The 231721-nt window shown below is 41.1% G+C and overlaps 6 protein-coding genes and 3 long non-coding RNA genes across 16 annotated transcripts; 6 read left to right on the top strand and 3 right to left on the bottom strand.

The window, feature by feature from the left end:
• Positions 1-855: 855 nt before the first annotated feature.
• Positions 856-128209, top strand: fam189a1 (family with sequence similarity 189 member A1). 3 transcript variants are annotated; one of them, XM_061759159.1, is made up of 13 exons: positions 856-1684; positions 2028-2271; positions 53097-53153; positions 94047-94157; positions 95364-95495; positions 105936-106043; positions 109448-109608; positions 118309-118444; positions 119361-119433; positions 119509-120282; positions 120426-120497; positions 124209-124531; positions 127073-128208. In XM_061759159.1, the coding sequence occupies exons 2-13, from the start codon at positions 2032-2034 to the stop codon at positions 127262-127264; spliced, it is 2379 nt and encodes a 792-aa protein (XP_061615143.1). In that variant the 5' UTR covers positions 856-1684; positions 2028-2031; the 3' UTR covers positions 127265-128208. The 3 variants fall into 3 exon arrangements, with proteins under 3 accessions (XP_061615143.1, XP_061615146.1, XP_061615142.1); XM_061759162.1 differs by having other exon boundaries at positions 856-2271; positions 119509-120279; positions 127073-128209; XM_061759158.1 differs by having other exon boundaries at positions 856-2271.
• Positions 128210-136113: 7904 nt separating this feature from the next.
• On the top strand, positions 136114-154771 carry golm2 (golgi membrane protein 2). Of its 3 annotated transcripts, XM_061759073.1 has the most exons (10): positions 136116-137153; positions 143655-143709; positions 143834-143936; positions 144787-144877; positions 145057-145168; positions 149757-149840; positions 150054-150332; positions 150535-150666; positions 152966-153133; positions 154194-154771. In XM_061759073.1, the coding sequence occupies exons 1-10, from the start codon at positions 136827-136829 to the stop codon at positions 154268-154270; spliced, it is 1428 nt and encodes a 475-aa protein (XP_061615057.1). In that variant the 5' UTR covers positions 136116-136826; the 3' UTR covers positions 154271-154771. The 3 variants fall into 3 exon arrangements, with proteins under 3 accessions (XP_061615067.1, XP_061615057.1, XP_061615077.1); XM_061759083.1 differs by lacking the exon at positions 149757-149840 and having other exon boundaries at positions 136114-137153; XM_061759093.1 differs by lacking the exon at positions 152966-153133 and having other exon boundaries at positions 136119-137153.
• Positions 154772-154894: 123 nt separating this feature from the next.
• On the top strand, positions 154895-176150 carry ctdspl2b (CTD (carboxy-terminal domain, RNA polymerase II, polypeptide A) small phosphatase like 2b). Of its 3 annotated transcripts, XM_061759119.1 has the most exons (14): positions 154895-155979; positions 157845-157883; positions 158292-158482; positions 163279-163402; positions 163505-163654; positions 163798-164040; positions 164154-164250; positions 170003-170114; positions 170209-170295; positions 170520-170582; positions 170668-170747; positions 170845-170971; positions 173415-173510; positions 173610-176150. In XM_061759119.1, exons 3-14 carry the CDS (start codon positions 158315-158317, stop codon positions 173673-173675), a joined length of 1413 nt encoding a protein of 470 aa, XP_061615103.1. In that variant the 5' UTR covers positions 154895-155979; positions 157845-157883; positions 158292-158314; the 3' UTR covers positions 173676-176150. The 3 variants fall into 3 exon arrangements, with proteins under 3 accessions (XP_061615103.1, XP_061615112.1, XP_061615093.1); XM_061759128.1 differs by lacking the exon at positions 157845-157883 and having other exon boundaries at positions 163285-163402; XM_061759109.1 differs by lacking the exon at positions 157845-157883.
• Positions 172249-173010, bottom strand: LOC133470588 (uncharacterized). Its single transcript, XR_009786023.1, has 3 exons — positions 172871-173010; positions 172641-172761; positions 172249-172500 (listed from the first exon to the last, which is right to left on the bottom strand). It is a non-coding gene; the product is annotated as an uncharacterized LOC133470588 (long non-coding RNA).
• Positions 176151-176263: 113 nt separating the features above from the next.
• strc1 (stereocilin 1) lies at positions 176264-203117 on the top strand. Its single transcript, XM_061759059.1, has 29 exons — positions 176264-177262; positions 177768-178403; positions 178495-178519; positions 179099-180449; positions 180538-181338; positions 182215-182280; positions 182379-182489; positions 182638-182792; positions 183408-183594; positions 186143-186258; positions 187042-187171; positions 187367-187549; positions 188889-188927; positions 189011-189181; positions 189706-189846; positions 190164-190222; positions 190376-190511; positions 190612-190700; positions 191393-191528; positions 191630-191826; positions 192035-192128; positions 192426-192597; positions 192750-192925; positions 193043-193198; positions 195119-195261; positions 195374-195522; positions 196653-196750; positions 196865-197015; positions 201578-203117. Exons 1-29 carry the CDS (start codon positions 177229-177231, stop codon positions 201679-201681), a joined length of 6006 nt encoding a protein of 2001 aa, XP_061615043.1. The 5' UTR covers positions 176264-177228; the 3' UTR covers positions 201682-203117.
• On the bottom strand, positions 194108-200431 carry LOC133470584 (uncharacterized). Its single transcript, XR_009786019.1, has 2 exons — positions 199906-200431; positions 194108-194543 (listed from the first exon to the last, which is right to left on the bottom strand). It is a non-coding gene; the product is annotated as an uncharacterized LOC133470584 (long non-coding RNA).
• Positions 203118-205760: 2643 nt separating the features above from the next.
• Positions 205761-212879, top strand: eif3jb (eukaryotic translation initiation factor 3, subunit Jb). 2 transcript variants are annotated; one of them, XM_061759032.1, is made up of 8 exons: positions 205761-206503; positions 206663-206748; positions 209589-209637; positions 209719-209819; positions 209918-210074; positions 210406-210570; positions 210649-210722; positions 211721-212879. In XM_061759032.1, the coding sequence occupies exons 1-8, from the start codon at positions 206491-206493 to the stop codon at positions 211847-211849; spliced, it is 774 nt and encodes a 257-aa protein (XP_061615016.1). In that variant the 5' UTR covers positions 205761-206490; the 3' UTR covers positions 211850-212879. The 2 variants fall into 2 exon arrangements, with proteins under 2 accessions (XP_061615016.1, XP_061615025.1); XM_061759041.1 differs by having other exon boundaries at positions 205771-206503; positions 209918-210011.
• Positions 212880-212912: 33 nt separating this feature from the next.
• cilp (cartilage intermediate layer protein, nucleotide pyrophosphohydrolase) lies at positions 212913-221917 on the bottom strand. The gene is made up of 10 exons (XM_061759020.1): positions 221777-221917; positions 219952-220131; positions 219001-219172; positions 218101-218148; positions 217741-218010; positions 217362-217538; positions 216064-216369; positions 215874-215982; positions 215596-215744; positions 212913-215494 (listed from the first exon to the last, which is right to left on the bottom strand). The coding sequence occupies exons 3-10, from the start codon at positions 219062-219064 to the stop codon at positions 213135-213137; spliced, it is 3483 nt and encodes a 1160-aa protein (XP_061615004.1). The 5' UTR covers positions 219065-219172; positions 219952-220131; positions 221777-221917; the 3' UTR covers positions 212913-213134.
• On the top strand, positions 213558-226247 carry LOC133470561 (uncharacterized). The gene is made up of 3 exons (XR_009786017.1): positions 213558-213749; positions 214563-214728; positions 220019-226247. It is a non-coding gene; the product is annotated as an uncharacterized LOC133470561 (long non-coding RNA).
• Positions 226248-231721: the final 5474 nt, after the last annotated feature.

Genomic DNA, 231721 nt, shown 5'->3' with positions numbered 1-231721 from the left:
TGCAGATTTTACTGAGTTTAACGTCAATGCCACCAGATGACTTCAAGACTCAGCCTACCGAAGGTCAATATACGGGGTCATCAAATGTTACAAAAAAATTAATTAAATCTGACTCCTTTGGTGTAATTTTGACTTAAATGTGCACAAGTAGGCCTATATTGCATGGATGCTAATGAAGCAGCCCTTGCCATACACAACACTTGTCCCCCTTGCTTTCCTTTTTTTTTTTAAAACCGTTTTGTCATTTCCAACTTCAGCTCTTTAAATATATTGCTGATATACTGTTTACATCAGATTGCGCCTTTTGCCTCATCCTTTGACCAACTGAGAAACATGAAAATGGTCTTTTTAATTCCTTATTGGATTGGATCATACAATTTGGGTAAAATGAGTTTCATTCTTGAGACGGACATTTGCAAATGTTTATTTTCTACCAAATTGCCTCATTTAAAAATTTAGGCACAAGGGATTTTTTCTTTCTTCTGAGTTTCTGAAAGCAGCATTTAATGGCTGCAATATGGAGCAAAATGTATGACACAATTTGGATTTCAAGAAGTGCAGATACACTGCTGACCATGGAGCTCCCATATGTTGGCTATTTAGACTTGGACATAGAGTGACTCTCTAACATTGACTTAGTGTAAAAGTGTCCATTTCATTTAAAAAAAAAAAAATGGTTTTGTCATGAGTGTCCAGAAAAGGCCCCTCTGACAGCTACTTCTGTTTGACCCTATTTTGTTTCCCCTGTCCATATTTGGCCAACACCGCCCCCTTTCTTCTGATTGGTTACCTCTGTGTAGAAGAGCCAACCCTCACCACTTCTGAGCGCAGTGTTTGTTATGTTGTCGTTATTGGCTTGGGAGCGGAGAGGTAGCCGGAGATCTTTGCTAGTGATGCAGATAAGCTCAAGAAATTCAAATGACTTGGTTTCAGGGCTCTCGGCAGGAAAACGTCTGGAACTCAGGAATGCGTGGACGATTTTAATTCATAATTCACATGTTTACTGAGGTACCGTCGAGCCAATATTACATCCCATTGGTAAAATATGGCAGCTTTAAAGAAGTGGAAGCTCCCTCTGCTGGCCGTAGATAGACTGCATCATTAGCATTACACGGTAAAAAAAAATAAAAGGCTGTGCAGTAGCCTACTGAGAAAATAAAACATTTTTCAGGTTGTTGTGCAAACAAACTGGAGTTTGAAGGGTTAAAAATGGATGGATATTCAAAATAATAGAAGAAGCAAATCAATCTTGGATAGGATTCAGCCGACCAGATCCTTGTCTTTGTTTCACAAGTGTGCACCAACTTCACCCGCTGGGAATAAAACCTCCCATGCTGCACTTCTTCACAAATCAAGCGCAGCCACACACCCACAGAACGCCCCCTCCTCCATCATCACCATAGTAGTGTCAGCCTGGCCGCCGCTGCTGCATGCGCACAGACGCACTGTGGCACATTTCCAACAACTGCGCACGAGAAGCCCGCCGCTGGTCCACAATTGCGGATATCCCCCGACACGCTGCACCTTTGACGCCGTGTCTTGCATGTGGCAGTGAGTTGCGGCCAGCCGGGCTTCGGCATGGCAGCAGCAGCATGATAATGGTGCAAGGGTGCTTCTCCGGTCCGCCTTTGGATGACTTTTCTTCAGAGGAATGGGTTGTTCGTCGGCCCTAAGAACGAATTTGGTGCGCGTGGACTCTAATACCCTTCGTTTATTTTTCGAGTGTACCGCTAAGCATTTGGTACTGCTTTCTCTCTTTTCCCTTCTTCTTCTTCTTCTTCTTCTTCTGCTGCTTCTTCTTCTTCTGCTTCTTCTTCTTCTTCTTCTGCTTCTTCTTCTTCTTCTTCCCTCCCACTCGTGGCGCAGAGACGCTAATTGGAGAGCATCTTAATTGATGAAGAACAACCACATCGGGCTTTGACCTCCACGCTTACGCTCTTTCTATTCTGGCATTTCTTCTCCCGTGGCGCACCTTCAGCACGTCACCTTCTTGCTCGTCCGACCTTTACATTGCACCTTTATTTAAGGACAATGCCGGTGAACGCGTTGCCCCGGGCGGGCATCAGCGGCCAGGGCTCCCTCAGCCCGGCGTCGCTGTCCCGGAGCCTCTTTCGGCTGAGGGAATACCGGACTCGGACCCGGATCATGCTGGCTCTCGGAGTCTCTCAGATGGTCCTGGGGAGCCTCATCCTGGCCGTCAGCTTCGCAGCTCTGGCGCTCACCACGTCTCCCAGGGTGCGCCACTCTTGCCCTTTCTGGGCTGGTTTCTCCGTGAGTACATTTTTCTTTCCCCCTTTCTTTGTTTTGACACACTCGAACTGTTGTACTGTATTTGCGGGGCAATGGAAAAGCACGACGCACTGGCGAAATTGAAGTGTACAGCTGTGTTCTCCCACCCTTATTGAGCCAACGGCGCCAAGGCACACACTGTTACAGAAGACATATGAAGGTACACCACCGTGTCCCAAAAAGTGGATTTGCCATCAGAAGAGCATTTAATTGCTCTACCTGTCACTACACGTCGCTGGCGTAGATAGATGAACATCTTCGTACTAGGCTAAATAAATCACCAAAGCGACCAATTAAGCCAAATTGGACATTTTCTCAGGGCACACCTGATGATCTCTTCGAAACACCAGCGTTGGGATTGGGAATCACTAAAGTGCTGCAGTGTGGGAGTGGTTAGCAGATCTGTCTCACAGCTCTGAGGTTCTGGGTTCCGACCTTTCTGTGTTATCCCTGTGCCTGCGTGGGTTAAAATCCGGCCTCACCTGTGTGCAGTTTGCATGTTCTCCTTGTGCCTGCGTGGGTTTCCTCCGGGTACTCCGGTTTCCTCCCACATTCCAAAAACATGCATGGTAGGTTAATTGAAGACTCTAAATTGTCCGTAAGCATTGAGAGTGTGAACGGTTGTTTGTCCATGTGCCCTCTCACCCAAAGTCAGATGGGATAGGCTCCAGCTCACCCATGACCCTAGTGAGGTCAAGTGCTGTAGAAGCGGAATGGAAAGATGGTTACAGACATGATTTGTGTGATTTAAGGATGTTTTCATTTCATCTCATGTTCCAGAACACAAATTAGTGGCTTTACTGCACTTCTTGTTACTGTAAAAAACATTATGTATTCATCCCCATAATTTGCAAATGCTGTGAAATAAGGAATGACTTTAGGACTATACAGCCATTAAATACATCTCAGGCTGTTATAGCAATACATACAAATCTCTCCTCAGAAATTATGAAAAATATACGGATGACATCAGAGGAATCTTGTTGGACGATTAGTAAGTGTGATTGAATGACATCATCATTGCTTTGCTGTCCATGAACTTGCCTTCAACCCTTTTGCCAAAAAGTTCAATATTTTGGAAATGGGCTGAGGAAAACGTTCCAGATGAAACTTGCATTTTCTATATACCCAAGTCCCAGTGACACTTATTCCAAAAGAAGGAAGGATCTGACTCAACACTGGCTGTTAAGCAAAGACAAATGTGTCAAGTGCAAAATAATATACAGTGGAAATAAAGTTTGCATACCCCTGTTCAACTGCAACATTTTTGTAATATAAAAAAAAGAAAGAATTTCACAACTTCTTCCACCATAAATGTGATGTGTACAATTCCATTGAACTTTTTTTCAAAAAAATCTTACAAAGGGCATGCAAAAATAAACAATTGAGATGATTTGGTTGAACAAATATGCACCCCCTCTGATAACTGGGGATGTGGCTGTTTTCATAATTAACTAATCACATTCAAACTCCTGTTAAATGGGATTCAGAACACAATGGCCACCATTTAAATTGCCTCTGATTCACCCCAAATCAAATTATTTTTCCTAATTGAGTTGTACAGGTTATAGGTCACATTAATGGTGAAAAGAAGTTTTGAAATTATTCACGTTGAATGATGTGATCTTTTTTTGTGTCACAAAGACCTGGCATTTAAACATGCCTGTGTAGACTTTTTATACCCACTGTACATGTAATGGGTACTCACATTAAAGCAGACAAAATGTGTCCAAATACTTTTGTCTAGCACTACCATCTATTGTAGTTGCATACCAGCGTGACAGAGGACGTAGTGGCTATCCCGGGAGTTTGTTTTGCTGTTGTTATGGGCAGGGGCAGTGCCGGGACATTGTTGAGAAGAGAAAAAAAAAATCACTAATTAAAAAATATTATTTTCTAGGCCTCCTGTCAGTGATGGGCCCTTGGAATTGTCAGCATTTACAAATCAGCATTAAAAACTTAGCAGCTCCCTAAAGAACAAAAAAAAAAAGTCTACTGATGATAGTGGAGAAATGAGGACCATAATAATAGTTCATGTGTCATATGAGCAACAGAGAGGATGACATCATAGCAAACCTCCAATGCCACGCAAATATGATTGGAGACAGAACTGGAATGACATCAGACTGCATCATCATCTTGCAACACTTAGTTAGTGGAGGATCCTCAGGTGATGACAACATGTGTGTAGACTTCTAATACCCACTGTACATGTAATGGGTACTCACATTAAAGCAGACAAAATGTGTCTGCTTGAGTTTGTTTTGCTGTTGTTATGGGCAGGGGCATTGTTGAGAAGAGAAAAAAAAAATCACTAATTAAAAAATATTATTTTCTAGGCCTCCTGTCAGTGAGGTGATGACAACACATTTCTTATGTTCTGTACAGAGCAGTGGAACCTCAAAGGTTGAACGATCTGATGCTGGTCACCCCAAGATTTTTTTCCCCATAGGAAATAATGGGAATTAAAAAAGAATTCAGAATCAGGATCAGCCATATTGGCCAAGTACAGTATGTTACAGGACGCACAAAGAATTTCTCTCCGATAGTTGGAGTCACTCTAGTATGACAACAAACTGCCACTATGACCAAATTTAGGACATTACAAAAACATGTGTATGGAGAGTCATTGAGGAATGAAATGTACCACTAGTGGGGTGATGCAGATATAATGGCATTGTGCAAAAGATGTAGAGTACTCAAGCAATTTAGAGCAACTAATAGTGCAAAGATCTGGTACAGTGACGATTGTGCAAATGGTGCAGAGAGTTCTCAAACACATAAGTGGATGGTAGTCATCAACAACAGTTAGTGTACGAATAATGTAGAAGTGTCCCAACAGAGATGTGCAAAATTGGCAGCATGTTACAAGGTTGATGGCGAGAGGGAAGAAGCTGTTGGAATGCCTGCTGGTTTTAGTTTGCGTTGTTCGATAGCACCAACCTGAGGGAAGGAGCTGAAAGCTGCGTGAGCTGGTGACCAGTATGTGGGAGGGTCCAAGAGAATTTTGCGTTCCCTTGTTTTAGTCCTTGCAGCCTGCAAATCCTAAAGAGTAGTAAGAGTAGGCTAACTTTTTCGGCAGCCTTGACTGTCCGTTGCAGTCTGATCTTGTCCTTGTTTGTGGCAGCACCAAACCAGACTGTGATGGATGAACACAGAACCGATTCAATGAGTGCTGTGTAGAACTACCTCAAGAGCTCCTGTGGCAGGCCGTGCTTCCTCAGAAGCTGCAGGAAGTACCTCCTCTGCTGAGCCTTTTTGAGGATGGAGTTTCCCATTTCAGGTCCTGAGGGACAGTAATTCCCAGGAACTTGAAGGTCTCGACTGTTGACACAGGGCAGATGGACAACATGAGGGGCAGCTGTGGCAAAGAATGTTTTCTGAAGTCCATGTTCATCTCTACGGTCTTGAGCGTGGTGTTGGGCGCACCAAAGCCGCTCTACTTCCAGTCAATACACAGACTTGTCAGCGTCTTTGATGAGGCCAGTCACTGTGGTGTCGTCTGCAAACTTCAGGAGTTTGACAGTCGTTCGGGTAGAGAGATCAGAGCAGAGGGGAGAGGGCCCCGGTGCTGATGGGGAATATGGATGTGATGTCTCCCAGCATCACCGGCTGTGTCCTGCCCATCAGGAAGCTGTAAATCCACTGACAGATGGAAGGCGAGACGCTGAGCTGGAGAAACTTGGAGGAGAGGAGTTCGGGGATGATGGTGTTGAATACAGAGCTGAAGTCCACGAACAGGATCCTCGCGTAGGTCCCTGTGCCGTTGAAGTGTTCTAGGATGAAGTGCAGTCCCATGTTGACTGCATCATTCACAGACCTGTTGGCCCGATAGGCAAACTGCAGGAGATCCAGCGGGGGTCTCGTGACGCTCTTGAGGTGGTCCAGCACGAACAAACACCATAGACACAACATTACATCCCAAATACTAGAAAAACTAGTAGCAAAATACGGGACTTTAAATTTTTTTTTTAATGCTTTTGAACACCACAAAAATGTTGCAAGCATAAAATGGTAGGTGGTATATAAAATGGTATATGCATGTCCCTGCAGAGGTAGGGTGTTGGTGGTGTCTGGGTGTGAGCTGTGGCCGACAGCAGCTCCTGCTTGAGTGTGCTCCTGTGTTGTGTTTTACTGTTCTTGCCGGGTTCAATAAATGGCTCTGAGGTTCACTGGCAACTGTGGCTCTCCTTTACCACATGTGAAGGCATTAGAATATTTAAGTATACCGTAAAAACCCATAAAAATTGAGAGCTTAAAAACATGATCTAGCAGAGGCACACGTGTGTGTGTGTGTGTGTGTGTATATATACACAAACACAATGTGTATGCTATACAGCTCATTATTCTCTGTTTACAGTCGTCTCTTTTTAGAATCAGTTTTTACCATGTTACATTTTCTTGGTGGTTTTTGTATTTATGAGCACACATTTCCTTGATTTGCAGCCAGAGACCCTGTGCAGGGGCACTTCATTAATTATAGAGGTACTGGGGCAGAGTGCATGAGGAGGCGGAGCGAGTAGGGGTCTCCTCGGTGCCATCAGGGCCATCTGTGTTTGTGTTCGAGGACGTGCTCAAAGCTGCGTGTGTGCGGCAGGGTACAGTTACAAGGGAATAGTAAGTAGCCACAGGGGTCAGGGTGCAAAGGACAACACGCATTCAGAATTGGGTGCCTTGAGTTTATTGGACAAACTTGACGACCTGAGACAAGTTTATGTCCGGACAGCTGCATGTTGGGATACACGTTTGTCAGTCTGCTTTAAGATTCTTCACATATTTGTAAAGTGTGCCTGTGTTTTTCTCATGAGGACAATGTTGGTTTGCTTGTACTAAAAATAAATAAACAAAATCTGTATATATTTTAAATGCATATCAGTTAGATAGGATGCTAGCCCCTCATCCAGCCATCCATTTTCTATACTGCTTGTACTCACTAGGATTGAAGAATGACACTGTTTGACTCATAAATGTGTAAATCTGACTACAATGTCAGTGCCTCATCAGCCATGAACCTAACCACATTTCATTTTTCCTATCCCTAACCACATGTAGCCTAGACAAACAACTCAGACATTCACACCTTGGGACAATTTAGTCTTCAAGGAATCTAGCATGCGTGATTTTGAAACATGGGAGGAAGCCGGAGTACCTGGTATAAACCCGTCTTGCACTGTAACTTTTTGGTGTTTATTTGTTCTCTAAATTGTGTCGCTAGTCTTCTGAAAACTGAGCTTAACAACCAAATTGCTCAACACCTAATTGGATGATTAATTCATTAATAGGTGTGTCACGGTACCACTACAGTGTATCATCCAGATAGTGAGAGAAAGCCAGCAATACATTATGTTGGTGGGCTTTACTTCTGTTAGAGAAATCTAGACCGAGGCGGTGCAGAGGTTTGGATCACTTCTCGGTTAATTTATGGAGCTGCGGATGGTAATTTGTTCTGCATGTCAAACTGCTGACAGATGCACAAGTCCTTTGGCTCGCCGTGTCGTTCTTGGGCCAAAGCCAGCGGGGCAGAGTGAATTCACAGCCAAGAGCTCTCAGGTAAACCTGCTGGCCAGACACGGCACAGAAATGCGTCTGTAAGATGACCCCGATGACCTGTGCATCACCCTTTATCCCCACAATGACATTGACAGGAAGTGACGGCTGTGGGTTGATGGCAAGCCTCGGGCTGGGAGGGAAAAGGAGCTAGACTGAAAAGACACTGTTCGGTAGGCTGCCACATCAACAACAAGAATTTAGAATATTTCCTTCAAAAAGAGATGTTTGTCCAGCAATGTAAGCTAGGCTGCCAGTTCAAACTCACATGGCAGACACAATGCAGTGAAGTCAGGGGCGATTGTTGGATCATATCGTCATATCATCATCATCATCATATCACTGCAAGGCAGCGTATTGCTCTGTGCAGGTGGAGCGCTCAAAGCCCAGTCTGGGAGAAGTGTGAGGGATTCTGTGGAGCAAACCATTTTTGAGGCAATGTAGGGGTGCTGTATTCATTCATTCATTTTCCGTACCGCTTATCCTCACAAGGGTCGTGGGCGTGCTGGCGCCTATCCCGGTTCTCTTCGGGCGAGAGGCAGGGTACAGCCTGAACTGGTCGCCAGCCAGGGTGCTGTATTTTTGTTGATAAAATATTACATTTCAACCAAGTAATGTATAGTTCACTTTTCTCGATTGTTTAAAAAGGACATAGTTACATTTTTTTTTTTTAATCTTTAAAATTTTAGAGGCGCTGGAAATTCATTGTTAGGGGTGCTTCAGCACTGTCCAAAATAGGTTCAACACACCTATGAATGAAATGTTATATGTTCCATAAAATGAGCATTTAGCACATACATTTAAAGCGATTAGGGTGTTTGAGCATAGAATTGTCATATTTATTAAAAAATAAAAATAAATAAATAAATAATACCAAACTCCTTAAGGAGAGACAGCCTAAACACTGTGCTTCCTTAAAGAGTTGTCTTGTTGTGGAAGGTTCACTCCGTCAAATAAACTTAGTATTATCTCTCGTCTGGGTGCGGCCATCTTGCTTCAGAGTATGAGTCATCATTAATGATCTGCTTTATTACCTTCCATCTCTCCAGCATGTACAATATGTAACACGCATGCACTCACGCCACACTATGGTGCAGAGCCATTGTTGAGGTATGTTAATGAAAGGTGCTCTGTTGGTTGAAAATGTAGCTCATGAATGCAGATGTCTGATGGTTGGACAAGCTGAGGAACAGTTTTTTATTAATCCCGTGTGCTTGGTGTCACTTCAAATTGATGCCTCTAGAGAAGAAAATCATTACTCGCCTCTCATAATCGAGTCTCATTCGTTTTCACACTTTAAGTGAACATTTTTATTCGTAATCACATTGAAATGATTGTATGTAATATAATACAAAGTTAATATGAATGCTTGTGCTGTCAAAACGCAATGAATACTAACACACTGTTTGTTGGGTTATGGATTAGCTCAATACTAAACTGAGAGACACGTATACTTCTTTTCACGATGACGTCATACGTACTTCTGGGTACCAATTGCTCTGATGGCACATCTAGTAAACCCTTCTATGACATTTGGCCAAGGCAGAGTGATTGAAACACCCTAAAGTACCCTGCAGCCTATTGTTCGCACACATCATGAAAGGTTCATTTCATTTAAATTGTGTGATTCCTGTCCATGGGACATTTATCAGATTGCAAAAGGAGCATTTAATCTCTCATGGCCAAAGTATGCAGTAGGTCCAGGCCCGCGATCTATTGAGTTCCAGTAGATCTTGTATGGATAATTGCATTTATAATAATGATCAGTTGTGACTGACACTGTCAAGAGAGAAGCATTTCCCCCACTCTATATTGTGTTGTGGTAATGCAGCCATTAATCCCCATCTGTCAGCAGAGAACGAGGCCCCTCAGCTACAATGCATCTCACTCACATCAGAATATTGATCAGCTGAATTACTTACAACCCCATCAGTCACCAGGCTTTGCATCAGCTTTCATTCTTTTCTTGACCTTGTTGCGCATTTCTTACCCCCAAAAAAAAGCAGCGTGTGATGATGTAATAGAGAATGAGTGCTTGCGGCGTCTCTCAGCAGCAGTAATTCACTTTTCTGCAGCATCTTTCCATAATAAGTAGGGATGCTGCCTGCTACCACTTATTACTCAGAGGACCCTCCAGTGCATCCTGCCGTACTCCATTGTAATGTTTTTTTCCATGTTAACACACACACACGCACGCACTTAAAACATTACATTATCAGCTTTCCTTAATTACTTCCCATTCATGTGCTTTTGTGGAGCTTCTTAGAGTCTCAACCAGACATTGTGCCCGATCGTGGCAGTCCAAATTGTACGCTGATGGCTTTTTGTTTTGGGATGTTCAGGGTGATCTGGGGTTCTGTAAATGTGTCATGTCCAAAAAAAGACGACATTTCCCTTTTCATATTGCTCTCTCCTTTCTTTCGGATTGTTTTGTTCCCTCCTCGCTCCATACCATATTTCTCTAATGAAGCAACAAGCTGGCATTTTAGGATGCCATGCTGATGGAGCAGCCATCTGTGAAATACTTGACTTGCATTTCACAACCAACCTTATAATGGTGTTTTGCCTTAATTAACCAACCTTTTAATTACCATCATGGAAACCATCAGCAATAGACCAGACATAGAGCTATAGCCAGGGCAACATTTCTTTTTAAGATGTGACATTTACGCATTTAAAAAAAAAAAATAAATCTTTATAGGGTGCCGGACTGTTTGCACGCCTCTTCACTCTGACATTTTTCCTTGCATATCTGAATGTGTGGTGGTTTTGTTGTGCACAACAAAAGTATACAGAAGCGTATGAATTAAATTTACCATAATAAGATAATTTATATATAAAAAAAAAAAAAAAAAAAAGAACTGTATAACAGATTAATGTATTTTTGGACATAGAAAATTATATTTAGTTACCTTTGATTTTGCCTGAAATTTCATCAATCCCTAAATATTTGGGGGGGGCGGGGTGGAGCCAAACCCTGTCAAGTGTTATAGAGCATATTGTCGTTGTTGGGCTGAAGCCTCGCACCCCCAAAATGACAACTTTTCAGGGGGGAGAAAAAAAAAAAACCTTGCTTGAGTTCCCAAACATCTCCTGTGTGGAGTTTGCATGTTCTCCCCGTGCCTGCGTGGGTTTTCTCCGGGCCATCCGGTTTCCTCACACATCCCAAAAACATGCATTAATTGGAGACTCTAAATTGCCCATAGGTGTGACTGTGAGTGCGAATGGTTGTTTGTTTGTATGTGCCCTGCGATTGGCTGGCAACGAGTTCAGGGTGTACCCTGCCTCCGAAAGAGATCATATATACCAAGCATATCATTGCAATCAGAGGTCACTTTAAGGCACCAAAAAATACATTAGCACCCACTCATCTGTACATGAATGAACACTTCCATATAGACACCCTCCAATACATCCTCATAAAACCCCAAGGTACTCTGTGTGTTTGGGGGGGGACACTGTTTTGTGTTACAAATTTGTGCAGCAAATAATTGTACACTCATCCATCACAACTCTCCTCCAATAAACCCTCCTCTTTCTTTCCTAAGCATGCTTTTGTTTGTTGTGTGCCCATGTCTGACCCAGCTGCAGTTCAGGATGTGTCGGCCAGAATGCTTGATGCTGCACTTCTTTACAAACAGCCTCAGCCCGGTGGCCCTGCAGGTCTGAACGCAGATTGTTGGCCACCGGGGTCAAGCTAAGCCTCCTGCGTGCACAACCAAGCCAGTGCCAGTGTACAGAGACCACAGTTTCATGAGTCTGTGAGACAGAAGGAAAACAGTCAAATTCATGAGACTTTTTTTTTTTTTTTTTAGTTTGTTTGCCAATGTCTTTTTATTGCTGTATACACACACTGAGGATGTTAACATCTAATCTGCTCCCGAAAGAGACAGAAACAAGCACTTGCTTCTCCTTCAAACCTGAGCAAGGATTTATCAAAACAGCTTTACAGTGGCATGCCGCAACAGGCCATCATTTGCCCAGCTCTGAAATAAGCATTCGCAGACACTTTTGTTGAGGTGTTTGACTTCCTTCTGTTATTGCAAAAGCTTTAACTTCGTCCTGGTGGAACAAAGCTGAGGTTCCAAAAACTGCTTGTTCCATGATTAGCAACAGTGTTGTTTGGTGGCACTTTTATGTATGCTTATATATGGAGCAAACATCTTTGCGAGTAAATGTATGCAACTGATTGCTATGCAACTGTTCAAATATGGATGACTTCAGAATCAGAATCATCTTTATTTGCTAAGTATGTCCAAAAAACACACAAGCAATTTGTCTCCGGTAGTTGGAGCCGCTCTAGTACGACAACAGACAGTCAATTGACAGAGAACACTTTTGAGACATAAAGACATTGAGAAAAACAGTCACTGAGCAAAAAAGGGTTGCTAGTTATCTGGTAATGCCGGTACAACATTTTATTTTTATTTACATATTTTGTATTTATTATTTTATTTTTTTTACAATTGTGCAAAAAGATGCAGAGTCCTATAGCACTTAGAGCAGTTCGAATTACTAATCTCTCAATAGTCCGGTGCAATGACCATTGTGTAAAGGGCGCCGAAACTTCAAGGAGTGTATACAGTTTAAAGTGACGAATAGTGCAATAATCTGGGACAATGTTGATTGTGCAAATGTTGCAGATACTCCTCAGTCAGTGTGCAAATGGGGCAGATGCTACTCTGGCATGAGTGGCCAGTATTGGTCAACAACAGGTATGCAAATAGTGCAGCGTGGCGAGACTACTACAGTGAGTGCACAAGTAATATATCATTAGCCCGACAGAAATGTGACAAACTCAGACAACAAAATTGGGAGCATGTTGCAATGGAATTGTAGGTTAGCCGTTTAAGAAATTGATTGCAAGAGGGAAGAAGCTGTTGAAATGTCTGCTAGTTCTAGTTTGCATTGATCGGTAGCGCCTACCTGAGGGAAGGAGCCAGAAGAGCCGGTGACCGGGGTGTGGAGGGTCAGAGAGGATTTAGCACGCTCTTGTCTAAGTTCTGGCAGCGTGCAAGTCCTCAAGGGTGGGTAGGGGGGTACCAACAATCCTTTCAGCAGTTTTGATTGTCCGTTGCAGTTGGAGTTTGTCCTTTTTTAAGCAGCACCAAACCAGACTGTGATGGAATAACACAGGACTGATTCGATGACCACTGTGTAGAACTGCCTCAGCAGCTCCCGTACTTTCTCAAAAGCCGCAGGAAGTACATCCTCTGCTGGGCCTTTTTGAGGACGGAGTTGATCGCCCACTTCAGGTCCTTAGAGACTGTAATTCCCAGGATGGGTCTCGACGGTTGACGCAAGGCAGCTCGACAGCGTGAGGGGCAACTGTGGCGAAGGATGCCTCCTGAAGTCCAGGATCATCTCTACAGTCTTGAGTGTGTTCAGCTCCAGGTTGTGTCGGCCGAACCACAGCTCCAGCCGCTCCACTTCCTGTCGATATGCAGACTCGTCACCGTCCTTGATGAGGCAGATGACAGTGGTGTCATCTGCAAACTTCAGGAGTTTGACAGCCGGGTGGGTTGAGGTGCAGTCGTTCGTGTAGAGAGAAAAGAGCAGCGGAGAGAGGACACAACCTTGGGGCGCCCCAGTGCTGATGCTGCATGTGGAAGAGGTGGTCTCCCCCAGCCTCACCTGCTGTGTCCTGCCCGTCAGGAAGCTGTAAATCCACTGGCAGATGGCAGGTGAGACGCTGAGCTGGAGAAGCTTAGAGGAAAGGAGTTCGGGGATGATTGTGTTGAACGCAGAGCTGAAGTCCACGAACAGGATCCTTGCGTAGGTCCCTGCACTGTCGAGGTGTTCTAGGATGAAGTGCAGTCCCATGTTGATTGCATCATCCTCAGACCTGTTCGCTCGGTAGGCAAACTGCAGGGGGTCCAGCAGGGGACCTGTGACGCTCTTGAGGTGGTCCAGCACGAGACGTTCAAAGGACTTCATGACCACAGATGTCAAGGCGACAGGCCTGTAGTCATTTAGACCAGAGATTGTAAGTTTCTTGGGGACTGGAATGATGGTGGAGCGTTTGAAACAGGATGGTACTTCGCACAGTTCCAGAGATCTATTGAAAATCTGTGTGAAGACTGGAGCGAGCTGGTCCGCTCAGACTTTGAGGCAGGATGGGGACACATAGTCTGGGCCTGCCGCTTTGTTAATCTTTTGTTGTTTGAAGATGCGTCTCACATCCTGACGTGCTAGTGCTTTTCTCCACCATTCTACTCTTATCAAGACAGTCACAGGTGCGAAATTCACATACAGGAAGTAGGACATTATACTTATTCAACCATCCATTTTCTATAGAGCTTGTCATTTTTAGGGTCACGGGTGAAACGGAGCCTATACCAGCTGACTTTAGGTGAGAGGTGGGGTACACTGTGATTGGGCGCCAGCCAATCGCAGGTCACATACTGTATACAGTAGATAAACAACCATTGACACTCACGTGCAACCCTATCAACAATTTAGAGAGATATGTGGGGAATGTGGGTGTAGAAAACTCCACACAGGGAAACTTGGGGAAGGCCGTAGCCGGAATTTAAACAAAACCTCAGAACTATGAGGCAGATGGGCTAACTACAATACAGTTACATTTTCAAATCTGGCTTCATTCAGTTGAGTTTTCACGTCTGCCTTCATTTCAAGGACCTACAGTGGGTACGGAAAGTATTCAGACCCCCTTAAATTTTTCACTGTTATATTGCAGCTGTTTTCTAAAATTATTTGTTTTTGTTTTTCTCATTAATGTACACACAGCACCCCATGTTGACAGAAAAAAACTCAATTGTTGAAATTTTCGCTGATTTATTAAAAAAGAAAAACTGAAATATCACATAGCCATAAGTATTCAGACCCTTTGCTGTGACATTCATATTTAACTGTGGTGCTGTCCATTTCTTCTGATCATCCTTGAGATGGTTCTACACCTTCAATGGAGTCCACCTGAGTTTGATTATACTGATTGTACAAGATTAGGAAAGCCACACACCTGTCTATTTAAGAGCTCACAGTGCATGTCAGAGCAAATGAGAATTATGAGGTCAAAGGAACTGCCTGAAGAGCTCAGAGACCGAACTGTGGCAAGGCACAGATCTGGCCAAGGTTACAAAAAAAAACATCTGCTGCACTTAAGGTTCCTGAGAGCACAGTGGCCTCCATAATCCTTAAATGGAAGACATTTGGGACGACCAGAACCCTTCCGAGAGCTGGCCGTCCGGCCAAACTGTGCAATTGGGGGAGAAGAGCCTTGGTGAGAGAGGTAAAGAAGAACACAAAGATCACTGTGGCTGAGCTCCAGAGATGCAGTCGGGAGATGGGAGTATGATGAGACCAAGATAGAACTTTTTGGCCTTTATTCTAAGCGGTATGTGTTTAGACATGCTCATCACCCGTCCAATACAGTTCCAACAGTGAAGCATGGTGGTGGCAGCATCATGCTGTGGGGGTGTTTTTCAGCTGCAGGGACAGGACGACTGGTTGCAATCGAAGGAAAGATGAATGCAGCCAAGTACAGGGATATCCTGTACGAAAACAGAGGATCCCCAAATCCAGGTGTGAAAAACTTGTTGCATCATTCCCCAAAAGACTCATGGCTGTATTAGCACAAAAAGGTGCTACTACTAAATACTAAGCAAAGGGTCTGAATACTTATGGCTGTGTGATTTTTCATTTTTTCTTTTTTCATAAATCTGCAAAAATTTCATGCGTGTACATTAATGAGGAATAAAATGAACTTAAATGATTTTAGAAAATGGCTGCAATATAAAAAAAAATTTAAGGGGGTCCAAATACTTTCTGTACCCACTGTATAACATCCAGATGTCCTATATATCACTAACAAGTTCTCTCTGAATTTTTGGTCAAGAAAACTGGCAGTCATTTCCAACAATATCCATCCGTTTTGGAGCAATCTGTAAATAACTAATTGCCCTGGGAGCTGCCCCTTTTTCGTCGCCAAAATGAATACACAGAACTGACCAAATTCACTGCATCGGCAGTGTGGCCAGAAGGATGTACTATACTATAAAGTGGCAGTATTTACTCATATTTTAAATATCGTCACTGTCAGGCGGAATCCCCCCCACCTCCAAAATGACAATGTTACAAGGGGGGTGGGGGGGAATCATCTTGCTTGAGTGTCCAAACACTGCTTTGTTGATATGGGTATTCCACCTTGTATTGCCATTATGTACTGTCGCACACTCGCATCAACACAACAGCCAGCACCCAAAAATTATGTTCAATTGCTCATTTATTACACTGTCATTGATTAAAATGGTACAACCCCAATTCCAATGAAGTTGGGACGTTGTGTTAAACATAAATAAAAACAGAATACAATGATTTGCAAATCATGTTCAACCTATATTTAATCGAATGCAGTACAAAGACAAGCTATTTAATGTTCAAACTGATAAACTTTGTTTTTAGCAAATAATCATTAACTTAGAAGTTTATGGCTGCAACACGTTCCAAAAAAGCTGGGACAGAGTCATGTAGATTCTGTGAACCTTTTGATGATATTATGGAGCATAGATGATGAAATCCCTAAATTCCTTGCAATTGTACATTGAGGAACGTTGTCCTTAAACTGTTGGACTATTTCCTCACGCACTTGTTCACAAAGAGGTGAACCTCGCCCCATCTTTGCTTGTGAATGACTGAGCAATTCAGGGACGCTCCTTTTATACCCAATCATGGCACCCACCTGTTCCCAATTAGCCTGTTCACCTGTGGGATGTTCCAAACAGGTGTTTGATGAGCATTCCTCAACTTTCTCAGTCTTTTTTGCCACCTGTCCCAGCTTTTTTGGAACGTGTTGCAGCCATAAAATTCTAAATTGATTATTTGCTAAAAACAATAAAGTTTATCAGTTTGAACATTACATATCTTGTCTTTGTAGTGTATTTAATTAAATATAGGTTGAACATGATTTCCAAATCATTGTAGTCTGTTTTTATTTATGTTTAACACAATGTCCCAACTTCATTGGAATTGGGGTTGTACAAACACAGCGCCGGGCGCCAGCTGTACCCATCAAAGTCCGTGGTCACACCCCACCGACCCTACGAAATGCCTTTTAACTTCTCAAAAGCAAACGCTTGTGTTACTTCATCTTCCCGAACTCTTTTTTCAAAGGACTAAGAGCCATAAGCGATGCAATCAGTACAAAAATTAGCTGACTACCATGAGTTGGTGTTTCATCACCTGGATTCTCCGTACCCAGCTTTAGGTTCGTAGGTCATTATTATTATTTTCTACCTGTGTGTGTGTGGGAGGGATTTTAATCCATGTAAAGCACTTTGAGTTGCATTTTATGTATAAAAAGCGCAGTACAGATATTTTGATAGATTGATTGTTTGATAGGCGGCATTGTGGCTGACTGGTTAGAGCGTCTGCCTCACAGTTCTGAGGACCTGAGTTCACTCCCCGGCCCCGCCTGTGTGGAGTTTGCATGTTCTCCCCGTGCCTGCGTGTGTTTTTCTCCGGGCACTCCGGTTTCCTCCCACATCCCAAAAACATGCATGGTAGGTCTGCGCTGACCTCAGCAGGTTCATCCAGGTTTCAACCTAAATGTGGATGGGCCAAAATCTGATTGAAAATCAAATATGTTATCAGAAAACAAGCCTAAAATTACTACAAAGTCTATTTTGTGGTGCATTTTTTTCTGCAGACATGGTTTTCAAGTCCAGAACTATGGAATAAGTGACAGTGTTTGCAGTGTAAGACATCCTTTAAGGGCATCAAAGTGGACACTGCAGGACTGATGCTAGGCTTTTCTTTTCTGAGTCCAAAATTGCCCAACTGCCTATTGTTGATACTGTCATTATTCACATGCAATTCGGGTGTCTGTTTCATAGGTTCAGTGAATGTAAACAATGATATTGGATATGTCAGTTGAAATGTACATTAAAAAACGGAAACTCTGTAGGCATTAAAATGGGCTCGTAGACATGCACTGTAAATTCAATTGTTGTCCAAACGTATAAATGAGTAGACATGTCTGTTCGAAATGTTCTAAAACATTATCTATAAAGCACTTTTTATATAAACATGCAACTTAAATCGCCTCACCGAGTTAAAATTAACTCCCTACTGCCACTCATCCACACAGGTATAGACGCACACATGCACACACACACACACACACACACACAGGTTAAAAATAGTGATATAATGACTATATTCGAACGTTCTAAATCTTCAAAGGTTGTCGCCAAGATCCTTTGTCAGAGATTTTACTAAGGTGGTTTCGTGAGCAGTAATTTCAATAATTATTGGTAAAAAATGTATTTGTATTCATTTATTGATTTATTTTTTGCTGTCTGGCTCTCCTTACTGTTGTGAATTATAATACATTTAAGCCACAGTGGCAGAATACAAATTGACAGATAAACTTGGATTTGTGGACAAACAGACTAGTCAATAAAGGTGAATGGTTAACACTTTAAAAAATTTTTTATAGCAGCATATCTTAAAATAATTTGTCTGATTGTTTTCCAAATCACATCCAACATGAGCGGTGTCCTGACTTGTCCACCAATATGTTAAACTACTAAAGCAGGCAATTTCTGATTACCAGTGTTTTTATTACTCTGTCTAGTGTCAATTTGATTTACATTAATTTCCCAGCTCAAGCGTTATTTGTGTCAGTATTTAATTCCAGTGGGCATGTGTGATCTGATATAATAAATTGGCGTTACGGGTAAATGATCCGGGTCAAAAGGTCTTTCTTGTACCAGCTGGTAATTGTGTCTAAAAGGTCACCAGATCAGTGGGGTTGCTGGACATACTACACACACACACATACTACACGCACACACAAGCCATCAAAGTCTGGCAGTGATCTGATTTTTCACCTTTAACATAGTCAGTCTGTGGTGTTGCAGCATCATTTTGAAATTGTTTTTTCATTGATACCAGCTTGAGTGACACACAGAGCCCAAGACAACCTAGCTCCTAACATTATTTGGACACACAACCCCCACCATGAAGCCTTATACAGAACATAAGGAAACACAGGAATGGTTATTAACCCCTGTACAGAAGCATGTTGCATTTTATATGATTTAGTCTACACTGATCTCATTCAAGTGTTTTCTAAACACAGTGAAATGCATCTTTATTCTGATTTTATGATACCAAAGATCATCTCTGCAGTGGTGTGTTGGAAACTTTGGAAAGAAAGTAAAATTTTCCTTGTTGTTGGCATAAGAGAACACTGTACAGTAATCTCGTTACATTGCGTTTACTTATTGCAGATTCGGTGCCTCGTGGATCTTATTTTATTGATGAGAGTAGTATGTAGTCACATGCACATCTCTGGTACCGATAGCATTATTGACAAGTTGACTATAATGTGGAGGCAATGACTCTCATAAGGACAATTGGGCTCTTTTACTTTGCAGAAAAAGAAACCTTACTGAGCAATTTCAACTCACATACAATCATGTTTTATGATACTGTGAACATGACGGAGTTCCACTGCTCACCCACAAGCCACAGTCAGAGTTTCATGAAATTAACTCCACCCTAGCCTGAAGTATAGCTAATTCCCATTATGGTTTGCGCTGCATACACCGCCAGGACAATCAGTGTGATGCACATTGCCTATTGGTTTAGCCAGGAAACCACCCGTCTTTCGCAAGTCTGCATGTGTTGACGTTCATATCGCTCAAGCAGAGCACACCTACCTTTTAAAGGCCCCAAAATTAAAATCTGTGTTTTCTTTCTAAATAGTGTGTTTGAAGATAAATCCTGAAAAACTGCAAAGACTGAGAAAAATATAGTACTGAATTGTTGAGATATGGCTTAAAACTCTTTTTCACCTAAATCTTCCTGATTTTGTGGGCTGGACTAAAAATTGTCCTCTTGACGTCACGACGATCAGACAACGATGCGTCCTTATTTCATGCAGTGGCCATTCGGCAGAATTGCAACCTACTTGTTCATAAACCCACTTCTACCAGTATTGTGTGCAATTGGCCAAAAAAAAATAAATACTTCATTCCCTGAAATATAATGTGTTTTGTGTTGTTTGGGCCACACCGTCTGCCATCTGGCACCATGCACGTTGTGTTGCGAGGCACCGGCAAACTGAGCCCATTGCAAGTCAGACAGCAGTCAGAGAAGCCGCCGGCGCAACATTACAGGCGTCAGGCACGGCCCCCCCCAATTGCCACTTCTGTGTTCAGAAATAACTTCACCCTGTTCTACCAGTATAGCATGCAATTGGCCATGAAACTATGCCCACAACTAAAAAAAATACATACATCTTCCCTGAAGTGTAATGCATTTTGTGTTATTTGGACGATGTGTCCTGTGTTTTGTTTTGTGAGGCAGCAGGACGTCACTGCAAGTCTTTGATTGCGTCTGGAAGCTGAAAGAATGTCTAAATTCCTGACCATTTTGAAGCTTGGTTTCACATACTTTGAGAATTATTTTTTTTTTTTTTAATTCATTGTCTGGCTTGTTAACAAAATACAAAACTCTTTGCTGTGATGTGTCAAATTTACAAGACATTTGTAAAACATTGTCTGTTTTGGAGGTCTTTAAAAGCATGTGCTCGTGTGGATCGTGACCTCAAATGGACAAATACAATACTCTCACCTCTTTAAAGTATCGCTGAATGGCATAGAATTACATACAGTATATATGAAACTTTCAAATTTATATAAATGATACAATAAATAACTGTTCACTACTTTGCAGATTTCATTTATTGCAGGGGTTTTCTGGAATGTACAATAAACGGTTACTGTCGTGCTAAAAGCTCATACTGTCCTGGTGCCAGATTGGGGAACAGGATTTTTTTGTATTCATTTATTTATTTGCTGTTTGGACTTTAAAATGTTGCTTCATGAGAAAGATGAGGATGGATTTATACTTTAGGAGGGGGGATGAGTAAGTAAGAGGGATGTCACTACTGATTTTTATCCTGCGCTGCGAGGGGATGATGGGAAATCTGTGGGTGTTTACTTTGTGTGAAGAGAGGAAACTGCTATTACTTAGGTCATCAGTTCTTTAAGTTGGTATTTTATCACTCCCCCTTCCCCCAAAACATTTCTTTTGGTTAAAATCTTGTTCCCGGGTCTCAGCCCCGATCCACTTATCCACACTTTTATTGACATACTGTCTCTCACTAGCATCTTTTATATAGCGGGTTAAAACTGGCCATTTTTTCTTCAGTATAAATAACAATGACAGTGAATGGTGTGATGGAGTTGCCATTTTTTTGCTTTGGAGTATCAGAGGTGGCGCGGTGGTTGACTAGTTTGCACATGTGTTGGTGGTGTGGCACTGAGGGTAAGAGTTTGCCCTCCAAATGGAGGGCTACTGGTTCGTATCCCTGCCCAAGCACATGTTGTCGTTTTGTCCCTGGGCAAGACGCTTAACCCACATTGCCTACTAATAAATGTGTTTGGATGTTTGGTGGTAGTTGTCGGAGAGAGCCGTAGGCACAGAATGGCAGCCAGGCTTCTGTCAGACTGCCCCAGGGCAGCTATGGCTACACTAGTAGCTTACCACCAGAGTGTGACTGAGAATGAATAATGCATGAAATTGTACAGCATCTTGTTGTGTCTAGAAAAATGCTATTTAAGTGTAATGCATTATTATTACTATAATAATAATAATTAGTATTATTGTTATGATTATCGGCCTCACTGTTCTGAGGACCCGGATTCAAATCCGGCCTCACCTGTGTGGGGTTTGCATGTTCTGCCCATGCCTGTGTGGGTTTTCTCCGGGTACTCCGGTTCCCTCCCACATTCCAAAAACATAGGTTGCTTGAAGACTCTAAATTGCCCATAGGTTTGAATTTAAATGTGAATGGTTGTTTGTCTGTGTGCCTTGCGATCGGCTGGCAACCAGTTCAGCGGAGATAGTCGCCAGCACACCCGCTACCCTAGTGAGGATAAGCGGGTCGGAAAATGTATGGTAGTATCTGAGCTACAATAGAGGCCGGATGGCGTTTGTATGAAATGCCCATACGGAGTGTTAAGATTTACACTTAACATTCACTTCTTCCACCCTGTTGTGTTGAAAGCAATGTTCCTGTCCAGCAAGTATTTTAAAAGTGACACCAGAAGCTAGCGCTGATGTCACAAACAAACATATTTCCACTTTACTAAGTCTACAGTTTAATATTCAGCACAGGTTTCTATCACAATCACATTGCTGCATTGCAGAACCACCAAATATGCTGTCTTTACACTTCTTTGTAACAATCAATATTCCACCAACAGTGCTTATTATCACACCCAGGAACTTTCCACATCAAAGTGTTTGTATATGCACTTATGCAAAATTCAAACAGTGCAGCAATTATTGCAGTGTTATGTGATTTCATTAGAAGCACGCTGAGAAGTCCGCCGCTGCTACAGCCTCAGATGCTGGCTCCTCTCGTTCAAGGGAAAAGTTGGTTTCCTTGAATTTTACTGGATACTGTATCTTCTTCTCTTTGCAACCTTGTTTAGGAAAACCTTTTTATGCTTTATTGCCACATGTTGGATCACAATCATTCCAAATTACTCACCCTCACAATATGAAATAATGCCCTAACAGTAGAGTAGGTTTTAAGCCATTGGGCCAGTTTTCTTCATGCCGGTCGAGGGAAGTGCACATGGTCACACAGGCTATACAGTATTCCTAGCATTTGGCTGCCTGTACACTAACAGATCTGAGTTGTGCCATCTTGGGTCAGACATCTATTAAAATGTCTACGTGACTTAACACGTGCTGTTTCACTTACTGTTTGTTTCTGATCAGGCTAGCCATTATGTTTGTATTTTTTTTTTTTTTTAAATTATGCACACAACCCAACCAAACATTTTATACATAGCTGTGAGAAAATTCCTTCCACAAACCCGTGGATGGATGTTCAGTTCGCCACTAGCAATTCATGCGATCTTCTCTGTACAACTATTTATGATGATTTAACCTCCTCACCCAGAGGTTTCAATGAATTAACTTTGACTTTTTTTTTTTTTCCTTATTTTTATTTTTAAAAATGTTTATTTTTTTTTTTTTTGAAGAAGAACAAACGAAACCTTTTTGTGGTGTATCTGGCAGCGCATCATACACAAAAAGTTTTTGTGGTGATTTCTGTTTAGGTCAGTAATAGTTACTCGCGTTCTGCCATCTGAAACTGTCTTGACGCCTATCGTTTACAAATGTTTTGAAAGGTTCTATATGATAATTTCTTATTATCCCAAAAAGTTTGAAGAGGATCGATAGTTTAGATAGTAGTAGAACTAAGACAAGAGCATGCAAAATCCTCTTGGACCCTCAACATCCTTGTCACCACCTCTTCCAGCTCCTTCCCTCAGTTAGGCGGTATGGAACAATGCAAACTAAAACCAGCAGAGATTCCAACAGCTTTTCCCCTCTTGCCATTAAATTGCTAGAGGCTAAGTGACTCTCCGTAGTGTGTGTTTTTTTCTTTTTATGTCTCAAAGTATTTACTGTCAAAAAGACTGTCTATTGTCATACTAGAGCGGCTTCAACTACCGGAGACAAATTCCTTGTGTGTTTTTGACATACCGGTACTTGTTTTTTTTTTGGTTTTTTTTACATACTTGACACAATTGTATTCATTAGTAAATTATGGGCTTCAATGTTTATTTTAACGTATTTATTGCATCAACCTTGTAATCATGGATGAGTTTTAGCCAAATGTCTTCTCTTCCATGCGAATTTTGTATTTCCTGTACTCACTATTGCTGCTGAAACAACGCAAATTCCCCCATTGTGGGACTAATAAAGTCTTCTTATAATATTAACTAAGGTTTGGACTCAGGGCGTATTACCTCAGTGGTTTTTCGTGACGATGTATATGACCGATTGTCGAATCAATTTGGTCACTTACTCCTTGGCCTGTTGAAAAATAATAGTCCAGCAAATAAAAATTCCAATTTGGTTCTTTGAAAAGTATCTATAGCCCCCTGTTTAAATCCTGTTCACAGTTTTTGGAGGTTGCAGATTTAGTCACAACGTAAAGAAAGCAGGCAGTGGGCGAATTTCCCTCCAGAAAAAAAAAACTGTTGCCAAAAGGCTTCCTGTTTCTTTAAAATGGGTTAACTTTAATCATCATTATGCCTCGCCATGGCTAAGGTCTGTTTAAGCATGTCTCAGTGCCGAAAAATGCGTACTCTACGCTGGCTGGCAAGATTTTCTACTACAAGCTAGTTATTTTAGCTGCTACTTAGTGGTAGCTCTCATCAATCGTCTGCCACGATGTGTTGAATGAATCTTGCATAACTTTATCCAATTCATCTGCCGCAGTTGCAGTCTGCCATGAATATTCGTGCAGCTTCTCCTCATGGGGACGCTTCATACCGTTTCTTGTCTCAGCGGAGACTGCTCCATTATACATTGGGTACGGAAAGCATTCAGACCCCCTTAAATGTTTGACTCTTTTGTTATATTGCAGCCATTTGCTAATTTTTTTCCTCATTAATGTACACACAGCACCCCATATTGACAGAAAACAACGGAATTGTTGAATTTTTTTCAGATTTATTGAAAAAGAAAAACTGAAATGTCACACAGCCATAAGTATTCAGACCCTTTGCTCTGCTCAGTATTTAGTTAGAAGCACCCTTTCGAGCTAATACAGCCATGAGTCTTTTTGGGAATGATGCAAGAGGTTTTTCACACCTGGATTTGGGGATCCTATGCCATTCCTTCTTGCAGATCCTCTCCAGTTTTGTCAGGTTGGCTCGTGAACTCCAGATGCTCAATTGGGTTTAAATTAGGGCTCTGGCTGGGCCATTCAAGAACAGTCGTGGAGTTGTTCTGAAGCCACTCCTTCGTTATTTTAGCTGTGTGCTTTGTGTCATTGTCTTGTTGCGAAGTGAACCTTCGGCCCAGTCTGAGGTCCTGAGCCCTCTGGAGAAGGTTTTCGTCAAGGATATCCCTGTCCTTGGCCGCATTTATCTTTCCTTCGATTGCGGTCCCTACAGCTGAAAAACACCCCCACAGCATGATACTGCCACCACCATGCTTCACTGTTGGGACTGTATTGGACAGGTGATGTGCATGGCTGTCTCCACACATACCGCTTAGAATTAAGACCAATAAAGTTCTATCTTGGTCTCATCAGACCAGAGAATCTTATTTCTCCCCATCTGGGACTCCTTCAGGTGTTGTTTAGCAAACTCCATGCGGGCTTTCATGTGTCTTGTACTGAGGAGAGGCTTCCGTCGGGCCACTCTGCCATAAAGCCCCGACTGGTGGAGGGCTACAGTGATGGTTGACTTTCTAGAACTTTCTCCCATCTCCCGACTGCATCTCTGGAGCTCAGCCACAGTGATCGTTGGGTTCTTCTTTACCTCTTCTCCCTCGATTGCTCAATTTGGCCGGACGGACAGCTCTAGGAAGGGTTCTGGTCCTCCCAAATGTCTTCCATTTAAGGATTATGGAGAAAAAAAAATGTACCGGCATTACCAGATAACTATTAACCTCTTATTACTCAGTGACTGTTTTTTGTCAATGTCTTTATGTCTCAAAAGTGTTCTCTGTCAATTGACTGTCTGTTGTTGTACCAGAGCGGCTCCAACTACCGGAGACAAATTCTTTGTGTGTTTTTTGGACATACTTGGCAAATAAAGATGATTCTGGATGCCACTGTGCTTTTAGGAACCTTAATTGCAGCAGACCTTTTTTGTAGCCTTGGCCAGATCTGTGGCTTGCCACAATTCTGTTTTTCACCTCTTCAGGCAGTTCCTTTGACCTCATTATTCTCATTTGCGCTGACATGCACTGTGAGCTGTAAGGTCTTATATCGACAGGTGTGTGGCTTTCCTAATCAAGTCCCATCAGTATAATAGAACACAGCTGGACTCCAATGAATGTGTAGAACCACCTCAAGGATGATCAGAAGAAATGGACAACACCCGAGTTAAATATGAGTGTCACAGCAAAGGGTCTGAATACTTATGGCTGTGTGATATTTCAGTTTTTCCTTTTTTAATAAATCTGCAAAAATTCAATTCAATAAAAAAATTTTCAGTCAATATGGGGTGATGTGTGTACATTAATGAATACAAATAATGAACTTAAATAATTTTAGTAAATGGCTGCACTATAACAAAGAGTGAAACATTTAAGGGAGTCTGAATACTTTCCATACCCACTGTACTTGGCAAGAAAGAGGATTCTGATTCTAAAAGGGGCCCATGTCTGGCATAGCCCACTCATTTGCTGTAGTCTTTGTAAACCCAAACGGTAATGTTGATGCAATGAAAGGCTTAACAGAAGCAGTATTGACATTCAACGTTGACTTTGATTGGGCTGTTATCACATCTTGTTACTATGGTAACCACAGACAGAGTCTCTGTGGCCTGTCTGCATTAATTGAGGGAGGTTAGTATGGCACGATACGTCGCTCCTGATCAAAGAAGAAACAGTTGTAAAGAAAAGGAATAACTCACGGGACAGAAAGATTACTGCGATAAGAAATGTCGCAGGGCTGAAATGACAGTCTCAACATTTGTGAGAGCGAAGTTTTATTTTATTTTAATTTTTTTAGAGTGGCTACTATATGCAGACTGCAATGTGTTCGTTTAAGCCACTTAGAGCACTCACTCATTAGTTGCTACTGGAGGACAAAAACAGTGTTTTGACAACTCACTTCAGTAGTCACACAAAACAGTCCCTTTCCTGTTCTTTTGTTTGGACCTAAAGGTAATTCAACTGGGCGGATTCATGACAGTGAACCCGACTTCCTTCTTACCTATAATTGGAGCGTCTTTTATTTACAGTATATGGCTGACTCGGTTTCTTACTGCTCATATAATTTGATGCTTTGTCACCATGCAGTATTGCTGGGGAGGGACTGTAGTTGGTTGCCCTCGGCAACACAATGCTGCAGAATTTTAGTCTTGTTTCGTTATGTTGGAGAGTACGGCAATGCTTCCACATCTGAGGAACACGTTTAATGTAATAACTGCAGTAATCAATACAATTGACTAACTAACACTGGAACTTTGACACCTGTGGCTAGCATGCCAATTATTCTACTGTGGACAAATCCAGTACTTAATATATTATTGGCTATGGATGCTTGTACAAATAAATCTACCTTTCTGAGGTGGAAACCGGTTGTACGACCAATCAAATTCTAAACATGAGAGGAAGTTTGAATGGTCATTTGCAGATAGAAATGGACCAAAACACATCAAAATGCAACATTCTAAAAACACTTGATGGTAATCGCAGGCTGGTTTGGCTCAGAGCATATGGAAGGAGACCTGAGAGCAGGTTTGAGTCTGTTCAGAAGACTGACTTTGAACTGGCATCACACCAGAGTACCAAGACAACAAAGAATGTGCGGGTTTCAAACATGGAAGGGCATCTCAATCTGATCAAAATGTCACCCTGTCCTAAAGAAGAAAGTAGCCCATGATAAAGCAGGTTGCTGGGTCACCACTATCAGTACTGAGGTTTTATAAGTCCTCAGTAACACCATTATGTGCACTAAGAGACCAAGATGTAAAAAAAATTGGTCTATTTCTATGTTCCCCATGGTGATCCTCGAAGGAGTGCCCAGCTAAGAGTGCATCTCTAAGCTCGCCGCCTGATTTGCTGCATTCACAAGTTTCTGTGACAATACCCCTTACACTTGCTTTGTGCGTCTCACCAGCTTCCCATAGTGGCTTGTCTAGAATATGAACAAAGAAAGGAAGAATGACAAGTGACATTGATGGACAGGCTGCTTGACCCGGGAGATGTGACAAGCCTTATTCTGCCTTTATATGTCACTGCTGCTCTTCATTTGGCTGCATTGAGCAGACAGTCTGTATTTTCTTTTGCATTTTAGCAATCATACTTTGGCACATTCTCATTTTGGCTGTATCAAGTCAAATGAGTTATCTATTGTATATTTGACTATTGCCAAGGATGAATAATAATTGGTCTTTTTTTTTTTACCATTCTACACATAGTCTTTGTGTTGCATTGTTTAATTTGTAAACATTCTATCATATCCTAATTGTTTCAATGCTCCTTTGCTTTGTGTCAACATTGTAAGTCCTTTGAATAGCTGTCCTCATTTTTTGTATTTTCTGATCTTCTCTCTCATTGTAGGAACTTAAAATGTATCCATTTTGCCTTTGACATTGTTTTGTTTGTTTGTTTTCTTTCTTAAGATGCTCAAGTGTGGGCCTCACACTTTGGGGGGGAAAAAAGCTTTTCTAGACTCATTGTTCAGTTTATGCAATCTCATTTGACCTATCAGCAGGGGTGGCGCTGGAGGGCAGCTCAGAGGTACTATAGCACCCACTGGAATACCAAAAGCATCCCCAATAAATGTAGCGATTTACTGATTATTATTATTGTTATGAATGGTACAATTTGCGAATGTAATTGTTGACATAATGCCATTTTGCGGGGAGAGAGGTTGCTGTAATGTAAATTGGTTTTCTCCCGACCTCATGAAAAATAAATTATTGGTGTTCGTATGGGGAATTTGTCCCCTTCTTGTGAAGACATAAGGGGTTTTCAAGGATTTTTCCAATATAAATGTTGAATTGAGAGTTTACGTATAGTGACTAGGCCTACGTTAAGCCGCAACAGGTAGAGACTGTCACTCTATAAGTTCGTTGAAGACTATACAAATGGGTCTCACACAGGGCAGCATTCAGGCAAGGACTGGCGCAGCCTCCATTATCAAATTTGTGCAAAGCACTTTCTAAAATGTATAAAATGTTTGGTTGGTTCTTTGTGTAATTTAGCAAAAGATAATGGCTAGCCTGCTAGCTAACGTCAGCTCTAGAGCAAGTGGCCTATATACCTAGCTACAGTATTTCTCTTTCAAACGAGTATTTATTGCTTGAATTAATTAGCCAATCCCTCAATAATCATGTTGACGACCAGTATGTCTGAATCATCACGTCTATTTTTTAATCAACTTAACCTACCTAGTAAAATGTAAATTACGGCAGGGGTTCCATCTCCCATCCAAAAATTCATTTATTTTATCTTTTCTACTGACGCGTCATACATTCAAACTACAGCAATACAGCATAAGGCAGAAATCATCATTCAAGCCATTTACCCAGTTATCTCAATTGCTCTGCCTTGGTCAAATGGCATTATTTTTTATTTTTTTAATTAGTGGTGCCATCGAAGAAGTGTGTGTGACGACTATACTTTACGCCAATCTGATCGCTATCGGTCGATAATTAGCATTTTATGCTAATCGTCTGATCGGCTATCATGTCATAATTCGCCAATCCGATCAATGACATCATCAATCAGCTCCGCACAAGACAGTTAACTCCGCGTCGCTGTTGCGTATGAATCAAAAAGCTAGTTTATTTTTAGCCTTGTCACGTCTTGTGGGGCAGTACTGTAAGAATCTGACGACCAATAAAGTTCTTTCAATCTTGTCGGTTAAAAAACACGTCATTGGTGTGGGACTATTTTGCGGTGTCTCAGGAAAACATCACGCAAGTTATTTGCAGTCTGTGTACAACTGAAGTACGTTGTGGTGAACGTCATCTAAATGCTTCAACACAAATTTGATCGGGCATCTAAAGAATATACACGAGGAGGAGCATGCCGCATTCAAGCAACGCAGCGTGAAAAAAAGGAAAAGCCAAACGAACGCAAACTCTGGACAACACCCGTCCATATAGCCGGGACAGTGAGAAAGTTAAAGAATGTCATTAACAGTATTAAAGTAATTACATTTCAATAAAGTCATTTAATTACATTAAGTTAGCACCCATTATTTCTGTCATGTTTTTTTAAACTTGGTGATCAGCCCCGAGCTGATCCAGCTGACTTTGGGCGATATGCGGGCTACACCCAAGACTGGTGCCCAGTCAATTGCAGGGCACAAAAAAAAAACAAAAAAAACCTTCACACTCAGATTCACACCAATGGACAATTTACAGTCTTCTGTTTTTGGAATGTGGGAGGAAGTTGGAGTATGTGGAGAAAACCGACATAAACACAGAAGGCCCAGGTTGAGCTTCAAACCCCGAACCTTGTAACTGTGAGGCAAACGTGCTGTGTAATTAAGTGAAACCATCTCCTCCTGATGCTGACTGCTGATGTGTGCCAATTCTGTGTGATGGCGTATTTATTCTTTAAAGAGAGTCAAATGATTCTAATGCAGCAAGATGTGTGTGATAGAAATACACGGACAGGGTGACAAGTGTTGAAAGGATGTGTCATTCTTGCGCTTCCTTTATAACGTGCTCACGCCTCCTGCTGTGACACCCATCAAGGTCAGCCAATGGTGCCGCTCACACTCGAACATGTCCTCACACAGCCCAGCAGCGTGTTATTCTTCCCTTCTCATGAGTAACACACAGCCTTTTCTTCTTACTCAGCATCAGTGTTGTGCCGGTTCATCACGACAGAAGGGTCTTAAAAATGGCATGCATGGATTGTTTGGATATGGCATTTACTTTACTTGGATTTCATCATAGTGTTTAGAGATACTCTCACATGACTGTGTTGCTTGAGTTCAGACATAAATGCTGTAAATCAATGTGAACTTTGCAATTGAAAGGCTATCTCAAATGATATCCAAACTGTTCTAATCTTTCCACAAGCCGAGTTGCACTCACATATGACAAGGTCAAGCTCCCGTTAACTGCACGGATTACAAAAATAATCCCTTTATTTAAGAGTCATAGAGTGGAGTAACAGAGAGTCTGTTGATCTTGTCAGGTTGTCAGAGTAACAGATTGTACATGTGATTATATACACATACGTGCCACAAGTTCTACATCTCTGCAACCATCAACAATGATGCAGCTCTTAAATTTGATCTTTTGATTGTGCTGGTGTACGCAATGATGTGAAATGGAGAGTTAGCATAATGACTATGCCAGTTCACCCTTTTCTCTCCATTGAGTTATTTAAACTTGGACATATTGATGCTATCATTGCTTATGACTTAATCAATAACCAAAATGACCGCAGCGTCCCAAAAGACCAATAGTGTTGAGCGGTAATGGAAATACTCCGCCATACAAGCAGTGCTTTCTCCCAAAGTACTTCACATTGATTTGTGCAACTACTTTGGCAAATCGAGGTGTTTGAGTTGCTCCCTAGTGCGAAGTAGTTGAACTGCTGTCAATAGAATGTTGTGGCAAGCCTACAGTACAAAAAAATACTGAAACAAAGCTAAATTTACTACTAACATATTCTGTATTCATTTGACCGTAGAAAGCGAAGAGGAGCCTCACCAGGGGCCTTGAATTTCATATGGTAATAATTAGAGTGGGAGAAGCTCATCATAAATATTCATGAGTGTGGTTGCTCATGAATGCATTCATTTGTTATAGAGAATAACATTCAGAACATGCAGTTGATCTTTCAAAACGGTTGCAGGAGTTGGTTATTTTTAATTGAAATCTTCAAATTATAGTTGAACATCCATGCATCCATTTTTATAGCGCTTGTGCTAATTAGGGTCACGAGTGAGTTGGATCTTATGACTTTGGGGCGAGAGGTTGGGTGCACCCTGGACTGGTCACCAGCAAATCACATGGCACATATAGACAAACAAGCATTCACACTCAGATTCATATGTCTGGGCAATTTAAAGTCTTCAGTTAACCTAACGTGTGTTTATGTAATGTATGAGGAAGCCTGCGCACCCAGAGTAAAGTCAGGCTTTACACGCGCCTCATGCCTTTTAGTTGTACACTCAGCCCATGTTTTATAATTGCTTCCTGTTTTTGTCATGCATTCGTAGAAATATGTTCAATATAAAATACTCGTATACATCGAGGAGTTGTTCAGATAAAACTGAGGTGGTGTATATTGGGATTTAATTTGGTCGGAATTACCCTTGAAAATGTTTCATGCAGCCAGTCATGAAAGGTTGTGCAGGCTAACTGCACAAACAAACGTGGACAACCAAGTGATGAAGGCTTTAGTGGCGGAAGGTGGGAAAACCACTGCATTTCTATCTTGGAGAACTAGTCCTTATTATTAATCTCTCCATTGCAGAGAGATTTGATTATTTCCGCTGAATGGTGGTAGTTGTTATTCTTCATTTGTGTCACATTCAAAACTCTCCTTCAATAAATACCCTTTAAAATAATGAGTAGTTTTAAATTTGTAACTCTAACCTTGGGTGTAATTTAGCTTCAAGACACACGTACAAAACAATATAAATAATATAGACCACTAAATTGATCCAGGATAAATAAATGACAAAGATGATATTCCCTTTCCTACGCTTGTGTCGAATTGCTATGGTTTGACATAAAAGCCAAAATGTCATTTTGTGTCATGTAATATTTAAGCCAAATGCAATTTGTTCTAGAACACTGTTCACCACTCTATTTATGTCCATTTTAATGAAGGACATTGAAATAGACTGTTCCAGGGTCAAAAAAAAGAAATGAAGTCCACTTACTTCCTCTGTATATTTGACTTATTCAGTCTTCTCCTCTCACATTCTTCTTCTCTGAACACTTTTGAATGTGTTCAAAAAAGACACAGAAACCCAAAGAAAAAAGTACTTTGCATTACTCGTATGACATGATCCATGATGGTGATCCAGTCCAATCTCTAAACTGCAAGTTACTGTATGTTGACATCTTGCATGACAGCAATTTGAATTAAGGATTTCTCTGCATCTTTTTGGGGGTACACTGTACTCCCCCAGCCCCACATCCACACATTTGACTTAAAAGCTTCCAGTTCATATCCTGCTCCCAAAATGACTCAACATTAGCCAATTAGCCAAGTGAACTGCATATAAATGGCTCATTGTTGAAGCTGTCCACCTACTACTGTATTCTAGATTCATGTTGCTTTCATGACTCAATCATTCATGTTGTCAAACTGTCTAATAGATTCATTTGTGACAATATTGTCTCAACTGGCAATGTTTGATGTATGATATTAGAAAGAACAAGCCTAAGTCCCTCCTTGAATGTGACAGATTTTTCAGCTGAATGTTTCTGGAATTTCTCAAGCAGCTCTTGTAAGAGTGTAAGGGAAAATTAAGTCCATGCAATCTTGTTTGTTCAAACATTACTTAGTCACAGTGTGTATGCAGGAAAGTGAAACTTTATAAAAGTGCAGTGTTGTTGTTGTTGTTGTTTTTTCCCCATCAATCCTGTTTGAAATCTTGTTTGTCCATCAAGATCAATTTGTGAACACAACGTGCATCTAATAGTCTTAATAGTGTTTCACTCATGTTTATCATCTATGTGATTTTGTAGTAAATCAGCCTCAGCAAATTACTGTATAATAATGTGAGGAGCTTCAACATTTACCGAAGAATGAAAGGTTGCTTAAAGGCTGAGGGTGGCACCTGACGACTGCATTGACTTGCTCTGTAAAAGGCAATTTTGTGATACTGAAATGTAAAACAGGCCCATCTGTGCCCATAAAAGCGTGGTTAACTGATGAAAGCAGCGTCACAGTGGCAGCAACGCTTGCCACTTTAATCAGGGTCGTACAAACTAGTGACCTGCCCTCTGTACAGTCATCACTATTCGCTGCGTTTGCTTTGTAGTGGGACGACGCTATCCAAAAATAATAGTTGCTGAAACCCACCAGTCTCCTTAAGTGTCAACTCTTTTCCCACCTTCATCAAAAAAATATGGTCCAACAAAGCTGGAGACACAACATGGGGAACACTTCCTTCTTGTGATTTATCATGCCATGTGTGTGGTTGATGAATTAGAGGGTTTAAAGGGAAGCTCGAGGCAGACACCTTTTTCTGGAGGCCTTAGAATAAAATTAGTTCATGACCTACTGTAAATTGTGAAACATGCTCTGGTCTTTTTGTTCTTACGGAATGCAGAGATTGTGGTTGAGGCGTGAGGGAGCTGCTGACAAGTTAAGAACATTGAAGAGATATTCTCATAACAGGACAAATATTTCACAGCAGATGTCTTTCTGATCTTTTCGAGCTCTCTTATTTTGTTTAAGTGTGCTTGTGTTTAGATAGAAAACTAGTTCAATCTAAATTACTGACATAGTACAAGCCAATCAATCACTGAGCTCCAATTGCATTGCCAGCAGTTTTATTCCTTATTCTCATTTGAATGAAACTTTTGAGCTGATTTGTAATATTTTGGTTATATTGATTCAAACTGTGTATATCCTCTAGCCTACTTATGGAATGCCACACCTTTCTGTTGTTCCCTTTTTGTAGAATATTTTGGTTCATGAACCGCACAAATTTGTAAATGTAAGTGCTGCTTTCCCCATTGTTCGATTGTTATTTGTGTCGTTCTCATTACTTATTTTATCAACGCATTACGTCACATCCATTGATGCATCCATTTTCAAGACTGCTTATCCAGTCACGGGAAGCTGCACCTATCCTTGCTGACTAGATGGCAAGTGGACTACGTCCTGTTAATCACAGGGAACTTAACGTATATAGAAAGACAACCACACCACACCCACATTCACATCGTCGTTAAGTAGGAACTTAACCCTAACCTGCATGCAAGTGTAGCACTACACATTACATCACACTTTTTGTTTCCCTTCTTCTTAGTCAACAGTTTATGAGTTTTTACGTACAGTATGAAACCAACTTGTTTCACATGTCTCCATCTGCGCCATGAGCCCTCTGGCCGTACCCCCTCCGCCCCCCCCCCCCCCCCCCCCGTATTATCAACGACCATCCATTTTACTGTGTCACAGTGGAGTTTTTAAGCTGCCACTGTGGTTTCTTAGTATTATAATTGTTTATTGAGAATCAGAGTCGATCAGTTGAACAGAACAAAGTTTCTAGCGGTGAGAGAGAAACAAAGACAAAGCACAAATTGCATCTTTGGGAAACAACATTTTTATAAAATAATTATATTACATTTTTAACTTTAAAAGTTTTTCTGCAAACAGGTAAATAAAACAGTCATTTTTCACTACATATCCATACTATTGTTTTATTAAATGAGAACTGTCCAAACATTTAAAGGTTACTATAAACAAACTGACCACTATTAACGAATATGAATGATATTTCAGTATTATTGTTATTATGATATGATTAACAATCAAGAGCCAAATAATAATACAGTTCTTAAAATAACAAATAATACAGTATAATAATTTCTGGCCAAGCATGATGATGATGAGCGAATAGATCACAAACAACAAATTTGCAAAGACATCCATACAGAGCATGTCAAATTACAATTTTTACAAATTCAATAAGATTAAATGGCTTTTGGGGAAAATGAACATTTTTGGAATCTGAACTCCTCTGTTGCTTATTCATTAATCTCCAGCCTGTAATGATAGTGTTCACATTTATGAAACTACTAAATGTATGTAAAGCTTACAGTTGCTAACTGTGGGAACTGAAGACAAAAGGTTTGACTGTCCACCCGTAACGTTAAAATGCACAACAGCTTCTGACTGGGTATTGTGGTCAGATTTCGAGCCAGGTAATTTCAGATGAGAGGAGATCATTTACACCCCCCAGCAAAGCAATAACTCATCTCCTCACCCTCACACACGAACACTGTGTCCACTTGCAGTGCGTTGCAGTCAGACCAGAGTGGCTGCAGGGCAGGATTGTCCTGTCAGCAGCGGGCTGAATGCCTGATTCAGCGGTTGGTGCCACTGCAGTCGCATCCAGGATGGATGTGAAGGCCGTACTGCTGCAGCACACCGCTGAAGTGTGTGACCCTTTGCTCTCCAATTCCAATCGCTTCAGCCCAAAAGTGTCCATCATGGGTTTCATTTTTAACAGAGCGTTACATCTTCTTAATGGTCCTTATATTTAAAAAAAATATATAAATAAAAATGAAAACACAAAGAGAAGGAATTGATGAATGAATGAATGCGGAAGTTTCAGTGCATTACAATTGAATGCACTGACTTAATATTTAACCAAACTTTAAATTGCAGCATATAGGAAAATATTTTGAATAACACCTGATTTTCATTTACCATAGGTGCAATCTGGCGTTTTTTTTTTTTTTAAACTGTTCAACTGCAGGACCTTGCAGAATGGTGGAGCTGTCAAAGCCTTTTGTGCTGGAACCATTTTTCATGTGCAACAGGGGAGTTTGAAATACTCCCTCTGCTCATTTTTAAATTTAATAATTCTTCTGATGTTTATTGAAAATACAGCCGGACAGAAAAGAGTTTTAGGGTTCGACAGAGTGGACAAGGGGAATAGGGGTGCGAACCACAGCAGAACTGTAGTTAGACAATCAAATCGTGTTCTTATTTGTGGATGGGGGAGCACCCGGTGAGGCCATGCAATAACTAATGAAGAGAACAAGATCAGAGAGGACAGGAAAGGATGTGGGAAATGAGCATGTGAATGCATGCATGTTCATGACAATAAAAGGTGAGTCTTCTTTTAATATAATTACAGTATATTGAATGTGAAATTTTACCGGATTTTTTGGGCCACCTCCTAGAGGCCACAGCGCCTTTAGCATTTGCCATCCCTTCTTGCTAATGGTCTTCATTTTCTGCTGTAGTTTTTGTTCATGAAGTCTTCAATTTGGATACGTTTACTCCTGCATCCTGCATTCTTGCTGATGGAACTAACAGTTCTTTTAGGACCTTTTTCTTTTTAATTCGTTTTTTTTAATATTTTTATTATTTTTATTTTTTTTGTTACAGCTTTCACAATGTTTTCTTTTAAAGGGCATTCCAAAAACGTTTGGTTGTCTATGGCCAATGGTTTTGTAATGGCTCTGATTGATTTCCCATCTTTTATCAGCTTGTTTTTTCACCAGTAGACAACGTTCTGTTTTTCGCGTTGGTTATACCTCTGACTGTAAATGTATACTCTGCAAAGGAAAAACACGTGTATGGAATTGAACATAGTCATTCAGCCCTTTTTATAGTTTGAATAATAAGTGTAATAAGACACACCTGGGCAACAAAACGCACATCAATACCATTCCATACCTTTCCTTACTTCAAACAAAAGGTTCTGTCTTCGAAATTGTGTCCTGTGTCTAATACAAATCGAAATAACTGGAAATACAGCGAAAGCTTGAACTGTTGATCTCTTGTCAACTTTTGATGTTGAACATCACGTACCAATACTATTGGAGAGGAGTGCAAATTGACCGTCATCGCAATGCCAAAAACAAACGGGATGTGATTTTGATACGATTGGCACCGTGCATCACAACTAGACTGGTGAACCTAGGGAGCACTCAAAGTCCACTAGTGGTCCCACTGAGCCCCAGTACCCGTTCATAGGTATATTTATATGTTTACTCTTCTTATCTGTTTTTACTACAAGTTGTGTCATCACCGGACTTTCTTCCTTGAGCTATAATGAAGGTTTGTGTTCTCTTATCTTACAAGAAAAACAGAAGAAATGCTCCCGGCTTTGCGATCTTCATGCTCAGATTCAATTCAGCTGTAACGCGTCTTCCTCGTGATACAGTTATTACAACTCCACCGAGGAAGGTTATCTTGAGCTGTGTCAGAAAAACACAGCACCTCATAGAAGGTGCTCTTGTGACATGAGAAGTGGTAGTCGCTGCATATCAGTGGGTATAGATGTATGTATGTATGTTTTCGTGTGTGTGTGTGTGTGAGAGAGAGTATGTGTGCAAATGCGTGCACAACAGACTAAGACCCACAATCTGATGTGATGGTGCAGTCGGGAAGAGAAAGCACCAGGAGTGTTACCAAACAGCTTCTCCTCTGTTACCTCTCCCTCATCTCAAGCAAAGGCAGTCTGATCGTTTTTCTTCTTAACATGTTTGTGCCAGAGTTGTTTACTGTTGCCAGCTGCTCTGTTCTCACCTCCAACATGAACACTTTGGCAAAGATTAAATGCGGCACATTCGGGCAGAGTCATCTTAACTATGTTCCTGTAGAGATAAAGATTTATCCATCCATCCATTTTCTTGTCCTCATTAGAGTGAGCTGGAGCCTATCCCAGCTGACTTTGGGCGAGAGGCGAGGGACACCCTGGACTGATCGCAAGCAAATCACAGGAGAGGAAGTGCAGTATAAATTTAAACACTGTAACACTTGAGAATGCTACAAGATCTTGAGAAGTTAGTGGAGAAGGTGACCGTGGCACCAAATATTTCCTATCCACTACTGCTATATCCCACTAAACACAATCCAGTTACTTTTAACCAGGCATGTACACACACAGTTCCCAAGTGGTACTCAAAAAGTGCCCTTTTTGAAACAAACTTTTTTTCTTCATTCATCAATATTAAAAAATTAATAAATAAATACCGGCGCACAGTGGACGACTGGTTAGCACAAAAATTATTTAATACTTGACCTCACCTATTAATGTCATTATCATATGCATCCTTTTTGCATTTCTCCTGCAACACATTTCAAAAACATGTTTGACACACGACCATGACAATCATCGTGTTTTCAAAATGTCTGTTCGTGCTTGTTCGTACAAAACCCAACGACATTCTCAGGAGAACAAGATCCCTAGAGCAATGTTTGACAACTTTTATTTAACCAAGGCACATATTTTATATCAGAAAAATCACAGGCCACACCAACAAACAAAAATGCCACAAAAAGTATATTATGTAGAATGAAACAACGGTGATCTTGTCTCGATTTTCTCACAAATTTACTTACCCATTGTGTGTATGCCATGACTTATTTAGTTGTATGAATGGAAACGGGTAGATGCACAAGTTCAGTGTACCTTCTCCCATTTAGGGGAATATATTTTAATTGTTCTGCCTTTCAATATACATCACTGGTATAAATGGATGGCCAAAGATACATTATTTGTAGTAAATAAACACCACAACAATTAAGTGAAATGCATAATTTTCCACTGGTTGAGAATCACTGTTCCTGAGTGTTGTCTGGTTCCTCCTCCAGTAAAGAAAATCCCACCAAGAAGGTGCTAATATTTACAAATGTTTTATGACAGCATTGTATCAGAGCAGTGTTATTAAAGTCCAGCTTATAGCATGAGGTAGTCAGTGCTTTGGCTGCTAATATGGCAAAGCATTCTGTTCTTATTCACGCGTGACAACACTGGAGGTTTTTGGACACGAAGGTACCGGAGATCATCATGAGTGTAAAGAGAGGACCAATGGGCAGCTGACATGCCACGCCTCCACAGAACAGCAGCTCACATGCTGTTGTCCCATTGTTTCCATGGCAACGTTGCTGAGGTGCGGCTGAGCTCCAAAGCGGAGTGATAACACGGAGTGGGGGAGGGTTTTGGAAGGAGAAGCAGGTGGTGGGTAGAGCGAAATGGGAGTACAGTTGGGGGGGGGGGGGCCCTTGTGTGTAAATAGCGGGAACATAAGGAAAGCAAACTCTCTCGTCTTTTCGCTCTGTCAGTGTGAGCTCAAAAAATATGCAATGTTGAATCACGCCATGCTTCATCCACTGCATACATGCTTAATGCCTTAGACATAAATACTGTACCACATTTCAACACACACGCATAGATTTTGCTCTCCACATTCACAGCCAGAAAGAGTTTCTTCAAGGTTACAGCTAAAATTGCTTCACCAGCTTTAAAAACCACTGCTCACCTTCGTTTGTCTTTCATCATGCGACATTTAGACACTCATGCGTGCATGCACGCACACACATGCATTTTGAGTTGTAATCCTTTGCATTTTGAGTTGCTATTGTGCAAGGATGTGTTCTTTGTAGTGGTGGGACATGAGAACAAATCGACTCTTCATAATCTGTTCATTTCATTTTAAACGATTACAAATATTTGACACAATAACCAATGTTTTTCGGTATATGTAAGTATATTTATTATATTTTATTCGCACAAAATGGCATACAAGTGAACTTAAGCAACAAAATGTTATTCAAAATGAATTTATCAATAAGACTATAGAGGACTTTTTGTCACGATATGGTGTTAACGGGACCCAGAATCAAGCGGAGGCTGAAAGGATTGTGGTGACAGGTTTATTGAAGTGGATATTTAGGATGGATCCTTGGGGTGTATTGGGAGGTCGACGAGGCGGGGAACGTGTGGCAGGTGGATGGCTTGGCAACGTGGCCGTGGAGGTCAACACAGCGGGGAACACTGAGGAGAAAGAAGAACACGGAGGTCAGAAGCGAATCAGGAACTGGCGTATCTTAGGTGCAAGTGGAGAGCCGTTGTACCGCAGGAGAAACGCAAATACTCTGGCGAGAGTTTCCGGGATCTGGCAGGCTTTAATGCAGGTGATAATGAGGGCTGATTGATGACAGGTGTGCGGCCGAGGTGGAGCTGATTAGAGAGGGAGAGAGAGAGAGGGCGAGGGGAGCGCAAAGCGCCACCCAAGCTCCAACAACAGTCTGCAAGGCACAGCTCATGACACTTTTCTTACATTAAAATCTATCCCAAAGTACTTTACACAATTAAAATCAAGCAAAACATAGCCCAATAACACACACACAGGGACCTTGTCTCCCACATAACATACAGTATGTGTGCAGTGAGAGAGGCAACGAAAGCATCTACTGTCATCATACACAATCAGATAAGTGCAAATGCTGCATTTTGAGCTAACAATATTCACAAGGCTATAACTCGTAATTTGGAGTTGGTTATATTCAAGAAGACTTGTTGTCAATTAGGGCACTTTATTTTGACCACAAATCCATCCATCCATCCATTTTCTGAGCCGCTTCTCCTCACTAGGGTCGCGGGCGGGCTGGAGCCTATCCCACCTATAATCGGGCAGGAGGCGCGGTACACCCTGAACTGGTTGCAAGGCACATACAAACAAACAACCATTCGCACTCACATTCACACCTACGGGCAATTTAGAGTCTCAGTAATCTACCGTGCACATTTTTGGGATGTGGGAGGAAACCGGAGTGCCCAGAGAAAACCCACGCAGACACGGGGAGAACATGCAAACTCCACACAGTCGGGGCCGGGGATTGAACCCCGGTCCTCAGAACTGTGAGGCTGACGCTCTAACCAGTCGTCCACCGTGCCGCGACCACAAATCACTTTTGAAATACAGCCTGTAGCGGTGTGATCAAATCTTATAACATAACCACAGACCCACTGTAGACCACCAAGTGTTTTTTTCTCCTCTTTCAGCCAATTGCTGAGTCGTCTTGCTCATAAGAGAACTGTTGATGCCGTTTGCTCTGGTGTTCGTGCTCAGTGCAACATGTTTTGCATTTAGGTGGTACAGTAGGGTTGAAGTGCTTCGGTGATAAGTAAAGCACGCAAGTATGCTCTTCTCAGCACTTCCATCAGCCATTTTTTAAAAGCTAACTTTCCATCCAAGGGTCCAAGCAATGTGACCTCACTTTTTTCATGATGCCATTAGCCTAAACATTCTGGTGCGTCAGTATTATCATGGGGCCAAGAATTGGGCCTCTCATAATAGCTCCATGTCGCCTGGGATGCAGAATTAGAAACGTGCGATTGAATACGTTACGTTTTCTGTAATTAATCATAAACCACATCGTAAACCCCCCAGCCCCAGGATACGCTAACAAAGTGGGGCAGAATACCATTACTACAAGGAATATTTACCAAATCAGGAAAAAGCAGTTTATAGGCTTCACTAACATCCGTTATCATCAGAGAGGACACTGTCGGAGGTGGCATCCCATCCCATCATAATATGTATCATATAGCAGAAGCTGGCAATGAGGCAGAACCAGCAGAAGGCGAGAGCTGAGACGTTCTGCATAGTGGTATTCTGCCAATATACTTCCGCTTGCGCTTCCATAAATACACACACGTACGGACACAAAGTGGAACTACACACGTCAAAACATAAAAGCTGTGTGCATGTATTTCACAAACTGCTGCACCTAAGAGAGGTTCCATGAAAGAAAGCAAAAAAAAATGTCAGGCGGGATATTAGCCTGTTTTAGCTTCATTTAAATCTGTTTTTATTACATTGCTACATTATATTGTGTGTGTGTGTGGGGGGGGGGGGGGGGGGTGCTGGTGAGAGATGGTACCTGCTGGCCTCTGTCAATGCAGGAGGAGCTGATGGGGAAATCATTACAGATCCTGGCAATTGGCCAGTATGTGGTAACCAAGGCAACCACTGCTCCATCTATCTTGGCTGTGGCGATGTTTAAGAAGGGGCCTACTTTCTAAAGCCTCACTCTCTCAATGATGGCTTCTTCGATTGGCACCATGTATGTGACTAAGCAAAGATCAAGGCCGCTCAGGCTTTTCTGGGGTTGATATGATTGGTTTAGAAGAAAGTCCATTAAATAAATTGACTAATTCATGTAACTTAGTCATTCCTTTCTGCTACTGTAAAGTTCTCATTCAAAATGATTTAAAAAATGCTCTTTTCACTTTGGTTATCATTTCATTTTTCCTTAAGTACTGTACTGACTTCTCATAACAAAATTCAATCAATCCAGGAAGTTGGTTATCTATGAAGGTGTTCAATTTGGTGGCGTTCCAAATTAGGATTGTTTGGCCTTGGCACACTATTTCCGCTCCACTGAGTGCCGTCGTTGTGAGATGATGCCAAGTCGCTTGTGAGTCATGATGTAGTCCTGCTGTTCTCTGTGGTCTAAACGATCACCGTAAAGTCACTTTTTGAGCATGTTAACTGTTATTGGGTTTAAGTGTTATGACATTACACCAAATAGGTGGCCGAGATAAGGTATTGATTACAGTGGTGTATCATAGTAAGCGAAATTATCATGGATCATGTGCCTACTGGATGACTGCAGTATGAATGGCATTCAACATTCAGTGCACCGATGCATTTACGTCCTGTTTATCCTACTGCTTTAGTCATTTTCCAAAGTTCTATGATTTTGATGTTGAATGCCTTGTGTATCATCCATGTTATTTTATGATATAAATAGAGTGTATTCTTCCATGTTATGGTCATTTCTTCCCCATATTCACCTGTGCCCTCCCTAATGGTATTCTTACGCTCTCCAGACACAGCATCAGGTACATGTAGTCTAATAGTATCAAATTAAAGAACTTTATTAAACCTGCTGCCTTCGCAAAGATACTAATGCTCAAGTCTGATGTCACAAGTACAGTATACATTTAACAATGTTGATTATTGTGAACTTCACTGTATCATTGATGTCTTTCTCCTATTTTTGCAAGTTGCCAAAATATAAACGTGCGTTACATTAAGATTAAGTAGTGTATGTGCTGAAATATATAGATTTCCTACTTGGTTTAACCTTAATCCGGTGTTTGAATCCTTACATTTCAAAAATGTTATTTTTCGACAAATTAATGATTTAATCCCTTAAAATGGACTCCATGTGTGTGACAGTCCTGTACTGTATCTCTGTTACTGTATACGGACAGCCTTTTTCCGGTTTTGTTCGTGCAGCAACGGGGAGATCATTGAAACACCACTCAGGGAGGCTGGAGCCCAGATTTGAACCCACAACCGCTGAACTGTGAGGCAGATGCACCCTTAAAAGATATCCATGTCTTAAATTATAAAATATGGAAAGGCTTAAAACTGTTCACTTTAATTTTGTTCGCACAGGACAAAAAAACAAATGAATTAAAGTACATATAGAAGATGAGAACATTTCTTCATTGAACTACTCAGTTTTCTGCAGTGTCATTTTTACCTACATTGAAAGTCTGGCTGTTTGTTGGGGTGGTGGTGGGGTAATAACGGGTGAATATAGTGATAGTGAAACACTTTAATAGGCTTGTTTAAAAAACAAAACAAAACCAAAAAAAACAGAAGACAGCCACGTCATCCCACGAGGTAAGTGCTTGCAGATTCATTTCCACATATATAAGCAGGTTTCGTCAGCTCAATTTTGTATTGATTGCATCACAAATGCCTCTAAGATGTTTGAAAAGAATTCCGATGGATGACACGGGGATTAATACAGTGTGCATGGTGGCATTGGGTGACACAGGCAGACTTTGGTGCACTGCTGGCTCATGTTCAGACCCTTTTATTAGGCTTGAATACGTGATATAATAATTTTTGAGGATGACGTTAAACAGGTGTTTGATTTTGTGACATATTAAAGGCTAATTGTACGATCATCAGGCTCAGATGACAGCAGACTTTGGGCATGGGTGACTGTCATAACAGCGGACACCTGACGAGGATCTCTCGGCCAAAATATTAACGTCGCTTAATGTCCCAAAGCTGCGATCAATCATCACCAAAATGTATGTGGACATATCTATTTATGCCCACTTACACCTCTGAAACTATCAGAACAATCAGCCCGATATTTTGGATTTTATGGACGATAGGTGTTTTCCTCTCCATTGACGCCCACTGTAGGCAAACAGTTTAACGTGGCTTAATGTCCCAAAACTGTCACCAATCATCACCAAACTCTACGTGGCCATCTCTATTCATGGCTGTTTCAACCTCTGAAAATATAACGATCAGCCCAATATTTTTGATTTTATGGACAAATTGTTTTCCTCTCCATAGACTCTCACTAGAGAAAAAGCTTTACGTCGTTTAATGGGGAACACGCTTAACATCCATCAAATCCATATTTGAGCTATCGTTCTGATATTTTCAGAGGTAGAAAAAGGCCTAAGTAGAAATGTCCACATACATTTTTGGCGATGATAGTTTTCTGATATAATGAGCGACGATTAGCTTTTTATGAATAGTGAGAGGTAAAAGTCGTAGTGAAAGGCTGTAATTCTGAGGATTTGGACAGTTTTTAGTTAAACAAGGTCTCAAAATGATTAATCGATTGTCAAAAATCATTATTGATTAATTTGATCATCCTAATCCATCGGCTAATCTACATTAATTAGCCAATGGACTTGGTTGTTGCTATATTTACCTGCCCCACCTCACAAAATTAATTTTGAAGATCCTTTTAATTCATCATCACGTTGACAGTACTCCTCGGAAACAAAGCTTTTCTGTGGTCAAGGCCCAAAACAATTAAAAGATCTTACTGATTATCAAGGTCAGTGCAACTTTGCATAACTGTTATTTTTACCTATAGTCACATTGTGTTGCCGTGCTACCCTTCTCACTGCTTACAATTAGACATAAATGACGCACACTTTTAAATCTGCTTCAGTAGTCTATGCAGACCAGCTTTTGGTGACTAATGCTGTTAAGTATTGCATGCGAGAGTAGAACCAGCACATTAATGCTGGTCATATGATTTCTTCTAACAAAAATATACTATACTATACTACAGAATATACACCTACACGCATGCTTGTATTGCTGTCTAGATGAGAGCTCTTGATATTACATATGCACTGGCCCTTAACTGTTACTCTACAGTAGATAAACTGAATGTCATGAACGGAACACAGGACAGAACCCAAAATGCACGACTCCCAATACAATGGACCGTTTCAAAAAAAGACTAGTTCAATAAACGGGCAGGCCTCGGTACACAGGCAGGCAATCCGCAAAGGCAACAGTATCCAAAAGCGTGACGCGAAAGGCAAGGTCAATAATCAAAACAGGGTCGAGGCTTACTATGAGTCAGTGACGTGGAAATAAGGAACGCTGGAACGTGACATCAAGGTACAACGAGCTGGCGACCAGAAAGAATGAGACACGAGGTTAAATGCATGGGAATTAGGGTAAACAAGGCACAGGTGAGGAAGATGCTCTCAGGAGCAGGTGTGTACGAGGCAGGGGGCAAGACAACCACCACAACACACACCCATGACACTGAATGTAAAACTGCTTTTTAAAAGTGGTTCTGGTGGTGAAAAAATTCATTTAAGCCATTGTGGTTGGAGGGAGGTTTGGCTTGGTTTATCATACTGACCATATAAATCTTTCCGCCATCAATGTCACAGCATTAGAAAATGACTCTATTGATATGAGGGTGCAAAAATAATTGGCGCCAGACTGCATTTTAATTTATCCTCACAGTTTGTGCTCTCCGAAGACCTATGGTAATTTGGGCATTTGCAGTGATTAATATATTTACATCTATTTTACATACAGAATAGTCTGATGACAGTTTTAGTGAGTGAGCTAAAATGAAACATTTACGTGCCATTTACTGTCACTGTGCACGTCGGTGTGATTGAAGACATGGATGAAAGATGAAAACACTTGATTTTTTCTTTCCATTGCAGCAATATACTGTCGCTGATATTGTGCAGGTGAGGAGCAAGAGACAAAGAAATTGAGTTGGATGTGGGCAAAAGCGGGCGAAGCAAATGGCTATATGGAAAAAATATGCTAGTGCAGCGTGGCAGTTCTTAAACGTGGGTAGGTGGGCACTGACAATTTTTTTCACCAGTTTTGATTGTCCGTTGCAGTCGGAGTTTGTCCGTTTTTGTGGCAGCACCAAACCAGACTGTGATGGATGAACACAGGACTGATTATGTCATGAACGGAACAGAGGATAGGACCCACAAATGCACGACTGGACAGTATCAAAAAGAGAAGTTTAATATACGGGCAGAGGTCGGTACACAGGCAGGCAATCCAAAAAAGGCAACCGTATCCAAAAACGTGAGGCAAAAAGGCAAGGTCGATAATCGGAACAGGGTCTAGTCTTACTGTGAGTCGGTGACGTGGAAACAAGGAATGCTGGAACGCGACGAGGTACAACAAACTGGTGACGAGAAAGAATGAGACACGAGGTTAAATGCAAGGTGTAATTAGGGTGAACGAGGCACAGGTGGTGAAGATGCTCTCAGGAGCAGGTGTGTATGAAACAGGGGGAAGACAAAAACCGGAACACACACCCATGACAGATTCAATGACTGCTGTGTAGAACTGCCATGCTTTCTCAGAAGACGCAGGAAGTACATCGTCTGCTTTTTGAGTATGGCATTGATGTTGATCTCCCACTTCAGGTCTTGAGAGACTGTAATTCCCAGGAACCTGAAGGTCTCAACGGTTGACACAGGCCAGTTGGACAGCGTGAGGGGCAGCTGTGGTGAACGACCACGATCCTCTCTACAGTCATTTCAAAAGTAACTAAGTTAGATAACAAGTAACTTGTAACAGTAATGTCACTTACATCCACAATACGAAAAGAGCAGACTGGACGTACCGTAAGTACTTAAACATGTATATATAGCGCGCCATTCTCAAGTACACTTCTCTACAGACTGACAGAAATACAGGGTTGGGAGGGTTGCTTTAAAAATGTATTCCGATAGAGTTAGTTACCTGTTAATAAAACGTTGTTTGTGTTGTCTGGTGTGAAGGGGGGAGCGTGAGTGGCAAAAGGCAATTACCGCACAAGTTAATGTTGTTTTAAAAGTGTGATTATAGCCAACAGTACAGGACTCAATTGGTTTTCATTCAAGAGTTTGTTCGTGGCTCATTGCTTTACCTGATTCCTTCCACCGTCTCGCTCACACAGACACACACACAAACACACACCCACAACTCCTCACACCATTGGATTTTGATACTATAACGACAACCGCAAACAAACTTTGTTGTTCCCAGGTTAGGAGCTATTTGAACTCCTACAGTGTGTGTGTGTGTGTGTGTGTGTGCGTGCGCGAGTGAGTGATGGACATGAGGAGCAGGACTTGCGGCGCGGCGTGAATTGAACCAGCTCGCAAGCTTTGTCATAGCAGTCCCAACAATGTTGAAAGCTCACAGCGTTCCTTATAAATATGAAGTCCTTCGGTGAGTACGGTCTGAACAGCCGCAGTCAGTCCATCCCTCCTCCATGTTGCTTTTCAAATGACCCGCTTTTGAATGAATAATTAACCCACCGGGCATTGCGCACTTAACATGACAGCATAACTATGTTCTTACATGTGCAAATAAACAAATAACAACAATCGATCACACTTTTTAGTAAGGGAAATAACAAAAATAGTGTAGAAACGCTGAAGCCGTGCAGCTATTTGCACTTTAAATTTTTTGTACTTTCACTGTGGACTGTATGATAAACAATGACCTCACACTCATTTTCCTCTAAATCTAAGGTATGAAGAGGTCTGTCAATCTAACAAGTTGCTTTTTGTTATGAATGCTGTGTCTTCAAGTCATCAGCAACCTATAATTCCTGAGTATGAGTCACATACTTTATAGTAACTCACATTGATTTGACAAAGTAACTGTAATCTGACTGCTTTTCTGAAGGCAGTCACGTGTCACATCACTCGTTACTCTAACTCAAAAAGTGTGTGTGAATGTGACTGCGAATGGTTGTTTGTCTTTATGTGCTCTGCGATTGGCTGGCGACCAGTTCAGGGTGTACCCCACCTCTTGCCCAGAGTCAGCTGGGATAGGCTGCAGCACGCCCGCAACCCTAGTTGAGGATAAGTGGTACGGAAGATGAATGAATGAACGTTACCGGCATCACTGCCCATCCATGTTAAACTTAAAGGTGAAGTATGCAATGTTCAAAATGCTAGCAAGATTTGAATGTAGCGTCACTTCACTACTCCCTCCCGATGCCCGCGAGTCTCTGGCCGAAGCCACACGCCTCATTGGCGTGCACGCGCAAGTCTCCTGGCTTGTCGATGACGTTCTGTGGTCAGCAACAACGCTGGCAATTTCGTCACATCTTGTTCACCAGTAAGTAAAGAAACAGAAGTTATCATCACGGCATTATAGTTAGAAAGTAATTGGCATGTCCGTTACATTTGATTGATTGTTAGCCGCTTATTTAGCAACAACTAGCTTTGATAAAAGCTATAAATGTCAATAGTGGCCTATTCCACTGTCCGGTGAATTTTTTTTTTGTTCAGAGTTCCCAAGAGGAGAGCACTGCTATTGGTGACTCCAGCCTAATAAATTTCTGTGTTGCAGACGAGGAGGTAGGCTATGCACTGTGTAGTGACACAATTTGTACACATGCACACACTAAGACATTTTTGGTAACTGTAAATCACAGGTGACAGAAAATTGTCTCAACTTCCATGATTCTTGCAAAGATTTGTCCCAAAACCTCCATATTGTTGTATGTAAAAAGAATGTTGATCTGTCACAAAAGCAATTATTTTGTTACCAAACCCGTTTTTACAGTAACTTGAAAAATAGCTCAACAAACTATTGTCACTGACTTCTGCTTTCAAAACGAGTTATTAATCAATTTGTTGTGTCAGTATAGGGAATATGATGGGTCAAGCCAACTACAATGTGACCCCATGACAAATATTAGCTTGACACCCGGCATGTAAAAGTATGTCGACAAGAATGAAAACAGAAAAGATTGTACTGTGTTGTATTCATTAGATTTTTGTTGATGATGAGGGAATTTTTAAAACACTTGTAAAAACAGCTTTTATACGTGGACATCAGAAAGAATAGCTGCTATATTTGCAACAATGGCTAGCCAGTTTCACAAACACAAAATCTATTCACCATAATGTCTTGCTTTACAGAAGAGTTGACAAGACTGAGTTTAAAGGAATCACACAGTGCGATAAAGACATTTCTGCGACGTGACCCCAGCTCCCATGTTTTGACATCCGCCACGAGACATCTGTGGAAGCTCCTCCGACCCTTCAGCCCCTGATCAACGGATTTGTGTCTGCCATGCCATAACTGCAGACACATGACAAACCTCAAGGACAAGATTGTCCACGAGGCAGTTTTACGCCAGATGAATGTGGAATGACATCTAGACAGTTGATGACCTTTGTGAACCTGGAGAGAACAACAGACAATTCCGCCAAGGCCGCCGTGTATCGCCAGTAATTAATGTGGAAAATTCCCAAGGCCATTCCATAGGATTCAGATAAAGCAGATGAATTATGCTCCAAGGAATCACATTTCATACTGTATTTTCAAAGCATTGCTCCAGTGCAAGTGTGCATGGTATGTTACTTTATGTTTTTAGATCCATTTCCACTTTATTTTTGATTTACTTCCAGGAATGTCTGTACATATACCTCTACCATTTTGAAATTGTTCAATTGTTAAAAATAAAGAACTGAAAATGAATGGTTCCTTCTTCACAACTGCCACTCAGAAATCTGTTACATTTCCTATCTCCTTCCAAACATTAGTGCCTTATATAATGCTTGTTAATGGATTGTATATTTAAAACAAAAGAATGTAACATTTCAAAAGTATTTAAACATTTGATCTATAGGTTATAAACATAGTTTAATTATAGTAATTTTGAGAGGTTTGTCCAGTTTTCCAACGTTGCCTTGTATCAGCCAAACCCCTTGGCAGTGAGTGTCCTTCAGAAACTAATAAATGCATTTCACACACAGCTCAAAGTACTAATCATACTTTTTGAGAATAAATTTGACCAAAACTGTACAAGAAATCTAAAGTACTATAAATAGATGTGATGTCATTATTTGAGAAATTTAATAATTGCCTTTACTCGGTATGTCAGGAATCATGTACAGGTATGTTTACAACTACATTCTGCATATTTGTACATTATTATTTCATGAGACAGCCGTAAGATTTATGTAGAACACAACTTGGCCTCTGCCGAGTTTGCAACAGTTCCTGAGTAGATGACACCATTTCCCCTGACAATAAGCTAAGTCGCTAAGGATCATTAGGCCTCAATGTTGCGGAATGCGGCAGCCTACCGGTGGCAGACGACCTGTAATTGCATTTTATTAGTGATGCACCAAAATTTCTGAGGCCGAAATAAGCCCCAAATGCATTTTCGGTTTCAAACCGAAATACTTTAGTCGCCAAAATAACATGTTGTTAATGCTGCTAACTTATAGCTTTGCTGCTGACGCACACAAGCTTGTACACTACATATTTAAAAATGTCTGCTATTAACAAGCAATGCCCATTGGGCCTTGCTGATGATGTAGTTGAATTGACTGGGATGTCACTATTCTACACACAACCTACAGTCACGGTTTGTTAATCACCACCATCACCATTAATCAACCATAAATGTGACAGTTAAATAAGGCGCACATTCAACTAGTGGTAACATAAACACACATTAGCAACATTAATGAATAAATAAATAAATCTTTGTTCCGGCAATGAATGAATTGTGGCGGCACTGTGAAGGACTGGTTAGCACATCTGCCTCACAATTCTGAGGACCGGGGTTCAAATCCTGGCCTTGCCTCTGTGGCGTTTGCATGTTCTCCGGGTCCTCCAGTTTCCTCCCACATCCCAAAAAACACGCATGGTAGGTTGATTGAAGACTCTAAATTTCCCGTAGGTGTGAATGGTTGTTTGTTTATGTGTGCCCTGAGATTGTCCCTATTGTCGCCCAACTTGCCGCTACTAAGGTGGAATGCTTGTTGCATGCTATGAATTTGCGCTGCCCCAGCTATCTATGAGCTACAGCTAACGTGGCTAAATACGATGCCAAGCCGCGGAGGCAAACGTGCGCATCGCGTCCATTGTCAACACAGTAAGTCACTAGTCATCGCCTCCAAGACAGCGAATGAACTACATTTCGACAATTATCATTATCACAAAGGACGGAGGGAATATAAGACAGGAGACAGAGGGCGGGAAGCCAGTTGCTAAGCTATCGTAACCTGAAGTTGAAAAACACCAAAATAAGTGATCGGGTGGTACAGTACACTTGTCGCATAGGTCTAGTTAGAACTGCGTTATAGCGGAGATTAGCCAACTTGAAAGAGCAAAACATCAGGCAAATTAGTTCGTGTTGAAATATACGATAAAGCCAGACAGTTACATAAATAAAGGGACTGGAAACCGGGAATAAATTAATACGTTACCACTGCTACGTCACTTGAGAAAGTGGGCCTACAAATGTAAAAGTACATTTAATCTAACAAATATTTACACTGTATAAAATAACCTTTCTTCGTTCCACAATGGGGAATTTGCTTCATTCATTTCAGCAACAATAGTGGATACAGGAAATCCAATAGGAGCATTCAAGAGAAGATATTTCGCTGCAAATGTGTCCACCATTACAAGACTGATGTGATAAATACAGTAAAATAACAAATATTATAGCCATAATTTGAGAATTACATTTATAGAGTAACGATAATGTTGTGAAACTGAACAGTATGCAGAATTATTTTCATCCTGCTACATAACATATTGCAATAACTGTCCCATCATAATAATGTTCTTGAGATAATTTAAAAAATATGGAAATTCAAACAAATTGTTCTGGAAGTGAATTTCTATAGCACAACGGATCATTATGTTATCCCGTGACAAGACCGCGACGATATCGAGGCACTTTTCATTTTGTGATATCGGGATATTGTGAATATTGTAACATCCCTAGTGTGTACACATGACAATTATCAGATTTTTTTCCCCTTCTCTTTCATCCTCATAAGCATATATTTTAGAGCAAAGGATTATTGTTTGCACATAGTTACACAAATGTATTCTTTATATCTCAGTCTGATAGTAAAAGTCTGATGTTTGAAAAAGCTTTTTTGGGTGATAGATGGGACAAGGGTGTATGCAACACTACTTGGACAAGTCAGTCCACATACAGAAGAAATTTATATTAATACTCGCCGGTCAGAGAGACACTTTCCTGTAACAATTGTTGAAATGGAGAACAGTTGTCAACCCCCCATTAGCTCGTCCTCGACAACGCTGTATGTTGTTATTTTTTTATTTAATCTATTTTTTGCTGCTGCTAGCACTGGTCGCTAGTCAAATTCAACTTGTTGTTGTCGCGCTAAATGAGCCCGCCGGGCTATCGGCCTGTGATAATGCTAGCTACTGTATTGCTAGCTTATTGTTAAGTTATATTGTTGGGGAATGAACAAGCAATTAAAAATAAAAGTAGGTGATATATACTATATTTCTGTAAAGCAGAAATGAAGTCACATCGCTCTTGAGTCCATGATCAAGTCCCTGATGCCAAGTTGACGCCACCTTGAAATATGTAGGTCCAACGTGTATCCGAGTTTTGTTTCTTTGTCGATCAGATTCTCTCCTTTTAGCCTTTCTGGTTTCTTTGCTCTGCTAGTGTTTCCGTGCAGTCGAAGACCCAGAGTTTGGCAAACAAGCGATAGGCATTTTTATCCCCCAAGGCTTCCACATATGTCCGCCATTGTTTCCACAGGGCTTCTGGCATTCATGCCCATGCATGTGAAAATGATTGACACTTTCCAGGGTAACGCCTACAGTCTTTACACTCTGTAATTGGCTGCTTTTGTCTCACCGTGCCAAGTTTTAAAATAATAATGAAAATTAAATCAAAGGCGTTAGATGGGCTGAAAAGATGTTTTCATTTAGATAATATTTATACTTTTAGGTCATACAGACAGTTTTAACATATATGATAAAAGTGTTCTTTTTTTTTAAACTGCAAATTTTCCCTTTAAGTGTTATTACCGGTAATTATGGTTTGTATGTTTCCATGTCTGTACTGTGCAATGAGAATGAGGCCAAAGTGAAGTGTACCTTGAATGTAGACATGACTTCTTCTGGATCTTCTCTTCTGTATTTTCCGTTTTTTGCCCGTATCAATTTGCTCTTTCAACATCCTTTGTGTACTCTCTCCTCCAGGTTCTTCTCTCTGGCCTTATTGGTGTGGTGTCATGGAAGAGGCCACTCTCACTGGTGGTGAGTATTATCTGAATGCCTCCACGCTGCACTGCTAATCTGGCAGACGGATTCACAAGAGGAAGCCTTTTATTGTGCTTTATTATGCTTTATTTGTGGTCAGATAGGGTCACCAAAGGTTCCGAATAAAGCTGAGTATGAAAGTGGGAATTATGTATCAGAAATTGCTGCAACTGCAATTGTATAACAGAAAAAAAAACAGCAGACAATGTAAAGGTAATATTACAAGATATATTTAAAAATTCTTGATAACCATGCACGATAAAATATTACCGAAATATTACATTACATACATCAAAGCATAAACTAAACGTAATAGTAACACGTAAAGGCAACAAAACACGAAATTTTATTTGTATTTTTTTTACATTCACCGATGCGGTACGGTGAGCGACTGGTTAGCACATCTGCGTCACAGTTCTGAGGTCGCGGGTTCAAATCCGGCCTTGCCTGTGTGGAGTTTGCATGTTCTCTCCGTGCCTGTGTGGGTTTTCTCCGGGTACTCCGGTTTCCTCCCACATTCCAAAAACATGCACGGTAGGTTAACTGTATCCACAGATAGTACAAACTGGTTACCAACTAACACATCGTCACAGCAGTGCAGAAAAGCGAATCACTTAACTCCTAAAATGCAATATTAAAATATACTCCTTTACAAAGGAGTCCTTAATATTTTCTGTAAACTCAAAACATTTGCGTTTGACATCAAACGATAAATCTGAGGCAATCTCTCATAATCAGCTCAGTTTTTATTTCCAGGAATTGAAATATGGAACTCGTGCACAATTTAAAAGATATCACCTTTTGTTTGGAGGCATCGATTTTTCATGTGAGCAAAACTATTGTAATGTGACTGAGTTTCGGATTTGGGTTTTTCCTGTGAAGACTACAAGTTACACTCAACAGAGGTGTCACCAACATGAAAACCAGAGAGAATTATACGGGTGGAAAAACAAGCAATTGTGAAACTGAGAGTAGATGGAAAATCAATCAGACCCATGACATGAACACGTAGTCATACAACCTTTTGGAATATTATGAAGAAGAAAGAAACCACCGGTGTAGAAAATAACAGGTCGAACGGGTTTATCAAGAAAAACAGGACGTAATCAAAGAAACATTGTGACAGCTACAAAGACAGACCCTAAACAAACTGATAGTGGCCTAGAGATTATTACTGTCAGTTGATATACTTTGATTACAAAAAAAATGTGTGTGCTTAAATTACACCACATTCCACCATCTAGCCTGTGCGATACATTGCTTTAAGTCGATGTATATTTGACTATGTCAATGCACTGTAAATGATTTTCATTTTCATTGTCCTGTTATGTAAAATGGAAATTAAAAAGTGCAGTAAAGCTTCAAGCCTCTCATCCAACTCTATTTCATGCTCTCTTAATGCCATAAATAATCTCATCTCATTTTTGCAGATTTAGCACATTGTCTTGAACTCCCTCATCTCTGTATCTCTCTCTCTCTCTCTTTCTCACTTTCTCTGCAGATTGCCTGTCTCGCTCCCTTTATCACCCAGCTACGCAGATCCTCTCCGCTCACATTTCTGTCTCCCTTCCCCCACCCTTCCTCCGGCTTTGTGTAATGTTCCACTGGGGAAGAGATTTGATTCATAACAACTCTCTCGGGTCAAAGAAACTATCCCATCATTTTGGTAGTAGAGTAGAAAATTGCCATACACATACTTCATGGCAACACAGCTAAATTCTCTTTCTTTGAAAAAAAGAAAAAAAAGACCAATTTCATGGAATAATCACTGTGTGATTGTGTGGTGTTGATTCTATCCTTCCCTGGGTGGAAAAGGTAATATATAGGGTGCATTTTCGCTGGTAATGTTCAATTCTGACAGGCAGGGTTGGACTGACGTGGGACTTTTTAAGGCCTTGCGCCAAGTCACCTCATGATTTTGGGCTGGCTGACTGTAAAACTGCAATTGTTCCCTATCATTTTTGTCAAAATAAGAAGTGTCTAAATGTTCCTGTTACAAATTGACATTAATTTTTTTTCTTTGTGGTCAGATGTGATTATAATTCAAATTCTTACCCAAGTTTATGTATCAGAGACTTTATTTGTTAAGAGTCCATCTAAATAATCAATTGTTTTTCCACAATTGCTAAAGCACATTTCCTGAAACTTCTACCCATTTTCTCAAAACCTTAAACACAAATCCAAAAATTTAAACTACATTCATAAAACCCCAGACTTTTATATCACAATCAACCTATCACATCAAAATCCTGTGTTGAAAACCAAACAATGTGTACAGATCATACACACAGCAAGTCAAAATATATTCAGCACACAGCATTCATTAGACACTATCCATCCATCCATTTTCTGAACCGCTTCTCCTCACTAGGGTCGCGGGCGTGCTGGAGCCTATCCCAGCTGTCATCGGGCAGGAGGCGGGGTACACTCCGAACTGGTTGCCAGCCAATCGCAGGGCACATACAAACCAACAACCATTCGCACTCACATTCACACCTACGGGCAATTTAGAGTCTTCAATTAACCTACCATGCATGTTTTTGGGATGTGGGAGGAAACCGGAGTGCCCGGAGAAAACCCACGCAGGCACGGGGAGAACATGCAAACTCCACACAGGCGGGGCCGGGGATTGAACCCGGGTCCTCAGAACTGTGAGGGTGACGCTCTAACCAGTCGTTCACCGTGCCGCCCTCATTAGACACTACATAAAATAATAACATCCAGGGCATGCAGTTAACAGAAAATGAATATTTTAAATGCATTTAGCAAAAAATTATCACAGTCAAAGGGATGTCTACGTAACAAAATAAAAGAAAAAGTACATTACTGCATTGCGGTGGCGTCGTTAGGCCCCCCTCAATTATTTATATATATACACATACACACACAAAAGAACCAACAAATTCAATATGAAGAGGTCAGGAAATTATTTTAAATAAATAATCACCTACCCTATCATTATTCACTTAAATATGATCATAAATCTATGGGTTTCCCTTAACTTCATAGTGTAAAATAGAAAGCCCTTCTTGTGTGTCGTTATCCAATCCGTTCCACTTGTTCCAATAGAGAACATCCTTATTACTGAAAACCCAGTCCATGTTTTGCCTGTGACCTCTGCTGTTATCGTGCCTGAGTAGCACACACCACTGACTAAAAGCTGCTCGAGGAAAAGAATTGTGAAGGATGGACATAAAGATAAAATTATAAGCCAAATTAAACTGGCCCATATATTTTCAATACTACGTTAATATTGCTGTGTTTAATTTATAAAGTAATTGAATAATATTTGTCTTCTACCATTTAAGTCACATATGCACCCATAATGTAATCTGTGAAACTTCAAAAGTATTTTGAAGCAAACAGTTATTGCGTTGTGAGCCAAAGTTATGTCATTAGCCTCTACATCAGAGGTATGCAAACTTTTTGGCTCAGGGGCCACATTGACTTTTAAAATTTGATAGGCAGGCCAAGCCAGAACCGAATGCTTACCCATAAAAAAAAAAAGGCATTGTAGTGTCAATACTTAGATGTACTTTTAATGGGAAGAGTGTTGTTTTGTTGATCACCTTTGCCAGTGCATCCAAAGTCCGGTGTTATTTTTGTTGTGGCAATTCTCAGAACACATCTGAGGTGTTCATCACTCAGCTGGGATCTGTAGGATGTTTTGTTGGTGGTCATCACACCAAAAGTCTGTTCACACACATATGTAGAGCCAAACACCACCAGCATCCTCTGTGCCATCTTCCGGATTTTGGGAAATTTGTCTTGCGCTTAATGAAGCATAAAACTCATCCAGTTTGAGAGTTGAACTTCTCTTTTAAGACAGTATGACGTTGGAGATCAATCAGTTCCCTCTGCAGCTCTCGTGGCGCTGTTTCGGGCTCTTGTGTGACTGAATCTTGGATGGCAGTTTGTCAGATAAAGGTGTTTGGCTGAGCCTGCAAGCATTCATTGTGTGTGTGCTGAGTGGGGCGTCAGCGCATTTAGACATGACGCCGAGCCTCACGTCAATGCAGAGGGCTTCCGATGCTCAGCGTCGCGTCATCAAGAAGAAAAATATATTCTGGAGAGTTGACGCGGTGACGTCAAAAAGCTTCCCCAATGGGAGCAAGTGCAATGTGAAAAGGCCTTGAATGTGCCACACATTTTCAATAGGAGAACGGTCTGGACTGCTGGCAGGCCATTCTAGTACTTAAATTCTCTTACTAAGAAACCACTCTGTTGTAACACGTTCAGAATGTGGCTTGGATGGCAGCATATGTTGCTCCAAAACATGTACCTTTCAGCATGAATGGTGCCTTCACAGATGCGCAAGTTACCCATGACATGGGAACTAACACACCCCCATACCATCACAGATGCTGGCTTTTGAACTTTGCGCTGAAAACACCCAGAGGATACGGCATCCTTGAGTTCCCAAAACAATTTGAAATGTGGACTCGCCAAACCACAGCACACTATTCCACTTTGCGTCAGTCCATTTCAGATGAGCTTGGGCCCAGAGAAGCCGGCGCCGTTTCTGGATGTTGTTAATGTATTGCTTTCGCGTTGCATGGTGGAGTTTTAAGTTTCATTTGTAGCTGTAGCGACTAACTGTGTTAACTGACAATGTTTTTCTGAAGTGTTCCTGAGCCCACTTGGCAAAATCCGTTACGCAATGATGACAATGAAATTTTTTTAATTCAATGTCGCACGGTGTTTGTTTTCGGCCTTGCCCGCTTGCGTGCAGAGATTTCTCCAAATTCTCTGTGTTGTTGCCCCTGTCCTAGCTTTTTTGGAACATGTTACAGGCATCAAATTCAAAATGATAGAATATTTGTAAAAACAAACCAAATAACGTTCATCAGTCTGAACATGAAATATCTTGCCTTTATAGTGTATTCAATTAAATATAGGTTGGATTTGGAAATCATTGTATTCTGTTTTTATTTACATTTTACACAACATCCCAACTTCATTGGTAATGGGGTTTGTATTATTTCATAATACATATATGTGCTATTTAAAACATTTGAAATGGAAAAAGTGTTAAATCAGAACAGAATGTTGAGAAAGATTTTTGCGAGACATATTGCCCTTCCAGTGTTAGCAGCCCAAAGGCTGTTACTTTGCACTTTGACTTGTACACACCTTCCAAAATGAGGAAGTGGGTCACATCCAAGTCTTTTTAACGGTCCTCGTACACGTGTCCCCTCTAAATGTGTTAACTCCAATGAATCATTTTATATTGATGGTATTATGAAGAGCTCAAGTGCTGATTTTATGTGTAGCACATTGCTGATAGCGTATCTGGAGCCATTTTGATGACATTAAAAATACTATGTCTCTCCTGTTGTTGTGGAGTAACAGATTACAATGACTTACCATTTTTGGTAAGAGGTTGTTTGCTGTTGCTCAAGACAGAGACAAGAGTAGGATCTACACTGAGGTTATCATTCTCCTTTGTGGTCAAAAAGATATGACACCACCAGATTGATAGAAACCCTTTCCTTAAAAGTCCTTTCAGTTGAGAGATAGCAGGAAGCAGAAACATTTGGAAAATTATGTTATTGTGACCACCCCAATATCATCCAAAATAACCAGAACAAATGTGTGTAAAAGGTTCATATTTCTGATACGTTTTATACAGGTGAAACAAGCTGGCGTCAAACTGAACCCAGAGAACACAGATGTGTACAGGACATTGAAAACATATCATACTCATTTTATGTTTTCTGAGTCTTCCCCATTAAATTAGAAAAAGTCATGAAACATTAAGCAAAACAAATATGTCAGTTATATTTAGAGACGTTAAACACTGAATCAAACTGACCCCTAAGATAGGAGGGTTAGGATTTTCTTATTTTAGTGATTTAAATTTTGTTTTTGTAATTATTTTTATTTCAAACTACCTTTATCTTTCTTATCATTTTACTGTATAGCAAAGTGACTGAACATTAGCAATATCAATGACAATAGCAAAGGTTTTGTTGAACACTTTATATTTGCTGCAAAAAGTTGAGATTTTGTAGTTAATGTTGACTTAATTGTAGGCTTTCAGTTTTTGCATAATGCAAGTATTGTTTTTACATTTGTGAATAAAACATCCATTATGATCATTAGTAACATTAACAGCACTTGTCCCGGTTTGGGTCACGGGTGAGCTTCAGCCTAGCCCAGTAGACCTAAGACAAGAAGTGGGTTTCACCCTGGACTGGCCACCAGCCCATCACAGCATCGATATGTTCCTGGTCATTGGGCGCTGAAGCCTATCCCAGCTAACTTGGGGTGAAAGGCAGACTACACCCTGGAATGGTCACCAGTTAATCACAAGTCCGCCAAGTGGTTCTTTGTCCCATTAAGAGTGAGGGAAATGACTTGAAGTCATGCCTGCGCTTGCCTCCTCTAGAATGCATTAATCAATTGCGTTACGAAAATGCATCTCGAAAGCTATGAGTGTTCAACATTCTAAATGCTTGTGACTACTGGAGGTGTATCTCTGGAGGAACAAAAATCACATAGTCCATACTGTGTTCGGTGTATGTCCTTGACGTGTGGCTGTTCAATGCTTCAACGCATGGATCTTCAAAGCGGCAGACTAAGCCTGTTGCAGGACAAATTAAGAAACAAAGACTGTCTTCCCTAATAGATTCTCACCCTACTTGTTCTTGTCCCTGTTTCTGTACACTTTTAAAAATTAACTCTAGAACGAAAAGTAGCTTTTAGCAACTTGTAAACAAGTGATGCTAACAACATTATGATTTTCATTGCATCTAAACCCGTGGTTCATAACCTGGGTTCGATCGAGCCCCAACGATTTGATCTGTGATGAATTCTTCAGCCAATTTCAACCAAAACATTTTTGCATTCTCTGGCTTCATGTTCAATAAGCCACTTTTGTTGGTTGTTTTTTGGGTTACTTGAAAAGAAATATGAAAAAATATAGATGGGAGGGGAAGGCACGGAAATGATTCGCGTCATACATGAAAGGAAGAGGTCAGAATTGGTGAGACATTAAACAAACAGATTTTCAGACATCTAGAGGAGAGAACTAAATAAAATACGAAAAAGGAAACAATGTAACACAGGTGGTCAGCAATGTTATAAAAGTTAAAGTAAAAAAGAATATGAATTCATGGATAGTCACTGATAATGTATTGGTTCAATCTCCTAACTTTTGTGTGGGCAGAGTGGATTCAGTTCCCACTCAGTGACAGTGTGAATGGTTGTCTGTCTCTTCGATGTGCCCTATCATTGACTTGCTTTTGCCCAAAGTCAGCCGAGATGGGCTGCAGCTTCGGCAGGATAAGCAGTATAGAAAATACAGTAGAAGGATGCATAGTTCACAGATCACACATTTTATTTAGCACCTTGATAGATACCTCCTTCATAGATACCTAGAGGACAATGAAGTAAATGACTATATCACGAATGACTATTTCGAATTTAAATGTGAACTCTTTTAAAGGGTATAGATAGGTTTTTTAAAAAGCTCTTTGTATTTCTTTATTTTTTTAGGAACAAATGTATTCATGCTCATTTATTGTTGTACTTTAGATAAGAAGGTAAGCTAAAAAGTTAAAAAAGATAAGTTTCATTCATGTTAGCAAAGCAAAGCAAATTTATTTATATAGGCACATTTCATACACAGGGTAACTCAATGTGTTTTACATAATTAAAAGCATTTAAAAACAAAGAAAAAAAACAGCTTATAAACATTTAAAACAGAAAAACAGAAAAGTACAACCCCAATTCCAATGAAGTTGGGACGTTGTGTTCAAGATAAATAAAAACAGAATACAATGATTTGTAAATCATGTTCAACCTATATTTAATTGAATACACTACAAAGACAAGCTATTTAATGTTCAAACTGATAAACTTGATCGTTTTTAGCAAATAATCATTAACTTAGAATGTTTTGGCTGCAACACATTCCAAACAAGCTGGGACGGGTGGCAAAAAAGACTGAGAAAGTTGAGGAATGCTCATAAAACACCTGTTGAACATCCCACAGGTGAACAGGCCAATTGGGAACAGGTGGGTGCCATGATTGGCAATTACTCAGTCATTCACAAGCAAAGATGGGGCGAGGTTCACCTCTTTGTTAAGAAGTGCGTGAGAAAATAGTCGAACAGTTTAAAGACAACGTTCCTCAATGTACAATTGCAAGGAATTTAGGGATTTCATCATCTCCCGTCCATAATATCATCAAAAAGTTCAGAAAATCTAGAGAAATCACAGCATGTAAGCGGCAAGGCCGAAAACCAACATTGAATGCCCGTGACCTTCGATCCCTCCGGCAGCACTTCATCAAAAACCGACATCAATGTGTAAAGGATATCACCACATGGGCTCAGGAACACTTCAGAAAACCAATGTCAGTAAATACACTTCGGCGCTACATCCGTCAGTGCAACTTGAAACTGTGAAACATCTGTGAAGGCACCATTAATCCTGAAAGGTACATACAGGTTTGGAGAAACATATGCTGCCATCCAAGCAACGTCTTTTTCATGGACGCCCCGGCTTATTTCAACAAGACAATGCCAAACCACATTCTGCACGTGTTACAACAGCGTGGCTTCGTAGTAAAAGAGTGCGGGTACTAGACTGGCCTCCCTGCAGTCCAGACCTGTCTCCCATTGAAAATGTGTGGCGCATTATGAAGCGTAAAATACTGAGACCCCGGACTGTTGAACAGCTGAAGCTGTACATCAACCAAGAATGGGAAAGAATTCCACCTACAAAGCTTCAACACTTAGTGTCCTCAGTTCCCAAACGTTTATTGAATGTTGTTAAAAGAAAAGGTGATGTAACCCAGTGGTAAACATGACCCTGTCCCAGCTTTTTTGGAACGTGTTGCAGCCATAAAATTTGAGGTTAATGATTATTTGCTAAAAACAATCATGTTTATCAGTTTGAAGATTAAATATCTTGTCTTTGTAGTGTATCCAATTAAATATAGGTTGAAATGCATTTGCAAATCATTGTATTCAGTTTTATTTACGTTTTACACGATGTCCCAACTGCATTGGAATTGGGGTTTGTAGTTAGATGGTAGACTACTTTCTGATTTATGGACACATACAACACAAATGGAATGGACCATTTGCATTCTTGGGCAAACGTAACGTTCTTCTTATATAACACAGGTTATACTAACATATCAACTCACAGGTTCTGACAGGTCTTTAGACACTAAAAAGAGAATCCCACCGCACCACTTGTCAGTAGCACTGCCTTGCTCATTTCCCACATCCTGTCCTGACCTTTCCTTTTCTGTCCTCTCTCATCTTTTCCTATTGGTTAGTTGTTGCATGCCCTCGCCGGGTGTCCCCCATCCACAAATAAGAACACAATTTGACTGTTGTAATGTTACTTGTGCTCAAATATTTAGACTGTCTAACTATTGTTCTGCTGTGGTTCGCACCCCTGTTCCCCTTGTCCACTCTGTCCCTCTGTCTGTGCCCTAAAACCCTTTTCTGTCTGGCTGCATTTTCAATGAACTTCAGAGTAATTAAAAAAAATAAAAATAAGCAGAGGGAGTATTTCAAACTTCCCTGTTGCACAAAAAACTGTTCCAGCACAAAAGGCATACAGATCTACCATTCTGCATGGCCATGCAGCTGAACAGAACAGGTTAATAACAAAGTTAAAAAAAAACAAAAAAAAAAAAAAAACACTACTTGCATTCTTGGGCAAACGTGATATTCCTATTATATCTCAAATGAGAAACTTTCCTCATCACTTGTGCTCAGTTTCATGGAAACTGGTTGTAATTCTGAAGACGAAGTAACGAACTAATTCCAATGGGATAGCATAAGGGAAAAAGAGAAGGACATGATTCTTAGGCCCCCTAAGGGGTTACCAGGGACTCAAAGCAATAATTCAGTCCACTTTTAGCGAAGGCTGGCCTAGCTTCAGTCCGGGACTGCTAACACAGAACACGAAAGAAAAAAGAAAGAATGAGAGAGAGAGAGAGTTCTAATAGCTGTCAAACGCCTTAATTGCTGTAATGTTTTGACTGATAAAATCATTTGAACACTTTCAAAGATGCCCCTGTCATCTTCATAGTTGTGTTGCTCGTGTTTAATATTAAGGTTTCATTTCAGTGCAGGAGATGTCTGTTTCCTCAGTGTTAATGGTTACTGGAACATGCAGTATCCCTCTCACATACTGTACATCCTCTTTCATCCTGTACCGTAATGTTAATGGTTTGTCAGAGTCATGGCATGACACACAGACAGAATCCCATGAACTCTCACACTACCGTTATACCATGCCTCCTCCACAAATATGGCCTTTATGGAAAAATCATATATACAGTACACTGTGTGCAGAATAATGTCTCATTTTTGAGGATTATTTTTTTTATTAATCACCAACCATAATCCAAAATGTTAATATACCTCATACAAGACTGTTTAAGAAAGTAAAAGTGAGGATTAGGCTTTCTTAGGAGAATATCAATACGTGGACAACTGTGGAAAGGATGATGATTGGCTGAGTTAGAGTCAAATTTCATTCTCAGCCAATCAGATTTACTATTGGTGTGCAGAATTATTACGCAACTAAATAAATTCCCAAACCTTTATTGAACGTTGTTAAAAGAAAAGGTGCTGCAACAGAGTGGTAAACATGACCCTGTCCCAGCTTTTTTGGAAGGTGTTGCAGACGTAAAATTCTAAGTTAATGATTATGTGCTAAAAACAATAAAGTTTATCAGTTTGAACATTAAGTATCTTGTCTTTGTAGTGTATTCAATTAAATATAGGTCGAAAATGATTTGCAAATCATTGTATTCTGTTTTTATTTATGTTTAACACAACGTCCCAACTTCATTGGAATTTGGGTTGTGTATATATATATATATATATGGCTAAAAGTCACTCACCTGCCTTGAGTCAGATATGAATTTAAGTGACTTCCCATTCTTAATGGGGTTAAATATGACATTCGTCCCCCCTCTGCAGTTATAACAGCTTCTGGGAAGGTTGTCCACAAGCTTTAGGAGTGCGTTTATGGGAATTTATGAACATTTTTCCAGAAGCGCATTTGTGAGGTTACACACTGTCAGACAGTCAAACAATTTGGGCATTACCCCTTCCTGTTCCAACATGTCCATAAAGCAAGGTCCATAAAGATATGGATGAGAGAATTTGGTATGGATGAACTTGACTGCCCTGCAGAAAGTCCTGCCCTCAACCCGAGAGAACACCTTTGGGTTGATTTGGAGTGGACGGTGAGCCAGACCTTCTCATCCAATATCAGCCTGTGACCTCACAAATATGCTCCGAGACAAATTACTCCTAAACCTTGTTGAAAGCCTGACCACAAGAGCTGAAGCTGTTACAGCTGCAAAGGGTAGACCAACAACATATCAAACCATATGGATTTAGAATGGGATATCACTTAACATCATATGTGAGTCAAGGCAGAGAGAGAGATTTCTCATTTACCTTCAAAACTTAAGACTATTTTGTTCAGATCCATCAAATAAAAGTTTAGATAAAGTAATAATTTAAATTAGAGGTTGTAATGTAACCAAATGGGTAAAAAGCCAAGAAGGGTGAATACTTTTGCAAAGTACTGTAGGTGCCACACCTCTAATATTTACTATGCAAATGATCACATCTAGCCTGGACTGTTAAAAACAAGAGTAAAAGTTACACAAATGAATAAATCCCACCCTCAATAACAATATCCATCCATCCATTTTCTTGTACTGCTTCTCCTCACGAGGGTCACGGGCATTTTGGAGCCTATCCCAGCTATCTTCTGGCGAGAGGCGGGCTACACCCTGAACTAGTCGCCAGCCAATCGCAGGGCACATAGGAACAGACAACCATTCAGAATCAGAATCAGAATCAGAATCGTCTTTATTTGCCAAGTATGTCCAAAAAGCACACAAGGAATTTGTCTCTGATAATTGGAGCCGCTCTAGTACGGCAACAGACAGTCAATTGACAGAGAACACTTTTGGGACATAAAGACATTGAGAAAAACAGTCACTGAGCAATAAAGGGTTGCTAGTTATCTGGTAATGCCGGTACATTATTTTTTTTGGACAATTGTGCAAAAGATGCCTCACAGTTCTGAGGAGTGGGGTTCAAACCCTGGCCCCGTCTGTGTGGAGTTTGCATGTTCTCCCCGTGCCTGCGTGGGTTTTCTCCGGGCACTCCGGTTTCCTCACACATCCCAAAAACATGCATGGTAGGTTAATTGAAGACTCTAAATTGCCCGTAGGTGTGAATGTGAGTGTGAATGGTTGTTTGTTTCTATGTGCCCTGCGATTGGCTGGCAATCAGTTCAGGGTGTACCCCTCCTCCTGCCCGATGATAGCTGGGATAGGCTCCAGCACGCCCGCGACCCTAGTAAGGAGAAGCGGCTCAGAAAATGGATGGATGGATGGATCCTCAAGCACTAATATTACAATAGTCCGCTGCAATGGCCATTGTGCAGAGGGCGCCGAGACTTCAAGCGAGTAGTACGATAGTCTGGGACAATGTTGATTGTGCAAATGTTGCAGATAATCCTCAATCAGTGTGCAAATGGAGCAGATGCTACTCTGGCATGAGTGGCCAGTATTGGTCAACAACAGATATGCAAATAGTGCAGCGTGGTGAGACTACTACAGTGAGTGCACAAGCAATATATAATTGGCCAAACTCAAGACAAGAAATTGCCAGCATGTTGCAATGGAATTGCACTCACATTCACACCTATGGGCAATTTCGAGTCTTCAGTCAACCTACCACGCATGTTTTTGGGATGTGGGAGGTAAACGGAGAAAACCCACTCAGGCACGGGGAGAACATGCAAACTCCACACAGGCCGATTTGAACCCGGGTCCTCAGAACTGTGAGGCAGATATGCTAACCAGTCGGCCACGGTGCCGCTCACAATTACTAAAATCAAATATAACACAGAGGCTTTCACTAGAGGTGTTCAATAATATGGACACGCTCATAATGGCTCTTTTATTGGCTTTTGTTAAGCAGCACAAATGAGCTCCGCTCACTTTTCTTTTGATTCTATTTTTCTCCTTGACTAACTCTGCAAGCAGCTTGGTGTTGAAGGGAGACATTTTTGGGGGAACTAGAGGCATTCAAAGCTGTTTCAGCAGTTTGTATTCTTTTTTTTAATTGACTGAGCACTCTGCAGTCACTTATCATAAACCAGGGAATTGTGGTTTGCACAGAGATACAGTATATCAGCCGTATTTTACAGTATAATGAATTGACTGTATCACAGCCAACAAGGCTAGCTTCTTGCTGCTCTCCCAGTGGATGTGTGTGTCATCAGTACTGTGTCCTATACAGCAAAATATTAAGGCCATCTATCCAGCCAGCCACCCATCAACAATTATGCATACTGCTTATTCCGTGCAGGTTTGCAGGTAGCTGTGGTGCTGTCCCAGCTGACACTTGTACTGCTGGCTTTTTAAAACATGCCTTGAGTGAATTAACAAAAAATGTACTTTTTTGAAAAGAAAAGAAATGCAACAATGCAAACAGTCGACCATCCATCCATCCGCTAGCGACAACCCTTTTCCTCATTAGGTCATGGGTAACTCTTCAGATCGCTATTGATTTCTTTTAGAGCCACACTGCTTATTTGGCACAATTTGTCAAAATAACACCATATTTTACTGTCATGTACTTTATTAACTTACAATAACTGAGTTCCAGCTTGGCCAGTCAAGCAAACCAGTCTGTTTACTCATTGCTGTCAACACTAATTTTATAATAATATTCAATGCTTAAAGTTTGTGGTAATTGATTGTCTATTCAGGGTGAGCAGGAGGACATGATTTGGGGGTTATGTGTGTACCAGAGCAATTGAGCATCTCCAAGATACTCACATTGCAGTATGTTTGTGTGTAAGTGCTTCCAACGATCTACAGGAAGTTCAAATTAACCACTCACTCGACTAATTAGCAATCCTCTCGCGAGCCGAGTAGAGCAATGTCAAGCTGTTCATTCCCATTTGTATACAAGAGTCTGATATGGGCTGCAGGATATGACAGGTTATTTTACATGCAAAACTATGCATGCATGGGTTCTCATCAGTCAAAAACATACATTCAGTGAATACTGTAGTCCCTTCCACAAGACAGTATTTAGGTGCCTTTTCATAGGTTGCTGTTTGAACACTGAATGAGGGGGGATGTCGTCCTAGCAATATTCTGCCCAGCAGAGATAGGACAACTCCTGTGTAAATGGAGAATGGCGGGATGGGGTCTAAAGTTTCACACTCGACTCTCACTTGCCCGACCTTACTTTATTGACTGTAACGTCGCTGTTCACACGTCATGCATCGAATTATCTGATTGTGGGTTCCCTGTACAATTACACACTGTCCACTTTTTATAGAGTCTATGTCCAAAGCAAAGGCAGTTTATATTTGTTTTAACTTTAAGTTAAATAAAGAATATAATTAAATGAAATGAAACATGGATATCTGCTTAGAGCCTCTTTAAAGTTGCTACCGATGCCTTGTCACTGCCCCCTTTGCGATTTACCCAAGCGGGAAGGAAGTGCTTTTATTTGTTTTGCCAAATCTGGAAATAGATTGCGCATATACTGAGCTTGATCAGAGATCAGATGACACCAATTGTTTTGGGAGAATTCGAGAATGCTCCCTTTGAGCTACAATCAGATCAATCCTGCCTCCGAACCACACGTGACAATTAGTGTTTTTATAATAATTTAAGGGTTGACTCATAATCCTCTGATTATCGTCTTCTTATTTCCAGTGTCCAATAAGATGCATGATTATGGGTAAATATAGAAACATCCTCTTTTTCTTGGAAATGTTCTCTTCTGGGGACCTGAAAACTGTTTCCAGCAGGGATTATAACTTGTTTGTGATGTCATTACCTCATTCGCCCTCATTCTTCCAATGTGGCTTGTGATTTTCTTTAGGTCTTCCACAGTGTCATACAATATTTTATTTGAATATTTTTATTAGATATTTGGTACTGAATGCATGCTTTTCATTATGATGTTCCAGATCTATTTAACTTTTAGTAGTGGTTCCCTGCTCCCTAGTCTCCTAATCTTTGATATTTGCGCATTTAATGTAAACTTTTTTATACTGTATATACCATAGTTTTATTTAGCTTCTTTATACTGATGTTTATCTCCCTTAGAGATAGAGTGAGAAGCTCGGTCATCTGGGAGGATCTAAGAGTAGAGCCGCTGCTCCTCCGCATTGAGAGGAGCCAGATGAGGTGGCTGGGGCATCTGATTCGGATGTCTCCCGGACACCTCCCTGGTGAGGTGTTCCGGGCACGTCCCACTGGGAGGAGACCCCGGGGACGACCCAGGACACGCTGGAGAGACTACGTCTCGCGGCTGGCCTGGGAACGCCTCGGGATCCCCCTGGAAGAGCTGGATGAAGTGGCTGGGTTGAGGGAAGTCTGGGCGTCCCTGCTAAAGCTACTGCCTCCGCGACCCGACCTCGGATAAGCGGTAGAAAATGGAAATGGAACATACTGATGTTTATTATTTATACCATCTTTTGTCACACCGTGGGCCCTTGAGTACCACAATTTCAATCCTCTATGTGCAATGCATATTGTAGAATTCGGATAAGCGGTAGAAAATGGATGGATGGATGGACAAGGAAAGTTCCTTGTTCCCTGCTCCATACTGTAATTGGCCAGTGTACACGTCATTCATCTCTTCTAAGACTTAAGGCAGTGGGTGTCCATCATGATAAATTTGCAGCTATCTGCACTGACATTTTTTATTTTTCATTATTGTTGTGCTTTGGGTGTTGTTAACATTGTTTTTGTGTCAGAGTTATGTTTGTAGCTGTTTGGTTTTACATCCTATGTCTAATAATGGAGCTCATTTACTCCATTGCCTAAAGTGTTAAAGTTGCTGAAATCAATAAATGTGTTGTCACTTGAAAAAAATTGATTGTGCCGAACGATTGCCTCTCAGTGAACATGTACTTGTCCTGATTAGCAGGCAAGTTAAAAAACAATTTCTACTGTCAGTTTCAGTGCAGTTCAAGTGACAGAGGTTTTCTGACAGCATCATTTATGTCTGTAATCAGTGTGTCACATTGGCTGGATGCTCAAATACCTTTTAATCAGTTCATTGCTGGGTCTTTTGTTAGACATACTGTATATGCTTTTCTACAGACACAAAATGGATGAGGATGTAGTCACAAGAAAGCCACTTTCACTTTTTGTTAACAGTTAATATAACTTGGTGGAGTTCTGTGCTGTATTTACTGGCGTTCCAATTAAATATGATCATTACAACATTGCTAAAATGACAACTCTAATAGTGGCCTTAGATTTCTGCACAGTAATGTATGCTGTCTTCATTCAAATTTGATTTAAGTTGTGATGTTTGATAATGAGCGGCACGGTGGCCGACTGGTTAGAGCGTCAGCCTCACAGTTCTGAGGTGCGGGGTTCAATCCCCGGCCCCGCCTGTGTGGAGTTTGCATGTTCTCCCCGTGCCTGCGTGGGTTTTCTCCGGGCACTCCGGTTTCCTCCCACATCCCAAAAACATGCATTAATTGGAGACTAAATTGCCCGCAGGTGTGACTGTGAGTGCGAATGGTTGTTTGTTTGTATGTGCCCTGTGATTGGCTGGCAACCAGTTCAGGGTGTACCCCGCCTCCTACCCGATGACAGCTGGGATAGGCTCCAGCACGCCCGCGACCCTAGTGAGGAGAAGCGGCTCAGAAAATGAATGGATGGATGGATGTTTGATAATGAATCACAATGGATTTTGTGTTTTCTTTGTGAAATCTAAAAAGACACAGTAAGATAAAGTCATTTTTTTTAGATTTTTGGCATTAAAAGGCTTCTAGGCTTCACACTTTTTCTGTCCCCTAGCTGCCAGACTGAAGAAAGACCATGCTATAAGTGAGAGTATTTGGTTGCGGGGTGTGTTCTTTTTCACAGTTTGCCTGGTACCTCTGGTTAGTTTGTATCAGCACTGACTCTTCTCACTTCTCCATTTCCTCTTCATACAGTGTCTCTGCCAATAGACTATCAAATCAAAATAAGACTGTTATGGAAAGAAAAAGTATGATGAGGTTCTTTGTGGTGGTACATTCCACCAAGGGGAACAATGTTCAGTACACGTAAACCTCTGGATTATAAGCAAAGTTTCTCTGAATTCCGAGCCTCTGGTGATTTTGGGTCTCTATTGTATTGTAAACTTTAGGAATGTAGTGTATTTGATGTCTATATCCACTCCCTAAGAAGAAAGTCGCTTCTCTCTGCGGGAGTAGGTGAGCTTGTACCTAGTCCATGGCATTCATTAAGATGAGACAAGTTGCTTCATCGGTTTTGGAGCTTTAGAGATGTCTTCTTTGGCATACCATCTTTTGTTTGGTTTTAAGCATGCTCATCAAGTCCAGGTCCATAATCAGCCTTTGTGGGCAGTAGAGATGAAATGGTATGAAATTTCATCACGACCAAAGTGATCATAATGATCAGTATTGTCACACTACTGTATGACTTGAAACAGCAAATGATAAACAAACAAAAAGTAATAATCACAGAAAGAGACCGAGACCAGTCCCGTGTTACAACCCTATTACTTATGCCACAATAGTACTATTACAAAATTTAAAAAAACATTTCTTTTTGTATCTTTTAAAGAGGCTCAACCCAACTGAAGTTACTTTTATTGTGGTATTTATAGCTTGCTACATGTTCTAAGTAGCTTGCTCAACACTGGGCTAACGTACGTACGTACTGTAGCACAGTAAAACTAACCAGCATCTGTAACATGCACACACACACACACACACATCTAAAAGCAATTTCTTCGTCTTTGTTAGCTGTTTGTGAAATTTTGTGCTCGATCCCCCGTCAATAAAACTTAGTGAGATCCCCGCACTGAACCCGCGCTTCCTGCACAAAAGTCAGGCGATTGTACCACTACACCATCATTGACCAGACTGGTGAACTTTTAGTGCAATCATAGGAATGTGATTTCAGGCTTCATTTTGAGCTGACCATATTCACAAGGTTGCAACTCATGAACTTAAATGAGCTATTTTCATGATTTGAAGGACATTTGTTAACTCAAGCACTTTCAGTCTCCAGTATCACACCTCCTCCATCAACCTTGTAATGAATGAGCTATGTCCACCTTGAATTATGAATTATTACCCATCTAATTGATAGTTGCAAAAATAGTAACGCTGAATTCCGAATCAGAATCCTCTTTATTTCCCAAGTATGTCAAAAACACACAATGAATTTGTCTCCAGTAGTTGGAGCTGCTCTAGTACGACAATAGACAGCCATTTTGACCAAAAAAAATATACTACGGAGAGTCACTTAGCAATAAAAGGTTAACTTTAATGTGGTAATGCTGATACAATTACAGTTGTGCAAATGATGCAGAGTCCTCTAGCAATTTAATGGCAAGAGGGAAGGATTTTTCATGCTCTTGTCTTAGTTCTGGTAGTGTGCAAGTCCCCAAGGGTGGGTATTCGTTATTACACTTGTATGGACACTATCCACTGAAAAAGTAAATGCATTGCTTTAATGTTGCAACATATTTGGAAGCATTCCATTTTACCTTGCTATACTTCGTTAACAACAATGGAACATAAACCATGTATAAATACTGGTTTGTCAGGGAACATTCGGTCTATTAATACACTGCTTTCCTAATTGCAGTCTGAGTTGGATTTAATGATACGCTTTACACTTCCACTTTGTGCTTGAATTCAAAGATTGAGGCAAAGCTTTAGCACATTTTGTAGAGACGGGACTTTTTCTAATGTAATATTAATAATGGATAACTAAGTTCAAGCAAAAAATACATTTATAATGAGCCAATTTCATTGTTTTAATCACAATGATAGAGTATAGTTTAATACCATCTCATCATGGCTAGCCATATACAGAAAATCACAAACTATTTTTTCCAAGTGTACTCTTGTCAAATAATAACAGTGAAAGGATGCTAATGTAAATGATGTAAGAACTCTTCCCCATGTATGATAAGTAAACGCCATATTGAAGGGTGTCATTGTCTCCCCCTTTGATTCTCACACATGAATGATCAGCAGTGATTCCTTATTGCTATCCTCCACCTATCTGTATTAAATTCCAAATGACAGGTACAGAATTGGACAAAGGCAAGAGAGGTGTTTCTGTGAAAGCCAGGGCAGAGTGACAGAGCAAGGCTGAGTGAATGCGAACCTTTTGGCTCAAGATAATGCCTCATGAAGGATGTCTTCCCCTGAGGCAGAAGAAGCAGGAAATGTGGCCCCATATTAATTAGAATAGGAATTAGCTAGACCTCCTTATCTGATAGCTCCAAAAAGCAAGAGCTCGGCAGCACCAGATGTCAAAGATGTCATAGCAAATAACTGTTACATTATATTTCCTTAAACCTTGGAAAAAGCCAGAGAATAAAAAATAGTTTGAAACCCTTCTTATGCTTGTTCATTAGTTTTGAATTTAATTTTTTTTTTATTATTATTTTTGTTTTTTTTTGTCCTGTTCGGCTGTTAGGTCAAGCAGAATGGAAAATCTGTATCCCTTTTATGCCGGAACAGTTTTACTGTGTCACAGTGGAGTTTTTAAGCTTACGTTGTGGTATTATAATTGAGGGTTATTGAGAATCAGACTTGATCAGTCGAACAGAACAAAGTTTCTAGAAGAGAGAAAGAAACAAAGACAAAAGACAAAGCATTAATTGTAAACAGGATGAGAGAATTAAATCATTACATTATCAACAACAATGAAATGTTTAATATGAGTGTTGCATGGGGCTGTAGTGCTACACCCTGTGAGGGAAGGACAGGACAAGATAGAACAGGACAAGGACAGGAGAAGAAGCATGCAGGACCAGGGTCGTGGACCCGGCTGTACAACTGAAGTGTGGTGGCATTAATTATATAAATTATAAAAGTGTACAGGACGAGAGTATAAGTGAGGGGATACACAAGCGATTTGCATATTCATGAGTTATTTGTTGCAGTAAGGGGTGTGTGCCTGCGGATACATGCAAGTGCCACCCCCCAGCCAACTACCCCACCCCACCCACCGCCCCACACGCCCCGCCACCCCATCCCCTCCTCCACCCCCAGGAGAGTCAGACGCGCCCCCCCCCCCCCCCCCCCCCCCCAACCCGCAGGGCCCGCGATGCAGCCAGTCCTTGCCCAGCCCGAGGGCGGGAGATTGTCCCTTGTTTGTTGGAAAGGAGGGAGGATAGTGGCACCTGACAAGGGAACGATAAGGGTGTGGGGGTTGGGGGAGGAACCCAAGGAGCAGCCCCGGGCCATGAGAGGTCAGCCCCAAAACCAAGCAGTCATCCAGCCCGGGGGGCCCGGCCTCGGGAGCACCCCCATGCAAGTAGGTGAGACCCACCTCCCCCCCTGTTACTATGACTGCCAGGTCCCCGACTAGCGGTCATTGGTGTGCTGCATTAAAATCTGGAGAGGTCAGTGAGCCGAGGGGGTGGGGGAAGGGCTGCCAGGCACTACTGCAAACCACCCCCCCAGAGATAGGTGTATGTGGTGCATTTAAAATCCAGGGGGGCAGGCAGGGCGGAGGGGCAGACTGAAACCCAATCCGACACCCACACCCTCCCGAGCCCATACTAGTCTCCTAGGAACCCTTAGATATGTGTATGTGCCCAGATGTGATTAGTGAGAAATATATACAGTGAATGGTGTGAGTGTGTGCTAAGTGAGTGATTAAGAGGCAAGGCTCCCGCAGGTCGGGCCCATTAGGCCGGACAACCACCGACGAAGAGGGCCATCCCACCCAGACCCGCACCACCAACCCCGGCCCACCCAACCCCTCCCCCCCACACCCTCGCCAGCACCCACTACCCGCCCTTGAGCATGGGAGGTGGACCCCCCTGCCCAAACCAGGCAGGGAAAAGAACCCCAGAGCAGGCCCCACAGCCCGCAGGGGACCGCCCGGCTCCCCCACAGGAAGAGGAAGAGGCTATCGCAGCGGGACGCAAGGAACGGAGAGAAGAGGAGAAAGCAGCCCCGAGGAGCGACAGTGGGGCATTAGTTTTGAATTTGAATGTTGATTTTAAATGCATTATATACAATTGTACCGACATAATGAAAAACTGTAGAAAAGAGGCTTGGGCCCACTCTGCAGCAAGAGGTTTCACTCTTTTTGTGTCTGTGGGACTCTTTGTCTGGTTGAAGATTAGAACAAAAGCATTCAGAGTGGCCATGAACTGGTATACAGTGAGTACGGAAAGTATTCAGACCCCCTGAAACTTTTCACTCTTTTTTTATATTGCAGCCATTTGCTAAAATCATTTAATTTCATTTTTTCCACATTAATGTACACACAGCACCCCGTATTGACAGAAAAAAAAAACTGAATTGTTGAAATTTTTGCAGATTTATTCAAAAAAGAAAAACTGAAATATCACACAGCCGTAAGTATTCAGACCCTTTGCTCAGTATTTAGTAGAAGCACACTTTTGAGCTAAACAGCCATAAGTCTTTTGGGGTCCTGGTTTTCTCCACACATGCCACTTAGAATTAAGGCCAACAATTTGTATATTGGTCTCATCAGACCAGAGAATCTTATTTCTCACCATCTTGGAGTCCTTCAGGTGTTTTTTAGCAAACTCCTTGCAGGCTTTCATGTGTCTTGCACTGAGGGGAGGCTTCGGTCGGGCCACTCTGCCATAAAGCCCCGACTGGTGGAGGGCTCCAGTGATGGTTTCTAGAACTTTCGCCATCTCCCGACTGCGTCTCTGGAGCTCAGCCACAGTGATCTTTGGGTTCTTCTTTACCTCTCTCACCAAGGCTCTTCTCCCCCAATTGCTCAGTTTGGCCGTGTCATGGGTGTGTGTTCCGGTTTCACACACACCTGCTCCTGAGAGCATCATCACCACCTGTGCCTCGTTCACCCTAATTACCCCTTGCATTTAACCTCGTGTCTCATTCTTTCTCGTCGCAAGTTCGTTGTACCTTGTTGTCACGTTCCAGCATTCTTTGTTTCCACGTCAAAGACTCACAGTAAGACTAGACCCTGTTCCGATTATCGACTTCGCCTTTTTGCCTCATGTTTTTGGATACTGTTGCCTTTTTTGGATTGCCTCCCTGTGTACCGACCTCTGCCCGTATATTAAACCTCTCTTTTTTTAAACTGTCCATTTGTTTTGGAGTCATGCATTTTTGGGTCCTATCCTTTGTTCCGTTCATGACAGGCCGGACGGCCAGCTCTAGGAAGGGTTCTGATCGTCCCAAACGTCTTCCATTTAAGGATTATGGAGGCCACTGTGCTCTTAGCAACCTTAAGTGCAGCAGAATTTTTTTTGTAACCTTGGCCAGATCATTGCCTTGCCACAATACTGTCTCTGACCTCTTCAGGCAGTTCCTTTGACCTCATGATTCTCATTTGCTCTGACATGAACTGTGAGCTGTAAGGTCTTATATAGACAGGTGTGTGGCTTTCCTAATCAAGTCCTATCAGTATAATCAAACACAGCTGGACTCCAATGAAGGTTTAGAACCATTTTAAAAATGATCAGAAGAAATGGACAGCACCGTGTTAAATGTATGAGTGTCACAGCAAAGGATCTGAATACTTATGGATGTGTGATATTTCAGTTTTTCTTTTTTAATAAATCAGCAAAAATGTCAATAATTAAATTTTTGTTCTGTCAGTATTGGGTGCTGTGTGTACATTAATGAGGGGGGGGGGGAATGAACTTAAATGATTTTAACAAATGGCTGAAATATAACAAAGAGTGAAAAATTTAACGGGGGCTTTCCGTACCCACTGTATGTGGACTGGACAGAGTAACACTGGCTGGAAATTACAAGGACCACGAGGTTTAAGTATTCTTTCATAGTAGAATATTATGAATACTATAAATCAGGTGTTACCAAGCTTTTTGCAATTGAAAACTACTTGGGTACAGAGTAATGCAAAGAGCTACCAGTTTTATACACACTTCTGAAATATTTGCTCAAATTACATGTAATTATAGGTTATTATTAATAATAATTGATATTCAGCTATGTTGAAATACTGATCATAATGATTCCCCACAATAATTATCAGCAATGGTTTAAGAATGAAATGGATAAACATCAAGGAGGGTAAAACAGAGCAGTTGGTAGTCAAGAGTGAAAATATTCTGAGAAGCTCACCTTGCAGTGGTGTCAAATTGGAGGAACAGGTCTGTGAGAGGTCAGTCATTTCCAGGGGGGACAAAGTGAACTTTTGGTCTTGTTAGTATCGATTGGCCTAATCAGTGGTGAGACCTCGAGAGCTACCGTTGTTGTTTCTCTTGTCTCACTCAGAAGGGAGAAGGAGTGGAAGCTGAGTGCCACTGGCACAGAAATGATCGAGGGGAAAGCATGCAAAGACAATTTGGTGTGAAAAGGTACAAGCAATGGCTCTATCACTGAACAGCACTTAAACTTGACTTAGAGGGGTCAGATAAATAAGACTCATCAAATGCTGGGATTCCAGTCAGATGAGAAGGACGGAATAATTTAGTGGCCACGTTTTGTCTATGCACACGTTTTGAATTCAGTCACCTGAGGCTTGTGGAGTCTTATATCCAACAGCTCTAATTCATTTGGTTTTCTGAATGTAATTCAAGTACCAATTAAACATCATTTGCCAAGAAAATGATGTGAAATGCAACCATATTTACATTAATATCATCGTGAAATCACAGATGCAGATTTTTTTTCATGTTCATGTTCAAGTTCATTTCTTTTTCAAAGCTCTGCCACTTTGCTGTGGTGTGAAAGTCAGCGAGGACTAGGGTCATTTGAACAGCCTGTATCGTTACAGCATTCTCCCACCTACAATCTCCTTGTTTGAGCTCTTTAGAGGTCAGCGGCCGATTAAAATGTTGAGAAGTCGAGGTTAATCAACTGCTGACCCTCAGGGTGATACTTTCTTTCACGGTCTGTTCTGATCGATACACATGAGGCACAGAGGTGAACACAACAAGCTCCCTTACGCACGAGTACTTCATTTCTGGTAGGGTTCTATTTTGCTTTTATTTTAAGATTTCATCGAATTAAAAATATTGGTACTCATTTAAGCAGGCCACATTGATCATTTCCCAAAATAAAGGGTGGACTGTGTCTTGAACCACAGGAACTAATCCACCATACTGTGTGGAGATGCACTTCTGACAAGCTGTCAACATAACTACACATCAAAGCCTATACTCTCAATCCAAAATGTTTCCTATTTCCCTCTCTCTTTCTGTCCTTCAACAGCAAAAACAACAACAAAGCAAACCAAATTTGGTGTTTCTATCTCAATTGAACAATTAAATATAGCTATAGCTAAATCAGAAACCTCATCAGCACTGATCCAATTCTGTTATCTTGTTGATAGCATCACATTGTATGTATCTGAAGCAAGCATCCTCATTCCTACATTTTTATTTTTCACATGATCCAAATGTATTATAAATTGATTTTACTCAATATGGTGTCACGGTAGGCGACTGGTTAGAGCGTCTGCCTCACAGTTCTGAGGAGCGGGGTTCAATCCCCGGCCCCGCCTGTGTGGAGTTTGCATGTTCTCCCCGTGCCTGCGTGGGTTTTCTCCGGGCACTCCGGTTTCCTCCCGCATCCCAAAAACATGCATGGTAGGTTAATTGACGACTCTAAATTGCCTGTCGGTGTGAATGTGAGTGCGACTGGTTGATTGTTTGTATGTGCCCTGCGATTGGCTGGCGACCAGTTCAGGGCGTACCCCGCAAAAATAGCTGAAGAAAAATCTCAATTGTCCTGAGCTCCTGAGGATTAGAGAGTCTGTGGAGGTTGTTATGTCTTGGTCGGGGAGCGGTCCCTTGGGTTAGCCCATTGGGAGTATGAATCAACATCGACTCTTGTTTATTTGAGCCTTCGGGTCACTTGACTCCGATCACCAGTATTCCTGGTGATGATGTCTGAACACACACAGTCACGCTCCCAGATGCATAAATATACACCAGGCAGGGGGAGCGAATAAGGCAGAAGGTTACCAGTGATCAGGAGAAGGATGATAACCACCTGTTGCAGCCCTGGATTTGTGTTTGTAAAGGCAGACATTGAGCCACCAGCAGCAACACATTGTTTTCTTTACTGATTGTTTCTTAACCTTCAGGTTGTCTATTTGTCCAGTGTTCACATTTATTTTTGTTATTTTTAAGCTTTTTAGAGTATGTACTTAATTTGTGTTCAAATATCATGAGCTGTCCTTTGAGTATCTAGGTAACAGATGTTTTGTAGCTGAGGGAAAAAAACATACACACATAGAGCGAGAGAGAGAGTGTGTATATATATATATATGTATATATAAAAAGAACATTAATGTGATGTGTGCTGTCGCAGTGCTGCTGCAGACTAAATGCTGATTGATTTGTTGAAACGTATGAGGACACTGACGTGCTCTTGCTCTTGTTTGAAAATGTAAAATCAGAATTTGGCACACCTTACCTGAGTTAAACCTCTATTTAATTTGAAAAATATAACATATGAGAGTCTAGAAATGTAAGTCTCGCATGTTCCAGTCTGTATGCATCTTTTGTAAACACTCATTAGATGCTTTGTTAGGGTGTCTCATGTAGCTAAATTAATCAAAATATAAAAAACACCTGTGCGATGCATTGCAGTTCTTTACCACTGAAAACTACCACATTAATAAACTCATTGATAAATCTCTCACAGTGTCAATAACAATGGGCATTATTATTTCTTAAAGTGTGGAAAATGTATTGCATGGTCAAGAAATGTTCACGGGAAATGTACGCGCTTCACATTCATTTAGTTTCATAGATATTCGTTGGAGGTGAATGGAAGCCTTTTACTTTTTTATTTCAGATTACGCATTGAGATTCACATTTTATCGCTGGCTTTTTCTTTTTCTAAACAAACAGCAGTGATGCATGAGCTTGCGTCGCAGACAAATGGGCTTTCAGCAAGGAAAACAAAGACGTGTTATTGCAGTAATACAATTGTCTATTTTTGTTGCAGACCTGAGAGAGTCTATTTGTTGACTTGAGCCATAGATGTTTGTTTAGCATTAGTCTGGCTTTCTGAAATGACGTTGTTTGTTTAAATTCCCCTCCGCTACACATAATAACTCATACAAGTTTGTGCACCATAATTGCGTATTTAAATACATCTAGATCCAAAACATCTTTTTCATCTTGTAAACTAGATAGATCTACTGCCAGATAAAGGATTGGAACAGGCAAAGCTAAATTAGCTTATCCTGTGACAGTTATGGAGAATCATAATGACACACCTGAACCTTGGGTCATCCGCTGTAATGTATGAGTGGGTGACATGTAGATTAATGGTGATTGTATTGTGGTGTGTTGTCCTCTGCCGTGAGTGTTAAATGGTGTGAAGATGACATGCAGTGTAAATCTAGCATGCGCTCCTCTTGAAGGTTTTCCTATTTGGCATTCAGTGCGCAGCTCAGCAGAAATTAATGACAAGTGGCTAAATGGTGTGATGTGATCTTACATTGTAATGAGAAGGCATTGGTGTGCAGCCACGCTTGACAATCAGCTCAGCACAGAAAGTCCAGAGGATATGTAGACAGCCCTCAGGTCATGCTGGCCAGGAGAAGACCGGTCATTTGCATAGCTTAATCTTTTTTTTTTTGTGGATTGTTTTTACCCATTGTTGTATACAATGGTTGTAATGATAACTTATTAATTAACTGTCCAAACATGCAGTATTGTAACAAGCTCAGCCAATGTGGCAAAGATTCCAGGTTTTTAAGATTTTTTTTTTTTATTTGATTTTTTTTTAACTCAGGACACTGCTCTGCTTAACTTGGCCTCATAGATGGTAACAAGCTCTGTACTTACTGAAAGGAAACTTATAGGTGGATAAGTCAAGACTTAAGATAAGACTTTATTTCAGTGCAGGAAAAGTAGGCAATGGAATTTATATGTGATCAAAAACTGAAAATCATACAATAAACATGATAGAATATTCTGTTAGAGGGTTTTACAACCTTATGTCTCGAGGGAGCCGTGACTCAAAATCATGTTTGAGAAACCTGCATGGTTTTGTGATGGAAATGATAAATAGTCCTTGTAAGATGTGACAAATCTTTTTTTGCCTCAAGTTAAGTATTTAATTTTGGTTTGGAAGGTGCAAGGCTGAGTCAGCATGTCATGTAGTGTTGAATATCTGAAAAGGTGAATAGGTGATCCAGCTTACAAATGAACTTAAAACTACTAAACTGACATTGGTGTAAATGCATCCATTCATGTTCTATATTAGGGGTGTCAAACTCATTTTTGTCGCGGGCCACATAGTAGTTACGGTTTCCCTCAGAGGGCCGTTATGACTGTGAAATGTTATTTACGAAATATGACAATTTGAAATCTTGGCACAGATTTTAACAAAAATCATGGAAGTTGGCACACATGATTTGCCTTCGCGGGCCACATAAAATCATGTGGCGGGCCGGATCTGGCCCCCGGGCCTTGAGTTTGACACCTGTGTTCTATGTAGTCCGTCCCCATTAGGGACAACTGTAACTGAAGTCTAGCCGAGCTGACTTTGGGAAGCGGTTGGAGTACACCCTGCACTAGTCAGGTGAAAATGAATGTTAAATATAATTAATGACATATCAAGTTCTAAACGTGGAATTTTAAGTGAGTTTCACTCAATGATGTAATAAATGACAAAAAACACAAGTATTTACAAGATTTTTTTCCACTGGCGCAACTGCTCCTGCAGGCTTTTTGACCCCATGCTTCTTATATCAGCCATCTGGGGAGAATCAAGATGTTTTGTGACTTTTATTCCTCATAGTATCCATCTCTTGATACAGTTTATGTACAAAGTATGTGTGTGTAGACATACTTCTATGTTATGTCCCCACAAATGTCTGAATTGAAATATGCAACAATATAAAAAATAGGTGGGTGTGGGTGGAGCTTTTCCCCTGGATGCCCACAGTGCCCTTTTGTCATTTTTTTTTTTGTTAGTTTTTTTACATGTGTGTGAGTGTGTAAGCCTCTCTGGGGCCTTTCATCAATAACATTTAATGTGCTGGGGAAAAAAACGGTTGTGGCAAGGGTTTCTCCCCGTGCCAGCATGAGCTCTTCAACGAGTGATATTCACTTTTATCAGACATAAAAGTTATAAAAGTTTGATCAGAATCAGAGGCCCCGAACCAGGGCAGGGGAACCCCACCCCTCAGTCAGACACACAAACACAATTAAAAGCCATTAAAACTATTCAATTCCTTTTTAACATGGCAATTACACAATTTTTTTCGAGATACTGTTGAATGCATCATAAGTCATGGCACACACACAATCAATCAGACTGACAGCGAAACTGATCAAATGTTGAACAAACAAGCCATGTAAGTTGAGTCACAATTTTACATGTTAATTTAAACAATCCATGTCAAATGAATAGGTCAAGTTAAAGTTAAGGGATAGCGTGGAGTGAGTCGGTGATTGTGAAAAGTTGACCGACAAAGAGAAGTCTATGACGCAGCGGTCCAGCCCTTCCAAATCAAGTGAGCGTTTTGATACACTTTTTGTCGTAAAGTCATTTCAGAGCCCTTTTACCTACAGAATATTAGCTTGCTTGCTAGCTATTTTAATGCAGTAAACAAAGCCATTTACGGCTTTGCACATATTTATGGTACATTTTCGTGAATATTTTTTATCCTAGCCTTACATGTTGATCGTAGTTTTGATTTAAGGTTTTGGTCGGCTTCAGGATTTCAAATTGGGCTCCGGACTGGCACTCTTTGGAAATTATTGGGTTAGTGTTTGATTCAAAACGTCAGAAAATTGGCAAACATTTTGAACAGTTTTTCTTGTTTGCCTTCACGGAGGACTAAGGAAATCAGAAAGTAGTCCTATTTTACTGAAAATCTGAGGATTTGGACTTTTAGATAAGATTTTAAAATGGTTTAATTCCTTTTCATCTTGTGTCAACATTGGACATTTAATTATCTGGCCAGTTGTGATTTAACGTCATTGTATTCTAACTCAGTGGATGTGCAATTTTCATTCATGCATTTTCCTTTTATGGTAATAGTTTGGTAAATTACTGTAAGGTGAGATCAGGTATTGTATGTATTATGTACTGTCCTGCAGAAGGTGCTGACGGTACTTTACCCTATAAAAGAAACAAGGGAAAAAAAAGCTTCTTATAATTACAAAGTAATTGAGGGCAGAGAAGCAATGCTATGCCGTGGATGGAGAATGTGAGATGGACCACCTTCTAACATAAATTTCTTAATTGTATGTTTCATTGAAAACAAAAAATCCACCAAAATCTACAGAGCGCCAGACAGGAATTTTTTTGTGGCCACAATAAAGTTGTGGCATGCAAACAAAATGCTAATTTGTGACCACAAAATAGGTGTAATTTGCACACAAAGTACAAATTTGTAGGGTTATTATTATTCCCATTAACAACTAAGCAAATGGGTGCCTGGTGTCCTTAAGGGAAGAGTATTTTCTTTTTCTGTTTTTATCAATAAAAATACCAAGTTTTTTAGTATGTCTTTGTTTTTTTTAGTATCGATTTAGTTTTCTCCCCAGCCTAAAAGGAAATTCAATCTTACTACTGTTTTTGTGTCTGATCTCTTTCTTCTAGGGAAGGCGCTCTCAATTTGCTTACCCAAAGGTGCCACAACTATTTTGTGGCTACAAAGTTGTTTTGTGCTCACGTGTTACCTAGTCCAATGTCACAAATTAGTATTTTGTGACTACAAATGAGCATTTTGTGCACATTATATCAAAATTACGGCCACAAATCATCAAAACAAATACAAATTTAAAAAATTACAGATTTATGAACCCATCCATCCATCCATTTTCTGAGCCGCTTCTCCTCACTCGCGTCGCGGGCGTGCTGGAGCCTATCCCAGCTATCATCGGGCAGGAGGCGGGGTACACCCTGAACTGGTTGCCAGCCAATCGCAGGGCACAAACAAACAAACAACCATTCGCACTTACAGTCACACCTACGGGCAATTTAGAGTCTCCAATTAATGCATGTTTTTGGGATGTGGGAGGAAACCGGAGTGCCCGGGGAAAACCCACGCAGGCACGGGGAGAACATGCAAACTCCACACAGGCGGGGCCAGGGATTGAACCCGGGTCCTTAGAACTGTGAGGCTGACGCTCTAACCAGTTGTCCACCGTGCCGCCTAAGTGAACCCAAACATGGGAAAAATAATAATGACCAAATAAGCACACAAATGATATCAAGAACGCTGTCAAGATAACATTTGCACTGTTCACATACTGCTTCCTGTGTTATGCTCTTATTTCGAAAGACAAAGTGTACTACTTCCGGTAATGCAAGCAACACGTATCAAGCTACTTCCGAACGGACCCTGCGATGTGTCCATTGCGCACACATACAACGCGATGACGATGTTCAAGCAATATATCATGCAGCCCTACCTGTCATTGCAAGATCTTTGATCAACTGGTCAGGGAGACTCCAAACCTCTTCTTTCATCTATAACTGCTTCATACGACAAAGAGCATTTATGTTTTTGTCTTTGTTTTATAGGTCTTTTTATGTTTCTTTTTTGTTTGTTTTTTTTGTAACAGTGGCCTCTTGTAAAAGTAATTTCACCCTGATGTATATTTCACATATATTGAAGACTGAATAAATGCAACCATACCAGGTTTTTCAATTACGGCACGCCTGGCATGCAGTTGCGTGCCTCATATGCGCAAGCCTCTCGTACAATAGGGATGTCCTACTCCCAACATTTTCACTTCCGATCCGATAGCGATATTGCAGCCTTGAGTTTTGGCCGATACCAGCAATAATCCTATATACTTTACATATTGTGTAGTATGTAATGTTAGAAAAGGCTTAATCAAGTGCTATTACTCAGAGAACAATAATCAGCAACTGTAGGTATGAGAAAAACTGACCCATTTATTATTCAACAACGGCTTACATGAGGTAACTTTAAAAATATTGTACTACAATTGAATAAAATAAATGAAAATTACAATCCCCTCCAAAAGTATTGGAATGGCAAAATCAGTTTCTTTGTTTTTGTTGTATACTGAAGACATTTGGGTTTCGGAACAAAAGAGGCATATTAGACAAAGGTTCTGAATTCCAGCTTTTATTTTATGGTATTTACATCTAGATGTGTTAAACAACTTAGGACAGAGAACCTTTTGTTTGAGCCCACCCACTTTTCAAGTGAGCAAAAATATTGGAACATGTGACTGATGGGTGTTTCTAGTTGCTCAGGTGTTGCCTTTTAGATTGATTGCTTCGGATTTCACCTGTGAAAACTGCATTTACTGTTAAGCAAACTTGAAGAACAGAGAGCTGAGAAAAGCAAACCATTTTGAAGTTGAGAGAAGAGGGTAAATCGATCAGAGCTATTGCACAAACTTTACAATACAACAAACAGGTCGGCCAAGGGTATCGAAGGCAGTTGATCACAGAAACACTGTGAGAGCTGTGAAGAAACACCCAAAGACAACAGCCAGTGAAATCACTGCCAACATCCACAGGGCAGGGGTGAAAGTGTCACAATCCAATGTTCGAAGAAGACTTTGAGAGAAGAAATATACACACCATACCACAAGATGCAAACCACTCTTCAGCAAAAATAATCGGAAGGACAGATTGGATTTTGCAAAGAAGTACAGAGATGAGCCACAAAAGTTTTGGAACAAAGTTTTATGGACTGATGAGACCAAGACTAACCTCTACCAAAGTGATGGAAAGACCAAAGTCTGGAGAACGAAAGGATCCGCTTATGATCCAAAACACACAAGCGCATCTGTGAAGCATGGTGGTGGTAATGTCATGGCTTGGGCTTACAAGGGTGCTTCTGGAACCCACTAGTCTTTATTGATGATGTAACTCATGATGATTAGCAGCAGAATGAATTCTGAAGTCTACAAAACCATTTTGTCTGGCAATTTACAGAAGAATGCATCCAAACTAAAGGCTTCTTTATACTCGGGCAGGCGGTGACGTCACTGTGGCTATCCCGTGCGCAGTTTGTCTTTATACTCGAACGTAAACCACGCACGCTGTTTTGAAAATGTGCTGCAGTTCTCCTCCAAGTCGGGGGTGTCGCTACGGCTGGTATTGGCTAGGACACCACAGGGTTTCCTCTGCATTTCATGGCCAATTCCGGTAGTCGTTTTTATTTGCCGTAACAAGGAACAAAGCACCAACAATGGCGACTGTGGAAAAGTGCCTGCTAGAACAAATGAACCTAGATGACCAGATGATGCATTTAATCCATCCATACATACATTTTCTACTGCTTATCCCAGGTCGGGTCGCGCGGGAAGTAGCTTTAGCAGGGACGCCAGGACTTCCCTCTCCCCAGCCACTTCATCCACCACGGTAAGGTGACGACTTCCAGGAGGGGCATGCATTTAATGATATTGCAAAATCGATAAAGAAGACGGCGGCGTAGGTGATATGTGCGGCTGAGTAGCTGAGTATGTCATCACAACATGTCACTAAAACGGACCAATCACAAGAGATGATCTCCAGGGCATTCTGTGTGCAGCGACAATTTGTGCCATGTGCGCATAGGGTTCATGTGGCTCAATGCGTCGGTCATGTGATGCGATGCGGGCACGGGAGTATAAAGACGGCTTTAATCGAGAGAAGCTTCATCATGCAACAAGTAGACTTTACACCGATCTGACCGGCTTGATCGGTATCGGCCGATAATTAGCATTTTATGCTGATCGGCTTTAATGTCATATTTCGCGCCGCAAAAGACATTTACTCCGCGTCGGCATCGTGTACAGTATATTTGAATCGAAAAGCTCGTTTATTTTTTTTACTTTTCACGTGTCTTTTGCCGTAGTACTGTAAATATCTGACTGCCAATAAAGTTATTTAGAAAAAAAATAATAATGTCGGCGGTGTGGGACAGACAACATGTCTGAGACGTTGGTTGGTTTGACCTGACTGATTAAAAGTATTCTCTATTCAGGTCATGCATGACCTGAATAGAGAATACTTTTGAAGGTACGCAGTATACAGTACACAAGTGCATAGAGTAAATGAACAAATCATTTAAATAGACACATTGCTCCATCTTGTGATTGGTTATCGTTTTTTTTAAACTTGCTAATTGGTGATCGGCCCCAAAAATCCTGTATATAGTGTAAAGCCTAGCAACAAGACAACGACCCAAAACACTGCCAACAAAACAAAGGACTTCATCAGGGGGGAAAAGTGGAAGGTCTTAGACTGGCCATGTCAATCACCGGACCTGAACCAAATAGAGCATGCATTTTACCCCAAAAGAGGAGAGTGAAGGGAGAATCACCCGGAAACAAACAAGAACTGAGAAAAGCAACAGTAAAGGCCTGGAAACCCATTTCAAACAAAGAATGCAACAGCCTGGTGAAGTCAATGGGTCGGTGGCTTGATGCAGTCGGTGGCTTGATGCAGTTTTTGCATGTAAGAGTTATGCCACCAACTATTAAATGTAAATTATGCATACATCCATTTTCTGAGCCGCTTCTCCTCACTAGGGTCGCGGGGGTGCTGGAGCCTATCCCAGCTATCATCGGGCAGGAGGCGGGGTACACACTGAACTGGTCGCCAACCAATCGCAGGGCTGTAATTCTGTAATTAAAAGCTGTAATTCTGAACTTTTGTCTCATATTCATTTTATGATCTGAAACCCAAATGTCTTGGGAAAAGAAATGTTGCCATTTCAATACTTTTGGACGGGACTTTATATTAGAAAATCCTGAATGGCCGACTGGTTAGCACGTCTGCCTCACAGTTGTGAGGACCCGTGTTCAAATCCTGCCTTACCTGTGTGGCGTTTGCATGTTCTACCCGTGCCCGCGTGGTTTCCTCCCACATCCCAAATACATGCATGATGGGTTAATTGAGTTAATTTTAAGACTCTAAATTTTCTGTAGGTGTGAATGTGAGTGCGAATGCTTGTTTGTATATACAGTATGTCCCCTGCGATTGACTGGCGACCAGTTCAGGGTGTACCCCGCCTCTCTCCCAGACTCAGCTGAGATAGGCACCAGCACACCCGCAAACCCTAGTGAGGATAAGCGGCATGGAAAAGGGATGGATGTATAGAATTCTGATGAATAACTTCAATAAAACCAATAATAAAAAATATAGTGGGTACAGAAAGTTTTCAGACCCCCTTAAAATTTTCACTCTGTTATATTGCAGCCATTTGTTAAAATCATTTAAGTTAATTTTTTCCCTCATTAATGACTTATTAAAAAAAAAAAACTTAAATATCACACAGCCATAAGTATTCAGACCCTTTGCTGTGACACTCATATTTAACTCGGGTGCTGTCCATTTCTTCTGATCATCCTTGAGAAGGTTCCACACCTTCATTGGAGTCCAGCTGTGTTTGATTATACTGATTGGACTTGATTAGGAAAGCCACACACCTGTCTGTCACGAGTGTGTGTTCCGGTTGTTTTTTTCCCCCTGTCTCGTACACACCTGCTCCTGAGAGCATCTTCACCACCTGGGCCTCGTTCACCCTAATTACACCTTGCATTTAACCTCGTGTGTCATTCTTTCTAGTCGGCAGTTCGTTGTACCTTGTCGTTGCGTTCCGGCATTCCTTGTTTCCACGTCACCGACTCACAGTAAGACTAGACCCTGTTCGGTTTACCGACCTTGCCTTTTTGCCTCACGTTTTGGATACTGTTGCCTTTTTTGGATTGCCTGCCTGTATACCGACCTCTGCCCGTATATTAAACCTCTCTTTTTGAAACTGTCCATTTGTTTTGGAGTCGTGCATTTTTGGGTCCTATCCTCTGTTCCGTTCATGACACCTGTCTATATAAGACCTTACAGCTCACAGTGCATGTCAGAGCAAATGGGAATCATGAGGTCAAAGGAACTGCCTGAAGAGCTCAGAGAGAGAATTGTGGCAAGGCACAGATTTGGCCAAGTTTACAAAAAAAATTCTGCTGCACTTAAGGTTGCTACGAGCACAGTGGCCTCCATAATCCTTAAATGGAAGACGTTTGGGACGATCAGAACCCTTCCTAGAGCTGGCCATCCGGCCTGTCATGAACGGAACAAAGGATAGGACCCAAAAATGCATGACTCCAAAACAAATAGACAGTTTAAAAAAAGAGAGGTTTAATATACGGGCAGAGGTCGGTACACAGCACACAGCTAAAATACAGAAGGAGTGGCTTCAGAACAACTCCGTGACTGTTTTTGAATGGCCCAGCCAGAGCACTGACTTAAACCCAATTGAGCATCTCTGGAAAGACCTGAAAATGGCTGCCCATCAACGTTCACCATCCACCCTGACAGAACTGGAGAGGATCTGCAAGGAGGATTGGCAGATGATCCCCAAATCCAGGTGTGGAAAAACCTGTTGCATCATTCCCATAAAGACTCATGGTTGTATTAGCTCAAAAGGGTGCTTCTACTAAATACTGAGCAAAGGGTCTGAATACTTATGGCTGTGTGATATTTCAGTTTTTCTTTTTAATAAATCTGCAGAAATTTCAACCATTCTTTTTTTTTCTGTCAATATGGGGTGTGTACATTAGTGTGGAAAAAAATGAACTAAAATGATTTTAGCAAGTGGCTGCAATATAAAGAAGAGTGAAAATTTGAAGGGGGTCTGAATACATCCTGTACCCACTGTATATATTTAAACATAACCACTCCTTAACTTAAATATAAGCATATAAGCTTGTGAATAGAACAAATAAATAAAAAAATGTTTGAAAACCATGAAAAATAACCTCAATAAATCCATTCTCAACACCGCTTATCCTTGTTAGGGTTGCGGGGTACTGGAACCTATCCCAGCTGACTTCGGGCGAAAGGCGGACTACACTCGGAACTGGTTGCCAGCCAACCGCAGAGCACACATAGAGACAGACACCCATTCAAACTCACATTCACACAGTCACTGAGCAGCAACTGGATCCACGCTGCCCACACTGAAGTCAGGCAAATGTACCACTACACCAGGCTTGGCCAACTTGGCTCGGGAGCCGCATGCGGCTCTTTGACTAGTTTCTTGCGGCTCTTACCTTCGCGGTTCGGGAGCCGCATGCGGCTCTTTGACTAGCTTCTTGCGGCACTTGCGTTCACGCTGCCCAAAAATGCGGAACGGAAACACTCGGAACGGACGCCGCTACAACCCCCCGATCACACCCTGCGTGTGCGCCAATGTGTATGATCTGGCTCTTTGCAAGAACACAGTAAAAATTGTGGCTCATAGCATCTGACTGGTTGGCCACCCCTACACCATCAGTGACCACCTCAATAAATAATAGATAGAATTTATACTTTAAAAGTGCAAAATAACAAAGTTCATGTCAGTTGTTTTTTATAGTCAGTTAATAGTTGGAACAGCATTTGCTTTCTCCAATACATTTTTGAACTTCTTGATGCAACTGGGGTTTAGTTTTACTGACAATGTCGTGGTGGATAGGAATCTTGTGGTTAGGCTCTGAGGTGCTAAGCTGTCTTTCTGTGTGCCTTGTTGGGATTGCTGTTCCTGCTGTGCAAATCTTGACCTCTGAGGGGATGTGTGGTGCACGCAATGAGATACACACTCGTAGTAACAAAGAAAGTAGAAGAAGTCACAATCGAATATTATTAATATAAGTTGTTCTTCACAGAGTTTATAGAATATATGCCAGAGAGTATGGTTATATTGCTTGTTTGTATGTGTTTATACATAATTTGTGTACCAATATTAATTATTTTGAGAGCTATGTGGCACCAGTTCAATGCTAATTTCCTTAGTTCGTCAATGGGGCTCTTCATTCATTGTGTTAGCTTTGAGCTAGCAATTATTGCGAACAAAAACAAAGACAGAATGTCTGTGATGTATTTGAACATTGAATCAGTGTAACTCTTGTTTTGTGAGTTTAGTTTAATAGTGAACTTCATCTGGCGTTTCAATAAATTACTTTAAGCAAGCAACATTCACTCTTACTCCTTGCTAGTGTGTTAGCACCTTTACAACCTGTTGTTGTGATCGCTTGGGCGTCCGGGCACTGCTGGATAGAAGTGCTGGAGCGGCGCATGGAATGGACGGCTTGTAGAAGAGTGATAAAATCTGAGATTTTAGATCGAGTCCGATCCAATGCTCAGTTTTTTTGCTGACATTGAACCGATTTCAAAGATCGGATCGGGACACCCTTAATATACAGGACACCATGAATGGGTTGGTGATCTGCGCAGTGAGCCGTGTGAATAGAAGTGTACCTTATGGCCATACTGCAATGTGAGCACCTGCTTTCATCTAATCTTAACAGTACGGGTGGCACAAATCGGCGGCTGGCAGGCCAGATGTGGCCCAAGGCCCGCCTATGGAGTACCCCTGCTAACTTTTAGTTGTCTCCACTTCAGCATGTTTTTGCCATTTCAAGTATTGGAGAGGTTCCTTTCTCCCATCCATCCCTTTTCTGTACCACTTATCCTCACAGATGAGATGGCTACACATCGACAAACAACCATCTACACTCACATTCACACCTATGGGCAATTTAGAGTCGTCAATTAACCAAAGAAACATTTGTACCCAACGTGGGAAGCAGTGACGTGCGGTCAGTGTAGACAAGTGAGGCAGAGCCTCACTGCTCCCTGGTGGTCTTTCCTTTCCACTGCATGTGAATCGTAAATAAAACCTAATAATTACATTAAATTGTTCCATTTTAGTTCTATGGTCCGTGCTTTATATCGATTTTCTTTTACAATCCAATCATTTAAATTATTTCATCATTAAAATAGCAGAACTTTCATATTTCCTGTTCAAATGCATCGGAAGCCCAGCTATGAGTCACGTTGAGTCACCGCTCACATGAATCAGAATCATCTTTATTTTACCAAGTATGTCCAAAAAACACACAAGGAATTTGTCTCCGGTAGTCGGAGCCTCTCTAGTACGACAGCAGACAGTCAATTGACAGAGAACACTTTTGAGACATAAAGACATTGAGAAAAACCATCTGCTTGTTGCTGCTTCAATGCGTCAAGAGACCACGCACACATCCATTCAGGCAGGCTGTGATTGGTCCCTGGCTTCACACAAGAGACATTGGTGTTTCCTCATTACATCGCCAATAATATACATTTTATCACACATGTACTGGACTTACTGACGTTTAACAGACTGTCTAATATATTGAATGAAAGTGTGTGGCATTTAGTCTTTCTTATCGACCAGAAAAGCCACTAAAAGTGCACAGTGGAGTCTGGTATGTACGGTGCCACAACCAGCATGTGGCAGTGTTGAGTTGAGCTTCACAGAGCTCCAGACGTCATGTGACTTCACCAATCATGAACCTCACCGCACGTCACTGGTGGGAAGAAGCTGGAGTACCCTGAGAAAGCCCACTCAAGCACGAGGAGAATATGCAAACTCCACACAGTCCAGAGTCTGGATTCGAACCCCCAACCTCAGAACTGTGAGATTGATGTGCTAACCACTTGTCTACTACCTGTCTGTTTCTTCATCTTCATCTTCACCTTCACAAATCTCCCTTTTTCCCTTAAACAAATGAGTGTTCGTCACATTCACTAAACATCCTGTCTTTCAATTATGTCATTGTGAAAAAAGACTTCTCTTGTATCCCTCATTTGTCCACTTCACGCTTAATCCACTTCTTTTCCTCCTCTGCCTGCGTGCTCTCGCTCCTCTTCTCCTTCTGTGCTTGTATGACTCAGTAACCTTTATAACCACTGACTCTCCCTTCTAGTTTTGAGTTTGTCACATTCTGATTCCGCCTGTTTCTTTGACTATGGAAACTTAACTTCACTTAAATTGATCAGCTATGTGAGCAGGTAAAACAGGCTGCTGCAGTCTTAACGGTTCTTTCACAGTAGCAGAAAGCAAGTCATCTTCCTATACACTCCTACCCAGAGGTGGGTAGTAATGCGCTACATTTACTCCATTACATTTACTCAAGTAACATTTTACATAAACTGTCCTTGTCAGAGTACTTTTAATGCACCGTACTTTTTACTATTACTTGAGTATTTATGTGAAGAAGGATCGATACTTTTACCCCATTACAATGATCGACATGCCGTTCAATACTTTTATTTATTCATTCTTGCGTGTGCGCGTCTATTTTTAGACTCTGTCTTCGACTTCCGCATAGGGTGCCCGTTGCGCCAATCAAACGGGGTCACTAATGTCATTTGACTCCAATTCACCAATAAGACGACACAAGACATTCACATGACCGCATACGTAGCCTACGCGAGCCAATCAAAATGAGTCATGAGTCACAGCCGTCCGACTGTGTTTATTTTACAGAGTCCAAAAAACAACAGCTTTGTCATGCAGCTCTTAAATTGTGACTCCCCAAACTTGGATATTTCAGCCCACTTTCTAACTTGAGAAAATACCTTGCGGTAAGTTGCAGATGTTTCTATTGTTTTGACAGTGGATATGGCAACATGAGCACGATCCCTACGGTGTCGCACACACAATCACTAAGTCTTTTCAGCAAACAGCTTCTTCGTGAAGTCATTTCAGCGAATAAAGCAAATAATGTTTCTGTAGGGCCCAATGTATGTGTTGTTGTTTTTTTTTTTGATATTTTCTTATTTTATTTGATGTTCATGCTCTGATTTTCAAAAAAAAAAAAAATAATATCCATCCATCCATCCATTTTCTGAGCTGCTTCTCCTCAGTAGGGTCGCGGGCGTGCTGGAGCCTATCCCAGCTATCATCGGGGAGGAGGCGGGGTACACCCTGAACTGGTTGCCAACCAATCGCAGGGCACATACAAACAAACAACCATTCGCACTCACAGTCACACCTGCGGGCAATTTAGTCTCCAATTAATGCATGTTTTTGGGATGTGGGAGGAAACAGGAGTGCCCGGAGAAAACCCACGCAGGCACGGGGAGAACATGCAAACTCCACACAGTCGGGGCCGGGGATTCAACCCTGGTCCTCAGAACTGTGAGGCTGACACTCTAACCAGTCGATCACCGTGCCACCATAATAATAATAATAAATTTTAAAAAATCTGAAGTTACAAATTACTCTTTACTTGAGTAGTTTTTTCATGGAGTACTTTCTTACTCTTACTCTAGAAAATATTTGGATGACTGCTTTTTCCTTGAGTCATTCTTCTAATGCAACAGTACTCTTGAGTACAATATTTAGCTACTCTACCCACCTCTGCTCCTTCCCGAGTTGACCTTTAATTTGAATTACCTGAATTACAGCTGTATTTCTATCAATAGAATTTGTATCCACAGGGCTATCACCATGGAAATAATAATTAAAAAAAAGCCTTTTGCCCTTTGGGAAGAGAGGCCAACGGAGCGATCGTAATGAAAGTCAACAAGACTGCACCAGACAGCTCGACAGTCAGCTCGATCAGTGTGTGTTAAGAAATTGTATCTGTGTGCACGTGTGTGTGTGTGTGTGTGTGTGCATGCACGCTTGATACAGGCTGATGCTTCTCTTCAATGACAAATTAACAAATTCAGTTTGGGTCACAATCTACATTTGTCAAAACACTGTTTACTAAGCAATTGGTGGGGGAAAAATGGAGAAATTATTTATCTGAGTCAAAGAGTGCTTAATGGAGAACTGTAACCGAATGAACAACAATATATTAATAATAATCTCTCAGGGGCTTTGAACAGGGTTGGTTCGGGACTATACTGCAAATGTTCAGGCTGCAAAATTGTACATTATCTTCTTTAATCAAGTTTGAATCTGTTGAGCAATGGCGCTTCTATTGGATTCACATGAGTACAATTCCAAATATTATTGATTTCATTAAACATCAGTGCAAATTTCCTCTGTGGTGATCAGTTTAAAGTGTGCAAGGATTTAATGCCAGGTGCAGGAGATAGTCTCAGTGTCTCCCTGACCAATAGCAGATGACATGATCTTTCCTTTCTCTGTTTTTCCCTCTTTCCTCCTCCTGTCTGTTGCAGATCACATTCTTCATGTTGTTGTCAGCAGTTTGTGTGATGCTCAACCTGGCAGGCTCTATCCTCTCCTGCCAGAATGCTCAGCTAGTCAACTCACTGGAAGAATGTCAGCTGGTAAGACCATATGAGCAACCTTGCAATAAGGCATATCATTTAATGTGACAATTATTGGCCCCTCCTGTATAGTGTCACAGTAGCAAAGGTTACAGCAGTGCTATCGAGAGAGCTACTTTTCTTGTTGTAGTATTTTAACAGGATGAATGGTTTCCATTAGTAAGTTGTGAAATTCATGTGGGAAGCCATTTTGGTCCTACCTGTTGTCAGTCTTCTGTACCAGACACATAATGTGTATACTTTTACCTTTGCTTCTTGACAAGATAGACTGGATAATAATTTCACTCAAAACAAGGTACATTTTAAAATACAAATGTAATAGAGTGTTGTTCATAATTGAAGATGCCAGTTAGTGAGTCAACCAGCACCCAAACCACCAAATCCACATTTCCAACAAACAGTATGTCTCAGTTCACCACACAAATGATACAGGTAGGAAAAAATGAACGTTGATCTAACTTTTCCATTGTGCAGTGTGTAGGAAAGATGGTGTTATATGTCTCACATAAAGTATGTTAATAGTGTGACATTGCTGATGTGACATATTGTCGAAACAGTAAATAAAGGAGAGCAACTAGCATTTTTTATTTGTTTTTGCCATGTAGCTGTTTCTGTTATCAGAAAACTAACTTCTGTTTTCTTTCCATTCACACTGTTAAAATTTCATAATAATTCTGCGACCTATCAACCTTGTCGTCGATGCACCTTACAGCATGGTATCAAAAAGTGGTACTGTACCCTTCAGTACTTTTGTGAATGGAAATTGAAGATTTGCATATCGCACCAAACCACAATGCTTAACTTCCACAGTAGAGGCTGCTTTTCTTCCTAATTATGTGGACTTCTGTTTACTTCTTTATGTGGATCCCCCGAGATCCTCCCCACATCCCGACTGAAATATAAATGGATCCCATCTCCTTTCCCCAAATTAAATAACCCATACTTGTTAGGTTCACGTTCTGTTTTCACGTTGCAGAGCTGTGCTAAACTGCAATCCCTCCTCCCTGGGTAGCTCCTCATATTTCTCAGTGTCTCATTTGTTACACACTTGTATTCTTTTGTAATTGCCCTTCCCATGTACAACAGTAGCATTTTCTTTTTTACTACATTTGCTTGTAAGATTTAACACCCCCAATATGGGTAGCCCGCCAACACTTCTGATGCGTGTATATCAGTGAATTTCCATTTTCTCCTCCTCTGCCCCAGCTCAAGTTTGACAGCGATGGAGTGTGTGTTTGCTGTGAGTTACAACAAGAGAGTTCAAGTTGCAACAACCTTGGAGAGACGCTGAAACTTAACCCACTGAGAGACTGCAATACCATACGCTTACGTCTCAAGGTGTGTTCGGAGGTCCAGTGATGCATTGTTAACCTTCATGTAGAGCTGTTTACCAAAAGAAAATGATGAATCATCATGCTTTCAAAATTCTAATGTATTTTTCCACTGCAAACCTCCTGAAAGTTTATTGGTACAGCCATGTTTATCCTGCAGTAATTGCTCACTGGCAGAACATGGATTCTTTTTGGGTTGTTGGGACACGGTTGTCACAATAGTACATTTGGTAGATGCTCATTCCTTTAAATACTGTTATGGCCTCTAATCTTGCAAAATCATTTTCTTTGAAAAGGTATCAAATCAGTTAATGTCTGAACTGTTGTTGTGCAACACATTTCACGTGGTAACGTGTAATTTTTCTAGTTTCACCAGTCACACATTAATTAGGGAATAAGTGAAGAATGGCAACAACATTTTTCTTTCCCCAAGTGACAAACCTCTTAGTATGTAGGACATAACTCGTCTGGCTTGGCTGCAAGTGCATGATCTTGGAAGATTATCTTGACTGTAGAGTCTGCAAGAATGATATACAACATGGGCCACTGTGCCTTTATTGGATAACGGTATTCATATCCCTTCATTTCATGTCCCTGATTGATTATAAAACATTGATAACCAAATAAAAGACTTCTCAGGATGAAGCAAGCTTATGGAAAGAGGAAAGATCAAACACATTTGTCAGAGTGATCATTCCTCATTAAAGAGATATTGGAATTAGGGCAATAAACCTTTATTAAGAGCGAAAGTAGTCAGAGGTATTGACTTATGTCGAATCTGAAGCTGTCATGTCCTGGTCCCCTGAGTCTTCGGCCATTACTCCTGACTGCTATTCTGCTCCTGCTACTAATGATCTCTTGGTAACTGACATATTCTTCCGCTGGTGCTTATCCCCTCATGTAGAGTTTGGTCAAATTGGTGTAGAGAACACTGACCACTGACGACTTTATTGAATAATTTCAGCTGGGAGTGGGGATGTAATTCATCAGTGGGATTTGTGTGTTCCCGTTCAAGGGCAGATTTGAAACCTTACTGTGAAAATCTCGACCTGGATTGGCTTGGGACAGGGCTTCGTCGGGTGGTTAAGTACAGCATCTGCTTAACACTTTCTGGATTTCTTGTCCAAGCAAAATATACAGCGGCTGAAATAAGTATTTAACACGTCACCATTTTTCTCACTAAATATATTTCCAAAGGTGCTATTGACATGAAAATTTCACCAGATGTTGGGAACAACCTAAGAAATCCATACATACAAAGAAAGTATGACAAATAAGATTATAAATTAAGTTGTGTGTAATAATGTGAAATGACACAGGGAAAAAGTATTGAACACGCCAACTGGTATTTACCTAATACTTTGTACAAAAGCCTTTGTTTGCAATGGCATGTTCAAGACGCCTCCTGTATGGAGAAAGTAGTCGCACGCATTGCTCTGGTGTGACTTTGGCCCATTCCTCCACACAAATCTTGAAGGTTCCGTGGGCTTCTTTTATGGACCTTGAGTTGCAGTTCTTTCCATAGATTTTTGATTGGATTCAAATCAGGTGATTGGCTGGGCCATTCTAGCAGTTTTTTTTTCTTTCTTTGAAACCAATTGAGAGTTTGCTTAGCAGTATGTTTTGGATCATTATCCTGCTGAAATGTCCACCCTTGTTTCATTTTCGTCATCCTCGTAGATGGCAGCAGATTTTTGTCAAGAATGTCTCGTTACATTTGCCCATTCATCCTTCCTTCAATAATTTGAGTTTGAAGTTAAATATTTTTTCCCTGTGTCATTTCACATTATTACACACAGCTTAATTTCTGATCTTATTTATTCTACTTTCTTTGTATGTATGAATTACTTGGGTTGTTCCCAACATCTGGTGAAAATTTCATGTCAATAATACCTTTGGAAATGTCTTTAGTGAGAAAAATGGTGACGTGTTAAATAATTATTTCAGCCGCTGTATGTCATTATTTTACTTTCCCATATCTATACTGTAAATGACATACTGTATATTAGAGCAGATGTAGCTGTCACATAACTGCTGTCGTACTGAATGTGTGCACTTTGTGTTACCAATCAACATTTTGCTTGCCCACTTACTTAAAATATATTAAAATATTTCAATAACAAAGTCTATTTAAATAAAGAAATCCATAAATGAAAAAGCAAAAAAATATATATAAAATTTTAAATCAATCACAGGGCTCTACACTAACTTTTCCGTTGGTAGCACTGGAGCATGCATGATGTAGTATTGACATACTGTAGCTTTCTATGAAATAAACATTGAGAGCGACACAAGTTATATCTGCAAAATATTTTACTGTGTCTATGAAGTTTGTCTGCAACAAGCAATGGCTGACTAAACAAGTCATTTCTTTTATATAATTTTAAAAGACAATGAAACTGTTGGATTTATCTTACCCAACATTATAAAAAATAGACACAAAAGGAATGAAGACGCTGGTTTCTTTTTCTCATGAGGAGGGCGTATGGGAGATTGTTCAGATTACAGCCTCTCAACACGCTCGAAACAATCTCTCCCGTCGCGCCTGTATTTATTTGAAATAGGGAGGTTTCTAAGTTTACAAGACATAATGTACTAAGCTACAAGACACAACACACTAAGGGTAGGGTTTCAAGGTGAAAACATGGGACCAACACCTGCCACGTCCCGGCCACGTCCTTCTCTCTGATGATTCCTGCTGAGTCATCTTCTTGAAGGCGAGACATGTTCCTTTCTCAAAATGGTCCATAATACTAATGCAAGCTAAGCAAATAAATGATAACTTCTACAATATATTTCACATTTCCCTCCTGTTTATCATGTATTTGCACAAATTCTCATATCATTTTACAGTCACTTCATTTCGATTTTGTTTTGTTTTAACTGTAGAATCATTTTTATGAAACAAATACATTTACACTCAGAGTTAACTTGTCATACATGAATGTTGTAGTTTAAACATCGTAATCATCTGGATCAGGAAACAAATCAGGTAAAACAACATCATCATCATCGTCATCATTATCAACCTCCAATAAAGGATAAATCTGCTCCATACGGTTCCATGTGGGGGTATTATATTGGTGAAATTAGGGTTTTGTATTTACCAAAAACGTCCATCCAGCTGTCCCACAAGGAGTGTTGATTGAGGGTCCGTAGACCATCGATGGCTCTGGTCAAGCTGCCATCTGAAGCAGTATTGTTTGTTCTCCAAACATACCGCAAACACCTCCCTCTCTTGCGAGGAGCATGTCGACAGCTATGCGGTTTTGGAACGTCCTTGAGCTGCCCGTGCACAGCTTCCAACCCACTCTGAGTCCAATTTCCTAATCTCTGTACATTGAAGTGGATATCGTTTATCCCATCAACATTTTTATTAATCGTACACCAACAGCATATGAAGTATTCAAATCCTCCTGCAACTTGGTCAGCTAATTTGTATTGATTAGGAACCCCACGAGGAACACCTATGGCGCCGGTTTGCTGCGTTTGGAGGCCATGCCCACAGTCCTGATCATCAGCTGTACTCCTTTTGATAAGAGTTAATGTTTCAAAATGTTCCATTATTGGGTTCGTCATATTGGTCCAGTTGGTAGGTGATTTTCTATCTAAAAAATTAGTTGTATCATTTAGGGTGGGACGTCCCATGTAACACATAAACAAAACCAACACCATAGTAGCCAAAGTTGCTACGTAACAACCTATCGAATCTCATAACCAACGTGGTTATGAGTTCTCACTAAAAGGGTTGGTGTCTTTTTTCTTCACTGACCAGCAAGCGTTTTCAGAATCTACACATCTGCTCCCGCTTCGTTATCAGACTTTTGCTCACCTTCCCTATTTGAGTACTCAGCTGAAATGACTCTTACAGTGTGTTAAATGAACCCACGTGTTTCTTTCTGCTATTTTTTAGGGCTGTAAAGTGTCAATCTATCTGTGCCACCATCCCTCCGGTTGAGACATGTGACACAGCATGGCTCAATATAGCAGCCCATTTGAATAGTTATTTTTTTTTTTTTTTTCTGTGCTAATGTAAATTTCATTTTGTAGTTTTGCACTTTGTTTTTCCCAATAATTGCGTTCTTGTTGTGGAATACTCATATTGGCTATCAGTATAGATTGTACCATCTTTATTTATCATTAGTTTGCATGCCTCGGTTAATGCTACTAATTCAGCAGCTTGTTCAGCCAATTCTTGACAATCATGCTGCGTGCCTTCATCAGGTAATGGTATTAGTGTGGCTGGATTTAAGGTTGTGCATCGCTCAACAGTCAAATGTGGTTGTGACAGCAAGATGGCCATGCAAGATAAATGTCTTGCAGGTGATAAAAACGCCATATTCGTTTGCAATAGGAGAGCAGACACTGTATGTGGGACCTTAAGAGTTAATGGATGAAATAACACAATTGCGGAACTGCTCTCTACTGCCGTCAAGGCTGCCACAACTGCTCTGACACAATGTGGTAATGCACACGTCACACTGTCCATCCATCCACTTTCTGAGCCGCTTCTCCTCACTAGGGTCGCGGGCGTGGTGGAGCCTATCCCAGCTGTCGTCGGGCAGGAGGCGGGGTACACCCTGAACTGGTTGCCAGCCAATCGCAGGGCACATACAAACAGACAACCATTCGCACTCACATACACACCTACGGGCAATTTAGAGTCTCCAATTTATGCATGTTTTTGGGATGTGGGAGGAAACCGCAGTGCCCGGAGAAAACTCACGCTGTCCAATTTAGTCAAAAAATAAGCCCATGGTCTTAGCTTATCACCGTATTGTTGTGTAAGTACGGAGGTCATGTAATAGCTTTTACAATCTACCATTTGAATGAATGTTTTATCATTAAAATTTGGAAGGCCTAGCGCAGCACTGGACACCAAATGTTGTTTAATGTCACAGAAGGCCTTTTCTGCCTCTGTATTCCATTAAACAGGTGATGTCATTTTAAGGTTGTCTTCATACATTAATTTTGACAATGGTGCAACAATTTCTGCATAGTTTGGAATCCATGCTCTACAATAATTTGTCAGACCTAAAAATGATTATTATATGTTCCTTTGTCTGTGGTTTAGGATTTTTTAAGACTATAGCTTTCCTGTCTTCTAATATAGTCCTTCCTCCTATACTTAAATTATGGCCTAGATATTTGACTTGTCTTTTACACCATTGCAATTTATTTTTGTTAACTTTATGTCCCTCTTCTGCTTGATGATGCAGTAAGGCCAATGAATCTTTGCATGTCGCTCCCTCCTGGGGGAGTGAATTTAGACATGCGTGTTGTCATTGTGAATAAATTGTTGGACTTTCACAGTAACCTTGCGGTAATCTAGTAAATGTATATATATATATATATATATATATATATATATTTGTTTTTTGTTTTTTTTGCATGTAAAGCATTTTTTAACTGTTGTTGATAAGGGCCTTGAGGATTGGCATCCTCATTCAAGCCGCTGTTTGCTTTAAAACAAGCGGTCATTCTAACCCTATATTCTTCAAAAAGTTCGTCATCTTTTTGTTTCACCCTACTAATTTCCGTGTTTAAATGTTTTATTTTGGAAGGGTTTTGGAGGGGTTGAACATATTTCCAATCTTTACACGTTAGGCGTATTTTTGGATCCGTTTTACTGTTATTTTTTCCCATTTTGTGAATTTGGAAGTCAGTTTATTTGCACCTAGAGTGACCTAAATACTGACTATATTCAAAATGACCGGGTGACAATGAATGTCTGAGTTTTGGTAACCCTCAAGCTTCTACCCCACACGGAGCGGAGGATTCTTGCCTCTGCTTCCAAACCCAGTTGTCACTTACAATCCAGTCTTATACATTCATACTTTTACACATTCACACGATATTAGTAACGTTTTTACAAACACACGGAAACACAGAAACACGGAATTTAAGTACGTACAGGACTCCGCCGTCCCCACGGAATTTGTCGGACTCCGCCGTCCCTCTATTACTTTCCAGTGACTAGTATTACACAAGGTTTATTCTGCCGCAGACTTCTTCGTCGCACAATTCACTCACTCTTTAATCCTTTTTCCTAAAAAAATGTTAAAATTTAACTCACCAGTCGTCTTCAATCCTGTGGATTGTCGTCAACCTTCAGATCCCAGTTGAGGAGAACGAAGACCAGTCCCGTAAAGGGTCTTACTTGCCGTGGCCACGGTCTCTTAACTGGAAGTCGGCTCCACAACTGGAATCCTCGGGTGTGTTGACATCCGGCTCGAAGGACCAATTTAATGTTGGATTTATCTTACCCAACATTATAAAAAATAGACACAAAAGGAATGAAGACGCTGGTTTCTTTTTCTCATGAGGAGGGCGTATGGGAGATTGTTCAGATTACAGCCTCTCAACACGCTCGAAACAATCTCTCCCGTCGCGCCTGTATTTATTTGAAATAGGGAGGTTTCTAAGTTTACAAGACATAACGTACTAAGCTACAAGACACAACACACTAAGGGTAGGGTTTCAAGGTGAAAACATGGGACCAACACCTGCCACGTCCCGGCCACGTCCTTCTCTCTGATGATTCCTGCTGAGTCATCTTCTTGAAGGCGAGACATGTTCCTTTCTCAAAATGGTCCATAATACTAATGCAAGCTAAGCAAATAAATGATAACTTCTACAATATATTTAACAGAAACGTTTTAACAAAAGCGAAGCATAACAGGCATGCACGTGTTGTCATGTATTGTTTTTTTCTTCTTTTCATAAATGTACTTAAATGAATGTCATAGTAGCATAACTAACTTCAGCATACATGGAGGGGTTGGGTTGAAGAAAAAAAAACGTGTGATTTGAATATAAAATGGAAAAATTGGTTAACAAACGAGCAGAAGTTGATTTTAGTAACAATGTAGCTGCTTTCAAAACATGCAATACATAAAATTACAATTAATACTTTAGTTGGACCATTACACAACTTTAAAACTGTATAATTGTGGACAAAGGAGATAATGGAGTTAAGTTCCAGCCATTCATCCATCCATCCATTTTATCCGAGGTAGCTTCAGCAGGGAAGCCCAGACTTACCTCTCCCCAGCCACTGCATCCAGCTATTCCGGGGGGGACTCCGAGGCGTTCTCAGGCCAGCCGGGAGACGTAGTCTCTCCAGCGTGCCCTGGGTCATCCTCGGGGTCTCCTCCCGGTGGAACATGCCCAGAACACCTCACCAGGGAGGCGTCCAGACGGCATCCTAATCAGATGCCCGAGCCACATCATCTGACTTCTCTCAATGCGGAGGAGCAGTGGCTCTACTCTGAGCCTGGACACCCAGCGGAGCAAACTCATTTTGGCTGCTTGTATCCGGGATCTTGTTCTTTCGGTCACGACCCACAGCTCGTGACCATGGTTTGGAATTGGTTTTCACCCACCCCTAGCGTTCCGGCCTAACGACTGTAATAAGGCTTTGCCCAACACAGAGTGGCGTTTCCAAGCGAAAATATACACATATTCAACAAAAAGAATGCCGAGGAGTGGTGTGACGAGACGCCATTACGCCGGCTGGAGTGGCGTCACCAGCATGGGGAAGGATCATCAGTGTTTGAAATGTCGATGCCTCTGATACCAGCTCAATCCTCTAAATTAAATGTTGATACTTTTGATACTCAATTAATTTTAGGGACTGTATTTGCAGTATCATATCAGAAAGGAAATCAGTAGTATCGATCACGAGCAGACGTGGAGAAGGATCACATAGCGGCAGAATCTCAGGGCAGCAAAATCCATACAACGCAAATTACAAGCAAAGCACCTCTCACTGGCCAGGAGGTGAATCCATTCAGAGGATTTGCTGAATTGATATTGAATTGCGAGGGAAATAATTGAAATGCATTGATGAATCAATATTTTTACGCACTCCGAGCTCACACCCATACAAGCTTCCACCGTCCCACTCGGTAGGGAAAAGACAGGGAGAACTGAAAGGAACACTGTCAGGCTTGTGTGTATGTGTATTTAATATGTGTCATGGATTATAGATCGGTATAGTACATTTATTCCAATCATACGCAGTAGTATTTTTTTTTCACTCAATTTGAGGTGCTGGTCAACTTCCGCTGTAATCAGACCTCTCAAAGACAAATTTTGTTCCTAGAGCCAATTTCCATGCAGGTGGTGTTTCTGTGCTGCCCACCAGGAAATTAATTCATATAATATAGTTATTAAAGGTTTATAAAGAGGTTAGCTTAGAAGAAGTGGGACACTGAGAGGACTGAGGAGAGCAGAAAGGAATATATCGAGATGCGACATAGGGCGAAGGTAGAGGTGGGAAAGGCCAAACATGAGGCATATGATGACGTGTATGCCAGGTTGGACACTAAAGAAGGAAAAAAGGATCGATACAGGTTGGCCAGACAGAGGGATAGCGATGGGAAGGATGTGCAGCAGGTTAGGTTGATTAAGGATAGAGATGGAAATGTGTTGACTGGTGCCAGTAATGTGCTGGACAGATGGAAAGACTACTTTGAGGAGTTGATGAATGAGGAAAATGAGAGAGAAGGAAGAGAAGAAGAGGCAAGTGTGGTGGACCAGAAAGTGGCAATGATTAGTAAGGGGGAAGTAAGAAAGGCACAAAAGAGGATGAAAAATGGAAAGGCAGTTGGTCGTGATGACATACCTGTGGAGGTATGGAAGCATCTAGGAGAGGTGGCTGTGGAGCTTTTGACCAGCTTTATCAGCAGAATTCTAGTGGGTGAGAAAATGCCTGAGGAATGGAGGAAATGTGTGCTGGTGCCCATTTTTAAGAAGAAGGATGATGTGCAGAGCTGTGGGAACTATTATTTTGATGAGCCACACGGTGAAGTTATGGGAAAGAGTAGTGGAGGGTAGAGTCAGGACAGAAGTGAGTATTTGCGAGCAACACTATGGTTTCATGCCTAGAAAGAGTACCACAGATCCATTCTTTGCCTTGAGGGTGTTGATGGAGAAGTACAGAGAATGTCAGAAGGAGCTACATTGTCCCTTTGTAGATCTAGCGGAAGCCTATGACAGATTACCCAGAGAGGAACTGTGGTACTGCATGCAGAAGTCTGGAGTGGCAGAGAAGTATGTTAGAATAGTACAGGACATGTACGAGGGCAGCAGAACAGTGGTGATGTGTGACAGAGGAATTTAAGATGGAGGTAGGACTACATCAGGGATCATCCCTGAGCCCCTTCCTGTTTGCAGTGGTGATGGATAGGCTGACAGAGGAGGTTAGACTGGAATCCCTGTGGACCATGATGTTTGCAGATGACATTGTGATCTGCAGTGAAAGCAGGGAGCTGGTAGAGGAACAGTTAGAAAGGCGGAGACATGCACTGGAAAGGAGTTGAATCAATATATTTGCATAAATGAGAAGGGTGGAGGGGGAAGGGTGAGGCTACAGGGAGAAGAGATGGCGAGGGTGGAGGACTTTAAATACAGTCAACAGTCCAGAGCAATGGTGAGTGTGGTAAGGAAGTGAAGAAACAGGTCCAACCAGGTTGGAACGGGTGGAGGAAAGTGTCAGGTATGTTATGTGACAGAAGAGTCTCTACTAGGATGAAGGGCAAAGTTTATAAAACAGTGGTGAGGCCAGCCATGATGTTTGGATTAGAGACAGTGGCACTGAAGAGACAACAGGAAGCAGAGCTGGAGGTGGCGGAAATGAAGATGTTGAGGTTCTCTCTCGGAGTGAGCAGGTTGGATAGGATTAGAAATGAGCTCATCAAAGGAACGGCCAAGGTTAGATGTTTTGGAGACAAAGTTAGAGAGCGTGGACTTCAATGGTTTGGACACGTCCAGAGGAGAGAGAGTGAATATATTGGTAGAAGGATGATGAGGCTGGAGCTGCCAGTCAAGAGAGCTAGAGGAAGACCAAATAGAAGGTTGATGGATGTAGTTAGGGAAGACATGAGGGCAGTTGGTCTTGGAGAGGAGGATGCAGGTTATAGGCTTACATGGAAAAGGATGACACGCTGTGGCGACCCCTAACGGAACAAGCCGAAAGGAGAAGAAGAAGAAGAGAGTATTCCTGAGTCTCCTCGCAGTTGGGCGCATTGTCTGACTCACAGTTTGATGGTGTCTGTTCATGAGTTGAATTCTCCCATATAATAGACCTATTACATTTGACCCTGCACTGTTATTGTAGTCAGGGTTTGAGTTAAAGTTTATGGAGGTCTTTTTAAAAGCTCTATAACACAAAGTTTCAGGTGATCTTCAGCCAATAAATAGTTCTCTATGTTAAAAGGAAGAACTGACTCTCCAGGAAATCTGGCATAGCTTTACATTGCTAACTCTCAACCACTTTGCAATAACTGTACACTATTATGTATTGTGTTGCATTGACATGAGTGTCCTTATTGATCTTTAGCCACCTTCGCAGATACAGTATCCTGTTCCATTTCCTTACTTTTAGTTATACCTTCTTCCTTTTTGATTCTCTCATCATCTCCTCCTCTGCCCCCTCTTATAGGAGCTGCTGTTCAGCGTATGTGCCCTTAACGTCATCTCCACCATTGTTTGTGCCCTAGCGACAGCCATGTGCTGCATGCAGATTGTTTCTACTGATGTCCTGCAGATGGTGAGTGTGGACAATTATATTGGGAGGCCTCTTTTGCTTTCAGTGGGAATACAATCACTATCGCCTTTGAATTGAATTATACTGTGTGATTCCCATTCTCTGTCCCAAGCCTGTAAAGAAATCACTGAGTTTTTGCAAAGGTCAGCCAAGGACAGTTGCTGCAGGACCTGTTCTGTCCTCGTGCAGCAGAATGAAAATGTGTATAGAGCGCTTATCTCTCTTAATTTGTTCCAGAGAGGTGCAGTGTTCTCAGAATTAAACTTTCCCCTCTTTTTATGTGGCACAATAAAACTAGTAACAAATGCTTAATACCTCTTGCCGTGAGGGAAATTTACATGACCAAGCTCAATTTGTTTTTCACACCAAAAATAGTTATTTGACTGCACATTTATAATACGCACCCCCAAAGTTACCCTCAAAATTATGGAAAACCATTCTACCCATAAATAAAAACAGAATACAATGATTTGCAAATCATGTTCAACCTATATTTAATTGAATACACTACAAAGACAAGATATTTAATGTTCAAACTGATAAACTTGATTATTTTTAGCAAATAATCATTAACTTAGAATTTTATGGCTGCAACATGTTCCAAAAAAGCTGGGACAGGGTCTTGTTTACCACTGTTACATCACCTTTTCTTTTAACAACATTCAGTTAACGTTTGGGAACTGAGGACACAAATTGTTGAAGCTTTGTAGGTGGAATTCCTTCCCATTCTTGATTGATGTACAGCTTCAGCTGTTCAACAGTCCAGGGTCTCCGTTGTCGTATTTTACGCTTCATAATGCACCATACATTTTCAATGGGAGAAAGGTCTAGACTGCAGGCAGGCCAGTCTAGTACCCGCACTCTTTTACTACGAAGCCACGCTGTTGTAAGACGTGCAGAATGTGGTTTGGCATTGTCTTGCTGAAATAAGCAGGGGCGTCCATTAAAAAGACGTTGCTTGGATGGCAGCATATGTTTCTCCAAAACCTGTATGTACCTTTCAGCATTAATGGGGCCTTCACAGATGTGTAAGTTACCCATGCCATTGGCACTAACACAGCGCCATACCATCACAGATGCTGGCTTTTGAACTTTGCGTCCATAACAGTCCAGATGATTATTTTCCTCTTTGGCCCCTCTACAATTTCCAAAAACAATTTGGCGGCACGTTGGCCGACTGGTTAGAGCGTCAGCCTCACAGTTCTGAGGGGCGGGGTTCAATCCCCGGCCCTGCCTGTGTGGAGTTTGCATGTTCTCCCCGTGCCTGCGAGGGTTTTCTCTGGGCACTCCGGTTTCCTCCCACATCCCAAAAACATGCATGGTAGGTTAATTGAATACTCTAAATTGCACGTAGGTGTGAATGGTTGTTTGTTTGTTTGTGCCCTGCGATTGGCTGGCAAGCAGTTCAGGGTGTACCCCGCCTCCTGCCCGATGATAGCTGGGATAGGCTCCAGCACCCCCGCGACCCTAGTGAGGAGAAGTGGCTCAGAAAAATGAAAATTTGAAATGTGGACTCGTCGGACCACAGAACACTTTTCCACTTTGCATCAGTCCATCTCTTTCTGAAGTGTTCCTGAGCCCATGTGGTAATATCCTTTCTACATTGATGTCGGTTTTTGATGCAGTGCCGCCTGAGGGATCGAAGGTCACAGGGATTCAATCTTGGTTTTCGGCCTTGCCGCTTACATGCATTGATTTCCAGATTCTCTGAAGCTTTTGATGATATTATGGACCGTAGATGATGAAATCCCTAAATTCCTTGCAATTGTACGTTGAGGAACATTCTCCTTAAACTGTTCGACTATTTTCTCACGCACTTGTTCACAAAGAGGTGAACGTCGCCCCATCTTTGCTTGTGAATGACTGAGCAATTCAGGGACGCTCCTTTTATACTCCATCATGGCACCCACCTGTTCCCAATTAGCCTGTTCACCTGTGGGATGTTCCAAGCAGGTGTTTGATGAGCATTCCTCAACTTTCTCAGTCGTTTTTGCCACCTGTCCCAGCTTTTTTGGAACGTGTTGCAGCCATAAAATTCTAAGTTAATGATTTAAGTTTATCAGTTTGAACATTAAATATCTTGTCTTTGTAGTTTATTCAATTAAATATAGGTTGAACATGATTTGCAAATGAATCAGTATTCTGTTTTCATTTGTTTAACACAACATCCCAACTTCATTGGAATTGGGGTTGTATAATGCATTTTTACAATGCATGATTTTGCTTCTACCCATATGATCAAAATGTAGTATTATCTGTATTTTGTTAGTTTTTTTAAAGAATAATTCTGAAGTTAAGCACTATATTATATACGTTATATTTTTTTTAATTTACATGCTCTTATTTAGAAATTCACAGCCCTACTTTTATTTAGTAAATTAGAAAACACACAGTTGTTCTCATATGTTTGATTACCCAGGCAGAATAAGATGGGTACAATTATTTCAAGAAAACATGAAAGACCAAGCCAACCACATTTCATTTACATTAATGGAATTCAAATTAAACGGTCAAGCATTTCAAAAAAGCATTATCATTAAACAAAACATAACCATTAAAAAAATATTGATGGTTGTTGTTCAGTCATCAGTCATAGTTTTTTTTTAAATAAATAAATAAATATTTCACAAATTCTGCCACGTTATGTAAATTTATGAGCACAACTGTACATATATGCAGTCATATGTACCCTTGTCATATTGGAATGAAAGTGTAGGCTACACCTTTTTTATAACCACGAGGTGGCGGTGGCATATTAGAATGAAAGTGTACACCTTTCTCATAACCACTAGGTGGCGATGGCATTTTGGAATGAACATCTACCGCTTTTTCATAACCACTAGATGGCGGCATACATTTATAAAATGTAAAAGTTTTTTTCCATTTGCCCCTCTACCTATGTATAATGCGCACGATTGACATTTGACAATTTTTTTTGGAGGGGGGGGAAATTACGCATTATTCACGAGAAATTACGGTATATTAATATTGCAGGCATGCTTACATAACGGACATTAAAATATTGTACATACATACATTCCAATCCCTTCATGTGAGAGTTAACATTATGAATGTAATTTTTTTTTTTTTTCAGTACAAAAATGTTTTCTGTTTAAAAAAAATAATAATAAATAAAAATTGTTACTGCATATTACTGAATAAATGGGGCTAATAAAGGCAGGCATGTGAAAAGCGACTAGTTGTGGAAAAATTTCCCTCTTGGAAAAGTCAAGTGTGTGAATGAGAATTTGCAATTCTGTATCCACCGGTAAAATACTGTAGTAGCACCTCAAAGGAGCAGCGGAATAAACTTTAATAACTGAGGGAGATGCTGTGGGGACTGTATGGTTTGAAATAACAAACAGGGACTTGTAAAACGACAGTGTGTCTGTTATGATATGTTTCAGTTTATGCCGCACCGAACAAGAGAGCTAAATGCTGATTGTATGACTCCCCATGGAACTATCCTCCACCAAACACTGGACTTTGATGAGTTTATTCCTCCCATTCCCCCACCGCCGTACTATCCTCCTGAGTATACCTGCACACCATCAATGGATGGCCAAAGGTAAAAAGCAAAAGACCTCTTATCAGTATCACATTCGTTTCACATTGCTTGTAATGTGCTTCCCAAAATGTAGCCTACAAGTGGCTTCTATTTTAAATTCTCTACATTTAACAAAGGGGCAGATTTCCATTTGAAAACAATGATAAAGCTATGGTCAACATTTTCGTTGAAAATGTAAGTCAGCCAGTTAACTGCAGTTAAATACATAGCACTGTCCAAATCGAGCTGCAAACTTTAACCACAACCATCTATCATCAAAAAACATCTTGCATCACCTAATTGACTGAGTGAATTCCAACCTTGGAATAGAGGCGCAGTATTTTAAGAAACAGAAGCACAATCTAGAAGAACCTTAATTGCAGGAAGTGAAGTAAAGGTAGGCAGCACGTTGAGCTCGTGGATAACACATTTATTTACCACACAGTCGAGAGATTCTGGGTTCGAATATAGGCTCGGGGCTTCCAGTGTGGAGTTTGTATGTTGTCCGTGTGCTTGTCATGGGTTACTCCAGTACTCTGTCTTCCTCCCACATTCCAAAACAATTACAGATTACAACTATTTGGTTAACTGGCGAGCAATCTAGAGCAGTGATTCTCAATGTGTGGTACAAGTATCACTAGTGATACGTGGGTTCCCTCTAGTGCAGTGATTCTTAACCTTGTTGGAGGGACAGAACCCCCCAAGTTTCATACGGAGTGCACGGAACCCTTCCTAATTTGAAAAATAAAACGTGGTTTATTTCAAATTCAAAACGGGTATATATTTTATTGTCTGTGTAGATTCTCAGTCATTCAGGTCATGCACAAAATGAACCACGCATGAGTTGCACACAAAATCACAGTGTTAAAAGAACAAAACCAACAAAACATGAATTTCACACACTAAAACAAACAAAAAATGCAATTCAATAAAAATTTACTGTAAGTGAATCTGAATTTTGCTGTTGCCATTCTCCTTGGTAAGTGCCACTCTCCTATCAGAGGAACGGACTTCGTTGTTAAAATTCACAACAAAGTCTGTTCCATTTCTTTATGTTATTTCTACAATCCTCGAAAATGGTTCATTGGTAAGAGTACGTTTTTTGGGGCTTTTTTTTAATGATTGGATGCGCTGTCTGACGGCACAGCAATGCTACTCAAGTCAACTGTATCGTTGAAATGTTGTTAAATAAATAAATAAATAATAAATAATATAGTTTAAAAAAAGAACAAAGCATTTCAACTCAAGGTGCAGCGCCGCAATGTTAAATGCCAATTTTGACCCTCCCTTGCGTTTCGAACGGCATGAACAACGCATTCAAAATGCAGTGTAAAAAGGCTGTTACGGATCACGCACACGCAGTGTGTCGAGTCCTCCGTCGAACCCCAGCGATTGCCTCACCGAACCCCTGCGATTCGATCGAACCCAGGTTAAGAACCACTGCTCGAGTGCTATGCAAAGAATGAGTGCCTAAGTACACTTCAGTTGTATTTAACTTTTAAGTTAAAAACATTTGCATTCAATATTCAAGAATTCCTTTTCTAGACATTTATGTTAATGTTTTATTTAAACCTCTTGTGTATTACATTTTAATTTAATCATAATAAAAGTATATATTTTTTAATTGTACTATATTTAAGTGCAGTGCTAATGTTCAAATTGCTTAACCTTATAGTGGCTTACTATCATATTAACTGTACTTTTTAGGGATTAGCCCTGACCACTTAGACTTACTTCGCTACTGTAATTTAATGTTGGTCATGATGGTGGTACTTGGGGAGCAATTTCTGGGGTGGTACTTGGTGTAGAAGGTTTGAGAATGAAAGCTACAGTGTACCTTGCACAAAGTTAGCTGCAATAAAATTAAACTCACACACGACTCTGAAAAGAAAGTGGTCAAAACAGATGGATGGATGGATGGATGGATGGATGGATAGATGGATAGATAGATAGATAGATAGATAGATAGATAGATAGATAGATAGATAGATAGATAGATAGATAGATAGATAGATAGATAGATAGATAGATAGATAGATAGATAGATAGATAGATAGATAGATGGATGGATTTAGGCTCACAGACCAAGTAACACTAAACTGCAGAATGTTTTGTTTTAGTTATTTGTTTTGGATGCAATTCTTGTCTGTGAAGTGAGTTGGCAAAATTACTTATATTCACATTTTTAGGTTTAATTATAATGTATTCTTGCCGGCATGGTGGAAGACTGGTTAGCACATCTGCCTCACAGTTCTGGGGACCGGGGTTCAAATCCCAGCCCCGCCTGTGTGGAGTTTGCATGTTCTGGGTGGGTTTACTCCGGGCACATCCCAAAAACATGCATTAATTGGAGACTCTAAATTGCCCGTAGGTGTGAATGTGAGTGTGAATTGTTGTTTGTTTCTGTGTGCCCTGCGATTGGCTGGCAACCGGTTCAGGGTATACCCCGCCTCCCCCCCGAAGATAGCTGGGATAGGCTCCAGCACGCCCGCGATCCTAGTCAGGAGAAGCGATAAAGGAATGTAATGTATTCTTTTATTGTTCCATATCTCTAGTGTAACTTTTCTGAGATCTCTATCCTTGCTAAAAGCAGCAAGCCATTGTTTGTCTTATCCAAGGACTTTCCCAAGCGGGCTACCACAGCTGGCTGCGTAGCTGGTGAGAATGTCCTGATTATGGAAATTTACTGAATCTGACTGAAGGACCTGCCTTGTAATCTGTCCTTTTTCAGCGAGAGAGTGTTCGGCGCAAGAGGACGGCCGACCATCTCCCCCTCGCTCTCCTCTGCTTCTTCTTTCTCTCTCTGTCTCTTTTTGTTTATATCATGTAAATAGCTCTTTGTCTGGGAAAAAAAAACATAAAGACAAGATTGCTTCCTTAATTATTCTACAAAAGAGGAATTTCCAACACATAAGACAGTGGAGTAAATCATTTCGTTTTAAGGAATAGACGAGTAAACCAAGAGAGGGTACTGCTGATATAGTCAGTTTCCAAGAAAGCATGCACGTGTTGGCCAATTATCCCATGAATATAAAGCACAGGGGAGGCACTAATAGGGTCGCTGTGCAGAAAAAAACAGGGATGTATCATGACATCATCACGCTGTAGCTAGTGGAAACATCAGGTTGTATTTCATTTTCATATATATTACTTAAATTTAAGAGCTATAGCGATGTGGATAGTATGCACAAGGAATATTCTCACATGTATACAGTGGTGTGAAAAAGTGTTGGCCCCCTTCCTGATTGGATTTTATTTTGTTTTAGTTTTTTTTTTGGTTTTTGTTGCATATTTGTCACAATATTTCATATTTCATCATCAAACATATTTCAATATTAGTCAAAGACAACACAAATCAACCCAAAATGCAGTTTTTACATTTATTTTTTTGGTTATTATTAATTATTAAGGGAGAAAAGAAATCCAAACCTACATGGCCGGGTGTGAAAAAGCGATTGCCCCCTCAATCTGATAACTGGTTGGGCCACCCTTCGCAGCAACAACTGCAATCAAGCAGTTTGAATAACTTTTAATGAGTCTCTTACAGCACTGTGGATGAATTTTGGCCCACTCATCTTTGCAGAATTGTTGTAATTCAGCCACATTGGAGAGTTTTCGAGCACGAACCGCCTTTTTAAGGTCATGCCACAGCATCGCAATAGGATTCAGGACAGGACTTTGACGAGGCCACTCCAAAGTCTTTATTTTGTTTTTCTTCAGCCATTCAGTGTCATGAACCGATGGCCAGACATTCTCCTTCAGGATTTTTTGGTAGACGGCAGAATTTGTGATTCCATTTTTTTCTAGTCATCCAGGTCCTGAAGAAGCAAAACAGCCCTAGACCATCACACTACCACCACCATATTTTAGTGTTGGCATGATGTTCTTTTCCTGAAATGCGGTGTTACTTTTACGGCAGATGTAATGGGACACACACCTTCCAAAAAGTTAAACTTTTGTCCCGTCAGACCCCAGAGTATTTTCCCAAAGTCTTCGGGATCGTCAAGATGTCTATCCAGCAATCCATTTTCTTCCGCTTATCCGAGGTCGGGTCGTGGGGGCAGCAGCCTCAGCAGGGAACCCCAGACTTCCCTCTCCCAAGCCACTTCATCCAGCCGATCCGATCCGAGAGGATCCCGAGGCATACCCAGGTCAGCCGGGAGATGTAGTCTCTCCAGCGTGTCCTGGGTCATCCCCGAGGTCTCCTCCCGGTGGGACAAGCCCGGAACGCCTCACCAGGGAGTCATCCAGGAGGCATCCTAATCAGATGCCCACGCCACCTCAGTGTGGAGAAGCAGCACCTCTACTCTGAGCCCCTCCCGGATGACCGGGACTATCACAGGGCCTTGTAGGTTTGAATTTCTTTTCTTCCTTAATAATAAAAACCTTCATTTAAAAACTGCATTTTTTGTTTATGTGTGTTGTCTTCGACTAATATTTAAATTTGTTCGATGATGCAAAACATTTAAGTGTGACAAACATGCAAAAAAAAACAAGAAATCAGGAATTGGGACAAACACATTTTCACACCACTGTACATGTGCACTGCTTTAAAAAATCATTAGAGAGCCTGTCATAAAAACACGAAAAATAAATATTTTAGAAACATTTCAGAAATGTTTTTGAACTCTCAACGTTTTAACATTTGATAACCAAACAGGACTGAGAAATTTCAAACTGAATTCACCTCTTTATACCAACATTTGAGCCATCACAATGGCATTCTCTGAGAACTTTTAAATCAAGCATGAGATCGATTCAACCGCTAAAACAATTTTATCTCTTAAGGAATAAAAGTGAATAACTTTAATTAGATATTTTTTTATCGTAATGAAGGAGTAATAATGTGCTTGTAATTGTAAAAATATTTTTAAATTCATGGATAACAATAATATACTACTATACTGTATATATTATGTAGTGCATAAATCTTTTTGCCTTTTTCACAGGAAGGCAAAGCAAGGCAATTGTATTTATATAGCACATTTCATACACAAGGTAACTTATGCTTTGCATGATTAAAAGCATTTAAAAACAAAGAGCAGAAGACTTTTAAAAACAAAGTACAGAAAATTACTAAAATAACCTACAGTGCAAGAAATATATCCAGTCCTTTCCAAACGTATTGGATGGACAAGGTCATTTCCTTGTCTTCTTTTTTTGTTGAAGACATTTGGGTTTCAGATCAAAAGATGAATATCAGACAAAAGTTCATAATTCCAGCTTTTATTTCATCGTATTTACATCTCGATGTGTAATACAACTCAGGACAGAGCACCTTTTGTTTGAAGCCACCCACTTTTCAAATGAGCAAAGGTATTGGAACACCCATGATTGCCTTAACTTAAAGTGATTAATATTTGATGGCATAACCCTTACTTGCAATAACTGCATCAAGACAGCCAAGCTAAGCCACTTCACCAGACTATTACATTCTTCATTTGAAATGCTTTTCCAGGCCTTTACTGCAGCTTTTTTCATGTTTTGTTGGTTTCTGGGGGTTTCTCCCTTCAGTCTCCTCTTCAGGTAAAATGCATGCTCTATTTGGTTAAGGTCCGGTAATTGACTTGGCCAGTCTACGACCTTCCACTTCCCCCCCCCCCCGATGAAGACCTTTGTTGTGTTGGCAGTGTGTTTTGGGTCATTGTCTTGTTGCATGATGAAGCTTCTCCCGATTAGTTTGGATGCATTCTTCTGTAAATTGCCAGACAAAATGGTTTTGTAGACTTCAAAATTCATTCTGCTGCTACCATCATGAGTTACATCATCAATATAGACTAGTGAGCCCGTTCCAGAAGCAGCCATGCAAGCCCAACCCGTGACATTACTTCCACCACGCTTCACAGATGAGCTTTGTGTGTTTTGGATCAGAAGCAAATCCTTTCTTTCTTCATACTTTGGCCTTTCCATCACTTTGGTAGAGGTTAATCTTGGTCTCATCAGTCCATGAAACTTTGTTCCAAAACTTTTGTGGCTCGACTCTGTACCTCTTTGCAAAATTCAATTTGGCCTTCCGATTGTTTTTGCTGTTGAGTTGTTTGCACCTTGTGGGGTGGCCTGTATATTTCTTCTCTCGAAGTCTTCTTCGAACAGTGGATTGTGATACCTTCACTCCTGCCCTGTGGAGGTTGGCAGTGATGTCACTGACTGTTGTCTTTGTGTGTTTCTTCACAGCTCTCACAATGTTGCTGTCATCCACTGCTCTTGATACCCTTGGCCGACCTGTTCGATGTGTGTTGCACAGTACACCAGTTTCTTTCTTTTTCAGGACATACCAAATTGTTGTATTGGCTTTGCCCAATGTATTGTGCAATAGCTCTGATCGATTTTCCCTCTTCTCTCAGCTTCAAAATGGTTTGCTTTTCTCCCATAGACAGCTCTCTGGTATTCATATTTGCTTAACAGCAAATGTTTAGCACTAATGTTTAAGCAGTCAATCTAAAAGCCAACACCTGACCAACTAGAAACACCCAACAGGCACATGTTCCAGTAGTTTTGCTCACTTGAAAAGTAGGTGGGTTTAAACAAAAGGTGCTCTGTTCTGAGTTGTTTAATACATCTAGATGTAAATTTCATGAAATAAAAGCTGGAATTCTGAATTTTTGACTCATATTCAACTTTTGATCAGAAACCCAAGCGTCTTCAGTGTACAACAAAAACAAAGGAATTGACCTTGCCGTTCCAAAACCTTTGGAGAAGACTGTGATGTATGTATATGTGTGTGTGTGTGTGTGTATATTCATTCATCATTCATTCATCTTCCATACCACTTATCCTCACTAGGGTCGCGGGCGTGCTGGAGCCTATCCCAGCTATCTTCGGGCGAGAGGCGGGGTACACCGTGAACTGGTCGCTAGCCAATCACAGTGTGTGTATATATATACAAACATATACACACACACACAGCGGCTGAAATATTTAACATGTCACCATTTTTTCTCACGAAATACATTTCCAAAGGTGCTATTGACATGAAATTTTCACCAGATGTTGGGAGCAACCCAAGTAACATACATACATACATACAAAGAAAGTCGAACAAATAAGATCAGAAATTAAGTTGTGTGTAATAATGTGAAATGACACAGGGAAAAAGTATTGAACACATGAAGAAAAGGAGGTGCAGAAAAGGCATGGAAAGCCAAGACAACACCTAAAATCTATCAATAATCAAACAGCAATCCAGCCTCTTGTCAGTGCAAATGAGTATCAACTGGTTCAGTCCTAATTGATGGCCTACAAAAAGGTCTCATCGGCAAGGTGTGAGTCAAGACACATCTCATGATGGGTAAGAGCAGAGAGCTGTTTGAAGACCATCGCAAAGTAATTGTTGCAAAACATAACGATGGCATTAGTTACAGGCGCATATCCAAGCTTCTGAACATTCCAGTGAGCGCGGTTGGGGCCATAATACGTAAGTGGAAAGCCAATCATACCACCATTTGGTTGCCTCGATCAGGTGCTCCTCGCAGGATTTCTGACAGAGGAGTGCAAAGAATAATCAGAAGACTTGTGCAAGAGCCAAGGACCACCTGTGGATTTCTTCAAAAAGACCTGGAATTAGCAGGTACTGTTGTCATAAGGAAAACAGTGAGTAATGCACTCCGCCACCATGGTCTGTATGCACGCTCACCACGCAAGACCCCATTGCTGGAAAAAAGCATGTCAAAGCTCGTTTAAAGTTTGCTAAACAACATTTGGACAAGCCAGTTAAATACTGGGAGAATATACTGCGGTCTGATGAGAGCAAAATTGAACTCTTTGGATGCCCTAATGTACGCTACGTTTGGAGGAGAAATGGCAGTGCACATCACCCTAAAAACAACATATCAACAGTGAAGTTTGTAGGTGGGAACATGATGGGGTGGGGCTGCTTTTCAGAAAATGGTACTGCTAAACTTCGCATTATTGAAGGAAGGATGAATGCGCAAATGTACTGAGACATTCTTGACAAAAATCTGCTGCCATCTACGAGGATGATGAAAATGAAACGAGGGTGGACATTTCAGCAGGCTAATGATCCAAAACATACTGCCAAGGAAACTCTCAATTGGTTTCAAAGGGGGAAAAAAAGAAAGCGGCTAGAATGGCCCAGCCAATCACCTGACCTGAATCCAATCAAAAATCTATGAAAAGAACTGAAACTCAAGGTCCATAAAAGAAGCCCACGGAACCTTCAAGATTTGAAGACTGCTTGTGTGGCGGAATGGGCAATGAGCAATGCATGCGACTAGTTTCTCCATACAGGAGGCGTCCTGAAGCTGTCATTGCAAACAAAGGCTTTTGTACAAAGTGTTAAATAAATAGCAGCTGGCGTGTTCAATACTTTTTCCCTGTGTCATTTCACATTATTACACATAACTTGATTTCTGAGTTTATTTGTTCTACTTTCTTTGTGTGTGTGGATTACTTGGGCTGTTCTGGTGACATTTTCATGTCCATAGCACCTTTGGAAATATATTTCGTGAGAATGGTGACATGTTAAATATGTGTGTGTGTGTGTGTGTCACACACACACAGTTACAGTAAACGTAGGATTGTAGTTTAGTGCTGAAGAAAACATGGGTGAATATGGTCTTTCTTACCATTTCTCTCAGTTAAATACCAGCTGTATGGCCTTTAATCACTGGCACTTTGCCACTGGCCCATTACGTTCTGTCATTTCCTCTTTATGATGATTTATTAATTGCCTTGTCAGAAATATTATTATGTCCTTTCCAGAGGCCTGCACCTAGAATTCCCTCATTCACCCTTCAGTGCCATTTATGGAGTGCCCATCAACAGCCCTGGCACTCTGTACCCGACTGACCTGCCCCCACCGTATGAATCTGTGGTGGGGCAGACCCCTGCAAGCCAGGTGAGGACAGTCACTACCTCCCAATTGGTGCTCTGCATGGTCAGTTGAGTGTTGTGGCAATCGGGTATTTGGTTCCTGCCCATTTTCAAGTAATGCAGTTAAATTGCATCTTCAATAATCATTTGTGTTGTACTACCAAAATGTATTCTTTTTGACTGGATTAAGAGTTGTAGGCTAAGGCAGTTAGTTTCTAAATCTGAAAATGTATGTAAATTTGGTCAATCTCAGACATGAAGTCGGCTTTCTCTGCTATACCACAATCTTGACTCTTTCTTTAGTCAAGGGCAAATGCAATTCAATCCCATCTTTATGTACTGCTGATTTGGAGCATTTTCAGGAAACGTTTTTCTCTGGTCTGTGTGGACACGCTTTCCCCTGAAATTCATTTTTCTCAGCTAAAAATAAAAGCTTGTGTATTATATTCTCGTTATGGCTCATTCCAATTTTCCTAATTTTGGATGTGATCAACATTGAAATGTTATGTTTATTTACTGTTCCGTGAAGGCGTTTTCTTGCTTTGTTGTTTTCCAATCAACTCAAAACCAAAATTTAATGGCGAATTAAAAAAAATAATAGCAGATTCAAATTCAGATACTGATCAATAAAAAAATTAAAAAAATGGAAACTCAATAATAATATGAGAGAACAACAAACAATTCTGTAGCAATCTTCCATGATCATTAGAAGATCATTAGAAGCATGTTCCATACTGTAACTAAAGTTAAATTTTCAAACCATCCTAAAAATCATCATGATATGATGTGGTATTATAGTGCCCCCTGCAGTTTTTGTTTGCCATTTAAGCCAACACAACTTCACAACTGTTACTTTAAAGCGCATCCAAAATAGCATGTTGGAAATTAAACCCAAACTAAAACCGTGATATTCATCTCCAAGTCAAATTTACTCCTGACAGGTCACCACCAGCATTGAACAACAGGAATCCAGTCCGTGTGACAGAAACACAACAGCAGGATTTAGCACTCAAGGTAACACTTTGATAGCAAGACAACTGTTGCATGTCTTTGTCTCACAGTGCGAATGTTTTTATTTCACATTTCCAGCCTCTGTCGACAGTGCATCCCTAATGGTGTCAGAAGTTGCTGATCAAGACCACACTTGCTCTTCAGAGGACTTGTATTCCCTAGAGGTCCAAGGTTCAGATTCCTCTCCCTATAGCACACCCCACACTGCGCTGACTGATGGAAGCTGCACCAGCCTTGAGCTTTGTACTCGGACACGCTGCCCTCATGGCTTCTCTAACACTGACGCCCGCCCGAGTGACACTGGATTCAGTGAGTCCTCACATACTCAGGAGTCCCTTGAACGCTCTCCAGACTGGTCCTCTGAAAACTATAGCAATTTGGACCAAGAGGATTCTGTAGACAACTCGCGTGTATGTGAGGAACTTAGGTCTGCCGTACACCTTTGCGATGAGCTTGCATCAGCCAAACATTTGCCAGAAGAGCCGAAAGTGTCACCACACTCTCTCATTAAAACACGAATGATGAACCGGAAGCTCCCACTTGCTGTCGCTCTCCCCCCACCTCCTCAGCCTTGCTCCCCCACTTCAGTGGCCTCCTCTGGTGGAACCTTAGCTATCAGTCCATTAGCTCCCTCTCCCTCTCCATCTCCTCCCAGCCGGCTACGAGGTCCCCGGTTGTGCTTTAGCGTATGGGCACCCTCCTCTAATCCACAGCCCCCACCTACCTCATCTCAAAGTGGACGTTCACCCGCAGAGAGGCCTCGTGTGCTCCGTGCTGCCAGGAGGTACCGCAAGCTGGCACATATTGTCCGGTCTACCAGTGACCCCATCTCCTGCTCTTCTACTACTGGTAGTAAGAGAGATTTGTTTTTCACCTGGTTACTCCATTTCAACAAAGTCATGCACTTGTCACTATCAATAAACATGGTGTGTCTCCAACTAATTACAGTGGACGCACTCAGTGTCAGGTTTTAAGATCCCCTTTGTCTTCTGTAGGAGAATCTTGTGCCTCCACCTCTGCAGTTAATGCTTCAGCTGGAGATTCAGCTCATACATCACCAGAGCAAGGTAATGTTTTAAGTAGTTTTAAGCAATAGTGGCATTAAAGGCTGTAGAAGCAATGCCCCAGGTGCTTGTTTCTCTTTCTTTCTTTCTTTCTTTCTTTATTTATTTATCTATCTATCTGTGTTTCCACATTTATCTATATAAAACAAAATCACAAAGTTTAAGGCTTATTCTCCTAATCTTTAATGACAGTTTTATTAAAATGTCATTAGTTTCCACTGGTAGGTAGGTAGGTAGGTAGGTAGGTAAGTAGGTAGGCAGTAGGGCTGGGCGATTATGGCAAAAATCTAAATCACAATTCATTGAACCTTCCACCTTGATTTCGGTTAATACACGATTATCACACTCAACTCAGTTTATGCTGTACATTTTTGTCTCATTGTGAAACAGATAACTGAAATGAACATCCATGAACAATAAGGGCTTCTTTATTGAAATAATGCAATTAAATCACATCGACTCAAATGAAAATGTTTTGTGAAAAAGAAATTTTCCCCAAAAAAGAAGAAAATAGAAAACCCTGTATTTCTTAGTTTACAAGCAAAATGAATACTGTGGTGTTAATGTAAAAAATAACTTCCACTTTATGAAGCTTTTTTGTTTGTTTGTTTTAATAAAACTATAATGTTAACTTCCCATATACAATAGAAAATAAATTAAAAGGCAAGAATATGCTGTAGGTTATGTTACTAAAATTTTCAAAATACCTGTATATCAAAACAGATGCGATACTGTATCATGTAGATGAGTGATACACAAATAAAATGAGCCCTTGTTTGTAAGAAAAGGATTAAGGATTTTATACCACTTTTTATGTTGCAAAGAAGCCCAAATTGTCTTGCATTCATCATTAGGAAATTTGTGACCGAAACCTTGATTCTTTGGTACAAAAGTCTTATTAACTGAAATGTAATGTTTAAAAAGGCCATTTTCCGATTTTTCAATGGCGGCATCCGCTCGAGCCAGCTCTATTTCCAGTTCAAACTGAGAGCAAGCGGACCATCAGAACTTCTCAGAAAAGCAGAATAATAATAGTGAATCACTGACATAGGTTTCTATTGTGTACAAATCCTACGAAAGTCTTCGTCAGAAGCACATAAAATCTCAACCAAATTGAAAATTTCAAAAACGAGGTGGTAAAGCAATTTCCCAACAATGTAATCTGAAAAGAAAAAAGTATTACCTTGTGCAAAACAATGAGAAAATGTGATTGTGGTGGACCTCCACTAAATTCACGTGCCAAAAAAACAAAAAGAGGACAAAAGTGTGGTGTCGTCAACGGTGCTCGGGAGTGGGCTGTCCATTCAAGAAGGTATTTTCACGTACTTTTAATACAGCGAGCAAGCTCGTGCGTATTTACGTAAACATGCCAGCGTTCTGTCCAATCATGCTTTAAAGCGCTGGTAAACATTGGTTCGTGCACGTGAATAAATGTTGACAACGGTGCCAAAGTATGTTGGCAACGGCGAGCAACGAGGCGAAGCATCAGTCACAATTACGCAATCCTATTGGTCAACGTCAAGGCACAGTCAGAGAGTTGTTGTTGATATGTCACACTACAGGGAAGATATAAAAAAATTAAACAATCTAGACTTTTCATCTGGGAAGTCGCTTGTGATAGCAAATCATGCCAATATTGGGGCTAAAATCCTCTCGTCCAATCTAGGAATAACATCCAGTCCAGCTAGGTGTTTGATGCTGTATATGCAGTATGTTGTACGTGATCACATTTCTAATGCCTGGCTCAGACTACAAGACAAATTTGGTCTTTTACGATTGCACTGTGTCAGATTACTGCCAAAAAATCTTGCTGGCTCTCGGTCAGATCGTGGCAACACTACACAATGCGTATTCCGATACCACTGGATCCCGTCTTTTAGGATCACTGGGCTTTATTTTGTCATATAAAACAGTCAGGAAGGCTAGAATAGAAAATGTGTCACCTTCTAGCGGATACAACCGTTACCATGGCGACAACAAGTTGTTGTCAAACAATGGATCGCCACTGGAATGTTGGGGAAAATGAGGGGGGAAAAAAACATGCTTGAGAGAGGACGTTTTGGGATGTTCATTCAAGGATTGGTTGAGGTATGTTCACATATTTTTAATGTGATACGTCTTGCAAGCAGGCGACAAAATATAGCCTAGCAAGCTAGTGCTAGCACTAACAGTGGTACGTAAACATGCCGACGTTCTATCGAATCATCCTCGAAAGCTTGGATAAACATTGGTTTGTGCGCATGAATTAATGTTGACAATGGCAAGCACGGGAAGCGATGCGGCAGTCAAAATACGCAATCCTATTGGTCGACGTCAAGGTGCGCTTCAGAGAGTTGTCATTGGTATGTCACACTACATGGAAGATAGCCAAAAAAAATCAAACATGATAGACTTTTAATTTTCGCTTCGTAAGGCTATGGTAGGGCTAAATCGTTGGTCGTGGATTATGTCACACTCCAAGACTTTTTGCCGTTCCCGACAAAATATATCAGGCCTGATCAGGGAAATTGCCCGGGATAGCTAACCGGGCCAATATTGAGGCTAAAATCATGTAGTCTGATCAAGGCATAAGACCATAAAAAGCTTGATTAATAGTTAAAGAAGAAGTGGGTTGCTAGAGAGATGTCTGCGAGAATTAAAAGCGAAAGCCTGGATATTTTAAAGGCATCTCACTGACTCCATTAATTTGAATGTACCCAACATGTACATACCGTTCGCGTACATTTTGGTCACAAGCTTCTGTTTTTCATCCACAAACACAATATTTGATGCTTTATATACTACTTAGATGGCTCGAGGCGAACCCGCAAACCCGGAAATGTATTTTCAGTGTGAGTTGAAAGCTTGTGTGCATTTTGATTTGGGTATAAACTGCGACATTGTGACAGTGTGCGTCCTAAACGAGTAATCGACTCATCAGTCAATCATGGAAACAAACAAACGCCATGCACTGCGCAACAGTTGAATCAGGTTTGACCAAGTCGCTTGGTGTGCGGTACCATAGCTTTCGTGCTGATTACTTGCATTCGCCCAACCAATACGTACACCGTCTTCAAAATCTGAAGTTGTATTACATCACATTAGCATCACAGCGCTTTCCGAAATAAGATCTAATCCTATCGGATACCTTTCCGAGGACTTATTAGCCATCATTTGTTACTGATGAGCCGTAATTGTGGTTGCAAGGCAAAGACTCCTGCCATCCAGTATGGTGCTGGTGGTGACCAGTACCCGGATGTAGTCACGTGAAAGTAAACATCTTTAGGGGGACAGACTGGAGGGAACAGGGTGGCCATTTCTTTTTCTTGTGGTTGTTTTGTGGCAGCCTTTTGTATAACGTGTATTTTAAAGGGGTTGAGTATTTAATAGAGAAAGAATAACATAGGGGGGAAACTAAATAACCGACAGAGCAGTTTTACAGCGGTTACAAGCCCTAAATGTTGGTTTTGATGAATTTTCGATTAATCGTCCAACCCTAGTAGGTAGGTAGGTAGAGAGAGAGAGAGAGAGAGAGGGAGGGAGGTAGAGAGAGAGACTGTAATCATAATCTGTGTCAAACTATACTAAGGTAAACCGAGTCTTTGTTTCATGTTGATCCATACTCCTCAAGTGCAACATTCGAAATGGTGCTGCACCAAAGCTGAATATTGTGACAAATAAACCTACCGGTATTTTTCTGGCTCAATGTACATCCTTTGTTTGTCTAATCTTCAGAGCAAACGGGCATTTCTGCAGAAGGCACTGGAGGCAAACCGAGTCATAAATGCACCAAGCAGCAGCAAAGGGAGAGCAGAAAAATAGACCTCCACCTTAAAACCAGAACTCTGCAAGGACACTCCCCCCGTGAGCGACCACAGTCCCTGGCTGACCTCAAAATGTATAAAGACACTAAACTATTGGTGGCCAAGTTCCTGGAGCATTCAAGCTGCAATTTACCTCCTGAAGTCCAGCAAGTTGTCAACAATATCAAGTGTGTCATCAAGTCTGATGAGAAACACATGGAGGAGGCCATATTCAGTGCAAATGTCATAGATCAGGTAACTTTACCTTATAGTATCTATCTAGCTGTCGACCTATCTGTCTGGGTCTGTAGGTCTGTCTGTTACAATGGCATGTACAGAATTTCGAACCGCAAAGAAGAGCACAAACAAACAGATTTTATTAAACCAATGGAGCATGACAAACGCAAGTAAAGTTAATAAACACAAACAAAAAGCTACCTCAGCAGAAGGCTGACACCAAAACACAATAACTGTTGATACGAAATAAACCGTGGTGGATAGGTAAAGCGCGATGGGAGCTTGATGCCGAAAAGTACTACAACGGGGAAAATACTAAACAAAAAATAAATATAACAAAAGTGTAGCAATAACAGTAACAAAGGAAATTAGCCGTAAAAGAGATACACAAGATACTAAATAGCGCAAGAGAAGAAATCCAAACTACAAAAGTAAGAAACGAAGACAAGCATTACAGAGACGGATTATAAACCGCATAAATTTAGAACACAGACGAGGAATGAACAACGAAACAGATTTTAAACTACACTGGTCTGTGCTGGTAGAGGACCCGTGTTTGAAGGAGATACCGCCTGAGAGGGTGGGAAAATTCTATATATTCTATATATATACAGAAGCATATCTGCCACACAGTTCTGAGGACCCGGGTTCAAATCCAGCATCACCTGTGTGGAGTTGCATGTTCTCTCCGAGCCTGCATGGGTTTTCTCCAGGTACTCCGGTTTCCTCCCACATTCCAAAAACATGCCTGGTAGGTTAATTGAAAACTCTAAATTGCCCGTAGGTGTGCATGTGAGTGTGAATGGTTGTTTGTTTGTATGTGCCCTGCGATTGGCTGGCAACCAGTTCAGGGTGTACCCCGCCTCCAGCCCGATGATACCTGGGATAGGCTCCAGCACGCCCGCAACCCTTGTGAGGATAAGCTGTACAAAAAAATGGATGGATACAGTATACAGTACACAAGCACAACCCAAATTCCAATGAAGTTGTGACGTTGTGTTAAACATAAATAAAAACAGAAAGAGTTGCAAATCATGTTCAACTTATATTTAATCGAATACACTACCACGACAAGATATTTAATCTTCAAACTGATAAACTGTATTGTTTTCAGAAAATAATCATTAACGTAGAATTTTATGGCTGCAACACGTTCCAAACAAGCTGGGACAGGTGGCAAACAAGACTGAGAAAGTTGAGGAATGCTCATCAAACACCGGTTAATTGGGAACAGGTGGGTGCCATGATTGGGTATAAAAGGAGCTTCCCTGAATTGCTCAGTCATTCACAAGCAAAGATGGGGCGAGGTTCACCTCTTTGTGAACAAGTGCGTGAGAAAATAGTCGAACAGTTTAAGGACAATGTTCCTCAGCGTACAATTGCAAGGAATTTAGGGATTTCATTAACTACGGTCCATAATATCATCAAAAGGTTCAGAGAATCTGGAGCAATCACTGCATGTAAGCAGAAAGGCCGAAAACAAACATTGAATGTCCGTGACCTTCGATCACTCAGGCGGCACTGCATCAAAAAGCAACATCAATGTGTAAAAGATATCACCACATGGGCTCAGGAACACTTCAGAAAACCAATGTCAGTAAATACAGTTCGGCGCTACTTGAAACTCTACTATGCAAAGCAAAAGCCATTTAACAACAACACCCAGAAAGGCCGCCGGCTTCTCTGGGCCCGAGCTCATCTAAGATGGACTGACACGAAGTTCAAAAGCCAGCCTCTGTGATGGTATGGGGCTGTGTTAGTGCCAATAGCATGGGTAACTTACACATCTTTGAAGGCACCATTAATGCTGAAAGGTACATAACAGGTTTTGGAGAAACATATGCTGCCATCCAAGCAACTTTTCTGAGTCTTTTTGGCCACCACAATGATTTGGCAAATCATTGTATTCTGTTTTTATTTATGTCTAACACAACGTCCCACCTTCATTGGAAATGGGGTTGTATATAGACAGTGTGCGTGTGTGTATGTGTATATATATATATATATATATATATATATATATATATATATATATATATATACATACATATATTTGCGGCCAGTGTCAATGCATTGTAAGTCACTGATCATCGCCTCTTACCATGCTTCTCACAAGTGTCACAGTGTCACAAAGGGAGGATTGGAACAAACATCCACCCATCCATCCATCCATTTCCTGAGCCGTTTATCCTCACAAGGGTCGCGGGAGTGCCGGAGCCTATCCCATTTAATATTTGGTGGCATAACCTTTACTTGCAATAACTGCATCAAGCCTGCAATCCATTGACTTCAGCAGATTGTTGCATTCTTCATTTGAAATGCTTCTCCAGGCCTTTCCTGCAGCCTCTTTCAGTTCTTGTTTTTTATTGGGGTTTCTCCCTTCAGTCTCCTCTTCAGGAGGTAAAATGCATGCTCTGTTGACTTAAGGTTCAGTGATTGACTTGGCCAGTTCAAGACCTTACCCCTGATGAAGTCCTTGTACTTGCTTGTTTCCATTGTATTTACAATATCTCTGTTAAGTGACATCAACTATGCTCGTGTTTCAATGTTGGCATACAGGTGATGACCCAGTGCATCAGTGTCAGTCCCAGGAAACGTGGCCAAGTGGATCTTCACCTCCAAAGCTGCGGTGCTTTGAGTTCTTCCCCTTCCATGCGCCGTCCCAAAAATCTCCCTGAAACCACGAGTGCCAATCCCCTGGACTCACCTTCCTTGGAACAAAGACTTGAGTGTAGGGAAACTATTCTCTGACCACCATCTTTATAAGGACCTGGGTTTAAGCTATGAGGGCATTCCAAAGTGCTCATTTTGCAACCACTGTGTGCTGTGCAGTAATTCGTAAGTGGTCCAGAATTGTGAGGTCACGTTTGCACAGTATGACTGTGGCACAAGCAAAGGGGAAGAGGCTCAGATTTGATCAACAAGAGTGTGCACAGTCATCAGCAGAAATAGTAGCAAACTCTGACTGGGCCTGCCTGTCTGTAGTGGCTTTTTTTTTTCTCATCAGAAAACGTTTCTCCCTCAGGGGATTTTTATTTTATTTTTTTCAATACACTGAGTTTCATCAAAATGAAACACATTGCCGCTAAACTGGGATCTGTCATTCGCAGACAAATATTGTGTTACAGTATTGGTATTTTTCTTGTCCTTATGTTAAACAGGAAGAAATATAAATATAAAATATTCAACTGTGAACTGGAGAGAATGGGCTTTACTAGCCAATGTTTGAAGATTTTGTGGAACTATTACTGATAGGGTGGTGAATATTTTGTGCTGCCACTGGTTCAAGAACATTACAAACATTTACCTCGTGTTATATTTCTCATCAGTGTTCCAATAAAAGATGAGTTTGTATTTTTTTGGTTTCCTTATTACAATAGAATTGGTAGATCTTGTGCACCAATTAGATTAGGTTTTGGATAAAATATTACAAATAGATACAGTTAGTATGTAGATAATGATTTTTTTAATGAATTTTCCATTTCAGTGTTCCCCTGCAGTATCCCCTGCCACGGCCCCTCAATTGACTCTTCTCGATCACGTGACATATATCCGGCCACTGGTTACGACGGCAGCCATTGTGGATTGGTGCTGTTTTCGCATTGCACCCACAAGTACAACTTGACAGTGACAAATTATTGCTAATAAGTCTTTTGGAAGTTATCAGAGAGGATTAGATGTTATTTCAGGAAAGCGGCAAGATGATAAGTGTGCTATGATCGACACAAGGCCTTACACATAACAAAATATCCACTACCAGCATAACAAGAATAAACCATGCCCCATTTTCTCTGGACATTAAAGCATAAAAAAAAAAACATAATACATAAAAACAACAACAACAGAAGATAACTTGTATGTGTCCTAGCCAGCCAAGAACGGTAAGTTGACAGTTGCTCTGTTTTCTCACACTGATTCTTGATGACTGCTGGAAGTGAAAAGAACAATGCCGTAATGGAGCAACCGACAACATAGCGGTGAACCCGCCTTCGCAAGCCGTTTTTGAACTTAATTTTACTACGCGATGCAGTTGAACCCAATTGGACCGGCCCATCGCAAAAAAATAAGAGTTGCCGATTGACGCACGCCCCCCCCCCCCCCAAACCCCGTACATTGAGCGATTGTATGCCTTGGCGCCCTGAGTGATCCTGTAGGCATTTGATGCTGTATTTACAGTATTGTACTTGTATTGTACTTAAACCATTAAAAAGATAGATTAATAGTTATGGAAGACGGGGGTTGCTAAAGAGAGAGGATGTGAGAAGAAAAGTGAGAGTGTGGATATTTTAAAGCCATTTCACTGACTCCATTCATTTGGAGGTACCCAGCGTGTATGTACCGTGCACGTACATGTACTGTACCATTAATCCAAGCAACATAAAACTAAAGCGCAAGTGATCATCAACTTCCTTTTTAGACAACAAGCAAATACACTATTGTCCATAGCCTAACAAACATCAAACCATCAATGACCAAAAGAACCATTCAGTGGTAGAATAAATCAAGTGCAAATATACAGGTGCGGAAAGTTTTCAGACCCCCTTAAATGTTTCACTCTTTTTTTTTTTTTTTTTTTTTTTTTTTTTTATATTGCAGCTATTTGCTAAAATCTTTTTAGTTAATTTTTTCCACATTCATGTACACACAGCACCCCATATTGACAGGGAAAAAAAACAGAATTGTTGAAATTTTTGCAGATTTATTAAAAAAGAAAAATTTAAATATCACACAGCCGTAAGTAGTCAGACCCTTTGCTCAGTATTTAGTAGAAGCACTCTTTTGAGCTAATACAGCCATGAGTCTTTTTGGGAATGATGCAACAAGTTTTTCACACCTGGATTTGGGGATCCTCTGCCATTCTAACTTGCAGATCCTCTCCAGTTCTGTCAGGTTGGATGGTGAATGTTGATGGGCAGCCATTTTCAGGTCTCTCCAAAGATGCTCAATTGGGGTTAAGTCAGGGCTCTGGCTGGGCCATTCAAAAACTGTCACGGAGATGTTCTGAAGCCACTTCTTCGGTATTTTAGCTGTGTGCTTAGGGTCATTGTCTTTTTTGAAGGAGAACCTTCGGCCCAGTCTGAGGTTCTGAGCACTCTGGAGAAGGTTTTCGTCCAGGATATCCCTGTACTTGGCCGCATTCATCTTTTCTTTGATTGGAACCAGTCTCCCTGTCCCTGCAGCTGAAAAACGCACCCACAACATGATGCTGCCACCACCATGCTTCACTGTTGGGACTGTATTGGGCAGGGGATGAGCAGTGCCTGGTTTTCTCCACACATGCCACTTAGAATTAAGGCCAACAATTTCTATCTTGGTCTCATCAGACCAGAGAATCTTATTTCTCACCATCTGGGAGTCCTTCAGGTGTTTTTTTTTTTTTTTTTTTTTTAGCAAACGTCTCAATGTTTCTCAATGCCAATCTTAACTATAGACATCGGGAAGTTATCTGAATGCTGCTTTTTTTCTTTTGTTTGTACAGACGTTTCTTGTTTTGTTGTGACTGATTTTTTTACTTTATATTTGTTTAGTAGGAAAAAAGTTACAAAATAAAATAGTTTCAGGTTAATTGTTAATATATTTATGTATTTTATATATTTCTTGTAGCGCTATGTAGGAGGCTCACCAACATGGTGCCTGCAAGCACCAGGTAACGCCTAAGGACCACATGGGTACCCCACGGGTCTGTTCTAAAAATTGGTCACCACTAATCAGACATTTTGATTTACTAAGTGTTAAGATGTATTCATTTAAACATAACATGGGACATGTTTATTAATGTACCAAATATATATTTTGTTTAAATGAACAAAAATGTTTTTATTTCCCAAAATAACAGTTTTTTTAGAGCTGTAATTTAATAACAGTTCCATGATACTGCGATATTTTTGCTCAAGGTTATCATACCATCAGAATCTGATACCGCCCCATGTCTACACGCCATATAAGGCCACTGGATGAAATGGGACGGCGTAGAGGAGGAAGATCACGTGGAGTGCGCTATGGAACATGGAGTTCAATAAGATAAGCTTCATCATCAGAGCCACTTATGATGTCCTGAACTTCTAATTGTAGGAGACTGAAACCTCTAGACTACAGGCCTGTCACCTGACATCTGTGGTCATGAAGTCCTTTGAACGCCTCGTGCTGGACCACCTCAAGAGCATCACAGGTGCTCTGCTAGACCCCCTGCAGTTTGCCTACTGAGAAAACAGGTCTGCGGATGACGCAGTCAACATGGGACTGCACTTCATCCTAGAACACCTCGACAGCGCAGGGACCTTCGCGAGGATCCTGTTCGTAGACTTCAGCTCCGTGTTCAACACCATCATCCCCGAACTCCTCCTCCTGAAGCTTCTCCAGCTCAGCATCTTCCCTGCTATCTGTCAGTGGATTTACAGCTTCCTGACGGGCAGGTCGCACCAGGTGAGGCTGGGGGACACCATCTCATCTACACGCACCACCAGGACTGGGGCGCCCCAAGGAACGACTGCACTTCAACGTCAAACTCCTGAAGTTTGCAGACGACACCACAGTCATCGGCCTCATCAAAAACACTGACGAGTCTGCATATTGCCAGTAAGTGGAGTGGCTGGAGCTGTGGGGCGGCTGACACAACCTGGAGCTGAACACGTTCAAGACTGTAGAGATGATCGTGGACTTCAGGAGGCATCCTTCGCCACAGCTGCCCATCACGCTGTCCAGCTTCCCAGACCTCCAGGTTCCTGGGAATTACAGTCTCTCAGGAGCTGAAGTGGGAGACCAACATCAACTCCATCTTCAATAAGGCCCTGCAGAGGATGTACTTTCTGCGGCTTCTGAGGAAGCACAGCCTGCCACAGGAGCTGTTGCGGCAGTTCTACACAGCGGTCATTCAATCGGTTCTGTATTCATCCATCACAGACTGGTTTGGTGCTGCCACAAAAAAAGGACAAACTCCGACTGCAACGGACAATCAGGACTGCTGAAAAAATTGTCAGTACGCCCCTACCTACCCTTGAGGACTTGCACGCTGCCAGAACTAAGACAAGAGCATGCAAAATCCTCTTGGACCCTCCACATCCTGGTCACCACCTCTTCCAGCTCCTTCCCTCAGTTAGGCGCTATCAAACTATCCATCCATCCATTTTCTTTACTGCTTATCCGGGTCGTGGGCGTGCTGCAGCCTATCCCAGCTATCTTCGGGCGAGAGGCTGTGTACACCCTGAACTGGTCACCAGCCAATCGCAGGGCACATATAAACAACCAACCATTCACACTCACATTCACACCTATGGGCAATTCAGAGTCTTCAACCAACCTACCATGCATGTTTTTGGGAAGTGGTAGAAAACTCACGCAGGGACGGGGAGAACATGGAAACTCCACACAGGCGGGGCCGGGACTTGAACCCCGGAACTTAGAACTGTGAGGCAGACATGCTAACCAGTCGCCAAACCGTGCTGCTGCTATCGAACTATGCAAACTAAAACTAGCAGACATTCCAACAGCTGTTGTTGACTAATACTGGCCACTCGTGCTTGAGAGGTATCTGCACTATTTGCACAATTTACATTCTTCCAGATTATCGCACGGCTAGTCACTTTAAACTGCTGAAATTTCTTGAAGTCTCTGCGCCATTTGCGCAAGAGTCACTGTACCCGACTATTGCTCTATTAGTCATTTCAAACTACTCTAAATTGATAGAGGACTCGACATCATTTACACAATTGTCCAAAAAATAAATAAAATAAAGACAATGTATCGGCATTACCACATTACTGGTAACCTTTTATTGCTCAGTGACTCTCCGTACTGTGTATTTTCTGTCAAATGGCTGTGTTGTCGTACTAGAACGGGTCCAACTACCGGAGACAAATTCCTTGTGTGTTTTTGACATACTTGGCAAATAAAGATGATTCTGAGTTAACGGACATGTCTTGCTCTCCTCGCTCAATTTCGTACTTACACCGTCTCATCACTTCCGCTTGTGTGCGGGGAAAGGGGTGTCCCTCAATCACAACACCGCAAAGGTTGCAGTCATTACGGGGATGGTGTATGTCTTGGCATACCGTAGCTTCGTATGAAATAAACATTGAGAGTCACTCAAGTGATATCTGAAAAATATTTTACTGTGTATATGAAGTTTGTTCGCAACAAGAACTGGCTGACTAAACAGGTCATTTCTTCTATATAATTTTAAAAGACAAGGGAAACGTTCAAATAAAAGCAAAGCATAACAGCAGGCATACACGTGTTTTAGATGTGTTCTTTTTACTTTTCATCAATGCTGTACTTAAATTAATGTAACAGCAGCATAACTTTAACTTAATGTCAGCATACATGGGGTGGGGGGGTGGTGTTAAGGGAAAGACAACGAGTGATTTGTATATAAAACGTATAATTTGTTAACAAATGAGCAGAAGTTGATTTTAGTAACAATGTAACTTCTTTCAAAACATGCAATACATAAATGTACAACTAAATACTTTGGGTGGAACCTTACATGTATAGCTGCGGACAAAGGAGAACATTGAGTAAAGTTACGCTCAACAAAATTTGCATGGGGGGGAAAAAAAAAAAACAATGTGCTGGCACTCTGGCATGGGAACTTTGGTTTGCTTCCGCTTATCTCTTTGCCTTTTTACCACGGCATACTACACTTAATGTTTCAAGTAGCAATTCATCCATCCATCCATCCATCCATTGTCTCCACCGCTTCTCCTCACTAGGGTCGCGGGCATGCTGGAGCCTATCCCAGCTATCTTTGGGCGAGAGGCTGTGTACACCCTGAACTGGTCACCAGCCAATCGCAGGGCACATAGAAACAAACAACCATTCACACTCAAATTCACACCTACGGGCAATTTAGAGTTTTCAATTAACCTACCATGCATGTTTTGGGATGTGGGAGGAAACCGGAGTGCCCGGAGAAAACCCATGCAGGCATGGGGAGAACATGCAAACTCCACACAGGTGGGGCCGGAATTTGAGCCCCGGTCCTCAGAACTGTGAGGCAGATGTGCAAACCAGTCATCCACTGTCCCGCCCTCTAGTAGCAATCATTTCCAAAAATAAATACACATACAAACACACATACATTATACAGTGGGTACGGAAAGTATTCAGACCGCCTTAAATGTTTCACTCTTTGTTATATTGCAGCCATTTGCTAAAGTCATTTGTTCATTTTTTTCCCCCTCATTAATGTACACACAGCACCCCATATTGACAGAAAAAATGTAATTGTTGAAATATTTGCATATTTATTAAAAAAGAAAAACTGAAATATTACACAACCATATTCAGACCCTTTTGCTGTGACACTCATATATTGAACTCGGGTGCTGTCCATTTCTTGTGATCGTCCTTGAGATGGTTTTACACCTTCATTGGAGTCCAGCTGTGTTTGATTCTACTGATTGGACTTGAGTAGGAAAGCCACACACCTGTCTATATAAGACCTTACAGCTCACAGTGCATGTCAGAGCAAATGAGAATCATGAGGTCAAAGGAACTGCCTGAAGAGCTCAGAGACAGAATTGTGGCAAGGCACAGATCTGGCCATGGTTAAAAAAAACAAATTCTGCTGCGGGGCTTTATTGCAGATTGGCCCGACGGAAGCCTCTCCTCATTGCAAGACACATGAAAGCCCGCATGGAGTTTGCTAAAAAAATAAAAATAAAAAAAACACCCTAAGGACTCCAAGATGGTGAGAAATAACATTCTCTGGTCTGACGAGACCAAGATAGAACTTTTTTGCCTTAATTCTAAGCAGTATGTGTGGAGAAAAACAGGCACTACTCATATCCTGTCCAATACAGTCCCAACAGTGAAGCATGGTGGTGGCAGTATCATGCTGTGGTGGTGTTTTTCCGCTGCAGGGACAGGACGACTGGTTGCAATTGGAGGTAAGATGAATGCGGCCAAGTACAGCGATATCCTGGACGAAAACCTTCTCCAGAGTGCTCAGGACCTCAGACTGGGCCGAAGGTTGACCTTCCAACAAGACAATGACCCTAAGCACACAGCTTAAATAATGAAGGAGTGGCTTCAGAACAACTCTGTTCTTGAATGGCCCAGCCAGAGCCCTGACTTAAACCCAATTGAGAATCTCTGGAGAGCCCTGAAAATTGCTGTCCACCAACGTTCACCATCCAACCTGACAGAACTGGAGAGGATCTGCAAGGAGGAATGGCAGAGATCCCCAAATCCAGGTGTGAAAAACTTGTTGCATCATTCCCCAAAACACTCATGGCTGTATTAGATCAAAAGGGTGCTTGACTAAATACTGAGCAAACGGTCTGAATACCTATGGCTGTGTGATATTTCAGTTTCTCTATTATAATAAGGGGGTCTGAATACTTTCCGTACTCACTGTACATATACAACCCCAATTTCAATGAACTTGGGACATTGTGTTAAACATAAATAAAAACAAAATACAATGATTTGCAAATTATGTTCAACCTATATTTAATTGAATACACTACAAAGACAAGATATTTAATGTTAAAACTGATAAACTTGATTGTTTTTAGCAAATAATCATTAACTTAAAATTTTATGGCTGCAACACATTCCAAAAAAGCTGGGACAGGGTCATGTTTACCACTGTGTTACATCACCTTTTCTTTTAACAACATTCAATAAACGTTTGGGAACTGAGGACGGTGGAATTCTTTCCCATTCTTGGTTGATGTACAGCTTCAGCTGTCCAACAGTCCGGTGTCTCCGTTGTCGTATTTTACGCTTCATAATGCGCCAAACATTTTCAATGGGAGACAGGTCTGGACTGGAGGCAGGCCAGTCTAGTACCCGCACTCTTTTTCGTAGTAAAAGAGCCAAGCTGTTGTAACACGTGCAGAATGTGGGTTGACATTGTCTTGCTGAAATAAGCAGGGGCGTCAATGAAAAAGACGTTGCTTGGATGGCAGCATATGTTTCTCCAAAATCTGTGTGTACCTTTCAGCATGAATGGTGGCTTCACAGATGTGTAAGTTACCCATGCCATTGGCACTAACACAGCCCCATACCATCATAGATGCTGGCTTTTGAACTTTGCATCCATAACAGTCCGGATGGTTCTTTTCCTCTTTGGCCGGGAGGACACCACGTCCACAATTTCCAAAAACAATTTGCAATGTGGACTCGTCGCACCACAGAAAACTTTTCCACTTTGCATCAGTCCATCTTAGATGAGCTCGGCCCAGAGAAGCCGAAAAAAAAACATAAACCCAAACGCAAAAGTCGTCAACGCGTTTGCGATTTAAAAACATTGTGTGTCAATGTTTTTGGCACAAATCTGATTCCATAAAACAACAGAGTCTTAAAATGTTAAAATGTGTAAATGCCGCAATGGTTTTCAAAGCATAATAGGAAATATTTGATGATGAGTTTTGTCATCAAATGAGTTCATTCTTACAGAAGACCCCCCTTGTGACTTCCTGAGAAAAAAAATAAAAAATCGAATTTTTGAGAAAGTTAGTTATTTTTTTCCATGATCGAGAAAGATGAAAAATCTTCCTAACTCAGGCTTGCGGAAGTGGAACCATGCCACAGAAATCGCGACCTTTATTTTGAAAGCAATATCCGCTTTGACTAGCGGGAGCGCTGTGGTCATTACGGCTAACTCGACTCAGCCCAGAAATCCGACGTTAGAAGACAGCGGTGGGGAAACAAAGCGCGTATTCTGAAGGTTTGTTTACGATTTGTATTAGCTCGGGTTGAAAATTAACTTCGCGCTTATCGGTAGGGGGATGGGGGGGGGGGGACTCGGTGGCGACTGTATTCGCATTTCCACTCATTGTTTGTAGCTTCAGGAAGAAGCTGTCTGGAGTCGGACTGCAGTAGCGTTTGGGGAGCTAACGTTAATTGTCAATCGAAGATAATCGCGGTAAATGATCCGGCCGACGGGAAGGTGTCGAGCATTTGGGGGGGGGGGGGGGGGAAGAACTCACGGTAGGCTAAGACTATCGAGTTCGAGCTCGCTGTAGGGTTTGCGCGTCATCGTGCCCCTGCCACGGAGCCGTGCAGAGATCCGCGTCCACGTCTCGGCTGCTGTGCAGTATTGCAGTCTGCCAGCTGGGCTAGGCCACGTCCTTCTTGGGCTGACATTGGGCGGACTGTGGGGGAAGATGCCCAGTATGCGGAAGGAAGACGACGGGGAGTGAAGCGCGAGAGATGGGAGAAGTCTTGACCGTGAGTGGTTTGTGTTTCTGAGCGGCTGCCGCATACGCACGTCATGTCACGTACACGGATGCGCCGCACAGCGGGGCAATAGTCTCTTTGAGCCGCAAGGTTAAAAGCTGAAGTGACAGTTTCAATTTGTTCGGACATGATCGGCTTCGGCGCCAACCGACGAGGAGGCCGCCTCCCGTCCTTCATCCTCATCTTCCTCATGGCGATCATCGCCATACTGGCGTTCAACTACTGGACCGTAGCCAACAAGCACGGCCGCTTGCTGGATGAGTTGTTGGAGGTGCAGTCGCGGGTGAAGCGCACGGACGCGGCGAGGAGCCGGCTAGAGAAGCGCAACACTGAGCTCATGGCGCAGGTGGACACGCACAGGAAGCAACTGGACAAGAAGGATGGAGACTACAGCGTCATGGAGGGCAAACTGCAGGCCCGAGACGCGCTCGTCAAAAAGTGCACCGACGAAAAGGTAGTGTGGCCCTTGGAGCCATGTGCTCCTTTGCATTCAGCACTGTAGTACAAGTCGTACTCTACACCAAAGTCTTGATTTCAACAGGGCTTATCTTTAGTATTATCCTCGTCCAAATTTTCATTTCCACAGAAGGCCTGTTTGTGAGTGTTTACACTGACATTTTTGGCTCACCCAGTCCAACTTATTGCTGATTGTGTAAAAAACAACAACAACAACAACAACAAATAATTGCACCTCCAGTGCTGTGAAAAAGTATTCGCCCCCTTCTCAAATTCTTACATTTTTGTGTAGTTTCGCCACTTTAATGTTTAAGATCATCAAACAAATGAAGTGAACTAAAAATGCAGTTTTTAAATGGTGATTTAAAAGTTACCTGGCCCTGTGTGGAAAAAGTAACTGGTCAGCAGCAAGAATTTGAGAAGGGGGACAATACTTTTTCATGGCACTGTATTTACTGATTTTATGAAGAATCAACTTAAACTTATTGTTCTTTATATATTTATGGACTTGTTTTTAAATATAATCAATCAGCTCAGCATAATATGAGGCCTTTTCTACAATTTCTAAAGTGTAATAATGTAAAATTGTACGATAGTCATGACTCTAATATTTGATTTCCTTCACAATATGAATAAAGTATTTGTCATGATGTTTATGTAGGAGTATTTCCCAGGTAACATGATTTTGTGTACCGTTTTTATAACAAATCAAATATTGTGGGTGGACAGTGGAGTAATTGTAATGTTACACTCACTGTACCCTTAGGAGTACAATTGTGCGTGTATCAAAGCTGTACTGCTATTGTACATATTATTTTTACTCTGGAAACATACAAACTTGTTGGCACCTTAAAGTCAAATGATTAGCCTTATGGAGTACATTACTCCAACTTTTGACAGTATGCAAGTAATCACAAATTTACGATTCTTAGGTAGACCTACGCCAAATCCATGTAAACGTTCTTCACCCACTAATACACTGCCAACAGGCGGATGGACAAACAAAGACATGGACTTCCTTGTTAGTGTCGTAATAAGTTTGTTCAAGGTTGGGGCACCTTTCACTGAGCCATGAGCTCAGTTTCAAGTACCACGTACCTTGCAATGTCTCATGACAATTTTTTTTTGAAAAATTTGGTCATATTTCCAAAATGACTATAACAAACTAAACTTTATTCACACTTGTGCTGCTCAGAGAGTTAATCTGTTTGGCTTTTTTTTATGGACAGAGGCCCCTGTGCCACACCCATTTAAAAAAAAAAAAATCTTTGATGTTCTTTTATCGGGTTTGCGAGATAATTTGGGTTGGAAATGCCTAGGATGCTCTTTTTCAAGCTATTCTAGTTGGTCCAAAACATCTGGCAGATAAAATGTCTGGATTTATCCCTAATAGTCGATATGTAAATAAGCTTTGCTGTGATTGGATCTCTGTTCTCCTTAATTTTAATATGAAAAACAACTTTACTGTGATTGGTAACCATTTTAGAAGACAAACCACTTACACTTGTAGTTAAATGTTACGTTTAGAATATCATTTTCTTGTGCACTAGCCGTTGGCTCCATCCAATACTCCACAGCCTTGCTCCATGTGCAGCGCGTAGACCACACATCAGAGACACTTCAGAGGAAAAAGGGAAATCTGCTTACCGTGTTCGCTAGCTCGCAAGCTAATATACATACATGCAAATCAGTCGCCTTTCGGCGAAATTCGCCGTTTTGAACTCAAACTAGGCCATTTACGTAAATCGTATAGATCCAAGGAGTTTTTCCTGGGGTGGTCGCCGTCGCTGACGTCATAGGCTGTTTAGTACTCTTTGAACGCTGGCAGCTAGAGCCATTCTACACATCCACCATCAACACACAGGTGTAATAGTGAATATTACGCCGCAGCGGACTAATATGCAGCCTGAGGTTCCGCCTGTGGACTGTGCCCACGACTTCCGCATCGGGCGCTGTTTGCGTCATTCAATTTAAGCCCGAGTGACGTTTAAGTCTAGTTCACCAATGAAATGACACAAAGTCACATGACTTCACACGTCTTCCATTGGGGTTCCCGGACATAGATATTCACACTAGATAACCCTGCCCCGCTGATCGTCGTGCGTACGTGGCGCCCATGTTGTGAAGGTCGTCGTTACCATGATGGCAACGGCGCGCAACTTGCCGTGTTTACATTTAAACGAACAAAAACAACAGCTTTAATGTATTGTAGTATTTGTCTGGCACTGTCTGCTCAAATGTGGATATTTCATCTCACTTATAACTTTAGAAAACACCGTGCAATAAATTGCAGATGTGTTGTTGTAGTTTTGACTGTGAATATACACACACAGAGCAACATCAGATTTTGTACATTCACATTTTATTTTTTTAATTGATGTTCATGCTGTGAGTAAAAAAAAATATATATATATATATCAGAAGTTACTCACCATTTACTCAGTACTTGAGTAATAATTTCACTGCATACTTTTTTTACGCTTACTCAAGTAATTTTTGGGAGGACTACTATTTACTTGAGTCACATTATTGTCAAGTAACAGTACTCTTACTTGAGGACAATGTTTGGCTACTCTACCCACCTCTGGAGCGGACATCCTCTCTTGCTACTCTTACGTTTAAGCAACATTTTTGCTCATCAGATCAGTGTCGTATTTGTTGCGCTGGTCTTTTGTATTTTTGCGTTGAGGTGGTGCGGGTCCGGCCCTGGTTGTGGTCCCAAGTGGAACCGCGAAGCACACGTAACATCGGCGACGAGCTGATTCGCTTGTACATTTTGTATTGATTAGGAAACGCGGCTTTAATTATCTAATTAGTTTACTGATGTTAATGTTAAATGTATTAAGCGACAGAGCGCTGTTAAGGACAATGTCACAACACAGAATGAACAAACTTTAAATTCAGAAAATGGCCAATAAAAACAGAAAAATTTTGTACTTAATATTTTCCTGGAGGATGCATTTGTTATTAGTTGGTAATAGTGAAGTTGGTAATAGTGAAAAATGAAGTGAAACAGACTGATTTTAGTCAATTCTTCAAATGCGCAAATAAAATGTGTTTATTTTGCCTTATTGTACTCTTCAGAGCCTTCCAGATTGCATAATTTATGTTAATGCATGTTATATGCTCGGGGGATTCCCCCAGACCCCGCTTAAAATGTTTTTTTTGGGTCACCTTTTTCATGCCTTTTGTGTTTGCATGGCTTAATATAACAGCCTCAATTTCAGGTTTCAGCCTCATCACTCGATCTGATACTCTTTTCACCTCCATGACATTCTTGGGTAACTCTTCCTTGAAAATAACCCCTGCTCCATTTCTCTTCCCATCTACACCTAGCCTTACTGCCTTTCCACCTGCTCTCCTGGACACACAATATATCAACCTTTCTCCTAATCATCATGTCAACCAACTCCTGAGCTTTTCCTGTCATATTAAACAACGCACAGTATAAGTAGTTAAAAACAAGATCTCCGTCGCATATGAGCTCCGTCAGGAGCCGCCATATTTACGCCGTGCCTCAACGATGCCTTTCTCCTTCCCTTTTCTCTTATCAAATTCACCATTTATTTCCTTGTTTTCTTCCGTTTGTGTCAATTTCACCTGTCAAACACGTATCATGTTGCAGTCAGACAATATGGAAGATGAATATATATATATATATATTTTTTTTTATATATTTATATATTTATATATATATATATATATTTATAAATATTTATATATATATATTATATATATTTATAAATATTTATATATATATATTATATATATTTATATATATATATATATATATTTTATATATATTTATATATATATATATTTATATTTATATATATATATATATATATGAGTCCCATACTTTCAAATTTTCTGTTACTATAATTTGGCTTCAAGGTAATGTGTATGGTGGCACGTTAACTTCCAGTTGGCATGTGTACACAGTTACAACATTGGAAATGTGTTCGGAGTCAAAACTGTGTTGACAAGTTATCTCATCGTCTTTTAAAAGTAAAAACTTTGATGCCATTTCAAACTCAACAAATACTTGCACAGAGCTATTGAATATAAACGACCCTAGGTTATGACACATTTAATGACAGAGCTTTTTTTTCCCACTCAGAACGTGCATTACTGGCTTGTAACATATTTATAGCGGAAACTTATGTCATTTGACCTTTCCATCAAGATGCTTAATGAGTTACCTTGCCTAAGGTCCAATTTCTTTTCACATAGTTTGAGTTGAAATGAAAACCAAGAGTCTGTAAGCATCCCTATTGTTGTACTAGCTTCTAAAAAAATCTCATACTTGACAAAATAAAGGTCTTGTCACGTGGGGTTTTCGAAGGCGAGGTAGGCAAGGCAAAAACGTTTTGGAGTGAAGGTTTTGGAGTGGCCTCGTCAAACTCCAGACTTGAATCCGATTGAAATGCAGTGGTATGACCTTAAAAAATGCCATTCATGCTCGAAAACCCTCCATTTTTGCTGAATTCAAACAATTCTGCAAGAGTGGGCCAAAATATCTCCACAGCGATGTGAAAGACTCATTGACAGTTATTGAAAATGCTTGTTTTCAGTTGTTGCTGCTGAGGATGGCCCAACCAGTTATTAGGTTTAGGGGGCCATTACTTTTTCACACAGGGCCAGGTAACTTTTTTAATTTTCCTTAATAAATGAAATCACCATTTACAAACAACATTTTAAGTTCACTTGGGATATATTTGTCTGGTATTGTATTTGTTTGATCTTAAACAAAGTGGAAACTATGCAAAAGTATCAGAATTTGAGAAGGGGGCCAATACTTTTTCACGGCACTGTATGTCCTCTCGACATTTTTGAAAATGAGGACTTGCCCTCAATTATCTTTCGAAATGTTAATAATATTAAATGAAAATTAAAATTGTCTACAGCCCAAACCTGTTGACACAAACTTGGGCTGTTGACAAATGAATGACAAAAAAGGTTTTCTATATTCTTTGAAACCTTTGCAGCCTTGGAACTTTCTTTGAGGAACACTTTTATTACGGTATGTTATACAGCCCAATTTAGCCCAGAGGAAGGTGGTTAAACACCTGCGAGTGTGTAACATGATGAAGTTTTGCTCAGGGGACTGTTTTGCTCACAAGCTTGTCTGTGCGCTTTCTTTAATCCATCTTCCCTCTTAGTTTTCTGTCCATATAGTACATGAATGTATTAGGATTGCTAAAGTGACAAAAAGGTGGAGATCACTTTTATCTAGTTGTTATGCAATGAAACAGATTGAATAATTGAGATTGAGGTGCTTGTATGAGAGAATCTGGAAGATTTGGAAAAGTCTGGGTGCAATTATGTATTATTTTAAATCTACTTACTATAATAAGATGTTATAGAAAATCAGTTATGAGAGTACAATTTTACATCATTTTTAATTTTTTGTTTTTCCACTAATAGAATGAGTCTTACGAGTGACTTTTTTCCCCCACTCCTGTATGACATTTCTGCGCACTAGTAGAACGACTAGGGGGACTAGAAGAATTACCGTAATTTCTCATGCATAAGGCACACCCATGTATAATACACAACCCCAAAGTTGACCTCAGAATTCTGTAAAACCCTTCTACCTATGTATAATGCATTTTTACAATGCATGATTTTGCTTCTACCCATATGATCAAAACATGAAGTGTTAGTATTTTGTTAGTTTGTTTTAAAAATAATTATTCTGAAGTTAAGCACTTCATTTGAACACATAATACTTGATATTTTCTTGTTCTTATTTTGAAATTAACGGCCCTACATTTATTTAGTAAATGAGAGAAAACAGTTGTGCTCACAGTTGTGCTTTGATTACCCAGGCAGAATTTGTAAGATGGGTACAATTCTTTAAAGAAAACATGAAGGGCCAGGCGAAACACATTTAATTTTATTTTAATGGGATTCAAATTAAACTGTCAAGCATTTCAGAAAAGCATTATTATTAAAAAAAAAAAAAAAAAAAAAAAAAAACATAACCATGAAGAAATTAATGATGGTTGTTCTTCAGTCATATTAAAAAAAATAATAATAATTAAAATAAAAAAATAAAAAATATTTCACAAATTCTGCCAGGGTCAACTTATGAGCACAACTGTACATATATGCAGTCGTACGTAACCTATCATATTGGAATGAAAGTGGAGGCTACACCTTTCTCATAACCTCTAGGTGGCGGTGACATTTGGGAATGAAAGTGTACAGCTTTTTCATAACCTCTCGATGCCATACATTTATAAAATGAAACAAAACAAACAAGACAACCTGTAGCCCCTGTTTTCTGGCTTGAACTTCACTTGATAAGAATAATAATCGGCTTGTAAATTAACTGATTGTCAAGACTTAAGATAATATTTTCTTGATCCCCAGAGGTGACATTCAAGCTGTACTTGGTAAAGCACATACATAAAATTTAAAAAAAAGATAAGAAGTAGATGATAATAAAAATATGGAATAAAAGAAACCTAACTTTTTGTTCCTGTGTGTTTAGGTTAAGCTGCAGGGTGACCTCACAGCCCAAATTACAGAAATCCAGATGCTGAAAGGTAAGACATGCTTGACTAACAAATGTTAAAATCAAACTTACCTAACAGAAGTCCTAAATAACGCTTAGTACCAGATACTATGAATTAATAAATAAAACTTGTGTGCGTGCGTGTGGGCAAATAGAGCAACTGAATGATTTGAAGCAGGAGTTTATGAAACAGGAAGATCATCTGAGAGATGTTAAAAAGAATACAACCACCTTGGAGAGAAAGCTGGAATATGAAAGGTATGGTAATGACTTCTGCTTTGTGTTTCTTGTGAGCTTTTTTGCAATGCTTTCTGCGCTGTTTGATAAATTTTATATCTAAAATTAATGAACTGTATATGAATCCCGGCACGGTGGACGACTGGTTAGCACATCTGCCTCACAGTTCTGTGGACCAAATCCCGGCCCCGCCTATGTGGAGTTTGCATGTTCTCCCCGTGCCTGGGTGGGTTTTCTCCGGGCACTCTGGTTTCCGCCCACATCCCAAAAACATGCACGGTAGGTTAATTGGGAACTCTAAATTGCCCGTAGGTATGAATGTGAGCGCGAATGATTGATTGTTTATATGTGCCCTGCGATTGGCTGGCAACCGATTCAGGGTGTACCCCGCCTGTCGCCCGGAGATAGCTGGGATAGGCTCCAGCACGCCCGTGACCCTAGTGAGGATAAGCGGTGAAGTAAATGGATGGATGGATGAATGGATGTATATGAATCCCCCTAACTATTTGTGTCATTTTGAGAGTGAAAAGCAATGATGCTGCAGTGTTCGGGTTCGGGTTAACCCTCCACTGTCACCACTATAATACTCAATTTATGAGAATTGCAATTTTTGATGCCATCCATCCATCCATCCATCCCTTTTCTGAGCCGCTTATCTTCACTAGGGTCGCGGGCGTGCTGGAGCCTATTCCAGCTATCTTCGGGCAGGAGGCGGGGTACACCCTGAACTGGTTGCCAGCTAATCGCAGATTTTTGATGGCATCTTTCAAAATTATAACCTACTTAATCTGTTTTAGGTTTTATTCATTGCTGTTATTTATAGTCATTTATAATTTTTGATTGACACTTGCGTGTTTTGTGTATTCACCAGTTTACAGTGTGGACGTCAGATTGCACAGTTAAAAATTGAATATGAAGAATCAAAGAAGAATCTAGAAGATAAAGCTGTAAAGCTTAGACTGGTTAGTATTTGCTCATATACTACATTGTTTGTCTTTATTTCATAGTGAATGAAACAATCTCTACCCTGACATCTGTATTTACTGTATATTGCACAGTATAACATGATTTTATTGTACTTTCATTGTTTATTAAACTTGTGTTTTCATTCATAACGTGCACTTTTCTGGCAACTTTTTAGAATGCAATTGATGGCCAAAAGGGTCCAGTGGCTGGAGGACATGCTGAGGGAACTCTGGCTGAAGAGCACCGTACAGTGGCAACTCACCGTCATGACAGTCCAGATTTAAAAGGTACTGATGCCACGTACACTTTATATCTAGGAAAGAGCCCATAGGAACACTTTGGAAAATGGCAGACATTTAACAAAAAATAAATCTCAGAAAGGTATTGAATAAACATTAAAGGTGCTATATTTTATCACACTAACTTTTTCGAGTATTTGGGATGTTATATTGGCTCTGTGGGGCCTCAGCAAACATGTGAAATAGTAATTAAAATCGTCCACGCATTCCTGAGTTCTAGACGTTTTTCTGCCAAGAGGCCTGAAATCAAGTCATTTGAATTTCTCGAGTTTATCAGCGTCACTGGCGAAGATATTCGCATAATTCTCCGCTCCCGAGCCAACGCTGTCAGTATAACAAGCATGCGTGCTCTCACAAGTGGATCGTCTACACGCAGGCAACCAATCAGAGAAAAGGGGGCGGTCTTAGCCAAATATGGATAAAGCTGATACAAAACTTGGTCAAACAGAAGTAGCTGTCGGAGGGGCCTTTTCTGTACACGGGTATAACAAAACAAAGGTGTAAAATGAAATTGACACTTTTATAATATGTCCATGTTAGAGAGTTTCTTAATAGAGGTCTAAATCGCCAAAATATGAGACCTTTTATATGCATTATGCTCAACTCAGATGCATAGTAGGCATGTTAGTACCCCAGGTAACAAGCTGTCAAGGCAAAATATTCCTGCTCTGCTATATGCATAGATCATTTTATACTTGAGACTATGTGAGTCCAAGGATGCACGTCTGGAAACAATGAGCCCCAGCCCTGGAACAATGAGTCCCTGATACTTACCCTCACGGAGTACAGATATAGTAATCCTCTGCTATATGACGGTTGTTGCTTCGCAGTCCTGCTATATTGCTGATTTCTATTTGTACAATAATTTTGTGTTTCCCATTGCTCTTTCTCAATATATTATGTTTCAGCCTGCCACGATAGCAAATTTTTTAGGATGATATATTTTCCCAAAAACTATAACGATAAACGATAATATTGTTTATTTATGCCACTGATATAGTGATAATATAGAGCATAATAATCCAATCATCTTTTTTAAGAATAATTAACTCTCAATTCTAAAGAACATTGAGCATTGGCATTGTAATGTAGAGCGATAAATAAAATATCTTAGATAAAAAAATATAAATAAATTAGCCTCCAGCTCTGTTTGCAAAAACTGCACTTACACAGTTATTCAACATTTGGCACATGGGTATAGAGTCATTAACCCACTAAAAAGACCCAAAGAAATGTCTTAAAGCCTGCCAAATTTGAATGATTTAATAACAAAAAACAAAAACACCATGTATGTACTTGAAAGCATTTGGGCTTTGTCACTGTTTTTAAATCGGATGCCAAACATTTAATATCTGGTATTTTTTACTCTTTATTTTTATTTATTTTATGACTGTCATTATGTACTGGATAATTTCTGCTTCCTGTATAATTTCTGCTGCCTCTTGGCTTTTAAAAAAAAAAAAAAAAGAGATTTTATCTCTCAATAAGCTTTTACCTGGTTAAATATAGTATGAAATATAAAGTAAGGCCCACCCTCGAGCTGCTGGACTGTGATGTGAGACCTTCACCTGTCAATCCAATGATGCTGAAAATGAGGTGGCTGAAGTCAACTAAAGCCTGAATATTGATAACGTGTGCCGCTGTGCTTATTGTTTATGAACAGTTAACTTTCACGTGTGTGTGTGTGTTATGTGGGGAACACACACACACAACTCTGAGTGCTGACGTTTTAAACGATGTCGCTGGGGTCGAGTGAGCTTTTTAGCTCCGGCCCTTAGCTTGCTAGCTTGCTAGCTCGTTAGCTCGCAGGATAGCAAATGTAATATACAGTTAACTTTCCCTTTGTCCCAGTTGTGTGCATCTATGGAGCAAAGGCCGTTCTGCCAGCGGCTTGCTGCGTTGTGAGCGGCGCGGCGGGTGTTACCACAACAATGAAAATGTATCCAGTCTAGACATACAGTAACTTCCGTGTCCATTGTATGGAATGATAACCCGTCCCACTCGGCCTCTGATTGGCTAGCACCAAGGATTCATACTTTTGATTCACTGTGTGTAGAAGCTCTTCACACACACACACACATACACACACATACACATACATACACATGCACTCACACGCATTCGTAGGGCGGGTCTTAAACCATGAGTCGACAGATGCAGAATGAATGTGCTTCATGCGTCCGTGCTGATTTTTGTTTGTCTCAGACGTGGGACGCACACAAACAAGATCCCTATTAATGTGATGGAGGTAGGGTGATATTGTGAAACGGCATTTTTATTTCTTTTTAATGGAAATTTTTTTTGGGGAGTTCGCTGAACTACTGCAATTGTGTCATCAATGTCTTTGAGGGTGGGCATCCTTGTTTATTAAAAAAGGTTGCCGTCACTTTCTCATCTACCATAGCTTCTGCCTCTGTCTCCTCAAACAACATTGATTGGTCCAATCATTTTTAGGGGTACTATCCACAATCCTATTATAGTTTGAAGCTTAGCAAGATGAATTTGTGATGCACTATATCCCCGTTGCATACAGTAAATCTAACCTCCTGGTAAGGTCAGTTCTCTCTTGCTTAATTCCCAACTTACATAGAGTCACTACAAGTTGCTGATCATTGAAACGTAAAATAAACATGGCTCATGGGGCGGCATGGCTCAGGCGGTCTCCCAACCCGGAGGTTGTGGGTTCCACCGACATCATAGTCGCCAGTTCTCGCTCAGTTATTTCCCTTGTCATGTCTTGTTTCCAGTTTTAGGTTTATTCAAGTGTTTATTTGTTACTTTGGTTATCAGTTGTGGCACTTTGTTTAGTTTGCTTTTTCCATGTCCCTTATTTGTCTTTTTTCGGAAATTAAATATCATTTTTGAGATTCCTGCACTCCTGCCTTGCCTCCCTGCTTCCCTGAACTTGGGTCCTCCACGTTTTTGTCTTGCCTTCCTTGCCTTCAAAAACCCTAACCGTGACAATTTAGTCGCGAGACTACGACTTTGACTTCTGCATTGGGCGCTGTTTGCACCAATCTAATTTAAGCGTGAGTGACATTTAAGTCTAGCTCACCAATCAAACGACACAAGAAACGCTCATGACCTCACACGCCTTCTATTGGGCTTCCTGGGCATAGGTATTAGCACTAAGTGGCCACCATTTTGGGAAGCTCGGTTTTACCATTGAAGGCAATGGCGCATGACACTTGTTTACATATGTATTGTAGTACTTGTCTGGCACTGTCTGCCCAATTGTGGATATTTCATCTCACTTGTAACTTTAGAAAACACCGTGTAGTAAATTGCAGATGTTGTTTTGACTGTGCACACAGACGCGCACACACAGCAATGTCAGAATTTGCACATTCACATTTTATTTTATTTATTTATTTTTTTTTATATTGATGTTCATGCTGTGCTTAAAAAAAAGTTGCTCACTATTTACTCAGTACTTGAGTAATTATTTCACTGTATTTTTTGCTCTTAAGTAATTTCTGGAGGACTACTTTTTACTTTTACTTGAGTCACATTATTGTAGTTATTGTATTATTAAGTAACTACTCTTGAGGACAATATTTGGCTACTCTACCCACCTCTGGAGCGGACATCCTCTATTGTTACTCTTACGTTTAAGCAACATTTTTGCTCATCAGATCAGCCGGTGTCATGTTTGTTGCACTGGTCTTTTGTATTTTCGCGTTGAGGTGCTGCGGGTCATGGCCCTGGTTGTGGTCCCAGCGGAACCGCGAAGCACACGTTACATCGGCGACAAGAGTTGAGCCGCTAGTACATTTTGTATTAATTAAAAACGTGCCTACAATTATCTAATTAGTTTACAGATGTTAATCTGAAATATATTAAGCGACGGAGCGATGATAGGGATTATGTCACAACACAGAATGAACTAACTTCAAATTCAGAAATGGACAATAAAAACGGAAAAAATATTGTACTTCATATTTTCCTGGAGGATGCATTTGGGATTACCCTTTGAAATTGGTAATAGTGAAAATGAAGTAAAACAGACAATGATTTTAGTCAATTATTTTACAGAATGAGAGTTTTTAAAGAGGGGGATGCTATTCATGTGGTACAGCTTGAAGCAGGCATCAGGTGCACGTGGAGATGGGCCTGCCTCAAGTTGGAAGCCAGAACAAAAAAGCAAAAAATGAGGCAAATTTTATTTTAATCTTAAATTTGTACATCAACATGTACTTGAGCGGTGTAAATATGTTTTTCTGCATGAAGAATTATTATTTTTTGCCTTATTGTACTTTTCAGAGTCTTCCAGATTGCTTAATTTATGTTAAAATCAAACACACTTCTCTGCGGTGACCCGGGGGATCCCCCCAGACCCTACAATGTTTTTTTTTTTTCATGCCTTTGATGTTTGCATGTGTGTATAATGGGAACGTGTGTCCAAACCTTTTACCTGTACATTACTCCTTTGTGTGCTGTAGAATGCATTTCATAATAACCAGGCTTTCAGAGCAAAGCCGATTTGTGAGAAAGGGTTTGTTTGAGGTTTAACACAGCGGTTCATTTTGGCTGTATTTACAAAACTGTCCCCCCCCCCCCCCCTATTGTCTGACAGATGTAATGGGTAAGCCGGGCAGTGATGCTGGCATGCCTGGTATTGAAGACAGTGAGGTGGGGAAACTTGATGAAGTGCAGTTTGGTAAGTAATGCACTAGTTGGGTGACATATGGAGATATTCTCTCAATGTTAAAATTACAGAACACAGCCTACATTTTAAGTAGGTCTGAATGGATAGATGGGAACACAGAGGTGCTCTCTTGCTGCACAGTGTGGGCAGGCATGCTCTTTAAAATGTTCTTCCTACCATGTTCTTAGATGCTATTTCTCACTTTGCCTCACCATTTTTCGACAGAACTGAAGAAGCCAGCCATCACTCAGATCCGTGATGAAGCCCCTGATGTGGTTGTGGGCGCTGGTGCTGGACCCGGTGTTGGGGCAGCTGATGGCCCTGGGGTACAGGGCTTATCTCTTGACCAGCCCCAGCTCCAGCAGGATAGAGGGGAAGGCCAGGCAGCTGTGATTGCCGCTCCAGGTGTCATCCAACTGGCAGACAAACCAGTAGTATTTGAAGAAGACAACAAGTCAGATATCAAAGCAGATGAACTGGGGGAACAGCAAAGACAACTTCAGGGTAAAATCCTTTCTTCAACCATTCGATTGATTATGATTACTATCATTTGTTTTTTTAAGGTATAGATTCTCTACTGCTTTAAAGATGTCATTTAAAAAAGTATATGTCATCATGTGCACTTATTGGGAAAACATTTTTTACAGGTCTGAGTAGTTTCTGCAACTTTGTCACAGGATGAAAATCTATTTCTTTTTCTTGTCAGCTCCAGATGTCAAAGGTACAGATGAACGCTTAAAGGGGATTCCATTCCCTGCCAACCCTGCCAAGGCACCCAACACCATCCAAACACACCGCAAAGACCAAGTCCCAGCAGGGGCACTCCACCATCACCAAAGTGAGTATGGCCGAAGACACATATTTATTAAATTTTGAACCAAAGCTGTAAGATAACCTTGCAAGTGCAACGTGATTGTTGGATTGTGGCACAGCTATTATTGTTCGGGCAGCAGCAGAGAACAAAGCTATGTTGTGTCAGGTGTGCAAATGCAAAGAGAACTGCCCATTGCTATCTGAGTATACTTTACTCTCTGTAGTACGAGTACAAGACTGTCGTCTGATTTTTCTGGACAGTCCTGATCAAGTATTCAGATTGTCTGTTTTGTGGTGGTTACGTTAATAAATCACTTGTTTAAGCATGACATTAAGGAATCTATAGTAATCTACTCTTACTCTAGTTTAGAACCTGTGGTTTATTTCCAATTGGGTTACATATTATGTAGGTGGACATTAATCTAAGAAAATGAAGGAAACTTTTTTCTTTTTTGAATTGTCCATCATCATGATGGATTCATGGATTCAAAGTCATAGTGGGGATTATTATTAGCCCTGCTGCCCAGCCCTTCAGCCTTAAGGATCAGACTGGGAGCACAGGTTTTGAAGAGAAGACACATGGCACTTCCCAGAAGATCCTTTCCTACTACCTGGCTTCTGCTCTGCAACCAGTTCCCTCCTCTTTCCTGTTTTGATAGTACTTGGCTGCCTCAACTGTCAATATCTCGTCTGGAACTCTGCTTAAAACCCTGTATTCACATCCCATCTATGTTTTTCCCACCATTCTTCTGCGTCTAATCTTTTTATATTTCCATCCAATTTCCAATTTTGGTTTAGGTAGCTTGTGTAGCTCCAAATACTGCCAGTCTCGCTACATCCTGAGTTTTACACTCCTCACTGGCATGTTCACATAGATAATACAGGATAGTTATTGATTGAATGTAATTAAGTAATTTAACTAAAAAATATATTACTGCTCACATGTGACGTTTATATCCTCAACATCCAGAACTACAACATGCCGTACATGATCACGTTTCATACTACCATGGGTAAAAAAGGCCCATTTAAAGCCTTTGGCGCTGCATTACTTTTCTGTCACTAGAATGCATGCAAGTAAAACACGATGGCGTTCTACTACTTACAGTTCTATATATGTAAATAAAATTATCCATCAGAGTTAATTCAGCACCTCTTGGATTTATACTAACAATCTGACCTACCGCAATTTCTCGTGTATAATGCGCACCCATGTATAATACGCACCCCCAAAGTTGACCTCAAAATTCTGGAAAACCCTTCTACCTATGAATAATGCATTTTTACAATCATGATTTTGCTTCTAACCATATGATCAAAACATAAATTATCTGTATTTTGTTAGTTTTTTTCAAAGAATTATTCTGAAGTTAAGCACTTCATTTGAACATGTAATACTTCCTTTTTAGTTAGTTACTCTTCTTTTGAAATTAAGAGCCCTACTTTTATTTAGTAAGTGAGAAAACAAACAGTTGTGCTCATATGTTTGATTACCCAGGGAGAATTTGTAAGATGGGTACAATTCTTTAAAGAAAACATGAAGGACCAGGCGAAACACATTTCATTTTATTTTAATGCGATTCAAATTAAACGGTCGAGCATTTCAGAAAAGCATTATCATTAAACAAAACATAACCAAAAAGAAATAAATGATGGTTGTTGTTCAGTCAGTCATATTTTGAAAAAACAATATTTCACAAATTCTGCCAGCGTATGTAAACTTATGAACACAACTGTACATATATGCAGTCATACGTACCCCTGTCATATTGTAATGAAAGTGTACAGCTTTTTCATAACCACTCGATGGCGGCATACATTTATAAAATGTGAAAGTTTTTTCCATTTGCACCTATACCTATGTATAATGCACACTATTGAATTTTGGCAATTTTTTTTTGGGGGGGGGGGTGATGCGCATTATACATGACAAATTACGGTAATATCATTTCAAATAATTTTATCAGTCTGTCATCAGAATTGCACCCCATTTTACAGCCGATACAATCAAAGCAGCATTCTGTTCTACACCAGCCTTCACTGAATAGCTGCAAACACAAAAGTCAAGTAAACATACATTATGCAGTATTTAATTCAGTGGGGCTGCATTGAACAAATGCAGATCTCAAGTTAGACAAACCGGTCACTGTAATGCTTTGTAACACTTCTTTCATCAACCACTATTTGTTCATTCTCCTCCTCTTTCCACTTCATCCCTCAAGCCTTCAAGCATTTACTGTACAGTATTTCAACCACTCCTACTATCCCTTCGGTTGCCTTCATTTCTCCCTTCCTGATGAGGCCCCCTTCTCTGCCTCCTGCAGGCCGGTTCTTTGACGAGATCGAGTCCCCAGTAGATCCGCAACATGGCTCTAAGCTAGCGGACTACAATGGGGACGATGGCAATGTGGGTGAGTATGAAGCTGACAAGCAGGCTGAGCTGGCCTACAATGAGGAAGAGGATGGTGATGGTGGGGAGGAAGACGTTCAAGGTGAGCCAGGCCGGGGGGCTAGACTGCTTGTCCAGATGTGTATTCACCATTCCTCACTTGCCGCCTTCACTCCCCTCCTCTTTGCTGCCAACCCTCCCTCCAGCATTTTCCCCAGCAGTTTGTGAGTAGAATAGCTCACATTGCCATGAGTTTGGTCCTTGAATCCATCATCAAGCAGATGTGTATAACATCATATTTCTGGGCTCAAAGAAGACCTGCAATGTATGCATTCCAAAATGAGTAAAATGAAAGGCACAGTAATCATCTAAACACACAAATTCTCTTCGACTGAGGAAACCAGACCAAGGAACTCGGGGTTCTGTGAATGTGATTCACTCGCCATCGCCTGCCTGTGCTTCATTTTTAGCTAACGCACCTGTCTGAGCTGACCCACATCTAGATAGAAATAGCTCACTTGTGTTTGATAATGTGTGTGTTCTCCTTGAAACATTGAAAATTACACCCATTCTCATTCTTGGGGGTCATATTTGGTTTTAATTTGTTGCCTTACTGAATATGTTTTGTTTGAATGCAACCAAATTTGATCCATTGCCTGTGGTTATGATTGATTCATTTTATAGACTGTACTTTACATAATGACTGATTTGATGTTTATTTTTTTCCCCATATGAAATCTATCCATCCATCCATCCATTTTCTATACCGCTTTATCCTCACTAGGGTCGCGGGCTTGCTGGAGCCTATCCCAGCTATCTTCGTGCGAGAGGCGGGGTACACCCTGAACTGGTTGCCAGCCAATCGCAGGGCACATATAAACAAACTACCATTCGCGCACACATTTACACCTAAGGGCAATTCAGAGTCTTATGGGAGGAAACCGGAGTGCCCAGAGAAAACCCATGCAGGCACGGGGAGAACATGCAAACTCCACACAGGCGGGACCGGGGATTGAACCCTGGTCCTCAGAACTGTGAGGCTGACGCTCTAACCAGTCGTCCACCGTGCCGCATATGAAATCTAATATAATTAAAATATCGGAGTGTTTTCGTATACAGTAATGCATACTCAAACAACTCTTTCTTTTGCCCTTTTGTTCCAGACGATGACGATCGAGACATGCAGGGAGATCGGGCTGTGGATTATGGAAAGCGACATCAAGCTATCGACATTCTCTGAATGTGAATTTTGTACTGTGAAATCTCATCAAAACATACTGACCTTCTTTGGACATCAGTATGATTCAGAATTCACAGCTTGCATCCTTAGTGTCATGGACCACGTCTACAAACAATTATTACAGAATTTGAATAATATTTCCTAACAATACAACCCAAAACGTGGAACAGTATAATCAGTTGTGTTATTTGGTAATGCAGTTAGGCTAGGACAATATACAGTAAGTGGTCTGTACATTGACAACTTTTACTGTTGTGCCTCAGTTCATAGCTGAGTAGTCTAAAATAGCCTAGTTGACACATCAACTGAAATGTTGTGTTCTGGATGCTGTGCTGAGATGTTTCTCAAAGAGTTTAATCGGGCATTTGGACTCTTCACCCCAATTTTTGGACACTTGCAAGGATGCCATTTCTGTTTTAGGTTTACAACAGTAGGAAAGTGTTTGAAATGCCAAGGACTTTGCTTACGGTCTATTAAATCATTTTTTGTGAACACACAAAAGTGGCCATCATCCTCTTCTAAATGCTAGTATTCATGCATGTTAGATTCATGATGATAATCATGCCTTTTCATCGATTGCAGGCACACACACACACACACACACATAGACCAAAAATCAGGCATTTAAGTTTTGGTTGTATTGTGTGTGTAGTGTGTAGTGTGTGTGTGTGTGTGTGTGGTCAGATAATCTGAAAACACAACACCACACACATAAAGATTCTCTTCCACCATCAATCTCAAATCTAGTCTACCAAGACAGAAATCTTGCGTGATTAAACATGATCAAACAAAACCAAGAAGAAACAAAACCGGATATATTGTGCCGATGTTTCTTGATTGTTGCCGAAGGGACCAAAGGCTTGTGTTGTCAAATGGTGGTGATGCTAATAACACTTGAAAATGCGTCTTGCCGTTTGGTGAACCCACTTACACAAAATACAACATCGGGTAGGACATTTTATTTATGGCCGTTTCCTTGTTCCACACTCGGGTCGCTTCTTGATTAGCTACAAATTCACTCTTAACACACCTCAGACCACAGGATAATTTTATAGGATAATCGTGTAAAAAAAAAAAAATAATAATAATAATTGTGTGACATTTGTCATCCTTGGTCGGGAAGGGGCAAAATTGGGACAAAAAAAGTCCTATTATGTGTACCGGGGCCTTAGCGTCCTGAATAAAGTGTCATGTGCACCTCTAATGTACAATGGTAGCACAGTGCATATGAACTGATACCTTTTTTTTTTTCTGTACAGGTAGTATGTTTCATGTAATTTGTGGCAATGTTTTAGTCAAAACATGCAGGTGTTGATTTGACAGTAAATGTTTAAAAAAAAAATGATCAAAATGCATTCATCTTATGGAATGATCTAATCTTGGAATTGTTGCTCTTTATAGTGTTGCTTTTGTATTGAGTAAAAATAGAGTAGCTACTGTATAGGCTGATGATGCAAGGACTCTTGCCTGGCTGCACTGCCGACTGGCTGCTGGTGTTCGTTCTGAGAGGTAAGGGGGCGTGTCTGTGTCCATACGGGTATTTACCTCGCAGAGCCTGAGCAGAGGCGGGAAATGGCGCCCGTTAACAACGGTGTGTCATTTCGGAGACGGCCATTGAGGAGATAAGATGTCGAATACAAGCGCTGGCTCTGTTGTGATGACTCTCGGGTCGTGAGCGCTTATTTGGAACAACCGAGGATCACCGTCAAGTAAGTAGCCGTCCTCGGCATATTGCCCCCATTTGCCTTGTGTCGAATGTGATGTTGGCTGACGACAAGCTTCAGTATTTTCCCTTCCTGCCTGTGCACATCTGCTAGCCTGAAGCACCCCCCCCCCCCCCCCCCCCCAAGGAAGCCAAGCTGGTTCTATGCTAGTTGTGCTAAGCTAAGTACCATAGCTTCTGGAAGCTAACGACGGCCTTCGATGGATACGGCTCATTTCTGGCTACCGTGACAAAATTCCAAACGTTTACACAAAAATGTACATCTAGTTAGACATTAAATAACGTAAATACGTTGTTGTGGAAAAGGCGAATAGTTGTCACGACCTGCAGTTATGTTTCGTAACTTGTGTGGAGAGAGCGAGCAGATGCATTCCGCGGCTGAACTTCGCTGGTTCATTAGCCAGGTAACAGGCATATTTACCATTCATGTTTTTCGGTCACTACAATAACACTATCTTCTTCCATCGTCAATTAAAAGACCATACAGTCGTTTGCATTATTGAAACACGAAACAGTAGCGTTTAGAGATGATAAATAAAATAGCTCGTGTCGCCAGGAGCAACGAGTTTAGATGTTTGACAGCCTCAACCGCAATTGTCACACTTGTAAATAAAATGGAAAAAAAGGTTGTCACTGGCTGAAGCATGTTTTAATATCCAAGTAGGTGTTAGATGAGCTCACAATGCCGCATTGGCTTGCTAGCGCTTATAGCTGGTTAACATTAGCCTTGGGTTTTCCTTTAGTCATGACCTCGTCCAGTATGTATACTGACTAAGTTTGTCTCTGCATGACAGGAGTAGCATGTTGCCCTGGCGAACGCGTACATGCGTAATCTAATTAGTGCTTTTGATGCTAAATGTACCTGATTTGCTGGACTGTAGTTTGTCAAGTCGCTGAGGTTCGCTGGGCAATCGAAATTGAAATGAAAAAGGACGATGGTGGGGATTCGGTGGTTTGTCTGCGGTTTTTTATTTTTTATTTTTTTGTTGGAATTGTTAGATACACGCTAGAGCTGTATCATTCCTAAATCGAGTAGCTTTAAGACGACCTTAACGTCTCTGTCGGTGTTACCATGGCTAACTAGCCAGCTCTGTTTGAAGCATGCATTTTCCTATTTCCCGCTCGCTTGCTTGCCCCCAGCAACAGCTATGTGCATGATGATCCTTGCGCGTCAGAATCGCCGAGATTGGTGATGGCTGCAGCCATACATATTTACTCATTATATCGAGCAATGGTAGATGTAGTTGATTTTGCAAAAGCAGCCCACTAAACAGCTTCTGCACACAAAAAATACAATGTATTGAAGAATAACTATCTTTGTGACAAGTTTGACTTGTTAGTTCATATCTAATTACTTTATAAAGTTTATGCATTGGAACTTGTAGGTAAAAACCTTTACATAATGGGAATGTCAATCATAAGGATAGACAATCCTAATAATCGCTGTTGGTAGTCAGCTTTTGCCATTTATGTAAATGAAAAGTTGATGTGGTAGATGAATTTCTTTAAATATTTTTATTTTATTTTTTTTAACCGTTTAGTATTTGTTCTCTATGAATTGCTAGGTCTACTTCCTTTGGATATGTCCAGACACATTTTCAATCTGCAGCTGTTATGCAAGCAAGAGGCTGGGCTTTTCTTACAATTTGTGTTCTCCGTCACAAGTTTTCCATGTTCACGAGCCTAAGAAATTTGAGCCTCTGTTATAGTGAGCAAGAAGTGTATATTTCCCAGATAAGACTGAAATCACAAATTCAATGTACAGCACTGTTTAAATTAAAATAATGTTCCAATCCGTACAAAATCATCATGAATGTGTACAGTGAAACCTGTAATGTGATTTGTTTTTAGTGTACCACTGAAAGCTAAGCCAGCTGCGGCTGCTGTGATGTAAGTGAAATGGGATGTTGAATACATCCAGATGTTTGCAGTAAGCTGAAGCAGACCTACAAAAGTACACACAGATACGCCCTCCTATTCTTGGTTATTTTAAGTCTAAGTGTTTGTCTAACTTAAAAGTTAGTGTTTGCTTATGCCATTTTTTATTTTTTTTTTAAATGTAATAGAATAGCAGAAACATTGAAACACAGTTTGGCCCATCTCTGTTTGCAGCATATTTAAAAAAAAAAAAAAAAAAAAAAAGAGTACACTGAAGAACCCCATAGTACACACAGCATAAAAAAATATATACAACAGCTAAAGCAGCAAGTCTCTCTACAGTTTTATAGTTTTGGTAATTCCCACTCTTATGTTCACATTTCCTGTTCGACTTATGAGGTCATCTTATTTCTGAAACAGCTTTACATGTGACTGCTACAACGATGAGGCTGAGAATGCGAAAGGCGTCTCAGCAGCCGATCCCCAGTCTGGCCACGCGCCCATCTCGGACCAAGAGAAGGCATTCAGAAGTAGAAGAGGACACTCCTACCAGTGGTGGGAGGGGCTTGCTGTCAACAATCAAAAAGTTCATCAGAGGAAATACTGTTAAGGTGAATAGGATATATGTTCTTGACGACAATTGTAAGAGCCCTTCAAGTAGCCCCTCTCCTTTCAATATTATATTTAGTTTTAACAGTGTGGCATGATTGTATTTCTTTGTAAAACTCTATGAAGCATGGTTTTCATCATTGGCACGAGTCAAAGGCATGCTGACTCGGTAGAGTATAATGTTTCTCTTGAAACCCATGCTCGATTGCAGCAGCACAAAGCAAGCAGTATATTTAAGATGGTCCGTCCGTCCATGCTTATGTTACAAGACGGCACCACATTGCTTTGTAGAGTTTCCCCCAATTATTCATGCATCTATGTTGAGTCAAAGTGGTTTTCAATTTGTGAGCTGTGCTCGACAGTAGTTTCAGAGCTTCACTGTGTGCAATGAGTTTATCTATTACATTAGGATGCACAAATTCTTAACTGTAAAATAATGAACTTAATGGAAGAAAACAAATGGATCTGGTTCAGATGGTGAATATTGGTTATTGCAAATACACTTATTTGTGATGCGTTTCAGGGATGCATTAACTATTGGGAATAGGGTTGTCACGATCAAATCTTTTTAGAATCATTATCATATAGATATTTCGTCGAGTCCTTGAGAACCCACCCCCCCAAAAAATATACTTTTACTACTAACATTAATTCATTCATTCTCATTTATGAGGGCTGGACCTCTGTCCTTAAACCGCATATGTTGATACTGAGTGTATGGTATAAACTGTGCAGAATTTAAGACGACAAAATTAGCCTTTGGTAAACGGTTAACATTCACAATTAGCATTGGCACGATTACCATTTTAGTTTAAAAATAAATAAATAAAAATACATTACCATTCAGCTCACTTATAAATACATGTAATGTGTACATTACACATCTAATAGTGTCTTAAAAATCACTTACAGACACTACACTGACAATAGCAATGTTTTTCACAGGCCCAGCAGTGCGTCGATCTGCAACAAATGTCCGTGCCGCAAACATGAACAGTGGCCAAATGGTTCCGGGCAGCACAAATTGGTTCTTGGCCGCGCAAATATGCTTTATTTTTTCTGCCTCTAGGCAGAAATGTTTGCATTTACCAATTTTTGTGGTCCAGTTTCCAAATTAAATTAGCATATTATCGCCAAAACTTGCTGAAATTGCGATCATCTAGTGACTTTGAGTTTGTGACTACAATACTCGTGAGCCTTTAGTACCCTCGGAGCGCAACACTTGACAAGACCCGAAGCAGCGGACTCTTGTAGCAGCCTAAGCCAACAGAGAAGCAAGCGGAGGCAGCTTTATCAGACGCAGAAATGCGGTAGCCTGGTTCGACTAACAACTAAGCTAAAAGCTAATCCCTATAGAGTGCCGCCCCTATCCATCTTCTTCTCCAGCATTTGCTTATTGGACAAAAAAATAGATCTACAAATGGAGCAACATAACATCCCTCCTTTGTCCTTGGGGCTTATTGCTCAGCCCCAGCCCCCTGGACTTTTCGCCCAACCACAAATGTCTTTAAATGCACATTAACGATCGCCTGTTCTTCTGTTGTTTAAAATTAAACATTTTAACCTGTATAAACAGCTCATTTAAATAGACACATTCCTCCATCTTGTGATCTGAGCGGTTATCGTTTTTTTTTTTGTTTTTAAACTCGCTGATCGGTGATTGGCCCCATAAATCATGATCGTGTAAAGCCCAATTTATACATGGCATTTCAAAATAAAATCTTCTAACCTGTGTATTATATGAATGTTACTGATTACAGAATAACGAAGTACATTTATACATGACATTTCATCTCAGTCTCATGGTACTTGTTTGTGACAATAAAAAGGCAATGTAATATAGGATGAGTTTAATATATAATACAATTATATACATTATACATAAGTAGGGGGTCCCAGCTCCAGCTTTCCATCAGTTTGGGGGTCCTTGGCCTTGAGATTGTTGAAGACCCCTGATATAAACCATTAAAAAACTATAAGTATATCCGGTATCCGTTTGGAGAAGCAACATGTTATCCCTGGAAAAAACGGTTATCGTGCGCCCCTAATGCATTTGATGTTTTCTGTTTCCAAGTAGCGTATTTTCACGACCATAGGGCGCACCGTATTAAAAGGCGCAGTCTCAGTTCCAGGGTCTATTTCTGTAGTTAACACCTACATAAGGCACCGTATTATTGGGCGCAGACATGGTAAAACATGGTAGCATGCATGCACGCTAAAACAATGTTTTTAAAAAGGCAGCGGGAGCAAAACTGAGTTCGGTTGTACTTTATTTAAGTATTTAACAATGTACTCACGTTATTTTTTGTCAATCCTCAGCCACAAATCCATCACAGTCCTCATCTTCAGTATCCGAAATGACCAGCTGGCCAAGTTCCCCAACAAACACGCCGGGTTCCCTCTCGTCATTGTCAGTCAGTCTCGTTGCCGGGGGGCTGTTCAGCAATGATGCCGGCTTTCACGAAAGCTTGGACATCAGTCAAAGCAGATACCTTAGACCAAGCATCCACAATCCATTCCCATATGGTGGCGTAACTCGCCCGGCGTTGCCTCCCAGTCTTAATAAAGCTGTGTTCGCCATCTGTCATCCATCGCTGCCTCGCCGCTCGCAACTTTACTTTAAATGCCCTGTTTACACCGATGTCCAGCGGTTGGAGTTCCTTAGTCAAGCCTCCCGGAATGATAGCAAGCTCTGAGTTCATTGGCTGCACTTGATTTTCACAGCGGCTGTGAGATGGGCGCGCATGGAGTCACAGATCAACAGGGACGGTGACGCGTGGAAAAAAACATCTGGTGTCTTTACGTACACCTCACTCAGCCACTCTCATTTTCTCCTCGTCCATCCAGCCCTTTTGATTGGCCTTAACGATGACTTCGGCTGGAAACTTTTCTTTCGCCAGAGTCTTCCTCTTAAAAATGACCATAGGTGGCAGTTTCTGTCCATTACCATGGCAACCAAGCACAACAGTAAAAGCCGACTTCTCGTGCCCCGTTGTGCGTATCGCTACCGTGCTGGTCCCCTTCTTCTCAACAGCGTGCTTCACTGGGATGTCGAAAGTGAGCGGCACCTCGTCCATGTTGATGTGGTTGGGCTGGATTTGTTTGTCGGCAATCTTTTTACTGCAGTCTGAGCGGAAGATGGCCAGCTTTTCCTTGTAATCTGCCGGAAGTTGCTGCGCCACGGTAGTCCTTGATGGATAAATGCCGCCGTTTCATAAAACGAAAGCACCAAGACGGACCTCCTTGAAAATGTTCGATTTTTATTTCTTCTGCAAGCGTTATTGCCCTCAGTCGAATGGTGACTGTAGAGACTCTTCTCCTGGCTGTTCTTTGCTCATTAATCCATTGCTCGAGTTGGTCTTCCAACTCAGGGCACCTCGCCTTGTTTCCGTGGAAACTCTGCTTCTTCGTCTTGACTTGGCGAAGCTCGTTTTCCTGCTTCCTTCACTTGCGAACCATGTATTCGTTTATCTTGAATTCTCTCGCGGCTGCTCGATTCCCATGTTCCTCCGTGTAACTGACAACTTAAACTGTCAACTGTAAACGTAACTGACAGCTTAAACTGTGCTCCGTAAGCGTGTCTCTTCATAGATGCCATTTTCGGGGGTCCTTAGCGAAACTGATCTTGTTTTGCACAATGCACACCCCGGCGCTATATACCTACTCGGGGCATGGCTTTAGCGTCCTCCTTCACGCGCACCCTTTCCCCTTTATGTCCGCATGCTGTCCCCAGCCACGTCCGCTTTTCCTCTGTATAAGCAGTGTGTCGGCAGGAAATCCTCCAAGTCAAACGGAGCGCTCATCACACAACAACATTTATAGATGTTGGAACTCTGTGCACACAAGGCGAGCCGCATTATAAGGTGCCCCGTTCATTTTGGGGAAAATTTAAGACTTTTAAGTGCGTCTTATGGTCATGAAAATACGGGAATATAACAATTTTATATCGGGTAACTTGTTTACTCAATTTTTTGGAGGACTACTTTTTACTCGTCACATTATTGTCAAATAAAAGTACTCTTACTTGAGTACTATATTTGACTACTCTACGCACCTCTGGAGCAGACATACTCTGTTGCTTCTCTTACGTTTAAGCAACATTTTTGCTCCTCAGATCAGTCCATGTCGTATTTGTTGCAGTGGTCTTTTGTATTTTCGTATTGAGGTGCTGCGGGTCTTGGCCCTGGTTGTGGTCCCAGCGGAACCGCAAAGCACGCGTAACATCGGCGACAAGAGTTGATCCGCTAGTACATTTCATATTAATTAGGAAACGTGCCTAGATGCATATGGGATTAACCTTTGAAGTTGGAAATAGTGACAAATTAAGTGAAACAGACAATGATTTTAGTCAATTATTTTCCAGAATGAGAGTGCTTCTAGAGGAGGATGCTATTCATGTGGCACAGCTTGAAGCAGGCATCAGGTGCAGGTGGAGATGAGCCTGGCTCAAGTTGGAGGCCAAAACCAAAAAGCATGAGCGGTGTAAATAAATGTTTTTCTCTGTGAAGTAAATGTATTTTGCCTTATTGTAGTCATCAGTTTTCCAGGTTGCTTAAGTTATGTTCAAAACAATTCTCTGCAGGGGCCCGGGGGATCACCCCCCCCCACACAATGTTTTTTGTCACCTCTTTCATGCCTTTAGTGTTTGCATGTTTGAATAATTTATTAATGATTATGATTGACTATTGCACGAAAATGTTCGACAAAATTCTGAAAATATGGAAATTGACAAATTTGGACAAATTGTGAATTTTCTAGGTTGGTAGCTCTGTCCACCTGACTTTCTTAATGTGTTAAGGTGCAGCAGGAAAGCCCAGCCAAGAAGGCGCGTCTTCACTGTGATGTGGACAACAACCTGATCACCTCAACTCCAGACAGCAACCCTGCCCATAGGGTTGGCAGAAAAGGCTCCGTCAATGGATGTGAGTGGAACAAAAAAAAGTTATACTTAAAATGTGTTTTTACTACAACTACTAGTACTCTTGTACTTTGTTAAATGATGTCTGAATTATATTGCTCTGCAGTGGCAACCAATCATAACAGGAGTAAGGAAAAGCCCAATGGGAGTCTGGGGGAGACGACGGCTGCTGAGGTGCCCACAAGCCCTCCTAGGACAACTCTTCTTGGGACCATCTTCTCTCCTGTTTTTAACTTCTTCTCACCAACTAAAAATGGTAGGCCTTTATGGTCACAGGCATCATTCAAATTGTTGTTGAAATCAATTCATGGATGATTGTAGATCAGAACTCAAATGAAAACTATTTTCTTTGTCCCAGAATACAGAAGTCATTAAAATGCTTTTCCTTCATCTGCACAGCCTCGTCTGGATCGGACTCTCCAGACCCGGCATTGGCGGCTGAGGAAATAGTCAAACAGCTGGAAATTGAACAAACTGTAGAAACACCCACCAGCACAGCCACATTTACACAGGAACTATGTACCACCACTAACTTCTACTCGAGTGTATCCCAGCTACCGCCTCTGCGACCTCCTCACATCCCTGATGCATACCCTATAGCAGAGCAGGGAGAGACTGATGCAGACCTTCCACCCCTCACTGGTATATCACTGAGCTTTACAGACAGAAATCAGATAATTATTCAGTGGCTGTTTTTGTGTGCTGAGATCTCCTTTCAGTTAAATTAAATGATTTGACTTTTGTTATTGTTCCAGCTCCAGGCTCCATTCCTGATATGGCATACATGAACCCTTCTCATACTGCAGTACCACCAGAAGCATCCTATGAAGAAGACTGGGAAGTCTTTGACCCGTGAGTGAAAGTTCTAGTTGTCAATATTTGTTAATGGACTTCCAGCGGTCTCTGGCCAGAATGTCAGTACAAATCGGGTTGGAAGTTGGTTCAGTTTCTGCAAACGACTGCAGTGTTTCAGGTACCATTTTAATATATTTTTCAGTCCCTCTAGGACAATTCAGTTTACACTCAGCTGTATGTTACATTACACACCACACACAACCAGACCAAACATAGAGGCTTGCAAGCAGAGAAGTCAGTTGAGGTGCTGTAGGGGGTTTAAGTGCCTTTCTCAAGGGCACATTGACGGTAGTTGCAATTTATTTTATTCTGCAGTGGGATTCCAACCATGACTCCTGTGTTCCAGGCTCGTTTTTACAGATGCGCTACCCTCCAACGTATTTGAACATATTACATTTTCTTCAATATTCAAATCTTTACTCGAGATAACAAAGCCACGAGCATAAGAGGCCATTCCCTTATCTGTTAAGGAAATGTCAAAGAACCCTTCCAATACTTGTGATGCATGAATGCAAATCAGTCGCCTTTCGGCGAAATTCGCCGTTTTGAACTCAAAATAGGCCATTTCCGTGAATCGTACAGATCCGCTGAGTTTTTTCTGTTGGAGGGGGGGAGGGTCGCTGTCGTCATAGACTGTTTCGTACTACTCCAGCGCTGGCGGCTAGATCCATTCCACCATCCACACACAGATCTAATTGTGAATATTACTCCGCGGCGGACTAATATGCTGGCGCATCGGCCTGAGGTTCCACCTGTGCGCTCGAGACCGGCTTTGGATAAATCACAGGAGTTGACGAGACCGGAAAAAACACTTCCGCCGCTTCTGCTGTTAAGAAATAAATACCTTTACTCCATTACACCGATCTAAATGTCAGTCGCTACTTTTATCAATTATTGCTTATTTATCAACTATTTCATGAGCAAGACTACGACTTAGACGTCCGCATTGGCGCTCCTTGCTCACCAATCAAACGACACAAGAAAGTCACATGACCTCAAGCAACGTCCTCTATTGGGCTTCCATGTATATACATAAAGCTCAAAGTATAGTAATACATATGACACATAATTATTACTATTACATGCGACCAAGGACATGTAAAAACATGCAGAAACATGTACTATATAGAGGCTTCTTTATACTCTCGCGGACAGCGGGATAGCCGCAGTGACGTCGGCGCGGTCGCTACAGCTATCCCGCATGCAGATTAGCTTTACACTCGAGCGCAACCCACGCGCGCTGTTTTGAAAGCGTGCTGCAGTTCTCCTCCAAGTCAGGGGTGTCGCTACAGCTGGTATTGGCTAGGACGCTACAGGGTGGAGTTTCCTCTGTATTTTTTGGGCCATTTCCGGTAGCTGTTTTTACTTTCCTTTTCATAACAAGCAACAACAATGGCGACCGTGGAACAGAGTCTGCTAGAACAAATGGACCTAGATGACACGTTTAATTGTGCTGCAAAATCGATCGAGAAGGCGGCGCCGTAGGTGCTATGTGGAACCGGGAGGAACGCTGATTATTTCACAGGATGCAACTAAAACGAGCCTATAACGATGAGATGATCTCCGTGGCATTCTACGCGCAGCAACAATTTTTGCCGTGCGCGCGTCAAACGACACAGGGGGCCACGCGGGCCAATTATTGGGGTCACGTGATGCAATGCGGGCGTTGTCGACCACGGGAGTATAAAGAGGCTTTAATGGAGGCTTATTGCAAAACGTGCAGGAACGCTCAAAAACGTGCAAGGAAACGTTCCCACTCCAGAAAGCTCCCTGAAAACGGACACACAAAGTCTGAGCTTTAAGTATATAGATGTTGCCTAACATGTTTGAAGCTATTATAATCACAGGTGCTTCTAAAGGTGAGACAGCATTTCTATCCCGAATACGATTTTATAATGATTTACCAGTTCAATTCAGAAGGCTTCAGTTTCCAATATCAATTTGTTTTGCAATGAGTATCAAGAAGTCACAAGGTCAGTGTCTGAAAGTTGCTGGATTGGATTTGCGTTCTCCATGTTTTTCTCATGGTCAGTTTTATGTTGGTTGATCAAGGGTTGGCAGATCTAATGATTTGTGTATACTGGCAGAGAATAAGATGACAAAAAATATTGTTTATCCCGAAGCATTGCAATAAAACCTTGAACTGTTTGATCAGAATCATCTTTATTTGCCAAGTATGTCCAAAAAGCACACAAGGAATTTGTTTCCGGTAATTGGAGCCGCTCTAGTATGACAAAAGACAGTCAATTGACAGAGAACATAAAGACATTGACAAAAACAGTCACTGAGCAATAAAGGTTTGCTAGTTATCTGGTAATGCCAGTACTTTTTGGGGGGGGACAATTGTGCAAAAGATGCAGAGTCCTCTAGCACTTAGAGCAGTTCGAATGACTAATATTACAATAGTCTGGTGCAATGACCATTGTGCAAAGGGCGGCGAGACTTCAAGCGAGTAGTACGATAGTCTGGGACAATGTTGATTGTGCAAATGTTGCAGATACTCCTCAGTCAGTGTGCAAATGAGGCAGATGCTACTCTGGCATGAGTGGCCAGTATTGGTCAACAACAGATACGCAAATAGTGCAGCGTGGTGAGACGACTACAGTGAGTGCAGGAGCAATATATAATTGGCCCGACAGAAATGTGACAACAAACTCAAGACAAAAAATTGCCAGCATGTTGCAATGGAATTTTAGGTTAGGTGTTTAAGAAGTTGATTGCAAGAGGGAAGAAGTTTTTGGAATGTCTGTTAGTTCTAGTTTGCATTGATCGGTAGGGCCTACCTGAGGGAAGGAGCTGGAAGAGGTGGTGAACGGGATGCGGAGGGTCCGAGAGGATTTTGCACGCTCTTGTCTTAGTTCTGGCAGCGTGGAAATCCTCAAGGGTGGGTAGAGGGGGACCGACAATCCTTTCAGCAGTTTTGATTGTCCGTTGCAGTCGGAGTTTGTCCTTTTTTGTAGCAGCACCAAACCAGACTCTGATGGAAGAACACAGGACTGATTCGATGACAGCTGTGTAGAACTGCCTCAGCAGCTCCTGTGGCAGGCCATACTTTCTCACAAGCCGCAGGGAGTACATCCTCTGCTGGGCCTTTTTGAGGACGGAGTTGATGTTGATCGCCCACTTCAGGTCCTGAGAGACTGTAATTCCCAGGAACCTGAAGGTCTCGACGGTTGACACAAGGCAGCTGGACAGCGTGAGGGGCAGTTATGGCGAAGGATGCCTCCTGAAGTCCACGATCATCTCTGCAGTCTTGAGCGTGTTCAGCTTCAGGTTGTGTCGGGCGCACCACAGCTCCAGCCGCTCCACTTCCTGTCGATATGCAGACTCGTCACCGTCCTTCATGAGGCCGATGACAGTGGTGTAATCTGCAAACTTCAGGAGTTTGTCAGCCGGGTGCGTTGAGGTGCAGTCGTTCGTGTAGAGAGAGAAAAGCAGTAGAAGGTATTCAAGTCTGCAGTAGAAGGTATTCAAGTCGTTGGCTAGTGTGCTATTGTTCTCAGCTTGGGGGGATCGTCGCTTGTAATTTGTCAGCGATTGGAATGCATGCCAGACCGATTTAGAGTCGTTAGCGCTATACTGTTTTTCCAACGTTGCTGCATAGTTCCTCTTTGCAATGTTAATTTCTTTAGTCAGCTGGTTTCTCGCTCGATTATACAGGGGCCTGTCCCCGCTTTGATATGCGTCCTCCTTAGCTTGGCGAAGCTGCTTAAGTTTGTCAGTGAACCACGGCTTGTTATTGTTCAATGTGCGAAATGACTTTGTTGGTACAGACACATCTTCACAGAAACTGACATAGGATGTGACAGTGTCTGGATATTCATCCAGGCTGCCAGCTGAATTTTCAAAGACACTGCAGTCTGTGCAGTCTAAACGGCTTTGAAGTTCCATCTTTGCTTCATTGGTCCACTTCTTCACTGTTTTCACTGTAAGCTTCACGCATTTAAGTTCTTGCCTGTACGTCGTTAAGTGAATTAAGCAGTGATCAGACGAGCCCAGTGGTGCACAAAGTTGTGGTATGTGTTTTTTAGCGTAGTATAGCAGTGGTCTAAAATGTTATTTTCCCTGGTAGGACACTCGATGTGCTGCTAATATTTAAGTAGTTTGTGGTTGAGTTAACTTTGTTAAAGTCCCCGAGAATAATGAGGGGTGAGTCCGGGTGTTTTTTTTTCAATTTCGTTGACTTGTTCGGCGAGCGTTAGCAGTGCGGCGTTCGTGTTAGCTTGAGGCGGAATATAGGCACCCGCGAGAATGAATGATGCGAACTCACGCGTCCGGCTGATTGTCGTGCCTACGTGCCGGCCATGTTGTGAAGGTAGTCATTACCATGAAGGCAACGGTGCGCAACTCGTCGTGTTTACATTTAGACGAACAAAAACAACAGCTTGCATGTATTGTAGTATTTGTCTGGCGCTGTCTGTCCAAACGTGGATAGTTCAGCTCACTTATAACTTGAGAAAACACCGTGCAGTAAATTGCAGATGTTTTGACTGTGCAAACACACACACGTCCACACACACACACAATCAGAATTTGCATTTTATTTTGTAATTTAAAAAATTATTTTTTTGTTGATGCTGTGGTTAAAAAAATCAGAAGTTACTCACTATTTGCTCAGTACTTGAGTAATTATTTCACTGTGTACTTTCTACTAGTAATTTTTGGAGGATTACTTCTACTTGAGTCACATTATTGTCAAGTAACAGTATTCTTACTTGAGTACAATATTTGGCTACTCCACCCACCTCTGGAGTGGTCATCCTCTCTTGCTACTCTTACGTTTAAGCAACATTTTTGCTCATCAGATCAGCCAGTGTCGTATTTGTTGCACTGGTCTTTTGTATTTTTGCGTTGAGGTGCTGTGGGTCGTGGCCCTGGTTGTGATGCCAGTAGAACAGTGACGCACACGTAACTTCAGCGACAAGAGTTGATCAACTCGTACATCTTGTATTAATTAGGAAACGCGCCTACATTTATCCAATTAAATGTATTAAGCGACAGAGCGATGTTAGGGATTATATCAAAAGGCAGAATTAACTAACTTCAAATTTAGCAATGGCCAATAAAAACAGAAAAATATTGTATTTAATATTTTCCTGGATGATGCATTTGGGATTAGCCTTTGAAGTTGGTAATAGTGAAAAATGAAGGGAAACAGACTGATTGTAGTCAATTCTTTTCCAGAATGAGAGTGCTTAAAGAGGAGGATGCTATTCATGTGGCATAGCTTGAAGCAGGCATCAGGTGCAGGTGGAGATGGGCCTAGCTCAAGATGGGGGCCACAATAAAAAAAGCAATGAGGCAAATTTAATTTTAATCCTAAATTTGTACATCAACATGTACTTGAGCGGTGTTTTTCTGCGTGAAGAAAATTTATTTTGCCTTATTTTACTCTTCAGAGTCTTCTAGATTATGTAATTTATGTTAAAATCAAAAACATTCTCTGCGGGAGCCCGGTGATCCCCCTGGTGTTGGCATGTCTGGTGATGGAAGTTCTTAATCAGTAAAACGTAAAAAATGTAAAAGCCTCTTAATGCAAATAATGAAAATGTTAACTACATAATTATTTGACACCTTTTCTGATTGTAGTCCCTTTGATTTCCATTTGACTTGAGCAGGTTTTCATAGGTGTCAGAGTTCCCTTTATTTGGCAATCAGTGAGACTAAATTTATAATTTCTTCTGCTCTTGTTGTGGTTGAACTTGAACTAGTTTGTTGTGTGTGACATGTTTCATGTCTTTCTCGTCAGGTATTTCTTCATCAAGCATGTCCCTCCATTAACAGAAGAGCAGCTCACTCGGAAACCAGCCCTTCCACTGAAGACTCGTAGCACACCTGAATTCTCTCTTGTCCTTGATCTGGTCAGTTACAAAATGCAAGACAGGATTATTCAACAATATATTTAGGTAGTTGTTTTTTTTTTTTTAAAGTTTTTTATTATTTGATGTCTTCAAGGATGAAACACTGGTTCACTGCAGTTTAAATGAGCTGGAGGATGCAGCCCTTACCTTCCCTGTACTCTTTCAGGATGTCATTTACCAGGTAACTGATGCCCTATTCGGGGGGGGGGGGATGAATCCACATTTGGAAAGATTTCTTCAGATAGGCTTCTTTTGTTTGTCACTCACCTAGATATGTATACTGTGCCTCCAAAGACAAACGAAGCATATCATGGAAGATTAATCCTGACCTACAAGCTTAACTGTGTAGTTAATTGTCACAATGTTGCACACGTGATGGTTTGAAGTATTTCTCGTCATTTGCAGGTATATGTGCGCTTGAGACCATTTTTTAGAGAGTTTTTGGAACGCATGTCTCAAATCTATGAGGTAAATATAGCTTGGCTATTACACTTATGTTGTCCTACCTTTATTGGATTTGATACAATTGTTCCCCCCCATTGCCTTCTTCTAGATCATCCTTTTTACAGCCTCTAAAAAGGTGTATGCGGACAAACTGCTCAACATCTTAGACCCTAAGAAGCAGTTAGTGAGGTATGGCCTGTGGCAGTGTGGTTGCATTTTTTTTGGAATGATTTATTGTCTGACCATGTAAATATCCCTCTTTCCTCATTCCTAACTGTAACTGTAGACACAGGTTGTTTCGGGAGCATTGTGTCTGTGTCCAAGGAAACTACATCAAGGATCTCAACATTCTCGGCAGAGATCTGTCAAAGACCATCATCATTGACAATTCACCACAAGCCTTTGCATACCAGGTGACCAGAGAAACACATTTTTAGGCTTAACATCATACTCAATCCCATTACTGCAAATACATCTTCATAAAATGTATGTTTTATTGCAAGAGTCCAATAAACGCCCTCAAACTGCAGTAATGGCTCCAAGTCTCCATCCTGGCTGTCAGACACATCCCTGCATTCCCCTCTCTGTGACTAATTTAGTTTTGATAGTCACAGAAGTCATTTGTTAATTGGATCTAAATCCAGCGTTCCCAAAGTGATGATTTTACTTTGTCAAATATTACTACATTTGTTTGACATCATCCAAAAAGGAACTGTTATAAGATGGTCCAATTACCCCTGTTTTGCACAGATTTGAAAATAGCATGACCTTAGAACTAAGAGGTAGTGATGGGATGATACCTCAAGGAGTGTATTGACACTACACTAACTGTGTTGGTACTGTAATGACACTGTTGGTCACTCAATAGTGACCCCTCCAGTAGTTCTAAAATCATTGCAGGTAAACAAAATGAAAATATGACATGCTTACATGCTGCAAACCCAACGTTAGCGTGTGAAATATTTAATCGCTTGTCCTTTACTTCAAATATGATCTCATCGTATAATTTAATTTACTTAATTTGTTTGCTGAGTTGTTTATGAGAAGTTTAAAATTTGCTTAAAACCTCCATCCATCCATTTTCTACCACTTATCCGAGGTCGGGTCGCGGGGGCAATAGCTTTACCAGGGACGCCCAGACTTCGCTCTTTCGGGGGATCCCGAGGCGTTCCCAGGCCAGCCGAAAGACGTAGTCTCGCCAGCGTGTCCTGGGTCGTCCCCGGGGTCTCCTCCCGGTGGGAGGTGCACGGAACACCTCACCAGGGAGGCGCCCGGGAGGCATCCGAATCAGATGCCCCAGCCACCTCATCTGGCTCCTCTCAATGTGGAGGAGCAGCGGCTCTACTCTGAGATCCTCCCGGATAACCGAGCTTCTCACCCTACTGGAGGAAACTAATTTCGGCCGCTTGTGCCCGGGATCTTGTTCTTTCGGTCACGACCCACAGCTCGTGACCATAGGTGAGGGTAGGAACATGGCTCGACTGGTAAATTGAGCGCTTCGCCTTTCGGCTTAGCTACTTCTTTACCACAATGGACCGACACAACCTTGTTTGTGTAAATGCTAAAATGAGTTTGTATGTAACATATAGCAAATTTGTCGAATAAAATTAAAATTTTTAACTTATGGAATTTTGTTAACTTAAGTGGTCAATCATACAAAATAAGACTAAAAATTCATTTATGCATTTTTATTGAGAACAAATTTATTTATTTATTTTTTAAAGTGTCTTTGCTCCAAGGGGATTTCTCCTTAGACACCAGTTCCCCTGCCTTTAGAAAAAACTATTTCACAGGGTACAGATGAAGATGGTGAGCATAAATATTTAAGTGCGAGTTGATGCTTTCCCTGAATCCCTCATTTTCAACAATGGTGAGTGGTTGGCAGTCTTTGATCATGTTGACCACAGCCTCATCCACTGCTTGCTTGTTACGAACTGCAAGGCTGCAAGCCAAAAGGAAATATTTTGTTAAAAGCTTATTAAAGGACTAATTTTTACAAACAATATTAGTCACACGAAGCCTTTTGTGTGTAATAAAATATTTTTGAAAATTAGAATTTTTTTTGTGAGAATTTCAACATACCTGGGGTACTCACATGAGTATCTGCCAATTCTTCATTGCCATCCGAGCTCTATAATGCCTCAGCCATTGAAGTTCTCTTATTGACGTAGGATAGCTCTGTGGCGCAGAGCCGACACGTCACCTAGAATAAAATAAAAAGTATTTTTTTCTGAAAACAATTCAAACCTCTTACCAGAAAAAAGCACAAACATATTTAATAAAAAAAAAAAAAAAAAGACAGTAAACAATACCCGAAGGAGAAAAAGATTGCCCTTATTTGGCATCAAAATTATTCCAGACTGGGAAAAACTTCTTGGAATGATCCATGAAGTCAGTGTAACAGGGTGAGAGCAAGCAAAAATCCAACAGCAAAACTCCATCCAACAAATGTGCACGTCGACAGTTTGTGTCTCTTTATAAACACAATTTGCCACGGCACATCCAAGTGACACACTTCCTGTGTCGGTCACATGACTTTTTTTTCTTAAAGCGATACACTTACCAATACGGGGTTTTTCTCTTGTGTGCTCGGCACAGTGCTGACGCACCCGTGTTGTTTGTCCCATCACTACTAAGAGGATTGCAGATGTGGTGTTCTTTGTCAATTTGCAATTCTTATGCTATCATACGGCAGGCAGACTAAATCAGATGCATTGTGACAGATTTTAACTAGATTATCCACCTTTTACACAATATAAAACTATTCCTTGGGCTCCCATTAGTTTCTCACAGCATTACACATGACATGGCACAAGCACAGTGAAGATTTTTATTTTAAACCATTTTTACACTCAGTTGTCCAATGGAATTCCCATCGAGAGCTGGTTCATGGACAGGAATGACAATGAGCTGCTGAAGTTGGTGCCCTTCCTTGAGAAGCTGGTTGAGATGGTATGATGTCTTGCATTGTTGTTTAATCTGCCAGTAAGCTTATATTTGAGTTTTTGTGAGTCTATTCTGCCTTTTCTCACGTTGCTACTTTTTCAACAGGATGAGGATGTGCGGCCGCATGTTCGGGAGAGGTTTCGTCTTCATGACATGTTGCCTCCTGACTGAACTCCATTGTCTCAGATGGGTTTAGCAAGGAAGGACTGAAAACCATATTTGTAAAAAGCCGCTTAAAACAATGTTACCATTGCTTAATTTTTTTTGTTTTTGTTTTTTAAACCCCACTGTTGCTTTGGGGGAAAAAAAACACTTCAGAAGAAAATTGTTTTGAAATAACTAGGTGAAATTTTATATATGTACACATGTAAAGATACACTTAGAAGTCCACTTTTTGATGGACTCTCCAGCTGTGGAGTGGGCTGTTGTCTCCACACTAAATCAGCGTTTTTGGTGCTTGCTTAGTGGCTCTAAAACACCACCTGTTAAGAACTCTAACCTGAGGCGTTGAACCCAAACCCACCCCTGGTGCTGAAGCTGTTGACACTTCAGTCTCCGCAGGAAAGACTGGCTTGTAAATCAATCTGCGTTTGTGTTTACTCTTTGCCACTCACACAAACTCTGTAATTTAGTGGTTGGCAAACTTTGTAGCCTTTTCAATCTTATGCATTCCGCTGTAGGTGAATCAAGGTTGTATTGTTCCTTTTGTTTAGGTAAACCAATGTTTGTTTTTGTTTTAAATGAGTGTTTCCAGGTGTTTTATCAATGAAGTGTTTTGAAAGCGGTATTATAAAAAAAAAAAAAAATTAACGGTCAAGTTGGTAAATAGAACTGAGCAGAGTATGTCCTCAGACTCAAATCAAAGGCTTGACCTCACTATGGACTGAGTCTCTTTTTAGAATAGGTATAAGACATGTAAATCTGACATACTGTAAGGCTTGAGGGCATTTGTGTTTTAAGTGATATGTGTCAACATTACAGTATTTGATTGGTCAATCAGTATTGTCTTTTACTAGTTTTCTGACTCAATCACAGCCAGTCTTTCAGTTGTAAACTGCAATTTGATGGCTATCAATAGCATAATGACAATGTAGCACGGCCAGTGTCTCCTGACATCCGGTCACAACCTCAACCAGCCACATATGGCACCAGCAACATGCTTTTCTCTGTCAGCCTCGCTGACCACCCTGTATGCCTGTACAGTACATGGACACTGTTTCTGCTGAACATTTTCACCAGTGTGACAGGACGGTCGTGCAGGGTAGAGGTGCTTGACACACTTGGCAATCTGCGTTGGCTTGACCCAACCGCTTACTATAGTCTCCCGATAACTGGTTGGTTAATATTTTGCTTTAAGTTTGTATCAAAATGCTTTTTTTTTTTTTCTTTTCCTTTTTTAAAAAATATATATATTGGCACAAATATGACTCTTGGTCTGCGTTGCTTATACTGTGCCATGTGATTTTCTCTGCTTGTAGCATTCTTGTGTTGTCCCCCTTTGTGGTTAGGTAGAAAAAGACAATCAGACCCCAGAGTTCTGCAGAGCACCATTAATTCCTGCACGTTTATGTGCAGTATGGGTTGTGTACTAGCATTCATTTGTGTCCAGTGTGTTAGATTTGCCAGATGAATCTTGCTCTGCTTGTTTGGGCCAAACAATCTCTGCTGTTGAAGGCTGGAAATTATCAGAGATGGTTGCCATCTGTTAGGCACCTGCCCCTTTTTGCCTTTTGCATCACATGTTGGTAGCGCTCCAGGAATTAGATTGAGCTTGTGTTTCTCCTACAACTGTTCTAGGGCACAAGGAGATTTACTTTTACTGTTGAGTGTTCACGTCCACGCGATGAATGTAAATTGTGCATGGGTGGAAGTCGCAGGTGTTTTTCCTCATACTTCGTGTTTCTTCCTCAAACTTTAGAACAAATATTCAGAGGCAAGTGAAGGTTTGAACTGTTGGAGAAAAAGATGAACCTTGAGACCCCACCATGGTGCCCTGATCTCCCCACGTTTTTTTTATTTTTGCCAACTTCTAGTATGCAAGCCTCACTAAGAGTTTCAGTTTGTGTGACAATTGTTTGAATGTGTCACAGTGGTTTCTGGAGGACCTGTGAGAGGCATTTGATGCATTTCATCCAGCTCCTTTTTATGTGCATTACCAGTTTATTGTACACCAAGTGTGGTACAATACATGCAGCCTTTTTTTAAAATCCTTAAAATAAGGAAACATTTTGTATCTTTGATTTTAAAAAGGCATGTCATATCTACTTTTAAAATGTATTCATGATTAACTTCAGATTTTTTTTCATAAATATTTGTAGTTTAGCACAATGTCACGAAATTGTTAAACTTAGCATGTAGAGGATACAGTTTGTTTTGTGGAAAAAGTCCCGAGTTAAGTTTTAATCAACGCACTTTTTCTGCCAAGTAGTCTTTCTGAAGAGTAATTGTGTTGATTTTTTTTTTTTACCCTTGCAACTCTCAGTATCTGTTATACTTGTAAGAATGATTTGTGCAAAAGATGTATTTAAAATGTTTTACTACATCTTTGTTCGCCGCTAGGCTATGTACTATTGTAAAGTGTAAATACTGTTACAATGACTTTCTGAATTCTGAAACAAAGTTTTAAAGTGAAAAGCTTCTCCCTTGCTCCTGTTTTTGTTTCCCTTGACTGATGCTTGATATGCAACTTCACAATTCATTTAAGGAAATTTGTATTTAGTTGCAGTTTAAAAAGATTGAGGTAGATATAGATATAACAGAGACATGTTCACTAATGAAAAGAGAAGAATACTGACCTTTTGGGTGAATGTTGTTCAGGATGAACTTAACATGCACAATTACCTTTACTGGTAAACAGTTTGACCTCTAGGCTTTTGAATGCAAATGTTCAACTTTTGCATGTTTCAGTCATTTCCTCTCCCACCCCCAACAACTTTCGGTTCTTTAACTAAGACCCGAACAGCATATTTCACAACAGGCATTTGGTCCATTAATGGGCCAATACTTTTCATGGTTTGATTGGTTGTATTTAAACAGTCCTCTTCATCATCCTTTCCATTGTAAGGCTTTAAACAGAATGTTCTCAGGGGGTGGCTGCTGAGCTTGTAGTGCCACAGTGTCATTGGCAGGTTGCAACAGAAATACGAAGAGACGCAGAAAGGATGGACCTCCTCTGTGTTCATTCTGAAATTTCACCCAGAAGCCGAATCTCGTAACTTTTGGACAGTGAATCAAACATATCAACACCCCCCCGGCATTCTAGTGACAATGCACATGCTGACGAGCGTGCATCGCCTCAGCCTTCCTCTCATCATGAAGGGCTTGAGGCAGATGTCATGTCAGTCCTGCAGCCAGGCTGGTTGGTGTCCCTTGGCAGGACTCGGGTTTCCAACGACACGACTTGCGCGTTAATATTTCATCATGTCTTACTGCCCAAATCCCGCCTGTGTTTCACGGTGGCCCTCAATTCGCACCAGTCTTCTTTTTCAACCAGTTTGCCGCAGTGTCCTCTTTAATTCCACAGCTTTTGGGGGCAGGTGTAGAGTTGCAGCTCTGTCTGCATCAGGAGAGGAGCCCCCACAATAATGGAAGTCAAACATCTCAACCGGACTTTGCCGCATGAGTTTACAGTTAAAGTTCATATTTTTGCAGTATGAACGCTCATTCTACAGGATAAAGCAAAGTTTTCAGTTTTTTGTTTGTTGTTTGTCGTCACCTCTGAACAATGCGGGCTGCTTTCACAGTCTACGTCATATTAGGTAAGTACAGCCAAGATTTCAGTGTACTATAGATAGACAAAGGGTTGCTTCTCAGTTGAACTGTTATTTAAGCCATTTAACTTGTAAGGTGTGCGCATTTTGATAGCGGCCTTGATCAGATATCGTGCATGCCCTCGCCAGCCACAGCATAAAGGTACACCTTCCCTCGTTTAATGCCACAGGAACACTCCAAATAAAACGTTGACACTGACATCACACAAAATATACAGTGCTGAAGATATGGCTCTCCACATGCAAAATTGCAACCATCAACTCAAAAAGACAAATATGGAACTAGTGAACAATAAATGATCAAAGCCTAACCAAAGATTAGAAACACTTTGCCCGATTCTGTGCTGCGCTAGGTGTCCCTCTGTGTAAATTATGCTCCCCGTACAAGATATATATTTAAAACATTTGTGGTGACCTATCATCTGCACAGATTAGCGAGTCATTACCAATCAATTTTTTTGTAGACAATAAATGTTTCCTTATCTTTTCCCAGGGATCTTAAGTGATGCCAATCAAGTGAGTTTACAACCCAGACTTATACAACGAAAGTTGAGCCGGACCACCAGTTTAGAAGCAGACATCCGGAGAGTTATCAATCAGATTCATTATTTATCTGGTGAAAATAAAAATACCCGCAGCCCTGACACTTCCTCCATGGGTTTGAATGCTTATTATGGTGTTTTGAGAGACGTCTACTCTGTCTTCCAACCACTGCTAAGAGAGGGGTTCATGGATGACCTTCCAAAAACGTTAGTTTGCATTTTATCTGAGAGGCATGATTGTGGAGTGGAAGCAGAGCTCACAAAGACAGTTTCTCTGGAGTTGGGCCAGCCACTGCTGATGTTCTTATCATCCCTGAAATCCCAGACGTGTGCTCCCCTGAACGATGCAGCAGAGGCAGATCATAGCAGATTGCTGAGCGCTTACCTCAGGGTGGGAGAATCAGCAGCTACAATATTCACCATTTTTAAAAGTTTGCCTCGATCTGGGACTTTGGTGAATGCAGCTGTTACTTATGTCTCCAACATCATGGCGACATTAATCCAAGTACCAATGGACTATGTCAAAGTCGCATTGCAGTTTGGAATAAAAATTCCATCTCTAAATGAAAGAGAGAGCTGTGAGCAAGGTAAACAAGTCTATCAGTACGATTTGGGCAATATGTTCACTGACGTGTAACTCATTCTTGATAATCCCTTTTTTTCCCCCCATCACTTCAGGAAACCTCAAGCAACTCATAATATGGTGAGTGATGAGTACATTTCCCTAAAATATGCATTCACCTGACACTTGATCTACACAGTCTGCTGAAATCAAATCTATCAAACATTATGCCTTTATGTCAATAAAAACAAGTACTTGATTTACACCAAAATGTTATGGGTACTTCCACAAATTTTGTTGGAATAGTTTCAATAGTTTTTCACTTCTGCTAGTAACACACCAGTAATATATCTACAAACACAGGCAAATATAACTTCCTTCGTTGGTTGAGTTTAAATAAACAATGATTGGGGTGTAGCTTGTAGTGATGTGAGGCTGCGCTACATGATACAACTATTTCATGTAATGTAGCTAAAGGTAATTAATTTTTCAAACACCTATCGCATGATGCCCTTTACTTGCTCACTACAGCCACAATAATAAACGCATCAAATTAATTAAAGGGAGCATATAAATTTTGTTCATTATTTCAGATTTTTTAGGTGTGTATCTCCGGTGAAGTCAAGCAAATATTTCCCAGAATACAATTCACTAACATTGTATGCTGTTTTTACATTTCATACCACTATATAGTGAATATGTTGCATCTCTCTTGTTTAGGGGAATGAACCATAATGTCAGCTGGTCCTTCGCCAACTCATTCATTGACATCCTTTTGGACATCTTCATGACTCCAGAACAGTCTGTGTGCACATATCTAGGTCCAGAATGCCATACTCCTCCCAACCTCAGACACAGTCTTCAACAGGCAGACATTGATAATAGCCATGACATGCTGCTCCGATGTGATTGCCAAAATCTGTCTGAGCTCAATGATACACTTTGTGCTGAAATTCTTTATGGTTCGAGAACTCGAATGTCCACATCCGTGCTTGTCTTGTGTCAGGCGCTCAGCTCGCTCAGTGTCCGGCGGGTCGAGCTGGTATGGAGCAATATGTGCTATGTTATTCAAGCACTGGTGTCCCCACTTCTCAGAAAGTCATCAGACTGCAGTGTTGGAGACACGCGTACCTTTCCTGTTAGCAGCCCACATACCTCCCCCACACCTCACCGAAAAGCCAGAGAAGCCCCCAACCTCCAACAGCTTGTCTGCAACTACAACAGCTGGTTAGAAAACCAGGTGATGGATGCTATCCTTGTCTCTCTGTGCAGCGACAACGAACGGGAGGAGTTTGTGAGGCATGTGTGTAATAATGCTTTACTGATGAAGAAGTTGGTTTCAGACCAGATGAACAGTTGGTTGTATGGATACTGTGCAAATTCCACAGCAGACCACAGCTACCTGGTAGGTCAGTTCTGTGTCTACCAACAGTGGATTGATCAACCTACAATTTCAGTAGAGCCACACCTTCTGGGGTTCTGTATGAGCCTGGACAGTCCAAGACTTACAAAACTTATCTGTGAGCACACTGGCTTTTTCATGTTGTTATTCTCCAATCCAGAAAATGTGAGGTTCATGCCAAACTGCACCTTTGTTCCAATTCCACCACCATTTCCTGGGTCGGCTCCACCTTTGTCACAATCTTGTCACTTCTCAGAGTGGCAAGATGTGATCCAGATTACAAGAGATGTTTTGGCACAGTGCATTCGCAATGATCCCACAGATTTCGCAGAGAAGGTTTGCGCCAACAGAACCTTTCTTAGTAGGCTCTTACATAATAAGGACAATGTCTGGCTTGAGGATCACTGCAGCACTGCTTTGATTGTTCCATCCACTCCGGCTCCAGAACCTTTTCGTATTTTGGACTGGTGCGACTACCACTCCTGGATCAATCGGCTGGTGGACGATTCAGTGGTCGGACTTTGTTGGCAGCATGACCAGCTTACTTTTCAGAAGAATGTCTGCCGTGAGACAGCTTTGTTGAAAAAGCTCTTCCAGAACCCTCAGAACAAATGGCTAAAAGCTGTGTGCGTAGACAAAGAAATTGAGGAAATAGAGGGGATACCAGAGGTGTGTATTTTATCTGTAGCAATCCATTCAACCATTGAGTATGACTAGAATGAGTTTCATCATGTCTTTTTTTTTTTTTTTTCTTTAGGTGTGCAAGTATTCCGAATGGACTCGCCCCATCGTTGTTGACATGACTGAGTTAGCTCTTTGTGCTGAAAGGGACCCAAAAAATTTCACCTCCAAAATCTGCTCCAATGAGACAGTCCTGCAGAACCTGGTGGCTAACCAAGACAACACTTGGTTGATTAAGTACTGTGCCAACCATTCAAATCTGGGTGAAGATGAAGAGAATGAAGGAGATGGGATAGGATTCAACCCTGCAGAGCAGTGCCAGTATTCCGCCTGGAGTATATCCGTTCCGGATACAGTGCTCTTGACTCTCTGCTGGGTGCATGATCATTTCAACTTTGTCACATCTATCTGCACCAATCCTGGCCTTCTCTACGTGCTTGAACATGAGCCCTCTAGCATGTGGGTGAGCACCATGTGTGCAACCTACACCAACCGCACTACCACAAGTAACAAAACCTCTGAGGACCTTTGCTTGGCCAAACAATTGGTCAGGCACTTCAACTGGACCTGTCCCGTTGACTTCACAGCAGCCTGCCATCCTGGGGCAAGCCAGGACATGGTCATGCACTTGATTATACACTGCTGGGCAGACAATCTGAGGTCCAGAGTGGGGCGTCTGGTGACTCCATCTACAGCTGCGGTGTTGGAGCAAGCAGTCACCACGTCTGTTGTTGTCTTGCTAGCAATAGAGGAGATCCAGAACACTTCACTGCATGTCACCAAAAACATACGGATTAATGTCCTAGAGTCTGTAGTTCGTTATCTCGAGAGGGAGAACAACTTTGACAAAAAGAGGGTCTTGCTGCAGTGTTTTGGGGTAAGACTGTCACGGTTTCATAATTTACGTATCTTGCTGAAGTTATTCAGAACCAACATTCCCTTTTACCAACAAACACAAGTTGAATTGGTTGGTACTTTCAGATTTTGTGAGTTTGCAGTCGCTATATTTTTCAATTGTGGATACTATGAAAAAGAAATCCAAGCGTAAAAGATAGAAATTACAGTTGTTGTTTTTACAAAGTGCGTGAATGCTGAATCTGTCACAGAGCAAAAATGCCCCTAAAAAAACAAACAAAAAAACCCAAATCAATTAAGTACTACTGATGGTTAATACTGTATACACCACAGCATATACAGTATATGCTTGAACAGCATAGAGGATGACAACACAGAAATCCGATTGGGTGCTTAGTAAGTGCTATGATCTTCTATTTAATAATCTAATTGCTTTATCATTTTTCTGTATATGAACAACTTTTTATAGTGACAGTTTGACGGTTGTCACTAAGCTGAAATGCTTAACACAGAAATTAATTAAGCGCTATTTTGCTGATTAATCTTACAGCAAGTCAATCCCCAGATACCATGCAAATACAGTATACTGTACCCGCTGCACTGCTACAGGCTGTGAACAGTATTGGGATGTCCGACTAACCTCATTGGTTTAGCGTTTCTGCTGATGCCATGGCACCATTCTGCCAATAATGTGTTTCAAATTGTTGGTTCCAATAATTCTTTCGACTGGTGTCTCGTATAGGCATTGGCAACTGAGGCGGATTGATACCTCATCTTTTAGGTTTACATTATCAGGCTTACACGCTGCTACACAAAATCTGGCAGGTCGGTGCAGTATAACGTTGCCGTGATCTCAACTGCCTCACTGTGTGGTGGACTGTGATGTTCTCCTTTGCAGACAGTACTAACCAGCTTGATGCAGACAGCCCGAGTTGGAACCAGTAATGAATCTCTCATTATTAAGGTACACATATTAGCTACAGGTTGAATTATGCATTCCTTCTTTCTGGCCATATGTTTAGGGGTAGTTTTGACTCAATTTCTTCCTTTTTGTGTTTGTAGGAATACTTCAGCATACCATTGGCCAGCCTTAAGTCAGTGCTGAGTGCTGCTCACATCACAACTGTCAGGCTGATCCTCCAATACTATACAACAAACAAGCATACACTGAAAGTGATTATATTGTCACCCATATGCCGTAACCTTGTTCAGCATTGTTTTGGTTACATGTATTTATTTTACATTATGGTGCTAATATTGTCATGGTGTAAGATGTCCCACTCGTGTTGATTTACAATCGATGTTGCTTGTGTTTTGCCAGCTGACAGATAAGTACCTTTCCACCTTGACATCCGTGCTGTTCCAGAGCCATCTTGCAAAGGATGGAAGTCTCTTTTCAGAGCTGGCTCCCCTTTTGGAGGCGGCCAGTCCCGTTGATATCATCACTTTGCCTTCCCTGCAAAACAACCTTGATGTGTATGAGAAGCCATGTTTACTTACCACTAAGCTGCACACTGACATATTGATATCATTTATGCCATTTTTATTCAACCTATATTCAGATGAACCAAGCACACAAATAAGAATAGCGTGCAGACCTATGTCAACACAACAGTGAACAATGGTTTTTGGATCAGCACCAAATGTAAAACGTATGAATGCAACAAAAATCCTTCTTCATAGGAAAACAAGGAGGTGCTGGAGCCCATCCCAGCACACTCTGGGCGAGAGACAGGGTACACCCTGAACTTCTGTTTTTTATTAATGTGACTGTAGGAACATCACTGCAGCATAGTGAGAGCTGTTTCTATGTTCTAAATTAATAAATGGTCACTTTGCCCCATGTAGGGAAATAAAGTAACAATAACACCTCTCAGTATGATACAGTAAAATTATACACTACTGCAAACCACAATCTATTGTTACATTTATACTTACCTGCTTTATTGTCATGATCAGTTTCCACTTTTGGGGATTATCTGGTGCTGATTTTCAGAATTTCCAATTTTGAAATGAATGCATACAAAATGTGCTCTATCAATTAATGTCTCATAGTTGTAAAAATTAAAATACATATTTCATGTTTTCCAGGAGGAAAACCATAAACAGCAACTTGGGCCACATGTCTGTGAATCAGCAGCGAGCCTTTGGATTGTGGTACAGCAAAGTTTTACCCCCTTCTAACATCATTGAAGCTCGTCAGTCACTCATCAGGGACAATGGAAATGTGATCGCTCACCTGCCCTTCCACAACTTCCAACACTTCTCCCCTGCTCAGGTAACAGTCTTCTGATCTGCAACATGACGCTTGTCAGAAGTGCTATACCTGTCGCAGGATGGAGAACCTTTGTGATCCCCAGGTTGTTTGTCTATACGTGCCCTGCGACTGACTAGCAACCAGCCCAGGGTGCACCCTGCCTCTCACCCAAAGTCAGCAGTTATAGGGTCACCAGCAATCCGAGTTGATAAGCGGTATAGAAAATGGATGGACGGATGAAAAAAGTCTTATTTTTTTAAATTTATTTTTAAATGAAGTTTTATCAGGGACTCAAATTCTATGGTGTCAAGTCAGTGGAACAAACCATTTTTAGACATGACTGTGATTACCTCCAGCAAGGAGGTTATTTTTTAATCACTGTTTGTTTATTTGTTGGTTGGTTTGGATAGATGTACACAGTAAAAAAAAAAAAAACAGACTTCCTCAAACGTTTTGAATCAGTGAGTGATGGAGCAGGTGTAGAAAGATAACCCCTTAACTGATGATATTGGGCTGGGCATCGGGAAACGACCGCAACCGGGACTGACGCCCTGGCCACCCCGGAACCGACCAAACCCAAAAACTCCGGCCCCAGCCCCGACATCCACAGCCCGCTCACCCCGAAGAAGAAGAAGCGGCGAGAACCCGCGAGAACCAATGAAGAAGAGCGCGTAAGAAGACGTGCCCAACGGTGGCGGATGCAAACAAAACCGCACCGCAACCCTGTCAAAATCAATGAGCACTCGCGCCAACACAATACACGGAACACAATCATACCGCGCAAAGGAGTCCCCCACAACGCGCGGCCCCCAAGGCGCACCGAGCCCCAGCCCACACCGCACAGAGCCCCAGCGAAGCCAACTCCCAGCTAACCAGGTGAGCGAAACCGCAGAACACGTCCATGTCAACACCAAGACAGCCTACAGGGCAAACGGCCGGCTCCACCCCCACACTGACGGTCCCCAAGCGCCCACTCCAGTCCCCAAACCAATGCAAGCGCCGATGACAGAAAGAGGAAAATCTCAACACAGAGCCAAAACCCCAACGCAGCAACCCCATACCACAATGAACCGGGACAAAGCCCACACAGACGACGTCCCACAGCACCCCAAATTCCAACCCCGCGCCTCAAGGGTGAAAATTGGGAAAGGAGGCAGCGCCCCACAGCGCCCGGCTCCATCCAAAGAAAAATAAAATAAAATCTAAACTAAATAAATACATTAAAAATAAATAAATACAATAAAAGTTAAAAATAATAAATAATAATAATCATTGGTCCCTGTGCGAAGCCACCCCCTGCGCCAATATGCCGAGCCCCGGCGCCAAAACCCACACACCCGACGCGATGAAACAGCCCCAAATAACCACCTCAACAATGCTACAGCCAATCCCCAGCCGAAACACCAACCAATGAGTACCAAGTCAACCGGGCCACCCCCACACACACCGCTCAGCACAGAACTGCCAACACCCGACCTGGTGACTGCCCCACCATACCTGTTGCCAGTCCTCCAGGTGACCCTGAATGAGGTATGAGTGTGCCCAAGTGTGCAGTATGTACAGTGTGAGGACTCCTGGGAGTCCGGTCCGACCGATCGTCAGACCACAGAGAAGGGGGGGGGGGGGGGGGGGGGGGGGGGGGGGGGAGTAGGACTGGGCATCGCCCGAATCGGAGCGACACCAGCCCCGATCTCGGCCCCCCACCCCGGCCCCAAACGACCCCCGAACCCCCTGGGGGAGCCGGGCCAAAGAAATCCTCATGGCTCAAATAAGGGGGCGACAAAACCACGTACCCTCCCAGCAGCCCGCGGCACAGACCCAAATGAACACCCAACCTGGGGATCCCCACAACCAGCACCAATATCAAACTCACAAAGCAAAAGGCAATGCGTGCGGAAATAACCCAATCAACCCAACACCCCCCCATTGACGTCTCAGCCAAAAGTAAAATACAGCGCTGCCAATGCAGCCACCCGGGACTGGCCCACCACGCCAAATGGTCCATACGCACAAGCCCCAACCCGACCCCCTGCTCCAAGCCCACAGCCCCCCTCCCCGAAAGGCACGCACCGGAACACGGCACCCCGACACGAAAAGCAACCCCACATGGCACCGGTGACCTTCCACCCTTCCCCTTCTATGGATGAAAAAATGCCATGAAACGCCGATTCCCCCCCAGCCCCCATCGACAAGGCACAGGGCCTCAAATTTAAACAAACCATCGGTGCAAAAGCGAACCAGCCGACCACCACGCCAGCCGCCCTACGCCAGCACAGACGCAGGGGAGGCTTAAGAACATTTTAGGAGGGCTGAAGTCTTTATTGAAGCCCCCCTAAAATATGTCTAAAGACACCACTGCCGATAGCCATTGTTAACATTACCAAAATAAACCCACAATTTTTCATGAATAATACATGAAACCTAGGGACAAAATGCATGCCCACCACTTGTTGGCGGTGGATATCTATGAAACCATACAATAAATGCATATTCGGATTGTTGGGTCTTGGTGGAGGCCTGTTCTCTCCTGTGTGCCACTCTAGTTTACAATAATTATGCTTTTCCTTAGCTATTCGATGGACTGGATGTATTGCAACAAAACAACCTGACTTCCTTGAAGCAGGAATTTGTGGCACGGAGCATCATTGGCACCTACAAAAACTTGACTGCTCACGACTTCATCAGGTCAGGTAACTGCAGAGACAACTGCAACACTTTCTATCAACGCATGACTTCTTGACATGGTTCTTGTATTTATCTTTAGTTCAAATGTTGCATGTGGTGTGCTTTAAACTCACCAGACAATTAATGGGGTACCACAACAGCTTCATCCAAAACTCTGCCCTTTTAGTGATTACAATGTCAGTTTTGATTGACACTGTCAGAAAGGTATTAATTTAACAATTTATTTATTCTTGTGGTTGTAGTCTTACTTAGTGTAGACCTGAAGTACATCATGAGGTTTTTGCTTACATTAGCTTAATGAGAGGGCTGCAACATTAGAAACACACTCATACAATGGGAAGCTATGGCTCAGTAGGTAGAGTGGGTCGTCCAGTAACCAAAGGGTCCCTGGTTCAAATACTGACTTCGACTGTCCGCATGTTGAAGTGTCCTTGGGCAAGACACTGAACCCTAATGTGTGCATGAGCGAGTGACTGTGAGGCTTTGTAAAGTGCTTTGTGCACTGTGATGGTGTAGATAAAGCAATATATGTTTACCATTTTACAATAATACAATAAAACTCAATAATAAACATATTATTAAATTGATACATCTTTCACTGTAGATGAATTTTTGCTCTTGCTTTTGCATCAGATGTCATTAGATTGTGCTAGTGTACCTCATGTTGTGGCTCGAGAGTTTACAAAATATTATTATTGTTATTGGTAAATGAATTCTTCCAAATGTTATAACCATTATCATTTTCTATCAGGATTAGGCTGTTGACTGTGTCTGTGAATTTAGGCTGGGGAGTCTCTCGTGCCTGGCAGAGCCAAGTGACCTCCTGGCCTACAAAGGCAGCGAGGCCTTTAAGGTAATCTGGGAAGTCATCGTGAACTGTAGTCACAACAGACTCACCCTACCGAGTCACTTGGTAAGCACAAGCCAGAGAGCCAGTGGATTTGGACTGCCCTCACTAATCTGTGTTGTTAATGCGTTTGTTTTTTTTTAAACGGTATTCAGTTGTCCTCCTTGCAGTGCATTCAAACATTTTGACACGCTTTCTCATCATACTGAATGAGGATGTGTTTCTGTATGTCATGCTTTTTTGCCTGCTGTTTCTTTCCAGACCTCCAGTCTGTTACTGAACATCACTGAGTTAAAGACTCCGTCCTCACTCAGTCCAGATAGACTGGCAGACATGGCAAACCTTCTGCCCTCCCTGGGTGCGACTTTCCTGCTGGACCTCTCTCCCTCACAGCTTCTTGCAGCGCTTCCAGCCCTCAAAGCTGTGTCTTTCAGTCCTGCACAGGTAGAGAAGTGTACACAAAGTAGGGATTTCACAGGATGCTGGAAGTGGCGATACAGACAAACTCTATGCAAAATAGTTTCACCTTTATGGTGAAGCAGTTTGTAATTCAGGAAGCCAATGTGGGTTTTAAGTCAGTCAAAGTCCCTGCAAGAGCCCTGTTAGCAGGTGGGGGGTAAGGCTTGACCCCCTGAGAAACAGCTGACAGGCAGGCACATGTCAGACAGCTCCTGAAGGGAAGACATGAGCATGACTTCCTCACAGCAATTATCTCAAGGGGCCTTTCTCTTTTGCCTCAGCCTCACAGATGCTGTTTTTGTCATATGAAATTGTATCAAATTGGACTGGACCCAAAAGCGGACTGAGGCGGAGGGAGTAGATGAAAATGGTTTATTTGGAAGTGGCAAGAGTTTGTGTATCCAAGACGGGGTCGTTGTTCGTAGGACTAGGGACGGTGCAGGAAGTGGGATCGTGATGAGGTGGAAGAGCTTGACGGCGTAGTTGGAGTGGGCAGCGAAGCGGGAGGCACGGAAGGAGCGCTGGAAGTGGGAGAGAACACAACAGGGTGAGTACAGTTGCGGGTCGTCGGATAGGAACTTGCTTCCAAGGATGCGGGAGTCGGCCTGTGTACCACAATAGAGTGTTAATACTTTGGCGATGAATTCCCTGATCTGGCAGGCTTATATGCAGGCAGTGATGAGTGCTGATTGAAGGCAGGTGTTTGGCCAAGTTGGTACTGATTGGACACAACCTTGGGGTGCACCAGTGCTGGTGCTGCATGTAGATGAGGTGGTGTCCCCCAGCCTCACCTGCTGTGTCCTGCCCGTCAGGAAGCTGTAAATCCACTGGCGGATGGCATGCAAGATGCTGAGCTGGAGAAGCTTGGAGGAGAGGTGTTCCAGGATGATGGTGTTGAACGCAGAGCTGAAGTCTACGAACAGGATCCCCGCATAGGTCCCTGTGCCCTCGAGGTGCTCTAGGATGAAGTGCAGTCCCATGTTGACTGACTGCGTCATCCATAGACCCGTTTGCTCAGTAGGCAAACTGCAGGGGATCCAGGAGGGGACCTGTGACGCTCTTGAGATGGTCCAGCACGAGGCGTTCAAAGGAATTCATGACCACAGATGTCAGGGTGACAGGCCTGTTTTCATACCCGAGATTGCAAGTTTCTTTGGGACTTGGATGAAGGTGGAGCGTTTGAAACAGGATGATACTTCATATAGTTCCAGAGAGTTATTGAAGATTTTGTGTGAAGACTGGTGTGCCTGACAGTATGGATGCAGACCTGTTGGTGCTCTCGAAGTGCTCTTCTTATTGATCTTTTACTCTGTATGCTTTGCAGGCCTCCATAATTGTTGACAGGTTGTCATCTATCCACACAGTAAGCTTCTTTTTTTTTCAAAACAATTTGTTCTGTAGTGGTTTTGTTTGTCCTGACCTCCATGTCCTCTTCCCTGTGTCTAGCTGAGCGCTCCAGGCCGCCTGCAGGAGCTCGGTTCTCTCATTGTCGGAGTAAAGACGGAGACGTTATTGATGCTCACATCTGACAGGCTGCTGTCATCGCTACCTGACATGGCCCAACACACAGCGGGCCTCCTTCCAGCACAAACAAATGCCATTGCCACCAAACTATGGGTACATGAATGAATAAAAATAAACAAAACAAGGGGAAGTACATTATTATTTAATCTAAATGTATTCTTTTTATTTGCTATATTGATCTTGATCTGATGGAAATTCTATATGCATTCTCAAGAGTGAGAGTATTACCAGAAGCACATTTTGATTTAGTTTTGTTTATACTCGTTATGATCCCTCAAGTGGAAATTCAATTGAGCTTTGCTAGAATTGTTTAGAACACAGAGAGGAGACACACACATGCGGCATACAAAAAGAGGCGTCAGAGGGATGTTGCCTGCAGACTGTGACTGCGCCCCTGAGTTGAGAGTCAGTGTCTGACAGTATGGATGCAGACTAGCAACTAGTTGCAATTTCTAATGCCCGCAGCGAGTCTGGATCCGTGACCCTCTAGTTTCAAAGCCCAAGTCCTTATGACGAGCTACTGCTGCCTTTTTTTTCTTTTCTGTGCCATAGAAGGGCTTTGCATCGTAGGGTACCAGGATCCATCACTTTATGCTTTACCTTTTTTTCCAAACCAGGGCTTTCCAGAGGTGATCTTCTGGTTGGATCATGTTGATCCCCTGCTGTGTTGCACTCCCCTACTTAGTATCCTGCCCAGAGCTCACCTGCTAATGGACAACATCTCCAGTGCAGCCACTAAACAGTGGAACACACAGCAGGTTTCACACAGCTCACCTTCTTTCAGCATTGCTTGACTCAAATGTGGCCACGTTCATAAGGCCCTTAGTAGATTTGTCAAGATGAGATGGTGTGTGTCTCTAATAGTTACAAAATTATTAAATTGTAAAGCAGAGGTGATATCACTGTTACTGTAAATAGATTTGCTTGGACACAACAAAGACACCAAGTGTCTCTGCATAAGAGTTGTATTGTTTTTCATCACAATAAGTGATGATGGAAACTTCCCACAAGCTGTATAACGCTGCATGCCACAATTACTGTAACACCATAAACTGTTTTTCATATTCTTCCCTAGGCTAAAGCAATATTAAAAACTGTGCGGAATACAAAATCAAACCTTATCAAAGATTTCCTGTAAGTATGTTTTAAAATATAATTGCATTTCCACACCAACTGTGGCAGTCTTTGTACGTTGTACAACGCTAATGCATAATAGCTCATTTATGTGTTGTGTCGACCAGACTCACAGACCGTATATTTGTGTGTTTGTGATCTTTACATGGTCAGGCATCTTGGGATGCTGGGGCAGGGCTTGAGCTGCCACGTCTTACAGCAGCACTTTAGGGCTGCTACCTCACCTGCAGCCTTGAGGAAAATCTTGGCCCTCCTCCGGCAGCAGCCCAGTCCTCTGCACACCTCATTGGTAAAATGTGGCCAGATATTGAAATGAAAATTGGCTCCCTTGTTGTCTGAAGTCATGTGATAGAGAACGCACTTTCATGACTGTTTGCTCCCCAATGCAGAAAAAGTGTGTGATCGAGGAGCTCTCTCAATATGAGTTCTTCTCTGAACTGCTTGAAGATTTAGGAGTAGAGATCGCTCTGTATATGCCGTAAGTGTGAACTCAACAATATAACATAAGGTCCACCTGCATAACTGACCGTATAATGATCTAAATAAAAACTATTTTATTTTAGTTAATTTTTTTTGTGTATGGTTGACAGACTGCCAAACTGTACTGGATCACAGAAATCACAGTTTCTGTATTTAAGGTACCTTGTTAAGCTACTTGACAGAGTCAAAATATTACTCCCATTTGACAAGGTCCGTAAAATCTGAGCCCTATTATTGCAAAAGGTATTTTCATATTGGATTAGATTGCATTCTGCAGCTATAGCTAATGAACATCAAGAAAAGTCATTACAGAACTATTTATCTCATTTAGCATACCCGCCTTACAGTTCTGAGGTTCAGGGTTCAAATCTCAGGTCCGGTCTTCATTTGTGCAGTTTGCATGTTTTCCCTGTGCTTGCATGGGCTTTCTCCGGCATCTTCCCACATTCCAAAAACATTCATGTTCGGGTTATTGAAGATTCTTAATTGGCCATAGGTTTGAATGTGAGTGTGAAGGGTTGTTTATCTATATGTGCCCTGTAATTCGCTGGCGACCAGTCCAGGTTGTACGCTATAGAAAATGGATGGATGGATTCATTGATGGTTCAAGATAAGGACAAAAAAAATATCATTCAAGTCATGTCATCTTTCATTTTTCATGAGTTTTGGATAGTGTGTTTTTATCTGCAGGGTGAGCACCATTAAAAAGTTCCCTTCCGGTCTAATGGACACTTTGCGGAAAATGATTATTGAGGACCCTGTTCCCTTTTTCATGATGTCAAAAATAGAACAGCAGCTCCTTGTGGACAAGATGGTGCAGAGGCTGGTCAGGAGATTCCCATGCAGCATTTGTTCAAACTATGGGAGACTCAAAGTCTCTCACTTTCAACTGCTGATGTGTTTGTTGTCGTTTGCATGTGTCAACAGGGCATGTACACTGGAGTGTATACTGAAGAGGAGTTCCGCTCTCTGGACATTATGGCCACGTTTGTTTCGGATGAGATTCTGATCCAGCTGGATCGCACGTTCTTCATGGACAATCTGGATTATCTCCAGACCCTCTGCTACAGCAGCAGCAAGATGGACATTGTGGCTCGTATGCTGCTGGAAGTTGCTGGCTTCGGGTATAAAACACAACATTACAACAAGACATAACAGTAGGAGTCAATCTCTGGAATGTTATGAACAGATTTTTTTTTGCAAATTAGAAAGATAAGATGTTATTGCTATTGTGTGTTATATATATATATATATATACATATATATATATATATATATATGTATTTTTTTTTAAAAATTTTTCTTTTTTTTTATTTTCTCCCTCTTCTTCAGCCCTGCGGTGGAGAACTGGAACCAGACTACACTGAGTCAGATAGACCGGTTTGTATTTTTCCTTCCTCAGGACCGACTGCAGGAGATTTCCTTGGTGAGTACAATGCTGTAAATGTGCCTTGTATTAGATATAGAAAATAAAATTTAAGTCACATATTGCAGTTTTACTTTGAGATATTAAGCTGCTCTTTAGGCTTTGTTGCATTTGTATTAAAGCACAATTCTTCTATCGGGTCCAAAAAGCCACAGCGAGGTGTTTAGATTGTCACCTGATGTAACCCATTAGGCAACAAGAACCTGTAATGGTATCCTTAAAGTCCAGGAGGTATCAGGATCAGGTGGTATCCTCTAAAGCATCAGTGTGTCACCATGTTGATGTGTGTTACGACAGGGTTTGATGCCTGTTGGCCGTATAGAGAAGCTGTTCATGAGCCAACGTCAATGGGAACGCAGGGTTGTGGGTCTTCACTGTTTAGATGAGACTGAGAAGTGGCGGTTTGCCCAAAAGCAGCAGTTTGTTCTTCAGCTCTTTCTAGGTTTCCTAAAGATAAATCCTCTGTCACGTAAGCATCAGTTTGGTTCTCCAATCTTTATAAATGTCTTATTTAAAGCAAAGCACGAAACTACACTTAAATAAGTTAAAGGTTCTATACATTGTGGATTGTGGAAATAAATATGGCATTTGTATCCACTGAATCTAGTTATCGTTCCGCAGCGGCTCCAATGGTTCCTACCTGTGAGATTCTGCATACAACAGCTCCATTTACTTGGACCTCTAACAGCCTGACAAGCATGTCGTCATCCGCGTTCGCAAATTGTCTGGAGCTGATTGGCCATGACCCCTTTCTTGCATCTTACCAACGCAGCCAAGTCTTCAGAAAAATCAAACAAGTAAGACTCACATGGTCTACTGTCGATACATCTGTAACACTACAGTGAGCAGCATCGAAGTAATACTGTTGGTCTGCATTTGTCCTTCCTTTGCTGGCCAATTTTGGGGAAATGAAGATGTTCGGCCCAATTTCTTCCTTCTCCCAGTCCACCATCAGTCAGATGGCCCGACTGTCACTGGAAATGTCACCAGAGGAAATCAGCATGCTGCGACTGACTGAGATAAGTAGCATCGCTGCTATGGGCACCATCAGTGAGTGGAGCAACAAACAGGTAATTGCTTGGGTATATATACTTTACTGTTATAGATAGATGGGCAGACAGACAGACACTGTCAGGGCTGTCAAACACATTTTTGCGATGGGCCACATCATAGTTATGGTTCCCCTCTGAGCGGTATGACTGTGAACCCATTCAAAAATAAGATTGTCTCGTATTATTATATATATACACAACAAACTGATGGATAACTAGTTTTGAAATTAGAAGCCAGTAAAAAAAAAAATAATAATAATTGTTCAAATATAATTAATTAATTAATTAGCTCTTGAACAGAAAATCCTGAATGAGAATGCTTGGCCATCAGTTCGTGAGCTTAAGCTGAAGTGCACTTGGGTTCTGCAGCAGGACAATGATCCAAAACACACCAGCAAGTCAACTTTTGAATGGCTAAAAAAAATAAAATAATAAATAATTGGTTTTGGAGGGACTTAGTCAAAATCTGGACTTGAATCCAATTGAAATGCAGTGGCATGACCTTACAAAGGTCGTTAATGCTTGAAACCCCTCCAGTGTTGCTGAATTAGAACAATTCTGTAAGGAAGGAGTGGGCCAAAATATCTCACAGAGATGTGAAAGATTCATTGCCAATTATAGAAAACGCTTCATTTCAGTTGTTGCTGCTGAGGATGGCCCAACCAGTTATTAGGTTTCCGGGGCCATTACTTTTTCACACAGTATCAGTTAGCTTTAAATAATTTTTTACTTAATAAATAAAATCGCAATTTAAAAACTGCATTGTGTTTACTTGGGTTATTTTATGATCTTAAAGATAAAGTGGGGAAAAACAAGACTTTTGAGAAGTGGTGGGAAATACTTTTTCGTGGCACTGTATCTGTACTTTCTACTCATTTGTCAATGGATGATAAGATGATGATGGAAAAAAAAAAAGTCAACCGAGGATGAGCTCTTGAGTCGATTTAAAATGTTGGGGTCTTGCAAGGTGGGAAAAAACAGGGAGAGCAGTGACATGGAGGATCACGAATGAAGTAGCAATAAAGATAACAACAACAATGGAAACAGATTTGGAGAAGCAAGATATTCTCCGTCCATGGCATCATTATATTTGATCTTGTTGGCTCCACGAATGATTTGCTGCTAATGCGTTGTCCTGGAGTTACCGATGGTGTACTGGTACACTCGCCAGACTTTGGTGCGGGCAGCGTGGATTCAATTCCCACTCAGTGACGGTGTGAGTGTGAATGGTTGTCCGCGTGTATATGTGCCCTGCGACTGACTGGTGACTGGTTCAGGGTGTAGTCCGCCTTTCGCCCGAAGTTTGCCTGAACAGAATAAGTGGTGTTGAAAATGGATGGATGTGTTGTCCTGTCCTGATTCTCTAAGAAGAAAAAACACATACAAGTTAGGTGTATTTTTTTTCAGTTGTTATCCTTATCCAATTTAACATTTATAGTTACTCACATCACATTAGCAAAGCAATTGGAACACATTTTGATATCTGGAAATTTGAGCCAATGCTGGCTTGTGAAATATGTCAATTGATTTTTTTTGTTTGTTCTTAGTGCAAGTACTATGTAAGTTCATAAAAGAGGAAAACTTTTGTGTGGTGACTTGTTGTTGTTGTACCAAGATCAACAGTAAAACAAAAAAAATTGTTTTACTTAAGTACAGGAATTTCACAAATACACTATCTGTACTTCTACAAGTAGAGGATGTGAGTACTTTTGCCACTTCTGAAATGTCATGAGAACAGAGGTTGGATCAAACCTAAAATCCAATTTTACTATTCATGTCAAGCTGCCCCTATTTCACTGCACTGTACCTACAGGTACTTTGTTTGTGTGTTTTTTTTTGACTTTCTTGTTTTTGGTTTGCAGTGGTCTGCTCAATGCAAATCCCTCACATTTGTATTTTAAAGGGTTAGGCAGGTCATGAGTCTTGCTTTCTTCCTAGCTGGCTGCACTGTTCACAACAATGTTGAATTCCACCAAGCTGAACCCGAGCCAACTTGACTCCAGCACACTGGTTGCAATCGGATACATGGTGTGTGGAGCCAAAGCTACAGAAATGAGCTCTTTCAATGCTGTTGAGTTCAGGTGAGCAAATTAATATTTGATTTTAAATACAAAGCACAAATTCATCACCCAAGTGGCTGACCCTAATTATTTCAGCTTACTGATTTACTGTGTCTTCCCCTTGTGGTTACAGCAAGGCAGTGCTCTGGCTGGGTCAGCTCAGGCTTTCCTGCTCAGAAGAACAGTTGTCAGCGCTTGTTGGCCTGCTTACCCACAGTCTGGCTTTTGGACCCATCAGTTCATGGGGAATGGAGGTCTTCGTTGAGATTGGAGTTCTTGCAGGTACGCAGTCACCTTTGCAGGTGTCTATGGCTCTTGAACGCTACGCCATTAGAAAACAGGAAAATTCCAAATTTGAACCCCACATTTTCTTACCACTATCTGGCTGCTCTACTTTATTAACTTCAAATGAATCATCATGATGCTGTTTAATAATAATGGTTATAGTGGCAAGTATGATATATTTTTCTGTACGTATATCTATTTCCTATTAGCGCTTGTCCTCATTGGGTCATGGGTGAGGGAAATCCTATCGCGGCTCACTATAGGCGAGAGGAGGGGTACACCCTGGACTGGTTGCCAGTAATTCGTGAATTATATTTCATTCAAAATGTTACATTATTATCATTACATTTCTTTACTGATTGTTGGTTGGGTAAGGTGTGAGTTTCGTTCCCTCCGACTGCATAATTCATCCAGGTTATCGGGGACTCAAATTGCCAACTGACCAACTGACTAAATTGGGAAATCGCACAGGTTTTAATGAACAAAGTTGGAATGTTGATGATTTTATGACAGCCCAAAAGTGCTTACTTTCCAAAATAGCTCAGAAATGGCTTAATTGCACTTACTTTTCCAACTTCATTAAGACTTCCCGCCTCAGTCACTTTTTTCCCCTGATCTTTATTCATCAAAGTCATTACAAGGATAGATACCATTTAAAGTTTTGAAATGTGTTTATTTAGCCTTTGGTTATTATGGGTAGAGTGGGGTATTTAGATCTAATCCCAACTTCCATTAGGATAATATTTTAACAGGCGTTTCCTTATATAAAGGGAAGCCTCTTGGTCTGTCGGTCCTTCGTCCCTGGTAACCCGGACAAATTATACAGTCGGAGGTCGTCCTAGCGCCCACTTCCGGTGTGCCTAAATGTCGCTATGTTGTGGCTTAACGTCGTTATGTTGTTGCATTTGCATTTCCATTGTGTGTTAATGTCACTATGTCGTGGCTTAATGTCATTTTGTTGTGGCATTTGCATTTCCATTGTGCGTTCATGTCGTTGTGTTGTGGCGTTTGGATTTGTTGTCGCCTTTGCAATTGGTCTGCATTGTCTCAACCACTGTATATATCATTATATTTCTCTGTGTTCTTAAGGCTGACAGCAGCCTTAACTTCTTCTTAACGTCTTGCAGCTGGCCTCCCAGATATAGTCATGTCAGCCCTGGTAAAAGAGCAAATAGATGGAATAACACCTACGGCTATCTCAATGATACCTCCTGATAAATTTGCTGTAAGTTGAACTATTTTTTTGCAAAAGTATTCCTTTACTTCATCTATGTGACGATTGCATTCAGCTAATAATTTGGACCTGTACTTTCTTGTCCTCGTGTCACACCATGTAAAGGTTGCGTTCCATCAGCGACAGATCAGCATGTTCTCTCACGAGCAGGCTGCTGCAGTGACAGCGGAGCAAATGTCAGCTCTGTCAGATGTTCAGAGGACTGCTCTCTTTATGGTGCTGATGCCCTGGGAGGACAAGCATGTGGACTTTAGAGGTGATAACACTCTCACATGTTTATTTGTCTGTGTCCTACTTTTTTTTTTTTTTTTTTTAAGGTTTTTCTATTTAATATAAACATGCCACGGCAGAGGTGGGTAGCGTAGCCAAATATTGTGCTCAAGTAAAGAGTACTGTTACTTTTGAATAATATGACTCGAGTAAAAGTAAAAAGCCGTCCTATAAATAATTAATTAAGAGTAAGAAGGTACTCAGTGAAAAAAAACTACAAGTATTGAGTAACTAGTGGGTAATGTGATTTTTTTTTTTTTTTTTTTTTTTTTTTTTTCGGTTTTAGGAAATCTCAACAAGCCATTAGCCTTTAGGTGAAAGACCTTCAAATCAAAGAAACATACAAGAATGTATTTGAATTCTGTACATAATGTCATTCATATTTCCAATGGCTATAAGCAAAATACAAGATAAACACCTGTGAAAACACATTCTGTGTTGCCCGATCTGTTCCATTAAATTGAAAATGAAGTGCAAATCTGAAGACCCTCTGCTATCAATTCTTTCAGCCTGTTTGTCAACTAAGTATGAATCTCACCTTTTTATTATTGGTCCATTTTTAATGCCTTTCAACATAAATTGTCTTAAATTTTTAACTGTATTCTACCACTAACTATTTAATATTAATTACTTTTTAATGTTAATAACTTTTTATTGGCAAGATTTTAGTAAAGTGAAATGTATACACAAATTAAGAAGTTCGAACATTAAAAAAATGTTTGCATTGTATTCTGAATTGCTTAATTTACCCTGTGATTACACAATGAATGTTCATTTCATAGTTTCTCAAAAGACAAGATCAAAATTAAAACCCCACATTTTTTTCATATAACAATTTCACCACATTTCAATAAATCAGGGACGTTAACAGACAATTAGCACACATTAACAACCCACGCGTAACAAGCAAACAGGGTTTCAGTATTCAGACAATGAGGGAGTCATCTTCCTGCCCGTCGCTGTCTGATGCTTGATTTTAATTAGTTCCTCCAGTGACGTGCCATCTTTTTACAGTTCAGGCAGCAGCTGTGTGGTGATTTGTCCTTTGTTTATCGTAGTTCATCCACCATTTTTTGTCGTCCTTTGTGAGGTTAATCTCTTCAACTTCATTTTGACTTGACCATTATTGGTGCGCGATACTGCATATTTATGTATCGATTCGATACCAAGTAAATACTGGGCTAGTATGGCCGATGCTGATACCTATAACGATACTTTTAAACAGAGGTGGGTAGTAACATGCTACATTTACTCCGTCACATTCACTCAAGTAACATTTTCAATAAACTGTACTTGTCAGAGTACTTAAAAAGCACCATCCTTTTTACTTGAGTATTTATGTGAAGGAGCGATACTTTTACTCCATTACAATGATCGACATGCCGTTTGCTACTATTATCTATCTATTCTTGCTTGACTTCTGCATAGGGCACCCGTTTAAATGGTGGCAGGTGTGTGTCAACTCCAATATTTTATTTTATTTGATGTTCATGGGGCAGCATGGTGGACGACTGGTTAGCACATCTGCCTCACAGTTCTGAGGACCGGGGTTCAAATCGCAGCCCCGCCTGTGTGGAGTTAGCATGTTCTCCCCGTGCTTGCGTGGGTTTTCTCCTGGCACTCCAGTTTCCTCCCACATCCCAAAAACATGCGTGGTAGGTTGATTGAAGACTCTAAAATACCCTTAGGTGTTAATGTGTGCGCGAATGGTTGTTTGTATCTATGTGCCCTGCGATTGGCTGGCGACCAGTTCAAGGTGTACCCCGCCTCTCGCCCGGAGATTGCTGGGATAGGCTCCAGCATGCCCGCGACCCTAGTGAGGATAAGCGGATCGGAAGATGAATGAATGAATGATGTTCATGGTCTGATTTGGGGGGGAAAGTTACTCTTTGAGTAGTTTTTACACTGAGTACTTTCTTACTCTTACGCAAGTAAATACTTGAATGACTACTCTTTACTTTTACTTGAGTCATATTATTGTGAAGTAACAGTACTCTTACTTGAGTACAATATTTGGCTACTCTACCCACCTCTGCTTTTAAATAATTAAGGTAGATGCATCACCAAATTACTAAATCCCAGTTAATGTTCATGACCTTTAATTGTTTAGTGATGTTTCCTTTTTTTATTACTATATAGTTAAAACCCAGGACAGAATTAGGACAAAGTTTATTGGTTAACAGAAAATACTCTTTAAATTTTGGGGTGTTTTTCATTTGCAGGTGTTTTCTTTCGCTTTATTTTTCATGTGCTTATATAAATTTGTATCTAAATACGTATGTAATATAAATTAATCACTGTATCTTACAGCCTTTCTACAAATTGTACAGCTTGCCGTTGTCATTTTCAGCCTGAAAATATAGCCACTCTGCACTCCTCTTCCTCTTTGCCATTCTTTTGCTTGGCATCTCTGTGAATGCATGCGTTGTGGCGAACCCGAGCTGGCAGCTTGCTTGTTTGCTTGTTTGCTTTGCACTGCTGGTAAGTCATAAGTCATGTGACGGCACAACACCGAAACACAAGAAGGGGGAGGAGGGGGCAAAATGTGCCTGCTCCGCACCGAGACAGAAGCGACTCCAGCGTCCTGGCTGTCGCCTGTTGGACAAAACCGCAGCAGCGCATGCAAAAGCAACACTGAAACACAGTATCGATCTCATCACGCTAATATCGATTCGATACCGATATTGACTATGTATCGATATTTGGATTGATCCACCCACCATTACTTGACATCCATCCCCCAAAACTTTGCAAGTTCCTTGGTGAAGGAAGTCAAAAGCAATGATATGATATCTACTATTGAGGTGCCTTTGAGTAAGGCACTGACCCCAGCCCCCAGCTCAACTGTTTGCGTTCTCTCTCACAAAACAACTTACCCTCGTTGTTGGTGACATAATGTCACAGCCGAACACGGCACCTGACGACAGCGGGACAGTAGGAGGAAGCCTAGGTGGATAGAGAGTCGGCACTGCCTCGTTCACTCGTATCAAGTTACCGCTCTTTTTATTTCCTCATTTTTTGGGACCTTAAAAAACTTCCGGTTCTGTAAATTGAGGCATCCAGCAAAGACACAGCCAAACGAAACAATGGCACTTTGTCCTTATATAGTGGGGGAGGGAACTCGCGCTAGAAAGTATACGCCCCAGCCCCGTCATGTCATGGGGCTGTGTTTTAGCCCCACCCACAAAATCAGGAATAATTCAAACAGTGTAAAAGATGCTGAAGCTACTGTATATCTCAACAATTCAGCACTATATTGTTATAAGTCTTTGCATATGTTTTCAGTACTTATCTTGAAACATATTTAATGTATTTAGAAACAAAACATGGATATCTGCTTAGAGCCTCTTTAAGTGACCTACCATTCTAGGGTTCTTCATAGGGTTTAATATGACATTGGTCCCCCCTCTGCAATTATAACATTTTAAACTCTTCTTCTGTCAAGGCTTTCTGTGAGGTTTAGGAATGTGTTTATGGGAATTTATAGCCAGTTTTCCAGAAGCGCATTTGTGAGGTTACCCACTGATGTTGGATGAGAAGGCCTGGCTCTCAGTTTCCGCTCTAATTCATCCAAAACTGTTCTGTAGGCTCAAGTTCATCCACATCCAGCTCTCTCATCCGTGTCATTATGAACCTTGATTTGTGCACTCATACACAGTCATGTTGGAACCAGAAGAAGCCGTCTCCAGACTGTTCTCACAAAGTTGTCCAGAATATTAGCCACTGAGCTCCATTGAAAGGAACTCTGAATGCTTCAGCATAGCAAGAGATTTTGGACAGGCAAACAATTTGGGGATTACTCTTTCCTGTTCCAACATGTCTGTGCACCAGTACATAAATCAAGGTCCATAAAGACATGGATGAGAGAGTTTGGTATGGATGAACTTGACTGGCCTGCATGAAGTCCAGCCCTCAACCCAATAGAACACCTTTGGGTTGATTTCGAGTGAAGAGTGAGCCAGATCTTCTCGTCCAACATCAGTGCGTGACCTCACAATTATGCTCCTGGAAGAACGGGCAAAAATTCCCATGAACTCACTTCTAAACCTTGTTGAAAGCCTTCCCACACGAGTTGCTGTTACAGCTGCAAAGGGTAGACCAACATCATATTAAACCATATGGATTTACGGATATCACTTAAAATCAGATGTGAGTTAAGGCATGTGAGCGAATACCTTTGGCGATGTAGTGTATTTCCTTGCATCCCTGCAGGTGTGAGAGCTGGTTCTCTGTGTGGTGTGCAACACAAATATACAAGAGTGTGAATTGAATTTCCTCTTGAGGGATTATAATGAGAAGAACTTAATGAAACATTTTTAAAAATGTAAACTTTGTTTTAAATTTATTTTAGGTGTTTAGGCAAACCATGTCGAAAACACTTTCTGGCACGTCTTCAATTTAAATCCTGGAATATCACTGGACTAATAACAGAACAAGTTGATCAAGTTTAAGTACTCTATTATAAACTGGCTGTTCAGTGTTCCAGCAATAATATGGAAATATATTTGAAAGTTGGATGTTTGCATTGATTTGAATGTTCTCCTTTAGGGAGGTCACAGGGACTGACGCTGAGCCCCAGTTTTCTGTACCTGATCCTGGGCCTGCTGATGACGCTGATGGTCCAGCCTGACTTGAAATGCCCTGCTACATGACACTACTAGCCCTTGCTGGATCAAGAGGCATCAACTCACCCACACAATCAAAGATATCCCATTTATCTGTGCAATAGCATACCCCTTTGAAACAATCACTTTAGGATAAAGTATTTAATTAATGCTCATCCAGTCTTACATTTTTCTATACCATCTGTCATCATTAGGATCGCAGGTGAGCTGAAGTATTAAAATGAATAATCACTCCACCCAAAAAAAGGACAAATAAATAACACGCACGCACACACACACAAATATACTGTATATCTATATCAATATTTATCTATACTTTCCCCACTTTGTTTAAGATCATCAAACAATTGTAAATATCGGACAAATATTAGGTCAAGTGACCTTAAAATGCTGTTTTTAAATGATTTAATTTAAGGAAAAAAAACAAAACTATTCAAAGTCACCTGGCCCTGTGTGAAAAAGTAATTAACCCCCCCCCCCACCTTCTTAAGTCATGTATTAATTGTGGCTAATCACAATTTTTGGTTAATTTCCACTGATCACACCTAAGCCTGATTACCTCCAGACCCGTTCAATCAAGAAAAAACTTAAACAGAATCATCTCGGCTGTATATGCTTTTTAGTTATTTAGTTTAGTTATGTTATGATGCTGCTTTGTGTAATGTTTATTTGTGGGGTTTCCTCTTATAGTGAATTGCATTAGAAATATATTTCAATATCTTCATGTAACATTGTGTCATACTGATCATTTGCAATCATCTACTTTGCATAAGATGCAACTCAATCATGTCACAATCTGCACCTTTCCAATGTTGTAACAGTTATAACTACTCCTGCTGACATAACACAAGTATGTTCTAAGATAATCAATATTAGTAATGATTAGGTTTGTTATACAATTAAAGTATTTTGGAAATACAGTACATGTATGTGTACTCAAGATCAAATCATTGGTACCGTAGTAGTTTACCAAATAAAAAATGGTTTCTTATCGGTCATATTTAATTGGATTTGTTAATAAAATGACTTACAGGCACTTTTATTTGTTAATGTCTACCTGGGTGTCTTATTACCAAAGACTTCCAAAGTAATGTATTACCTCTAACTGTTGAGTGTGAGCCGTCAAGGGTGGGCCTGGCTGTTGTGACGTCTGTAAAGATGAAAGAGGAATTTAAGGGATATTTTAAGCTTGACCATTAGCTCAAGTCAGGGAGTCTGCGTGTAGAGTGCTTGGGCGTGAGTTGGAGCCGAGCTCGAGGTGATAAAGCGACTGAAGTGCATCAGAGACAGCCTTGACCACATACCAGGGCATTACAATATTATGTACAATTGCTTTTTCAAAGACAATTTTACTTGAATTTTGGAAGTGTACGAAATGCAATGTTTATAGTACATCAAAGATTAAAGCAATATCACTACTCCTACAATGTTGTGGTGACGCTGAATAAAATTCGCTCTTGAAATCAATGTGTTTTGTGTTTGGCGGCAGGTTAGTACATAGGCTTCACACCCACCAATGCCCAATTTCAGGACAACCTTGTTGCACCTGAACAAAGTGAAGGGTGCAAACGAGTCAGAATGTAAGGTAAGCAAAATTCCATCCATCAATTAATCTATTCTCAATATCGCTTATCCTGTTCAAGGTCACGGGGCGCTGGAGCCTATCCCACCCAACTTCGGGCGAAAGGTGGACTACACCCTGACTGCCAATCAGTCGCAGGGCACATATAGACGCGGACAACCACTCGCACTCACGTTGAAATTCACACCGTCACTGAGTGGGAACTGAACCCACGCTGCCCGCATCGAAGTCAGGAGAATGTACCACTGCACCATCAGTGACTGTAAACAAAATTATATTTGATAAAACAATCTACTGTATAATGGAACAAAACAGTTGCACATCTGATAGTCGATGTTACAGTATGTCTATTCTTTGTTATAATTCTGTGAATGCTAAAAGTGCTCCTCACTTTAATACTTCCATATTTTTCATCCCATTCACACCATTCCAACTTCAACATATTCCAAAAATTCATGCCTCTCGGGGGTCTTTTCATTGTATTCCAAAATTACCCACATTTTCCACAATTTCACATTTTACACTCAAAGATTCCCCATTCATTCCCAATGAGACACTCAACAAAACAGTTCCACATAATTCCCATTCAAAACGGCTCTTTAGCTCATTCAGAACTTATACATTCTTACACTCCCCAAATTCCCACATTCCACATTTCTTACCCAAATTTCACATTTTCCCACGTTAAGATGAATTCTACATTCCCCCCTCCTCCAAAAAATGTTGACATAATTAAAACCATTCCAACTACAAAATATTTTCCATATTCCCCAAATTCCCACATTACTTAAAAAATACACTTTTCCACATTAAAATACCCACATTTCCCCCACTTTAACATAAATTCTACATTATTCCTCTTGCTTCCAAATTCTACACATTAAAAATACTCACATTGAGACAAATTCTACATTATTCGCTCCTACTTCCACATTTCTTGACCGATTCAAACCATTCCAACTAAAAAATATTTTCAACATTCCCCAAATTCTCATATTACCCAAATTCTACACGTTTCCACATTAAGACATATTTTACATTATTCCCTCCAGGTTCCTTATTTCTTGACCAATTCAAACCATTCCAACTTCGTGTTCAGCTAATTTAAGTCATCCCATAAACTATTCCAAGTAGCTAAAATTCCTTAGATTTTGAAAATATGAAAATTTTCAAAATGTTTACATACAGTAATCACCTCCAGTTTCCTTACTTCTCAACCGATACAAAGCATTCCACCTTCGCGTTCAGCTCATTCAAGCCATCCGTGAACAATTCTGATCCCCAAATTGAACAGGAAGTACCTCAAAATGAACAGGAGGTGACACGGAAGTGCTCCAAAATTAACAGGAAGTGCCCCAAAATTAACAAGTGCACCAGAAGTACCCCAAAATGAACAGGAAGTGAGATGGAAGTGTCCCAAAATGAACAGGAAGTGCCCATAAATGAACCCAAAGTGAACCAGAAGTAAACTGTTCAGCTCATTCCTTTACTCCGCAAAATTTGTTTTTTTTGTATTTCACTCTTGGTTTTTTTCTTTTACTCTCCTTTTCATTGTACAATCCCACAATTAAATGGCCACTATAGTGAAATCATAGAAATGAAATGAGTTCCTACAGAGTAGGTTTAATTATCTTTAGTTTTGGCCTGAAGCTTGCCAGTAGATTTTTTTTTTTTATTATTGATGGATGGATGGATGAGTGGGTGGGTAAGAGAGAGTAATTTTTAATAATTCATCCTATGGGAAAAAATAATTGCCACAGCATCATTATTCACATATATATACTCGTGTGTGCGTGCGTGCGTGCGTGTATAATACTGAACAAAAATATAAACGCAACACTTTAGTTTTTGATCCCATTTTTCGTGAACTTGATTCAAAGATTAAAAACTTTTTCTACATACACAAAAGGCCCATCCATCCATTTTCTGAGCCGCTTCTCCTCACTAGGGTCGCGGGCGTGCTGGAACCTATCCCAGCTAACATCGGGCAGGAGGCGGGGTACACCCTGAACTGGTTGCCAGCCAATCGCAGGGCACATACAAACAAACAACCATTCACACCTACGGGCAATTTAGAGTCATCAATTAACCTAGCATGCATGTTTTTGGGATGTGGGAGGAAACCGGAGTTCCCGGAGAAAACCCACGCAGGCACGGGGAGAACATGCAAACTCCACACAGGCGGGGCCGGGGATTGAACCCCGGTCCACAGAACTGTGAGGCAGACGCTCTAACCAGTCGGTCACCATGCCGCCTACACAAAAGGCCATTTCTTTCAAATATTGGTCACAAATCTGTCTAAATCTGTGTTAGTGAGCAGTTCTCCATTGTCGAGATAATCCATCCCACCTCACAGGTGTGGCATATCAAGATGCTGATTAGACAGCATGATTACTGCACAGGTGTGCCTTAGGCTGGTCACAATGAAAGGCCACTCTGAAATGTGCGGTTTTATCACACAGCACAATGCCAATTGCACACTCCCTCAGAGCTTGCGACATCTGTGGCATTGTGCTGTGTGATAAAACTGCACATTTCAGAGTGGCCTTTTATTGTGGCCAGCCTAAAGCACAGCTGCGCCTTTTGTGTATGTAGAAAAAGTTTTAGACCTTTGAGTCCAGCTCACGAAAAATGGGAGCAAAAACAAGTGTTGCATTTATATTTTTGTTCAGTGTGTGTGTATATATATATCTCAACCAACAAAGTAAAATAAATACAAAAATTGCATTGAGGAGGAATAAAAGGAAATGTGAGTCTAAAAAAAACATTAAGTAGGTGAAGTAGATTTTTTAAAAAAGTACGAGGAACCTTTGGGCGTTTATTCAGTTAAGTCTGTGTAGAAAATATTTCTAAGCTGATATTATGCATCAGGTCTGGAAGCTAAGGGCAATAAACACGTTTAAAAAAAAAAAAAAAAAAAAAAAAAACGATACAAACAAAAGACGTCTTCTCGTAACAAATTAACGGGTAACTTCAAACGGGTAAAAGTGTTCACGACCGATGTATGATATCATTCTGACGCCATCAAGTTTGTCTCGTGCGTTTTTTGTTTTTTTTTGGTTAATGCGAAACTGTCACCTGCTATCGTTGTCGCGAGGACAGCACAGAAAACGAGAGGCGGAAATAAAATAAAGGAGAGACAATACATGAGCTCATATCAGTGACGTGGAGAAGGTGGGAGCGGAGTGAACGTGGAGCCAGCGGGCTGCAGCAGTGAGCAGCCTGCCTGTCAAACGTTTAGCATCACAGCCAACATGGCCGACTGGGGTAAGTAAGCAACTTGGAGCGGATAGCGGCAACCTTCCCATTTTTTTGTGGTTCACATTCGTCACCGGCTTTGATACACGAGTCCTTCGCTTGTTTGTTCTTGAACTCACGGCTCGTATGCGGCTGCCTCTTACACATTTTATGCTGTCGTTTTTACAGACGCGGACAACTTCGAGCCGGAGGAGCCGAGTCAAAAGGCGCCACAGGACAAGTGGGAAGGCGAAGACGAAGATGACGACGTTAAAGTGGGTGAACACAACACACAAGAACACGTTTGGAGACATGTGCCGTTTACGCGTAACGAGCGCTTGGTGATTTGTGAAGGTGGTGGAGCCTGAGTACAATGCGTTACCGGCGGCTTCGGTGACTTAAGCTAAAGTTAGCTGACTGCTACCTCATGTGGTATCTGCGCTGCTAACCCAAGTGCAGCTAAATGTGTGCTTCTGTATTCGGCTACCCGTACTAATTGTAACACTTAGCAATGTCAACCTCTCTAGGTGTTTTGAATGGTGATATCTGGGCGTTTCCAGTTGGTCGTAGTTATCCATAAAGCCGTGGGTCTTTTGGGCTAAAATGAATTTAGCTCGAAGTTGCTGGGCCTCACACTGGCTAGCCTCGCTTCCCCTTGCTTCTTAATACGATAACTTCGACGCTATTGGCGTGGAATGGAATGTGTCGTTTTAAGGAAGAACATAGAAATGCTCCAAATCGGTTGTCATTGACGACTGTGTGCAATTAGCTTTTGTATGACTGCCGAAAGCAGTATCACTTCATTTCGAAGCAGAGCTAGTTCGCTAAATGTGAGCGGCACTCTGTCCCATTAAATCATCTGGGCTGATGACTCATCCAACATCTTACGTTAGCTCGCGAACTTTCCGTTTATTTGTAGGTAGTTGGGCTTCAGTTGCTGCGACAGTGTTTTTACCTGAATGTTGTCAGGGAACCTGCTAGTTGGAGGGGCCTCCTCTATTGTTTCTGTCGCGTATGTTTGGCTGAAGAGAGAAACTGATGATTTCGCGTTAAATTCCAAACACTGGACTTGTTCCCCAAGTAGAGTAAAATTGCTGGGGCCGGATACTTGTTACTGTCAGGCTTTTTGTAATATCTTCGGAGAAGTTGATGATAATGTGATGAAGACTTGTCTTGTTTTGTCATGCATTTATATTAGGCTTTTACAAGAGCAGGATTTTTGGGCCTGATCGGAGAGTTTAAAAAAACGATCACAAAATGGAGCAATGTGTCTATTTAAATGACTTGTTCATTTACTGTACATACTTGTGTAATGCATACTGAGTATCTTCAAAGGTATTCTCTATTCAGGTCATGTATTCTAATCAGTCAGGTCAAACCAACATTACAACATGACAGAAATAATGGGTGCTAATTTACTGTATTTAAATTACTAGACTTTACGGTCTGATCGGTCTTATCTGTATCGGCCGATAATTAGCATTTTATGCTGATCGGCTTTCATGTCACAAGTCGCCTATCCGATCAATGACTTCATTAAACTCTGCGCCTTAGTCGCGTATGAATCCAAAAGCTAGTTTATTTTTAGCCTTGTCACGTGTCTTCTTGCGCAGTACTGTAACTATCTGACGCCAAAGTTTTTTCAATCTCGTCTGTGAAAAAAAACACTATTTCGCGGTGTATCAGACAAACAACACGCAAGTTATTTGCAGTCTGTGCACAACTGAAGTACGTCGTGGGGAACGTCATCTAAATGCTTCAACACAACAAATTTGATCGAGCACCTGAAGAATGTACACAAGGAGCATGCCGCGTTCAAGCAACGCAGCGTGGTGGGGAAAAAATTTCAAAGTGGCAAACTGACTCAAACTCTGGACAACACCCATCCATATAGCTGGGACAGTGAGAAAGTTAGAGTAAGCATGTAATTAACAGTGTTTATTAAAGTAATTTAATTACAGTAAGTTAGCACCCATTGATTTCACCTAAATTTATGTCAGTGGCCAATCCTTGAATGCCCCCTAGAGGTCATTGGTGTTTTAACTTGTCTAAAATGCTAGTCATGTAAATGGACACATTGCTCCATCTTGTGATCGGTTATGGTTTTTTTTTTTTAAACTTGCTGATCGGTGATCAGCCCCAAAAATCCTGATTGTGTAAAGCCTACATATTACTTTATTGTAATTAAATTACACACGTTTGCTTGTTGTTGTCGTCGTCGCCATGGTAACGTGTATCAGGTCGCGTTTGAGTTGAGAAGATAAAGCCCAGTGATCGTAAAAGACGGGATGCGGTGGTATCGGAATACAAGATTTTATTGCAGTAGTCTGACATAGTGCAATCGTGAAAGACCAAATTTGTCTTATAGTCTAATCCAGGCATTACGTTTTTTTTTTTTTTTTTTAAATAACTTTATTGGCGGTTAGATATTTACAGTACTGCGTCAAAAGACACGGGACTAAACTAAAAATAAACTAGCTTTTGGATTCAAATATGCTGTACACGATGGCGACGCGGAGTAAATGTCTTTTGCGGAGCCGATCAATGATCGGATTGGCAAATTATGACAAAGCCGATCAGCATAAAATGCTAATTATCGGCCGATAACGATGAAGCCGATCAGATTGGTGTAAAGTGTAATTTATATATTTTCTTGTGGTGTACCGTACTGTGAAGACAGTAAAGCTCAGAATCTACATGTAATTTGAGGTTTGAGGAGATCTTAATGTTGTCAGCAGGATAGATTTGTATGGAGTTGACGTATTTGACCAGATCTGTGCGCTTGCTCTATCTACTCTTACTTTTGTCTATAGCTGTTAGAATTATATGTAATAACATTCATTGTTTGTGTTGGTAAAAAAAAATTATCAAATTAATATATACCACCAGCTGTTGCTGCCATTATACTTTTCAGTAGACATAATTAGATTGTGTAAGGGTACTTAATGTATTGGGTCATAATTTTAGAATCAAGTTGAGAAATATTTTGACGACCTCGCAACTTCGCTGGGGCTTGATACTGAAACTGCTAAGTTGCTTTAAATGTAACTGATATCATAGTTTGTCGCCTGCTAATTTTTAAGATGGAAACTGACCCGCTTTATTCTCTTCACAGGACAACTGGGATGATGAGGAAGATGAGAAGAAAGAAGTGAACAAAACAGGTATTTAATTATTTAATTATCAGTTTTGACACGAGCTGGTTTTCTGCACTTTAAAAAAACAAACAAAAAACTTTATTTCAGGGGCAAAAGTTTCTGAAAAGAAAAAGTTGAGTGAGAAGATTAAAGAGAGAGAAAACCACTTAAAGAAAAAACAACAGGAGTTAAAAGAAAAAGAATTGGAAGTGAGTGCTTTCGTTTTTATTGTTTGCTTTTGTGTTTGAGTGTTATAGACAACAATGAAGAGCTATGTTATGTTATACTTTGTGCCATGTCTTTCTAGCAAGAGTTTACTCCTGAAGAACAACTTACAGAAAAGTTAAGAGTGCAGAAGCTTCAGGAAGATGCAGACTTGGAGTTGGCAAAGGATGCCTTTGGTCAGACCTCAGTATTTTTAGTTGAGCCTCCACCATCACTATTCCACTGTTCCCTAAAATATAGTTAAGCCCAAGTTACTAATACCTTGGCCAAAGTGTGAGGGGGAATTGTACTTGTTGCATGGCTCTCTTCTCTCGGGAACTGTGTTAAGACATTATTTTTTCTTTTGGATAAAATTAGCCACACCCTTTATCAATACGGACGTTAAAACTTCATTCCAATCTCCAATTCCTAGATATCACTGACACAACTTTTGCATTTGTCATTACCTGCTAAAAGATAAACATTCATTCAGCAGAAAAATCACTACAAATTTGGCCATTGTATTATTCCTTTTGAACTTAAGTGTATCTCTAAGCATATTTGCAATACATTGTTTTGTTCCGTTTCTAGGAGACGGCGGCTCTTCAGTAGCTGGAATTGATGCTATGTGTCCATCTTCCAAAGAAGAATTTACAGAGTTTGAAAAATTGCTGAAAGAAAAGATATCCCAGTTTGAAAAATCTGTGCATTATTCAAATTTCTTGGAGTCATTGTTTCGGGAACTCTGTATTTCATGTAAGCGCTGGTTTCAAGTGTAAGTATGTTGATGATCCTGTGTGTCTGACTATTTAACAAGTTGCTTCTTTCCCCTAGTGGAAGTTGATGACTTGAAGAAAGTCAGTAATTCCCTTTCAGTTCTACTTAGTGAAAAACAGAAACAAGAAAAGGTAAGAAGAGGCTGACTGTATACTGCGTCTTGTTTCTCAGATTATTTGTGATCACTAGGGGGCACTATTTAACCAGTTCAGTGACCTGAAGTGACTTTATGCATGCTCATGAACATGTAATTTGTGTCACATCTTAAAACAAGCTCATGTGTAAATTTAATCTTTCCAAATATTGGCATAAGTAGGTGATGTTCCAGCTAAATCAATGCCGTATGTGTATTACAGTAGAACCTCAACCACTGGAACATTCAGCGATATTTAACTTGTTCTTATAAGTTTAGTGGTTGGGTGAATCTTTATCATCAAACAATTGTTTGCTATTTTCAATCATAATGACAACAGCAACCACCTAAATGACCCCAATCAAATGACCCAATATTCACTCACTCACTTTTTATACATGCACACCAATTACAGGCAAACAGATCACAGGTGAGGATGTTTACCCTTAGTATCCATTTAAATGTGTTTGCGTAAACTTGTAGGTTATCAGCCCAAAACCTTCCTGCGATGTAAACTTTTCATCAGCATCGTTTGGATATCGTTGTAATTATGATTTATAGAGAGAATACACAGTTGTTTGATAATAAATGAACCTAATTTATGACCATTAGTGAAAAAGTTTATTTATATTCCTGGAAAAAATGACCAAAATAAAAAAATGACCCTAACTGTTATTTAGAAACTGTTTTTTTCCCATAGGAGAAAATTCAGTTCCACCATCCAATTGTCCTAATCATAAAATTGCACGGGAAAAAAAACCTAGGTATCGTCCCATGTCTTGCATGATAGTGGTACGAAGTGTTTTCTTTGTGCCTTTTTTGTTTTTCTTTAAATGTTTCGTTGGTAAATGTCTTGACTTCCATGACATTCTACTTTGAAGGTTCCACTGTAACATGAAGACGATTAGAAGGGCCTTTGATTGAGTGATTTATGAGGTCTACAGATCTGGTTTCTGTTGGGAGACAATATTTGACCTCAACTTATTTTCTTTCCAGCAAAACAAAGGGAAAAAAAAGAAGAAAGGTGTCATACCAGGTGGTGGTTTAAAAGCACAGATGCGAGATGACCTGGAATATTCCGGTTTTGACGGTGGCTACGCCCAAGACTACGAGGACTTCATGTGACACAGGCTCCATGGCAATGGTCCTGTTCCTCTTCCAATCCTGATTTTTGCAGCTCTACCTTTTGCTGTCCAGTTCCATCCTGGAAGATCAGAACTGTGTGTTGCCCCCTTCATCTTGCTTCAGTGACTTCAGGGACTGTACTGGAAGCATCCAGTCTCACCTTCTCTTTATGTTCATCCGTATGGAATTGCCTTTTCTCTCTTCATGCAGCCTGCACTCACATTCACGTACCTGAATTATTTATCTGTTGGATAACCCTGCTTAAAGAGAGTATACTTGTTACTGCCGTTGTCTGTTTTCAGAGCTCATTTTCAATGAAATGTTGCTACTGTCCCAATAGCAGACTGTATTGCAGTTATACATCTAGTGACATAGAAACAGAAGGTTCTATGCAAACTCTTGAAACAGAATGTCATGTATATAGTTTAGGTCTCACTTGAGGATGGTTCTCTTACAGATGAGTATATAGTATCTATAACTGGTTGCCAAATACAAATCATTCACCCCGTTATTCATGTTAACTGCAGAGGTTTTATTCGGGTGACTGAAACTGACGTGAGTGGAGGATGTTTATTTACAGAAAGCACACTATGTTAGATTAAAGGGAAAAATAAGTATGTTAATTTTGGCTTGAAAACATGACTGCCATTCTATTGTCTGGGATTTCTTCAAACAATTGAAGACAAGCGTATTAAGTTGTATTTGTTGGTACATTACAAATAAAATGTGCTATCCCAAATTGATTTATACTAGTGCTTGAAAACGAGGGGTCGGTGAAATTGGGAAAAACTTGCTAAATGATCTAATCATATGTTCCGCAAGCTTGTATCAAGTGTGATGAGGAATGGATTTATTGGCCTCCCCCTACCATGTCTTCATATGGGCTACAGTCATTTGAAAGCAATTTATTTCTCCTTTTTCTAGAACTTGACCAGTTTCAATGTTACATGGGGAATTGGCTATGTTGATGACATTAAGATTGCTGCAGTGTTTTATAAACGCAATTTAATAAATCACTGGTCAAAACAAAGGTCTTGTTTGATTTGATAAAATAACATAAGAATCATCTTGCAATGTTTTAATTGTAATAAATATCCTATTTACAGTTTCAAGTAGAACATTTATAAAAGACATTGAAAACAATCTGAATGGCATAAAGAAATAGGCTAGCTCTTGTAGTTATTACATTTTTAGTGAAGTTGTAAAACATAAAATATTTGCACCAAATCAAGATTAATGTTGGACACTTAGAGTCTTGCGCAGTACTTGACTGTAAGTGGTATGTTTAACTTCTGTTTTTTGTGGCTCTTCCTTTAGGATCTCTGGTGCTGTGTCTTTGACTGTTGCGCCAAGTATTGGCCCTTTGCCGGCGCCGGTTTTGTCTCCCTTCACTTCTCCCCACACTAGTGGCTATCTGGCCTTGAGAGCTCTGCAGGGCCTGGAAGACACTTTGACGTGTAACCTCGCGAGCTCCACAAGTGAATGTCAGCGCGACACCCTCATTGCTCTTCATGACACGAGAAGTGCCGTCTGAGGTGCCATCAAAGCAGCGTCCGAGAGCAATTTCTTTGGCTGTGCGTGGATCCTGATCTGTTACTGTATAGATTCCGTAGTTATGGCCGAGAGGGTCAAGAGGTGCCAGCATAGTGAACTCATTTGTGTCATTGTTGACGGCTAGTGGCAGGTGGTTCACCAGGTACTCCTGGAGTAATGGGTTGACATGATCCCTTTTACAGCTACCCTGTGGGATCACCTTCACCAATGTGCGATCAACGCGTTCCTGATCATACAGCATCCCACTGCACTTGAACTCCAGGCACACGGCTGACACTCCTGTCTGTTCCATGTCACGTATACTTCGGATATCTCGGAGACCATACAGCTGGCCCACTGTCTTTGGGTGAGTCCCCCCCATGTTATGGGACCGCACATTAATCTCATGTGGGGTGTTGGTTTTGACTTTGATGTAGCAGGCACGGTATTCCATCGGCTTCGGCCACCAACTGAGGTAATCCTCTGTCCAGCTCATGGGGTCATCCTCATTGAATGGCACCGTGTTGTAATCGTAATGATCTCCTTCCACTCGTGAGAAGCGGAAATGTGCAGCACTGAATGGTGCCTCTTCACATTCTTTCAGTTTTTCAAATGCATACACTGGTCCGTTGGCCTCTTCAGCTGTGTTCGGACTTGGTTTTGCCAAATTGATGCTAAATGCTGTCTTCTTCAGTCTGGGGTTTTCATGGTCAGTGCGCCTGTAGTTCAGCCTGCCCAGGTATGGCTGAGGCACTCCGATGAGGTTTGGACTGAGTTTGGGAGTAGAAGGGACAGCCTCTAGTTCCTCGCCTCCAAGGTTGGCCATGACATATGCAGAGTAGGCATCTGCCTTTTGCTCATCGCAGAAGGCAGGAAGACATGCACCATTCGGGCCGGTGATGACACTGTCAAAACGTCCCCAAGCACGAGGGTTAGAGGAATAGCCAGCTGTGGGCTCCATGTTTATGAGACTCATTACAACACCCTCAACCTGTTCACTGGGCATGAAACGTTCACCGCGGAAGGCCCTTACTTTCACATAACACCTACGGTTCTCTGGGACGTCCAGGTTAAAAAGTCGCCGCTCTCTGATCTCCATGTTCCCAATCAGAAAAGTTCTCTCTTCCCTTTTTCCTCTTGATTTCTTTTCAACCTTCAGACTTCCCTCCTCCTCCCACAGGCCTGTATCGGGGTTGAGTGACCACAGCTTCATGGTTCCAAGGTGTTCAGGCATAGTCACCTGGGCAGAATCTAGGAACACCTTCACCTCACCTGCATTCAAGGGCTCATCGGTTTCTCCACCTCTGAAGTCAACCGAGAACATCCCATAGGTTCTCAGTGGCAAGGTATCTCCTTCATTCCCTACAAAGTTGAGATCACTTTGGGCTGCAGCTGCTGTGGAAACATCTCTGGGATCAAGAAATGTTACACTAGCATTTACGTCACCCACAAACACTTCTCCGTTCTCCTTATAGAAGGAATTGGGGGGAATCTGAATGTGAGCCACTGGCTCCTGGCCCTCTACTTCCCCAAGTTCAAGAGTGTTGGTTTCTAAGGAACTTATAGTCACAGGAACTTTCTTTCGCAGAAGTTTAATTTCGTGGTAAACAGCACCTCCTTTGGCATTGAATGGAAGTACCTTTGTTGTGTTGATGAAATTATTCATGTTGTCCACAAACGTCAGGACGAACCTCTCTGTTTCAGGAGGAACGTGGATGGTGAAGGTACCTTTGTAGCCCGTTCGGCTAATTCTTACACCATTCATGAAGATGTGGCCAAATCTCATTGGCTCACCATTGTCTGCAGCCACAGCTCTACCATGCACAATAGCCTTGGTGTCGACACATTTCTGACAGCCGCATTCAGTAACCACCTTTGCGGGTAGTTGGTAGCCCTGGCATGTCAGGTGCATTTCCTCCATCTTTGCCACACTGCAGCAGTAAGTCACTTTGTCTTTGCATCTGATACCATTGTCCAATTGCCCAACGCATGTGCTGGAAGGGCATTTGCCCACATCGTAGTAGATTGAGTTTGTGCTGTTTTGGTAGCAGTCATGTGGAAGTCGTATGAGATGGGATTCAGGCTTGGGGTTGCATGAATAGCTATTTTTGTCTGAAGGAGAAAGGACATTTCAATTTTAAATTAGTTTTGATGGCTTTTGTATGTATGCATTTTATTATCATTATTTTTATTACCAGTAAAGTAAAACAAACCGATGATTTTGAGCATGGCTGCTTTGGTCTTAATGGCCCCAGACTGACCACTTGCTTTGCAATAGTACTCTCCAGCTTGGTCAGGATGCAGATCTTTAAGAACCAAGGTACTCTCAGATTTCGTCTCTAAGAGGCTGTTGTTATGGAACCTTTGTTGAGAAAACCACAGACACGGATTAGAAAAACAGAAACAAGCTGTTATAAACAGTATGAAAATGTAATGAAAACATAGTTATAGTATATGTGCTTTATATTATAAATAAAATATCAAGTCCGACCATTGGTACTTGTCTGGCTGTGGTGTTCCAGCCACATTACAGCAGAAGGCAGTAGTTTGACCCTCTCTCCTGGCCTTGCTAGCAGGGTTGCTCAACACATGAAGCTTCTCTGAAAAGTGTCCAAAATAATAAATATAATATATTAATTTTGAACCATTTCACTCATTACTTAAAAGGATTTTTACTGTACCGGTTCTTTTGAGCTGTACACTGAGGACTGTGGTACGCTCAGAGCTCTTGGGAACAATGACACTAAGGGTGGCATGGCCTTGCAGTCTGATTGTCAATGTAGTGTTGCCATCAGGGCAGAGCCCAGGGATACGAAAGTGTCCATTGTGGTCTGTGAGCGTGTGGAGTTTGTTCGAGCCAAGTATTGCAGCCCCCTCAGCAATGAGACCGCCAGAACCGCGAACAGAGCCCAGCAGGATGTGCTCGTCACACATGCATGTGTCACACTCTGCATTTACCTTCCCCATTACACAATGTAGGGAGCAATCTAAAAGATGGAGAAAATAACTATAGTATTCATTGATAATATAATCTGACGCTAGGCACCATATTCAAATTCTGATAAACCAGGCGGGATTACAAAAATCTCACTGACAATGACAGCGCTCCTTCAATGGTGCAAGATGGGCATTTGCATTAATCAGAACATAAAGTTGTGCCCGGTTAGTAATATAAAGGTATTCTATGGTTTATTGTTTTAAATTAGAATCTACATTAACTTTTCAATGTGAAGAGTTTGTTGTCAATTTACTGTTAATGGGAAGCTTCCCCACTTGAAAGAGATGCATTCATCCGCTGGTTTCATCTGGACTTTACTTAACGTTTTAGTTTAACATTACATCATTTTTGTATTTATGTTATTATTTCTTCTATTATTATATATTTATTTATTATGAAATCTTTAACTAAATGTCAGATTCTTTTAAATGTATTACTCATGATAATTAGATTTTCATATACCATTTAAAGTGCAGCTACCATCATAAATTTAGAAATACAGTATACGGCAACTAACCCGGGCACTCAAGAGTTGATTAAACGCAGGTGAAGCCTAGTGGGTAAGCCACTGCGCTGCCTGCTCAACTCAGCCAGCGATAGCTGTGTAGTTTTACGTCCAGTTTGCTGTCAGCTGTGGCTGGGAATGTCACTTTTTATGTTCCGGACAGGAGTGTTGATTTCAAAGGAGTTCACATTGATCCTATTTGCTTATTTAATTGTTTATATTGATTTCAATGGACTCCTTTTTCATTTTGTTATAGTTGAAATATTTTGACTTGAAATGTAAAGTTAAAAGTAAAAATGTGTTTTTAATATAAATATATTGAAGTAGATTTTTCTTTACCCGATTATTTGGCACCCCCTAGAGGCCTCGATGCCCTTAGCATCTGCCCATCTTGCCCCATAGGTGAGCTGGCCCTGCATGCTAGTATGGTTAAGAAAACAAGCTGTAAATGTTTAAACCAACCATTGTCAGTTTACCTGTCAGACACTCTGGTCCATGACATTCTTTCCTTTCTACCTTTGGTCCATTGCAAAGCATTGAGGGAGAACTACAGCTTCTGGAGCGTATTTGGAACCCCACTTGACCACAGAGGGCAGGACATGGACCCCAGTCTGACCACGGACTCCATGTATCCTGAAAGTTTAGGCTGTTACCTGATGATAAGAAATAGAGCTTTAGTCACATTAAACCACAAAGTGACAATTATAGCAATGATCTAGTAAAAATATAAATCAACATATCGCCTATTATGCAATCGTGTTTAGCACAAAGCAAGTGGGATATGCAGACTTGGAAAAGGCATTGGTTAAACATCAAGATCTGGAATTTTAAAGCAACCTGAAAATGAGGACAAACCTTTAGGACAAAGAAATCGGACAGCATAGTTGGAACAGTTCCGTTCTGAACCTTGCTCCTCATTGAGGCACCAGAAGCCCACAGTTGGGTCTGCATGCACCTTCTCTCCAGTTTCACGGGCTGGGAGCCAATCAGTGGTTCTGGCCTCCAGCGCCCGAGGAGTCTCACACACTTTGGCCCGATAGTAAAAGCGAATGGCATCCAGCTGCTCGTAGTCTCCACGGCCTCCGGGATGGTCCACATTGAACCATGTGGTCCATTCGTAGTTGTCTAGGTAGTTCAGAACCAAACATGGAAATCACATTTAGGAGAATGATAGAGTTCAACTTATAGGGTGTAAAACAAGAGAAGAAACTGTACCATGAGAGTGGGTTACAGAAGTGCTGGAATCTTCGCTTCTCCATAGTCCTGTAAGAGACCGTTGATTTGATTTGATTAGGTCATCGTTGAACAGCCAAGTAAATGTTGGCTGCCTATAGCTGCCTGTTTCTGTGACTGCAAGCAAGCCATTCTCAATTTTAATTCACAAAATAACGCCCCCAAGCCAAAGTTTCTCTGCCTATAACTTGAAAGCGTGGCTTGGAGAAGATCTGCCATTTTCAAGAAGGAGCCAGAGTATGGCCACTGAACTACACGTTAGCACTGTCATGTCAAAGCCAAATGTTGAGGAGAGCCACAATGTTGGCACAGATTAGCATTAGCGAACAGTGTTATTAGCGTTAGCTTCTGAAAACTGCCACATCCTTGAATATTTGACATAGTTGTCGATTTAGGGGCGGGGAGGTATTTGTGTTTGGCGACATGTATACGCACACTAACTGACAAGTGCAATTTAGCTCCTCGGTGATGAAGTGCTGCCAAAGTGAATGAAAATGATGCTTTAAATGAATCTTTATGGAGGTACGCTCAGACTCTGGGATTTTTTTAGAACAAGTACTTGGCCGCCTTGTTGCAATGCCTATGCCTAGCAGTGACTCATTTGCATGAAAAAGAAATGCCCAGTCAAAACCGAGTGATATATACCAGCGGATGTTAAGGGCGCCAGATATATGTATTTTGACAGAAAAACCATAAAGACCTTTTATCAAGACACGAGGGAAAGTGTTTTAAATTGTGAAAAAATTGGAATTCCATTTGAAGGGGAATAGTATTTATTGCAAGTGTCCTGAAGTATTTTATTCAGCGATAAAGAAGGGCTTTTAAATTCGTACAGTACAGACAGTTTTTGCTAATGTCAAGTGAACTTTGTGAGAGACTCACCTTGAGCTGAAAAAACTGTAGCTCGGCTGATTCCCACAATGAAAAGGAGTATCCTCAGTAGCATTGTCGCCTTCTGCCTTTGTATATGACCGTCAAACTTTCACCTCTGGTAGTGCATGTTTTATACCAGGGAACTCAGAAAAGGATAGAGACCAGCAGCACAAATTCACCTCTGGAAAAAATAAAATACAAATACAAATAGAATAGAAAACATTCTGCTACAGGGAACAAACAGAGATAGACAACCATTCACAATCACACCGTCACTGAGTGTGAACTCAACCCGCACTGCCTGCACGGAAGTCAGGCAAGTGAACCACTACGCTATCATCAGTCACTTATTGAAGCACAGTGAAAGCAAATGCCTTTCAAACAGTTGATCATCGCTCTCATTTATGTAAGACATTTGCTCACTTTGAGTTATCATACAAACACGTTGACTTTTACAACAGGAACATGCCTTCAAACATGATCTCGGACATCTTCGTATGGGGAGGGCTGGGGCAAAGAAAACAACCCACAAGAAAGACGTTGCTGAAGCCCCCACTCAGATTTCACATCTGTGTTAGCCATCACCATTTGTCAGGGGGGCTCACAGGCATTTTTTTGTATCCATCTACTTACGAAGCACTCGCACACAAAAGATTGCATTTGTGTAATTAACTGTCAGAAACACTGGTAGTTTGTCCAATTTATCATATACACTCAATTCAGATGTTATCAAGTCTACTATTACAATAAATTAGTTGCAGATATACAGTGTATTAAAAACTTTAGATTCCAATAAAATTGAACAAAGGTGACTCAAATTTACATTATTATTAAACAGACAACAATTGGAAACTTTAAATCCTTGGATGAGTTCTCCTCATTCGTGTAAGAAATGTCTGATTTGTATTATATAAAACCTCTCCCAGAGAAATACAACAGGGACGTGAAGATATGTATTACCTGTTTGTGGACTGGTCCTTGGGCCTATGCTTGATCTCTCCTTTTCTTGTTCCTCTCTTCTTCTCAGGTCTCTCCTCCTCTTCAGTGTGCTTCAGCACACTCCTCCGGCATCTCTTTTATACGACTCTGCCCGTAGCACCACTCCTTCCAGCTTTGGACTCCCAGTGTGTAACACTGGTACTGAAGATAAACAGTGTTTCGAGGGATCTAAGTAACAATTTCTGGTCTTTGTAAAACTGACACTGGCATTAGTCATATTGGCCAAATATGTAAAAATACTCTCAAGGTATTTTGCATCAAATGGCTGGCCCAATCATGAATAATCATGGAGAAAGTGAAAAATTAATACATCCGTTCTTTTGACCAGTGTGTTTACATTATTTAGTCAAAATTCATCACCAAGCATGTAATGCTAAAGATTGACGTTATGCATAATCACTATTGTTTTGAGTATTATTTCATAACATTCATTTGTTGACCTTATCATATGACAGCAAAGAGCACTAATGTTTTCCACAGCTCAGTTTATTCATTTAACTTGAGGTTTACAACAAGGTTTGCTTCTCCAGTTAGAAAAAATGCTCAGACATATGCAAAGAGCTATCTGAGGCCACCATCTGGAAAACACAGTTTCAGTAACATTATCCAATGTTGAAAGCAATTTTAGCTACTTTAGCGCAATGTTAGAATTTGAAATCACATGGTTAAGGACAAGAAATTGATCTTGATGTTTTCCAGTGCAGCAGAATACTTGATAAAACACGTATTACTGATTTACTAAAGCTTTGTCCGTGCAAAAAGGAACACTGCAGCCGAATTTGGAGTCGCTGTTTTTGAACTGTAAGCCATTTTACACGCCGCGCGAGTTTGCATTTTTCATTCTCTCCCGTTTACATTCCTCCTCGAGCTAACACGAATGCCGCACTGCTAATGCTCGCTGAACAAGTAAACAAAATTTAAAAAAAACCCACCCAGACTCACCCCTCATTATTCTTGGGGACTTTTAACAAAGCTAAACTCAACCACAAACTTTCTAAATAAAAGCAACACATCGACTGTCCGACCAGGGAAAATAACATTTTAGACCACTGTTATACTACGCTAAATAACGTGCTATACCTCGTGCAGCTCTGGGCTTGTCTGATCACTGCTAAATTCACTTAATACCAACATACAGACAAAAACTTAAATGCGCAAAGTCTACAGTGAAAACAATGAAAAAGTGGACCAAAGAAGCAAAGATGGAACTTAAAAGCTGTTTAGACTGCACAGACTGGAGTGTCTTTGAAAATTCAGCTGGCAGCCTGGATGAATATACGGACACTGTCACATCCTATATCAGTTTCTGTGAAGATGCGTGTATACCAACAAAGTCATTTTGCACATTCAACAACAACAAGCCGTGGTTCACTGCTAAACTTAAGCAACTTCGCCGAGCTAAGGAGGACGCATGTCAAAGCGGGGACAGGGGCTTGTATAATCGAGCTAGAAACCAGCTGACTAAAGAAATTAACATTGCAAAGAGGAACTATGCAGCAAAGTTGGAAAAACAATTTAGCGCTAATGACTCGAAATCAGTCTGGCATGCATTTCAATCGCTGACCAATTACAAGCGACGATCCCCCCCAAGCTGAGAACAATAGTACACTAGCCAACGACTTGAATACCTTCTACCATCTCTGTCGGGTCATTTATACATTAGTCGTGCACCCACTGTAGTAGTCTGTACTCTGCACTATTTGCTTACTGTTGTTGACCAATACATGGTTACATGACTGTGCAAGAATCTTGCACTGAAACTTGCTATTACCATGTGATCACTTACCTTTGGAGAGCCAGCCAAAAACAAAATCCTAACAAAAGAAGAAGACACCTACTGAAAACATAGATCAAGAGGAACACAATGACGAAGAGGATGGTGTGTACTACTACAGGCCAGGAGTAGACCTTCAAGTGCCTATTGCAGACAGAACTACTCAACATGACAAACGAGAGGACAGTAACCAAGAGAGATGAGCTCTGAACACTGAAGGGCCCGGACTTAGCTCAAACACAGATGAAGGTCAGCCACAGCAGGAGGATGTGCTGTTGGAAGATGAAAATCAGTGTCATGATGAACCACTTGAAGAAACACAGCATGAGGTTGCAATGTCTCCGCACCGAGATTCTGGTGGAAATGAAAAAGAACAAAAATGTGACTTCCCAAGGAGAGAGAGAGACGACCTCCAAAAAGCTTCACCTATGGCCAGCTTGGAAATCCAACGTGCTACAGTGCAGTGCACGCAAACAGAATGCCTTACCAGTACCAGCACTTACCGTATAGAGAAGTTCAGCCACTGACAGTGTTGACAAACCCATTCCAAAATTACTAGCCTTACTATATGCAGGTGTACTAATACTTTCATCAATGTAGTGGTGGACCATTCATGTTTAGTGTAAACCTAGCATCAGTTACTATAGGGTTATTACAATCAGTACACAGTTAAGACAATTTGAAAATACTAGATAAATATAAGGTAAATATTGTGATGTTGGGACAACATCTAATTTTGCAGGGGAGTGTGTAATAGATTACTGTCCTATATGATAGGTCATAAAAGAATTTAAAAGTTAGTAATTCATTATTAGGTCAAATTCATGAAGATGATTGTAGGACTTTATCGAGACTTGTTGGAAATGGTGTGTGCTTTAAAAGACGTTAAAAAGGGATTTGCAACGTTTAATATGGTTAACACTGTTTAAAAATGCTTGTATACATACATGTAAAACGTGTCAGATCTGTAATCTGCTAGTTTAGCCTCGTTAAGAAAAGTGATCGGTGATCAACTGCTTATGTCTGCCAAAGACAGAGGAGGGAGTTCTGGGCTTTCTTCATTTCTTCATTCATTCTTGGTAGAGCTTCCGCAGAAGAAACATTGTTTGTTCTGAATAGTCATTTAATCTCCCTCTATTCAGGCTGTAACACACGAAGTTTAAGCGCCTGCTACTTGGCATCTTAGTAAAAGATCGCAATTTTAGGAAATCCCTTTTGAGAAAACCTGCAATTCAGCGCGCTATTTAGATCTTAATTTTAAAAAAAAGCCCCTTGTTGTTGCAGTGCAATGAAAATCACCGACCTCTAATTATTATTATTCTTTTTAATTCTATAAATGAAAAGAAAAAAAAGCACTATATTTGTAGAGTTTTTCCAGTTGGAGACCAATATTATGCTGTTACAAATGAGTAGGGCCCCCAAAGAAAACAAATATATTACCAGAACAATTTTGAGAGTACACATGAAAAACTTGGTGGGTTATGAGAGAGAGAAAAAAAAAATCTTTATTTTATGAGAATAAAGTGGCAATATTAGAATAATAACAAAATACTGTACCTGTCAGGGTCTTTGTTCTTGGTTAGATTATATTTAGTTTTGTTTCATGTTTTCCTGTGTCCCCTGTTGTTCATGTCTCTTGTGCTCCTTCGGTTGTTGTCTACACTTGTTCTTGTCAATCAATCAGCTCCCTCCAGCCACTCGTGTCTTGTCCAGGTGTTCCTCGTTGTCTCGTCAGTTTGCTTGTATTTTCGGACTTGATTCATTTATATTTTTTTTTCCTCGATGATCCTTGTTCCCTGCATTTGGGTCACCCTTTGCTTAAAATGATACCATTAGTTTTTTTTCCCAGTGGGTTTCCCACTAATTATTCAACCATATAACAAAACACACGTATTCATGTTTTTTTTTTTTTTTAATGCTTCAGCCGCATTACTGGATTACCAATGAATTAATTTGGTTCAAAAATGAAATCACTGCTGATAAATTATTGCTTGTGTACAATGGTCTTAAGATATAAAACACCATTGAATGATTACTGTTTTGACTTTAATGTGAACAAATTATTGTTTCTGACGGAGTTATAAGGATTTTACTCAGTAAAATTGTCGTCCAGCCTCCTCCTTTCTAAGAGTTTCTCTATTTTTTGTCATTCGTCCTGAACAGAGCTGGAGGAAGTAGTGTTAACTTTCGCCCTTTCGCCATGCATGGCGGCCCCTTAATGACAGTAGCAGAGGCCACTCTGCATACTTTTACTGGTAGAGTAATTTAAAAAAAAAAAAAAAAAAACACCAACCGCAAGTGCTCTCTATATAACCTTTTCTCCTCTTTTACTCTATCCTCATTGCTTTGAAAAAACATTTTAGAAGGCTCTGACGCTGACATTGTCAGTGTAATTGTTGTTCCTGTGTATTTCTGTGAGAACAACAGTATTCTGCAGTTCAAATAAAGCTCTACTATTTCTACTCATACAGTAAATCCATTATTATTGCAATGGGAATACGAGATGCCAAAACATTGCACACTGAATCTGAATTTTTCCTGTTTAGGATTCCTGAAAATATCAGACTGAAGTCATCCCATTTTCTAAAATGTCTTGTCCGTCTGTCTATCCGTCCGTTTTATTCTGCTTATCCGGGGTCAAGTCGCGGGGGCAGCAACCTAAGCGGAGAAGCCCTCACTGTGGGCAACTCCAGAGTGGAAGAGAGTCCAACCCCCCCCTAGTCGAAGCTACCCATCTCTCTTTGCACCCTTGGCCCACATCCGGTTGAGGGAAATTGAGGTCAATCATATAGTATTTGTCACAGGAGGTCAATGAGCTGTACTTTGCCCTGGGTGACCCTGACTGTACTTACTATTTATTATTTAATATCTATTTTGACCTGAATGCGAAACTACCCGCTATGACATCAGGGAAACACAGTAACTTAATTTACCCAAGTCACAAGTGTTTTCTCATACAACCCCGATTCCAATGAAGTTGGAATGTTCACCTGTGGGATGTTCCAAACAGGTGTTTGATGAGCATTCCTCAGTCTTTTTTGCCACCTGTCCCAGCTTTTTTGGAACGTGTTGCAGCCATAAAATTTAAAAAGTTAATGATGATTTGCTAAAAACAATAAACTTGAAAACCATTGTCAGTAAATACAGTTCGGCGCTACATCCGTATCACGCATAGTGCAACTTGAAACTCTACTATGCAAAGCAAAATCAATTTATCAACACCACCCAGAAACGCCGCGGGCTTCTCTGGGCCCGAGCTCATCTAAGATGGACTGATGCAAACTGGAAAAGTGTTCTGTGGTCCGACGAGTCCACATTACAAATTGTTTTTGGAAATTGTGGAAGTCGTGTCCTCCGGAACAAAGAGGAAAATAACCATCCGGACTGTTATGGACGCAAAGTTCAAAAGCCAGCATCTGTGATGGTATGGGGCTGTGGTAGTGCCAATGGCATGGGTAACTTACACATCTGTGAAGGCACCATTAATGCTGAAAGGTACATACAGGTTTTGGAGAAACATGATGCCATCCAAGCAATGTCTTTTTCATGGACGCCCCTGCTTATTTCATCAATACAATGCCAAACCACATTCTGCACGTGTTACAACAGCGTGGCTTCGTAGTAAAAGACTGCGGGTACTCGACTGGGCTGCCAGCAGTCCAGACCTGTCTCCCATTGAAGTGTAAAATACGACAACGGAGACCCCGGACTGTTGAACAGCTGAAGCTGTACATCCAGCAAGAATGGGAAAGAATTCCACCTACAAAGCTTCAACAATTAGTGTCCTCAGTTCCCAAAGGTTTATTGAATGTTGTTAAAAGAAACGATGATGTAACACAGTGGTAAACATGACCCTGTCCCAGCTTTTTTGGAACGTGTTGCAGCCATAAAATTCTAAGTTAATGATTTTTTGCTAAAAACAATCAAGTTTATCAGGTTGAACATTAAATATCTTGTCTTTGTAGTGTATTCAATTAAATATAGGTCATGATTTGCAAATCATTTTATTCTGTTTTTATTTATGGTTACCACAACGTCCCAACTTCATTGGAATTGGGGTTGTAGTTCCTGAGTCAGACTTGTAAAAACAAAAGCAAAATGTCAGACCACACCCTTGCAGATGCTTGTTGTGATGCATGTTACTGTTAGTGTTTTATAAGACTGTTGCTATGCAATTGTTGTTTGCAAAAAATGCAATAAAACTATGAGACTTTAATATGAATTTAGAGGCATCAGTCCAACGGTCCTTCCAGGAAAACAATTAATGTATGTTTGTATTTGGACTACAGTTATTTTTAGAGAACAACAAATGACATGTTATGGGCAAGTCAATGCACATAGCCCTTCCAGTGGTGCTTTCAATATAAATAAAGCCTTCTCCCAAAGCATAGATCATTTTACACTTGAGACTATGTGAGTCCTGGGATACACGTCATGGAAACAATGGGTCCCAGCCCAGAAACAATGAGTCCCTGCAGCATATCACGGAATACAGATATATATATATATATATATATATATATATATATACACATATATATATATATATATACACATACATACACACATGAATGTACAGTAACAATGTTATTTGTTCACAATGATTGTGTGAAATTTTAAAGAAGGCATGGGACAATTGAAGACGATGAGATCTGTTTTATAGTGCTGTAAGTGCACACTTATACGTACGTAGATCTCTGTTAGTCTACTTTCCCTCCATAGCTGATTGACTCACCAGGTCCATTATTATCACCACACACGCGAAATGTGCAAAGCTATTTCCTTTAAGATGACCAGCTTGACACAACAGTAAGGGTAGGACATGTTTTTCAGCTGACACATTATGGAGGGCATGTATTCCCATGCCAAGGTGAAAACCATGTCCTTTGTGTTTCCTCGTTGGCTCCCTCACCTCTGAAAAGCATGAAGACAATGCACTATTAAGTACTTGATTATTAACATGTGGGCCTGACCTGGAAGATGGATGATTCATTCGCTAAGAGGTCGCCAGTTTTATTCTTGAACTGGGAATTGGAGAACTTTGAAGACCCCAATAGTTAACATGTGCAGGAGAGCATTTCATATGGAGATGAAGAAAATCACTTCATTAAAAAGGATACTGTAAAAGTATGATCTCCTCCAATTCTTTGGGCCTTCTGTCAGAATATACTCAGAGCAATATATGCAGTAATCTTACATTATAATAAAATATGTTAAAATGGTTTTAATCGTTCTCTAGCTTGTAATAAGGAGAATAGTGTCTGTCATTATAACTTGATGAATAATAAACAATAGAGGGGTAGTTCCGTTCCGATTTTGTACATGTCGGAACACACGCACTCTAGTCTCTATCAGTAACCTATGCTATCGCAGTAGTCAAGTCATAATTTCAAGAAATATTTGAACACTAGGCAATATAATACAATAAAAAAACAGTAACAGAAAAACAGAACAATTGCTTATCTTTACTCCTGTGGTTAGCTTCCACACTGCAAGGGGAGCAAACTAATTCATCACGGTCACTTTATAGCCACAAAATGTCATAGGTCGAAAGACCATTGTATTAACGTACCACTCCCCGAACAGTATATTGTTCTGTATTAGTAATGGAACAGCCCGGGCATTTCTCACGTTGTATTCTGTTGTGAGTTGTGTGCAGCGCTTGTACGCACTTGGGCACAAACTCAAGATCTATAAATATAATTGCCTCCATTCAGTCTTTTATACTGACCAGAATTGGCAAGAATCATAACGTGTGAAAGAAAACCCAACATAGAAAACATTTGACGCAAGATTTCAATGTTGTAATGAATAACGGAATAAAGGATTACAAATCTTTTTAACTTTGGTAAGTTGGAGGAATTTCAAAAGTTTTCATTAGCCCCAGGCGATTTGAGTTTGGCCATATTGTAGTTCAGTTTTATTGTGAGAACAATATATTCCCCAACAAGTGGAATATTTTCCCCCATTCAGTTGAGTCACTCAATGACAGGAAGCTCTTTTGAGATCCAGGAAAGGAAGGAAGCCTAATCCCCCCTTGTGAAAATTTAAGAAAAATGTTGACCATTGCTGTACTTTGAGAACCCTGGGCGTAGCCATGTTGCGTCCTTGTGTGTTTTGGACATACTTGGCAAATAAAGATGATTCTGATTCTGATTCTGATTTCTTGTCTCGCTGATGTTTTACTCTTTAAAAGAAAACATTCACAAGATTCTCTACCTTAAACATTTCTGAAGCTACCCTGTCCGAAACAGATCACTAAATACACATTCATAAACATACATAAAAGTCACTTACACTGGCATATCTCACCATTATGTTAATTATATCGTATTGAAAAAAAATGTTTTGTTGTAATCGTAAATAACTTCCAAATGGCAGTGGCCAACCAGTTAGCACATCTGCCTCACAGTTCTGAGGCCTCGCCTGTGTGCCGTTTGCATGTTTTCCCCGAGCATGTGTGGGTTTTCTTCGGGTGCTTCGGTTTCCTCCCACATCCCAAAACCATGCGTGGCAGGCAATGTTGCCACTGTTATCTTGAAAAAGTAACTTAGTCACTTTACTGATTACTTGATTTAAAAAAATCTAAGTTAGATTACAAGTAAATTTTTTTAGTTACTTTCAGCAGCTGCCAAGTGGCAGGAATATCACTTATCCACAGTACAAAATACATTATCTTAACTGTACCCATCACTTGGTAAGACTGTATATCCCACACAGGTTACAGAATGATGTCATCACCATGAACAAATAACTTAAATATTAGTGTAGTTGAAGCCACATTAAATGAGCAACTTGTGCAGACTTGAAATGCAAAATGCAGTATGTATGTAAATGTAAAAAACATGTAAACAAGCACACCATTGGCAAGTACAGTTCTCTAAAGACTCTTAACTGATAGATAGATAGATAGATAGATAGATATACTGAGCAAAATGTAAACGCAACACTTGTTTTTGTAATTAAGAAATTGATATCTATCAGTCTGAAAAGGGTTTCAGAAGCCATTTCTAGGATTTCAGCGAACCATAGGGAGAGCCCTTATCTTCACATTGAGAAAACATGGAACAGTGGTGAACCTTGCCAGGAGTGGCCGGCCTACAAAGATTACCCCAAGAGAACAGCAATGACTCATCTAGGAGGGCACAAAGGGAATTCAGGACAACTTCTAAAGAACTGCAGGCCTCCCTTGCCTCAGTTAAAGCCAGTGTTCATGACAACAATAAGGAAGAGACTGGGCAAAAATGGCATCTATGGCAGAGTTCCAAGGCATCAGAGTCCACCCCTCAGATCAGTCAGGTGGCCGTCCAGGCCACCAAAGGCTTGGCTGAGCGGTTCAGGAGGTCATCCAGGATGCCAAGCACCAGGGTCTTTACAGGGCCATTCAGGCGGACAGCCACGGTGCAGAACCCAATGGTAATGCAGGGGCGGGGTCGGGTGGCGGCCGCTGGACGCAGCTGCCGAGGAGCAGGAACGGGGTCTGCAGTCGATTCCTCAACCTGCTGCCATTGAGGTTTGGGAGTAGTGGGTACGAGAGGGGCAGAGTGCACAGGGACTTGGGAAGATCAACTAGAAAAAACAGGTGGTACGGAGTGGATGGACGTGACTTAATTTGACCTTTACTTGGGCGCCTCCGTGGAGGTAAAATTGTAGGGCACGGTGAATAACTCTGAAAAGTGGGGGACACAGGTGAAAAGGGCAGAGAAGATGGAACAATAGGGCTTACTGGTGGAGGGTAGCTATGGTTGGCAGGCTGAGGGCGCTGGGAGGCAGACTGGTGGCGTGCAGGGTGACGCCATGTTCTTCCCACTGGGTCCTGTTTTGTTTGGTTCATTCTGTCACGATTGGTTGTCGAAGGCGAGTAAGGCAAGGCAAAAAAAAAATGTGGAGGACCCAAGTGCAGGGAAGCAGGGAGGCAAGGCAGGAGGGCAGGAGTCTCAAAAATAACATTCAATCTTCAAAAAGGGAAAACAAGGAACATGGATAAAGCAAAACTAAAAAGAAGTCCCACAACAGATAACAACCAAACCAAAGTAACAAAAAAACACTTAAATACCTCAAACTGGAAACAAACTATGACCGGTGAGTAAGACGTAGAACAGATAGGGACAATGACACCTGACAATGACACACTGCAAAGACAATGAAATAAATCCAAACGGATTGACGAGAACACCTGGGCAAGACACGAGTGGCTGGAGGGAGCTGATTGGTCGACACAAGGCAGAAGGTTGACGAGAACAGGTGGACACAACAACCAAATGAGCACATGACAAACATGGAACACAGGAGAACATGGAACAAAACTAAACATAACCCAAACCAAAACACAGACCATGACAGTGGCATGCCTTTAAAAAAGCCATTCATGCTTGAAAACCCTCCAGTGTTGCTGAATTAAAACAATTCTGCAAGGAAGAGTAGGCCAAAGTATCTCCACAGATATGTGAAAGACTCATCGCCAGTTATAGAAAATGCTTGGTGGCCCAATAAGTTTAGGGAGCTTTTTTTTTTTTCCATACAGGGCCAGGTAGTTTTGAAAATGAAATCATTTAACCATTTAAAAATTAAATTTTTACTTGTTTGTTTGATGATCTTAAACATTAAAGTTAGGAAACTGTGCAAACATAGGAATTTGATCAGGTGCAAATACTTTTTCATGGCACTGTCTGCGTGATTGTATATAAAGACACAAAACATTAAGTCACAGGTGTTTAGAACTTAAAATATAATGTATTGTATTTGATTAAACTTTGAAATGAAATCAACTCATGCAGATGTAGGATTTTTTTTTTCACTCCATTTTCTTCTTGGGCATAATAACAAAAATAAATTGACACCTGAACCGTACAACAAGTGAGACCTAGTTTCATGTATGTAGCGCATATTGGCATTTGGATAAAATGTAATTTATTTAAGAAATAAATTTGTTGAAGCAGCGACGCCTGCATTGCTTCCGTACTCAGCGGGATTTGATGCCTAACGTTATAAATCAAGCTATTTTGTCTCGTGAAGGGTACCAGTTCACTTTTTGTATGCATAAAATTTAGGGAAAGCGACGACAAACCTTTTATCAGTCTCATAATCTAAAGGTTGCTACATTTTGTGAAATACAAATCCTACATTACAGAGGTTTCCTTATTCAACTCAAAACACACACACGAAACACAACAAAGAGTGGAATTTTATAGAATATTGAATGAAATCTAGAGGCGGCACGGTGGCCGACTGGTTAGAGCGTCTGCCTCACAGTTCTGAGGACCGGGGTTCAATCCCCGGCCCTGCCTGTGTGGAGTTTGCATGTTCTCCCCGTGCCTGCGTGGGTTTTCTCCGGGTACTCCGGTTTCCTCCCACATCCCAAAAACATGCATGAATTGGAGACTCTAATTTGCCCGTAGGCATGACTGTGAGCGCGAATGGTTGTTTGTTCCTATGTGCCCTGCGATTGGCTGGCAACCAGTTCAGGGTGTACCCCGCCTCCTGCCCGATGACAGCTGGGATAGGCTCCAGCACGCCCGCGACCCTAGTGAGGAGAAGCGGCTCAGAAAATGGATGGATGAATGAAATCTACGAGGGATCTATAGGGGAACACAAAGAGGGTCTAACTACAACAAGGAAACACGAATAATGGTGAAAGAAAGGGAAAAATAGGCGTACGAAAAGGGAAATAGAACATCGTGTTGCTGGACTAAAGTTTAAAACATGAGCGTTTAATGCGTTCAGTCCGGACGAGAGAGAGAGCGAGAGAACCAAATTGGGATTTTGTGTGAAGCTAGTAATTTCCCGAAATTATTAGGCATGAATGTTGTACACCCTAGCAACGCTTATTGCGTGATCAGGCTCATTTAATCGTGGCAACCGAAATCGCGATCACGGATAAAAGTTCGTCAATTGTGCAGCCCGACTGTCCTGTAAATGTAATGGTGACATTACGGTCCACCCAACAGTCACAACATG

The sequence above is a fragment of the Phyllopteryx taeniolatus genome, chromosome 2, assembly GCF_024500385.1.
Source record: "Phyllopteryx taeniolatus isolate TA_2022b chromosome 2, UOR_Ptae_1.2, whole genome shotgun sequence".
Lineage (NCBI taxonomy): Eukaryota > Metazoa > Chordata > Actinopteri > Syngnathiformes > Syngnathidae > Phyllopteryx > Phyllopteryx taeniolatus.
Note: the sequence above shows the minus strand (reverse complement) of the source record. Positions and strands in the feature narration are given on the sequence as shown.

Coding starts and splice junctions, on each gene's coding strand:
- fam189a1 (XM_061759159.1), top strand. CDS start 2,032: ATGCCGGTGAACGCGTTGCCCCGGGCGGGCATCAGCGGCCAGGGCTCC. Junction 119,434..119,508: donor AGCAGGATTTAGCACTCAAG/GTAACACTTTGA, acceptor TCACATTTCCAG/CCTCTGTCGACAGTGCATCC. Junction 120,498..124,208: donor TCATACATCACCAGAGCAAG/GTAATGTTTTAA, acceptor TCTAATCTTCAG/AGCAAACGGGCATTTCTGCA.
- cilp (XM_061759020.1), bottom strand. CDS start 219,064: ATGCTACTGAGGATACTCCTTTTCATTGTGGGAATCAGCCGAGCTACA. Junction 217,539..217,740: donor CCGATTTCTTTGTCCTAAAG/GTTTGTCCTCAT, acceptor TCTTATCATCAG/GTAACAGCCTAAACTTTCAG. Junction 216,370..217,361: donor TGGACCAGAGTGTCTGACAG/GTAAACTGACAA, acceptor TCCATCTTTTAG/ATTGCTCCCTACATTGTGTA.
- eif3jb (XM_061759032.1), top strand. Junction 206,749..209,588: donor ACGAAGATGACGACGTTAAA/GTGGGTGAACAC, acceptor TTCTCTTCACAG/GACAACTGGGATGATGAGGA. Junction 210,723..211,720: donor AAAAACAGAAACAAGAAAAG/GTAAGAAGAGGC, acceptor TTTTCTTTCCAG/CAAAACAAAGGGAAAAAAAA.
- golm2 (XM_061759073.1), top strand. CDS start 136,827: ATGATCGGCTTCGGCGCCAACCGACGAGGAGGCCGCCTCCCGTCCTTC. Junction 144,878..145,056: donor AAGCTGTAAAGCTTAGACTG/GTTAGTATTTGC, acceptor GCAACTTTTTAG/AATGCAATTGATGGCCAAAA. Junction 149,841..150,053: donor ACTTGATGAAGTGCAGTTTG/GTAAGTAATGCA, acceptor ATTTTTCGACAG/AACTGAAGAAGCCAGCCATC.
- strc1 (XM_061759059.1), top strand. CDS start 177,229: ATGCGGGCTGCTTTCACAGTCTACGTCATATTAG. Junction 189,847..190,163: donor AACAGTGGAACACACAGCAG/GTTTCACACAGC, acceptor ATTCTTCCCTAG/GCTAAAGCAATATTAAAAAC. Junction 192,129..192,425: donor GACTGCAGGAGATTTCCTTG/GTGAGTACAATG, acceptor GTGTTACGACAG/GGTTTGATGCCTGTTGGCCG.
- ctdspl2b (XM_061759109.1), top strand. CDS start 158,315: ATGAGGCTGAGAATGCGAAAGGCGTCTCAGCAGCCGATCCCCAGTCTG. Junction 163,655..163,797: donor CTTCTCACCAACTAAAAATG/GTAGGCCTTTAT, acceptor TCATCTGCACAG/CCTCGTCTGGATCGGACTCT. Junction 173,511..173,609: donor TTGAGAAGCTGGTTGAGATG/GTATGATGTCTT, acceptor CTTTTTCAACAG/GATGAGGATGTGCGGCCGCA.